Consider the following 283849-nt stretch of genomic DNA (forward strand, 5'->3'; position numbering starts at 1 on the left):
AGTAGTGAAAATAAATGGCCTCAGTGTTTTTTTCCATTTAGTATTGAACTTGGAATTAATTGCTGAATGTTATCGTTTCCCTCTCAGGGCCGCAACCCATTCTTCCTTGAGCCATCTGTGATCATCACCATCACTGATGGGAACAAGCTCACGCACAGCTCGGGAGTGCCAGATGAGGTGAGAGCACAAACAAATGCAGTGGCACTACCATGTAGTATTTATACAGTGATTCCAGCTGGGCCTGTTGTACACACATGTCATACTTTGAGTCGCTGAAGCCATCTGAAGGTTAAGATCTGTAAAACGAGCGACCTTTTGCATTTCCACTTATTAACTTGCTCTCCTACTTCATTCTTGTCTGCTGTGTAGCTGCACCTGCCTCTGAATTCTCCCTTGGCTGGCAGCGAGCTGACCAAAGAGCCTTTTCGCTGGGACCAGCGTCTGTTTGCATTGGTACTGAGGCTGCCAGGAGCAGCTACACCAGATAATGAGCAACTTGGTAGTGTCCCCACGGATGAGTCTGCAATCACCCAGATGTGTGAAGTTACTGGAGGTTTGTCATGTTTTCCTATTTTCATTCATTCACTGTGTGTCTGCAGTCTTTGGGGTAGAGTCCACAATAAATTCTCTTATGCCTGATCGGCGTGTGTCTTGCTTTTTCCGCTCAGGGCGATCATATTGCGTGCGAACACAGAGGATGTTGAACCAGTGTCTGGAGTCTCTGGTCCAAAAGGTTCAAAGCGGTGTTGTCATTAATTTTGAAAAAAACGGGCCAGATCCGCCTCCAATTGGGGAAGGTGAGTGATCAGAACGCAGCGACCATTAAAAGTTCAAATCCCAGGATGAAGTTTTTCACCTGTTTAAACTTTAAACACAGTAAATGAAATTAAAGGAGAACTGAGTGCATTTTCTAGTTTGGCCAAGTACTTAATGATTAGTTATTTGGATAAATAAACCTTTGATTTGATATGTTTAAGTTGCATTTTATTTAAAATTATCGCTTCATGTTTAAGAGGGCAAAGAATCATTTTTTGAGTGAAAGAGAAACTAGAGATTCCTTGTTGAATGTAGTTTGGATGAATGTGATCAACTAAAATCAAATTCTGTTCTTTCCCATTTGCATATTTTGTTATTTTTTCCCCCGTTCGTGCAAACGTATTCTTATTTGCCTCTTAGCTCATATCAGTCAACGTGGCGTGATCCTGCCAAGTAGAACAGTTAGTATCAGCCCGCTTATTGTTTTCTTTTTTTTTTGTTTTCCAGATAATTCTGTGGACTCAAATCGGCCTGTGTCATCCTTCGGCCCACAGCCATGGCACAGCTGCCACAAACTCATCTATGTGCGACCAAACCCAAAGACTGGGGTGCCAGTCGGGCATTGGCCCATACCAGAGTCCTTCTGGCCGGACCAGAACTCTCCAACCCTAGTGAGCAGAGAAGCTTCAAAATACCTCAGCAGCCTTCTTAGTCTGTCTTTCAGATTACATCTTATAGTGTTTGATTATATGTCAATATTTGTATTGTGTAGCTTTATGGACACGCAAACTCTCTTACTTCCTTTCTCTTTTATTGGCACCAGTTTTTTTCTGTAACACCTTTTAGTAACCGTCCAGTATAATTGCGATTACCTGTAAAACTTTAATGCTTTGTTATATACTGCTGTCATAAGGATGTCAGAGGATTGTGTATCAAAGACAAACACACCTAACAGTTTGCTCATTTCCATCTGCTGCTCACAGCCACCTCGCACTGCTCACCCCGTGGTGCGTTTCTCTTGCGTGGACTGTGAACCCATGGTGATCGACAAGCTTCCCTTCGACAAGTATGAACTGGAGCCCTCTCCGCTCACCCAGTACATCCTGGAAAGGAAGTCCCCACACATGTGCTGGCAGGTAGAGTAAATGCTTCCACTAACGCTCTTCGCCTTGTTTACAAAGTCACAGGTGTTGCCTCGGGGACTTTCTAGAAACCCAGACATAATGAGGTTACTTGCTTAATTCATCATAGCGTTTCACCTTTTTTGGGCTGTTATGAAGTAGTTGTTGGTCACGCCATTAAAGCTCTGTGAATACAGCTTGGCTTCATTTTTAGCAGCTCTGCTTTACCTTCATGTTTTCTCTTGCTGTCCTCAGGTGTTTGTCAGCAGCAGCGGGAAGCAGAATGACCTGGGGCATCCTTTTGGCTACCTTAAAGCCAGCACCACTCTCACTTGTGTTAATCTGTTTGTTATGCCGTACAACTACCCAGTCCTTCTCCCACTCCTCGGTGAGACATATTGTAGTAAATTTGTCTTTAGGGTGGCCTAAAAAACCCCCAAAACTATAACTTCTGGGTCAGTAGGCCTGAGCTGACATCATATTTAAAAGCTCTCCTTTTCTGGGACACCTCATCATCTCCAGTCATGACAAGTATCAGTCTAACAACACAGAACATCATTAAAAGGTTTATCTTTAACAATTCTGTACAAGACATGAATATTGTCTGGGTCTTTATGTGTGTTTCAAAGCTTGTTGTAGACTTACCATCATCATCCTCAGTACTGATGCATGTGGATCAGTGGGTCTGCTGCAGCTGGACACTGATGCAGATGCTATAATCTCTCAGACTAACCCACTGCTCATTTTCTCCTTCTCCCTGCAGACGATTTTTTCAAAGTGCACAAACTAAAACCAAACCTTAAGTGGCGACAGGCCTTTGAGATGTACCTGAAGACGATGCCGCCATACTACCTCTTGGTAAATGAATGCAACATCTTTAATGCTGCCTTTAGCTTAAATTGATTTATGGTGTTTTTCTTGTAACTAACATCTTAAATTCTGACAGCCCTTGAAAAAGGCACTGAGGATGATGGGTGCACCTAACCTTATCGCGGACACCATGGACTGCGGACTGAGTTACAGCGTCATTTCTTACCTGAAGAAGCTCAGCCAGCAGGTAAGTCACTTCCAGGCAGTAAAAGAGGTTTTGTGGTGCTTATTGATCGTGATGAAATGTAGAGATCAGACTAAACGACACAAGCGCTGAGGAGACTGAACTGAAACTATAAACTTGTCAAAGACAACGAGCACTGATGCTGTGTGAGGCCTCCGGTTCCATCAAAGGCTTCTTATCTTATTTCTTCTGTTAGTTTAAAGAGTATGTTAAGCATCAAGCAGCGGCGTCTAAGTGGAAGTATTATTCAAGTCATAGTTTGGAAACTCATGCACGCTGACTGGATATTTTCAGGAGTGACAGTCTCACCATCTGCTGCAGATACAGGTGCTGACTATACAGCTATGAGTCCCGTGCTGCCATAATTTAACTATCAAGTGTGGAGCTAAAAGAGTTTCTACATGAGGATATAAAGTCTTTATAAATACTTGTCTTATTTTTTAATATGATTATCTGTGGCTGAAATTATCTGCATGAAAGACTGCCAAGAAATGGAGTGGAGAGATGTCTTCCAAATTATATTTCACTCATTTCACTTTGCTTGTTATCCTCATACTGAGATGTTGTTTTGTTGGCTCGAAGGCAAAAATGGAGTCGGATCGTCTGATTGTGTCGGTGGGGAAAAAGGCTCCGCAGGAAACTGGCATAAAGGTGAAGAACCACTCCAGCTCGCTTTCTCTAGCCCACCGGCGAGACTTTAAGCAGCTGCTGCAGGGAATCACGGGGGAGGGGCCCCTTCGCCTGCCGGACATTAATTTCAAAGAGTTTGCCGGTTTCCAGATCGTCCTGCTCAACAAGGTAGGTTTAGGACAGTCGGACACTTTGTGCAGTGTGTGGCATACTTTCTGTCAGCGGAGAGGGAAAACACAGCGTGTACAGTATTTGGTAGGATTCTTTCTGACTAGATGTGTTTGCAGGATGTAAAGCCTCAAGCTTATCGGAATGCCTACGACATCCCAAGACGGAACCTCCTGGATCAGCTCACACGAATGCGCTCCAATTTGCTGCGGACGTCACTAAAACTGATCCGAGGGCAAGATGAAGGTAAGTCAATACGCAGTGTGTTGCTAGTGGGAGGCAACAACTTAATGAGCTTGCATCATGCGTTTCTTCAGCTGGAATCCGGTGTAGTTACTACAACATTTCATGAAATCATCATTTTGTGGTTGTTAGATTCCCTGCACAGTATTCCAGTGGCTCAGATGGGAAACTATCAGGAGTACCTAAAAATGATGCCGTCCCCTTTGAGAGAGATTGATCCCGATCAGCCTAAACGGCTGCACACATTTGGGAATCCTTTCAAGCAGGATAAGAAGGTAATGCAGTTTAGCTGCACACAGATGTCTTCACTCCGTATCGCGCCCTTACATTGTGTAACGGTTTCCTCTCTCTGTCTGTTATTCCCAGGGGATGATGATCGATGAGGCGGATGAGTTTGTAGCAGGCCCTCAAAATAAGAAGAGAGGAAATTCCAGTGACTCCAATTCGGGAGCTACTGTGAAGAGAAGGCGGAACATGTCACCGTTGCTGCGGCGGCCGCAGACCCCATCAGGGAACACCAACCATGTGGTGATTGGGCAGAACCTAGCAGGGATTCAGGGGCAGCAGAACCTCCTCAAACCGGGTCCACAGAACAAAGGTAAGATGCGAAGGTAATAACAAAGTATGCTCGAAGGTGGTGAATATGAGGCTCACGCTGTTCATTGTTGCATCATCAGGAGTGGATAGCATGGTGGTCACAGAGAGTAATGGCGACAGCGCTCTCGGGCTCGACTCTGGGGAAATCTGGCCTGCAGAGATGGAAACTGAGGCAGGGAATACATCCTCACCGAGTTTAGAGGAGAACGTTGGGACAGGAGCAGCAGTTCGCGGGGAGGACCTTGGCACGATGGAGGAGAGGCTGGTGGAAGATCATCTAAACGAGCAGCCGCTGGAGGAGAAGCACAACTGTGAACGCCTGAGTCCACAGAGCCAGCTGGATGGCGCTGACGCTGAGCCGGCAGTGCCTGAGATCATTTTCATAGCTCCACTAGACGGCAACCTGGCAGAGCTGCGGACGCGGGTCATCAAGGAGGTCCGCAAACCCGGACGAAGTGAGTGCATTTTTGTTTTTCAACAATATCATAATTAAAGATCTTTACACAAAGAGTGCTTTGCAAAAAAAACCAACACAAAATTCAGAATTTTTCAGCTCTGGCATTGCCGTGTAACGTAAGCGTTACGATTTTATGAAAAGTTTCCATCAAACCACGATGAGCTGGTCCTGATGTTTCACAACAAGAAAAGGAAGAAACAGATTCTCAGTTCATCCAATTCCTCAGGGTTCGATCCAGGAGATGAAACTGCATCACGGCCGCTTACGTACATATTTCAGGGCGTCAGTGGGCAGTTTGATCTCTTGTTAGCAGAGCTGGGAGCTGTGAAATCATTTCAGAGAGCTAACTGTCCTGAATCAGCATCTAGCTGTGTGTCTGATATATAATAATATTATTTTAGTAGTTGTATATGTGTGTTACGAGGTCACTTGTTACCAAAGGCAGTGGCCTGATTAGTCACATCTGTTCTCATCATCTATTTGCAAAAAAATGGAAAATTCAAGCTTGATTGGAAAAAATGCCAAAAATTATCAAGCAAAATTATGTGGTCTGTGTGAACGGCTACATTAAGAATTGGTGAGTCTCTAAAACATATTTTTCCAGGCCTTCATATTAATAATAGCCAAAAAAGACTGTCAATATGAAAAGAAGCAGAAGCAAAACACAGAACTAAGGCTGATGCGTGACAGTCTGTATAGTTTATTAGGAAAAAGTGCAAGTTTTAAAAAGAAATATTTAATTTCAAATAAAAATGATCAATTTCAAGTGCATGAAACACGGACTTATTCAGACGACGTTGGAGAAAGTTCAAAAGAGTTCCTCAAACCTTTTCAGATTTTTTTGTTTGCTTAAAATATTTGTGTTAGTGTTTGTAGTGGACGGTCGGACATTCTGGACAATATTGTGATTTAAATTATCACAGTTGATTTTTATTGATTTTTTGGGTCTTTCTCAGCTTTTGTTGACAGATACAGTGAAGAAATGACAGGAAGGGACAGCAAAGACAGAGAGGCAGGGGAAGACACGTGGCAAATCACTGAGCTAAACCGGCGCCCGATCACAGAGGATTTATTGAACTTGAAATCATTGTCCTTTCAACAGCGAATTTCTTTGCATTATACTTCACTTTATCAGGAAGTTGGTACACTGAAAGGCGAGCGCATCGTAGCCAAACACAGCAGCATTCATCCCATAATGTTTCAATCTTGCCACAGTGAGACTTCTTTAGCTGTTTACATTTAATACTTATTAATCTAAGGTAATCTACGGTTCGTATTCATCATCTGATTATGAGTTCCAGCACAAGCTGATTTCTAGTCATCTGATGAGATTTCAGGGTCCTGATTTTCATCCCCATGCATTTAGTTTTTCATGTGAACTCCCAGATGAAGATGCTCTAAAAAGGTAATTAGACTGAGTGATGCACTTTCTAAAACAGTCTTTGGTCATTGTTGGTGGGGGAATTATGCTGCTGTGCCTTTAAAATGTTCTTTTAAGATAAAATGTTTTCCTTTAGTTCAAAGTTCGGATGAAACGGATGTTAAACCTCTTCAAACACATGAAAACTCTTTTCTCCTTGGGCGTCTGTTAGAGTTATTGTCAGATGTCGTCTTTATGGGGGTAAAGTTAAAGGTCGAAGCTTGATTGTCCTTAATGCTTGATCATATCACACTTTCACATGTTTTAAAATTGGATTAGTTTTCTGATTTTTAGCTTTTTTTCATTACATCAGAGAAGAGGTAGCTGTAGCCCATTTACAGTCTATGTGCACCCAGTGAGGAACACTGCAGTATTTTTTTTTTTAAATAAAACATAATGGATCTGTCAGCTGTGCGGCCAGTAATACAACATTAACAATATGTTTACACATTTTTAAAAACTTTTTTTCATATAAATCCCAAATTGTTTTTGATTTCTCAGCTAAATCAGTCAGAGGTGGCAGAGAAATGTAAAATACTGATTCATTTTATTTCTAATTTGGGGACGTACTGGGAACATTTGAACCGCTTCCTTACCTTGTGCCTTTTCTCAGACTATGATGCAATACTCAGACTACTGCAGCAGGTGAAAGGCCCGCCAAACGTACAGAGGTACTTCATCCAGCACGCCATCAAAGAAGCAATGAGGTAAGAAACTGAGCGGCTTTGAATCTTTTGAAATCCCCGGACAAGCCTGTTAAACAGCGCGTCGCTGCACTGACATACAGTGAGTTCAGTGTTTCTGAGGCACTGCGGCTTCGATGGCATTCATTTCATAGCCCTTTGAATCAAATTAATCTGCAGCACTCTGATAAAGTTTGAGGTTCCCACTGCAGTAAGCTGGAAAAGGAAATCAAATCGATAGTGTGAGCTCCCACCAGCATTACAACTGCACTTGTTCCAAACACCTTGCCGCAGTTCATCTGTGGATTCATCTGTTCTGTCTCTTCTTACACTGATTTCATGTGAGGTTGATGTCGCACAACTCCTTGTTCTTCCTGTTATTGAAAAGTCGTCGCTGTGATCCAAAGTAACATCTAAACATGTCCCGAACAGGTTCAAGAAGCGAGTACTGATCCAGCAGCTGGAGAACGCCCTCACAGAGCTGGAGGAGAAGCAAACAACACCACAGCTTCCCAATGACCATGGCAGGTAGTGACAAAGCCACTTTTGCTTAAATTTTCTTGCCGGCTGGACATCGCAACCCGAAGAGAGGCATCCCTCTAGACCAAGCCTCAGAAATTCCGATTTGGAAACCAGCTTGGGAGAGGAACAAATGCACTGATAGTCCCTGTGCTGTACGTCACATCCTGTTAGAGGCAGAGGGCTTATTCAGAGGAGGGGCCTTGGGGAGCAGCTCCACTGGGGATGAGTACAGACACTTTAAAAATAATCCTCTGACAGATGCCTTAAACACCCATATGGCTTTTGTCTGTATGGGGACGTTGCTCAGAAACCACACATACACTCCATTAGACAGATAACACAGTAAGCCAGCAAAGCAGTGGGTAGACTGGCTTATTGGGATAGTTATGCTAAAAAATAAAAAACAAAACAAAACAGGCCCTTCTTCAGCTGGTCTGAAAAGTGTTTTATGGGTAATAAAATGTGCATTCATGGAAATTCACGGATGGAAGGAGAAATACTGTCCAGAAGCAAGACAAACCCTCATATTTTTTTGTGTTAAATCGGCAACAGGATGCACTTTGTTGTCCATGTTACTGTTGATCAATATGATTATTACTGGTTGCACTGGCATCAGAGGTGGGCAATATGGGAATAGGACTATGAGTGCCATAGTAGCAGAAGTAACAGAAAACAGAGATTTGAGACATCCAAACCTTCAGCATCAGAATCTGTGAGATGTCGGCTTTCAGCCCGACAGCGTGTCCGTGTCCGTGCCATCGGCTGAACAATCCGCGCTTCGTGCAGAATCCGTTTACCTGCTCTCGTTTTCTGTTTTAGCTGTTTGGTGGTTGCTGAAATAATTTTGTGAGCTTTAACCGGAGATTCTGACATTGCTGGTAAAATACATTTGTATTTAAAAATCAATTCAGGATATAATGAATCGATAACGTGTTATTCAAGCTAAAATCGATTTGAATCAGAAAAGTGAGTTTTTTAAACCCACCCTTAGTAGCGATAAAGCGTTGCTTTTCTGGGAATGCATTAGAAATGTGTATTTATGGCTAAATCAGTCAGCAGGCTGCACATTATGGAAAATACTGTGTTCAGTATTGGTGTGTAATAGATTTGAGTCAGTATAGCAAACTCATAGTGTGAATATGACCATATTGCCCAACCCCAAACAGCATTAAATAAGATTCACATATGCCTCACTCATGGCAGCTCCCAACATGTTCTGAACCCACAACCAGATCCAACCTTTTAAAGCGTGACTTTGAAGGACAGCACCAAGTAGCCGAATCAGTGTTTTTTGTGATAGTTGCACAGAAGCAGCAGTGTTTACTGGTTAAGTGACCGAGGAGCATTCTTCCTCTCACCTGCCATCACAGCAATACAACATGGGTCACTCCTGCAACTCCACAGGCGCACACTCACGCCCGAGTCATCCTCACACCTCAAACGCTCCAGTGGTTCCCCAGCGTAACGCAGTTTTGCATCCAGCAGTCGCCTTTTTGTTGAAGTTGAACCTTTTGCATTTCTCCTCTGCTGCTTTTCAGATGAACCCGGTGTCAGCACTCCTCCTGAGTTCTCCTTGTTTTTACAACAGATGTACACTACTTTTTAATGTTCATAGGGAATAGAGATTATTTTTGTGAAATTGCTTATTTCAGAGTCTAAGAAATATTTTGAAAGACAAATGTTCAAAGCCATTTTTGTAAACTGTTAAAATACATATAAAAAGTGGAAAGTTTTATGAACCTACTTCTTTTTTCATCAAAACAAAAAAATAAAAAAAATGATAAAAAATTAAGCCACGGGTAGAACGGTGTTTTGTGCGTCAGACTGTGTAGTTCTAGCTTGAAGTTGGTGTTTTTTTTAAATACTTAAACAGTTGATGAGCACACAGCTCGCTTACTTTCATCTTTTTTATTCAAGCAGTTTTGGTTTAACCCTCATAAAGTCTCTAGAGTCTGTGTTTCTTTTGTAAAGCCTCACTTTTAAACTGAGCAAATGCTGCAGACACAACACTTTCAGTGTGTGTCTGACAGAGTGATGGAGTTGTGGAGCAGAGCTCTGCGACACGCACGGCAGCTGGACCTATTTTCTTGGTGACCCTTTGTCATTGATTACAACAAATTGTAATTTTACAAAGGCCTGCAAACGCTGGAATTGCATTTACACTCAGCAGCCACTTTATTAGGCACGCCTGTTCAACTGCTTGTTATTGGAGGTGTCTTGCGAGCCAATCACACATCAGCAACTCCGCGAATTTAAGCGTGTAGACGTGGTCGAAATGACCTCCTACTTTATGATGCAGCTCATAAACTTGATCCCTGTGTACTTAGTGCAGCTCTGCACATCACACTTGTTCTTGAAAATTGCACCAGTACATCTCCGAAATCTTTTAAAGTCTCAATTTTTAAATTACTTGATTCTTGTGTTTTTATATTAAAGACACATTAGTGAAACAAGCATTTAATATGTACTTTTTCTCCATTTCTGTTCTACATGGTTTGTTAGTTTGCTCCATTTTAACCCAGACTGGAACTTTAGCCTTGACTGCCACCTAGTGTCCATCATAAGCAGCTGCAGGTTTTTTGAATCAGGAGGGTTTTTTTGTGACGCAGCAGTCCTGCACCAAGGTCACAGGTACAGCACAGCTCTGCAGACTGTCACTATAGTAATTAAATTTTTTAAAGCCATGCGTACCAACTTCTTCCTGCATAAATAGATTACCTGGAAAATAAATAGTCCACTTAGTTTTGTCTCACAAAAGCAATATTCCAGCCAAAGTACAACAAAAAAGGAGATCTGGACACTTCGTAAAATCAGTATGCCTTTTATTAAATTAAAAACAATCTGTTGAATATTGACGAAATGTAAAATGAAGGGAAATAAAAATCCACTCTAATGTACCAGTACTGGCTAGTCTGCCTTATAGTGTTCACAGTCTCATTATAATAGCGCTCTAATATCGCCCATCCCAGTGTTCACCTCATTTCCTGTGACTTAAAAACCATTTTGTGTACAGATCATTTATGCTTCCTGGAAATAATAAAGCAAATATTAGAGTCCACTGATTAATCTCATTTTAGTTGACAAAGTTTTCAGTTGCTGACGTGTGTTTGAAACGAAACAGCAACCAAAGCAGGCTTTGTTATTCCCTTCATACAAAAGATATACAAAGGAGAGTAATATCCCAGTTCAGTTCAGAAGGGATCAAAGGGGTACATGTCTCAGTATTTTAAGACTCCAAAGCGTTTACATACTGTATATACAAACAAGTCTGCTTGGAAATAATAAAAACAAAAACTGAGGGGTTGGCACAGTCAGTGTTGAATATGGTGGCAACCACGTTATGGACAGAGATGCATGTTCAGACAGCATTATTAGTTTATTTACAAAAAAATAAAGAAAAGTTAAATAGGAGAAAGATGAATTCTGACACGTTCTCCCTCCTTCTGCCTAACAAAAACAAATCTTATCTGACAATGACCGTGTTACAGACAGGAAAAGGCCAGTCTCAGTGCAAATGCTCCAGCTTGCGTAACCGTATGGGGTTGGGCAGAGCTTGTTGGTTGCGTACAGAAGAGGGCTCCTCCTCTGGTGTGCGGAATAGCACCCGACCCCTGTGATTGAAAAGGTAGAAGGATGGGTGGTTCCTCAGAGTGTCAAAAGTCCTGGGGAAAGAAAGAAAATAGAAAAACGTCTTAAACACTGGCACCAAGAGGCAGGAAGTTATGGAGATTGATTACATTTGTTAAATTATATAATCCACTCCTGTAGGAGAGAAGGGACAGAAAAGTGTGTTTACATCCCAATACAGAGTTAGAATAAAGAAACAAACCAATGTTAACACCCACTGGAATCATTAGTGTTGCAGTGTGGACAACCCAGTGTCCAGTCATCAGATGAGACATTTTTCAGGTAAAATTGAAAGTTTCAGGGGAGAATTGCATCAACTGTGTAACATTCAAGCTGTGATTTCTCATGTGGGATGCTTTGCTTGCCGATTTGCATCTACAGGGTTCACTTATTAAATCTAGAAGTGGTTACACTCCCGCTGTAAAAACTTTGCCTATATTTTGGGTTCAGCACTCAAACTAACCAGTTAGCAGATCACAACATGAACAAGTTACTTATGTTTGGCTTTCTTACCGCCTTACTTCTTTAAAACATCTCTTTAATTCTTATGTATGGCTACGTTCACACTGCAGGCGAAAGCGCATCAAATCCGATTTTTTTGACCCTATGCGACCCATATCCGATCATGTGTGAACGGCGCAAATCCAATATTTTCAAATCCGATCTGGGTCACTTTCGTATGTGGTACTGAATCCGATACATATCCGATGTTTCAGAAAGCGACTGCTGTTTGAATGGTCAAGTCGCATTAAATTCGCCTTTTACGTCACCGACACAAGACTGAAGCCAATTATCAGCGCCAGAGAAGCGCCCGAGAAGACATCGCGAACGCTTCCTGGCCATCCAGTGTAGATGTCAGTGAAACTGTTGGGAAGACAACGTAAACATTTTATTTGTACTGTATAATCTGCAGATTCTGACAGAAATCTGCAGCTATCCTTTGAAGCACCGCTCCTCTCTTAAACAGCAATAAGGATCATTATTAGGTTATTTACATTATTATGTAAATAACAAAATAACTTAAAGCAAAAATTGGGAAACGTGAAGTCCGAAGTCTTCACATTAAGGGCCATCAGTCAAACAATGCTGTTGGTCTGGGTCTAAACAGAGCGCGTTGTGTGTGACATCTTCTTTTGCGCATGCGGGCCGCTTTGAGCGTTCACACTAGAGCACGTTTGCTGTCGCATTTAATTGTAGTGTGAACGAGCAGACAAAAAAAATCGGATTTGATCAAAAAAATCGGAATTGAGCATTAAGACCTGCAGTGTGAACGTAGCCAAAGACTGCTTAGTTTATACAATGTTGCTGCTGCAGTTGCGTCCTAATCACTTTATTCATTCTTTTATCTGATCTGATAAAACCTCACTGATGGATTAAAGGTGATCAAGCAGGGATGGGAAACATGAGGCCTAGGTACCAGATTCAGCCTGACAAGGATTCAGACCGGGCCCACTCCATGCCTTTGAAAAATGTAAACAAGGGTATAGAGCCTGGGTTTAACAGTATTTTCATGAATTTGACAGCTTTTTCTATTGATAAACACCTCACCTACCTACCTACAGCCATACACACAATGCCAAAGTAATGAATATATAAACAAATAAATGACAGTGAAACACATGAACTTTTCTATGTACTACAGAAATGTGTGTTTTGTTTGTAATGTTACACAGTTCTTACAGTTTAAGCACAAAGACTCATATTAATCACTGCTAAAAATTATTGAATTAATAATTTTAGTCATTTGCAACAGTATGATACTAGACAGGCACACAACTCCTCCCTTCACTAACAGCTGAAGTAGTCAATGTTCATAACACTGAACAACAGACTGAAGCTCCAGCCAAAACACCATCTTGTCACCTGCAGCTGTAGTTATAATAATGTCACACTGTGACCCAAAGTTCTTCTGTCAACCCAGCAACCTTTCATTTACTTTCACGTATAGGCCCCATTCTTTGGCTTTGCTTTGAATACGTTTTCAGTCTTAGGAGGCTTTCAACACACTAGCTGTGTGATGTAAAGCTGCATCTGTGGGATTCGAGGTGAACAGCTTCACAGTAATATTACTATAAATGTCGCTGAGGTGGTGAGCCATGAGCTTCCCCTGTGACAGAGGACAAAAAACAACTGCACTGCCGAGGGAGTGGAGGTGTGCCAAGGTGAAGTCAGCTTACTTGTTTTTCAGCTCTGAGGAAGCATCCATATCTTTGAACTCTCCAGCGATGTGGACAATACCGTAACAGGTCATGATAAATGACAACAAAGTCTGCAGTACAATCTGGAAACATAAAGAAGGAAAACGCTTGGTAAAACAAAAAGAAAAAAAAGAAAAGTATTTGAAATCAGGAAGAAGGCTGAAAGTAAGGATAAAAGTTACTCACATCAATTGGTAGCGTCTCGTGCTCCTTCTCTGTAAGTCGCATGTATGATCGATCTGATGGGAGAAACATGTTTGAGCTAATGCAGTTAATAAAATGAACACCTCACACAAACAGTGCTAATTAGCCAACTCTAAAAAGGGCTCCAAAAGAAATGCCATTACTCTAGATAGCTGTCTACCACTAGCACTGACTCTGCACTGCAAGGAAAAGATTTCAATCGCAACCACTGCGCCCCATTCAAAGCGGAGCAGAGCCCACCTAGCATGATGTTAGCTAGCCAAAAGGCCCGAGCTGCTGTTTTGTCGAGCTACCCGGTGATACCGGAGACAGTGTGCGTTAAATATAGCTACAGAGACGTGTCTTTGGCTCTGTGCAATGAAACTCACGTTGTGCCGCTGAGAAAGCTGCATGAGCTAAGGAGAAAAGTCCGATGCCGACAACACCTTTCCAAAACGACGAAGCCATCTTGAACCGAAGCGAAGAGGAACTGCGCGTACGGTGTCGTAAAACGGTGTCGTAAACAGCCGCACACATGGCGGTGTAAAAAAACACCCTATTAATAAGTGGGAAATTAGTTATTAAGGGAAACACATATTAATAAGTTATATATAAATATACATGAATATACACAGACTGAATGGTTTAATTTGACTACTTTATTGGTCGCGAATACACGGCCCTTACCCATTTGTGCTCTTACTTTGAAGGGATGAGCTAATATCCGCTCTAGCCTCTGCCCTTTCCGGTTAGCTCGCATAGAGCTTTCATATGCCATATCATCTATAACTTATTATATCTCTTTGAAACATTTACTCACTCGACAGTACTATTTAAAACAAACACAAATATGGCAGAAGCCATTCAAAAGAAGCTGAAGGTGGAAGTGGAGAAATACGCGCAGATGCAGAAAGGTGGGTGCTAGCTAGCCCTGCGTGGTTTCTCCTAGTGTGACATGATGCATTGAGCTAACTGACCATATTAGGAAAGGTAGATATACATTAAAGTGTGTCGTTATAACTGCCGTATTCATTTGAATTATAGTCGCAACAATACTTTCGCTGTAATTAAAATGTAACCAGTTCCTCCCCTGATTAGCTAACTGTGTATTGTTCAGAGGTTAGCAAGAGCATGTCAGCCAGACAGAAGCTCGAGACGCAGCTGACAGAGAACAACATTGTTAAAGAGGTAACTATGATCGCTTATTTGCTATTATATTCACTGATAGCACCATTGGCATACCATTTGTTTCTATGTTGCGGTATGTGTTGTGTTCTGTAGTAAACACGAGATCTCATTTTGTCTTTCCAGGAGCTTGATCTGCTGGACTGCTCAAACACCGTTTATAAGCTCATTGGTCCTGTATTAGTGAAGCAGGACCTAGATGAGGCCAAAGCCACAGTAGCCAAAAGGCTGGAGTACATCAACGGAGAAATGTAAGCCATTTCACCCACACCAATGTGTGAAGACACCTTCACAGTGCTATGGGAATACATGAGGTTTTGGTCACTGGGGATCAATTATGATTCAAAACACCCGCTGTGAGTTGACTAAGTGTAGGTGTTGTGATGATGGGGGAGAGGTGGAGCGGGCGCACACACCGTCTATATTGGGGGTGGGCAATGATTTTTGAGAACATGAGAAGCTGGGGCGGTTTTGGATGGCTGCCCCAACAAGCTTATAAAGAAGTTAAAATTAATATTGAATTCATATTTAGCACATCTGAGTTCAACTTATTGGTGCAATCCTCCACAACAGTCCCGGGTTCTTGGGAAAATTAATTGGCCTCCTCTGGTCTATAACTGAGACTCATCAGTATTGCAGAATTTGTGACATTCAGAGAGTTCAATTTAAACAAAAAAACTACCGTCAAGTCCAAGAGCTCAGATTCACTGGTGATTGCACACAAGTAAAAAGACAAGCAGCGCCATCACCAACTGCAGCAGTAATTCAAGGTGTTATTGGTGTTATTGTAAAGGCTGCTTCGCAGTCAGTCTTGGACACGTGCATGACTTCCTGAAATCAGCTGTCATGTTGTTTAGTCATATTAAGCTCAAGGAATAACTGATAAGAGTCCAAGTTCTTTTCTTTTCCGATAAGATAAGATAACCTTTATCAGTCCCACACATGGGAAATTAGTTTTGTTCAGGATGAGTTCAGGATGTGGTGGGAGTCAGCAAATCTGTTTAGGATTACTATTGCTTCGCTGTAGACTAAATACAGTGGACTCAGAGGTTCCTTTTGTGCCAATATTCTGGTCCCACTGTGGCCTGAATCTGCAACAGAAGACTCTTATGAAGCATTTTAACTTCAACTCCAGGCTATACTTACAGAGCTAATTAAACCAGCTCTGGGAAAACATTTGTCTGTTTCAGTTCAACTTCCAACATTAATTCTTTCCTCTTTTTGCTCTTCTTGTCCTTGTCGACATACATGGGACAGTGTTTGAAAAAGTATTTTATTACTTCATGTTTTTTTTTGTTTTTTTTCCCCATTGTTTGCAATCTGTCCAGGAGAATAGATCCATCTTGTTGTGCCCTTGCTCTTGTTGTGTTGCCCCAGGTCTTCCCGCCTCATGTTTCCCCACTGGTGTGCACACCAAGCCAGTTTTGTAGCTGTCCTCAATATCACCCAGCTGCCTCTAAAGAAAGTCTCATGTTATGGTCAAATTGATTCCATTTCCCCTGTTGTGGACTGAAGTCCTTTTCCAGTCTGCACCTTAAGACAGTGAAACCAGAGTCTTTTCACTGGACTCACTGGAGAGGCAGCTGATTATTGCTCCAATATGTATTGTTCCAAAGTGTTTTTATAGCCACATGTCTAATACTGTGGTAAACACTACAGTTCACATGTGAACGTAGTTTTGGGACAACTGGAACCTCATAAAATCAGAAACAATGCCTGCCCATTAAAAATGAACTGTGCAGGCAGCTTACAGATGACTCCATTGTAGATATGAGAACAGACTTTAGCTGTGTCACTGTGCTCCTTCATAGGTAGAGGGCAGTCATGAGCTTGATCTGTGTCAGTCTTTTCTCCTCACTGAGATTACATAATAGCAGAAGAAGATTTAAAAAGACCAGAGTCCTTTAGGCAAAAGTACTAAACTAACTTCTTGATTCAGTTTTATTGCCACTTTGTGCTTTTTAAACGGGTTACATTTTTTTGTACAATTATAGATAAAAATAGAATAGAATTCAACTTTGTCATTGCACATGTCACAAGTACAAGGCAACAAAATGCAAAATGCAAAAATGTGGGTGTGTGGGCTTGTAATACTTAATTTAAGGTAGCGTTCTTTTTGTGTTTGAATGGTTTGAGATATTAAATGTTAAAGTATTATAATCCTGAATAATTACAGATGTTCAGTGTACAAGAATGGGATTTAAATATTCCTCATTTGTGTGTGTGTTTAAAACTCAGTGGTTTCCTTTTTTTGTCCTTTTGCAGTCAGAGGTATGAGACGCTACTGAAAGACATGGAAAAGAAATCCGAACAGCATCGAGAAGTGTTGTCAAGTTTACAACAGGAGTTTCAGAAAGCACAGGGCCTCGCTGTGGGCAAAGTCTGATGGAGTGATGTAGCTGCACGCATGCTTACACAAAGTAGTTAATATCATGTAAACCTGCGACACTCTGCTTGTTTCTTGGCATTTCTTTGCAGTGTTATTACTGTGACTTTTCTCTTGATACGAATAAACATTTTTTTTTGTCATGAACCATCACCTTTGCGTTAGTTTTCATTTTAGGGGGCATTTTACCTTTAGGACATGTGCTGCATCCTGACAAATTACACACCAGGCCTGTGCAGCACTCTGTGTTTGTTTCTGTGAACATTTGCCTTAATTACTGGGGCATGCTGGTTGCCACCAGAGCAGATGTTGTCCAGTCACTGACCTCTTCCACAGCTTACAGCAGAGAAAAAAGCACAGCGGTGCTGCTTTGTTCAACTCAATGAATGTGCGTTCCTCTCCATTTACCACCAGCGGAGGGGTTCACTAATAGTCAAGAAGTGAAGCCTGTCTGAGGGTTTAAAGGAAAAACATATACTCTAAATTAATATAGATATGCGACTAAACTGTTGTCAGCCAGCGGATTTTGAGCTTTTAAAAACTGTTCATACAGAAGAAATACCAATTGTGTTATAAAAGTCGCACGTAAATCGGTTTCTTTGCTGAATTTCGCCGCTAACCTGTGTAATTGTAACCCTGCTTTGCAGCGTAGGCTACATGTGTAAAAGCCGAAGCCGAGCGCATTTACGGGCTCAAACTCCTGCATCACCGGTTTGCGTTAAAATGTTTCACATCTGCTGTGAGTATCCTTAATTTGGCTAACGCTAACCTCACGAGGACGTGCGGTAATTGGCACTACGACACGAAGGTGTCCTCGTGCACGAGTCGGTTATCTCCAGCGCGCGTGCTCCAGCAGACCCATTAACACCTGGAGGTGCAATATGCTTTAAACACAGCCAGAGCCGAGCCACTGACAGACCGAAACCAGCTGAACGTTCGGGTATTTAGTCGGTCTACACGAGAGAGATACTTTGCTTTGTTTTTTATTGATTTCAGACAATAAAAACTGTCTGTTTACCTGCTATTAAATCATGTGCTGTATTTTGTGGCTCTGACTTGTGTCTCCTGCGAGCGTCAAATGCTTTGTTGTGGAGGGCAAACGGCGTGTTTATTGTGTTCTCCCTAATGTGGGAAAACCATCACGGGCGGGAGCAACTGCTGATCTGCAGGTTTAGTCAAACACTTTCCGATGCAGTTTGGGATATTTGTTTTGGGACAAAATTCAATTTCATGTCCTCTCTGGCATCATTCTGAGCAAATCTATCTGATTTATAGGTTGTATTCTTATCCACTTCACAGCGCCTTTAAAAAAACAAGTTTCCTGTTGACCTGTTTGATCTTCATTTAGACAGATGCCCCTCTAATGAAACCTAATCTGATTTCAACTTTAATTGATTTACTTAGTCTTGTGTGGGCTTTTCTTCGTGCGGTTAAAGCTTAGAGGCGCACAAAGGAGCATCCTGTCCAGAGATCAGCGCAGCGGGACTAACACCTCCTTTGATAGATGTTTTCAAACGCACTTTGAAGGAATTCCTGTAGGATTTTTGATAAGGAGACTTAAAGAGACACACGATATTTCAAGTCGCTATAAACATGAAGCTGTGGATGAGTTTGTGAGTTTTGACGCACAAACACAGAAAAACATACATTCTTTAAAATGTCTTCTTTTATTTGTGTCCTCTGTCATTTTTTTAAAAACTTAAGGCATTTCAGCGATGTGAAGGGAAAACGAGAGCAGTTACATTTTCAAATAAAAGGGGATGATTGCAGGACAATCACCGCTACTTTATCCAGGACGGGTAAGCGTTGGGCTGTGACCTATCACATCCAGCGTGCATTGAAATGCTGATCGGGGGCAGTTCCCAGTTTTGAGTGGATCTTTTTTTCAAATGCAGATAAGCACACAATCGAGGCTGTTATCGCACTGATCACACCTGGCGGTAGCCTATTCAGACAGTTTCATCAAATCTGTCACCAAAACCCAGAACGTGGATTTCAAAGTTTCTCAAGGCTAAATAAATATCAGCCCCCCTCCCCTCACCACCAGAGACAGTTTCCGTGATGCTGTCCTTTCAGTGGCTTTGATGACACAAACAACAGCAAAACACTTGCTGGCTGAATATCCCCAAGATCTAAATGATGGAGATGCATCAAGACACTGGCTGAATATATCCAACATGCTCCTTTTACAGAACCTTGTTAGTATATGTTCTAAGTATAGGTCTTTGGTGGAAACAGACCACATCACATATACCTCAACAAAACTGGCAAACCTACATTACTCAACCAGACCATTTTACCATCTGGACGTTAATATAGTTTAATATATTTGTATTTATATAATGTATTTACTTTAATTAGTTTACTTATTCTATGTGTGTTTAATTATCAGAATAAGATTTAAGAAGTTTGGAATAGTTTCAGTTTATTCTTAAATCACAAATCAACTCAAATACAAGGTCCAACATAATATTATATAAAGCTTATAAATGGGGACTCAAACTTTAGATAACATGGACCAAATACATATATAATTTTCAGCATATATTATCATCCTACCCTAAATCAATGCAAATATCCTAAAATAACCCAAGGATCCTCACATATAAATAACACCAATCCAATAGTTTTAAAAGGTCTTTATCATACAGGGTTTTAGTAGCAACTGCTTTGAAGCTCATTCTAAAATTGTGGATCTCTACAGTTTACACTAAAACTTGTATAATTAACTTTGCATTTATTTCCCCTCAGAAGCATTTTTTTTGCATCGTATCTGTGAGAGGAATAATCTATAAGTCTTACATTATTTTACATTACACAAGCATTCAGAAAAATGTTGCATTCAGTTAACTAAAGATTTGTAACTATGAAAAGAGGATCCGCCGGAGCATCCAGCTATATAACTTTGGTTTGTAAAGTCTGTAATCTGTATGTAGGGTAAGTAATGCACCATAAAACAATACAGCAATTTCAGTGAGGCTCCGAGTCAATTTAAACCCGGTAAAAGGTCTCACTTTAACAAATAAATCAACATATTTAGATAATTTCTTAGTAAGGCTTTTAGTTAGAAATGATTCAATGCAAAAATGTAAATCTAATTTTTGTTATTTTTTTCTGGCTTCTGTTTGAACAAAACACAATAAAATTTGTTGAAAAGGAAACGCACTAGATTTAAACCAGACATTCACCTTTATCGATCCCTCATTTATAATATGTTGGACATTTAAATAGTAGCAACATTACTTCATATAGTAGCAACATTACTTCATATAGTAGCAACATTACTTCATGCCAGAGAAATTAACGAAAAAAGCTGTCGGCATATCAAAGAATAAGAAAAGACCCTAATGTTGACCCCCCCCTCCCACAGGTGTGTGTGTGTATATATATATATATATATATATATATATATATATATATATATATATATATATATATATATACCATTTCACACCTGGTTTTGCTTTTTAGTTTCCTATAGCCTTTTCTTTGACGTGGGAGGATTTTGTGGATTGGATGGTGCCGCACCCTGAAGGAGTCTAGACTCTGGACAGTGTGTGAATGGGCGCCATTGTTTGCTCCTCTACCCCTGAAAAAAAACTGCTCTGATGATTCGCCTGCCTATCAGCATCACAAAGGATGTCATAACTGTCGATCGTTGTGGTTAACTATCCTGTGCCCGTTTCATCTACAAGTGCAGCAGCTTTAAAAGCTTCACACGATACAACAGGCCACTCTGGGAGGTTTGAGCAAACTGTGTCTTTATTGAAGACTCAGCAAACACATTCATGAATTATTTCTCACACACAGTGGCTCAAATATATACACACGTTCGAGCCAAAAAAAAGAGAGGGAAAAACAAAAACAAAACCCTCAGCAACAGTAAAGCAGGGAAAGCAATTTTTCGCCCGTCCTGTCAGCACAAATAAATGTTTTACGTACTGATGCGTAAATGTGGGAAAAAAAAACCCAAACCCCCCCCAAAAACTTATGAGCACATATAGGTGAGGCTCAACGTTTTAAAAAGAGAAATCACTGATTACACTCGTACATGTGCGAGGTAATAGAAAGTGACTTGAGTGAGCTAAATACAGGCTGCGCAGTAGCCTAAAAAATACACATTTATACATTTTGCTCGCAGTTACAGCAGGTACAGTAGTTACAAGGACACATAAGCCTCGGTCTTGATGCTGGAATCACTGAGGCCAGGGCCTCCACAGGGGATCAGGGATGTGCCCCACACCTGCGGGGGACAGATTGCTGGTGTCAGCGTGGAAGCCAGCCGTCTGCGTCAGGTAGTGGTGAGAGAGCTGGGGGTGATGGAAGGGCAGAGGATGAGGAGGCAGAGCAGCAGGAGGATGGTGAATGTGGCCGGGAGTGGTGGGGTGCATGGGGATCTCTGGAAGCGTAAAGGAAGCCCGAACAGCCGCTCCGCTGGGCTCCCCTGCCTCCTGGCTCTTGCTGGCTATGAACTGGTTGACCCTGAGCAGGCAGGTCCTCATGCCGTCATGGTAGCTGGACTGGCAGGCACAGGCCGGTCTCTGCTCCACGGACAGGGCCCTCTTTGAAGCCTGGTGATCCTTCTGTACATCCTCCTCTGCCTTCAGGAAATCGACCACACTCTCTAGAATCTCTGCCTTCTCCACTTTCGGATTCTTTAGTTTCTGCATTAAAATCAAATCACTCACAAACAGCATATAAAATAAATAACAACAACAACAACAAAAACATTATGAACAATCGAAATTAAAACTACGACGCAGAGACGTACCTCATTGTGGGTGCTCTCCAGCATCAGAACTCGCAGAGTCTCCAGACTGTGGTTGATGCGCTCCCGCCTGCGCTTCTCCATCTGAGGTTTAGAAATCTTTGTGGGCGAAAAAGTAAAACACTTTAGACTGCAAACAGGAAGATCGCGCTTTTTGCACAAAGTGTTGCTCCTGCGGAGATGTAACTCACCCTTCTGGCGGCCCTCTGTCCTCGAGCTCCAGGTGAAGATATAGCCTTCATGCTTGCCTCGTGCCTCTCCTCGTTGCTGCAGATCCAAACCGAACGAATGACACAAGTTTGCGCCCTTGTTGCAATTTGTTGATCCCCGTGCACACGGTCACGCCCCCTCTTGACACCCGAAAGAATCTGAGTCACGTGGTTCGATACAGCCGTTGCTTCCATTGAATTTTAAATGATTTTGCTTAGGCACTCTTATTAAAAATGTTTATTGATTTAATGGAACTTTTTGAACGAGTGAAACAGCTAAACACGAGGCCTGCCTTTTTTACGCATTTAACTCGGACAGTTTCTTTTAGATCGGCTCCCCAAAAACATGAACTCTGTCTACTCCTTTTTCTTTTCGGTTAATGCTTGTGTCTGCTTGATGCTTGAAAATAAAGATCTGCGGTATTTGCGCAAACACTGCCTCATTCATATTTCTATTTTGAATTATTTTTGTGCGTTTCTTCATCAATTCATCAGCCTCATGTTGCCTTTTTGCTTGTGCACCCCGACACAGAATACCTTAAAAACCTAACACTCAAAGAGACTCGTTCAAAACAAACAAAAAAGCAAACGCGATGCCATTAACAGTTGTCTAATTGTTCTTTTGGAAAGTAAAATGGTGATCCAATGAATACGTTGAACAGGCACTCGATTTATAGGATTATTGTTTTGCATAAATACACTCAGTCGTCTCTCTTGGCCTCCTCTCCACATGCTGATGACGATTTAAACAAAAATGTAAAGTTGGATTCAGCACCCCAGATTCAGACTTTGATTTTTCGGCACTGATTTTTCGTGTGTAGTGTGGTAGACCTCAGCCTTCCACCCCTTAATTCCTTCCTTTACAGTTTTTTTTATTGGTTTGGCGCAGTTTCCACAAGCAATTGGTACATTTTCAAAACTCTTAGTACTTATATCACAACAGATCATCAAAAGTGCACCTTTTTCAAACATTTCAGCATATTTTCAATTGTGTTAGTACAATACACATAATGACATAATATCCTTTTCACTACACAAAATAAGTGTTTCATCTAAATAAATGTTTCGTTCACAGTTACTGCCTTTCATAATGTTATCACTATAAAATTTTTGATTTGCATCCCTTATTATTCAGTTTAATACATTTTTTTGTCATTTAATTCAACCGATCTTAATGTTTAATCAATGAATCATTCATTATGTCCATGGATTTTCAACTTGACTGATTGTTGTCTGGTCATTTGTAAGTTCCTTTTGAGAGGAACAATGTTCAGGTGAAACAACTGCGTTCAGAATATATTCAGATACAACACTAAACTGGCATGCAATTACTGTAACAGAGGGTGATGGAGCTGGATGCTGCTGTGAATCATCACAAGTATATTTTTGTTGATGAGGCCGGTTTCAATCTGGCAAAAACTAGACACAGAGGACGTAACCTTATTGGGCTACCATCCACGTCCCTGGACAATGTGGGGGGAACATCTCAATGTGTGCAGCTATATCTGAAGATGGTGTGGTAGGCTGTAGACCAGTTCTAGGGTCATACAACACTGAACACCTGATAGTTTTTTTTTAAATGAACTGGAGCAGGCCTGTCAGGGAGAAGACATCGTCTATGTTGTTGTGTGGGACAATGTCAGCTTCCACCATGCACAGCTGGTTCAGGAATGGTTTCAAACACACCATATTCCCCTTTCCTCAACCCAATTGAGAAATTCATCTCTACATGGAGGTGGAAGGTGTATGATCGCCATCCCCATGAGCATGTCTCCCTTCTTCAAGCCATGTGTGAAGCTTGTGGTGATATAACTGCTGAGCAATGTCAAGCCTGGATTCGTCATGCCAGGAGATTTTTCCCACGGTGCCTGAACAATGAAGACATCCACTGTGATGTTGATGAAAACTCATGGCCCAATGTTAATGACCGGCTTGATTAATTGTGTAAAAGTGATGAAAATAAAAAAAAAAAATATATATATACACTATATATATATATATATATATATATATATATATACATACATATATATATATATATATATATATATATATCATATATATATATATATATATATATATATATATATATATATATATATATATATATATATATATATATATATATATATATATATATATACATATATATATATATATATATATATACATATATATATATATACATATATATATATATATATATATATATATACATATATATATATATACATATATATATATATATATATATATATATATATATATATATATATATATATATATATATATATATATATATATATATATATATATATATATATATATATATATATATATATACACACATATATATATTTTTTTTTTATGTCTGAACATAAGTGTAATATTTGCTGTGTAAAGTTTTACAGTTCAGTTACACTCATTCATCACCAGGGACAATTTGAAGCGCTTACCTTATATTATTTGCTCCTGAATGAAATGATTGGTAAAAGTACTAAGTTGAAAAAAGATCTTACTGTTTTGTTTGGGTGATTAAAGCAAATGTTCTCAAAATATATCACAATGATCATGTGTTCTGAAACAATGATTAAGTGGAATGAAAATATGTGCAAATACAATGAAATCATGACATCAGATTTTAAAGAATGACTAGTGGTGTTACAAATGTGAACAAATGTGAGTTTTGTACTGAGAGATTTAAAAATGCACACTTTAGTTATGAAAATAGTACCAAACCAATAAAAAAAAAACTGTAAGAATGGCTGAAGGAATAGTGGCATCTCTCAGGTCTTGTGTCAGGATTTTGTTCCCTTGTTTCTTAAGGACGTGCTTTTCATTACTGATATTTTCATTAGCTGGTGATATGTTTTTAGGCCTGCATGTTCTTCTTTTGTCCTCCACCTGTGGATTGTCCTCAGTTGTTGTTTTTTTTTAAGGACAAAGTGCACACGCCATGTTTCGAATAAAATCTCTTTGGGAATCCCCTTATTCGTGCAAAAAATAGTCATTTTTCTGCATGTCAAATTGTGTCTTAAATTTGGCATTTTTGCCCCATAGATAGAGGCCGCTGGTAACAATAAATAAATACAGAAATATTAAAACAAAATAAATAAAATAGATTATTTGCTCCATTAAGGTAGGTGCCTTTTTATGCTTGAATGATGTTAAGTGGCTTAACAAGCAAACAAAAACAAAAAAATCCCCAAGATATTGCTTAGACAGTGGTCAGATACAACAACTGAAAATATATGAAAAAGCATTCGATGTCCAGAAAAACACAAACGCCTCCATAAAGCCTGAACACTACAGAAAGTCACTGGAGGCGAAGCATAAAGCCACGAGGAATGGCTCAAGACTTTTTAGAAGTTGATTTTTACACTCAGGTGTAATGATCATTATCAACATCACCAAGAAAAAAATCTACTTTTTCTAGTTTTCTACTGAATAACAAACATGGATGCCCTCACGGCATCTTGCTTCCACACACTGTTATGTTTTTGCTGTTCTTTAAACTTGTTTGTTTCATGTGTTTGGCCTTAAACATTTTATACATTAACAGATGTATTTCTGACCCTGATCTACTGTAATTGTTTCCAACATGTCATGCTGGTGAGACCCACTTTTTTTCCTTCTTTAAAAAAAATCTTTCCCGGGCGTACTTATTAACTATCGAAATACAAATAGTGAAATCATCGAGCTGAACGACTGTTTCAGTGCGACCTGCGTGTTCTCACATGACGCAGAGTGAGTGAAGTTGGCGTTAACTGCGCTTTTAGCTTGGTGTAGCTCTCTGTGCACTGCATTTATGGTCACCCTGATCCTCATAATGGGCTAAAGAGTGTGGAGATAACACTGGGATGATCGGATCACGGGGATCCAGAGGAGATTAAGTAGCTTTTCAAAAGCAATGATACTTCCGTTTCAAATCAAAGAAAGGGCGATTAGTGGAGGCCCGGGGATCAGCCCTGGTTTCTATGGCAGTCGGGAAAGAAACTCGCTCTTTAAGATACACCATTTGCAGCATGAGGATATAAAATATAGATATAGAAAGGAATTAGGTGTTCAAGTTGTGAATGCAAATACAAGTAAACGCACAGTTTGGGTCTCCGAGTGCGCTCGAGCATTAATGTGTGCAGGATTTAAGCCACGTGAACCCGCCCCATAAATAATGAGCCCGTGAAACCTAGGATGGAAACTGACTGGTCTGAAATGCTGCCCTTCTAGCAGAGAAATGGAGCATTCAGTTCTAATATGGTGACTCCTCGTGTGTGCCAGTGACAAAGGAGGCTGGGGTGTCGGACCTGACATGTTTGGGAACGTGGAGCGAGGTCGACAAGTGGTTTGATTTTGAAAGAGTTTGTGTGAAGTCCAAACACCCAACCAACTGTCCCGAAGGAGAAACTGGCACACACTTAACGCTTGGGTGTCATAATCATCATCTTCACACGTCATCACGTCAGCACACCAACTTGCCCTTCTCCCATTTGGCCCATATCTACAACTGTGCGCTCACGAAGTTGCTTAAATCTAGTTTTTAACGATTATCTTGTGTGCGTAAAGCTGCAAACGCAGACAACACACGAGGCTATCTTCAACTTGCGCCCTGCTCCTTCATCTCAACTTGGTCTTTAAAGAAAAGGAAGGACAAAACTCACTTCATGCAACGTGCTGATGTCTCACACGTCACAAAAGTCCTTGTAGCTGCTCGTTTTCTCACTTTGTCCCTGTTCCCACGAAAATGGGATGTTTCCCATGATCTCACTTCACCAAGTGCACCTTCTTGGTGTTGCAACCAAACCTCTTTCCTTATTAAAAAAAACTATCTATCTATCTATCTATCTATCTATCTATCTATCTATCTATCTATCTATCTATCTATCTATCTATCTATCTATCTATCTATCTATCTATCTATAGGCCACACGTTTAGCCACAGATTTAACATGTTGTCTTTAATTGTCACCATGTTGGTAACGGTTTCAAGTTTCGGTTTTCCCACAGTCACTCCAGTCTCTGGTCAGTGTCATCACGCACACGTGCCAGCCAATCAGAGGTCGCAGGAGGTGCACTTATAAGTCCCCCTGTAGGAGGCAGGGGGCTTTAAACCGCTGGAGGACATTTAGATAGAGCACTGCAACATGACCAGGAAACTCCAAAACCAAACCCAGAATGATGGGAAGAGCAGGAAAAGGGTAGGAAACTGTATCATTATTCTGTGTTATATTGCATGATTCTTTTTGGGATTAGGAAAACTTTTTATCACTGTAAGCTAATGTTCTTATTCTAAATTGGGTAGACGAGGACAAAGTAGCTTCTTAGCTTTAGCAAAGCAGTGAAGTCAGCATTCGTTGTGTTGAACTTTCATCACATCACTAAAGCAAAGCTTTGTCGTGACCTCTCAAAGACTCTGAAGCCAGTTGTGGAAAAGAAGAGAAGAGATCGAATAAATCAAAGTCTAGCTGAACTGAGGCATCTGCTGATGAATGCCACATCTGATCCAGTGAGTAATGTCTGAACAACCTTAACTGTGTATGAGTTGGCAAGTAAGCCATAAATGCAGTGGGAAAAAACGGTTTCTCCTCTCCTTTGTTCTTTGATTTGACCTGTCCATCATCAACAGCGGCTGCAGAATCCAAAAATAGAGAAAGCACAGATTCTGGACTTGGCTGTTGACTATCTCCAAAAGTGGACTGATAAAAAGGGCCCGAGCAATGGTTAGTTAAGCAAAATCAAACTAAAACCAGCATATTCATGTTCCACTTGTTTATCCCTCACATCTCTGTCTTTTTGCATCCTGCAGACTCATTTGATACTCATGCTCCTTTGGCAGACAGTGGCCACTCGGAGTCCAATGCTCCTCCTCTCTTTGGCAGAGAGAGCGCAGGTTTTCAGCAGTGTGTGGCCCAGCTGACCAGCTACATGCACAGGATAACACCGGCACAGAGAACAAGCCTGATTGAGGGGCTTAAACATCACGCAGAGGGTCTGCAGCTGAAACCAGACTTCAACCAGCGCGCAGCATCTGTGGATACCATTTGCTCATCCAACTCCAAAGATCCTCCCGTTTTGCTTTTCCCGTCTTATTCCCCATTTCAGCCTCTCGCTTGTTCCACGCCATGCCATGACTACCTGAGCCCTCCTCCTTCTCCCTGGCTCTCCCCTTCTTTCTCCATGTATGCCACCTCTTCTTTTGCGTCATTTGCCTCTCTCCTCTCCATCCCCCCCAGCCTTTCACCTCCATCTTCCAACACCTCCTTCTTTAGCTTCTCACCCACAGTTCCTCACTCCAGCCTCTCCCCTCTCACCACAATGAGACCCCCCTCAAACCTTCTACACAGGGAAGTGTTGGCACCAAACTCTTCCCCACCCATTTGGAGGCCTTGGTTTTGATGTGGATCAGAGACTGACATGCTGACAGGAGCAGAGCCACCTAGTGGGGATAAATTGCAATTGAGGGTGGAAAATTCTCAAAGCCTTGAATGTACAGTGTACAGATTTTTAAAGTTGCCTATAATGTATTACTATTCTTGTAAATAAATTAAGTTCAAATTCGTAAAGTGTGTATTTGCTTCCTCCCGTGCCCATGTGACATGTCATTAATCTAAATCAATAGCTCCTAAACAATCCTGAACAATGGCAGAGCCATACATTTTTTTAAAGAATATTTGTGGCCAGGCTGAGACCAGAAACTGATTTTATTTTATTTGTATTTTCAGCTCTTAATCTGTAAGGGAAAAAACAAAACCAGAACCCAACAACCTTGCAACAGATGCTAAATGTATTTTTCTTTAAAATGCTAATAAGGTAAACTGTAGTAAAGTGGGCCATTAGGTAAAGTGGGCCATTCATGGTTTGAGTGTCTCAGCTCTTTGAAACTTAACAGCCAATGATCTCAACAACAGCTTTACAATTAGCATTTAATTTTATTGTTCAGAGTTGTTGAGAGGTGCAGGGCAATTTCTCAGGCAGCCTTAAAATACTTCACAGTGAGTGGTGACATATCAAATCAAATCTTGTTTATAATCTCACTAAAAGAGCTTGAAAACATTATTTTCATGTACATTTTCACAAGTCACAGCAGTAAAGCAACAACTGATGGAGGCTGTGGCAACATCTGGAGGCGTGTTTGCCCAAGAAACACGGGGCAGTTCATCAACCACAGTGCAACAGTGTAGCTCTGGATTGCATCAGGGGGTTGGGAATCGCATCTGTAACCGGAAGGTTGGTTCGATCCCCGGGCTCTCTGTCCTGGTCGTTGTGTCCTTGGGCAAGACACTTTACCCTACTGGTGTTGGCCAGAGGGGCCGATGGCGCGATATGGCAGCCTTGCCTCTGTCAGTCTGCCCCAGGGCAGCTGTGGCTACAACTGTAGCTGCCTCCACCAGTGTGTGAATGAATAGTGGTACTGTAAAGCGCTTTGAGTGCCTTGAAAAGTGCTATATCAATCCAATCCATTATAATTAATGTGTGTTTTGCAAATATTAGGCTTCAAATTTCCATTTGGTTCCCTGCTGTTTTAGGACAGTATCAGAAGCAGCTCCGCTGGCTAAAAATGAGCCTACACACAGTATGTTAATGTCATGTTACTTATGTGGCATTAAAGAGCATTAGAGGCATAGTTTATCCCGCTGGTTCTCAAACCTTGTCTTAGATGCCAAAGAATGTTCATGCTTCCCCCAGTAATGCCCCACCAAGGGCATCAGAGCCAAAGTTTGAAAACCATGGGTCTAGGGTACATATACACAGCTTCCACATCGCACCATAAGACTGTACTTAAGACTGTGTGAGATAAATTGAAGAATTCATTGGGTTTTGACTACAGTTTTGAATTCACACAGCAACTTAGTAATTGATCTTTACTGCCCTGCCCTGTGTGCCTTAGAAACAATACTAAAGCATGCCCTTTAGGACCAAGCTTGAACAGAATGTGTTTGTGTTTATGAAATGAATCTTTTAATTACATTTTTTCACCAGCTTTGGAAGGGCAATGGATAAGAGCCGTTAAATGAAGTAACTTGAACATTGACATGATGATCGATCACTTTTTAAAATTTGTCTGATGCAATGTTTGAAGTTAGGATACATACAATTTTAAAAATGTGCAATAAATTAACTCAAAGGTGTCAAACCATGTCAAAGTTCCTCTTTGATGATATTCTGTAATATGTTTTTAACACAGCCCTCTTGTGTTGCCCATAAATTAAGCTGTAGGGTATAAGTGGACACATGTAGTTTCCAGGATACAAGAATGAAAGTGTAAAAAAGCTGAGCCGGTTTGATGATATTCCTTACACGATCAAAAGAGGGCAGCATTGACACAGCATACACCTGTGTGGCAGAGAAGGTGATCTGGCTTCCTTCGTGACCTGTCTTCCAGCGGGTGCTATAAAAGGCGGCTGTCATTCGGGCTAAATAGAGGATGTCATTGAGCTATTCCATCAGCGATAAGCTCGAGATGCACGATCATCACTCTTCTCTCTTTCCGTCTCTCAGTGCTCAGGCCACTCCTTATCTTCTGATTAAATCTCTATTACAAGCTCGGAATATTTTCAGCAGAGAGGCACCAAAGGATTTGGCCTGTGAAAACAGAATTTGTCACATGAGAGAACATGTCTTTGGATAATCGTTATTCCCCCCCCCACTTCTGAAGAAACTCTGGAGTTATGAGGTAGCCATTGTTCTTTGTCAAAGAAATGAGAGGGCACGCACATCACTGTATAGCTCGCTTCCCCACACTGCCTATTTTGATAATTCTGGAAAGAAAGCAGAGACAGTTGCTCATGCTGGAGATATGATATTTTTTTCTTTTTTCTTTTTTTGCGGCATGGCAGATAATTAATAGGAAAAGAAATCACCTCTTGGATTGACCTGACAAAGGATGAAAAATCCCTGGCATTTTCTCAGGACAAGCTGATTACAGCTGATCCTGTTACCCTCTTTAATCACTGTTTTTTTCTGCCAGGTTGCATTCCTGGTTTGTAGAAAGCTCGAGATGTTGTGCTGTGAAGATGTCACAGGTTTGTCTCGGCCTGCAGAGAATCTGCAAATTCCTTTGTGTTGGTGCGTTTCAAAAGTCCAAATGCTGAGACGGGACTGGTGTCAAACACTTCCATCACACATGTGCACACTTGTATGTGTTGAAAGTGCAGTATGTACACTACACAGTATGCACACTGTACTTAGCCCAGCAGGTCCACAACGCAGGTGCTCGTTATGACTGTCTGCCAGAAGGAGAGACATCCAGAAAACATCTACAGGCGTTCTTTTCAGGACCGAGGGTGACAAACATCAGAGATTTATAAGCAGCTCTTATATATTTATCAGCTTTGGTAGAGCACATTTGGACATTTCATGTTTCGTTGATTGATAATCAGTACCCAACATGCATCGCGGGTTTTAGATGCAGGTCATCAACTTAGTTTTTGTTAAAGAATAACCATAAAGTTTAGGTTATTGTTGTTTTTGGTTAGGGTTCAACACACAAAATGATCAAATCAAACTACATGAGACGCAATTTAAAGTGTAGAACTGACAAATCTAATTCTATTCAGTATGTTGAAGCTATCATACTACTGTAGTATCTCTGATGTTGGAACCACCCTTTCAAAAAGGTCATGTATGGTCATATGTGGATGCCCTGGGGCGCCTCTGCCAGTGTGCCCCAGGGCAGCTGTGGCTACAATGTAGCTTGCCATCGCCTGTGTGTGAATGTGTGTGTGAATGGGTGGATGACTGAATGTAGTGTAAAGCGCTTTGGGGTCCTTAGGGACTGAGTAAAATACTATACAAATGCAGGCTATTTACCAGTTAGTCTGTGACCACACGGGGGCGCCCACATCGAAGAGAACAAGAAATGCAAAAAGAGGTATTCTATTGATTATTTTCTGATTGGGGCCATCTGAGAGATCAAGTTGGCTTATGGCATCACAACACTTACAACATTTGTGGTATTGGAAAATCCACACTGATCCTGAAAGTAACCAGCAATAGGATATAAAAGAAATTAGTTAGCAAGGTTGTGCACACTCATAGTTTAATGACTTGTCAGTCACAAGGTAGGGAATGCTTTACTGTCCATTTTACTCTAAATGGCACCATAATTTTTGAAGTCGCCCCCTACTCGTCATTACAAAGAATGCAGTTTAAAACACTTATCTTTTGTGGGAGGGTATGTTTGTGACTGTGATTTCCATCATTTGCTTCACTCATAGCAGTGGCAGATTCTTGGGAATGTGAAAGGATTAGAGAACGGCTAAATTTCTTTTGCAGTGCAAAAAATCAGGACAAGTACACATTTCAAACTGTGAGATGATGAAAATCATTTACTGTTTTACGCATGAAGACAGCAGACTGTATTAGAATTTAGAGGTCACCTCAAAGTCAGTGATCTGGTCGCTCAAGTCACAGGTTATTGTAATGTGTGACGTATGGAAACATTCAAATCCCCTAAGGTGTCAGTGGGGCTCACAGTTACCGGCAGGACAAATTAATCTTGTTTCACTAAAATCTAACCAGTACTCTGGGAGAAGTAACGTGTCTTATTATGGACTGTCGATGGATGACGGACGCCTCACCATGACCGGAGCCCATTGGTCAGGCCAGACGAAAACTAAGCTAAAAACCACGTGTTGAACTGTCTGTTATAACTTGTGTAAAATGCTCAATAGATTAAAACTCCCAACTATCCCAGCTGCCAGTTTGTTGAAGGGCTAACACAGAGAAACAGATTCACACCTACGGCCAATTAACCTAACCCCATACATGTATTTGGACTTTGGAGGAAACTGAAGAGATTCCTCAAGGATACGGGGAGAATGGCCCAAGCTTATAGTCGAACCCCGGACCTCTTCGCTGTGAGGTGACAGTGCTATGCACCATATCACGTTGCCCCAAAAAGATCATTTCAATTTTTTAAATAAAAATCATCAGTCCTGATATTTTTTCCTTGGTATTTGTCATTGAAACTAAATCAAAAAACACAAATACACTTTCAAAATCGGAACACTTCTGATTCCTCTCCCTCATTTCACAGGTCTTAACCCGTTTGTAGGTCCAACAGCGGAAAATGATCTTACACAGGAGGGAGAATCAGCTTACATTTAAATGCAGAATACTTGTGCACCTTTCCAAGGCCATTTCAGACTGATCCAGTGCTCCTCCCTATATTTTGGCAACATGATGAAATTTCCTGAAAAGTATGCAGAGGAAAAATCCAGACAGCACATTATGCACATTTTGCCCTTCATATTTTGGAATCTGTCGAATGTGAGAAAAACAGATGAGGAACTGCTCTCTGGAGTAACTGTTTGTGATTTTCTGAACCTCTGGTGTCTGGTGTGCTGTCTATTTGTGTAGGAGTGACTGTGCATTCTTTTGGAGTTGAGTCGATTTGTTTGACTAAGCTTTGCTTTGGAAGACAGTCCACGGACCCACTGCTTTTATCAGTCAGATTGAAGGACTGCTCTAGACTCCGTAAGCATCCGCGCAGAGAGGAGGACTCCTCACTAAGATCGCATGTCAATACTCAAGAATGTAGATCTGTCACTACTCACAACTAAATATCATTTTTTCCTACCTTTCATTTCTTTCTCTTTCCCTCTTTTTGCAAAGGTCTTTGATGTAAATAGTGAAAGGATCCCAGACTGTAGCAAATTACCTGAGGACTGAAACATTTTTGACATAAGTCCTGAGAGACGAGGGCAAGCCACTTTTCCTGGCGGCCCCTTTAGCGTTTTTAATCTGGGGCTGAGGGAGACAGCAGCGCTGACAGAATGATGGGACAGCTGGACATGCTTCCAGGCCAGCAGCAAGGGGCAAAAGAAAAGCCATGAGAAGGGCCACTGCAAACATCTCAGCACCGAGCCAACAACTCAGGACTGCAAACCAAAGCAGGACGCAGTGTGACACGTGTCCTTGGGAGACATCTACCTCCTCCACCTTTCTATCTCAATATAACAGTATGCATCTGCAAACACGAAGGAGGGAATTATAAAAGAACCGCTTTGATTTTTTGTTTCATTTATGGCAAAAAAAAAAAGTCTCACACTTATGATATGTAGTGATGATGACTTATAACTGCAGTATTTCACAATAGCTTTGACTTACAGAAGGGGTGTCGAACTCCAGGCCTCCAGGGCTGGTGTCCTGCAGGTTTTAGATCTCACCCTCGGTCAACACACCTGAATCAAATGATTAGTTTGTTCCCAGGCTTCTGGAGAATTTCAAGACATATTGAGGAGGTCATTTAGCCATTTAAATCAGCTGTGTTGGATCAAGGACATATCTAAAACCTGCAGGACACTGGCCTGGAGTTTGACACCTATGACTTACAGTCTCAATTATAACATAAAAAAGATTGGAACTGGTTCATCATTAACACTATTAATGTAATAAATAATTAATGAAGAAGCTAGTTTGATGATGCAGATAACACATTCAGTAATCGATGTCGATTAAACCACAATATTACTGCACATATGCTGTAGATCTCTAGACCAGGGGTAGGAAACTCCAGGCCTCGAGTGCCAGTGTCCTCCAGGTTTTACATGTGTCCTTGATCCAACACAGCTGATTCAAATGGCTAAATTACCTCCCCAACATGTAAAGTACTATGAGGTCTTACAGCGTTCTGGATCAACAGAGGAAACTTCTAGAACAGTCCAATAATATTGGCTTACAATAGTCCAGTTGTGACATGATAAAGGCATGGACTCTGAGGCAAGCTGTTTCTAATTTTACACATATTGCATGGACAGAAAGCAATTTGTTTAATATGCACACTGAAGGACATATCTTGATCAAAAACGACTCAAAGATTTCTCACAGTGTTACTGCCGACCAAGGTAATAATGTCCATAGTAAGTATTTGGGTACACATCATGGTTCTAAGATTTTTAGAGCTGAGCACAAAAACCTCAATTTCATCTGAAATCAGGAGAAGAAAATTATGGGACATTCAGGCTTTTATGTCTTTAAGGTATACCTGTAGTTTAGTTATTTGATTTCTGTCATCTGGCTTCATAGATATAACTGAATATCATCTGCATAGCAGTGAAAATACACTATGTCTTCTATTAACATTGCTTAAGAGAAGCATGTATATGTAAAAAATAATGGTCAGAGCACAGAAGTGCGTGAAAACCACAACTAACCTTTGTGTGTGAAGAAGTCTCCCCTTACAATAAAAAAGCATCATTTGCATTGTGATTAAATCTCACTGAATCAGCTGTTGCATGAAAAAAGAGACAGAGTTCCACATTTTGACAACATTTTGTTTGTAAAGGTAAGAAAATAGTAATATTATTAAAAATTGTGCTTACAGTCATTATTTTGTTTGCATTCATTACAATTTCATGTAAGTCTTTCTGCATTTGTGTGGTTTTCTGTTTTTTTTTTTTTTTTGGCTCAACTGGAAATGCCACAGTCAGGATTTAGTGTTTTTTCCTTCCAAGATCACTCTCATCTAACCACACCCTTACATTCCAGATGAGACACACACACACACACACACACACACACACACACACACACAAATATGTTAAAATGCCCAAATTTACAAGAAATATGTTGACAGCCTGATACAAAAACAGTTCTGACTGCTCTACTTTACGTTCCTCTTCCAAACAACTGCATGATGGGTATTTATTCATTTTTACTGCATACCCTTCTTGCAAAATGTTACGCCTGTAATAAGGTACACAGCTAGCATTTCTAGGTGGGTGGGTGCATTTCTGTTTTCTTCAGTACTTGATTGTAAAGGACAGACTTTGGAGTCAGCTACCCAGTTTCCTGTGAAAGTCAATTTAATTTTTAAATTGTCTTTTTAAATCAAAGTTAGCATCCCATTTAATATCACTTTGAGATATGAATGCTTCTTTTTTTTATCAGCTCTAGCTAGTGCTGGCATCAGCTAGTAATTCCTTAGAGGGTTATATTAAGTTCAACACAGCCAGGCTGTCTTAGGCTTAGCTTGGCTTGACAAATCCTAAAACCCCAGTTGGCGATAACAGATATCACAATGTGCATGCTCACATAAAAAAAGGTTTCACAGGTCACATGGCTTTTCTTCACAGAATATGATTCCTATGAGTGTCACCTACTCCAGTCAGTGACAATATTAGATAGTGGTGTCTGGTGAGTTAGTGTAATAAAATACAATTTATTTAAGTATTTTATTGTTGAGTGCGCTCTCAGTGCTGCTGTTTATTTACAAGGTGATGGCTGCAAGTTCTGAAACTTAAACCTGGATACATTTAAACATTAAAGGTTACCATCTCATAGACTAATAAGGTTTGTTGGCAGATGAAAGTGAAATTAATTGCACTGATTGAACAGGTATTCTTGATGTGTCCAGTTGTTGGAATTCCAGCTGTGTGAAACAGATTAAATAGCCAATGAGAATCAAATATAAAACATGTACACATTTTCTAAACAACATGCACATTCCTGTGACAATGCAATGCAGTTTGCACTTAACTCTGTGGTTTTATTCGAGTATGGAATAAATCTGCATTACATATGTTTCATATAAAACATGTAAACCCAACAGAAAATCTATACTGTGCTTGAAACATGAAGTACACAAAGGAGTAAATGAAAATGTGGCAATTTGAGAGGATTTTAACCCTTACATGCATGGATTATGACAACCTCAATCAGGATTTTTTTCCCCCTAATATTTCGGCATGAAATATGAATAAAAATAATTGAAAAAAATCTTGATTAAGGTTGTCATAATTCATGCTTGAAAGGGTTAAATAACAGAAACACGTCACACATCTATAATAACATTAAAGGACTAGTGGGTGCCAGGGTATGGAGTGACATGTCAGTGTGCAATGTGGTGCTTTATGTGCAAGTATGCCATCAACACCGACACAAATACAAGAAAACAGCCTTTGAATAGCTGTCCACTGTCGTGACCGCTATGTATGAAAGGGTTAAACTGACATAACCAGGTTATGTGTTCTACATCAGTTACCATGGTGATTTAGCAGGGTAAAAAGAGAGCCCCTTTCGTAACACAGGAAACTCTGACTTTAAGCTTGAGATATCTGGCTAATCTATTAATCTTGCTTCTCAGTATACCCCTCTGGTCTACCCAATTATCTACATATGATCTCACAAAAGAAAACAAAAAAACTCCTGAACAGACAAGATGGCAACAGCCCAAAAGCCAAATTTGAAGGCCAATCTTTGATATAGTGAGTATGTTTAAAGAAAAATGTATAACTTGAATAACTGCTGGTAATACTGGGATGCAGATTTTGTTACACTTGGACAAACTGTTTCTTTCCAGTCTTCTAACAGAAGCAAACCCGCAAACATCTGCAGCCTGTAGAGACACACACACAGTTGTTAACCTGACTCTTGGCAAGAAAGTGAAAATCTTATTTCCCTAAATGTGCAACTGTTACTTTAAGATTGGAAACTATGCCGGATTAAAATAAATCCTTTAACTTGAAAGAAAAAGTAACACATTTAGCTCAGACTGAACATCCCACCATCTTGACGGGAGCTCCATTGTCACGACAAACATGCTTTAAGCGGACAGGAAGTAACCTGAGCCAAACGAGAGGATATTGAATCAGATGTTGCTAGCTTGTTTTTCAGAGCAGGGCAATTATATTTGACATAAGGCGCTTTCCACTCATGCATCAGTGCTCTCCACTTTCAGAGACTGGTATCACATTGGTCCAGTGGTTTGCCTTTCTTCCTCTCAATTTTACAAAGTCATTTTGCTGTAGATGATGAACAATGGCTGTCTTTTCAGAGATCCTATAACCTTTTCTTCCCGGGGGACCCCTTTGCAATCGAGTATGCCAAAGCATATTGTCATTCGCGTTGCTTGCGCGGTCCAAATTGTAATCTTCCCAGTGCTGCTTAGCGATATCTTGAGATTCAAAGCGCAGTTAATTGTCAGCATGTTCTGACCTGAAATGCATCTCTGTTGGCGTCATCACAGTGCTACATTCATCACATTTGTCTTAAACTTTTAACCCAGAGGAGCCATTTCTTCAAACTTGGGGTTTTGACTCGAGCCTCTCCCGCCTGTTTTCCAGCATTTTCCTGTGTTTTGTGTTTGAGCTCTGGAGCGCTCCATTTTCTGTCTGGGAACATGCATCCTCTTCAGCTTGCGTGACCCTGTCCGCCCCCTCCACCCCCACCCATGGGTGGGCTGTGACCCTGCTTGCCTGCAGCCACTACAGGTTACAAACTCTCACCCTGCAATGCTTGTAATCCTAGGGATGTACTTCAGTGTGCTTAGTGCTCTTTGCCCCTTTCTAGAATTCAGTAGGAGCCCAACAGGTCACAGGTCAGCGTACCAAACAGAAGCTGCAGATAAAAATAGCCACTGATACATAGGTCATCTAAAAATACTAGCTCCTGTCCGTTCTTATTTACGGAATACTTTGTTTTGCAGGGAAACATTTGGGAACTTTTGACATTTTCCACCGGCCAACGTCTGCAGAAACAGGAGTGAGAGGCTGTTTTGTTCGGACAAAAAGCGGGCTTGATGATGCAGATGTCTTTTTCTTGTATGTAACCTCATACTGCTGAGAAAATGTCAGTGCAGGCGAAAGAGTGTGTGGACATCAGATTCTCCGGGACCTTAAGGGGCCCCATGCACTGACAAATAGAGCACTCTGTCCTTATCTCGACAAAGTAAGAATTCCACCTCTGCTGCTGGAGACGGCAGCGTCTGAAGCCAGAGTTTATGAACAATAAAAAGCATATTAGGAAAGCTCTAAAATTAGCCACGGTTGAAATAAAATTAGTCTTTATTGCAACTGTGTTTGACTTTGTATTGCCTCAATTTATAGTGGCTGCGCTATGTTTGACAGCAAACAGTGGATAGTTTAATAGGAAGGGTTGATAAAAGGTGATTGACACCAAAGTGCACAGTGTTCCAAATTTACCACGCCATGACAAATCTATAAATACAAGCCTGGTGTTCTTTCAGGAAACGAGGTAGCCTCTTTTTCTAAGAATGAACAAACTAATCAAGACAGCATTCTAGTCCTTTATTGACTTACTCATGCATTACAAGTGTGGAAAAAATGCTTTTTTATTGCACTTTCACAAGATGACACCTGGCAGAACTGATGTAGGTGAGCAGAGTGTGCTCTGTCTTGGGGATCTGGGGTTTCCCACTGCAGCTCCATGCAGGAACAAGCACCAGAGCAACGGAAAGGAGGAAATTATATATCTTGACTGCCAAATACCTACACTTTTAACTTAGGTGGTAGTCATTTGTGAGGTGGCTAGTGCAGTCATGCTAATCAGTAAGTGACCAGAGAGTAGTGATGCTTGGTGTATGAAAAACGGGGAAAAAAATACAATATACAACTTCTTACTAAGGTGTTGGTCCACAATATGCTGCCAGCTGTCATGTAATTAATATATCCTTAGTGCTTATTTTCTTATTATATTGTTTTATGTACTTTAATAATGAAGGTTTGTAAAGCAAGGCCACTTTTGACTCATAAACTGAGTGCTCAGCCAGACTGAAAAACAGGAAGTTAGTGTAGAGCTGTACAAGTATATTAATAAATACAGGAAGCCAGACAGAAAAGAGGAACTTGTACCATATAAGGAGTGTTTGTATCGAAACTGTGTGACGTGTAAAGTACCAAAATAACACCTATATGTGAGACGTTATTAAATTCTAATGTTAGAGTTTCTGCAACTGGCTTTTAGGGCTGTGCAGGGCTCTCTCTTCCGGAAGATGATTGAATAAAAAGAATTATAAATGTTTTTGACCACTATGAGTCGTGTTTTCTCTGTTCTATCATGGGGATCAAAGAATCGGGTTTTAATACAGGTTAGCTTCAGTCTCTCATAAAGCGGTCAGGAGGGTTGAGATATGATGACCACAAAGATCATAACATTTGATTGATATCATACTCATTTAACAATTCAGTGACCTATCGTGCCTTAAAATCGAAGGGACCACTCTCTTCAGATTTCTGTTTCATTGGGGTATAAAGGTGAACTCTGGTGGGCGCACAGCATGCCAGTAAAACTCTGCACACAGCAGAGTCACAGCAGAGCCCATCGCTGTAGGTGTCGGATGTTCCTGGTGTGTGTGACAAATGGACCAGGCCGTGTGTTGGTTATATGATGCTTGTGAGTTTTTCACCACTGTACAGTCAACTGTCCATTCTTTATAATTAGGTGTGTAAACAGTGAAATCCTGGCTGATGAACTGTTCTTTGTGACATTCTGATCATATTCTGATTTTTAGGACTTGTTCAGTTTATCATTTCATACAATCCACGAGGACCATAATTTCAAATCATCCAACTCTAACTCACTGACTCTTTGTGATGGAAACAGCTTGAATCTGTGCACTGAAGTTAAACTGCTCCAAGATCGGCTAGCGGGCTGGTTAGCCCAACTAGCCTGGCTATTTATGATGTGTAATCAAACATTTACTGGAACCTGATGTAAATATGGCCAATCTCAAACTCACATCAGCTTTTCCAGCATGTCCAGTTGGTCTTCATTATAGTAATTAGCTGTGTCTTCGGCTGCGAGTGAGGGGTTTTAGTTGGAGAATCCACAGTTTCCAAAGCTCAAGGTTGTGGATCAGGTGAGGAGTGAGTACAGATTTCTAGAGGAGACCCTAACATGGTCCAGAGGTGTATGAGAAGATGTGCCCAGAAACTTTTAAAATCATTGTTTGCAAAAGCTGCGGCTAGCTTGACTAGTAGCCAAGCTAGCAGCAGCGCATTACATTTACAGTGTTATCTGGCACCATCATCAGGTCTGTTTATGACCACAATCATTCGCTTGACTGGGACTTTCTGTTTAGTGCCATTTGCAAACATTAGCATGCCGCTATTCTAAACTAATGACACATTTATCCAAACTGTCTTTCTGAGCATGTTAGCAGGAGTTAGCTAGTTAGTTAGCATAAATCTTCAGTTTTTCTAATTCATTTTTGACATCTTAGGATTTGCAGGGCTTTCTTGTGTCAATGCTGTTAACTCTCCTGACTACTTCAAGCTCCACTGTCACTCCCGTTACAGTCTCCCTGCCTCTGTGTGTGTTATACATATCTGGTGACATCTGGGAACATTATCATAGCACACTCTGAAGGCCTGAGAGCGGCGAGGGGATCAGTGCTTTCTAACATCAAAGCTGCTACGCTTGTTCTACGTCACAATCAGAGATTCTCCGGCACTGATAAATAAGCATTAGTTTGCCTCTCCCAGTGTTTATTTTTGGTGGTGACGTTTTCTTCTCGAGTCCCATCGCCCCCATCCTCAAACATACCCTCTGAAAGCTTGAGGAACTTTTAAGAGATGAGCACGCTATCTCCTCTTGAGAAGTGTTGCGTGAGACCATGTGTGTGTAGTTTATCAGAGCTTTTCTTTGTCTCTTTTCATCCAGCTCCCTATTTCTAAGTTCTTCATAAAACACAGCTGCCTCCTCTTGAGACTAGACTTATCTGTCATTCAGGCTCCCTCCTCTTTTTTCACTGTGGTCTAAATGCATGGACCACCAACCTCTCATCTTCCCTGAGGAGTAAAGGCAAGGCGATGTGATGGAACAGATGAAATTCTCCTCAGAGCTACGGGACCTGGTGGTACTTTGTCTAGCCCATCTAGATCACTCTGATAAGGTGCCACGATAAGTAACATGAAAGTACCCTGTCATCAGCTTTTTCTTCTCTTCTTTTCTGCCCACAACATCACAGCGAGGCAAATAGACAATACTTTTGCATATCACTGGCTTTCAGAAGTAAAAGATGGCATGAAAGAGTTCTCAAGCCTCATCTCATAATTATCTACTTCATTGGGTCTCCTGCTGTCCTCTCCATTAGAACCACATTCTTCAGGTTCAGCTCAGAACCCAAAGCTAACAGCGATGTTTTATTACTGATCTGATACTCTGTGGCACTACATCTGACTTCACAAGGCCCTGACTTTTGTGTTGGACTGAGGTCCTGAGCTGCAGTGCCAGGACAGCAGATTACGCTCACTATTTTCCACCCATAGCAAAAGCAGTTCATCTAAATTATGCTAACTTTATCTGCTGAAAGCAGTAATAGTTTTCTGTCACAGTAATTTTTTTTTTTTTAGCATCAATAGTATCATTTTCACATTAGTATCTCTCAGCACCTTTCTTTTTTGGAGATATAAATACTTTTGCTTGGACCAGTTTGTTTCAAAAACATATTTTTTTTACCTTAACTGGTTAGATGTGGGCCATCTAACCAGTGGGCCATCGCCATTTCCCCCCCATTGGAATCTTTTGCAAATGCCAAATGCTATTTTTTGCATTTGATTTCATTTTTTTTAAAAGGATGTGTTGCTGAAATGTTTCCAATTTACAGAATGACAAGCCCAGTGCCAAACCTGAACAAATTAATTATGTCAGCCACTCTGCAGACATTCAAGCATACTTCAATCAGCTCTGTTCTGATCTTGCGCAGCATCCTTGTGGGTCAGACCAAAGGAATGAGGTGGTCTCTGTGAAAATAAACATTAACTGTGAGATGTATTACACCCAATTGCAAAACATCCACCAATGACAACATAAACCCTTACCTGTCTTCCTTCAGGGCCCGGGATTGTAACTGCGACTGTGATTGGTCGCTCTGGGTGAGGCATGTTGGGGAAATAGCATGCCTTTCTCCTCACAAGAAAACTGTCTTTGTTTGACTCTGACAGGGGGAATGTGTGGCTAAGCATCTATGTGGCACTTTGAGCGCTTGAAATGAGTCCCCAGTATTTTCCTGATGTGCGCAAGGAAGCGCTTTGATCCTGGGTATCAACTCACTGGAAGATAGTGCTTTTCCTGGTTTGTTTCTTTTAGAGACAAACTGAGTTATTTTCTAATCTAAACCAAGACTGAGAAAGAAAAGTGTCAAATTCTACCTTTGAATACTCAAATATGACAAAATTAGCTTTCTTTAATAATGAAACCAGGTATTGTCTTTCTTTTGCCCAACAATTTCTTTTTGCATTTCAATAATACAGAGTGGTTGACCTGCCTAGCTGGCAGCAGGTTTTTGATCACCTCACTGATAACTCTGAATCCAATAAAAACACACCTGGGTTATTGAAAGACCAGAGCCAACCAGACAGACTAATGTGAGCTGGACCAGCCTATTAGTGCAAGCACAGTAAGCATTATAGGGAAATGGCAAGGAAATAAATGGCTCCTCTCTCTAACACTGGAACATTTGAACAACTCCCCAAACTGTTCTGCTGAGTCCCAAAGCTTTGAAGTCTAATGTCTGCCTACTGAAGCAGACACTGTTCATATCTCCTTGGTTGAGGCATGGGAAATGAACCCAAGAAGCACAAGTGAAGGTCTACAAAGCTTAAATATGATATTTCCTGTGTGTTCGGTCACTCTGTTCTTGGCCAGATCTGTATGGTGATTAGTTACTGGGACGTGGAGAGGTATGCATGCCTTATGAGCAGGAGGACAAGGAAGAAGAACCTCATCAAAACCACTCCCTGTCCAGCTACTGCTAATCTTTGTATTCTACTTATAGCGGTCACTGATCTGTGAAGGCTTTTCTAACTAGTCCTGGGTGTTATTAGAGACTAAACCACGTATGTCCACATTATTAGATCTCTTAAAAATCTGCATGAATTTTCCTGTAATGTCACTTTGAGTTTGACATCTGGGGTTTAGGGTTTGGAAAGGTCTACAATAAAACTGATGGCCACATCCAGTTTTTGATTTGGCCACTACTTCTTGAGCATGTATCTGGAAAACAAATGGCATCTACGTTAGCCTGATTTTGCGTTTAGTGTTCATATCCACATGTTAGCATGATACAATGCTCAAACTGAGCTCAGCGTTAGCTCAAGTGGACCATGGAGTCAAGATCAGCCAACATTCTCAGCAGACGAGCAAAGTCCCGCATTAAAGCACCCTTTAGCCTGAATATAGTTACCACTGCCCCTGCAAGCTAATTTGCAACCCACCCAATTTTTCATGTTATTTGCACCATTTCGGACTTATATATCATCTCATTTGTCCTTGATGTCCGCTCTGTTCTGTGATTCACATTCTGCACTCTCTCCACCTTTTCAAGTGTAGTTTAAGGTCACACCATTGGTTGTTGCATGCTTTGACTATGATGTCACCACATTTCCTCAACCATTTACATCTAGTTTTTGCTTGCCACTGTTGCCATCACAAATTGCTTAATGTTAGGTTACCATAAACTAAGCTTGACAAAAACCAATAGGTTCAAATCCAACCCAAATGACAGTAGAGCATTTCGACACCAGCAGTTGTCACTATTGGCATGTGCTACAATTCATGAGGACAGTGGAGACCATAAACTGGGCACTGGTTTTCAATATCTACATCACAGAACAGAGCCAGACTGCAAAAAGTGGTCCTGATAGAACTATGAAGAGTTATATACTGAACTATGTTTGCCTCTTAAACTGTATCTTTGCTTTTAACTGAAAGCATTAATGTGTCTCAGAGTTTCTAGCATGGCTCAGCTGCATGTTGTAAAAATAGAATAGCAACCTCCTTATAATTAGTAAAAATATCAGGAGGTTGCAGCAACCAACTTTTGATCGCAAGGCGATTGCACAGGTCACCTGTGACAACTTATCGCCAACTGCACTTACTCTCAGACAGTTTTTCACATAACTGCTCAGACAGATCGCCCGTACACTGCAATCAGTTTGAGTCAGTCTGCACTGATTTCTGAAGTTCTGTTTCAAATCTATGAGGTTCTGGCTGAATGTACGTAAGTAGTTAATGTGAATTTCTGTGTATGTACAAAGCAAGAAATTGGAGATTTTTTTGCCAATTTATCGTAAAGATATTGCATTTACTGGCCAACCTGAACACGTTTAATTGACACTGATAGCAGGCTGGCTCCATCTTTTTGCCACTTTATCGCTGTCTTGATGCGCCAACGTCAGTTTGAAGACAGCAATTAACTGTAACTGTTACAAATTTGCAAGGTGACTGCATAGTGAGTCAATTAGTCTCCAATTACTGTGTACGCTTCATACATGACGAAAAGAGATGCCCACAACCCAATTTTCAGCCACAAAGAGGAGGATATGTTTTCAGTGGCAACGGTGCCAATGCTAGCTGGCTTGCAGACAACATCAGATTTTTATGAGGCCTTTAACGTGCACGAGTTGTGATGTTGTTTGTTGTGCATATGTGTGATATTTTCATCTTCAGCGAAGAAGAATTTGGTATTCTTCTAAGGGACAGATGGTGATGTTGCATTCGTTATATTTATATTGAACACGCAACTTGCCAATTCACATCTCAGGTATTACACCATGTATGCAACATGCTCACCGAACTAGAATTGTTCTTAAAAAAAAGTCAAAATCTCGATCTTTGAACGGCGCGTCCTCTTCTTTCAGTCTCTTTTAACTCTTGTGGTTTATCACCTATTGCGGTTCTTTCGGGGTTTTTCATGTTGCCTCTGATACTGGAACAAATGCAGGCTTTGGGAAAATAAAAGCTCGCTCCAGGCTTTGCTGATTAAACACTGAATCTGTGATAAGCAGGAGATATCAGCAGTTGTGAGCAGCATGCTGGGATGGATTTTGATTGATATGGGTCCATTAGAAAGTCTTCTAAAGATACTGTCACAGGAGTTTTCATCACACATGCTGGCTGGGAAATAATCATGTTATAATTCCATTTGAGAGTTTTTAAAGTCATTTTCATTGTCATTCATCCAGTTTTCTCATCTGTTTATACTAGAAGAAGATCCAAATTCTGTTACTTTGTAAAAGGTTTCCTAATCTGAAGAAAGGTCTATAAGACTAGATCCACATATTGTTGAATGGTCTGCACACTGTGAAGCTCCCTGAGATAGACTTAGTCTGGTTTTAGATTGTATAAATACAGACCTGATATGAGTTAATGCTATCTTATCCAATAAACCCATAAGAAGGCTCCCCCCCCCCCCCCCCCCCCTATTTTACAAAAACAAAATGGCCTTCAGTTTTACAGTTGGTGGTGTCTGGGACGTGCAGAAGTTTGTGTCCAAGTTAACTGAGGTTTAGCCCCGTCCACTAGTCTTGTGTGTTGTGGTTTAAAGGTGGAGTCAGTGAGGTGGCTGTGTTAAACCGCCCGTCTCGTTGCCTCTGTAGTGGAGTCATGTGTCTTTCCTGGCCAGGGGATTTCCTTCTTCCAGAAGCACTCAAAGTTATTACTGTGGAGGAGGATCTGAGCTCTGCTGCAACGCCTGTTTGAAGTTCGCCACAACGTTTTGCACCGCTAACACTCCCAGAGATCACAGCGAAGAGCAGCCGCAGCAGCAGGGAGCACACACACGCAGACGCACACACTGCTGTCTGGTTTCATTTTAATGTGATCCGAGGTTACAGGCGTGATAACAGTTGTGCAAATCCACTTTCACCCAGCTTTTATATCATACACACTTAACACTATGCATAAGTGATGTAATTAGGGGTCGTAGCATTTATAATGCAGCAGATTACAGGTCTATTGATTCACATTGATTTCTCTGAAGTGGTTTCTGTGTTGGCTCACACTCCTTTCTATTCTCCAAAACAACAAGCGACTCAAGCGGCACCCTCAGAGCCTAGTGACTCGCCGGGGCTTGTTCATGTTTAGCCCTGTGATTTATACAATGCAACTATGTAAGAGCTACAGATTAATGTACTGTATGGCAAAGCCCTGTTTACTCTATCTGTAGAGCAGTCTTGTCATAGGAGATAAGCTGTTCACAATCACTAAACACACTCTCCTAGAAGGGAAAGGAAAATGAATTTTAATTGTTTAACTTAAGGATTACTTGACAAAAACTGATCTAAGTGCAAAAGAAGTTTCACACTTTAGAGTGAAGCTATGCAAATCCCTACAAACTCTTGTCTCCCGGTTTCTTCTGCAGCCCATTTGTCTTTGTACTTCTGGCAGCGTGATCTCCAGATAACGTCATGTTTAGAATATGAGTTTCTAAGTTCAAAGAGTGCTACACAAATATTAGGCTGCCGTGGTTTTAAATTCTTAATATGGAGAGCAATTATTGACCTTTCTTTGTTAGATGGTAGTTGTTTTTCAAATGTCTTTTATATGAGTAGTCAAATAGCTTTCGGGTTACAGGGAAATTTTTGCATGCCCGGTCGGATGTTCCAGTCAAATCAACGTCTAAATTTCATGTAATACTCTCATAAACCTTTGTATTTAGTGTTACCATTTGCTTAGTGTTATGCACACTAAGATGGCAAACGTGCTGTAAGACTAGCATGTCAACATGGTAAAAATCTTAGCATGTTCATGTTAGCATCACTTCGCTAACTGCTGGTATGACCATAGCTTTGTTGACACTGAGATTTTAGAGTGCAGCTTGAGTCTTTGCATTGGGTGATTGTTAGAAAGTACTTTAGCTAAGCAGCTAATTCTGTTTGAATCTATCAATACTGCAAGATGACAGCTCCCATATCCAGGCTAAATTTATGTATATCGTGAGGAATAGGAGCATTTTTGTCACTTTTTTACAGTCACTGGTCGCCATCTTGATTTCAAAAATATGAATGGGATGAGAAAGGGCGGGTCTAACTGTGAAAAACCACTTGCTCCACAGCAACAAGTTGTTAGCCAAAGAGCATAATAGATAATCCTCAATTTTGTATGACCAAGATTTACAAAACAGACTTTACTTTTATATTCACTTTGACCCGAGATGGATGACAGTGCCCATAAACACATCTGGAAAGAGTTAACAGGGGTCAAAACAGAAAGCTGTTTTCCCACAGACTTCTATAGGATCACGTCTTTTTTCAACCACAGCTATCACCACCTGGTGGCCTTTAGAGAGAATGCATTAAGAATGGTCTAAGGCAATTTTGCAATGGCTTCATTTTTCTGACCCGGAAACTACTCCCATGTTTTATACTGACCATGAGTAAAAAGCAATAAAAACAAAAACCTCTCTGAAATAATGATGCTTTGAAAACGTGAGATGAAAATATTTGAAACTGAGCCCAGTGCCTAAATGTATTGGATAAATGTGTTGCAAGAAAAAAGGCAACAGAGTTCAGGGAAACAGAAAGATGTGAAAAAAAAGAAGGTTAAATGCAATAATGTCTCACAGGCTGATATTTAAAGCTAGAATATTTGCTTTCTTCACTTTCCTTTCACAAGGTGAAAAACATGCAAGATATCTTTCTGATTTCCTGGAAACAACAGCAGATGTTTAAGATATAGTTACGACTTTTAAAGTTGATATCAAATAATACAAATATTTTTAAAATGTGTGATCCTCTCTCATCTTTTACCTGTTGTCCATGCTCTTCATTTAAAGCATAATCACTTTTTTTAAAGGCACATATCAACCTGATTCTATTTTTACTTTAGACTGCTGCAGCTCAGAGCCTCTGTGTGGACGAAACAGTCAAGCAGTGGAAAAGTTTTAAGTGTTGCTGTTGTTCTGTCAGCTCAAGCAGTTGCTGTCCTCAATGAGAGGCAAACAAAAAACAAAGAATGTTCTGTTGTCACTCGCAGGAATAATTAGTGGTATTCTCCGGATTTGGATGTTGGCCAAAGCACGGCATTTCATCTGCCACTGTGAGCTGAACATATATTGGGTTCAAATGAGCTGAAATGGCCAATAGACGTGCAGGGTTTCACGGTGAATTCTTCTCGCGTATCGTTTTTCTCTTCCCCCGTCTTTATGTGGCTCGCTTTAAGCCCTCTTTTCTCTCCTTCTCCCCTTGTTTTGTTATTTTACCTGGAGGTGCAGGTGTGAAAGGGTGAGGCCGTGGAAAAACATTCGATTCCGTAAGCTTGTCATGAAGGAACCCATTGACTGACCTCTGCATCTTGGCACACAATGACAAATGGGTTTGCAATTTTCCGCCTGACTGAGGGGCAACAAAGCACATTTCCACTTTCACCGGTAGGCAGCGAGAGTACAGTCTCCCGCTATCTCACTTGCTCTTTAACCAGGCGGTAAGCGTTACACATAGCTGGACTCTTTACTTTGGCGCCTTCTACCCGTACGGTCAAAACAGACAGTCCCACTCGGTGTGATGTATCAAGGCAAACATAGTTAAGTGAAAGCCTGACTTCACGCAGTGAGGTAATCTGCTGATGAAGACAAGAAAGGCTTGTTTTTCTTGCATCACATTTTAAGACTACTGCTCTTTTTTCTGCTCACAGTCACTGTCACAAAAGCTCAGATCGTCTCAAACTGGTTTCTTCACCATGACAGTGATTTCACTGTACTCACCAGATCTCAGTTGAGTGGTGCAGCTTTGCGATGTGGTGGAACGCCACATTCACGTCATGAACGTGCAGCTACTGTGTGATGCTTTCATCTCATCTAAACCAAACTAGCATGTGTGTCTTCGGTGGACTTTTGCACTGGTTAAAGCAGCTGCACAAATGTCAAATAACTTTTAATAAAGTCATTATTTGTTGTTGTAGCTGCCTGCAATCTTCCCAAATTACCAGATTAGAAGAAAGACAATGCTCTAAGTGAATGTGAAGTCTGTTATATCTAATATGTTCCAGCATTTCCAAGCTACACAAGGTCTTATATTTTATTTCTCTGTGTGTTATTTTGTTTATGCATGTCTGTAAATGCTAGCTGGTGTTCCTTTTTTCTTTCAATTGCTTCCAAAGTGTCCAAGAATGTTAAAAGTGGAAGCTATGGAAATGAACCAATTGACCTTTTTTCTGACCCTAGAGATCTCCACGCCCTGCGGGAGCACAAACTGTCAGACTGCAGCAGAGTTGGGAAATCAAAGAGATCTGTGCTGTTATTTAGTGCGGCGGCACCTTCAGACCTGCTGCCACTCCCCCAGCATGGATTTCACACACTTTTTTTTGCCACACTGCTTTCAGTTCAAAGAGATAATTTGGTGTTAATGAGAATGGCAACTGTTTAGGAACCACAGCGGCTGGTTTTATTGCTTATCTTGGCATGATTGCACAAAAAACAAATCCACTAGTGATCCAGACATATTTGCATATTTGCAGGGTTATTGTGTGTGTGGATGTTTTGCATCTGCCCTGGTGGGACAGTCCAGCCAAGGAGCCCGGAGTGGCGATTATGTCCTGTAGGGATAACCTGCCATGGTGCTGAGAGCCTAATTGATGCCTCATGCTTTTTGGGAGGCAATTATAGCGTCGAAATGTCAAGACCTAATTTGTGACTCTGTAATGTGGACACGCAGGCCAGAGGAAACGGTGACACGGCTGCTCCGGAGGAACTCACACACTGGTTTGGTCAGCAGATGTGAGGGGCCTCTTTTGAGCGAGCTGGTCTAAAGTGAGGGGAATTAATAAAAAGATGCAATTTTTATTCTGTAAAACAGTTAAAGTTCATGCCTTCAGAGTATAAAACAGGCACAAACATTTAATCAGAAATGTGCACTCAAGTGTGAAATGTGAGCTTACCCATTATCCCAATGATAAATTAGCACACAGTACTGTCATATAATACTCGATCAATCAACGCTGCATTAGCACATAGTTTATATTAACAACTGATGAAATTCCTGTTTGTAATATCAAAGCTTCAGCTCTGCGTACTGTTTTAATGCCTTTTAGCTCTTTGTTTTGGCCACAGCCGGACTGTTTTGCTTCACTCCCAATGCTTTCTTAACTTTGCTCCAAGTGCCGAGCAGACGGTTATTTCCAGTGACAAAAGGCTCAGCTGCACTCTGCCAAACAGGAGACAGAGCTGTTGACTGGATGTTGGCATAGTGGAGCATTTAGCATCTGTGTTACAGTTGAAGGTGGAGCTGTAATTATCAACAAATCCGGACATAAAGATGATTATTGACTCCATAAAAAAATAATAATTAAATTTGCAAACTGATTAGAAAGTGTGAAAAAGTTTTATATTGTTTTTTACATGCTCTTAAACCCTGTTATCTGCGTGTGATTGGTGATTAGAGTGCATCATGTGTGGTATATACTTTTATCGACACCCTGCTGATCTCTGTGTGCTGTTTTTGCTCTGTTAGATGCTAAAAATGGCAGCTGTGGATTTTCCAGCTCAGATTCCTCAGCCTCCACCAGGTTCTGTGTGTTCACGTCCCTTTAGTCGAACAAAGCACCGTCAGTCACCGGCACCGTTTCATGCCTTGTTAACCGAGACTCTAAACTCTGCAGAAATGTGCCCCGGCTTCTTCTCCTTTCTGTACCGCACAACACCTAAACATGGCTGTTTTCTACTAATGTCTCCATGGAGATGCAAACAGAGGAGCATATTTTCCACTGGAGCTGACAGCTCGCGATGTGGAGTGTCAGTAAATCAGGTATGCCGGTCTAATTGCAGCGTGCGAAGTGCAAAACCACAAAATCCTCTTAGCTATGACACTAAAAATTATTGAACTCTAACAAAGTACAATGCAGGACGTGTAAAAAACTCTATTTTTCTTTTTCAGGGCACAAAACATGAATGACTACTGGAAGCTTGGATCAAGGGATGATATTTGGGAAGGCTGGATGTAGATTTTTCCGGAATGCCTCTCTCTCCCTCTTTCTCTGTGTCTCTCCATAGACTAGGATAAAAGCCTAAAAGTATCAAGTGGATAACGCTATACTTACACTTCTGCTGTAATGCCCATAAACACACATGCAGCTAATAATTTGTGCGCACAGCAATTTACTAAGGAATAAACAAACAACAAAGAGCCTGAAATCAATAGTTGCAGGATTGCAATGACACAAAGCTGCAGGCACCATCCCTGTGCAAACACAGTCTTAGAAGTGGCCACAGCTTTAAAGCAACAGGTGAGCTTCTCGGCACCTCCCCTGTCTTCCCCAATGCAGCCTTCTAAATATAGAAATTATGCTCTCTGATAATTGGGGGCAGACAACAAAGCTGGCTATATTTCCACCCTCCTCCTCCTTCTGCTGCTGCTGCTAAGTCATGTTCCCAGCTGACAAACAGCAGGCCTGAGATCAGAGTGTGAGAGCTGGAGTGCTGAGGGAACACCTGCGCTGCCTGACTGGACTGTGAAGATAGATGAGGAAGATCACTGACTTCCACACCTGCCAGTGGACTCATGCCATACCCACACATTCACACAAACTTGATTTGCTTTTCCCTCCCGAGGGCTCTTTAAGGCCGCTGCTGAGGACGCGATGAAAGTCGGTGGAGCATCCATTAAGCATGGCAGACGGCCCTCCAGAGTGGGTGTGGACGAAGGGGTTTAAGTGTTTTCAGCAAGGAGTCGTGGACCACCTGGAGGAGGAGGAGGAACGGGGGGAACAAAAGCATCTGTCTAAAGGGGCCAAGTTGACTCCAAAAAACCCCACCAGTTTAACAAGTGCCAAAGAGCACTTCTGGGCATCAGGTATCACAAGTCAGGATTTCCAGCATGTTTAAAGAGATGACCTTCAAAATGTGAAAAGGGAGGGCTTACGCGCTTAGATTGGACAAAGTCTGCTTTTCGTGCCTACAAAGGCAATGGCGACAAAGCCTGCACTGAAACATTAGTATTGTTGGAGATGTCGGGAACAAAAACAGCAAAAAGCTCCAGGTCAAAGTCACGGACAAACTCTGGAAAACATGGAACAAGACAGGAACAAAGCCCTGTTTGAAAACTGAGTGTCTAAAGAAAGACATGCTGGAATAGGCCTGCGTGCGTTTACTGGATGGACAGGGGGATGTCCACGTGCGTGCAGGATATATAATCCACTCCTGGATGCTGTCATTAATCGACAGCAGTTGATGTTCAAGGTGTGCAGGTGGGAAAGTCCCACAGTATCACTCTGTAGACAGGAGAGAGTTGGCAGCAGGGTTGACTATCCATATCAAGACAACCCCACTGGCTCACACACTCACACACACAGTTCACAGACTGATCTTTCATGCTTCAACACAGATCTGATCCCAACCATGGAGGAAACTGTGTACAGATAAGAGATACTGCAATGTAGTTTTATTTTGATGTTCATGTGCAATTAATATTTTGAACATAAAGACATATTGAGAAAAAAAAGAGAGAAAGAGAGACTACAATTTCTTAAAGATGTCTTGGCCACCTGGACATTCTTTAATAGGACATGACAACAAGGCTACAAATCTCAAATGGTGAGCAGGACTTTCTTAATCCTTATCGCCCTGACCTCTTCTTTTTATGCAGCTGCTAAAGTGGCAGGACCCGAGCTAAAGGTCAGATTTTATTTGGCTTCGATCATGTCCTCTACGATTGGAGCGTTCGGGAGGGAAGCTTTGAAGTTTTATGCATCCATCAGGTCTATGATTCGTCTCCAGGCGTAATGGCATCCATAAAGAAAGACAACATTGATCTCATAAGCAGGTTTAAACTGTTCAGAGGCAAAGTTAACCAGTAAAGCACACCTTTTTTTTATTTTTTTTTTATTTAAATACCCCCGTGTCAGTTGCCGTGTCAAAAAAAAAAAAAAAAAATTCACAGTAATCACATTATGATAAAATGCATGCCAGATGTGGGAATCTTTTCAAAGAATTTGCTATTGTTTTTTTTTATAATTTTTTAGTCATTAGTACTAGCTGAATAAATGACAGTTCAGTTCAGTGTGTCAGTTTTTCTATAGTACAGTTTCTAGTGGGCTTTTGTTTTCTATATTATCGTTACAATTCTAGCTGTAAAAATATATTCTCAAATAAATAAATATATAGCATAAATATGTGTATCTAAAATGAATAAATAAGCTTTTACACTTTGTTTTTTTAAACAGGTCTAAAGACAGGTGAGATTAAAGAAAAATCTGTATTCCTTCAAAGTCCTTCTGATCAAGCTACGTCTCTCTGAGTGACACTGTAGTACCATCTTGTAATGTCACAGATTCCCACAGACTCCACACCAGCTGGCATCTCTGTCCAACTGAGGAGATACTCCACAACCGTTCAGCCCTGCTTCTTATTTGTCTCCTAATCCACGCAGGTACTTTTGTGGAAACAAATGACGCCCTCATGCAGAGCGTGCAGACATTCTAGCCTGTCCTCCTGGCTGCTGAGAGATGATGGCCCGTGCATTCCTACAAGAGGCCCCCCACCCCCTTCTCCGATGCCTTTATCCCCGCTGGTCGGGCTGCTGTTCACCAGCCTGCGACCGGTCACATCCCCGCCTGCGTCCCTCCTTCTTCCTTTCTGCTCCCAGGACTGCCTGCCAAGGCTTTTTAAGCATCTATTCCTGATCTGGACCAGGCCTCCAGCTCTCAGCTGTGTCCCAGGATATCCCTGTACAGCTCTGGCACGCGCTCAGGGTCCACAGGCCTGGGCAAGAAGTGTGTAAATTTCTGGTGCCGCCTGGATTTAGTCCCATCCCTTGGTGTCCCATCTTTATTTAATGCCACAAAGTAACGCGTCCCTTTGTCTCCGTGCTTGTAGCGGTTGGATGAATACGTGTTGTACCAGTTCTCCTCAAACTGCTCCCTGAAGACACAATCAGCCGTGAGCTCCTTCTGCAACATGATGTGGGGGGAAACAGAAACACACATCCCAGTTATTCATTAGGATTATTAATTATAGAGGAATGAAAAAGTCTTTCGCAGGGGAAAAAATTGAGAAATAAAGATTTGGGCAACAGGAACAAGAGAAATGATACTTACAGAGCCATACAGCTCTCCTTTGTTGTTCATCCCCAGATAGAGTCCACTGTCCACCCCTTTAATGCTTATCAATCCAACAGCCAGGCTTATGAATTCCAAAATACCTGCAGGAGAATAACACAGTTGTTCTGTAAAGCCTGGCAGAGATAAAAGAATACGATCAAAGAAACTCAGTTCATTACCACAATTAATATTTGTAAATAATCAGAATCAGATCGAAACCTGTCTGTTCTAATACCATTGTTGGCGCGTTTTCGTTCTTCCTCTCATTTGTTTAATCTCAACTACTTTTCTGCAAGTGGAATTATATTTTGAAAAAAATGATCTTAGTATTTACCAAAACGGCTGTGGTCCTTCCTCGTGCCTTGCACTGTGCCATCCGGAAGTATTTCCAGATGAAATCCAGTTCTGCAGTACAACTGCCTCCTCCTGAGAATTCCTTTGAGGTGCGTTAAATCCGAGAATCTGTCCCCAGGTACGAGGTGCTCTTCCAGCCGCGTCTGGCTCTCCGTGAGGAAGAAATGAGAGCCGACTTGTGCGACACCGTCGATGCCGTGCCAGACGCCTCCAACTTCTCCCAGAGTGGCAGCACCACCACCAGCAGCAGCCATCGCGTCCGAGCTCAGCGGGTAAAGTTCAGAGAGGAGGTCCGGAGGGAGCGCTCTTGCGTAGTAGGCTACCTGGCTGCCACTTATTGCATGTTTACGTCCCTTCTCCTCCTGTGTTACTTAGCACATGTCCCCGTGTGGCAGTCACAGCCTCGGGTTCGTTTCCCCTGACATCAAACACTCAGAAAATCTCAGCTACTGGCTGCACAGACTTCTCCGGGTTGTTGTTGGGTTGTTTTTTTTAAGGTGCGCCTTCTTCATCAGTTGGAGGTGGGCTGCAGTTGCTGGTCAGACAGCCCGCATGTTGCATACCTGTCCACAGTAGATGCTCGCGCCTCTGTTGTGCCGTGGCGGAGGTTTCAGTAAGTAAGGGGCTCGTTGAACGCTGCAGTGCAGGTAAAAGGAGCTCCTGGAGGTTTTGTGCTCAGAGGCAGGTGCAAAACCACAGGACTCGTAGTGGGCGGGGCTGTCAGATTAGACGTGCCCTTACAGGGCCTTTTCCCCCTCTTATCTCAGTGAGAGAGAAAGAGAGTTGTTGGTGGGCTGGTGGCTTAAACTGAGCGCGCATCACTTAAAATAAAACCAAAAATAGCAAAGATAAACTATAAACCACTTTACATCACCTTTTACACGAGATATAACTCTACGTGTAGTTTCCCCCCCCAGCAGTTCTTTCACTCCTACAAATTTGACGTTCTTTAATCCACGAGCTACTTGAAATACCCACGGCATTTCTCGCGAGCTCGCGAGTAGCAGACGGCTCGAGCTCCCCTGCTCTCCCTCTCTCTCTGTCTGTGTGTGCGCGTGATATCGGTTACGACACCATAGTGTAAACAGCCATGGCTGCACTGCGCAGGCTTATCGTTTCATTCAGCTCCAAAGCAGAGACGTTCACGGCGCAGAAACCGCCTCAAACACCCTCAAAGGCGACTAAAGCGCAGAAACTTATCGCAGCGGGAGCGAGCATCACAGCCGGCGCCGCTTATTATTACTATTACTATTATTACTCCTGCCGCTCGCACGTCGGTAGGCGCCCCGGACTGAAGAGCCACGTCGAGGCTCGACTCATGCATCTGGCGCTGCCATCAGTTTCCGCCACCGATAAGGTACGATAAAGTAAGCAGCGGCTGCTGTATGGCGACAACATTCAGCTCACTCCAACACACACACACACACACACACACACACACACACACACACACACACACACACACACACACACACACACACACACACACACACACACACACACAGAGAGAGAGGAAAGAAATTAAAAATACTCTCAGTTTATCTTCAATGAACAGCAGCAACCTGAACCCCAGCACGTGATCACCAAGACTGTCTCGTGCACGTGAAGTGACAGTTATAATTATATGTCGTTACCATAAGGAGCTATCCGCGACCTTTGGTGCTGAAATGGCAAAAAAAAAAAAGTGGTCAAAAGGCGTCCCAGATCGCGTGGCCACCATGACTGAAGGTTTTGCCTGATTGGCTTACAGCCTATGGGCCAAGACTGAACATTTAATGTTGTGTACGCACTGCTGTGTAGATTTAAGTGGTGGACAACATAAGAGGAACACCTGACTGCATTTGTAACCAGATACTGTGCTGCAGTGTATTTGTTAATATCAGAATTTGTTCTGTGTGGTGTTTTCTAAAATACTTTTCTATAATTTACTATTTTAGCATTTTGTAAGTGGTCTGAATGACTTGTAGTATGACGATATATACTACAGTATACTTCCTCTATCTATACTCTCACGGATCAGTTTGTCAGATGCACCGTCCTATTACCAGGTTTCACTCTTTTACCTTCACAGCTGCTTTAATTCTTCGTTTCATAAATGCAACAAGGTGGTGGAAACACTCTTCTGAGGTTCTGGTCAATGTTGACTTGACAGCATCACATAGTTGCTGCTGATGTGTCGGCTTCACTTCCACGATAGGAGTCTCCTGTATCAGCACATCCCAAAGGTGCTCTGTTTGACTGAGATCCGGTGACTGTGGAGGCCATTTGAGTGCAGTGAACTCACTGTCATGTTCAAGAGGTCAAGACTGTGATAATAAGGGGATGAGTATAATCGATACAATACTCAGGTAGGCTATAGTGTTTAAATGATACTTAGTTGTTACTAACAAGCCCCAAGTGTGCCAAGAAAATATGCCCTGCACCATCACACACCACCACCAGCCTAAACTGTCGATACAAGGCAGGATGGATCATGCTTTCATGTTGTTTCTGCCAAATTGTGGCCCTACTATCCAAATGTCTCTTGAGAAATTGAGACTCATTAGACTAGGAGTCTTTTTCCCCAACCTTCTCTTGTTCAGTTTTGGTGAGCTGGTGTGAATTATAGCCTCTGTTCTTCTGCTGCTGTAGCCCATCTGTTTCAAACTTAGACGTGTTGTGCATTCAGAGATGCTCTTCAGCATACCTTGGTTGTGTTGAGTTACTGTTGCCTTCCTATCAGCCTGAAGCAATCTGGCCATTCTCCCCTGACCTCTGGCATCAACATGGCATTTTTGCCCAGAGAATTGCTGCTCACTGGATATTTTCTCTTTTTTAGACCACTCGCTGTAAAGCCTAGAGACGGCTGTGTGAGAAAATCCCAATCTGGCATTAAAAACCATGCCATGTTCAAAGTCACTTAAAAAAAATCACATTTCTTCCCCATTCTGGTGGTCAGTTTCGACTCCATCAGGTTTTCTTCACTGCATCTATGTGTTTAAATGCATTGAGTTGCTTCCATGTGATTGGCTGATAAGATATTTGTGTTTAAAAGAACTTGGACAGGTGTATCTAATAAAGTGGCCAGTAAGTGATCATCTTATCTAAACAGGACTGGATGTTATTTTAAAATATTATGTTTTCTTTGTAAATGAAACCTTTGTGGTGATTTTGCTTTTCAGGCGCAACATTGCCTTCTTTCAAAAAGCAAGGACAATTCATGGCATCTGAGCAGCTGTAAACCAGAACAACACACAAAGGAGTCATTTTAATTCTTTAAAGCTTCTTTAAAACATGAAGTAATTGCCAGAAAATTAAATCCTTTTTGTGAACCTTCTGATAAAAAAATTAAATATTAATTTGCATGTATGAGTTTTAATTTGTGTCATATTTGCTACATCAGGGGGAGTCACACTGATGATGTAGAAATCTAAAACCCCCCAAATTCATGTATCAAATATTGGCTTTAAAGGATTAAAACACGCTGGAAAGTATATAGTATTTAGTAGCATTTAGACAAAGAGGACAACTGCAAAAAATAAATAAATAGATAAATTAAAATCCAAAGAAACAAGTAATTGCTGTCACTTCAGCAGATTTTTAAATGTTTCTGATTCAGGTCTCCCCCTGTTTATACCCATTCTTTTCAGCACCAATTATAAGCTTCATACACAGACTTTTGCAGCCTGGTTCTAATTGTTTAACCTGTGTGCATTGTGTCCTGTTACACAGCACCGCAGAAATGTGTCGACAATGCTAACAAGATTTTTACAGATCATTGGGGGATGTAAACAAACTCGTAAACCATGTGTGATGTGCTCGCTTGGCTCCACGCAGCGAAAAGATTGCTTCTTTGATATCTGTGGCTAGGAGGGAGGTAAGCTCAACTGGTGTCCACATAAAGGGGGGATCCAGGGACACAGGAAACTGGACACCAGAGTTTGGCGGACATGCTGATATTTGATGAGAGGCGGGGGTGGTTAGAGGGGGTTTAATGGTTAAGCAGAGGGGGGCACGCATTCCCCGGGTGTTTGCTCTGTGCCCAGTGGACCTGGCGGTGTGCCACCTGACAGAGAGATCCACTCTGTCTTCACCAGTCCGGCCTTCTGATCTGCCTGGGTTTGAGCAGTTGTAGGGACATTATCTGCTGTGCAGGGATGAAAAATAAGGCTGACATAACATGCGCCCCATTACCGAATTAAAGCATGGGCTTCTTTGTTGTGCCATGTGAGCGAGGCTTTTCGTGACAGAAAAAGCTTCCATGGATTTTATAAGAAGCATCTTTCAGACACTGTAATCACTGATATGATTTGCAGTATTTCACGGCGCATGTGTGTCTGTGTGTGCTTGCAGACAAGGACCTACGGTCTGGATGATGGAGATGCCTACATGTCCTCCTATGAAAACAGATTTCGTCTGTTCAGTTCGGTGGAGTACGAGGGACAGCTCTACATGACTCCGCTGAACTTCATCGAGTCGGTCACTCTGAGCGAACCAAAGAGTGAGTCAGCTCCTGACAGCCAGCTCACAACACAGTGCCACATGTGCTTTGAAAGGAATGAAGGAATGAGTGTTGGTGCTCGGGTCAAATGGTTAGCCAGTCAATTAATCTCTTACTTATTCTACTTTATAAAATGCCAGGATTAGCTTGAAGATTTCACTGTGGCCTTTGGGGCTATAAAGAGTGTGTTTTCCTCCTTTTTTTCACTACACGGTCAAACAATTCATAAACTGCTTTTAAATCTTTGCCCTTTATTGAGCCAATAGGACCTTTGGAGACCTTAGAACAAGAAACTGACAGTAAAAAACCTTTTTTCAGTTCACCTATGTGTATTGCTTTAGCACATTGAAATAAATGGTAAAATTGAGTTTTGGTTCTTTTCTTACAGCTCAGTAAATAAAGCCACAATGTAAAATTCAATTCAGCTTATTTTATCTATATAAAATCAATTAAACCTCTTTATATTTTAAGGTAAAGACCCTAAAATAAATCAAAGCAAACAGAGAAAACCCCAACAATCACACGACCCCCTGTGAGCAAGCACTTTGGTGACAGTGGGAAGGAAAAACTCCCTTTTAACAGGAAGAAACCTTCAGCAGAACCAGGCTCAGGGAGGGGCGGGGCCATCTGCTGTGCCTTGTTTATAATAAACAAGCATTTTATAAAATAATCAGACATACCAGGTTCAAATATAGGGCGCGGGTGCTCATTCCATGGAAGAATCAGCTGTTTTTCTTTTTCTTCTTTTGTAAAATAACTTTAGTATACTTAACAAAGCCACACGAAATTGTACCTTCCTGTTATGAAAACTGGTCACGGTTACAGGCCCTTGAAGCACATTTAAGTTGGCTGAAATATTTTAGCTTTTTAATTCACGTTATTCAGCCAACATTTTTGAGTCCTCAGAGCCTCTTGAATACACACCCAGGAGAGCATGATGGACAGCAAGAAATGGTGTATCCTCCCAAGCCAACCCGGCATGCTTCCACCCACACCTCATCAGGTGTTTAATTAAGCCCATACAACACCCAAACAGTCCACCATCATCAGTGCGAGGACAGTTTGGGCTGCAGAGGGACGTAACACTTTACTTGACTGTCGTCTCTTTATCTCACGGTTTTGCGTTCCACCTTTATCAATAATCTTGTTAATTATTTTCATACTAATATAGCTTTTAGTGGCAATTGACTGCTACCTGGAGCCTCAGGTTAGGGTTGGACCAACATTTAGCACCTGTAACTATGCTGTATTGTGTCTCGCAGGGGTTCATATCGGAAAGTGCCATTCCAGAAATCAGACTTTTCAGGAGTCAGGAACTTCGGCAAAGGAATCTCATTTAGTTTCTCTGGTTAAGACTGCAGGATGTGTGTAAAATATGGAGTTTTGAATTCAGCATCTTTTTTTTCTCCTTGGCTGATCACAAAGACAGGGTGGGGACAAGTCCTTATCATTTACTGGGATGCTAATTTTACAGTGAAAAGCAGGCTCTTGAGTTCAGTGGCATCCTAAAAGCAGGCGATAATGCTTCTGGTGAGATTACATTTGTTGTATTAAAGATTTATCTGACTTTGATTTATTTAAAGATGTCTCTGTCATCCGTGCACGAGGACCTGGTCTACCATTTACTTCACAAACACAGCAGATGCCGCATGGCCTCCGTGAGCTTTGTTGTTCTGCGAATGAATTAACTGCTTTTGTCAGCTGCCATTTGCTTAATTACATGTCCGTCATGTTACCAGATAAATCTCCACTCCTTCATCCGATTGTTTTCAGTTACGCAATGATTTAATAGCAGTTTTAAAAAAAGCAACAAAAAAAAAAACCCCCAGGGTGTTGTTTTCCGGAATATCCTTGTTGCTGAGGGCCTGCGAAGTATCATCGGACAATTAGACACAGCTCTAAGTGCTTTCAGTCATAACACCTGCATAAAGATAGACATCTTTACCAGCAACCTTACTTTTATGGCTCATTTATGTGGTAACAAAGTCACAGGGACCCACAGAGACCAAACAACTTAGCACGGATACCATAAATGTAATGATAAGGCAGTCTTGACTTACTGTGATTGATTGTAACATCAGGTGTGTGGCCTCTATCGCTGCATCTAATGATGAAGGTAAACAGGAGGCAGAAAGGTAGTGGCACGCTATTTGTTATTGTTGTGAAGCTGCTTAGTGTTAATTGTGTGGCTGTAATAAAGCCATGCTTTTCTGTTCAGTGCTGCCATACATAAGATCTGCAGGATCGTTATTCCAGACAGAGGCTTTAAAATGTGTCGGTGGAGGGTTAATGTCAATGTTATCGACACAGTTTCCCAGCCAGGTGTTTTTATGATGTGTTCTGCTTATCTTCTGCTTTATTGGCCCCTGGAATGTGCTCATGGAAACACACAGCGTATATTTCTGTCCCTGTAAACATTTGTTTTCACTCGTGCTTCCCAGTCCTGTACTTTTGACTCAACTAACTGTTGGCCTTGTTTCGTTTAGGTAGGAGAGTCTGCAAGTCCCTTACGAAAAAGGTGAGTTTTCCCGTCATTTGTAGCCCTTGATGCTGCTTCACAGAGCCTCCTTATCTGTGTAAAATCCTCTCAAATTACTGTAACACCAGCAAATACATCACACTGAAGGGCTAAGAAATGAATGTGAGATCAGGGATTTTCTTCTGTTCTCGCAGGAATTAGACAAGATGCTGGCTGATACCCCACCTGTTTGGAAAGGATCATCTAATTTGTTTAGAAATATCCATGAACGAGGTAAAGAACCCACTCTCTGTGTTCCTGCTGTACACATAAATCCTTTGTGAGATTTTATTTTTTAAGGCCCTCCCATGTCTCGTTCAGTGCGTGCTCTGTTGTCCATGTGCCAATCTGTAGCAGAAAGCGTGGGTCGTAGTTTCTATCTTATCTTTCCATCAGTCTGCTAACATGTCATAGATATATTTTTAGATAACCTTTTCTTGAAGGAATGGCTCATTGATGGTACAGTACACACAACAAGGCTTGTTTGTGTCTGTAGTAAAATGCTTCAAAGGTGAAGTTATTGGAAGCTCATAAATTACACAATTATGACTGTAAGCAGCCTGTGACAAGCATCCTTGAAAAAAAAAAAGCACTTAAAAATGCTACAAATGTTAGGAAAAGATTCATAAATCTGGCGACATAGAAGAGACTAAAACTCAAGTCAAACTAATATAATACTAGAACTTAACGTTATCTCAATATATAAGCAAAGAAAATACAAAATAACAGAAAAATGCTGGGTCACAGACCCAACCTCCAAAAAACACAAGTACATAAATTATTTGTTTGGTTCAATTTAATTCAGTTTTATTTATACAGCACCAAATCACAACAACGGTCACTCCAAGGCGCTTTGTATTGTAAGGTAGACTCTACAATAATATATGCAGAGGAGAAACCCAACAATTGTTTGACTCCCTATGAGCAAGCACTTAGGCGACAGTGGGAAGGAAAAACTCTTTTAACAGGAAGAAACCTCCAACAGAACCAGGCTCAGGGAGGGGCGGGGCCATCTGCTGTGATTGGTTGGGGTGAGAGAAAGAAAACAGGATATAAAACATGCTGTGGAAGTGAGCCAGAGATTAACAACATGATTCAATGCAGAGAGGTCATGTATATATAAGGTTTTATATATATACAAGTAAATATACAGTACTTTGCCAAAGTCTTGATCCACAGGTTATTTCTTTATATTTTGCTTCCAAGGAGCCAGACTTTCTTCTAATTTTGTTTTTTTTAAAGTGGTCATGAGCAACAGTTCTCTTTCGTGTTTTTCTTTGGACACTGGGCGCCTTTATTAGCTGAAAACTTGGAAGATTTTGGCATGGTGCACATTGTATCCATAAAATAAAAGGAAACTTGAGAAGTAGATGAAAAAATACCCAGGCTTAAAAACTAACTTCAGCAGTTGATTAGTATGTGAAAAGTCATGTCTTTAATAAACTGAGACAAAACCTGAGAAATGCATCTGACCCTTTAGCTGATCCATCTACTGTTCACTGAAACCTCATCAGAAATGGTCTCAGTGGCTGTCAAGAAGCCGTTCTTAAGGAAGGGAAACGGGGACAAAAGGCTGACGTACGTATGCCGAATGACACAAGAACTGGACTGATTTGAATGTTTTGGAGAGAGAGAGGTACAACAGTAAATGTCTACAGCCAACTGTAAAACACGGTGGAGGCCCTGTCATGGTTTGAGGTGCTTTCAGCCAGTGGTGTTGGGAATCTTGTCAAAACAACCTATGATGGCCTATCAGCAAGCACTTGGTGACAGTGGGAAGGAAAAACTTCCTTTTAACTCCAGCAGAACCAGACTCAGGGAGGGGCAGCCATCTGCTGACTGGTTGGATGTGAGGGGAGTAAGACAGGACAAAAGACACACTGGGGATACTCCCAACACAGTAAAACCATACCTGGATAGACAAACACACTATCAGTGACGGACTGGCCTCCCCGGAGCCCGGACCGCAACATTATTGAAGCAGTGTGGGACCATCTTTGCAGAGCCTGGAACAAAGAAGAGCTTTGAATGTTTCAGAGCTCTTCCTGAAGACTACTTAAAGAATTGAAAAGAAAGCTGCCTAAGAGAGTTCAGTCTGCACTGAAGAATAAAGGTGATCATACAAATATTCACTTTTAAGCTCGTTAGAATTGTACAAACTCTCTTTTCGCCTTTTATACTATATTTCCCTGTATGTTTGCACGTTTCAATAAATATTCCCATTTTGCTCATAAAATATAAAGAAAGGACAGGTTGCTGAAGAATGTATTACATTTCAGACAGAGCGTCACAAATACGAAGGAGAAAAGGCAACCAAGACAGATTTTCCCTAAGTTTTGGTAAATGACCTGTATTTGTAGAGCGCTTTTACTAGTCCCCTAGGGACCCCAAAGCACTCTACACATCCAGTCATCCACACACACATTCACACACTGGTGGAGGCAAGCTACAGTTGTAGCCACAGCTGCCCTGGGGCAGACTGACAGAAGCGAGGCTGCCATATCGCGCCATCGGCCCTTCTGGCCAACACCAGTAGGCTTTGAAGTGTGTTGCCCAAGGACACAACGACCGAGCCGGGGCTCGAACCGGCAACCTTCCGATTACAAGGCGAACTCCCAACACTTGAGCCATGATCGCCCTCTACTTTTAATTACAGTATGCAAAACACACAGTGGGATCCTTCACTTGTAAACCACTACACTATGAGCCACTATGCTCATTATACCATGCACAATTAAAAAGCTAAAACATGAAGAAGGTTAGAGCTTTTAAAATGTTCTGGTGTCACCTACTCAAGTGTAGTGATTTCTTGTTGGTGGCATAAATTATCGAATTTATGTGCTAAGTTTTTACATTGACAGCTCAACTGAAATCTGTCACTTTGCACTCGGCAACATTGTGACTTCCCAGTCTTCACCGTGTGCACCGTGCAGGCTCCTGAGGCCCGTAAACCGTACACATGAACACTGCACTCTGCACGTCTTTAGCCTATATGTGCTGAAAACAGCAGACTGTGAAACTGCCGCAAACCTGAGGTCTTCGTGAGATCACACGAAGCCCAACTGAAGTTGTCGGTGTGACTCAAAGTCCCCTTTTAATGTTTCCACCTGGGCCTTCAAACTCTGAGCGCAGCAGGTCAGACGTGGCAGTGGAGCATCAGATCTCACTGTTCTGCTCTCCTCCTGTGTTGCTTTAGCTAAGTGCCAATGCTGGGATTTGGAGCTTTTAATCCTGCTGTTAAACGTTGCAGCTTTGTCAGTGAAAAAAGGACTAGATTGATCTGTGAACAAAGCGTTGCTTTTGAGAATGAGGGAGCTGTTTGAAACCAGCTGTGTCGAGACATGTCCCACTGGCCACCCCCCTGATCACCACGGACATGATGAAGCCTAAGAATGGCATTGGATTACATCTCCGGGACTGCCACTCTGTATGAAGTGTTTTTGTGGAATTCTTTGTATTGTCTAACAACATCTACTTGAGCTCAGAGGCTGAGCTTGAAGGGAGAAGGGGGGTCTCCCTCCACGAGTGAAGGTGTGTGGTATTGGTGAGACATGGCAGGAATCTTAAAAGTTTTTTTCCCTGTCTTCAAGCTGTTTAAGCTTTAAAAGCTTTGAAGGTAGAGATCTGTTGTCATTATAGGGTCATACCTGCCAAACTGAGAGAGCTGGGTGCTTTGTTTTAGAATATTTTTCGATGATTTTATGGCTGATCCCATGCACAACTGATGATCTTCTCCCACCTTAGTTTGTGCATTTGCAAAATGCTTCCAGCTCCAAGGAGAAGCATAAGACGGTAATAACTAAATCTTTCCTGACTAGTTGGGTTTTATTCCTCGAGTGTTCCTCTTTCTGAAGATATCTCCCTGCAGCAAACCTCGTACCTGAATTCTTTTCCCATAACATCCAGAGCAGTCACCCAGAACTATCTTACCTCGATTCTCGATCTTCCTGAGCAAACAAAAGCTTGGGAATGCTTTCAGAGGCAGGAGGGAGAAGCCTCCTTAGTTGGTTGAGATGTCTCCTGACACTTACTCTTCTCTTTACCGTGTCACACAACAAAGGGGGCTGAAGGATGCGACACAAAGCCCAAATCGGCTATTCTCAATCAGTGACAGATCACTCGAGAATGTATTACACCTTGTTACCCAAACACGATCAGAAAGCCACGGGCCTTAAATTTGTTTGGGTTTGTGTCCAGATAGGTCAGCTCAGTTGTAAAGTTGGTGTTTGTGTGAGGGGAACACCAAGCATGAAGTAAAAGGCACCTTTTAAGATGTTATCGCCAAGCACGAGGAGATTACCTGTGTCTGAAGGCGTGCTCTGTTTCTTTGGATGGATTGTTCATCTCGGCATCATGACTTTGAACATCTGCAAACACCTTGAGCTGCCTGGTTAAGTCATTTGATGCCATTTTGAGGGTGAAAAGGAACATTTAGGTTTTTGTTTCTTGTTTTGACTCTTTTCTTTTTTTTGTCTTTGTTCTAGGTGTCATCAGTTATACAGAGTACCTCTTCCTGCTCTGCATTTTAACAAGTCAGCATACCTTTGAACTGATTTACTCTGTTATCTTTAAAATTTATATTTTAAAAAAGCAATATAAAGACGCCTGTCTGACGTAAATCCATTGTGTTTGCTTCTAGAGCCCCATGCAGGCTTCAGGATTGCTTTCAACATGTTTGACGCAGATGGAAATGAAATGGTGGACAAAAGGGAGTTCTTGGTGGTATGGAAATCACCATTATTTATCAGATTTAATCACATGGATTTGATGTTTAATATATGGTATGTTCTATCCTAGCTGGAAGAAATTTTCCGTAAGAAGAAGGACAGAAAAGACATTACTGAAGATATGCAAAGACAGGACCAGCAAGTATGAGCTTAAATCCTTTTTTAGTGGCTCTAATGGTTTTTTTCATCAGCCTGGATTCACCAGAAAAGGCCTGAAAAGCATGCTGCATGCCGTCTGCACAAGCAACACTGTGACAAAGTTTGCAACTTATCATATAGGAACTATTGGAGGTCTGGATCTGTTTTTTTATGCGCTTATCAGAAAAGCAATGAGGCTTGCTGTGGGGTTAATTTAACACCTTTTCCTGTCTCTGTGCACACACTGGACACAGTCTATTGATATCTTGCAAATCATCAGCCCAGATGGCAGCCCCTCCCTGAGTGTGTTTCCGACTGAGGTCTCTTCCTGTTAAAAGGGAGTTTTTCCTTCCCGCTGTCACAGAATACTTACTCATGTTGGTGGTTGGGGTAGTAATCTGATTGTTGCAGTTTTTTCTCTATTAATGTAGTGTCTTTACCTTACAATATAAAGGGCCTTGAGGTGCTAGTGAACTAAACTAATAGCTCAGTATTCAAGATGTGCTCATTTCTGGCTCCACACTGAAGCCCACTTTGAAGGACTTAGCCAGTGGGTGAAGTCACATTTTTGACATCTCTCTCTGACATACAATCTATGGCAACAACATGCAACAAGGTGGTAATTCAGTGTGTCACAAAAGCTGTTCTGAGGAAACGATAGATGCCACCACTAATTTGCCTCAAGCTAAGCTATTTTTATTTAAACTGAACACGATAATGAGCTGGAGAGTTATACGCTAACGGTAGAGATAAAACTGAATGCCAAACAAGTATAGCAACAAACAGCAGCCACCGGTTTGAGTTGCAACACTAGAAAAGTGTTGCTAGCATTACTTAAGTTGGCCATTTTAACAGGGAGTTTACTGTTAATGACCTCATATGGCCGTTGAGGAACTGCAGTTTTCATTCCTTCATTATTCAGTGCATTTTCGCACTTTGACCACAAACTGGGAATTGGTGTGAACTGACAGAGCTGAAACAAAACATAATTTTTATATATTTAGCTATTTTTTATGGGCTACAACAGCTTCTTTTTAACTGTTTCCAACTAAGAAAAAAAGAGCTTTTAGAAATCCAACGAATGCTGCCCCCTTAGAGCAGAACATAGTTTGCAGCTAAAGAGCCATATTGTCCCTGAGGAGGTGGTGGAGGCCAAAATCAGAGCTGAAAGGAGAATGAATGATTGATTTACATTCAGAAACCTCCAATGAAATGTTGTCAGTCTTCTTCTCATATGAACTTAATAAGCTGGTGAGACGGCATGTTTACTGCCTGCTCTGTTTCCCGCATTAGTGCCAAAAAAAGAAAAGAAGTAATGCAGATTTAAAGACATCAGTCTGAATCTCAACATTGAGGTCAGATCAGACTGTGTGGGTCTGTGCTCACTTGAGACACTTGCAGTAATCCTAGAGAGAAAACTCGCTGCACAGAGGTGACGGTGGTCATACAGGGTAAAACATGCCTAAGGCTTTCATCTTTTTGGAGTTGTCTTACACTGCATGCAGGTGGATGTAAACAGGGCGAGCTCAATAGAGCGATAAGAGCGACTCTTTGAGGTCTTATCTCATAAGAACGCAGCATAGAGGAGCTTATTCTGCTGGGACAAACGTTAGCATCTCTGGACGGCCTTGAATTAAAATTGCGCCCGTATAACTATCAAAAAGATCATTAGAATGGATTCTCTAGATCAGGATGGGCTGGCTGTGCATGCGTTTATAAGGCTTAACAGTAATTTGGGACCATTGTCAGATACGCTGTCTCGACTTGATGTCTTTTCCAGCTGTCTTCCTGTTTTAAAATACATTGTGAATTATAAGCTCTGCACTAATTCACCTGTCGTCTTTTTTCTTTTGCATTTCAGAGCCTGCAGCTTTACGGAAATCACAAATCCCAGGCTCGCAGCGTATGTAGCCTGTAAACGGTGCCTCTTCTTGCACGCTTTCTGGAATGTGGTCTCCTTAACCTGAGTTATCATAGGAAATATACATGTTTCTGAGGGGCTGACACCACCCGTATTTGTCCGAGATAACCTCACTTCACATTCAGTGAAATCCGAAATACCTCACTCTGTGCTTTAGAATTATCTCATATTTGTGTGTGTGGCAAAAGCAGGAGGGGTGCAGCTCAGATGATTTATGTACTCGCCTTTTGTCAGTGTTGGGCAAGAGATTTCACTTCAAAAAGCTCTTACCTGAAGACTGACACCGCTTTTGCTCGGACCCACATGTTTTATTTTTACAGTTTCTTGAGGAGTGGTATTTAGGCTCAGGTTACCTTTAGAGATGGGTTTGACCATGAAGATGCCAGTCAGACGGGAGCAGCAGAAGCACTGTGAAAGCCGCTCTGCAAACACGTAGGAGAGCCTGCAGCTAACTCAGAGCGCTGTTTGAACACTTTACCTGTAGGTGTGTCTTCTTCTTCTTTCTTTTTTGTGTGTTTTGATTCCCTCTGCTTTACTGTAGGTGTCTTTCCTGCACAGAGTTCAAAAGTCAAACCTTTTTAATAAGACATAACAGGCACGTCTTGAGTGCTGCGGTTGGGCTTTCCCCAGCATATTCTAATTACAAGTGTTTCAGAGTCTTTTCATGGGATGAGATGGGAACAGCGGCCAGCATTAAAGAGCTGTTCCGTAATTAGCTGCGGGATCATGCCGTACATCTCCCTCTCTGCTAAGAAGCACTGAGGCGTAGACGAAGAGCTGTTTTATCAGCTGTCTCGCTTTCTCCCTCGGGCCTGAGAGATGAAAAAAAGAACTGAATAAGATAAATAAATATTATGAAATGAAGCAAGCCACACTTAAGAACACGTGTCAGCAGCAGCTGGCTGCTTCTGGTTGGTTTTTGCAATACTTTTGTTTTTCAGGGAGGTGATGTCGGGACTTGAGAGGCCTTGAGGCTCAAGAAACGATGGGTTGAAATAATAAACAATGAGAATGAGAGGGGACCAACATCTTTTGTTTCATAAGTGGGAGTTACATTTGTTTTTCTTCACTAAACAGAAGACTGGTTTCCTGTGATCTTTTTTTAATTTTTTTTTATTGCACACCAGTAAGGAGAAAATGTTTTCTGGAGCAGCTGTAGTCGCTCCGCGGCAGCTGGGAAGGCTAAGGAAGAAGTGTAAACTGTAATAATGGTAATTATCCGTTAATCAAAGATCTAAGCCGCCCGAGCTCGTTGAGAAAAATACAGCAGAGTGGCTTCCAGTAAGCATCGAGCAGTGGATGTGACGTGGGGCAAAAAAACACTACAGTTCTGGAGATGGAAGGTGTTTGATTGCCTGCATTTACTTTGCAGTGTAGCATCAAACGATGACATATTGTCGGATTCAGTTTCAGCGCTGACCCGGCATGAATCCTCCTCCAGGTCTTACACCTCGCATGCTTTGGACATGTGTTAGCCACGTTGGCTCGACATCCCTGCCAAGAGGCTGCATGCATCGCTGCAGCGCAGGCTCATGTCAGGGCCGATCAGCCTCTCGGATACGCAGGTGTCAGCCCCGCGCTGTTTCTGCATGTGTCTGTCCCCGTTGTCTCTGTGGGTATTCAGCTCACCTGTCTGTCTGTCTTTTTTTTGTATGCCTGCCCAGTTCTCCATCTCGCTCTGTTTCCTCGATCCTCCCGCCTGTAACGCCGTGTACCGTCTGAGTCTGTTCATCCACCTTCCATTCCCCTTCTCTTGGTGACACGAACCAGATGTGTTATGTCTTCTAACAGCTGTGCTTCGATTGCTACCACAGGTTCTAAAAAAAGACGGTCAGCATGTGGCTGCCCGAGGCATGTGGGATGTTCTCAGACGTGGCACGAGTCAAGTTCTGTTTTCTGATCTCACCGAGGTAGCCGGGCACTTTTTTTAGCTGTTTTGCTAAATAATCACAAAAACGATGCTGTGCATGATCCTCAGTTTCCTGATGCTTCTGCTGGAATCTGACAATAATGTGTTAGGGAGCACAGCGCTCTCCACTTACGCATCTGTCTAATCAGTGGTGTGAATTTTTTAAATGGCGCGTCGACAGGAAGAAGCGTGGCATGGCTGATGGTTCTGTTGCATGGCACACGTTTGTTAAAAAGGAGAATTAATTAATTCTGAGTCGAGCTGAATCTGGAACATTCAAAAGCTGAACCTGACAGCTGGATGGGAAGTTTTGTTGAAACTTTGTTTCTGCTTTAATGGTTGCAGTAATCAGTGGGATTTGTTGCATTGTGTGGTTTTGCAGTCTGTAGCTAAATCTGTGTGTTAATGCTGTGAACTTTTGTTCCCTCTCATAGAACGTGGACTTAAAATCGGAGACCACACTCTTGGTGCATTTCTTTGGGAAAAAAGGCAAAGCTGAGTTGAAATTTGAGGATTTTTACAAGTGAGTCGAGAAACCCGTTGCTTGCTCGGTGATTAATGACGATGTCCCTGGAAAAAAAAAATCATTATCTGATGCTATTATACGGCCATTAATCATTTTCATACCGTACCGTACTAACCCACCGACAGTTAGTGGTTTTGTTATTGACTATGTTAAGTATTCCTTTGTACCAAGCTTCTGGCGATGGCGTTTCCTGTCAGCAGCTGCCGTCTGTCTCCCTCCTTCAGGTTCATGGACAACCTGCAGACAGAGGTGCTTGAGATAGAGTTCCTCTCCTACTCCAAAGGCATGCCCACCATCGGCGAGGAAGATTTTGCTCAGGTCCTCCTTCGCTACACCAATGTCGAGGATGTTAGCGGGTATCTGGAGAACATGCGTCACAGTATACCAGATGAAAAGGTGCGCTTTTACCTTCAATTTCCCTTTGAACATTACTCAAACAACGAGGTTTAACCTACAGTATAATATAATCCAATACCACCAGTATACTCGCAAAGTATCCCCCTACTTCCTAACAATGAATTTAAGAAGTACATCTGTATTTTCATCATAGCCTGTATGAATGAAAACTCTAATGTCACCCGAAGTTTAAAGTATTGCACCTTTAAAAAATAAAATAAAATACCATATTCATGTGTCCATGCCCTTCATCATACAGCATGATAAAGGCCGTGGTCTTATTCATGCTGTCACAAAACCTTTAACCTTCATTTAGTTGGAAGAGTTGAGTTATATGCATGTCATAGTCAGTACAATTGTTATGAAGGGGTAAATATACGGTGGCCCTGAGAGGTCAAACGCACTGCAGCCTGAGAAAACACCAGCAAAAGCACTGAAAAGCCAACAAAACACCGAAACCGAAACATTGTGTTTTGTGTGCTTTTGCAGCATTTTGTCTATTTGCTTGTGTTTTCTTAAATTGCCTGGCTGCTGTAGACTTAGCTATAATGACCAAATAATTTTTGCAGCAGGTTGTATACATTGTCCCCCCTGATGCCCATGAGTCGGCTTGCTTTTGGAGCCTCAAGTGGCCACACAGGGAAGTGCAGTTTTTGGCAACTGTGCATTGACTTTGTTTTTCTGCAGCAGCAGCCGCAGCTCAGAATTTCTGCATTTCACTGGATTTCACTGTAATTAGCTGCTGAGTATAAGAAAAGAGGGTTGACATTTTTTTTGTGCCAAACTTTAGCTTGAAGATGGTTAGTTTAATTCAACTAAGTTTGCACTTAAATATGCATGGGAATGATATCGCCCCTATAGTCCAGTATACTCTCTATCCTAAATGGAAGATATGTGTTGCTGCTAATTGGCAAACTACTACATCAGACAAGATAAGACCTTGTGAAGCCACAAAATATTGTGGCCGTCCTGTTAAATTCCCAAAATGAAAGAATTCCCACTTCTGTGTGGCCCGAATAAAACACAAAGCTTCAAAATTGCTAAACCCCAATAAAAACAACTGCAAAAGTCATAACACTGCATCACTCCAGCAGTCGGAGGGGATTTCCAAAAGCTATGCAGACTTTTCACTAGATGCTCTGTAGAATCACGATTCTTCTACAAAGACAAAGTTTGGATCCTCGCGTGGTGATGTGGGGCTTTAATCCCGAAGTAGTCTGCGAAGATATTGGTTTACATGAACATGGAAGCATTTCACCCATCTCTTCCTTTTAATGCCGCTCTGTGAATTAGCTGTTGAGTGAAACAGCCTCATTTTGGCTTGAATTTGTTTTTCCTCTTGGCACGCTGACCCGCATGAGAAGGTGCCAGCAGCTCCTCAGCCAACTGGAGTAGCCTGTTGCTAGATTTCCATTGATAATCAAGTGGGTCTCATCATTACGCTGAGAGATATTTTATGGCTCTCACATTGTTAAAACAGCAAAGCATCACAGATTAGTCATTACTCCATTTGTTCGGCTGTGTGTGTTGTCTGTTTGGCTGGGCCCCCGGCGAGAGAAGCAGCTAGTAGCTGCAGGATGGTTGAGTGGACATCAATGGGCTCAGTGTTATAGTCATCAGCCAAGCCTGAGATGTTTGGGGATTCATCACTTTTGTTTTTGTTTATTCAAGTATCAGGTTAATCTGCTTTAGAAAAGTCTGCAAACGGCCTGACCTCTTCCCAAAAGCGACGATCCTCCCCCCCTTCCTCACCCACTGCTGACAGCTCAGCGTGTCCATACCGCACAGGGAAAATCCAGCAATGTATACTTTGTCTGTTTGGGTGTGTTATCTATCTGATGACTCCAAGGTCCCACACACACTAAAGGATTCCCCACCAGATGAAAGAAAGCAGATTACACATTGTGTGAATTTTAGCACACGGTGCCGGAGTGTTGACACATGTGTCTTGTTTGCTTTACGTGTCTCGGCGGTATCGTGTCCGTGAATAAAAGCTTTGCCTTTTTTATTTGGTTATTATTCCTGTGCAGGGAATCACTTTTGAGGAGTTTCGGTCCTTCTTCCAATTCCTTAACAACCTGGAGGATTTTACCATCGCCATGCAAATGTACAACTTTGCCAACCGCTCAACTGGGCAAGGTAACGTCTCACATTGTGGATGCATGGACAGAAGGTGCTTTTAAAGTGATTTTAGTTTTATTTTGTGTCTCTGACTTCTTGTTGTCTGTCTCTGACTCATGGGGGAAAACCAAAAACACAACTTCTAAACTTCTATAGAAAAGACCAACCATTTCGTAGTCTACCTGGACTAATTATGAAGAGTTTTAAGTCGAGAAAAATCCATCCATCCATTCTCTTCCGCTTAACCTTTTTCAGGCTTGCGGGAGGACTGAAGCCTATCCCAGCTGTCTCAGGGCGAGAGGCAGGGTACACCCTGGACAGGTCGCCAGTCTGTCGCATGACGTCGAAATCTGTGATATAACTACAGTTTATGATTATTCCAACTCTAATGTTCAATTTCTTTATGTTTGTAAAAAGAGACAAAAAGTGCAGAGTTTAAACGTCTCCTTAGCATCATTACCGTTAACAGATCTGAAAAAAAATGGTACCATCATCTAGCTAGAGCCAGAAAAAGTAAATCCACACCTGAACACTGAATCTACATGTGAGTGTATTAACAGATTACAACTGCTCAAGCAGCCTCCAGTGCAGCAGGTTACCTGCCTGCAGGGATTTGCTCCCATGCAGCTACAGGCAGTTTTGTGAGGCTGGTCAGAGATGATGGGCTCGATGACCTTTGACTCATAGGTGACTTTGACTGAAGTGTTCAGCCTGCGCTTTAGCTGCTCCTGTTTAAAATGTGATTCGATGCTTTGTGTAGAACTCGAGTCTTAAATCCATTCGATTAAAATAGAAGTATATTTATTTGTTGCACAGAGTGTCGTAAATTCCTCCACCAGTCTGAGTTGTGCTCTTCATGAATAAATTAACCGCTCTGACTTTCATTTAAAAGTTGAGAGAGCTTTAATATTTATAATATTGCTCCTTTGACCAACCACAGCATTAGATTCACCAACCTAATATGGTGATGGTGCCACGAAAACAGCTTGGAGCCACTCAGGGCATAAATAAGGCCTTCTGAGGGTGCCTCGTGTCCTTGGTCTGACATATCGCACAGATGCTTAGTTGGACGGAGATCCGGGGAATCATGGAGCGTGGCAGGACTGCAGCAATGTTTAGGTGGATGGTATCAAAGTATGATCCACATAATTGCGAGGATCCAAAGCTTGATACTGATGTTTGATACTGTTAACATTGGTAATACACATGTGATAATGTGTCATCTGCAGAGGAATTTGCCAGAGCGGTGTACGTGGCCACCGGCATCAAACTGACCCCCCACTTGGTCAGCACTGTCTTCAGGATCTTCGATGAGGACCACGACAATAAGCTCAGCCACAGGGAGTTTGTTGGCGTCATGAAGGACCGGCTGCACCGCCGTGCTGGGGTAGGACAGCTGAGGGCTTTTATGCATTATTGATCTATTTTCTGCTTTTTTTTTCTTTAACTCTCTCTGTCAGTGCAAATGGGCTCAAAGGTGAGCACATAAATCAGAGTCAAACAGGAAAATACGGTTTAATTAAGAACTCAAATATGCATGTTTACATTCAGCGATACTAATTTCCTCTACTTGATCAGCTTCTAGTAACAAAATCGTCATGTGTTCTGCTTAATTTTGACTTTAAGTAAAGGCTGATTTTGTGCCATTTTTCTTTAGCTTGCAGTATCCTTAGATACACCACATAGTAATGTTTAAATTACACTCCTGCTGCATTTTGTCACTGAAACACAACTCAAAGAGTTGAGCTTTATATGGCACTATACTGCCATCTAGTGGCTTCTCTTCAAATCAAACTGACTTTCTTTCTCTTTCTTTCCCCTTTCGCACATAATTCACAGGGCGTCCGAGTGGAGGAAAAGTTTGTCTCTTTCAAATCCTGCATGAAGAAGAAGCTTTCAGGCAAATAGGTAAAAGCTTTTTGCACGGTGTCAGCGTTCACTGACGAATGGGACAAAATACAAAGAATTAAAAACTGCACTACAGCAGCACACAGTCTTTGGAGATGTGTTTGAAGCCCACGCTGTCCTCGTCGGCAGCATTAAGTTTCACTGTAATATTAACGCCTGAACAACTGCCACCAGATACCGGCTTAGGCCTGCATACATGAGCAGTGAGCAGTGCAGTTTAAAGCTGTATACATGTTTCAAAGGAACCTCGCAGGAGAGGGCATAATAATCTGATCTCTGATTAAAAAAAAAAAAGGAAGGAAGGAAGGAAGGAAGAAAAGGAAGGAAGAAACTAAAGGAAGGAAGGAACAGTGGTGAACCGCTGGCAGGGTCATGGACAGGCAATGCTGACTGATGCAAACGGGGAGTGAAGGCTGGCCCGCATGATCCGATCCAACAGGCGAGCTCATGTAGCTCAAACTGCTGGAAACTTAATGCTGGTTCTGACAGAAAGGTGTCAGAATACACAGAGCATCACAGTTTGTTGTGTATGGAAATGCTTCTATAGGAATAAGGTGAGCTGGTGAAGGCACTGTTAGGTTGTGGGTAATGTCTGCTGGAATGGTTTGAGGAGCACAACAATGAGTTTGAGGTGTTGACTTGGCCTCCAAATTCCCCACATCTCAACTTACAGGACTGAAAGGATCTGTTGCTAACATCCTGGTGCCAGATACCACAGCTAGTGGAGCCCGTGCCTTGATGGGTCAGGGATGTTTTGGCAGCAAAAGGGGCACAAACATGATATTAGGCAGCTGGGCACAGTGTTGTGCTCAATAGGTGTACAGAGCCTGTGCTAAAAATTTACTCTACTAAACTTACATCATACTTCAAAAGACCTTGATTTTTTTTCTTCTCTACATACTTGCAGGACTGCTGCTTCACTGAGCTCCATGACCTTTTTTAAGAGAAGGTTTTTGTTCCTCAGAGGGAAACACTGAATTGTCTTAATGCTCCCTTAATGCGATTTGGTTTCATGGTTACTTTTTTCTCTTCTCTCTGTTTTGTCAGCAGGTGCAGGTCCCAGCACCAGTGCATGTCTTACAGTGTGGATCAGCAGCGTCTCCTCTCTGCGACGACAGAAGGGTTAATGCACACTGCAGCACATTATTGCTCTATCTTAGAAGCTTTGAAATAAACAGGATGTGGCACGAAGAGGATGTGGTCAGCCAAATGGAAGAGGCGTTGTAAGCGGTCAAATGAACACAGTGACCTGCTACTTAACACCCAGCGTTACAGGACTCTGCAAGTCTAACTATATGCTTTTGCTATTTATTGTTGCTGACTTTTATTTATTAATTTAAAAAAGAAAAATCAGGGTTTTCTTATTAATGCTTAAGTATTTTTTTTGGTCACTCGTTCTGTCCTGAGCCTGATATGCCTGCATACTTGGTCCTTTTGTGGTCTCTGCAGCCCCCCTGAACAGATCAGCTTCCCCTCCTCCTCTCGCTCGCCCCCAAAGCTCTGCAGCTAAAACCCTCCAGGATCCTCCAGAGAGGCAGCAGGCCCGAACACACTCACTGTGGCTTTCCCCCCCGTTTGACTACAGGCAGCTAACAGTGTTAATCATTTCTTGGCTGGTGCAGAGAAGTGCTTTCACACCACTTGCAGGGATGACCTCTGTATAAACGTATGCAAAATGCTAAAGCCATATGTTTGTTTCACTCCTGAGCTTTAATATAAATGGAGTTACCGAAACTAAATGTACTGTTCCTTTAACTTCCACTTATTGTAATGAGTTCTTAAGCAATGTCATGCTTTGGGTAGAGCTGTGCTGAGGGAAAAAAAGTTACATGCTTTATTATTAACCAGACTAATGTGTTTGCATTTCAGACTACTCTCTGTTTAAATATTGGAATAGCTGAGCTGCCTCTTTATTTCAGATCAGGCTTTGACTGCTACACCGACATGCACGTCACTCACGTGATCACTGTTTTCACGCCTGTAAGCGAATAAACCGCTCTCGGCCGAGCGTCCTCTCAACAAACTGCTGTTGCTTTCTCCTCTCTGTGATTACAGTGGACTGGTGGCAGCACCACACTAGATAAAATTAGCTGTTTTAATCTCAACCTGAAGGCAAATCATTAACAGTATTAATCATTGGGAACTTGGGGCTGTGTGGGTGTTCAAGACTCTAATCAGGGGCTTTTTTTAATCTTTGAATGATTAATTCAGCTCTAATCCTGCACTTACTGAAGTTACATGAAAGGTAGTGTCATTTCAGTGATCACACATTCATTCTTAGCTATTCAACTGTACTTTGCATTCCAGCTTGTTTTGATGAGGGCTTCACTTTTCCTTCACTTTCATGTGAGCAATCAAGTTCATATAAACAGATATTGTGCCATCTGAAAATGTCTGTTTAGTGGTGCTTCAGCAACTTCAAAGAACTGCACCAAGTTGAGAGACTATAAACATTAAAGAATTCCACATTCCACAGGCTGAGGAGCATCACTTATCCAAGTGTATTAGTCTGAATCCATGTGGAAATGTAACCGACGCCTGCTGTTGTGTCACGTTGTGGCTTCACTGAAAGCTTCAGGTCATCTGCGCTGCCCTCCAGCGCCATCTCTTCAATCAGTTTAATTTCCCTCCATTTAACTGGGCTGTACTTCCCAAAGTAACACACATTCATAAGGATATTTTCACTTTATCGTCAGATAAAACCTTACATCAGCTATTCTCATGTAAACTCACGTATTCATGATCACAATTAATTAAGCTTTGCACAACAGGGCTCTCAATAATGTGCATAGCAAATAATAATAATACACATGTGTAATATATTAATTAGTAAAATAAATACTTTTGAAAACTGGTCAAAAAGTGAGCCATAATGATCTGGATTGATTGACTTGATTGATTTTGGTCCGTGTACCCAAACACTGTGAGGCACACGAGGGGAGAGTCCATAGAATGAGCACAAGACCTGTAAGTGCTTATTGTTCTATCATTTATTCTATTATAGTTATATTTATAATTATGATTCATTTGTGGCCCACATTAAGTGTAGGTTGAAGTCCTTTCTGAAGAAATTTAAATACATTTTCTGTCCTTTGGTACATTTTACACGCATCAATTTGCAACGTTTGTAAAGTTCAGCACATAAATTAGGGGATAACCAGCTTATACTGAAATATAATACAGCGAAGCTCCCAGTGATTCTGTGGTGCTTTCAAATAATTATTTTCATTGTTTATCATACTGTGTTATCTTTGCTGAGTCTTTCGCACTGTCCTTTTTTCTGTTTGCTAACTTCCTCTTCTTACATTACTCTATGAGTGCAGGCTGTATTATAGAGCATCCTGACTGGGTATGCCGTTGGGATGCAAGATGTTACTGTGCAGAGTTTTGGCGTGCTCTCTCTCAGTCTTCACTCCGAAGATTAAGAAGCTTTAGACCTGCAAAGGTTTGTGGTGTCATGCCCTGGCCCTAACCATGCAACATCAACTTTTGAAAAGACATGGCTGCACAACTTTGCACGTGCCTTCAGGGTTGCCCTTTTTGAATGAAGGAGAAAAAATGTCACAATAACAGCCTGCATCTCAAAGGCATACTGTGTCAGGGTACTCTAAAACAGCCTGCTCCTCTATACTAATGTTTCTTTCAATGTAAGAAGGGGAGGGTTAGGATTCTCTACAACACAGTCTGAAGGGGAAAAATATATGTTCTCCCTTCTAAATAAGAGGCCATGTTAACGCTGTAGCCTACACAACTGGAGCATGTGTTGATATGAAATGAGAAAAGGAGGTTAGAATACAGCCCGCACCCAGGAATGAGTAAATGTAAGGGCAAACACTACATACTATTACATATTAATACTAATATTTATAATCTAATGTGTGCCTATCCCTTTTAAAATACTAAGAAGGTGCTCTTTACTTACATTTTTATGGGATATTTGTTTCTGTTTCCCTTTGAACCTCCAGTTCTTTGCTTTTTTAAAAATCATAAATCACTGTGCAAAATATGGCACACGCTATAGTGTGCAGTCTGCCTGTACAAAGCATCCTGCGGCAGGACTGCGAGAATATTTTGCAGGTGGAGATGCAGTAGAAGCAGCTGGATCGCGCAGACCTCCGCCTCCACTGTCAAGCAATGATTAAACACAAAGGTAGGACGGAGAGAGAGGGACAGAAGAGCGAACAAACAAACAAGAACACAGAGAGCAGGATGAGTGTGTGAGGAAGGAGCTGAATCACATCACTCACTCCATCTGAACAAAAAAATAAAACAGACCAGAGAGGTACAACTGACCTCACAGTCTTGTGTAGACTGGACCTATATTTGTAGTCGGCGCGCGCGCACGAGTCCGTCTGAACTTGCTGAACCCATTTTCTGCGCGCGCTGAAAAATGTGCCAGGCTTGCAGCATCCCGCGGACGTCATGGCAACCTGTGGGGAAGCAGGCGAGCGCGGACTCGTAGTGAATGTGTGCTTGAGCTCGTGCACAGGTGTGCGTGAGCCGTCTGATGTGTTGTTGTAGTCTGTACTAGTAGTCGAGCAGGACGATCAGAGGGGAGAGCGGTGCAAGCAGCACCACCACCACCACCAGCAGCGGAGGAGGAGGAGGAGGCAGGGCGGGAGGCTGGTTTAGGATGTTGCGTCTGAGCTGTCGATTAGGCTGATCAGAGCCGGAGCTACGATGCAGTGACAGTCTACGGGAAGACACGCACACACACGCAGCGGGGGAGAAGAGGGGAGAGCACCACGCGAATGCGCACGGGAAATGATCCGCTCCTAGACTATGGCACCGTCGGGCTCGCGTAGTATCAAGCGAGGCTGTCAGAGAGTTTTGTACTGGATCCCGGTCCTGTTCATCGCTCTGATAGTGGCGTGGTCATACTACGCGTATGTTTTGCAGCTTTGCATAGGTAAGAATGAGCTGTCTCGGTAGTAAGGGGGGATGATGTGTGTGTGTAAGAGAGAGAGAGAGTGTGTGTGAGGAAAGGGGAAATGCCCCTAACTGGTGTGTGTGTGTGGATTTTTTGAGATTGGGTGGAAACACATTTCCCTTTCAGCAGTTTGTGAATCAGGCTTGTTATTTATTTATTTTATTTTGGCATTCACAAGAATGTCTTTATTGTTCACGCAGTGTGTGTGTGTGTGTGTGTGTGTGTGTGTGTGTGTGTGTGTGTGTGTGTGGACAGTCACATGACAACAACACTTCAGCCAGTTGTCAGCATATTGTTGCAGGCAAGTGAGAAATGTGTATTTTCACAGTGCAACTGGAGGACTGTGCAGCCTGCTTTTATTATGAAGTATGTAGCACAGGGTGTGAGATTGGGATTGGACCATCTGTCTCAGATTATCTGATTCTAACGCCTCTATCAGCACTATCTTAAAGTCTTACTGTAATAGCTTCAGGTTCAGTTTGCAGTAGCTTCATCGTGTGACAAACACTGCAGGCATTATCCTATAGCAATAAAAGTCTCTTATGGCTTTAGTCAGTCATCCTTCCTTCACTTCCCCTCCTGCAGCTGATTATTGGGTGGCGCGGTTACAGACGGCGAGCCTCCTCGGTGAACAGTGAGCACAAAGTTGACCTGGATAGTGAGTAATGGTTTCTAGGATGTCTCAGTGGAGTCTCGGCAGCCTACTCTTGTGCTCCATTTGGCACATTGTCAGACCACAAGGAAAGAAAATCTGCTCTGTCACAAAAAAGGGGGAAAAAAAGAAGGGGGGGGGGGGGCACAATAATGGAGAACATCTAATGAGACCAAACAGAAGCAGTTTGATGTTCTGGCTGATTGATCCTTTATCTGATCTTCTCCAAATTTAGACAGACACCAGAGCTTAGAGTGTGCAGGAGTCATAGTGTCATGACACAGCAGCTAGATCCTGTCCCACGATGAACCTCTTCTAGAATTACAGGTCACCACGTGTCTGCCGCCACCCACAAGACTTCTTTCATTACTTCAGGGGAATAGAAAAATAGCCTTTTCTTTATAAAACTGCACTGTTTTGCTGAACAACGGGGAAACAACAGCGATGCTCTCGGGTCACATGGAACGGGCTGATGAAAACAGCAGCAGCAGGCCAGGAAAGTGGCCGCTCGGGGCCAGCGTGCTCTCCGCAGCCATACACAGAGTCAGTTGTGTGAAAGCATCATCAGCTGATACAGCTCGCTCATCAGCTCATGTTAATCCCATTGTCTGGCTTACATAATTCACCCCCAAGCTATCTGAGGTTGACCCACTTTCCTGCAACCCCCCCCCCCCCCCCCCACCCACAACATCAGCCTTTTGAACAATCGATCGCCTTTTAAAGATTGTTAAAGAACTGAAGTCAGATGCTGTTTAGCTTCTTGTCCATTTTTGGAGACACTTTTTGTCAGGAATGCAAACACGATTAGGGAGCGCTGATCCATGTACATGTCCTTAATCAAACACACACACCGTCAGACTCTGGGGTTTTTATGCTGGCATGGCAACATGCACACAGTTTTTGACTGTGTGCCACGATTCAGCTCCTTGGCTCACCTATTCTGAGTGTCTGTGTGTGTGTGCACGCTGCGTTACTGCCTGATTGCCAAAGATAGATGATTCCGTATGCTTAACTAATCATTGCTTTGAGGTAAATGTAAAAAACACCAACAGGAAATTTCCCAACAGGTCTTAACCTCTGCCTTTCTAATGTTTTAGTCCAGCGCTGAAGGTGTGTGTGTGTCCGTGTGTCCGTGTGCAGGTTTTTTTGGGATGCTCATCCAGGCGCTCCTGTCAGCCTCCAGCTTCACCCGGTCCCTTCAGTGGGAATTCACACACTCAGACACAGACACACTCGCTGTGCAGGATGCTCCTTTGTTTTTCACTACCTGTACTCAATGCTCAGCTATGGAGGAACAATGAGTCAAACTGTTTGACAGGGAGCGTGTTGCATATTGATTTTGTGACTGGTGTGAGACCCGACGTTGGGACGGAGGCTCTACAGAGTCAGCGTTTCTCCGTTTTGCTGATTTCAATTCAGGCGCTGACTGATGGCCGAGCATGTTGACAGTCACAATGAGAACCACCCCACACGTGGGTCATCCCCAAGTTAAGGAAGAAATGCATATGTGAAAAATCTGTTTCTGGTAGTCTGACTGTGCCTTTTCACTGTTTCCCTTTCCATTCTTCAGAGTCCATTGAAGACACAGGAGAAAAGGGTAAGTGCTTTATAATGGCGTTTATCATCCTGAGCTCCATGAGGCAGCTGTTCTCTGTTAGGTGTTGAGCTGAGTGGCCTTTTAGTCTTTGCAAAGGTAAGCCCTCCAGCTGGAAATGTGCCATTGGGTTTTGTCATTAAACTGTATGTTTAAAGGTTTTTATTTAGTGTGCATTTCACAATATGGAGGTAAGTTCAAAGACACCAAATGAAGACAGGAGTGGTTTGTTTTCAGCAGTCTTTTTAAGGAGGGAAGTTGGATGGAGTTAAATATTCAGACTCTCCAGAGGATAAATCCTGATAACTAGTAGCATTTAATGTCACCGACAGGTTAGATTCCACCTATTTTTTAAAAAAGAAACATGGCTAAATAATGTTAAAATGCATGGAAATATAAATTAATTGCTTTGTCAGAAGACCTATTAAGCTGTTACGCTGTAAACTTCATTGTCATAGTTGGAAAATTCCAGTTACATGAAACTGATCTCAGTTCAGTTCAATTTTAATTATATTGTGTCTTTGTCTCTCTTCGGCCGCTCCCTTTAGGGGTCTCCATAGCAGATCATCTGCCTCCATCTCACCCCGCCTCCAGCGTCCTCCTCTGTCACACCAGCCCTCTGCATGTCCTCCTTCTCTACATCCTTCTCTGAGGTCTTCCTGTTTTCCTCCTGCCTGGCAGCTCCATCTTCAACCTCCTTTTTCCTGTTCTGCACACGTTCAAACCATCTCAGCCTTGCCTCTTTAGCTTTAATCTCCAACCTGAGCTGTTTTTGTCCATTCTGGTCACTCCCAATGAAAACCTTTGCATCCTCAACTCTGACACCTCCAAGTCCGCCTCCTGTCTTATAGTTTATTACAATTTATAACCTCACTACCATCTTGTAAACCCTCCCTTTGTTTCTTGATGCTATCCTTCTGTCACAAACCCCCTGATGCTCATCTCCACCTGCTCCACCCTGCCCACACTCTCTTCTTCACGTCTCTTATGCATTGTCTGTTGCTTTGGATGACACCAGGCATTTAAGCTCATCCACCTTCACTACCTCCTTGCATCTCCACTGTTATACCTCCACTATTCACGCAGATGCATTCTGTCTTGCTTCTACTATAGATTTTCATTCTTCTTCTCTCCAGAGCATACCTCCACCTCCAGACTCTCTTTCACATGCTTCCTACCAAGTTTCATGAAATTCAGCTCAGTTGTTTTTGCTGACAAACAGCAATGGCACACTTCCACCCTGGCGCTCGCTTTAGCAGAGGAAATAATCAAAGAGACTCTCTGTAAATGGATTCTGTGCCTGCAATAAAATTTCCATCAGCACACACTTAAGGCATCTTAAAAGTAATTAAGCTGCATACTGAAGCCATGATTGGCTCAATGCTGAGTTTATACAACTTGTTCATTGAGCCCGATTTCTCCTTCACTTTGATTTACACCGTCCCAGTGTTTGGCACAACAACAAATAATAATTACCGCAGGCTGATTTTTAATACTCTACCGATTTTCCAATGAAAAAGGCGAAACTGAATCACCAACATCGTTCTTGTTCAATGGAGTGTACGTGCACCGCTGAAAATTGACGCTGGTGTTCTTCTTTCTTGTTTTTGCTTGCAGTCGTATACTTGCTGGTGTACCATGTCGTTTTCATCATGTTTGTGTGGGCGTACTGGCAAACCATCTTCACCAAGCCCATGAACCCCCTGAAGGAGGTGAGTGTGTCCGACCGTGACGCAGCGTGCATGTCGCAGTGTGAAGGGAAGCTGTAGTTTAGCGCTTCCCCATGTGATTGAATGCTGCATTTAGACTAATAATACTCTCCAGTGGAAGTGCCTGGATCTGCACTCTTAATGGCTCTGATCCTGGCCACAGCACTTAAGCCCCGCGGGGTGAACGCATGCATACATCTTAAGAGAAAAGCCACGGTTGCAATTTCCACAGAGGCGAACCGCAGACACGCAGGCAGCAATCATTGGAATAAAAGTCCAGACTTACATTTGCTGTGCTGTTTGTTATGGTTATTTGTTTCCAGTGTTCGGTTATAAATTGTCCCGGTGGCTGCGAGGGCTGGAGAAAGCCCCCCACCCCACCCCAAAAAAAACACCAAAAGAAAACCCAGAAACAAATGGAAGAAAGTGCCCTGCTAAGTTGGCTTTCACAGTAGTAGAAATTCCCGCATTACTGATTCTCACACAGCATGGGGCTTGTCTGGCAGAATAATTCAATCGGTTTTAACAAATGCAAAGGGGCGGTGAACAGCAGTGATGGGAGATTGGTCTGCTGATAAATCACAGGTGTTGTTTGCCTTTCCCTCCGTGCTCTGCCCTCCATAGTTTCACCTGTCCCACTCTGACAAGGAGCTGCTGGAGCGTGAAGATCGGGGAGAGTCTCAGCAGGAAATCCTGAGGAGGATAGCCAAGGATCTGCCCATCTACACCCGCACCAACTCCGGAGGTACAGTAACGGCACGCGGTGCCGCTGAGGCAGAACAGCTGGAATAGTCTAGACTGACGCGCAGCTCTCAGAGCTCATTTCAGCGCCTGTCACCTTGTTAGTCTGTGGTCAGGAGTTAGGAGAGGCTGCTGGTACTGCTGCTGACGGCTGTGTGATTGAATTGGCTGTGTCTCCTCAGCAATCCGTTTCTGTGACCGCTGCCAGCTGCTGAAGCCTGATCGATGTCACCACTGTTCAGTCTGTGATAAGTACGGCTCCTCGCTCATGCACCTTTAGAGAACAGACCGCACTATTCGCCGCACGCAGGTGCACAGAGAGTTACTCACAGTTTCACTGACGTCTCACCCTGCTGTGTTACAGATGCATCCTGAAGATGGATCACCATTGCCCCTGGTATGGAGTGACTGTCTTTTATTTAACACACAGTATTGGATTATTGACACTGCATTAGTGCACCGCTGTACTCACGTGCACTTATGCTCTTTAGCGATATAAATTCCCTTTCAGTAAAGCCCCACAGCAATAGAGTTTCACTGCAATCCATCATACTGAGATTGCACCACATTGCCAGAGCATTCAAGATAACTAGCAAACAGGCCTCGTTTAGACCACACAGCCCAGCCCACTCTGCCCTTAACAGTTTCATAATGGAAGTGTTGCATATCAGGCTAGTGGGAAAAAATATAGACTAATTTTTTGGTGGAATTTTCATTTCTGCTTCCAATAATTTCATCATCACCTCTGAGCAAATTTTGATTCGGTGTTCCAGCTTTCATTTTTATCTAAGTCAGTAAAGCCTTCTGGAAAAAGTTTCTCACCCCTGACGTAGATGCACAAACAGCTTGATTTGATACTCTAAGCTACCAGCTGGTTCTGGCAGCAGAGGGAGACAAGACAAATCCGATCCTAGTGTGTCTAATTTTTGGTAAACACGATCAGCTTGTTGGCTCTCTTGTGAATAATGCACCATATCTGGTGTTCAGGGGAAAAACAGGAGAATCAGTAGGAACTGTGTATATAGTTTATACTGGGACATGAAGCAATAAAATCTGAGATTTCTAGTTATTTATTTAATTAGCTGGTTTTATTTGGGAGTGAAACCACACACACCTGTGCTGGCCTCTGATTGGTTAAAAGGACTAATTGCTGGTTGATGATTTTTCCAGCTAAAAAACCCAAACAAATTCACAAACACCTGATAGAAACACTACATTTCTGTCACTTTGCTGCCTGGCAGACTGTATCTTCCCCTTTTGTTGACTGAGCTATGCGTTTTTATTATAAAAACCCCTTTAAAAAGCTGAAATAATAGACACAAATGTAACAGCTGCTTTCTGTCGGCTTAGTTTCATTAGCTAACATTAAAAAAGGTCCCTCCCCCTAGCCCATCCCTGCTGCTCTGCACAGCGATGTAAAGGGTGTCCGAATTGTCTCAGGAATATTGAAGTGTGCATACAATCGTTTCCATCAGCAGCCTGCGTCCTTTCATCCATTTGTTATTTTGCAGGGTGAACAACTGTGTGGGATTCGCCAACTACAAGTTTTTCATGCTGTTTTTGTTGTACTCGCTACTCTACTGCCTTTTTATAACTGCTACGGATCTTCAGTACTTCATCAAGTTTTGGACTGTAAGTACGAAGCGATCATGGTGTAATATGTCCGTGCGTGAATGTGTTGTTGTTGTTGTTGTTGCTGTTGTTGTTTTTAAACAACTTGTTTAATCACAGATGAATATTTATGTTTTACCCTTTTTCACAAGGCTGGAGGTAGAGCACATTTCCGCCTAAAAGAATACCTGGTATGAACCAACCAGCTACTAAATTAGAGACTGCTTCCCTTAAAACAGCTAGTTGAAGTCTCTCCAGTTAGAGAAAACCCGCTGATGAGATTTAGTTTATTCTTGTGTCAGCTTTGTGCCGGTGTAGCTCTGTTAAAGTGTGTGTGTGTGTTTTTCCCTTCTCAGAACGGCCTCCCAGACACTCAGGCAAAGTTCCACATCCTCTTCCTCTTCTTCTCGGCCTCCATGTTTTCCGTGAGCCTGGCTTCGCTTTTCATCTATCACTGCTGGCTCGTCTGCAAGAACAGATCCACTCTCGGTAGGTAGCGTCCTCCGCGCCCGCATGCGTGCGTCTGTGTGTTTTGAGTTTTGACGCAGTGTTTGCAAAGCCTCAGCTGGACACCAGCGCTCTGTTTTCTAGGAATCTGCCTCCTCTGTTTGCACAGCATCGTCTTTGCACTAATGATGAAGGATGCTGTATGCCTTTTTCCCCCCTTTCTCCATCTGTCACCATTCTCATCAGCACACTGCCTTGATGAGCCTCTTTGGGCTGCTGTCAGACAGAGGAGTTTCCCATTATGCGTGCACAGTGGCACACTTTGTCCCTGTGTGTGGAGGAGAGTGGATTATCCAGAGGAGTATGTTACAGTGTAATGCAAAGACACAAGGCTGGGAGCAGTAAGCAGCTTAGTAAGAGACACTGATACGGTGTTCAGAGGGAGAAGTCACACCTGGCGAAACAGCCTGAGATCTAGTTTTTCCTGCACAACAAAGACACTTTGATTCAGAGTTGTTTTCTCGATGCCACAGTTCAGCCTGAGCGGGTCCCGCGATGATCCGCTGTTTGATCGAGCTCCAGTTTAAAATTAGCAGATTGTGCAGAGGCTGAGGAGGGAGTGCTGTGTTTCTAATTCTTCTTCTTCTTCTCCTCATCTGCTGTTACAGAGGCAGTGCGTTCTCCTGTGTTTCGTCACGGCACAGATAAGAACGGCTTCAGTCTGGGCTTCAGCAAGAACTTCCGCCAGGTGTTTGGCGATGAAGTCAAATACTGGCCAATCCCTGTCTTCTCCAGGTGAGCTCATCAAAAGCAGCTTGAAAACCACTTCTCAAATACCAGACAAAGCATTTGAACCAGTCATAAATGATTAACACCAGCCTACAGAGGGTTATTTTACAGTTTATAAACCCCGATGACCACTAAAATTTCAGTCTAGCCTGAAGAGCAATCAGGTCAGAGACTCGAGGAGCTGCTTCAGGATACAATAATGTGATCAGTAGAATTATAATCATCCCACACCTGCTGAGAGGCTAATATGTGACTGAAAAATGTCCACGCATGATATCAGAGCATTCTTTTATGTTTTTTCCCCCTGGTATCTTAAGTAAAGTCATACAAACAGCCTATTCAGAATGTTATATTATTAGATCAAAACCAGCTCTGAATAATGCCGGCATTAACATTTACACTTACAGTCATGTGGGGAATTCACATTTATCTTCTTCATAATCATGTCCTTCAGGCAATGTTGTAAAAAAAAGAAGCAGTTTAGGGAATTATTTTAGCATATTTAAACACAACGTTGTCAAAGCAGCCGTGAATGAATGAAGTCAGCAGTGAGCTCAGGGATTGCTGAGCATCGCCACTTAGTTTGAAACAAAATGGTTCAAAAGAGACAGAAAGTCCCAGAAGAGACAGCAGCAGAGCATTAGATCTCAGGAAACAGCAACATCACCGCTGTGAGTTGATGCTGATGCTCCAGTTTTGCAGCTTAAATATTATTTTGTGACTATACAGCAATTTGGCAGTGACAGCTATATGAACTGCAAAGTAACAAGAATCTGACCTGCGATAAAAATGGAACATGGACTTCCTGGATGTCACGTTACAATTAACTACACGCCAAGCTATGCTGTTATTTAAATGTAAATATCTGATGTTTTAAAGAGAAAAGCTGTAACCGTGCTTATTTGTGCTGTAAAGTTGGATTTTTTTAACACTGTAGTCGATGGGGTTTGACGGAATGTTGGTGGCGGGCTCAAGTGGCCACTAGAGGAACTGCAGCTTTTAGCATTTCACAGCGGTTGGTATGAATAGCAGTTTTTGGTGGCTAGTGTTACCTAACAACACTGCATTGCATAACTAACTTTGCAGAGTCGTTTTCCTGCCTTGATTATCCATACATGCTTTAATGTTTAGCTTTTTTTAATCCTATAATTTCAAGGGACTCATATTCAGTAAAAACATACACAGGTTTGCTTTAACAGAATCTGCTTAAACTTAAATATGCATCCATAACATAGAACACTTACAATCTGCAGTAATTGGATCATGACAACTGTGCTTCTTCTTGTCTGGTGGCCTTACAGTTTAGGCGATGGCTGTTCGTTCCCAACCTGCCTGGTGAATCTGGATCCGGAGCAGCCCTCCTCACCAACTGGCTCCAACCCAGCCAACAAGAGGTGAGTAAAAAATAACACCATCCAATTAATATGTGAACTCGAGTACTTTACAGAAACAGAGTCTGCACAGCTGCATATTAGCCTATAGGGGTTTTATCAATTGTGCAGATTTAATTATGCAAGAAAATAGATCACCTGTTAGCAGCTCCATTATCAGTGATGGGTCTCCAGGTTTAGATTACAGGAACATTTTGCATTGATTTTCACCCCCGGTTCTGTTTGTGTAATCTTAGTGCAGCAGAGGGCCGTCAGTTCCCCTCCAAACCACTCAGAGAAAGCCAGAGTCGTCTGCTCACCAGCACCCCCTCCTGGTCAGAGAATGAAACTGCAACGGACAAGGACAGAAAGGGTAAGATGATGCTCCTTCTGTAGGGTTCTCCGCAGCTGCTTGATGATAAAACAGCAGCACTGTACCAAGGTCTTGAGCCACTCATTTTCAGAGGAATGGTTTTTTTTAGTAGCTATTGATCAAAGGCTGAGGTATGCCAAATCACACGAACCAGACTGAAAATCAGGCCTCATGGGGTGATGAATGCAAATTTGAAAATTTTGGCTCAAAACATTGTTAGTATGTGCGAAGGAGGTCAGGAGTACGGTGGCCCTGAGAGGCCAAACACACTGCAACTTAAGAAAACACCAGCAATAAGAAACACGTTGCAAAGCACACAAAACAAAGGGGAAAAATGAAAACAGAAATAGGAAAAAACAGATTTCCAAAAGCAAGGGAAGTGTTTTTGGGGAGACAATAACTCGACGGACCAGTTACAGGAACCAAAATATGCTAAGAATTGCTCTGGGAGACACTTAAAAGAAGTGGAGGATCTATCGGTTTTATGAGGAAAGAAAAGATGAGAGGTAAGTGTGTTAGCCTAACTATTAGCCTAAAAATTCGTCATCAGTATTATATGAATCATCAGATTAACACACACCTAGCATATTTTGGTTCCTGCAACTGGTCCGTCGAGTTATTGTCTCCCCAAAAACACTTCCCTTGCTTTTGGAAATCTGTTTTTTCCTATTTGTTTTCGTTTTTTCTATTTCTTTTTTCCTATTTCCGTTGTGTTTTGTGTGCTTTTGCAGCGTTTTTCTTATTGCTGGTGTTTTCTTAAGTTGCAGTCTGTTTTTGTCCACTCAGGGCCACCGTACAGGAGGGACGGTTGTGTTGACAGCCATCAGTAAAACACGTTGGAGGCTCTGTAATGGTTTGGGCTGGATTCCCCTCGGTCGTGTTTGGGATGTTGTCATAATTTATGGAATTATTATTCTTTTTTGCATGGCAAAAATCCCAAACACGCAGTGCAGTGAAATATATGTGTGTGTGTGTGTGTGTGTGTGTGGAGCACCATCAGTCATGGATTGCTGCACCTATTTCCCATTTTCCAGTTAAAATGTTAAAAACTGAGTGCGAGCTCAGGAGTTTTGCACAGTACTGCACTCCAAGATGTTGAGTAATGTTCCACCTGTGTGTTTGATTCAGGTGCCAGTAACCCAGGGATGACCATAGAGAACGAGGCGTAACCACGTTTGACACTACAAACCAGAAAAGTATGTTTACGCTCACGCACACCTTACCTGCAGAATGAGATTCAGGATTATATTTTTAAAATTCACGTTTCCTTGTTTTGTCTCGCAGGTCTATGCTGCCCCCTCCTCTGTGTCCGTGCCTATCAGAACGTGACGTGGTGGTGACATCATATTTGTCGTTTTCCATTAGTGCACCATGCTTATGAGAGACTGACTTCGCTAACAAACCGGAGGAAAACATAATAATCGTCATTTACTTCTCTTATCGTTATTATCTGCTGCTGCCTGAAAGTTGGAACAAGTCGACCGTATTTGAAACTGCATTCCAATTATCCCGTTTTCTTTTTTCTATACAGACAAGCACAGAGCAGCAACAGAAGAGCGGACTTTTTGCACTTTGAACTATAAGTGAGCTGCTTTTGTACGTCCCAGTTCAAAAGTCTGCAAGTCTGTTCGTTTTCAGTCGTTCTCACAGCGTAGCGCTCGAGTAGATGCAGTTTGCCAAATGTTTGCTCTGAGTATAGATTAGTAGTGATGTTAATGTGCTATATAACTGACATTCCTTCAGACATTTTTCTTTTTCTGTTTCTTTTTTTTGTCGTTTGAGGGGCTGGGGGCAGGTTTCTCCACCCGCTGTGTTGAGTATTGTGCAAGTTGATGAAATGATGCATGCTCTCATCTCAGGATGTCAACGCAAACACACCTTGTGAAGTGAACGTGTCCCCCGCCCACCACAGAAAAGAGTAGTTAGTAGTAATTAAATTCCAATAAGGGCTCTGCTAGATCTTTATAGCATATATGAGGATGTTGCCGTCACACCTAAAAGCTGGTGGTGCTCTGTGCGTATGACAGCGCCCCTCCCCCAGTCCCCCCTCCTGCCAAATATGTCCTACAGTCTGACGTCAAACTGCTGGCCAAAAAGCTTCCCGACTGTTCTGTCTATGAAGGGCCCGCCAGCAAAAACAAGCCTTTGTGCGATGCTGCTGCAGATTCTGTTGATTGTTTTAATATCTCACATATTGTGGATGTACTGCAGAGCAAAAAAAAGAAAAGAAAAAAATCTGCTCCGGTCGCTTCGTGTGGTTCACTTTGACCTTCTGAGGCTGGAAACGATTAAAAGCGTCACTGAAAATTAAAGAATGTACGCTCTTCTCAAAACAAAAAGCTTCATAGTGACAGTCAGTGTTCGATCTCTATTTTTCTATTCTTCTGTGTATGACTTAAAGACTATATGGATGTGAGAGGCAATGTACTGTACAGTTGTGATGCCTTACAAGAATAAAATGAGCTCATCTTCGGTCTCACTCGATTCTTTAATGGAAGAACGCGAAGCCACTGAAAGATACGATGGTAGAAAAATTTCAAGCCTTTATTTACAAAATCATCTAAAAACATTCCTCTTTTTTATTGCATATTCTTCTTCGACTCGGTTACAGTGAGAGAAAGACGTACTGCAGAAAGAGGGAAGTGCTTCAGCTGTCGAGTTTCTGTCACCGGAGGTTAATAAGCCGTGAGCCTACGCTTTAACACGCACCTATGCAAGTTCAGGATACTATTCAACAACAGCGTTTATTCTTGTTTTTGTTTCTTTTGTACATGCGGCAGTTTTATGCGGCATGAATGAACTGGAAAAGCAACACTTGAAGGGAACCAAAAAGCACAAAAAGTCTAATTCAAAGGTCAGAACTACAAATGAACTCCCGCTTGTTAAAAAAGCACCGTCACTTCGAGTAAAACATTCCTCTTCTTTTATTTCAACACTAAAACTATAAATTAAAACAAAAACTGACTCTCTGGTGGTTACTCAGTGGTTACCTCGGCACTTCCTACAGCTTTCATTCTGTTTTTCTTCCCAACACATTTTTGTTGGTTGGCTGAGGTGATGTGTATCCATGATGTTTACACGCACATCAGTGTGCATCCATTCTGACCAACTGATAATAAAGAAATGGCATCCACTTGCTTTATGGTCTGCACCGCTTTAAAAGGCTTATTACAGTGGACTTAGCTCTTACTCGGGTCGTTATAAACTTAATGTTAACGGGACCGATTAGAAAAATCCTCAAGATTCAAGTGCATGTAAACACACCCCAACTATCAGAGAGGAAATCTGTGTGGACTTAGTGTTGAAATGGGGGCAACTAGTCCATGCCAATAAATTAAAAAGTTAAAAGATAAGAATGCAGTTATTATTAAGGCTGAGCGTGGTGAGAGTTGTGATCGTACAGCTTTACATGTTCACAATGTGAAATGGGAACATAGAGAAGGCAACAAAGAGGCCAGAGAGACACACAAACACACCGGAAACATTTTCAGCTTTCCTTATAAAATCAGGTTAGAGCTTTAAAGTGCAAAACATTTCTACAGAACACTTTAGGAAAACTAAAATCCCACCTTTTTAAGCATGTTAAATTGAACTGAACCGACCACACGCCGTCTACGCTGCCTCTTAGGAATAAAAGACTAAACTCAAACATGCAGTTGTTTGCATGTGTGAGGACAGCGGTGATTCTTTTTTTTTTGGACCATCATATTCATTGGTCTAAAGTGAGCAGAGCCTATGAGAAACTTGAGAAACAGCTTGCTAAACGATGCACGTGTAGGTTATTTTCTTCTTCCATCATTATTGTCACTCGGGAGCTTGGCGTCAGAGCCGCACTGATTTTGGGTGTGAAGTGCAGGATGGGAAGAGTTTCGGAGCGATGTCACGACTGCTGCTTGTTAGCCTCTTCTTCATAGGCGTTTCCGGTTCCGTTCTGGACATAGGCGGAGCCTGAGCCGAGCCCGTACAAGTGACCACAGTACTTTGCATCGTCGATATGATCCTCAAAGAACATCTATGGGAAGGATTACAAAAAAACCCACACAATAATACAATCGATTAGTGGTTAGGATAACACACAAAGTGTGAAAAAAAGATCACGTCAAAGTGTACCAAGTAAATAAAGGGCCAAAATTACCGATATCAGTTATTGGTATTGGTGATATTGATATCATAGTGGTATAACTTTCCAGAATAATTATTTAAGACAATAAAACAAACCTTCCAACACACATTACTGTTTGTAATGCTTTCATTCAAGGTCAACACTATGCTTCCTCAAGCATTCAAGTCACATGACTTCAGAACAACTAAACACAGCAGAGCAGGGAGGAGGGGGTGGAGCCTGTGTGAAAGAAGCGCTGTTTGCACTGCCATGTCTACTTTCTGATGATTGGGAGTAACGCACTGAACCTAGAGAAGAAAAACAAAGTGAAGTATCAATTCTTTCATGCTGGTATCGATCCAATACAAGTACCAGCGTTAGTATCGATACTTGCGATATTTGAATCGATCTGCCCACCTCTATCAAAGCGCAATAAACCTGTATTATTAGGTTTGGCCAGCACGGTGGGGACTTTTCTGGTTGCTATGGGAAAACCAGCCTACTGCTTACTTCAATCCAGAATTACATTCAAAGTCCGGCTCCTCACATACAACGGCTTAAATAATCAGGGTCATTAAATATCTTAATGACCTTGTAGTACCATATCACCCTATTACAGCACTTCACTCTCGCTCTGCAGGCCTACTTGTTGTTCCTAGAGTATTTAAAAGTAGAATGAGAGGGAGAGCCTTCAGTTTTCAGGCCCCTCTTCTGTGGAACCAGCTTCCAGGTTGGATTCGGGAAACAGACACTATCTCTACTTTTAAGATTAGGCTTCAAACTTTCCTTTTTGCTAAAACATATAGTTAGGGCTGGACCAGGTGACCCTGAATCCTCCCTTAGTGATGCTGTAATAGGCGGAGGGATTCCCATGATGCATTCAGTATTTCTTCTTCAGTCACCTTTCTCACTCACTATGTGTTAATAGACCTCTCTGCACTGAATCATATCTGTTATTAATCTCTGGCTCTCGTCCACAGCATGTCTTTATCCTGTTTTCCTTCACTTACTCCAACCAATCACAGCAGATGGCCCCGCCCCTCCCTGAGCCTGCTTCTGCTGGAGGTTTCTTCCTGTTAAAAAGGAGTTTTTCCTTCCCATGGTCACCAAGGTGCTTGTTCATAGGGGGTCATATTATTGTTGGGTTTTTCTCTGTATGTATTATTGAGGTGACAGTGGTTGTGATTTGGTACTGTATTAATTGAATTGAATTGAATATTATTTATGACATTAAACACTTTACTGTTGAGTTTATGGTCAGATCAGTCGTCAAACAATCAGGATGTGAGTGAAGTGCAGACTTTAAATCACAGAGTTTTACAAAAGTACTCCATTAACGGTTTAGGACTTGAAGCCATTTTTACAGTGTCCCCAGCTCTATGTTCATGTTGACCATACTCTCAGCCTTTCTCAGAGACTGAAGTTTTTAAACTGATTACATGTATTAAACACGTCTGAGTTTTGGGTTGATAACGTGTTAACCTGTATTATAAACTGGGTCCTTATTCTGATCCTCTCCACTCTCGAACACGGGGTACGTACCTCTCTCATCTTGAAGAAAGCCATGCCTGTGAGCAAAGAGTCCGAACCAGCCTGATGTTGTGGTCCAATCCTCTCCAGCTCTAGTTGCTCAGCTACTTCCTGAAGCCCACCCTGAAAGCAACACACTTGAGATCAGTGCATGCAGTCAAAGTAAAACCTGAGGGATTGCATCAGAAATCAAGGTGATTAAATTAATAAAGCAGGAGATGCTGCGTGCATGCTGCTGGAATATTTATAGAAGCACCTTCAGGTTTTTACAGCTCTTCATGAGGTACTTGACATCGTAAATGACTGGGAAGTACAGGCGAAGAATCTCAAAGAAGTCCACCTCCTCCTCAGGAAGGTTAGCGTTGGACAGAATCTTAATCAGGTATCCAAAGTCATAGCCACTGTAAAACACACACAGCACACACTTTAACAAAGTTGCTTAGGAGCACAGCAGCTGGTGTCAAATACTATATCACTTTCAGTCTCCAAGGAAACAAAGATAACTAAGAGTTTCATATCAAAGAAACATTGAAATAAAAATACACTGTAGTTATAAATTCCATTGTGGCAACTGAGAAAACTAGACGAGAATAAAAGTGACATCAGTGACCTTCAAACCCAATCTTTGGTTTTTTTGTCCCATTTTTTTTCTCTTTGGTATTTTTTCATACATAAAAATGAGAACAAATGATGTGTTTTTGTGAAAATCTGCTAGTAACAAAGTAGTTAAGTTAGTAGTTAAAACCAGTTCTTTGCAAAGTAGTGTGTTAGATGTGGCTACAACACTGGTTCATCTCTTGAGTTAGGTGCATTTAATGCTAGGACGATTCAGAGGTCAGTGCTAAATGGCTTCACAAACAAACAGGAAAAAAAAACATTCCTCTGAATATTTTCAGGTACAAACACTTGAAAAAAATCAGTGAAAAAGTCGTCAGTGTTCAGAGGAAAAGTTTGAAGGAGCTTTAGAAAGCCTGACAGCAAGTCTGGCTGCTTGGAAGCAACATGCAAAGAAAGACGGCACAGTGCTGTGTTTTTGGTGTTAACACGTTTGTGGCTAAATAATCTTGGTGCTCTGTAACATTTCTTATTAAAAAGACGAGACAAGACAAAACTATTTGACAGGTTAAATATAATTTCAAATTGAAACTAAACAGCATGTCTGAACAGCTCAGCAGACATGTAATTTGGTTCAAACACTCATATTTGAAGAGCTTTTACAAAGGTAATATATAATATTCAAACTCGGTGATAGTGTACCAAAGGTAAAACGCTGTGTTTCTAATAAGTGCTTTGTTATTAAAGAGTAAAAAATTGTGGAAATCTGCCTTTGCTGCCATGTGTGTATAAAATAGCTATAAGCCAGTTTCTGGATGTGAAGCAGCAGGTAAACACAAGTGTTACTAATGACACTGCGAAGATTAAGTCAGAGCAGAATACCTGTGAAAAGACAGCCACTTGACTCCGTCGCAGAGCACCACACCTGATGTCATCAGCAACTCTGCAAAGTAAAGCGTCTCAATGCCTTCGTCCTCGTGCTTCTTGAACTGAATCCCTGAAGTGGTCAGGAGCTCAATGGAGTCCTGTGCATACATATCTTCTCTAAAGGGGAAGAAAGTCACAAACAACAAAGTCAACTAGGTAACAGGTCAGTAATCAGTTTAAGTTTAGGGATTATAATGTTGCTCTTGAATGACAAATAAACTGGCCGTACGAAATTTTACAACATTAGACAATCAACTCATGTTTAATTTGGACAGCTTTTTTCTGGGGGACAAAAAAAAATGTGTAATAAATTAAAATGCCAAGTCTCAGGATTCATTTGAGTAGGTTTAGATGAATATTACAAAAATGTAAGGGAGATCAAACCCTTTAACACACTGCACCTAAACTGCAAACAGTGAAGAAAAAGAAAGCCACAAAACTAAACAGAAATGTACTAGAAGAATATCCTCTGTTCAAATAAAAACTAAAACTAAAAGAAAACGTTGATTGCCAAAATCAGCTGGTTGGGTCTTTTGTGGATCCGCAGAAAAAATATATAGATGGTAGCAACAAACTATGAATGCACTTCAGGATGCAGCGTACATGTTTTTCCTTCAAGAAACGACTCCCTGTCCATGACTTCAGAGCTCTCACCACTGACAGGCTGCAGTTTGCAAAAAATGTACAAAAAGAAATAAAGTAGTGTTTTGGAACCACGTTCTGTTTGATCAAACCAAAATTTACCTCTATTAAAATGATTAAACATCTCTAGGAAGGGAAAAGCTTGGAACATAAAATGCCACATCATCATCTAACATCGAAGGGCTTCTGTTACGATTCGTGCACGTAACCCTGCCAAACGCCCTGGCTCACTGGTGTTGATGATTTCACTGCTGGCAGAAGCCATACGTTGAATGCAGAGTTGTGCTTACATTCAGCCAATTGCATCAGAACCTGTTGGATGTTTCATTATTCAGCAGGACTACAATCCTCTACATAAAACCAAAAGGCTTACAAGAGTAAAAGGAAGGAAAATTCTCGACTGGCCGAGTCAGCCCTCTGATTGAGCGCCATTCCAAAAGGTGGCGGTAGCTGACACAAGCAGCAAAGAGCTGTACGTGAGCAGTTGAGGACTGGGAGATCATCAGCAGGGAGGTTACAAAGCATCTGCAACTGTCTTTAAGTCAAAAACTCAAAGCAGTCGCTTACAAAACTGCAAACACAATGATTTTGTGTGTATTTGAATAACTTTTGAGCACCAAAACTCTGGGCCCCTGTCTCACACACTTCTCTCTATAGTTTTAATGCAATACTCAAAATTAAAGCTGAGACTTGGCAGTGTAGTGTAGTATTAATTGTTTTATTTCAAACTTAGTGTCATATTGAAACAGTGCGTAGACCAAAAGCTGTCCAAATATTTACAGTCGGGCCTGCATGTAGAAACGATTCATGTCCCGTTAAAGCTGGAGTGGAGACTTTTACACAGAAAGAAACAAACTTATTTTACATCCAAGTCCTTTGTCAAATGCATTCACACAAAGCGGATCAAGCCCATCAGATAAATCTCTCAACATTTTGTATTGACAGATGGATACAGTGCCACACTACAGTAGTGAGTAAAGGCATGGCACGGTTTTCTTACTGTCAGAAGGCAGACAGCAACAGCATGTCCACACTGCAGAGTTAACTGCAAATCTGGACACATCTAAATTGAATACGAGAAAAATAAAGTCTGATCAGTAGAAGGATTTTGGGGGAACTTTGTATTGCTGGTTTTTAGGGAGTCAAAACCCCAGTAGTGTGTGCAGTTACAGTATTTCACAAGCAAGACAGCATCTCTGTCTTTCCAGCAGCAGTGAACGCTGTCTGTTTATTATACTTAAGAACGAGCCAGGAGTACTGTAAACAATGGAGCATCTTCGTATGTATAACATGTAGTTTAAAAAAAAAGTCAAGAAAGGATTTACTATTTGCACGCACTGATGGGCCGTTATCAGCTGATCAATCCATCTATGGGGCTCCAGCAGGAATACAACAGACAGACAGACCGGATTGCAATCTTACGTGAGGTTAAACTTAAAATTGAACTGCCACGTTGACGTCCCGGGTGGGTAGTCCCCCTGCTCGTTCATAAATGTGAGGCCCAGCTGTATTATCTTGAGCAAATCCACATTGCAGCGCAGCAATTGGTACTGATAGTCAGCGTTGCTTCTGAACTCTCCGATCGGTCTGGCTACAACACCTGGAAACTCCGTGTCCTGCAAGCAGACGAGTCACGATGAACAACGGAAATGTGGGCACGGAGAGGCGCCGCGACTGTGGCACCACTCACCATAGCAATGTAGTTGTACTTTCGAATGACATGTCGTATCCTCTTCAGCTCCTCCTCCAGGTTGTTGGCCCAAACCTCACATATTCTTTGGCTGTGATCCACAGTAGCTGCGGGCATAGTGCCACTTCACCATGCAAGGAGACAAAGAATTGTACTTGAATATAAACACAACATCTGCAACGTGGTGCATAAGTGTACTGTCATAGGTCAGCATATTACATTAAAGGGGGCTGAACAAGTGCACTTTAACACCTAAACCAAAGGCACAGAAGGATTCCTGACACAGCACTTGACTGAAAACAAATGAGGCTTCTATATTGGGCACAGGAAATAACTTTAGCCTGCTTGTGGTACACTGGGGAAGCTAACTTTACTCGCAGTTAGTGTTTCTATTCTAGTATAATGTATGCTAACTGTTGTTACATAAAGGGAACCAGTGGGAGGAGCAGCTATCTCCTCATGATGAGCAGGACGGGCTTAGCCGACTGCTCTTCGCATTAGCTCGGGTTTTCGGCAGCACTTCGGCTAGCTAGGTTACCTGCAACAGTTAGCAGGCTGCAGAGCTAGCATTAGTTAACACGGGCAGGAGGAATAGGAGCTCTGTAATGAGACAAAGCAGCTCCTGCAAGTGGACAGCTAGCTCACAGATAACTGAGACTGTGTGCAGAACATGAAAGAGACTGGTGCAAGCACGCACACACAGACACACACTCGGCGCCACTTTGATACAGCAAAGGTGAACGTAGCTTCGTTAACTTACCGTTCCCCAAACCGGGCGGGTGTGTGTTTTAAGCGTGTACTATCAGAAAACTGTTAGTTTGTTCCACGTTATAGTGTCGGGGGAGTTTCCGCTAACTTTTAAATACTTTATATTCAGTATCGTATTGATGTCAACCTACGGCTGCCATCATAGCTGAGCCTACAACTGGACGTCATCACGTAACACAGCAACGTCATACGCGTATATACGTGTGTAAGTATAGCTTAAGCACAGAGCCCTTGAAAACTGTACTAATTTTTTTTTTACTATATTAGATATGCACTAGTGCTCCAGTCAGTATAATGAAAATGAATACATGAATAAAAGTCATTTCAGTAAATAAAAACACAACAACAACAACAACAATAATAATGTTGTTGTTATTAATATTATTATTTACTTTTGTCAGCAAAGTATGAACACCAAAAAAAGACCAACCCAGCAGCAACGTTTATTCTAGAAAATGATTAGAAGAAAGTTCGGTTTCTACCACAAAAGAAAGTTAAAAAATCACAATCAAAACTAATTTGGTTATGATTGTGACAAATATATTGCAGCATTTTATTCTCCTAATCCAATCACATTCATACATTTAAGAATACTTTAACCTTAACCTTAACCAACTAAGTTCTAGTCTTGTGGAATACTCCAAGTTTTTTTATTGATCCGAAACCAAGTAAATACAGGCTCCGTATTACATTAATTTGAATCTATACCAGCAGCTTATGGACGGTAGAGCAGTGTGTCATGATTTAGAAAATGAATTATCATCAGTTTGCAAATTTTGAACACATTTTAATGGTCACTAAATCGTCACAATAATTAGTTAACAAAACAAAAAACACCATTCAGCTTTTGTTGAAACTGCATTTTATTGGTGACCTGGAAGGTAAATATGTCTGTCTTTGAAGCACTGTTGGTCAGCTTCTGCTGGTTAAATGTGACGTAGGTGATAAATAAAACAGACATGACAGTCAACACAAAAACATTCAGACATCTTTCATAGTGCATGTTTGATATATATACACTCAACAAAAATATAAACGCAACACCTTTGTTACTGCTCCCATTCCCCATGGGATGGACGTAGAGACCTAAAATTCATTCCAGATACACAATATAACCATCCCTCCCAAACAGTGGTCACGAATCAGTCCAAATGTGTGGTAGTGGGCACATCTGCTATATTGAGATAATCCATCCCACCTCACAGGTGTGCCACATCAGGATGCTGATCTGACATCATGAGTAGTGCACAGGTGTACCTCAGACTGCCCACAACAAAAGGCCACCCTGGAATGTGCAGTTTTTTGCGCTATTGGGGGTCTGGGGACCCAGAACCGGTCAGTATCTGGTGTGACCACCATTTGCCTCATGCAGTGCAACACATCGTCGCATGGAGTCTATCAGATTGTCAATTGTGGCCTGTGGAATGTTGGTCCACTCCACTTCAATGGCTGTGCGAGGTTGTTGGATATTCGTGGGAACTGGTACACGCTGTCGTATACGCCGGTCAAGCACATCCCGAACATGCTCAATGGGTGACATGTCCGGTGAGTATGCTGGCCATGCAAGAACTGGGACATTCTCAGCTGCCATCTGCCCTGAACAATGTGAACCATGATTCATCCGTGAAGCGCACACCTCTCCAACGTGCCAGACGCCATCGAATGTGAGCATTTGCCCACACAAGTCTGTTACGGCGACGAGCTGGAGTCAGGTCAAGACCCCGATGAGGACGACGGGCATGCAGTTGAGCGTCCCTGAGACGGTTTCTGACAGTTTGTGCAGAAATTGTTTGGTTGTGCAAACCAATTGTTCCAGCAGCTGTCTGGGTGGCTGGTCTCAGACGATCTTGGAGGTGAACCTGCTGGATGTGGAGGTCCTGGGCTGGTGTGGTTACACGAGGTCTGCGGTTGTGAGGCCGGTTGGATGTGCTGCCATATTCTCTGAAACGCCTGTGGAGACGGCTTATGGTTGAGAAATGAACATTCAATGCACGGGCGACAGATCTGGTTGACATTCCTGCTGTCAGCATGCCAATTGCACGCTCCCTCATTGTTTGTGGCATCTGTGGCATTTTGCTGTGAGACAAAACTGCACATTCCAGGGTGGCCTTTTGTTGTGGGCAGTCTGAGGTACACCTGTGCACTACTCATGATGTCAGATCAGCATCCTGATGTGGCACACCTGTGAGGTGGGATGGATTATCTCAATATAGCAGATGTGCCCACTACCACACATTTGGACTGATTTGTGACCACTGTTTGGGAGGGATGGTTATATTGTGTATCTGGAATGAATTTTAGGTCTCTACGTCCATCCCATGGGGAATGGGAGCAGTAATATATTTTTGTTGAGTGTATATATATATATATATATATATATATATATAAACATGTTTTTTTAAATAATTGCATTTATAGTATTTATATATTGCATAATATATATGCAATTCAGTGGGCTACATACTGAACTTAGGGGATAGAAACAAAGCCTCGATCCTATCATGCTAGTATTAATCTGATACCAGCACCAGCGCTGATATAGATACTATCAGTATTTGGATTGATCCGCCCACCTCTACTATTCCCTTTCCTTTTATAAATCATGTAAACAAATATGCATTACTATTCCTATTATAATTTCTTAAAACCTTCTTTGTGCAACATCTCTAAAGTTAGAAATATCCTGTCTCAGAGTGACGCTGAAAAACTAGTTCATGCATTTATTACTTCCAGGCTGGACTACTGCAATTCATTATTATCAGGATGTCCAAAAAACTCCCTGAAAAGCCTTCAGCTAATCCAAAATGCTGCAGCAAGAGTACTGACAGGGACTAGAAAGAGAGAGCATATTTCTCCTGTTTTGGCTTCCCTTCATTGGCTTCCTGTTAAATCCAGAATTGAATTCAAAGTCCAGCTCCTCACATACAAGGTCTTAAATAATCAGGCCCCATCTTATCTTAATGACCTTGTAGTGCCATATCACCCTATTAGAGCACTTCGCTCTTGCACTGCAGGCCTACTTGTTGTTCCTAGAGTATTTAAAAGTAGAATGGGAGGGAGAGCCTTCAGTTTTCAGGCCCCTCTTCTGTGGAACCAGATTCCAGTTTGGATTCGGGAGACAGACACTATCTCTACTTTCAAGATTAGGCTTAAAACTTTCCTTTTTGCTAAAGCATATAGTTAGGGCTGGACCAGGTGACCCTGAATCCTCCCTTAGTGATGCTGTAATAGACGTAGGCTGCCGGGGGATTCCCATGATGCATTGAGTTTTTCCTTTCCAGTCACCTTTCTCACTCACTATGTATTAATAGACTTCTCTGCATTGAATCATATCTGTTATTAACCTCTGTCTCTCTTCCACAGCATGTCTTTATCCTGTCTTCCTTCTCTCACCCCAACCGGTCGCAGCAGATGGCCCCGCCCCTCCCTGAGCCTGGTTCTGCCGGAGGTTTCTTCCTGTTAAAAGGGAGTTTTTCCTTCCCACTGTCGCCAAAGTGCTTGCTCATAGGGGGTCATATGATTGTTGGGTTTTTCTCTGTATCTATGAAGCGCCTTGAGGTGACTTTTGTTGTGATTTGGCGCTATATAAATAAAATTGAATTGAATTTGTTTTGCTTTGTTTAAGCATAAAAAGATAATGATAATTAGGAAAACGCCAGAACAAAACTGGAAGCTATCTAAGACTAAAAAATAGATACATAAACATATAAACAGTCCTAAGCCTGCAGTGTGAATCAAATCTGTCTCTTTTAGTAATTAAAATTACTTATGTCCTTCCTTCACTTTATATGTCAACCATTTGTCCCAGTCTTTTAAAACGTGCTCTTTTCATGCTCAGTCTGTAGTTTCAGTTTTTCCAGCAGTAGGATCTCCTCAACAACAGTCAACCGCAGTCTTTACCTCCTGTCTTCAGGAGTTGTTGTTGTTTAAAAAAAAAAACAACAACTAAAAACTCATGTTTTTGGAATTGTGTTGGGTTAACTTTTTGTCTGTTTTTTTAAATGCCCCGGTATTTTTTGTGAAGCACTTTGTGATCTTTGTCTTGAAAGGTGCTATATAAATAAAATTTGACTTACTTTACTTACTTAGCCAACTGTCTGTTCAGTTTTTAGTAGAGGTTTGGTTTAATCTGTACATTTTGTAAAGACTACAATGATAAACCAAAAACTCACACCCATAATAAAACAGCTGAATGAGCCATGGAGCAGGACTGCTGGTGGTGGCAGCGCTTTGGGGTCTGGCTCCCCGCCAGCACAGCTGTGCAGCAACAACAAGGACATTGAAGTCTTCATCATTCATCCCTAAAATGAGGGGCAGTCTATGCTGCCATTTACTGACAAAACAAATTTCCCACGTGTGGGACTAATAAAGCTTATCTTATCTTATCTCTTATCTTTACCTACCTGATGATGTAATGCAAATCTGTTTTATGGTGATTAAGTCCAAATATCAAATAAATTGTTTTCAGATGAAGGATTTGAGCCTTACTGCTTTGTGTAAATAATGTCAGACTGTGCATTTATGAGGCAGCTGCTCGAGTATCTGACTAGAGAAACAAAATTAGATCAGGAGAACGGGTGACCTGAATACACAAATGGCACAATAACAGCACACTTTAGCAAAGACTCTCATTTTGTGCAGTGGCTGAGTTTACTTACACTGTTCTCCATTTCTGAATGTGATATTGTAATCTGACTCTATTCCCACTTAAATAAAACAAGAAAAAAGTAAGTATATGGCAGAAAACTGACTTAAATTTACATAAGATTGCCTTTCGAGCACTTTTGCAAACTTATCGTGATCCAACTGAACAAATGAGAGCAGCATCAGAACGCTTTAAGGCTTTTTTCTGGTATTTTTTTTAATACAAGGACAGAATTTGGTATGACTCAGACATTTTAGACACTGAAAAAACAACAACAAAACAAACATTTAAAGCGAGGTCAGAGGAGACAAAAATAGGTTATAGTACAAAAATATTTTCACATGCTTTGCCCAGTAATCTTTGCACTGTTCTTTAGCAGGAGTTCACCAAAACAATAATGGGTACTGCACTACTATAGCAAGCAGCTTTACTGCCAGTTGGACAGCTGAGATAACACAAACACTAAAGGAGTCTCTGTTGGTCATCTGCTGCCCTAAGCAGCACCATGTTTGTGTGTTCAGTCCGGTAGTTCAGTCATGCACTGATGTCGAAACACGCTGCACAGACGTTTATTAAATCACTTTGTCTTTTCAAAAGCTTCCTTTTACGTCCCTTGGCAGTAAAACCCCGTGAAATCCTATAATATGCTGAAATATTCAGGAGTGGACCGCAAGGTGCTGAAAACAAACCACTGACCGCTGGTTATTAGAGTGTAATGACTCCCAGCCCCAGCTGAGGTCACTGTGGCCTGCAGAGTGAGTTCACCTCAGTCATAAATATAGTCCTTTGGGGTTGAAGTGCTGCTACATTTGGGCATATCAGAATCACTGCCACTCTTTCAGCATTAAATGTTAACTAATACCATGTATTACTGGCCTATGTTCAGAGCACACGTCATGTCATTTTACACTGTTAAGGTGTTTACATTGTAAAGCCAAATATCTACTGAATAGAAGCACTTACATGGCTTATCATTAGAAATACAGTAAACTGCAGAGAGTCAGTCTTGCTCCTACTTTCTGTTGAATATGGATTAAAATGTCCAAAAATGTAAGCTTTCTTTGGACTCTTTAACTGAGACAAGGTTAAATGCAGTCTGCTACAGGAAACAACTATGAACACGAAGGAATGCAGGAACATGGAAAGTCCACCATGCATGCAAACAAAAGTGTAAGCAAATCGTGCAACCCCAACAAAACCCGCACTGAAATTGGCCAATAGTCGGGTCACACGATCAACGTAATGGTAGTGTTTGTTCAGTGTCGCTCAGGTGACGTCTGGCTAGCATTGCGCCTCCCAGCCAATGCTACACGTCCTCAGGCAGCCGAGTAGGCTGCCTCATCGGAGTCCGGATCCCTGGTGCTGTCCTCGCTGAGAGGTGAACGGCAGCTCAGGTCCGCGATCCCAGACTCCTGGTCGCTGCCGTTGGAGAAGCTGGCGTCAGATATTTGGTTCGTGCTCTTTGGCAGGAGGATGCTGTCTGGTCCTTTAGGCTGACAGGGGCTGCCGGTGATGAAGCCGCCGGTGTAGTCCTGAGGAGTGTTGGCTAGACCGAGGTTGTTACCAGGAGCCCAAACCGTGGGGCTCTTATCAAAGGCGGCTGCTTTGCAGGAATCACTGCACTCCTGCTCCTGCTCCAGCTCAGAAATCTTCTATTGATAATGTAAGAAATGAAGACAACAGTCATTTTCTATAATCACAAAAACATCCAGGTGGAATTTTCTTTTTTTCCTTTGACTTGTAGTATGAATGCACGGTGATCAGCCACAATATTAAAATCACCTCCCTAATATAGTGCAGCCCCTCCCCCGTGCTGTCAAAACAGTTGCGACCCATCCAGAGACAGGCTCCAGAACCTTTGGCATCACATTAGCATGGAATAATATTTATGTCAGAAGTTATAAAAAGGCTCCAAAACTTTTCCTAGAATATCCGATTTGAAAGATTTCTTCAGCTTTAAAGTAATCCTGTGCCAGTTTTTAGTATATCCTCGCACGCGTGATGGCTTCTTTGTGCACAGGTTGTTAAATTTACTCACAAGGAATTACGTTTTTTTCAGCATGCTGCACATACTGGAGAATTTGGGAAGGTCTGGGGAATTTGCTGAGCTGCATTATCCTGCTGGAAGAGGGAATATAACTGCCATGTTGGGGTGAATGTGACATGCAGCGAAGTTTAGGTCACTGGTTGCCAAAGTAACCAGTGACCTTTGAGCATCACGCCACCTCAGCTAGTTTGTCTTCCTCCCACGGGTCACGCTGATGTTATCTCCTTCTCAGGTAAACAAAAGATATGTCAGTGTAAAAGAAAAAATGTGATCAGACAAGTCCTCCTTCTTTCATTACTTTGCACATGCATACCACAGTTTGTAGGACCACAGGAATCAACATGGGAATTCTGACTACTCTGCTGCTACATAGCAAGCTCCAAAACATTGTTTTATTATAGCCAGCATCAGGTTTTCAGCAATTTCTGTTACACCTATGGCCTTTTTTAAATGGCTTTAAGCTTGTGGCAGATCAGCATAGCCCTGTCCTACCTGTGTGTGTGAAGAAAGCTGCTCCTCCAGCTGCTGTGTCTCCTCCTGGATGGCCCGTAGATAATCCTCTACGGACTGCCGAGGATGCATCCCATGGTCAAAACGGTTGTACAGCCCTTTCCAAAATCTCCATAAAAAAAGAGAAATGCATCAGCAGAATAAAATTTCAATGAATGTCTTTACCTTTCACATAATGATTATCTTCCTGATTAGAGTGCACATACCAGGGTTCAAGTGATGCTGTGTGAGCTGGTGCGGTTGGAGAGAACTTACTTAAAACTGTAGGGGGAAGTTGATGCACGGAGGAGCCCTTGAGTCTGGCTGTGGTTTGGCCTGTACAGGGGGTTGGTGTAGTCTGTACGGTTCGCCCATAGATAACTCCACAAAGAATGAGTCCTCTCATGAACTCTATGTGAAGTCCAAATGGAAGACAGGGAAATAAATATGAGAATAAGGTCAGGGGAAAGACAAAAAGACAATCTTCTCCCAACATGGTGTCTGCAGGTTTAAATCTCACCTCAGCTCTATCCTCTCCCTCTGGTTGTTTCCAATGAAGTTGCCAAACTGGCAGGAGTAGAAGTGATTGTGTATAGTGATTAGAAACCTCTCGTTAAACTCAAAGGCACAGGGGAACTGCTCCATCAGCTGCCACACGCACTCCAGCAACTGATCGATGATGGGAGACACCTCTTTGGGGTCTCCAACCACGTGTTTGCATCTGGAAAAGAGATGCATGGAATGAAATCAGAAGATTTAAACCACATCCAGCAGATGCCATGAAAGTCACGTTTCAGAGGCAGACCTGTGGGAGAACTTGTGTCCAAATGAGACCCAGTCTTTTTCTATGAGAACCTAAATGCAGAAAGAAAAGTGTTAAAACACAAGCAAGATGACTTTGAGTCACGGGAAGAACGACTGAACCTCCACACCCACTTTGTGGGGTAATTTCCCCCCCGACTCCAGGGGGATTTCTCAAAAGTAGGCTTCTGTGTTTTATTTATTTTTCTGGTGTATTTCACATTAGCCAGTAAAGATAGCTTTGGATTAAACAAACAAGCAGCGTGAGCCTAGTATGACCCCCTTTGATGTAAAGCCAGAATGCATTTGGATATATTAACATGATACCACTGAGCTGTAACCCCGCTCTGTATCTTAAATTAAAAAAGCTCCAGTATGTACCATGAATCCTCTGAGGGTCCTGTAGTAGGGGTCCAGCAGCACACAGGCCACTGAACACACCTGAGAAGTACGGTCCCACCCATCTGAACAGTGAATAAGGACGCTGACGCCCTCCTCTGCAACAGCCTACACACACACACACACACACACACACACACACACACACACACACACACACACACACACACACACACACACACACACACACACACACACACACACAGACAAATAAAACGTCCAAAATTAGATGTGGTGATTTTCCACTTGTGCACTATACGTACCTCTGCTTTGCACACAGACGCTATTTTACAGCAGCTGTGAGAAGAAAACCAGCCAGTCATCAGATAAGTTTTAATCACAGGAACCCCGTACCCCATACTGACCTTTTACTAATTTTAGCTGTATTACCTCAAACCTGAGAGACGTGTTATTAAAAAAGTACAATCATGATGTTTTAATTAGAAGACCCACACAATTTCTTTAATGACACTCCTTTCTCCCTTGGATAATTTGGAACATTATTAAAAAGCCACAGCAGCGCAGACGGTATCAGTCTGTGTGTGTCTTTCTGTGTACATTCGTGATGGTATCATAACAAAATGTGGTCGAGGAGTAATCTGCTGTAGCTAAAAACACCACAAAGGTGGTTTTGAGGTGCAGACAGTATAAAACATGGAGGAAGTTGTGGATCTGAAGTGTGAAGCCAACACTGAAATGTCTTAAACCTGCATTCTTTATAATGGCCAGCAGGGGGCAACAATGTTGGCTTTCCAAAACACTCGTGGTTGTATAGGAGTCTATGGGAAAACGGTCCTCGGCTTGTTGTCTCGTTGACCCCAGTGAACATCTTCCTGTTAAATTTATAGGTTCAGTAATAAGTTTCAGGTAATATTGAATAAGACATAAAGTTAATTTTATTGACACTGATCATTCGATGGATATGCTTGGTGCCAATCACACGCTGTTAGCCAATGAGCATACAGTTTTGCTGTCAGGCCCATCTCTTAGTTAAAACATGCAAAACAAACCCACTCTGCTCTGAAGTGCTGTACTGTATGTTTGTAAGTTTTCTCCCATACAAACACAACAATGTCGATGAAACCTTTTGCACCATCAAAGACACCTGCGGTAGCACCCAGAAGGCAGAGAAAGATGCTAACCATCGCACAAAATGTTGGACTTCTGGACATGCTAAAGGAAGGTAGACGCTACGGATTATAAGGTGCATTAAGTGAAACAAAACAGTCAGATAAGTCAAACTTTCCTCAACTCATTCTTCTTGCTTCCTCCACTTCTGTACCATTGATTGGATTCTCTCACAGCTGCTCTATTCCCATGTTCTGGACCTGAAAACAGGGTTTGATCTTTGGTTTCATTCTATGATACTGGACTTATTTTTCTACAAAGGTTTGAACTTTGAGAGTGTTTAAACTAGAGAGAAAAGTGTGAAAATGTTCATGCCTGTCTGAGAAAAGTGTATAAATTGTGTAGTGAGGGGTTTTACAGCCTTAAAACATCTATAATAATTGTAAAGAATAAAGTTGGCTACTTTGTGGATTTCACCGGTTATTTTTAAAATGTAACTCCCATGATAAAAGAGGGACCGCTGTACATTGTAATGAGATGATAAATATGATAACCACTTCATCTGTCAGTGGTTGTGGCTCATTCGTGTAAATCTGGGGGAAAGCCTCAAGGGCTTCTCGTATCGTCCCTGCAAAGATGGATGATGTTGGTTTCACACAGACACACAGAAGATACAAAACACAAACAAACCCACACCTAAACCAATATTGAGGGCAACGGTGAGGCAGACAGTGAGGATTAGCCTCCAGACTGACCTTGGCGATGAAGATGCCTGCATCCAAAACAGCTTTGATGTGCTTCAGCCAGCCTGAGCTCTCCAGACCCTCCAGGAAGTCAGACATGGAGGGGGAACGCAGCTCACACACTGTAACCACAACACAGCTGTCTCACTGTCAGGAAACACGGAGCATACCTGATCGCAGGACTTTATTAAAACCTCACAGAACACTGACAGCAGCAGAGACAAGTTTACAGGGAATCTGTGCACGCTGAGACAACATACGGGTCACCCGAGCATATTTTGCTTTTTTAAAGCAGATTCTGTTTATCTTCTCATGTTATTTGTTCCCACTGGCGATGGCTTTGTTCACACCAGCAACAGCCACTTGGGGATGAGCAATATAAAACCACTTCAGTTCACTTATTCAACTGCCATCAATTTGCCCAGACAGTAATGGTTCCCCAGAGGATGAATCCTTTTCATTTTAATGATGCACTAACTTTTCCCTCTAGTGCCAACGGCTGCAGGCTCACTGTGTCGTTTCATTGTAAAATGTATTTAAATTATTTTCCAAACATTTTCCATCGTCAGGTTCACTCACAGGCAGCGTGACACGAACTCAATCGAACTCAGCTGATGAGACTATATTACACTAATGGTCACAAATCACCTTTAGAAAACTGTAACCCTCAGATTACTCACTGAGGTGTGGACAAAGTGGGTTTTATGTTGATACTACATCAGTTTGCTGACCTGTAAGAGCTGATAACAGAGAAGCAGGTGAACGGGTTCATTTTAGCCTCTAAGGTTTTGTAACACTTCGCACAGTGGACTTGCACTAAGAAGAGATGTTTGAGGCTTTGCTGTCAGGCGGGAGGGGGGTCTTCTTAATCTTATTGAAGTATGCAACCGGGCAGAGAGAAGAAGGCAGAGGGCAGACGTGAAAGGGCAAGGCACTGTCTCCAGCATTTAAAGACTTCCCTTGTGCTGCTAGTGGGCAAAGAGTTATCACAACTGAGAGCAGCTATAACTTTTCAGGCTTGAAATCGCATCATTCTCACGCCCTCTGTCTCTCTTTGGGGGATAATGTCCGGGGTTTTGTCCGCTCCGGGAAACCAAAATAGCTCTGAAATAAAACCCAGATGGATTCAAAGTCTTCCTAGGAGCACCCCTGCACAATACCCAGAAATTCTCCTGTGGGCTCATTTGAGGCTTGATTCCAGCACAGTTCACTCTGCGTGACTGCATATGAAAAAACCCCACGGGGGACCCGCTCTGCTTTAGTAATGTGACGATGCGGCCAATTTAAACAGACAATGCCAGAACATCTGTGTAAAATATGATGTGGTGAAACATTTTTGACAGCTTGAGCTGGTTTTTTATTTGCTGTCAAGCAAATAAAAACCCAGCTCAAGCTGTCATTATAGCTAAATGATAATTACATAGTAATTACCTTCCAGCATTTTCTGCTGGCTGTTCCTCATGACATGGATGTTCTCGATCCCAACAAACTGGAATTTGATGTTGGAGTAGTTGTCTTCGTTTTCATACCCTTTTCCTGCAGCTCGGTTTGCGATCGCATTCAGCTAGAAAAAAAAATTCTGTCAGTTTTTTTTATCCAGCTGTCATTCAAGAATCCCGACAATCTGTAATCTCAGAAAGAGGCTGGTTTTACAACTTATAGTAGCAATACTGGACTATAGTAACATAGTGTATCTAAAACTTATTTCCCTCCTCCCATTATACTATAAAGGAAGAATCAGACTATAGGATCAAGTTGATTAAACTTCTGGGATATTGATCCTGTCAGTTGGGTAGCAGAAGGTACTGTTATTCCTATGAATTGACAACAGGTACACTAGAGGGGCAACAATGAGAAAAGCCCCCACATCAGGAATGATTTTACAGATGGGAGCCACAGACATTTTCATTCATTATTTTTTCACAATTTATGCATTTAGTTAGATGCACTGCATCTAACACGAGGAGTCCAACTCTTCCACGATGGCACATCAATCAGATGATTTGCTGTGTCTTGCAGCCAAGTCTGAAGAGCATGAAGGAGATTCCAGAGCTGGACAGGGCCATAGAAGGTCCTTAACCCATCAGCAGGACGAGACATCAGATATCACGAGGAAGGCCAGAGGGCCCGACATCCTTTAGCGGGCTCTGTGCTCACTGTCCAGACCATGGAGCTAAATTGGCATTTGCCATAGAATACCAGAATTGGTAGATATACCACTCACGATAAGAGGATGCTGCAGGTATTAAAGGTGCTGTGCTGTAGTAGTTTGAATCACATCTATCTAATAGACTTTAATTTGTTAATTTAAATGAAGAGTCCTCCTCACACACTAAGGTCAGTTTTGGAGTTCCACAGGGTTCTGTGCTGAGACCAATTCTGTTTCCATTATACATGCTTCCCTTAGGCAGTATCATTAGAGGGCGTAGCATACATTTGCACTGCTATGCAGATGACACAGAACTTTATTTATCAATGAAGCCAGATAACACACACTAATTAGCAGAGGTGGGACCAAGTCATTGTTTTGCAAGTCTCAAGTAAGTCTCAAGTCTTTATCCTCAAGTCTCAAGTCAAGTCTCAAGTAATGTCAGGCAAGTCAGAGTCGAGTCTCAAGTCACTGGTGTAAAAGTCCGAGTCAAGTCACAAGTCTGAAACTTTGAATTTCAAGTCCTTTCGAGTCTTTAAAAAAAAACAAAACGAAAAAAGCATGTTGCAGTTATGCTAAATGTAAATATTAGACCATGTAATTTTTAAATCTGTGTTTTTCTCAACACATGACAAAATAGTGAACTTAGAAAATATACACAAATTGTGAAATTGCACCTCTTTAAAATGCAGCTCAATTAAACCTAGCTCCAAGAATAATTTTCACCGACAGTTCTGAGATAAGCTGCATGTTATTCTTGGATGCGGTTGTAGGACTGGCTTTAAAATCGCATGACAAAAATATCATACACATTAAAAAAACTGTATCACCAACGTAGCCTGGACAACATTTGCTAGTTAGATGAAGTCAGCTATCTCATCTTAGCATATTTATATGCATATTTATAATTATACGCTTCTTGGAGTGAGTGCACACACTCATGAAGTTTAGTAACTTCCGGTCACTGCAACAAGCCCAGGTACAGTTTACCGACAGATGGGTACAGGACCTTGAAACGCACCGTGTAGAACGAAAGACCATCGTACGTATCATAAGTTTACCAGTCTCACAAATCGTCGTCATAAATACACATTCCTTAACCGTTTATTAATAGGACCTTTGAGCTCAACGGTAATTAATTAGTAGTGGAAATAATTTCTGGTAGCATCACAGAAATGTAGCAGTGACAATAATACTGTATGCTGTAATCGTACTGGGCAATTGGTGATACAAAACAACTGTTTTATCCTGTGAATAAAAGCATATGTTTTTGTCAATGTACCATAATAACAGAAGCGAAACGCAATATTGTGTCAGGACAATTCACTATTTATGCACAATAAACAAAGGAGCATAGCGCGACCATTTCAGTTCAGCGCCAGACTTGCTTGTAACCTATATCACCAATTATGTTATGAAAATGACGTATTAACTACTAAAAAACACTGACCTTCGTGTAAATGCTTGGAGCAGACTAACCTGTGAGCTGGAGTGTTCTGGGACGTTATATTTGATCTTTGAATGGCTGCAATCCAGGCCATCCGTCGCATCTTTGTTACTTCGGAAACATGGCTTGAACAATTTCTCTTCAACGACGTAATCCGATAACAACCGATCTCTTTACCCGTCGGCTTCCCGTGGCTGTCATGCGACCGGCTATTGCAGTTAATAATACAACGGCTTCTTGTGTTTCTTTTTATCGCTGTATAACTGATTTTAATTGAAAGCCTGCGTGCGCTAGTACCGCTTGCCACGAGTTCCCAGAATCCTTTGCGGTTCTACCCGTGAATGACGTCACATTTTCAATCTCTATATAATATGCATGTTAAATTTTATATTTGGGGTAAAATATCAAGTCTTTTCAAGTAAACCGGTTCAAGTCCAATTCAAGTCCCAAGTCATTGGTGTAAAAGTCCAAGTCAAGTCACAAGTCTTAGAACATTTTTTCAAGTCAAGTCTAAAGTCATAAAATTAATGACTCGAGTCTGACTCGAGTCCAAGTCATGTGACTCGAGTCCACACCTCTGCTAATTAGTTATCGGAAGGAATGTCTTCAAGACATAGAGACTTTGATGACCTCTAATTTTCTGCTTCTTTATTTAAGATAAAACTGAGGTTATTGTACTCGGCCCTAAAAATCTTAGAAATATGGTATCAACCAGATGCTTACTCTGAATGGCATTACCTTAGCCTCCAGTAACAATGTGAGGAACCTTGGGAGTCGTTTTTCACCACGATATGTCGCTCAAAATGCATATTAAACAAATAGAGGGCAAATGGAGAGACAATAATAGATCGAGACAAATGTAGGACTGATCCTGTAGATGCAATGTGCAGGTGAGGCTGTGCTTTTGTACATATCATCACGGTCACATTTTAAAATCCTCTGTGTTGGCATAAAGAATAAAGAGTCAATGAAAATATATTTCTTGGGGTAATAACAGATGAGAGACTTAATTGGAGAGCACACGTAAGATATTTTCATTCCAATGTATCAAGAAGCATTGCAATACTAAACAAGGCAAAGCAGGCATTAGACTGTACATCTCCCCATATTACCATACCGTTCGCTGGTTTCCCTTTACTTAAGCTGTTGTGCAGAAGTCTGGAATCAGAGAATTATACAAACTCACTATTCTTACAGTTTGAAATACTGAAATTTGCAGATCTAATGGAATTCCAAATAGCACAATTTCTGTTCAAAGCAAAAAGTAATGAACTACCAGGTGGTTTTGTGAATGTGTGAACTACCAGGAAAAGTTTTTGTGTTTCTGTGCGTGGAGTGAAACTGTGGAATGGTCTGAGTACGGAGTTGAAGCAGTGTCCAAACATAAAGCAGTTCATAGTCTTCCACTTATCCTTGTCAAGGGTTGGAGCCTATCCCAGCTAACATAGGGCGAGAAGCAGGGTACACCCTGGACAGGGCGCCAGGGATAACACAGAGAGACAGTACGTGGAGAGAATCCACGCAAACATGGGGGCAAACATGCAAACTCCACACAGAAAGAGCCCGGCCAGGTGGTGGAATCAAATTCAGGACCCTCTTTTTGTGAGGCAACCGTGCTAATCACTGCGCCACTGTGCTGGCCATGGTTCAAAAAGAGTTATAGAGACGTGATCTTCATAAGATATAAAGAAAGGGAAAATGATGAATTTCAGTGGATGTCTCTGTTTAGGGAGTTGTTATTTCATGCTCATTGGCTTTGCTGTGTAGAGGCAAAGTTATGGTGATCTAGAAGCAAAGCAAACTACTGAGTTCAAACACTTTCAGAGGCCAAATTACATAAAACGCATATGTTGCAGAAACATTGCCATCAATACTGATCATATAACACCTAGCAGAGATCTGGGATGTTTTCAAAGCGTTTGCTGTGAGATCTTCAGCCGGCAGCGCACAGTCTGGAAAAATAAATCCCAGCTGAATATACAGTTGATGCTTTAAACACTTGCAGGCCTTTCCTTTAGATACAAAGGGCTCACCTTAGGCCTGGTATCCACCACATACATGAAGTCACTGCAGGGATTGGACCTCAAGATGGCCTCAAGCATCTGTTCATCCTCCAGGCAGCGAGCGCTGAAACCTGACAGGGGCTGGCTGCTGCGGCAGATGGCAGCCTGCGAGGAAGCAAGAGGAGCTAGGCTTCATACAGGGACTCATCCTCATCAGTTCACAGCATTCAGTGCACACGCACAATAACCAGTCTAATATATGAGAATTAGGACGAGTTGAAATTCACAGTACTTTTCCTTCCCCTGCATGTTCAATTTAAATTATTCAACCACACAGTTTCTCATATCTCCACATTTAATAGCAACATGGGAAATAGCCAGAGATCACTGTGTGGCTCTCCCCTTGGGCACATGAACTAAAGTGGAGCTTTTTGTATGCGCTGAACTGCACAAGCAGGACCCTGAACCCTGGGAAGCTGACCTCACACACATAAAGCACTCCTAAACGTCGAATTATGGATTAATAAAATAAATTATGAGCACTTTGGCTTTTTCTCGTGTCAGATATACGACTTTCACAAATATGAAGCCAAGATCAGGGAGACAGTAACGATTCATGTTGTTATTTAATGACCAAATGGACGTCTGTCTTGCTTTCTTTTTTACAGCCTTGTAACACAAGGCTGTAAAAAAGAAGTTGAAGAAGAGGAACAGTATTTAGCAGGGTCATATCTTACCCCTGCTAAAAAACATTTATTAAGAATGTATTTATTAAGAAGGCAAAATACATTATCAACCATCTTGACCACATTTTGTCAGGAAGTTGCTCTCAGGTCGCCACTATTGCTTTTTTGGGATTAATTAAGATATCTGAATCTGAATACATGACCTCAGACAAATACAGAATCTGGTGCTGTTTCTCTACCGGCCAATCATCATGAAGATGCTGCTTTCACGTGGAAATGGGAAAAGATTTCCTGACAGCAGTGACTCATGTTCATCTTAAGAACAGACCAACTTTTCTCACTTTTGTGGCTAAAACGGTCCAAGTGAAGCATTCAAAACTTATTTTATATACCTGTAAATAATCTCTTACCTCAGCTCCTGCAAAGTTTTTCGTTGTGCAGGACTGGAGATTTTAGCTCTGTTAGCATCACTTCATATCCCTTGTATTACTATGGGGCAGATTGGAAGTGTATGGGAAATAAAAAGAGAAATACTCTGTAATAAACTTACATGATTGTCTTTGCAGTAGTATGACAGGGCAGGAAATCTGCCTCTGCTTCTGAATTTGGAGCTCCCCACTATGACCGGTGGTGTGGCACTCTCGGGTACAAACAGGTCAGCAGGGTAAGTGTCACTCACCTTTAGAAAAAAAGACCAAACAAACCTTTAGGCATAGCTGTCCATATTAGGATGAATGTGCATCTAAGGCCAGCTCAGTGACCTTGTAGTGTTGGTTAACTGGGGAGAGTTTCCACAGAGAGCTTGGGAGTCCCATTCTGCTGTAATCAGCCTTGAGGTCCAAGAAGTCCCATTCCTGTCGTCTCTCCTTCTCATCAACATTTGGCTTATAGGAGAAGCAGTACAGCTCGTCATAACTCTCTGAAAGACAAAACAGGGACTGACAGCTAAAGGCTGATGAGCACAACCTTCAACTTGTTTCAGTCCAAAAGGCCAAAGTGTTGCAAAAGCAGAGGAGATGAAAACTAGACCAAATGAGCAGATATTTACAGGATATTTAGGATATTTACAGTGATACAGAAATGCTGGCATAAAGAAAAAAGAAGATAATCAAAGAGGAATACAGTCCAAGCCTTTGCTGACATAATGACAGAGCTCACCTGGCTGGGAGAGCCGCTGCAGGGACAGATGAATATCGTGGCATTCCTGCTCTTTAGAAATGATAAAATGAAGAACCTGGAAGTTCTTGCAGTGAATAAGCAGAGGAAATCCTGAAGGAGTTGCAGCCAGTTTGTCCACACTGCACACCAAACTGTGAAGTACCTGAGCAAAGGTTAAAAAAAACAAATTTACTGAAGTGTGCTTTGGAGGATTGCAAAATGTTAGTCTTGCAGCCTGCTGGTGACGCACGCTTAACATTTTTTTCTCTTCAAACAGACTGCTTATCACGGGCTGTGATCCCTACCCATGTTTCATTGCGCACTCCGGCCTCGCTCTCCACAAAGATGGTGTGTGTGGCAGTCAGGTACAGGGTGCCCACCCTCCTCCTTCTGTGGGAGATTCTGTCAAGCAGCTTGACATTCTCCACCTGGAAGGGGGAGGAGGAAGGACAGCATCAAAACAGCCTCATCCTCTGCACATCTCACGCGTGTTTGACACAGCTGCACATATGTGTGAGATGACAGAGAAACACATCCTCAAAGCAGTGACTTTACTGCCAACGTGGCGAACACAGCAGCACGCGTCCTTTGGATTGAGACAGATGTTTGTCTTATTTATTTGACTTTAGATTTGATCTTAGAGTGCGCATGACGCTTTGCTGCTGGAGCGCCAGTGGCGGTACAGTGCGGAAATGTAGCAAATCACTGCAGCCAGACCCGCGGTTACCTTTGGCAGTCGGATGTGCTCCATCGGCAGCTAAGCTTCCAGCCACGGCTAAACTACCAGCACTAGAATATGTGCACAACAGTGTTATAAAAGGCGTTAAATTGGCTCATAAGGTTGGAGCTGTCCGTCAGTAGCTCTCAGGTTAAGCAGCCATAATATTGCTATTGCCTGAGCTGACTTCAGCGCATGGTCCTAAAGCCCGCTCGGTGTCGTGCTGTTACCGTCACGGTTGTGAACATAGACAGTAGATAAAAGATGGAAACAGCTTTGTGTCTGAAAAGTGAACCCAACACAGACGAGCCCTGAACATCATTCATTTTAGAGGCCAACAGAGGGCGACAACCTCAGTGAATGCTGACCTGATGACTTTAAAAACTCAGGCGCTGGTTTCAGGACATACTGAATAGTCTAAGGAGCTTGGAAAGAAAAGCGTCTGGACTTCCTTAACTTGCTTGAAGCTTCTCATCCAAGAAGCTTCTTGGATGAGCTTCTGGATGAGAGGTGAAACATCTTCAAGCAAGAAGAAGCAGAAGTCCAGAACATTTTCTTTCCAAGCTCTTTGCAAAGCTTGGACTGGATGACTGAGAACTAGAGCTGGGCGATAGAACGATAACGATATGTATCGCGATATAACTTTTTCTCGATAGAAAAATTCAACTATCGTGATAGACCTCGCCGCTCTTGTCCTCTTTAAAAAAAAAGAAAAAAAAGAACAGCCAATCCAAATTAAGTAGCGCAGAGCCGAACCAATCACAGCCGCAGCGTCACGTCACGTGACTTGTTACGTACAGCACAAGTGCCAAGCCGCACATGTGTATTTGTTTGGGAAGCAGCCAGCCACCGTACCGCCCGGGTAATGGAGGAAATGAGTGTGCCGACTAGAAAAATCAACCGAGCATGACCGAAGAGAAAACAGATGATGGTTCCAATGCCGGAGAGATTGTCAAACGGAAGAGCCATAGAAGCTCCGTAGTGTGAAGGTATTTCGGCTATTTCAAGTCTGACAAAAAACAGAGTAGCGTGCACTGTAAATTGTGCCGAAAGCAAGTCTGGAAATACAATAAACTGGTGCATGCGCTACGTCCACACGTACCCGGGTATTTTTGAAAACGCAGATTTTTCTATGCGTTTGCACCTTTCGTCCACACGTAAACGGCGTTTTTGGTCACTGAAAACGAAGATTTTTAAAAACTCAGTTTTTGCATTTACGTGTGGACTAGAAAAACGGAGAAAACGCAGCGTCAAAGGTGTGCGTATTTTTTGACGTCACACTGTGCGCCACGTTATTGTTTCGGTGAAATGAATTTCTACAATACTGTTACTGTCAATTCTACTCTCTGCAGTGTTTAAATGCTTACATATACACACAGTTACTGTCCCTCCACACGTACGACTCGGTTCTGCTTCTATGCCCCAGCTTTGTTTTCTTTTTCCCACCGAGGCTTCTAGACTTCTGATTGGCCAACATTTCTGCACGGTTAGGAATCTAGCGCCACCTGCTGCTTTGGCATGTTCATAGCAGCGTTTTCCTTCATTTCTGCCTTTATGTGTGGACGGGATTATTTTTTAAAACGAAAACGGAAAACCTCCGTTTTCAAAAACACCCGTGTACGTGTGGACGTAGCCTCAGTCTCTGACTGGAAGCGCTAATTTGTCATTCGGCTTTTGTCAGACTAAGGTAACTGTTAAAACTAGAGATGGCACGATACCACTTTTTTATGTCCGATACCGATACCGATATCATAAATTTGGATATCTGCCGATACCGATATGAATCCGATATAGTGTTTTTTAACCAACAAAACTGTTTTTTAAAATATCTTGCTGCATTTTGCAAGTCTGCAAGTTCATACTCAAGTTTAAAACAACAACTACACTAAAGCTATTCTGTTATACCTGTATACAAAAAAAATATTTCATAGTTCAGCAATACTGATCAATCTAATAAACTTAGACCTACACCATCCTCCCTATTCTGGTATTTTAAAGAGTACTTAGTGTAAATATTAAGCAACCTAACTAATAGGGTTCCAACTCCCAGCAACAACAAAAATAAATAAATAAAAAATAGGGAACCACCCCTCACGCTCCACCTCATGATGCTTAATCGACGTAATCAACCTTAATTTGATGCAGTGCGAAAAAAATGCACAGAAATCAATTATTTTTCAAGAAATATTAAATAGATTCAACATCTTTCTTCAACAAAATTGCAGACTGCACAGATGGTACCTTCCCAAAGTAAAGAGTACTATAGCTTACTAGGGTATATATATTAGACTTAATAGTCACTATATACAGTAATTGACTTCTATTCATTTTACATCAAATTAAAACTTTGGGTGTCAGATAATTATTTATTAAAAGCTCGACATTTTAAATGAGAATAAGAAAGAAAAGTATGTCTTTGTGCCCCCTTTTCCCTGTTCATGCCCTATCGGCCCCCCTGGCTAAACTTTGCAAGATCCGCCCCTGCACAGTTACCAGCCGTCAGCTACGTAGAAAAAGATCCTCGAGTAGAAAGTAATATTAAATAAATTCTAACAACAGCTTATCAAGCTTAAACGTGCTGCTGTTGTTCAGCCGCTGGTTTCCTCTTTCTGGTGCAAAGTGGGCCAAAAACAAACCAGAGAGATGGACTTGCGACAGAAAAGCCGATCAGCTGATTGTTAAGCAGTTTCATGATTGAAGTAGCAGCCGGAGAGCGAGAGGCAGTCGCTTGTTAAGCTTAACGCAGGAATGCTTTACATTCAGAGATGGACTTACACACTTGCTTTACTTCTCTCGGGGATAACTTTGTCGGAGATGAAATGCCTGGTTGCTAGCGAAGCTCCACATGCTATCCAGACCACCGACAGGTCCCGCATGCCACAGCCGCTCTATCACGTGATGCATACTGCTCCGATGTGCTAACGTTCTGAGGTGAGTTACGGCGTGTTGCAAGTTTTGTGAGGTGCTTTCGTGATATTTAATGGATCGGATTACATTTTTTATTTTTCTCCGATATCCGATCCAGTAATTTAGGTCAGTATCGGACCGATACCGATACGTAATATCGGATCGGTCCATCTCTAGTTAAAACTGTTTGAAAAGCTAAGCTATACAAGGAGAGATTGAGAATTTCCTTTTAGTTCTCAGTTTATTTGATATTGACAAAAGTTAGTCTGTTTTGTCTGTTCTTCTGTAAAACAAACTAAGATTTATTTTTAGAATTAATATTTTGTTTCTAAGTGGAATCGACAATTTAGTCTGTTTCGTTTGTTCTATTTTGAAACTTAAACGCTTTAGCGGCTGCCTTTTGTGTAGTTTGCAATATTTGCCTTTATTTATCTGAAAAAGTCTCATGTTCCTTAAGTACATCTACCCTGTTGAACTTATTATGGGAAATAAATATTTAAATAAAAACAAGCTGCTGATTATTTCACATTTTACTTGTGAGCAACGGCACATTTAAATCTTACAACTATAGTTATTTGGCTTATATCGTGATAGATATCGTTATCGCCTGAAATGAAAAAAACATATCGTGATATGAAAAAATCTTATATCGCCCAGCTCTACTGAGAACCTTCACATACATAAGTCGTACTGAATAGTACAAATACATAGTTTGTGGAAAAGGCTCCAAACCCTATAAAATGAGTTCCGCTAAACTCGCCCTAAGACCACAATTTAGAATTTTTAGAATAAAAATTCTCCTAAATGGCCAACAGGGGGAACAAAAATGCAGCCAACACAGAAGTGTCACAAACTGCAGTTCCTCTAATGACCACTTGGTGTGTAGTTCAAAATGAAAGTCAATTCCCACAAACCCATGTTATAATGCCCAATTTTCATCCATTGAAAACATGCTCACATGGCCACTCTGATTGGCAGGTCTCTGCGCAGAGTCAGTTGTAGCCAGTAGCTGACTGATAGGCCTCATCTCCACTAATCAGAGTCACTAAACTCCACACCAGTTTGTGCCGTTAGGCCCTTTTGGAGCATTTTTACTGGAATTATCTGACAGATATGTATTTGTGTGGTGAAAACCACCATTTATCACTAACTACAAAGTATACATGTCTGTGAGGTACACTGGTGCAGTTTATAGATGCTGCTTGCTAACCAAGCTTGCTAGCCTAACACGTGAATTATACATCTACGTAATCTTAACTTACGCCATAACTGGAAATGATTTTAACTCAATGCCGCAACCTTTATGTAACATGATGTGTACCTATCAGGAATTTAACTACACTTTGGGTCAATACATACTTTACGACTTGAATGTTGTGGAAGTTTGCGGTGTAGGGATAAACAGAGTTCATGGTTACTACATAAATTAGGACACAGATTTCCTGCAAAAGCCTAAATCAAGCTTTTGCATTTCACCTTCTGGCTTCAAAAATGCAACATGGCTGCACCCAGAATGTTAATGTTGAGGCTTCAAAGAACACAGTTCAAAACAAATAGATGATATCGCTGTAAGTGTGTCCATCTTTTATGTACAGTTCATGAAGACTCCCTAAACATCCCCTCACATGTGAAAAACTCATTTTTCTTAATGTTTCCTGAAGGTGACAGTTCTTGTAACACTTGTTAGAACTATATAGCAATTTTCTCTGAAGGATATTTAACTTTTAGAGAACCTTTAAGCAACATTCTCAGGAAATGTTTAGGAAATGTTCCCTGCAGGAACAAAAAAAAGATTTTGCAAAAATACTCCTCAGAAAATGATACTGTCATGAACTGGCTGTGTGGAGGCAGAAGAGGACCCAAACGCAAAACTCACGGAGACAAAAAGCTGAACTCAAAATCACTGCTTTATTGCAGGCTTCACAAAGAAAGAGAACCAAACTGGGAATGCTAACAGAAGACCGAGGGAACACAGAAAGACACACAGGTTCAGGGAGGAGACATTGACGACGCAACACTGAACTGAGGGAGACATGCACATAAATACACAGAGGGTTAACGAGGGAAGTGGGAGCACACGGGGAACACAGCTGACACAGATAATCATAACGAGACAGGGCAGGAGTGAACACAACATGACGCATACTGACGAGAGACTGTCAAAGTAAAACAGGAAGTACACAGAGGTTCAGACAGGAGGAGAGAGAGCACAGACATAACGGGCTGGGGAAAACATTAAATGAAACATGAGGGGAAACGAGGGTTCACAGATACACAGAGGGGCACACAGGGGGTAATCAAATAAGGAACATTTTTAACAGAACCTAGGAACCACGGCATACGGAACAAAATACAAAAATACAAGAAAACTAAGAATGCTGGGCCAACATGGCCCAGGACCATGACAGATCCTGCATTTTTAAAGGTTTGTAACTGTCATTTTCTGGGAACTTTAAGGGAACAATAACTAAAGGTCAAGGAAATGACATTTACCAGTTTCAGTTTATTTAAAAGGAAAATGTGCACATTTTGATCGGATTGATCGTTTATGTTGTAAATTGGTCGTCATGAATTTAAGAGAGGATTTACACTCGGCCTGTCCAGTTGATCCAGTCAGTTTGCTGGTGTGGACAGACCACGCACTGCTTAAACTGGTTTGAATTTCTCTTGTTTGTCGAGTGTTTTAAGTGATTCTGGTGGATTAGACCTACTGAAGTATATGTGAAGCTCTGTTGCCACAGACACTTTGGCATGTCAAGACTGCATTCCACTGATGTGAACCAGTTCCAGTGAGCCAGCTGGTATTATGTGTGAAATCTTTGCACGAGGTTGGAAAAATAAATGTCAAAGTATTGCGATAACAAAAAGGACCAGGGCAGAGAGGAACTGAGGAGAACATGTCTAATTAGGCACAGTTACATCCTGGGGCTTTGATATTTGTAGGTTTATTAGATACTCTAATCATTATGACTAGTTATCAATAGCTCTGATATGCAAGTTTCTTTTTTACCTTTGTTCTACATTATGAAGATGTTTTAATTACTACACAGAGACAATAGATACTTGATTTGGAAATATTGTGCACTAAATTCTGTCCTCTCTCTTTGTTCAAACATCACTGTAATTTTCTTGACACCGGCCTGAAATCAAAACAAAAGCTGATGTAATTTGTCCAAAATAAGGATGATTAGAAGACAGGATATGTTGAATATGCACAGATTGCTAGTTAATGTTAAAGCTATTATGAGTACAAATACAGATGGGCCCCACATGATTTGAAACTGGACGCTATATGAGCCTCCACTCCCATTTCACTTTATCAAGCTCTGCAGACATCTTTATAGTTTTGGCAACTCAAACCAAAACTCAAGCATTTCTGTATTTTTATCATCTGCAGCCCAGCGTACACCAGTGAGAAGCAGCGCCCATCTGTTGCCGGGCAATAACCAGAAAAGAAAATAGAATAAAAGCAGTAAAATTAACTAGGAGGGATTTGTGACTTAGTGGCTCCTGATGCATTCATGCATGAGAAATTCTCCCTGAAAACAAAACAAAACAAAACTTTATTGTGAAATTAGTATAAAGAAAAAAGTTCATTTCTAATGTCACACTTCAGCAGAGACGAGCCAGAAAAGAATCCAACAAGTTATGTGTTTTATTATCGATGTGTGTCCAGTGGTAGTAATTGCCAAACACCCAATATGTATTTAATGTTGCGAAATTCCCTATGAAGACCATCCAGCTTTGTGGGTACACTTTTTTGGAAGTCATTTTCACTCGAGGGTCTCAAACATGATACTTGAAAAGTGCTGATCACGCTTAAAAGAATCTGCTGCGATTTCCAAATATGCTGCAAGAAATATCTGATGGCTTGAGTCCTTGTATTATGACCCACATTCAACACTTAATGCGTGGACGTTTGTGATTTTTGACATTTTCTGCAGGAGTGTGACCCATTAAAACAACCGTCTACACTGCACAGTGACCCAGATACAGACAGGAAATCACTTTCAGTAGAGCTCCGAGTGACTTTTCCTTCAGCAGTGGTCTTTGTAGCTCATAAAAACAGCATTATGTCAAACTAAGAACAGGTAATGTCTTCGGGCTCGAGCCCCCAGACTGTTCTTGAAAAGCAATATAAAGAGACTTTACGCCATTCCATGAAATTCGGCATCTAAACCACTCTGGCCTTCTAAGCAAATGCCTAACCTGAGTTTCTCCTTTGACTTTACAGTGAGCTACACGATGATGCTGGTTCAGCTCAGTATATCTGATCTACAGCAGCAGCAGCATTTTAACACACTGGTTTGCCACCCTGAACTTTTCTTTGCTCATTTTGCTGTTTTCTTATTTGACATAAAAAATGATGTCTTGTTTTTCATTACTTGAAGTTATCAGTGGTATCCTCCAACCCTGTAACTTTGGCATTTTCACATAAAAGTGTCCTCCTGTCCCAGACATTTATGTTTAAATCTGGGCATCTCTGTCATTGCAGCCTGGCTTATCAATAATTGTTCACTCTAACATTTCCTGGTGACAGTAGTGTTAACTGGACCGTGTTAACGAGTCCTGCTATCTGCAAGACAAACACCACTCAATCTGTTGACCATATTCACGTTTTTGGAGCTGGTTCACTCAGCCATCAGGGCATCCAATTGGCTTCACACAATTAGCACATGTCAACAATGAAATACAGCGAGCTCGGTGGGTCCTTTCCATCCTTTCCATGGTTACAGTGTAAACGGTATGTGAGGAAAGCTCGTCCATTCCTAAAAGCACCAAACAACACAGTTTAAAAAAGAAAAAAAGAAAAATTGCTTTAACCCTCATTTCAGTCCATATGAATGTGAAGAGCATGAGCATTAAATGCTGTGTCTCCTGTTAGCGCACTACTAAGGAAAACTTTGCTTTCCCATCAGCATGCCGGTCAGCTAATCCGCTCCTGCAGCCAGGCTCGGTGGGCAATCGCCCATGATATTGGGCTGCTTGGCTGGATGGCCAAACTGAGAGAGAGTTTGTTGTTGTCATGCTGTCGAATCTCTGGTCTGTGGGTTGGACGTGTTTCTAGGGCCCAGCTGCCACCTTCCCACTGAGGTTTTAAGCTGGTTTGAGCTGGTCCTGGCAGAAAAAATAAAACACAGTCTCCGCTGCAAACTCGACCTTTAGTTGTAATTTGCAGGTCGTGTTTGATGGAAAAATGGGACTTTGTTTTTCCCTCCAGGAGCTGGAGCTCATAAGTGAAGCTCCTGTGGAGATGCCAGGCGTTTCTGGAGGCGTACCATGGCGAGCTGTTATTGATTTTGTAGTCATGGGTCATGGCTCAGGGTACATTGAGCAATATCTGTCTTCCATTAGGAGGATTTGCACTACTTCTACACCCTTCATTGACCAATCAGGGCTTTTAGCAGCGCTTCTGTGGGCTGCACTGGGTAAACAGTACTTGTGTTTATCAGAGAAAGTTGCCCAATCATGTTGCCCAGTGGTCAGTAAGCGTGTGGACAGCTGGGAATTTTTAGCCTGAGTATGTATTAGAAATGACAAAAATATAAAAAATCCTTTCCCCATTACTGTAAAACCTCATTTTTTTCTGTGTTATCTTGTGAAGGGAGCTTATTGTGCAGTTCCTCCACAGAATCTTACTCCCACAAACCAAAAGCATGGAAGTGCCCCCCTCTCTTCCACCCATTCCCCAACCCCACTTTAATTCCCTTGGGTCCCCTCCTCCTCTTGCGTCCCTCCTCTAGGGACGTCAGTTTAGGGGTAAGGCAGGGGCAAATCCTATGAAGAAACACTGAGCCACTGAGGGGAGGAGTGAAAACTGCTGCTCTGTATAGTTTATGTGACAGCACAGTGAATGAGCGCTCAGCACACTGGAGAGATTTGAGGCTCCAGCGCAGATCTGTAGGTGTAGTCTCACTTTTACCTGAGCTTCACTGTGCAGCTGATCTCTCAAGGTTCTCGGCAGAAGCAAGGCAGAAGAAAATAACTGAGACTTCTAGCAGCTAATTTTGGTTCTGTGTCTCAGCGTGAACCCCTCAGTTTCCTACTCATCTGTTCTAAGGTAGGTCCGCATGTCTAATGAAGTAGAAACGTGTTCAAACCTTTGAACGTTTTTTGTTTTTGCAAACTAACAGTTTCGCTGTGAGGACTCTGGTGAGCCTCACTTTAAGATCTGTACCACATGTTGCATGCAGTCATGGCACAATCTAAAAACACACACGACGTCTTTCCCAGCAAACTACAACTTCTACTTCACTATACTTTAAGCAAAGCTGGACTTTTACTTGCCAAAATCTTATTTTGCTCTCTGCTATCTTCACTTTCCATCCACTGTATTTATGGAGATTCTGTGATGCAGCCCTCATTGTAATATTAATGAGCCATCACATTGAAAATTAATATCTCCTGATATTAAATAGAAACAAATACAAATCTGCATTGCAAAAGACATCAATGTAGATTTGGACGGTTGTCATTGCTATTTTATGGTCACGATGATCAAAGTTTAAGTTTGAAGAACGAGTTCTAACGCCAAAGAGAATGAGCAGGAATTCATGATGGAGTGGGAGTATTCATGCCTATTTAACATATTGTATTCATGCAAATATTTTTAGACAGCTTCCCCATCGATCTCATAAATGGAACAAGAGACATTTGAATGAACACAAAGGAGGCTGTACAGTCTTTTAATGTCCTTTATATGCAATTAGTACAGAAGGCTGCAGGAATGTCTTTCATGAATGCAGCTCTTTGAGTAGTTAGAGCTGCACGATAATCCTGAACAATGCATTCTGATAGGAGTCTTTACTGTATGGACCTTTTGCCAGCAACAGCATTTGGCAGCATTCCTAGAATTCATGGCAGGGTTAACGTTTCTTTCGTCCCCCCACCTTTTGGTTAATCTCACAGGTTGTGCAACCTGTGATTTGTCAGCAGAGAACAAGCTGTAAGTTCAAACTGCAGAGCAGGTGCAGCTAACTCAGACTGCACTTGCACACGGCCCTTTTGGTTTCGCAGTTCTGGAGCCCTGTAGGGAATTTTTAAGACGTAATTTTCTTTCTCTTGGTTGCACTGTGATTTTGACAGGTTGGCCTCAAGTATTAATATTAAAACTATTAAATCATCAACTCATGCCCCACAACATGTGAGCAGACTAGTTTATTTAACATTTTTCTTTGCTCTCTGATTTCAGGTGTCAACATGCTGAAGCAGGTTCTGTCATTCAGCCGCTCCTTGGTGCGAAGGAAAGTGGTCGACCTAAACAGCCTGGAAGACTCCAAGCTCTGCCGCTGCTTGGGAACCCTTGACCTTATTGCTCTGGGAGTGGGCAGCACTCTGGGGGCTGGTGTGTACGTACTGGCTGGAGAGGTGGCCAAGGGAGACTCCGGTCCCAGCATCGTCATCTCCTTCCTAATCGCCGCCATGGCCTCTGTCATGGCCGGCCTGTGCTATGCCGAGTTTGGCGCCCGAGTCCCTAAGACCGGCTCCGCTTACCTTTACAGCTATGTCACTGTAGGCGAGATTTGGGCCTTCATCACTGGTTGGAATCTAATCCTTTCTTATGTGATCGGTGAGTTAGGGGCAATGCTCAAATTTGTTTTTATGTAAAGAAGACACCGGCTCCCCAATTTTCTTTGTTTCCTCACAGGCACCTCCTCAGTTGCCAGAGCATGGAGCGGCACATTCGATGAAATGATAGGAGGACACATAGAGATATTCTGTAAAACCCACTTCAGCATGAATTCTCCCGGTTTGGCCCAGTACCCTGACTTCTTTGCGGTCTGCCTGATTCTGCTGCTCTCTGGTAAGGCAGCAAAACAAAAGCTGAAAATCACAAGATTCATGTCAAACCGTTGACACACAGGCTGCAGCGAATAAATGAAATTTAGAATTGGCTGCATCTTGAGCAAAAACAAGCTTATGAGCCACGGCTGACATAATATAACATAATCTAAAACAGGAAAGCAGGGGACTCTCGTGTTAAAGAGGGCGAGGGATCCCAGAGGGCTGTGTGAGTCTGTTAGGTGCACACATGCACCCTATTTTTGCAGCTCCTACAGATTTTGATCACTTAAGTCTAAGCATAAGTTGTGTCTTGCTCACATACAGTAATTTGGAGAATTTTGCACAGTTGCACTAGTTTTTGTTACGTTCAACCCTTTAACCCTCAAACAATTTAATCATGGTTTTTGCTCTCGGCCTGCCAATACGATGATTACATTAAGTCAGTGGGACTCAGTAACAGTCCACCAGTGTTTGGTTGTTTTTGTGAGGATGGCAGATACACTAGCTATGCAAATATAAGATAATCCATAACAAAATCTGAGTCGGGTCGTGTCCTAAAACACAGCAAATAATTTTCTGCCTTCATTCTCTGCATTTGTTGCACGCACTGCTGTTAGTTTCATTTGAGGATTTGTACAGATATCCATGTAGTCCTGAGGAAAAGCTGTGATAAGTTTGATAATCCTCCTTCACGACAGAAACCAGTACAGACATAACCTTTTACCCAGGATGCTAATATAGCATGCTAAACAAAGCAGGTAACTTTTTTTATAATCAGTTGGCTCAATTGTGACAATTTGCAATCAGTGACAGCTAGACTTGGATCCTTGCAGGGTTAGATTGAGAGACAGAGATAGAGTTGTGCAGGCATTTTAAATATTCTACAGCAAACATCTGAGCTCTGTTTTCTATCTACACATTCAGGACTTCTGTCCTTTGGAGTGAAGGAGTCAGCCTGGGTCAATAAAGTCTTCACATCGATCAATGTGCTCGTGCTCTTGTTCGTTATCATCTCTGGCTTTGTCAAAGGAGACGCATACAACTGGAAGATAACCGAAGACTCCCTTATAAATGTCACCATAGCTACAAGGTAATTGATTTATTTGCAAAGGCAATCCTAGACGGGGCAAAGACGCCTACCCTTTAATACATCAGTTAATATGAAACAATGTGCAGAGCATTGTAAGCAGCATTGCTTCCAGTCACGAGTGTACATGTTACAGGAACCTGTCCGTGACAGCCAATGTGAGCAGCGATTATGGCGTTGGAGGATTCATGCCCTATGGTTTCAGTGGGACCTTAGCAGGAGCTGCCACCTGCTTTTATGCTTTTGTTGGCTTTGACTGCATTGCAACAACAGGTGAGTCACGGTCGGGTTGAGTTTTAATGTGAGTTTTACGAAAGCAGAGCTTTATGTTTTCATGCGTCTGTGTCTGATAGGTGAGGAGGTCAAAAACCCTCAGAGGGCCATTCCCACTGGCATCGTGGTGTCACTGACCGTGTGCTTCTTGGCATACTTTGGCGTGTCAGCTGCCCTCACGCTGATGATGCCCTACTACCTACTGGACGAAAAAAGTCCCCTGCCTATGGCATTTGAATATGTGGGTTGGGGCCCTGCGAAGTATGTGGTGGCTGCGGGTTCACTATGCGCCCTATCCACAAGGTAACCGCTGGATTTGTTTTAACAAATCAAGCTGCATGCATTAGAAAACGAACACGTGTTGCTACAGAAAACCTTTAGATGTAATGCTACATTTGTGATCGCTGTGGGGCTGAGATTTGGTTGAAAGTTTTGACCACATATCTCCAGGTGTGTCTTGTTAATGGATTGATTCTTCCTTCTAATCTGGGGTGTGGCGGGTGCAATATGTAATTGTGTCTGTTTTGAGACACCTGCATGACTCTGTGATGTCATTCTGACATTTAAAGCCTCTTCATTTAATGAGAAAGTTGGAGAGTGTCTCCAAACTATCTAATGGTGCAGTTTCTATTCTGTCTTTCTTCCCGGATGGTCTATAAATCAGTTTACTATCAAGAAACCTTGTCAATCCATCTCATGGTCACATTCAGGTGAAGATTATCTGATTGGACTCAAAGCAATTACATTTTGTATTTTTGCCAGTGCCTGTAATTTATATATGCTGTTATTGTACTGACTGGCATTTTTATCCTTATGCAAGAAAAGTGCAATCCCTTTTAAAACATAATGGGATTGCACACCGCTGCTAAACTTGAAAAAATGATGATATTACCTTCAGGAAAGAAAGACGTTCAGTGTGTGTTTCAGCCCTATGTGTGTGTGATTTACTGTCCTGGTTTGGGGCTTTTGACTAATGTGTTGGTCTTGCATGTCTCTGCTATCTCATGCAGTCTGCTGGGCTCCATTTTCCCTATGCCTCGTGTAATCTATGCTATGGCAGAGGATGGGGTGCTTTTCAAAGCCTTAGCCCGAATCAATCCTAAGACGAAGACCCCACTTATTGCCACTATGAGCTCCGGTGTAGTTGCAGGTGAGAGCCAGGGAGAATCCAAGTGGGATCACTCTAAGCTAATCTTTCTCCTCACCGATCAACTGTGAAAGACACAGCGCAGTCAATGTTGGTTCTGAATCAAATTGGGCCTTACGCTTTCTGATATTAATTATCTAGCGTGTAAGGACCTTGTCATACGTCTGTATACACCTGTTGTTCTTTCACAGTTGTGCAGGTGTCATGTTTTCTTTCCCAGAAAGCCCTCAACTTAACCATCAACCCTCTTCTCCCTAGTCTATTGGGCTCCATGTTCCCTCTACCACGCATTCTCTTTGCCATGGCACGAGATGGTATTCTATTCAAATTTATGTCCAAAGTGAGTAAGCGCCAGTCACCTGTGGCTGCCACCATGGCGGCAGGTACCACTGCGGGTAAGCTGCCAGATCTATCATGGGGTTGTATCGTGGTGTTTTTCTTTTTCTTTTAAAACAATCTCTCTACAGATAATCGTTTGGTGACGGTGACTGCATGATAAACTGGGTGATGGTGTTTCCACAAGCATGTGACAAAACCAACAACCCAGTTCAGAGAGTTTCCATCTCCAAGGATATTGTCTGATTTTAAAAATGTTCACCACATGTCCACAAATCCAGCTGGCTACTTTTTGAAAAAGAAGCTAGAAAGTAACTAAATACAAGTGCTGGCAATAATAATAATAATAATAATAATGGAAGAGTTTTAAACAGGCATGGTTAGGAAGATACACAGAGACACAGATATCTGCTAAGTAAATAACACAAGCACTGGCAGTTGATGGTATTTATTAAATAATTCAATTAAAATGCTCCAAAAGGGAACAACACCACAACCATGATGGAGAGTTCCAGTTAGTGCAGAGGGAAGGTAGCAGGAATAAAGTAATTTCTTTGCTCCAGGCTGTACACGTTTCCTCATGCTGGTTATCCATTTGGACATGGAAGTAAACTGGAAGCAGCTTCAAGTGGCCATTTGGGCAACTGCAGCTGGCTTATTCAGCTCTGGAGGTGTTGCATTAGCTTCAGCTGTACTTTGTGTTTGGGCACAAACAGCAAAGACAGGTGTTCAGTGTGCTAAACTATTTTGGTGGACATGCTAAACAGAATCAGTCAAGTTGTCATGTACGCTAATATTAGCCCAAAGCACAGCAGCTGCTCCTGGCATCAGACTTTTAGCAGAGCAGAGAAGAGCTGAGGTGAAGTTTTCAACACAGCCGCGTAAACCTAGGCATAGGACTCACACACACACACACACACACACACACACACACACACACACACACACACACACACACACACACACGCGCGCGCGCTTATCTACTTTACTGATAGTGGAGCATCACTGTGCATTCCTTCTGAAAAAAGTAAAAAAGTATTTCTTTTATAATCTAAGTATTTGAAAAAAGTTTCAATAAAATAGGATGTATTCGTTTCAAGTAGTCTGGCCTTTGTGTGTCAATGTGGTGCACATACCAGTGTTAATTTTGGATTCAGATTCAGTTTAATCGTTGTCTCTTGACTAAAACATAATTCAGTTTTAGTCATAATTAAGTCATCCAAATTATTTAAATGTAGTCTTAGTTGGATAAATGTCTAAACTAAACAGCTGAATTTAAAGTTGATTCAGTTGACTCAAATTAGATTATTTCTTGACAAAAGCGTTGATACATTTCATCATAGTTTTTGTCCTCGTGTATTCGTTTTTATTTATTTAGCGTCTTGTTGTTGTTAGAAAACAAAGGATCGTAGGCAAAACCTATGATGAAAATGACTGTGAGACAGAATTAACACTGGCTCTCGCAGTATTTTAAAGCTCTCCTGCTGTGGATCGCACTCATCCAGCTTAGACTTGCAGTTTTGTGAAGTGGCTGGCAGATGTGAACCCTGGGAGAGACCCAGCACACCTGCACCACCACCACAGGCTATGTACTGAGCACCTGACGGTACCAAGCAGGGGAGCTTTCTTTGATATTTTTGCTTTAATATAATGTTGTGAGAAGCAGCGGACATACCACTGCTCTGTGTCTGAACCATGCTGCTGAGAAAACTTCCATACTGAAGTCTGGTGCTGAGATACAAGACAAGCAACACCGCAGTATATCTCACATCAAATGACTCAATATGGAGATGAATACAGCTGTTGTGCTCTAGTGAAAACACATCTGCATGAAATTTGATTTGCATCTGGTGACTGTCACGTTCAATTAGAAGGAAATGTCTTTTCCATGTTACTGTATGTGTGTGTAAAGGATCGTGTTCTGTGACTGTGAAGGGAATCAGTAATGATCCTACCTGTTGAAATTAAGTGTTAAGGGTGAAAGTGTTTGTGTTCATTTCTTTCCTTCTTCTTTTATTGCTTACTTTAGCCATCATGGCTTTCCTGTTTGACCTCAAAGCCCTGGTGGACATGATGTCCATTGGAACTCTGCTGGCCTATTCGCTGGTTGCTGTGTGTGTACTGCTTCTCAGGTTGGTACATTTTTAAATAACTCAAAAGTTTAACTGGAGCAGAATCATCTTTGTGTAATATCCTGCAGGGGCGTCTCTAATAGCTTTTCCAGATACCCACAGGAATGATTGCCTTGCTTGTTATTGCATCACACTGGTGATGTAAGGGCTGTGAATGGTCTGACTGTACACTGCTCAGTGGCTGCTTGAGTAAATAAAGATGTTTACTTGCTAAACTGAACTTGCTGCACACCTCTGTTGCCTGCACCACAAATATCAGTAAACACGGACACACTTTGCTTGTTCAGTCAAACTGAATCATTTAAATTAAAAAAGTCTAGCGCTTTTGTGAAAGACATACAGTAGTTGATAGATGTGCAGAACACTGAGACTGCATCAGAACATAACACCGCCTTACAGCAGAGCAATCTGGAGTTTAAACCTCCGTAAAAACCAACATTTCTCTTTCTTCCAGGTATCAGCCAGATGGAGCTCTGGAGCGGCAGGCAAGTAAAGGTGAGAGGGATTGCCTCGCGTCTGAAGAGGGCGAGTCAGACTTGACAGAGTCAGAGTCCCACCTCAACATGCTAAAGGGAGGCAGCTCCACACTGCAGACTATTCTACACCCTCCCGAGACACCTTCTGAGTGTTCGTCCAGTGTTGTCAACATGTCCACTGGCGTTCTAGGTAAGTTCACAGTTTACGTTCTCAGTGAGGATTTTTTCTCCTGATTGACTTCAGTCTGTTTGTAAGGTTTCTGTGTCACAATTAATTGTGTGTCGTCAATCCACAGTGTTGGTGGTGTGTGTGATCAGCTATCTCACCACATACCACATCAACTCCGTTTTGGGTTTGGAAGTGTGGATCCTGGCCTCGCTGTCCGTGTGTCTGCTCGTCTTCAGCAGCTGCATCTTTATGGTCATCAGGCAGCCTCAGACTAAGAAGGAGGTCTCCTTCATGGTACGCACCGGCTCTGTAACTCTGGTTTTAACACTAGGTCTTTTGTTATGAGATAACAGCATCTAAAACTGATTATTTTGGTCTGATTTTTCCTTTCTAGGTACCTCTTCTGCCTTTTCTGCCAATCTTAAGCATATTTGTCAACATTTACCTGATGGTTCAGCTGAGTGGAGACACCTGGATACGTTTCTCTGTGTGGATGGCTGCTGGTGAGTGCCTTTAGCCATGAGCCAATACAAATTTTTAAGGAAGTATATTTGGGTCATATTAATAATAATAATGATAATAATGATAATAATAATAATAATAATAATGGATTGCATTTATATAGTGCTTTTCGGGGCCCTCAAAGCGCTTTACAATACCACTATTCATTCACTCTCACATTCACACACTGGTGGAGGCAGCTACAGTTGTAGCAGACTGACAGAAGCGAGGCTGCCATATCGCACCATCGGCCCCTCTGGCCAACACCAGTGGGCGGTAGGTGAAGTGTCTTGCCCAAGGACACAACAACCGAGACTGTCCGAGCCGGGACTCGAACCGGCCAACTCTTCAGCCACAATCACCCTGATCGTGGCTCAAGTGAAATAAATATTTAATCTGCTTTGCAAATTTCAGTCATATTATGTTAAAAGGAGAGTTACCTGTTGGCTAATTACTTGTCAATCACATGTTGTTGACCAATGAGCAAATGGTTTCGCAGTCATACTCATCCCTCCTTGTCATATCTGTTTATTTGATCAAAGTTTCAAAATGAGATTTCAGAAACCAACGCTAAATAACCTTGATTATTGTCTAAGCTAACAATCTTTGTGTTTTTAAACATCAGCATGTAAAGTTGTTTACTTCTGCTGTGGATTTGTACATTTTACCATGAGAGGATATGCAGGAAATAACTCTTGAAAACACCCTCAAATGGTAATTTGAGGGGCTGCAGTTCAATTTTAGTTTATTTTTTGAAGCTTTTAAGGTTTCCCTTTGGAAATTAATCTGTAACGGTAAAGTGAGTAAGCAATGAAGATATAATAGAGCTTTAGATATGCTGGTAGATTACTTTGGTTACCTTTGAACAGAGTCAAGCGGTTCCCTGTAAGCTCTTTTCCACATCTCCCCCTGTCTCATCACCACTTTTCTCAGGCTTCCTGATCTACTTTGGGTATGGCGTGTGGCACAGTGTAGAGCGTCAGCGCCAGCTCCAGCTTCAAAGTGGCACGGCACAGGAAAACACCAGGAGCAACCAGGAGAAGCGTGACAATGTGGATGCAGAAGGAAAGGAACAGGAGTCTTTCATCTGCTCAGAAAAGACCAGCCAGTGTTAAAGGCTGCCGGCTCCTTCACAGACTGTGTGAGGGAACAGATGCATAAAAGCACACAGCAGCTATTCCTGGATGTGCCTGTATATACAGCTTCACCGTGTGTGCTTCATAAGCACATTCAGTCTGCAAAGGCAGCATCAGTATTACGTATCAGTGGCACATGATGAGGAATCGCTCTATGACTGGGATGGGATCACATCCCATGAGTCACATTTGTGGACAAGCATGGAGGGAGAACGGACAGGTAACACACTGGAGAGTGATTTTCATTTATTTTAGCGTTGAAACAGTCAGTGCAAGGCTGCAGAGAAGCTTTTCCATACACTGACAGGTTTGTACAGGTAAGGTATCAATGTAAAGTTCAATGTAGAGTTTGATACACCAGTAGCTTAGTGCAGCATTTGGTTGTTAGCCCTCTCGGATGATCATTACATATATAATTCTACTAGCTGTGTATAAATCATAATCACAAGACTTTCAGAGAAATGTACAATGTGTGAAATAGTTTTGTAGACACATAACATGTCCTGACGTGACTCACCTGAAAGCACGCCAATTGTTGGTGGTAGTTTTCAGCCATGTGTAGTATTATGTAACAACCCATAGAAACCTCTGTTATAAGTAGTGAGATCTCTGTAACTGTTGCTGTGGTCTTATTTAACAGGTTCCCCCTGGAGTTTGTTGACCTTGTTACTACATAAATAAAAAGATAGTTATTTGATGCAGAGCTCTCACTCTATCACATATATTTTCCTGTTTGTCTGATATTTTGCGATATTTTGATGTAGACATGCTGTTAATATAAGCTTCATGAAAATGTCCTCTGTCATCGCTGCCTAACAAAGTATTCCTGTATATAAAGTAAGCTCCTCATTCCTCATGTATATATGTATTTTTTAAACGGTTTGTAACTGGTTTCAAGAGATTTTGTGTGGTTGTATTCATTCCTCTTGGCTTTTAAGGACTGCTGGTGTTTTCCTTGGAGTTTATTTTTCCATAGAGCATTGAAGCTGTGGTTCATCGATGTGCTCCGTGGTCTAAAAACTGTGAAACAAATTCAGCAGGTGTTAGTAAGGTGTTCTACTACAAAGAAGCTCTACACTGACGTGCAGATGACTGCAATAAGGGTACAGGATGAAGAACGTACTGCAGAAGATGCTGTAATGGAGTGTCACACCAACTGCACAAATACAATAAAATAAAATGTATTTTCCGGTAATACAGTGTCAGATGTGTCTTATCGCTTGTAATTTCCACAGGAACTTTTTAGTTTGTATTTTTTCCTCAGAAACTTCTCAAAAACAGGAGTGTCCATAAACACACACTCTCCACTTGGGGGTGCTGCTCAAAAATTGTTCAAGAACGAAAACTCATTATTAAAAGTTAGCTCACTTTCACATCTAAACTCTATGCAAAGAGAAATACTTACATTTGTTGTTGTAATCTATGCTTTTTAAGCTCATTTCAAAGAAAGTAATCCTCTTCAGGATTTGTCTCTGCAAAAACACAAGAATCAGAGAAAGAAGCATTGTGACGGCTGCAGATGTGCTTCAGTCTCATGAAAACATTGACAATGACATCAATGAAGTTCCCACTAAAAGTCTAAAGTCCTTGTTCTATGACACAAAAATAAAAAGGTATAATTAGAAAACTAAGTCAAAAAAGACCCTCCAGCTCTCTCTGGATTCCCAATGAACTGCTCACATTTTTTCAGGTTACATGCTGGTACATATATCTAGCTATTCATAATGAGGCATTATTAATATTTCACTTTCCTTCGATATACGTATGGGCATGTGCCTTGAATTTTCTTGTCTAAAAGAAGGCCAGTTCACACTGAGGGCCAGCAGAGGGCTTCCAACTACAAGTTTCTGCTCTTCAGATCAGAGAAATGGGAGTAAACAGAGGAGCTCTGAAGTTATTTTCCCTCTTCCGTTCAGTCTGTGAGGAGGATGGAGCTGGAAATCTAAATAGGGCAACTGGAGCCTGCAAATTTCCAGCCAAGCTCCAAGCCTGACTTTCTTTACCCGCCTCACCCCTTCATAAAACCCCCCGATCTCTCTCCAGAACTTGCAGATTCCTCGACCCTCTGACCATGAACCTCTGGGCTGTGCTTTGCTTGACTCTGCTCGTGGTAGAGCTCCAAAATGGTAAGTCTCCATTTCCACATCTGTCATGACAATTTGTTAGTGAAGAAAGATGGCTGTTAACGTAATCACGACAGCTTTGGCTGTAACAATGCAGAAGAGGGAGAATGAGACAATCTGAGGATGCATCAGGACTGGCTGGGAGCATCGGCCTATGTGGTGGGCGTAGAATGGGAGGTGCAATCATGCAGTAGATCTCACTCACAAACTGCAAAGTTTAAATTCTGTTTACACTCCCTCTGAGGTCTGCAGCCACTGACTTTAAAAAAATCTTTGCATTTTATGTATGCAAAGTGTAAAAGCATGCAAAGGATTTGAGTTTTTGAAAGTTTTTCCCAAAGTGCTCCTGCAGAGCGACTCAAACCAGCTGGATCTAAGGTATGCAGCAGGCGTTTTTAATTATCTGGCCTGTACTACTGACCTCTCTCTGAGTTTCCATTAATGCAGCTCTGAGGAATAAAACAACAAATTCTGAAAGTCTACACTTCAGGCTGATTTTTCTTGTATTTAACGGTTTGTGTGTTTCACAGAGAACAAGAGAGCAAAAGGAGAGGAACAGCTATGGTCATACTGTGCCAGTAACTTGGACTTTTTACACATCCTGTTTTAATGTTACCGCAGCTGGAGAAAGAGCAGCTAACCTAAATGGACAGAGCTGCAGTGTTATTGTGACATTGTCATTGTAACCCTAACAATCATTTTAGATCATTTTAGGGTTTTTATTTTTTTATTTATATCATGGTATAAATGAGTTAATTTTTTGGTCATTTTAAAATGAAAGTCTTTGGGGACTAACTTGAGCCACCCCCAAGTGGCCATCGTAGGAACTGCAGTTTTTTTTTTGCACTTTCCCTGTTGGCTTCTTTATCAGACTTGGACGTTATAGATATATAAGTTACATCTATCATATCTATCTATTGATCTATTTATTATTAGTTTCTCCCCTCTGCCCTCTATGGCTCTGTGTTTGCAGGTGCCTGCCAGCAGGTCAAGCGAAGAAAAGACATCGGAGAGAACCGCATCCGGCCAGGTGGGAAACGGGTAAAGGTGTGGCCTACGCTGAAAGACGGACGAGGCAGAAGCCATTCACTCCTGACGCAGGTGTTGGATAAAGGCCGCTTCCTCCGCCTGGGCCAGAGCACCATTTTGACTCCTGGGAAAAACATGGAGCTGCGCTGCAAAGGCAGCAAAATCGGATGGTCTTACCCGACTTACCTGGATACTTTCAATAACTCACGCCTCAGGTGCTGGAAGGAAACACGAACTACTTCATGCAGTGAATCATTAAATCCGAGCATCTTATATATATATATATATATATATATATATATTTTTTTTTTCATTTGATTTTGATTTTATTGATTAGCATTCAAATTCAAATCTCAGTGAAAACAGTGAAAAAAAAACAAACAAACAGTGAAAACAGAACAAAAATCTACCATAAAGAAAGAAAGCATGAGACAAGGCTAATCAAAAGGTATTGGCTGAAGCATTTGCTTATTACGCCAACCCTTTTCACAAAATATCTTTTTGTATGCAGCTCCTGTACACAGGGCTTGAAGAAAATAATAAAACAAAGCAAAAACCAACCAAACAAACAAACAAACAAAAAAAAAAACAAAGAAAAAAAACTTTCCACCTTAGATAAGTAACTACATCAAAGCAAAAGAATCAAGAGGTTGTTGTTTTTTCTCCTTTTTGCTCTTTTCATTCTTGATTTATATATTTTTCTAATACTCTATTTTTAAACATGTTTTTAAACAAGGAAAATGAACTACACCTTTTTAAATCACTGTCATAACTATTCCACAGGTTAACTCCTCTAACAGAAATTTTTTGGTTCTCGCCTGCAGCATCAAGCAAAGCGACAAGTACAGTCAGCTGATCCTGACGTCGCCCTCTGCTGCCGACACGGGGGCTTACAGCTGCTGGGTGATAGTATGTGATGGCACAGAGTGTGAGAAGGACCACGATCGCGCCTACGTCTCATACATCTATTTCAAAGGTAATTTTAAAAATTCTTTATATTTTGCTTCCAAGGAGCCAGACTTTCTTCTAACTTTTTAAAGTGGTCTTGAGCAATAATTTTCCAGGCTTTCTGAAGGTCTTCTCAAAGTTTTTCTTTGGATCTTGACTGCTTTTTAACTTGTGGTATTTTCCGCACTATAAGGCACACTTTATGTGGTACACGGTGCTCAAAAACTTTGTCAAAAAATGTTTTAGTACAACTTTGGTAAGCTACGAAGAATCGTAGCGTAAGGGAATCACTCAGGACTCACTCACCCCCTCCCTTCCTGTGCTGAATCGTAGCGTAAACGAATCACTCACTTACTCACCCCCTCCCTCCTGGCTCACAGCTTCTTCTTCTTCTTCTTGGTTGGCAACCAATGTTAAGGAGCATTACTACTGGAGCATTTTCAATCACTCATCTTAGCAGTAGGATTTACATGAAAAGAGAAACAAATTAAGTTTGAGTGAAACTGTACATTTTTTTGCACTCTCTGGTCAACTGACTCAGTGACTCAAGTGACTCAAAAAACTCGATTGACTTTGATGAGTTACTCATTCAAACTCAAGGACACAACGACCGAGACTGTCCAATAAATTGGCCATAGGTGTTAATGTAACAACATCTGTATCTCTGTGTTAGCTCTGCATCAGATTGGCGATCTGACCAGAGTATAGCTAGCCTCTCGCCCTATGGTAGCTGGGATGGGCAAGTTCTTAACAAAAATATCAATAACTTTTTCTCCAAACAGACAAAGACAACCTCTTCGTTCCATCCACCATGCACTTTGAGATTGTGTATCTACGCCCAGACCAGCCTGCCGTGGTTCCCTGCCGTGTGACCGAGCCACAGGCCAAGACATCCCTGCACAGAGAGGTCCCCCCGGTGGAAATCACAGCAAATATGACCCAGATGGCATATGATCCCACCAAGGGCTTCATCCTGCAAAACCCAAGGCCAGAGCACCAGGGAGTCTTCTACTGCAAGGCTGAGACCATGGACACCCCTCAGATCTCCACAAAGTACCAGCTGCTTTATGTGGAGGGTGAGCACAAATCAATCACATGACACCTCATGAATAAATACAGTAATAGAAGATATAAACATGCTGCATGTAGAAACACTAACTATTGTTCTGTGAAACTAACTGCTACGCATAACCATTTATCTTACTGACTCTAAGTGGTGACAATCAACTTTTTGCAATGTTATGAATCAAGCGCTGGTTACTTCTACGACGTCTACTTTTTAAATCGGCTTCCAGGAAAGGGTTGTATTTCAAAAATGTCAAGAGCCAGCTATGTCACTGTAGGCGAGATTTGGGCCTTCATCACTGGTTGGAATCTAATCCTTTCTTATGTGATCGGTGAGTTAGGGGCAATGCTCAAATTTGTTTTTATGTAAAGAAGACACCGGCTCCCCAATTTTCTTTGTTTCCTCACAGGCACCTCCTCAGTTGCCAGAGCATGGAGCGGCACATTCGATGAAATGATAGGAGGACACATAGAGATATTCTGTAAAACCCACTTCAGCATGAATTCTCCCGGTTTGGCCCAGTACCCTGACTTCTTTGCGGTCTGCCTGATTCTGCTGCTCTCTGGTAAGGCAGCAAAACAAAAGCTGAAAATCACAAGATTCATGTCAAACCGTTGACACACAGGCTGCAGCGAATAAATGAAATTTAGAATTGGCTGCATCTTGAGCAAAAACAAGCTTATGAGCCACGGCTGACATAATATAACATAATCTAAAACAGGAAAGCAGGGGACTCTCGTGTTAAAGAGGGCGAGGGATCCCAGAGGGCTGTGTGAGTCTGTTAGGTGCACACATGCACCCTATTTTTGCAGCTCCTACAGATTTTGATCACTTAAGTCTAAGCATAAGTTGTGTCTTGCTCACATACAGTAATTTGGAGAATTTTGCACAGTTGCACTAGTTTTTGTTACGTTCAACCCTTTAACCCTCAAACAATTTAATCATGGTTTTTGCTCTCGGCCTGCCAATACGATGATTACATTAAGTCAGTGGGACTCAGTAACAGTCCACCAGTGTTTGGTTGTTTTTGTGAGGATGGCAGATACACTAGCTATGCAAATATAAGATAATCCATAACAAAATCTGAGTCGGGTCGTGTCCTAAAACACAGCAAATAATTTTCTGCCTTCATTCTCTGCATTTGTTGCACGCACTGCTGTTAGTTTCATTTGAGGATTTGTACAGATATCCATGTAGTCCTGAGGAAAAGCTGTGATAAGTTTGATAATCCTCCTTCACGACAGAAACCAGTACAGACATAACCTTTTACCCAGGATGCTAATATAGCATGCTAAACAAAGCAGGTAACTTTTTTTATAATCAGTTGGCTCAATTGTGACAATTTGCAATCAGTGACAGCTAGACTTGGATCCTTGCAGGGTTAGATTGAGAGACAGAGATAGAGTTGTGCAGGCATTTTAAATATTCTACAGCAAACATCTGAGCTCTGTTTTCTATCTACACATTCAGGACTTCTGTCCTTTGGAGTGAAGGAGTCAGCCTGGGTCAATAAAGTCTTCACATCGATCAATGTGCTCGTGCTCTTGTTCGTTATCATCTCTGGCTTTGTCAAAGGAGACGCATACAACTGGAAGATAACCGAAGACTCCCTTATAAATGTCACCATAGCTACAAGGTAATTGATTTATTTGCAAAGGCAATCCTAGACGGGGCAAAGACGCCTACCCTTTAGTACATCAGTTAATATGAAACAATGTGCAGAGCATTGTAAGCAGCATTGCTTCCAGTCACGAGTGTACATGTTACAGGAACCTGTCCGTGACAGCCAATGTGAGCAGCGATTATGGCGTTGGAGGATTCATGCCCTATGGTTTCAGTGGGACCTTAGCAGGAGCTGCCACCTGCTTTTATGCTTTTGTTGGCTTTGACTGCATTGCAACAACAGGTGAGTCACGGTCGGGTTGAGTTTTAATGTGAGTTTTACGAAAGCAGAGCTTTATGTTTTCATGCGTCTGTGTCTGATAGGTGAGGAGGTCAAAAACCCTCAGAGGGCCATTCCCACTGGCATCGTGGTGTCACTGACCGTGTGCTTCTTGGCATACTTTGGCGTGTCAGCTGCCCTCACGCTGATGATGCCCTACTACCTACTGGACGAAAAAAGTCCCCTGCCTATGGCATTTGAATATGTGGGTTGGGGCCCTGCGAAGTATGTGGTGGCTGCGGGTTCACTATGCGCCCTATCCACAAGGTAACCGCTGGATTTGTTTTAACAAATCAAGCTGCATGCATTAGAAAACGAACACGTGTTGCTACAGAAAACCTTTAGATGTAATGCTACATTTGTGATCGCTGTGGGGCTGAGATTTGGTTGAAAGTTTTGACCACATATCTCCAGGTGTGTCTTGTTAATGGATTGATTCTTCCTTCTAATCTGGGGTGTGGCGGGTGCAATATGTAATTGTGTCTGTTTTGAGACACCTGCATGACTCTGTGATGTCATTCTGACATTTAAAGCCTCTTCATTTAATGAGAAAGTTGGAGAGTGTCTCCAAACTATCTAATGGTGCAGTTTCTATTCTGTCTTTCTTCCCGGATGGTCTATAAATCAGTTTACTATCAAGAAACCTTGTCAATCCATCTCATGGTCACATTCAGGTGAAGATTATCTGATTGGACTCAAAGCAATTACATTTTGTATTTTTGCCAGTGCCTGTAATTTATATATGCTGTTATTGTACTGACTGGCATTTTTATCCTTATGCAAGAAAAGTGCAATCCCTTTTAAAACATAATGGGATTGCACACCGCTGCTAAACTTGAAAAAATGATGATATTACCTTCAGGAAAGAAAGACGTTCAGTGTGTGTTTCAGCCCTATGTGTGTGTGATTTACTGTCCTGGTTTGGGGCTTTTGACTAATGTGTTGGTCTTGCATGTCTCTGCTATCTCATGCAGTCTGCTGGGCTCCATTTTCCCTATGCCTCGTGTAATCTATGCTATGGCAGAGGATGGGGTGCTTTTCAAAGCCTTAGCCCGAATCAATCCTAAGACGAAGACCCCACTTATTGCCACTATGAGCTCCGGTGTAGTTGCAGGTGAGAGCCAGGGAGAATCCAAGTGGGATCACTCTAAGCTAATCTTTCTCCTCACCGATCAACTGTGAAAGACACAGCGCAGTCAATGTTGGTTCTGAATCAAATTGGGCCTTACGCTTTCTGATATTAATTATCTAGCGTGTAAGGACCTTGTCATACGTCTGTATACACCTGTTGTTCTTTCACAGTTGTGCAGGTGTCATGTTTTCTTTCCCAGAAAGCCCTCAACTTAACCATCAACCCTCTTCTCCCTAGTCTATTGGGCTCCATGTTCCCTCTACCACGCATTCTCTTTGCCATGGCACGAGATGGTATTCTATTCAAATTTATGTCCAAAGTGAGTAAGCGCCAGTCACCTGTGGCTGCCACCATGGCGGCAGGTACCACTGCGGGTAAGCTGCCAGATCTATCATGGGGTTGTATTGTGGTGTTTTTCTTTTTCTTTTAAAACAATCTCTCTACAGATAATCGTTTGGTGACGGTGACTGCATGATAAACTGGGTGATGGTGTTTCCACAAGCATGTGACAAAACCAACAACCCAGTTCAGAGAGTTTCCATCTCCAAGGATATTGTCTGATTTTAAAAATGTTCACCACATGTCCACAAATCCAGCTGGCTACTTTTTGAAAAAGAAGCTAGAAAGTAACTAAATACAAGTGCTGGCAATAATAATAATAATAATAATAATGGAAGAGTTTTAAACAGGCATGGTTAGGAAGATACACAGAGACACAGATATCTGCTAAGTAAATAACACAAGCACTGGCAGTTGATGGTATTTATTAAATAATTCAATTAAAATGCTCCAAAAGGGAACAACACCACAACCATGATGGAGAGTTCCAGTTAGTGCAGAGGGAAGGTAGCAGGAATAAAGTAATTTCTTTGCTCCAGGCTGTACACGTTTCCTCATGCTGGTTATCCATTTGGACATGGAAGTAAACTGGAAGCAGCTTCAAGTGGCCATTTGGGCAACTGCAGCTGGCTTATTCAGCTCTGGAGGTGTTGCATTAGCTTCAGCTGTACTTTGTGTTTGGGCACAAACAGCAAAGACAGGTGTTCAGTGTGCTAAACTATTTTGGTGGACATGCTAAACAGAATCAGTCAAGTTGTCATGTACGCTAATATTAGCCCAAAGCACAGCAGCTGCTCCTGGCATCAGACTTTTAGCAGAGCAGAGAAGAGCTGAGGTGAAGTTTTCAACACAGCCGCGTAAACCTAGGCATAGGACTCACACACACACACACACACACACACACACACACACACACACACACACACACACACACACACACACACACACACACACGCGCGCTTATCTACTTTACTGATAGTGGAGCATCACTGTGCATTCCTTCTGAAAAAAGTAAAAAAGTATTTCTTTTATAATCTAAGTATTTGAAAAAAGTTTCAATAAAATAGGATGTATTCGTTTCAAGTAGTCTGGCCTTTGTGTGTCAATGTGGTGCACATACCAGTGTTAATTTTGGATTCAGATTCAGTTTAATCGTTGTCTCTTGACTAAAACATAATTCAGTTTTAGTCATAATTAAGTCATCCAAATTATTTAAATGTAGTCTTAGTTGGATAAATGTCTAAACTAAACAGCTGAATTTAAAGTTGATTCAGTTGACTCAAATTAGATTATTTCTTGACAAAAGCGTTGATACATTTCATCATAGTTTTTGTCCTCGTGTATTCGTTTTTATTTATTTAGCGTCTTGTTGTTGTTAGAAAACAAAGGATCGTAGGCAAAACCTATGATGAAAATGACTGTGAGACAGAATTAACACTGGCTCTCGCAGTATTTTAAAGCTCTCCTGCTGTGGATCGCACTCATCCAGCTTAGACTTGCAGTTTTGTGAAGTGGCTGGCAGATGTGAACCCTGGGAGAGACCCAGCACACCTGCACCACCACCACAGGCTATGTACTGAGCACCTGACGGTACCAAGCAGGGGAGCTTTCTTTGATATTTTTGCTTTAATATAATGTTGTGAGAAGCAGCGGACATACCACTGCTCTGTGTCTGAACCATGCTGCTGAGAAAACTTCCATACTGAAGTCTGGTGCTGAGATACAAGACAAGCAACACCGCAGTATATCTCACATCAAATGACTCAATATGGAGATGAATACAGCTGTTGTGCTCTAGTGAAAACACATCTGCATGAAATTTGATTTGCATCTGGTGACTGTCACGTTCAATTAGAAGGAAATGTCTTTTCCATGTTACTGTATGTGTGTGTAAAGGATCGTGTTCTGTGACTGTGAAGGGAATCAGTAATGATCCTACCTGTTGAAATTAAGTGTTAAGGGTGAAAGTGTTTGTGTTCATTTCTTTCCTTCTTCTTTTATTGCTTACTTTAGCCATCATGGCTTTCCTGTTTGACCTCAAAGCCCTGGTGGACATGATGTCCATTGGAACTCTGCTGGCCTATTCGCTGGTTGCTGTGTGTGTACTGCTTCTCAGGTTGGTACATTTTTAAATAACTCAAAAGTTTAACTGGAGCAGAATCATCTTTGTGTAATATCCTGCAGGGGCGTCTCTAATAGCTTTTCCAGATACCCACAGGAATGATTGCCTTGCTTGTTATTGCATCACACTGGTGATGTAAGGGCTGTGAATGGTCTGACTGTACACTGCTCAGTGGCTGCTTGAGTAAATAAAGATGTTTACTTGCTAAACTGAACTTGCTGCACACCTCTGTTGCCTGCACCACAAATATCAGTAAACACGGACACACTTTGCTTGTTCAGTCAAACTGAATCATTTAAATTAAAAAAGTCTAGCGCTTTTGTGAAAGACATACAGTAGTTGATAGATGTGCAGAACACTGAGACTGCATCAGAACATAACACCGCCTTACAGCAGAGCAATCTGGAGTTTAAACCTCCGTAAAAACCAACATTTCTCTTTCTTCCAGGTATCAGCCAGATGGAGCTCTGGAGCGGCAGGCAAGTAAAGGTGAGAGGGATTGCCTCGCGTCTGAAGAGGGCGAGTCAGACTTGACAGAGTCAGAGTCCCACCTCAACATGCTAAAGGGAGGCAGCTCCACACTGCAGACTATTCTACACCCTCCCGAGACACCTTCTGAGTGTTCGTCCAGTGTTGTCAACATGTCCACTGGCGTTCTAGGTAAGTTCACAGTTTACGTTCTCAGTGAGGATTTTTTCTCCTGATTGACTTCAGTCTGTTTGTAAGGTTTCTGTGTCACAATTAATTGTGTGTCGTCAATCCACAGTGTTGGTGGTGTGTGTGATCAGCTATCTCACCACATACCACATCAACTCCGTTTTGGGTTTGGAAGTGTGGATCCTGGCCTCGCTGTCCGTGTGTCTGCTCGTCTTCAGCAGCTGCATCTTTATGGTCATCAGGCAGCCTCAGACTAAGAAGGAGGTCTCCTTCATGGTACGCACCGGCTCTGTAACTCTGGTTTTAACACTAGGTCTTTTGTTATGAGATAACAGCATCTAAAACTGATTATTTTGGTCTGATTTTTCCTTTCTAGGTACCTCTTCTGCCTTTTCTGCCAATCTTAAGCATATTTGTCAACATTTACCTGATGGTTCAGCTGAGTGGAGACACCTGGATACGTTTCTCTGTGTGGATGGCTGCTGGTGAGTGCCTTTAGCCATGAGCCAATACAAATTTTTAAGGAAGTATATTTGGGTCATATTAATAATAATAATGATAATAATGATAATAATAATAATAATAATAATGGATTGCATTTATATAGTGCTTTTCGGGGCCCTCAAAGCGCTTTACAATACCACTATTCATTCACTCTCACATTCACACACTGGTGGAGGCAGCTACAGTTGTAGCAGACTGACAGAAGCGAGGCTGCCATATCGCACCATCGGCCCCTCTGGCCAACACCAGTGGGCGGTAGGTGAAGTGTCTTGCCCAAGGACACAACAACCGAGACTGTCCGAGCCGGGACTCGAACCGGCCAACTCTTCAGCCACAATCACCCTGATCGTGGCTCAAGTGAAATAAATATTTAATCTGCTTTGCAAATTTCAGTCATATTATGTTAAAAGGAGAGTTACCTGTTGGCTAATTACTTGTCAATCACATGTTGTTGACCAATGAGCAAATGGTTTCGCAGTCATACTCATCCCTCCTTGTCATATCTGTTTATTTGATCAAAGTTTCAAAATGAGATTTCAGAAACCAACGCTAAATAACCTTGATTATTGTCTAAGCTAACAATCTTTGTGTTTTTAAACATCAGCATGTAAAGTTGTTTACTTCTGCTGTGGATTTGTACATTTTACCATGAGAGGATATGCAGGAAATAACTCTTGAAAACACCCTCAAATGGTAATTTGAGGGGCTGCAGTTCAATTTTAGTTTATTTTTTGAAGCTTTTAAGGTTTCCCTTTGGAAATTAATCTGTAACGGTAAAGTGAGTAAGCAATGAAGATATAATAGAGCTTTAGATATGCTGGTAGATTACTTTGGTTACCTTTGAACAGAGTCAAGCGGTTCCCTGTAAGCTCTTTTCCACATCTCCCCCTGTCTCATCACCACTTTTCTCAGGCTTCCTGATCTACTTTGGGTATGGCGTGTGGCACAGTGTAGAGCGTCAGCGCCAGCTCCAGCTTCAAAGTGGCACGGCACAGGAAAACACCAGGAGCAACCAGGAGAAGCGTGACAATGTGGATGCAGAAGGAAAGGAACAGGAGTCTTTCATCTGCTCAGAAAAGACCAGCCAGTGTTAAAGGCTGCCGGCTCCTTCACAGACTGTGTGAGGGAACAGATGCATAAAAGCACACAGCAGCTATTCCTGGATGTGCCTGTATATACAGCTTCACCGTGTGTGCTTCATAAGCACATTCAGTCTGCAAAGGCAGCATCAGTATTACGTATCAGTGGCACATGATGAGGAATCGCTCTATGACTGGGATGGGATCACATCCCATGAGTCACATTTGTGGACAAGCATGGAGGGAGAACGGACAGGTAACACACTGGAGAGTGATTTTCATTTATTTTAGCGTTGAAACAGTCAGTGCAAGGCTGCAGAGAAGCTTTTCCATACACTGACAGGTTTGTACAGGTAAGGTATCAATGTAAAGTTCAATGTAGAGTTTGATACACCAGTAGCTTAGTGCAGCATTTGGTTGTTAGCCCTTTCGGATGATCATTACATATATAATTCTACTAGCTGTGTATAAATCATAATCACAAGACTTTCAGAGAAATGTACAATGTGTGAAATAGTTTTGTAGACACATAACATGTCCTGACGTGACTCACCTGAAAGCACGCCAATTGTTGGTGGTAGTTTTCAGCCATGTGTAGTATTATGTAACAACCCATAGAAACCTCTGTTATAAGTAGTGAGATCTCTGTAACTGTTGCTGTGGTCTTATTTAACAGGTTCCCCCTGGAGTTTGTTGACCTTGTTACTACATAAATAAAAAGATAGTTATTTGATGCAGAGCTCTCACTCTATCACATATATTTTCCTGTTTGTCTGATATTTTGCGATATTTTGATGTAGACATGCTGTTAATATAAGCTTCATGAAAATGTCCTCTGTCATCGCTGCCTAACAAAGTATTCCTGTATATAAAGTAAGCTCCTCATTCCTCATGTATATATGTATTTTTTAAACGGTTTGTAACTGGTTTCAAGAGATTTTGTGTGGTTGTATTCATTCCTCTTGGCTTTTAAGGACTGCTGGTGTTTTCCTTGGAGTTTATTTTTCCATAGAGCATTGAAGCTGTGGTTCATCGATGTGCTCCGTGGTCTAAAAACTGTGAAACAAATTCAGCAGGTGTTAGTAAGGTGTTCTACTACAAAGAAGCTCTACACTGACGTGCAGATGACTGCAATAAGGGTACAGGATGAAGAACGTACTGCAGAAGATGCTGTAATGGAGTGTCACACCAACTGCACAAATACAATAAAATAAAATGTATTTTCCGGTAATACAGTGTCAGATGTGTCTTATCGCTTGTAATTTCCACAGGAACTTTTTAGTTTGTATTTTTTCCTCAGAAACTTCTCAAAAACAGGAGTGTCCATAAACACACACTCTCCACTTGGGGGTGCTGCTCAAAAATTGTTCAAGAACGAAAACTCATTATTAAAAGTTAGCTCACTTTCACATCTAAACTCTATGCAAAGAGAAATACTTACATTTGTTGTTGTAATCTATGCTTTTTAAGCTCATTTCAAAGAAAGTAATCCTCTTCAGGATTTGTCTCTGCAAAAACACAAGAATCAGAGAAAGAAGCATTGTGACGGCTGCAGATGTGCTTCAGTCTCATGAAAACATTGACAATGACATCAATGAAGTTCCCACTAAAAGTCTAAAGTCCTTGTTCTATGACACAAAAATAAAAAGGTATAATTAGAAAACTAAGTCAAAAAAGACCCTCCAGCTCTCTCTGGATTCCCAATGAACTGCTCACATTTTTTCAGGTTACATGCTGGTACATATATCTAGCTATTCATAATGAGGCATTATTAATATTTCACTTTCCTTCGATATACGTATGGGCATGTGCCTTGAATTTTCTTGTCTAAAAGAAGGCCAGTTCACACTGAGGGCCAGCAGAGGGCTTCCAACTACAAGTTTCTGCTCTTCAGATCAGAGAAATGGGAGTAAACAGAGGAGCTCTGAAGTTATTTTCCCTCTTCCGTTCAGTCTGTGAGGAGGATGGAGCTGGAAATCTAAATAGGGCAACTGGAGCCTGCAAATTTCCAGCCAAGCTCCAAGCCTGACTTTCTTTACCCGCCTCACCCCTTCATAAAACCCCCCGATCTCTCTCCAGAACTTGCAGATTCCTCGACCCTCTGACCATGAACCTCTGGGCTGTGCTTTGCTTGACTCTGCTCGTGGTAGAGCTCCAAAATGGTAAGTCTCCATTTCCACATCTGTCATGACAATTTGTTAGTGAAGAAAGATGGCTGTTAACGTAATCACGACAGCTTTGGCTGTAACAATGCAGAAGAGGGAGAATGAGACAATCTGAGGATGCATCAGGACTGGCTGGGAGCATCGGCCTATGTGGTGGGCGTAGAATGGGAGGTGCAATCATGCAGTAGATCTCACTCACAAACTGCAAAGTTTAAATTCTGTTTACACTCCCTCTGAGGTCTGCAGCCACTGACTTTAAAAAAATCTTTGCATTTTATGTATGCAAAGTGTAAAAGCATGCAAAGGATTTGAGTTTTTGAAAGTTTTTCCCAAAGTGCTCCTGCAGAGCGACTCAAACCAGCTGGATCTAAGGTATGCAGCAGGCGTTTTTAATTATCTGGCCTGTACTACTGACCTCTCTCTGAGTTTCCATTAATGCAGCTCTGAGGAATAAAACAACAAATTCTGAAAGTCTACACTTCAGGCTGATTTTTCTTGTATTTAACGGTTTGTGTGTTTCACAGAGAACAAGAGAGCAAAAGGAGAGGAACAGCTATGGTCATACTGTGCCAGTAACTTGGACTTTTTACACATCCTGTTTTAATGTTACCGCAGCTGGAGAAAGAGCAGCTAACCTAAATGGACAGAGCTGCAGTGTTATTGTGACATTGTCATTGTAACCCTAACAATCATTTTAGATCATTTTAGGGTTTTTATTTTTTTATTTATATCATGGTATAAATGAGTTAATTTTTTGGTCATTTTAAAATGAAAGTCTTTGGGGACTAACTTGAGCCACCCCCAAGTGGCCATCGTAGGAACTGCAGTTTTTTTTTGCACTTTCCCTGTTGGCTTCTTTATCAGACTTGGACGTTATAGATATATAAGTTACATCTATCATATCTATCTATTGATCTATTTATTATTAGTTTCTCCCCTCTGCCCTCTATGGCTCTGTGTTTGCAGGTGCCTGCCAGCAGGTCAAGCGAAGAAAAGACATCGGAGAGAACCGCATCCGGCCAGGTGGGAAACGGGTAAAGGTGTGGCCTACGCTGAAAGACGGACGAGGCAGAAGCCATTCACTCCTGACGCAGGTGTTGGATAAAGGCCGCTTCCTCCGCCTGGGCCAGAGCACCATTTTGACTCCTGGGAAAAACATGGAGCTGCGCTGCAAAGGCAGCAAAATCGGATGGTCTTACCCGACTTACCTGGATACTTTCAATAACTCACGCCTCAGGTGCTGGAAGGAAACACGAACTACTTCATGCAGTGAATCATTAAATCCGAGCATCTTATATATATATATATTTTTTTTTTTTCATTTGATTTTGATTTTATTGATTAGCATTCAAATTCAAATCTCAGTGAAAACAGTGAAAAAAAAAACAAACAAACAGTGAAAACAGAACAAAAATCTACCATAAAGAAAGAAAGCATGAGACAAGGCTAATCAAAAGGTATTGGCTGAAGCATTTGCTTATTACGCCAACCCTTTTCACAAAATATCTTTTTGTATGCAGCTCCTGTACACAGGGCTTGAAGAAAATAATAAAACAAAGCAAAAACCAACCAAACAAACAAACAAACAAAAAAAAAACAAAGAAAAAAAACTTTCCACCTTAGATAAGTAACTACATCAAAGCAAAAGAATCAAGAGGTTGTTGTTTTTTCTCCTTTTTGCTCTTTTCATTCTTGATTTATATATTTTTCTAATACTCTATTTTTAAACATGTTTTTAAACAAGGAAAATGAACTACACCTTTTTAAATCACTGTCATAACTATTCCACAGGTTAACTCCTCTAACAGAAATTTTTTGGTTCTCGCCTGCAGCATCAAGCAAAGCGACAAGTACAGTCAGCTGATCCTGACGTCGCCCTCTGCTGCCGACACGGGGGCTTACAGCTGCTGGGTGATAGTATGTGATGGCACAGAGTGTGAGAAGGACCACGATCGCGCCTACGTCTCATACATCTATTTCAAAGGTAATTTTAAAAATTCTTTATATTTTGCTTCCAAGGAGCCAGACTTTCTTCTAACCTTTTAAAGTGGTCTTGAGCAATAATTTTCCAGGCTTTCTGAAGGTCTTCTCAAAGTTTTTCTTTGGATCTTGACTGCTTTTTAACTTGTGGTATTTTCCGCACTATAAGGCACACTTTATGTGGTACACGGTGCTCAAAAACTTTGTCAAAAAATGTTTTAGTACAACTTTGGTAAGCTACGAAGAATCGTAGCGTAAGGGAATCACTCAGGACTCACTCACCCCCTCCCTTCCTGTGCTGAATCGTAGCGTAAACGAATCACTCACTTACTCACCCCCTCCCTCCTGGCTCACAGCTTCTTCTTCTTCTTCTTGGTTGGCAACCAATGTTAAGGAGCATTACTACTGGAGCATTTTCAATCACTCATCTTAGCAGTAGGATTTACATGAAAAGAGAAACAAATTAAGTTTGAGTGAAACTGTACATTTTTTTGCACTCTCTGGTCAACTGACTCAGTGACTCAAGTGACTCAAAAAACTCGATTGACTTTGATGAGTTACTCATTCAAACTCAAGGACACAACGACCGAGACTGTCCAATAAATTGGCCATAGGTGTTAATGTAACAACATCTGTATCTCTGTGTAAGCTCTGCATCAGATTGGCGATCTGACCAGAGTATAGCTAGCCTCTCGCCCTATGGTAGCTGGGATGGGCAAGTTCTTAACAAAAATATCAATAACTTTTTCTCCAAACAGACAAAGACAACCTCTTCGTTCCATCCACCATGCACTTTGAGATTGTGTATCTACGCCCAGACCAGCCTGCTGTGGTTCCCTGCCGTGTGACCGAGCCACAGGCCAAGACATCCCTGCACAGAGAGGTCCCCCCGGTGGAAATCACAGCAAATATGACCCAGATGGCATATGATCCCACCAAGGGCTTCATCCTGCAAAACCCGAGGCCAGAGCACCAGGGAGTCTTCTACTGCAAGGCTGAGACCATGGACACCCCTCAGATCTCCACAAAGTACCAGCTGCTTTATGTGGAGGGTGAGCACAAATCAATCACATGACACCTCATGAATAAATACAGTAATAGAAGATATAAACATGCTGCATGTAGAAACACTAACTATTGTTCTGTGAAACTAACTGCTACGCATAACCATTTATCTTACTGACTCTAAGTGGTGACAATCAACTTTTTGCAATGTTATGAATCAAGCGCTGGTTACTTCTACGACGTCTACTTTTTAAATCGGCTTCCAGGAAAGGGTTGTATTTCAAAAATGTCAAGAGCCTCTTTAATCCTCACTGCTGTGCTTGGTTAATGTGGACGCCTGCCAACTAAAGTGGAAACAGTCTGGATTTTGCAAAAGGGGGACAGATTTATGCAATGGAACTATTGTGCGGTTTAGATACAGTTAAGCTGCTGTGGCACGGTCGACTGGCAGGTGGAGAAAAATCCAGATTCAAGTATGGTTCAACGGTTTGAATACCATCAAATAAATAAATATATATATATATATATATATATATTAATATATATTAATATATATAGCAGCTGGATAGCGTAGTGGTTAAACTACACGCCTTTGGAACAGAGGATCGCAAGTTCGATTCCTGCCTGGGGCGTCTGTATCCAGTAAGGGTCCTAAGGCTAGACCCCCTATGCTAAGCAAGCCTACCGCAGACATGAGCGAGACAGATAAATATGAAGGCATGCCGGCTCGGACGTCGCCCGGATCAACAAGGTCCGCGTCAGGTGTTGAGGAACCAGGGCACCCTGACGAAAAGTGGGCTACTGGAACAAGAAGGCATCGGTGGGCAAGGGACGAAAACAGGGCGTTGTTGGAATGCTACTACGCAAGTAACCCCGGCGGAAGGGGCTACATGAATAGGATGAGGGACCTATGGATTCTTCGATACCCAACATCCACAATGACGGCGAAACAACTAGTAGCTCAGTGTTCCAACATTCGAAAGAAGGGACTGCTCTCACAGCTAGAGATTGACGAGGTACAACACAAATGCTACGGCAAGGAGGAGTCAGGACGCCAGGTCAGGGGGGAGATATCATCACCCCCACCCGAGATTGGGTACATAGCCCCAAGTGCGATAGGAGAAGGATCGTTGAGTGCGAGAGGAACTGACCTGAAAAATAGGATCATGGCCAAGCTTGAAACCTGGATCCCCCGTAGCCGGTTACCAAGATTACGTGAAGTACCCTCAGAAGGTCTGCTAGATGATGTTAATGCAGCACTACGGGCAATACCTACAACCACTACAGGAACATCTGTGCCGAGTATAACCTAGAAGTCCCGAGGTCAAAATGGGAGATGCCCCCAAGGGTGGTGGAGAATGACCGAGCTAAGATCCTGTGGGACTTCCAGATACAGACGGACAAAATGGTGGTGGCTAACCAACCGGACATAGTGGTGGTAGACAAACAGAAGAAGACGGCCGTAGTGATCGATGTAGCGGTTCCGAATGACAGCAATATCAGGAAGAAGGAACACGAGAAGCTGGAGAAATACCAAGGGCTCAGAGAAGAGCTCGAGAGGATGTGGAGGGTGAAGGTAACGGTGGTCCCCGTGGTAATCGGAGCACTAGGTGCGGTGACTCCCAAGCTAGGCGAGTGGCTCCAGCAGATCCCGGGAAAAACATCGGAGATCTCTGTCCAGAAGAGCGCAGTCCTGGGAACAGCTAAGATACTGCGCAGGACCCTCAAGCTCCCAGGCCTCTGGTAGAGGACCCGAGCTTGAAGGATAAACCGCCCGCAGGGGCGTGCTGGGTGTTTTTATATATATATATATATATATATATATATATAAATAATTTTTTTTTATTTTTTTAAATGACTTTAATACTTTAAGGAGATGGAACTTATCTTTCTCTCGATGACAGTTCCCAGTGGGCCACCGTTTGTGAGCCTTGAAACCTCTCCAGACTCTGTGAGAGGAGGCGACAACGTCAATGTAACCTGCACAGTGCTGGGAGAGCCAGATGTGGACGTGAGCTTCACTTGGACTTATCCTGGTCAGGTAAGAGAAATCCTGGACTAAAAGTCAGACCCGATTACAGGTATTAAAAATGAAAAAGATCATCGTAGTCCTTAAATGGGTAAAGTTAGCTTTTAAGCATGAATCAACATGTTTTTAAAAGGCCCTTAAAATGTACTTTTTATAATAATAATTCTGTCCAACTCTTTACTATTAAGAAAAACAACAAAGGAGTCTACAGTACAGAGCTGAGGTTGAAATTTAGACTTCATATATTTAGGTTTTTTTATTTTATTTTAATAATGCAGCACGGTGGTTAGCACTGTTGCTGCACAGCAAGAAGGTCCTGAGTTCAATTCCACCATCAGGCCGGGGTCTTTCTGTGTGGAGTTTGCATGTTCTCCCCGTGTTTGCGTGGGTTCCCTCCAGGTACTCCGGCTTCCTCCCACAGTCCAAAGACATGCAGCTTGTGGGGGGTAGGTTCATTGGATAATCCAAATTGCCACTAGGTGTGAATGTGCGAGTGAATGTGAGTGTGAATGGTTGTCTGTCCCTGTGTGTTGGCCCTGCGACAGACTGGCGACCTGTCCAGGGTGTACCCCACCTCTCGCCCTATGACAGCTGGGATAGGCTCCAGCGCCCCTGCGACCCTGAAAAGGATAAGCGGAAGCGAATGGATGGATAGTTTAATAATGGTTTTAAAAGAGAAGGTATTATTTAGTTGCGTGTTTTTATGATTCATTAGCCTTGTTGTCATAAAAGTGACTCACTGCATTTGAGTATTTCGCAGATGCCCTAAAAAACAAAAACAAAACCCAATTGTGGTATACGTGATGTTCTACTTAAAAGCTGAAGGTTAGGAGTAAAAGATTCTGTTGCCACCTTTAAAAAATTTTTTTTCTATTTTCTTTTGATAAAAGTGAAATGAGTTTGTTACAATTATGCTCTTTATTGTTGCTGATAACTGTCACAGTGGGAGGAAATCATGTGTTCATGTTGTGTAGGGCTCCCGACCCGTTCACATCCAGACTTCCTGGAGGCTGGTTAACAGAGGTATGGGCTACACCACGCGCGTCACCCAGAGCATCCTGACGGTAGAGGACATGGAAACCATTGACTTTGGAGAATACATGTGTAAAGCCAAGAGCCAGCATGGCGAGACAATCGTGGGGACCACCATCTCCAAATAGCCCCAAACAACCTGACCTGCTGGCTCCATCTGATATTCAAGAGTTTTTGACACATTTGTGTGTCTTTTTTTTTTTTTTTTAAATCTATGAAATACATGAAATCAGCATGTATATAAATAAAAATACATTTTTGCCAAGTTGAAAAGTTCATGTCATTAAAAGCAAGCTATGGACGACAGTCCTTCACATACATCTATTAAAACAAATATTTAGAGGTTTCATTTTGCAGCACAACAGGGAGTCTAAGCATGCAAATACCTGAAGTCCAAAGAACAGTAAAGAGCCAATCAGCACACTCCAAACTACTCAAGATCTCAGGAACATCAGATAAAAGAAAAGTTGTTTCATAACATGCATCATGTGATCCCAGAAGTCAACAAAACTGGAAAACACAATTTTCTTAACTGTAGAATAACATAAATGAAGGTAATAGCACAAGCTCTGGGGGGAGGAGTCCTAATCATTTGGGGCTGTCATGACGACACCACATGGCTGCTGTCACTTCTGGCAGAGGGCTGTGTTGGACACCAAATCAATCATCCCTGACTAATCAGAGTTAGGCTTCATTTAAACAGAGTAATGAAGCTGTAAGAAAAAACAGAAAGGAGAGTGGCAGGAGTCAGAGTCCCGCTCTGTCTGAAGAGGAGCTGTGTGCCAGGCGGGCGTCTTAATGTGCTCCGTATGTGGAATGTGATCTGAGGCCTGCAGCTTATTTTGATCCAGTGCAACACTTGCTGATATTTCCACTTTGCTGAAAAGTTACTGGTGGTTAGGATTTTGAAATATACTTTGGATTAGGATTATGAATGAATGCTTGTGGTTTATAAAAGCATTAACAGGTTGGACCCAGTATATACACTGCATAGCATTTCAGTCAACTAGAGTGAGGGAAATTTGGCATTTAAACTTCAATATCTCCTTAGAAAAGCTCACGAGTAGAGCTTCATCATAAAATGTGGGTACCACTTTTACTAGTTTTGACTGACAATCCATTTCACAGCTTCAGTTTAATACAAGACTTTATTAATAGATTATTTCAAACAGGATCAGCACATCTATTATATAAATTCAAAACAAAAATACTCAGACATTTCCAAGATACAGTCTCTGACACAGATGAGCAAAGCTGCTTCTGGTCAGCTCTTTGCACAGACGCTGACTTTAAAGCTGTGTTAGGAGGCTTCGGTACGGGCTACACATGCAAAGAGACTTTGACTGGTCCCTCGGTCAAATAAACATTGAAACAAAACCGTACAAGGCCACAAATGATCCAGAACCCAACTATTACCAAAAAAAAAAAAAAAAAAAAAGCCTTAAAAAAATAACATAACCAAGGAAATTCTGAACATACTTATTAGTTTTATAGAAAGAAAATACTAATTTAAAAAAAAAAAAAAAGAAAGAAAAAAAAAATCGGCATAAGAAGTTTAATGGTTTTTTTCCTCTTTTTCCCGCAAATGTACACATGCATGTATTTTACTGCATGTACTGTGTGTGTATGCCGAGCTTCAGCAAAGATAAGCCTCTACAAATAACAAAGTGTTTCATTACATAGAAGTCCTGAGATTTCCTCTTTCCTCCATCCAAAGAATCAAATTCTAAAGGCAAACATCGTGGCCTTCCTTATTAAGTGCTTCTGTGCAGTGTTGTTTTTCCTGTATTTCTGCAGTGTCAGAGTTCGGCTCATTCTGAATGAGCCAAGGTCAGGCTGATGTTTCGCTAAATGCAAAGGAAACAAAGATGGCTCTTAAGTCCAGACGGATAACTCAAATGCAGTGTTCTGCTTCCTGGAAGCAGGAGCCCGTTGTTATCTGGGTGACAGGGGAGGGCTGGAGAAGCAGCCAGAGCTGCGAGGTGATTGGAAGTTGAAGGAGTGGGAGGGAGAGGTGGAGGTGGGAGACACCTTGCGTGGGCTACTCAAGTCTCCATTATGGAGCTTCCACAGCAGCTCCTCGTTCTCCATGGACAGACGCTTGTTCACCTTGGACTCCTTATGAAGAGACTCCTGCAGCATGGCCTGCTCTGTCGACAGCTGCCTGCGGTGCATCAACACAAGACAAGCGGAGGCCTGAACAAAGCTTTTCATCGTATACAGTTTTTTTAAACTGGGGTGTACTGTGACAGTCACTTATGCTGCAAGGCTAACCTGCTCCAGATATGCAGGTACCACGTATGAAAACATCACCTACCGGCCAATCAGTTCTCTGGAAATGGGGTCAGCATTCCGGACAGATTCCCTTGACCTCCGTATGCTGAGAGGAGGAGGATCTAAAATTCTTCAGCAGTGTCTCGTGTCTTTGTGTTTCTCTGACAAGTTTCATTAATATACACATTCTTACACTTGATTCCTTCCAATTTTACAGTTTTAGGTTAATATATTAATGTTTCTAAGACATCCTCGGACATCTGCGCTGCACTTTATATCACAACTGACTTTATGTCAAATTTGGACACAGACTAAAGGCCTTTACACACCAGAAGCACAAAATCTGTATAAATATTTTATGTTTCAATAATATTATTTTGGACACCTATTATTATTTTTTCCAAACCAAGCTTGAGTTTTCAGATTTTCTGGATCCAAATCAACAGATGTGACCAATCAGATCACTGTACTTGGCAGCAAAGTGCATTCACAACTCAAATATGCAACGATAGGAAAATAGTAGATGCACAGATAGATGCTGTCTGGGTCAGTCGACTCTATAAAATAAAGTCTCTGCTTACTCGGATGTGCCCCCAGCTCTGAAAACAAGAGCTCAAACTGACATCCTGAAATATGTACACGAGCAAGCGTGATGCAGCTTCATCTCCTGGATGAAACCATGAAATTATCACTGCTGCCTTCTTCTGAGAATTACTTTATTAATTTAGCAGGCCTCTTCCAGTGTTAATGACCAAAGTGCACACTTTAACACACACACACACACACACACACACACACACACCTGAAGTGTGTGTGTTTTCTATATTTGGATGAGTTTGAATCTCAGTAACTTCCACCTGAAGGCATAAAGGTCAGTTTTGCAGCCCTATTTGACAAAACGTTGGGATGCTGTGGAGGCCCTGTGAGTTGCGTTCACAGACAGTCATTTCTAGACATGCTTGTGAGCATCACAGAATCAGGCCTGTTTTTAATGCTGTGCTCACCGACGGCCTCAGCCATACAATATTCCTTTTTGGCATTTTCCTTTGTGCGGCAACAAAGATAAGACAAAGCATCCCAAATTTTATTTGGAATTAGGGTCGTAAAAGCAATTCCAAAAAAAACAGTTCTACAACCGCACTGACCTCCTCAGATGGAAAAGGGAATATGAGTCACTTTTCGATACATATTTGGAATCTTTGTGAGTAGCTGCGGTATCAGGATGGTGGCGTGATCGATAGTTTTTGGAATAAAGTGGAGGTGCATTAGAGGTTAGGAATTATATTGGCACACAGAAAAAAGCTTGGTGTTCATTACACTTAATGAATGCAGTAATTTAAAATGAGTCTGAGCTGAGGCAGCTGTTCAGGTGCTTCACTCTGTGGAATTAATCACTATGAACCCATATGGTGGACTCTTACCTTGAAAGAGCAGCGTGTTTTTCCATGCGGGCTTTGAGGTCTTCGTTCTCTTGCTGGACTTTTTTAAGGCTCTCGTCTAACTTTACATTTTTCTCTGTCTGGAAAAAAAAAATGAATGAAAAGAGCGAGTTTAAAAGGGAAAGTCTCAGCAGCAGTGCTGAACTTTAAGTTTCTTTATCGTCTGACCAGTTTGTCTATCTCCATGAGCTTCTTCTCCTGTTGGTGGACCTGTGTGTTTTTGATATCCAGCACCACTTTGAGACTTTGTAGCTCCTGCTCCAGATACAGAGTGTGAGGGTCCTTCTGTGAGTGAAAAAAAGTAGAGGGAAATTGCTTAGGATCCTTTATGAAGATAAATAAATAAATAAATAAATAATAACAGACCATATATGGGTGGGGCGGTGGTTAATGAAGCACTCCATTACTGATCATGTGTCGTTTTATTAAACTGCTGCTTGTGCCATTTTTTTCTGAATAAGTGTATTAATAACAAATATGGAGTGACAGGTAATGTGAGGTAGTTAGCCTAAATAACTATGCTGGGGGACAATACAGAGTACAGTTAGAGCCACTTTACATTAATGAGGAGTGGCGGCCTTACTGTACAACAGCACTGCAGGAAAATTAACTCTGGGCGGGGGAATCTAGTGCATATGTAGCAGAAATTAACTCATTTCAATTCATACCTATTCATACAGTAGAGAAGAGTTAATGAGGGTTAATTACTGAACAAACACAAATCATTGCAGACTTGAGAATGAAATCCTCTAAGAAAATATGAAGACATTTTTGCATCTGTTCCCATTTTATCTTAAATCTTTCATGCTCAGGGGGAAACGACACTAGAGTCACAAGATGCTTCTGTATCAGATCTGAGCTATAATAAGCACAGAGTACCTGACTGTTTTCAGCCAGCTCTTTCCTCTTCCTCTCCTCAGCAGTTAGCCTCTCATTTAGAGCACTATTCTCCAAGGTCAGCTCCTCAATTTGACTCTGTGGATGTACAGCACAACAAAGTCTGAGCAAACCATTACAAAGTAAGCTACAGTCCTGTTGTAAGATGACTTAAAAGAGCAGAAGAGGAAGCTCACAGAGAGAGAGGCTTCAGCATCTTTTAAGGTTTTGTCCAAAGCCTCCAGCTCCTGGTTGTGGACTTTCCTGAGCTCTGAAAGGTTTGCAGATTCCAGTATCACAAAATGAAATGAACACAATGAAAATGCATGGAATAAAAACAAAGACAAATGTTCCAATATTTAATGCCTGCATTATGCAGGTGATGAATATATTTGGATTGTTCTCTCACCTTCCAGTGACATCTCATACTGCTGTTTAACACACTGCAGCTGTTCTTCATGGCTTTTCTCAAGGTCCAACTTCATGGCTTCATGATTTACTTTAAGCTCTTCAATCTTTAAACAGAACATAAAAGTCAGTTAATTTTCCCCACAGGATTAAATAAAATTGACTACTAGACTAGGCTGTAAATCATCTTAAAATTTCCCAAAATAAGAATCAGAAGGTGCTGTAGAGACAAACCTGCTGCTGCATGACAGTTTTGGACTTGTCTGCCTCTTTCTGGTAGGCACAGTGAACTTTGTCCCTCTCAGCCTGGTAGTAGGCCTGCAGCCTCTGCTCCAGCTCAACCAGGTCATTACGGTGCTGTTCCTGCAGTTTGTGCAGTGCATCCTCCAGAGCAACACGCAACTCTTCATTCTCCTTCTCCAGATGCTCAGATGAATGAACAGAGGAAACTGGAAGGATAAAGTTTTATCTTGGTGAAAGCTGACAGCTTGCATTGTATTCAGCTACTCTGTTTATTAAATATCAGTCTGTACAGCTGCAAAGTCAGAGGAAAATTTTCATTAGTAACTGTAAGAAATCTGATGTGCCCTCTAATAAAAGCCTTTTTAGCAAAGTCCTCGTTGATGCGAACATGTGTCACCAAATGCTCTCCAAAAAGGAATGGAAAAACTGACTTTCAAGGGGAGGTGCCTGCACACTTGAGTGCTGATGCCAGCTACACTGCATGTCAATTCCAGACACAAGAAGAAATAGAAATGAGTCCAAATTCTTTCACAACATCTCAAGGCAGATTTCTTAAACCATTTCCAAGATGATCATTGGCCATTTTATCCTTTATTTGCCATTGATGGCTTTTGTTTTCCATCTCCAAATCAGCCTGACAAGTTCCAAACTGTTTCCACTGACAAGTGTTTATATCTGGGCTGAAGTGGGTGAGAGAAGCAAACTCCATAAACTGTCTGCAGCTCAAGTGTCTGTGCACAAACAGTGCAAATATCTGTCAGCTGGCAGGTCAGTCAGTGCACTACAGAGAGACTGCGATAGTGTTAAGACAGTTATGAAGAACAAAAACTTCTTCCATGTCAAACAGGCTGTGCTCCTCTAAAATCAGAATACTTTAATAGTTCCTAAGGAAATTATGTGGGTTACAGTTGATCCAAAACAAGAGTAACAGACTGAACCAAATAATACAATAATGTATTGTTTATTGTACAACTAACACTAATAAGAATGACAAAAAAACCCCTCAAACATTCAGGACTTGCAACTATGTGCACCTGCAGCAGTGGCTGTCAAATGCTGAATCCAGATGTTGCTCTGTAGTGACACATGTGTGGCAGGTACAATTTGATGTTCTCAGGGTGTCACTGCACAGTGGATGTTTGTAGATCATTTCCAAACAAAAGGTAATCTTCCAAACCAAATGAAAAAAATAAATAGAAAAATAGAAAAAGGAAAGTCAAGGAATTACATTTCATTGCCTGAGAATGAGGAGCCGCCTTATTCAGAGTGGAATAATGGCAGCAGATCCAGGAACAGATGACAAGCAAACGAAGGGACAATCTATCAGGCTTTGGCACGTATAGTTCAACAAAGAGGAGCAAAGCATTTTGCAGTCATGTGACCTTAATGTCCAAACCCCTCCACATAAAACACCTTGTGGCTCAGAGTCTGGGTGAGATGGGGTTTGGAAGCAATGCAAAAATACCATCAACAAATTGCTCCTTGGATAAGTAGAGAATCTGTAAAGTACACATACAAGGAAATTAACTAAAAGAGAGACAATATCCCTAGAATAATTCCAACGACTTCACACATCCAAACAAGTTTACAAAAAGTCTGCCTGAGGTGAATGTAGCTTCCCAAAGATGAAGAATGTGTTTCAGTGCAAATACAACAGCGCTCAGCATATAAGAGCAGTCATGTGGAAGTCCCGCGGCTGTGAGGGAGGGGCCACAGTACTACTGCTGCCTGAGGTAAAAGAGATAAAGGCTGGTGTGTGAGCCATGTTTGAGTGTGCTCGGGCCTGTTTGACAGCACTTAAGCTGGACATAAAACATGGATCACTCTCTCCAAGAATTCACAAGGCCTCATGTGGTGTGGCATTCCACCAGCCCCTCCTGTGTGGGTTCAGAGGTCAGACTGCCACGCTGTGGGAAATGGAAATCACTAACAAAAAAACTAAACGTAACCAACTACTTGCCTTGGCAACTGATTTTCAGTGGACAAAACAGTTAAGTAAAGAAAGTGCTGAATGGACAGTCTGTGTGGTCAAAGCTTTATCTGCATCTGGAAATGATCATCTTTAGTCATGAAACACATATAAAATTTAACCCGTGACAGCAAACAGGGCATAGCATTAAAGATAAAGTCAAATCACCCTTAAAGATTTCCTTAATTTCTACCAACCTGAACAAAAATCCAAACCTAAGGGATTAAAAATAAAAATCCAGACAAAGTAACTAAATGCAAACCCTGCACCAGCAGAGTTTCTTTACACAGCTAAACACTGCAAACACTTAACATGAAGCCAAGGTGACCCAACTTACCCAGCTCTTCTCTAAGATTGACCAGCTCCTGGGACAGCTCCCTGCACTGCTGTGTGGCTTCATCACGCTGCAAGCAAGAAAAAGGTAAACAGTCACACACACATACTCGTGCATTTATTTCTGCAGCTTTATTCCAGCACAGTAACAAGACTAAATTGTGACAGTCAAGATTACAAAAGGGGAAATGCAAGTAATGCAATCATCCAATTACTGCAGTTTTCCTACTAAAATACTGCATTTGAAATACACACAAAAACCACCAAGAGCAGCAGCAGCCACAACAACAACCACCACCACCAGCAAACGCAGCTAACAAGAAAAAGCCAGAACAAGTGATACTGAGAGGAACTGAAAAAAGAAAAGAGAGAAGAAACTCCCTTACTTCTCTCTTTCTGAGTCAGTTTTGCAGTGGAAAGGCTGTGCTGTAGCTGCAGTGCTCCTGCAAGACTTCAAACTGACGCATAGATGATCCAAAAACTGTTTATCTCCCGTCTATTACGTTTCACTTACTGTCCCGATTCGCATCAACAACCTGACACTGTGCACAACACACCGAATACCTGGCATTATTTAATTATGGATATGAGAAAAATCAGGCAAGTAAGACAAGCCAAACATCACCTCACTGATCAGTTTACATTAGCAAATACGTGTTCACCCTGTCCTGCATCTATTCCTCACTGCAGAGTGGAACAATGTAGAAGCTAGTTACCCTCTCTGCAGCGCAGGGAGCACTAAGGCATGCTTTGCTGCCAGAACAGCCCATTGTCCAGCCTCAGCCAGAGGCTTGGGTGCTGGAGTCCCCCCCCTGCGTACTCCAGGACAGACAGTGGTCCAGGTGGGCGCGCCACCTCCTCCCAGACTGCTCTGACTACATCTGAGGCAGGACTGAAAAAGCCGCTTCCCCTGGCTGTGGTGAGTGACTGCAGAGTGCATTACCGTATTCCATCTAAAATAACAGAAGGGGCAGGCTACAGTGTGCATGAGAACAGCCTCCTCAGTGAGGTGAGGTCACTTTAAGACAGCAGTAAAGGCAGCCGGAGTGGAGCAAACAGATAAATTCTTCAGAGCTGTCTGACATCAGGCTGCTGGAGCAGGACTTGTGCTGTGCAGTGACCTACCCGTGGGATACATGGAGAGGCTTCATTACCACCATCCCCCACTACTCATCCAAACAGATTAAATCACCCCTCTGCACAATTATATTACATCCTGCTGTAGAGCTACAGGCTGCACAGGCACTGTCTTCCTATAAGGTGATGATACAATGCTGTGACAGAGGAAATTTCCAGCTTCTGTGTGAGCAACACGATTTATGTTCACTGACTGTAAATCGTGTTGCTCACCAGCATTCAAATATTATTTGTTCACTAGCTGGCAGTATAGAAAATGTCTACAGTTAAACTTGTTTTCCTCTTTGGTTCACATCAACTACAATGCAGCAGTGCCCTTTTATTCTTCTTTATTTACATGATTTTCACCCAGAAATTGAACAACAACAAAACCCCCAACTTGCTACCATGCAGCCCTACAGTGTAAGCAAAAAATCTCCTTCATTATCCAAAATACAGATTGTTTTGTTAGGCAGTGGATGCTTTCGCTAATTTAATTTGATATCATTACTCAGCACAAGCCTCTGCACTGCACAACTCTTATAGCCCAATCCAGAGAGGAGAAATGTCCCTTGTGTATACAACTATGATCCATGTCAGGTGTAGGATGACATGAAGCTCAACTGAGACCATGACTGATGTAGATCACGTTCCCGTCTCCTGGAAATATTGAGACTTAACAAGCAAACATATAAATAGCTAAATAAATAAAGGTCGTATTTTTGATTTTTTGTAATGTGCTTCCATTTCTGTGCTAAGAGGAAACCAGTCTTATAGCATTTCTTTTTCACCCTGTCAAAACAACAGTCTGGTGGGGAAAGTGTTAAGAGAAGGCATGGCAAACACCCCATCCAAACAGATGATAAGAAACAGTCCTTGCTTAGCATTTGGCTGCTGTTCATAACCATATCAAGTCAACAGCTGGGGCATTCTCACAGTGTCAGGGCCAGGGCCAGCTAGCTATTCTTGGTATGATCAGTGACCACCAGATTTCAAAGCGTATCTGAACATTAATACACCCGACATTCAAAAATCACTAGATCTGTATCGCACAACCTCAGTGACTTCAGATTACATATAAAAAGGCAAGTCCCTGCGTCTGATATACAGCAAGCATTAGCATTAAATAGTATCATCCTATAGGGGTAGCAAAACGAAGCAGGACATGCAATAGTTAAAACTGACTCAGTGGGAGGAGACTTTTGTATTCTAGAGGAACGAGCGTGTTTTTAATATTTGTTGATGCATTCAGTTTCACAACCCAGCCGTCCAAACAGAGGGGAATGAGGCAAAGATCAGTGACACAACATCACACACTGTGCCTCATACCAGCTGTCACATTACATCACATGACACGAGCAGCGACTTAAACGTATTCTGCTCCAAATGTCTTCCTCATGACTGCACCGAGACCACATGGAAAAAAAAAATCTGTTATGTTTTCATGTAAACAAAAAAAATAAGTTTTGATTTAAAAATATTCACAAGCTACTAAAATAAATATATATAAATCATTTTGAAGCCAATTTCTAGTGCTCATCACCAGGTGGACCACATCCATTGTCAGGGTTAAAATTCTGGTTAGACTGAGGCTGTCCAATGAATCAGCTTCTCAGATACAAACTAATAATAAATAAATAAATAAATAAATAATGATCACTTAAATTTAATCTTTATAACTTATCTGTGCTACTGGACACTGGCCTTTCAAACTAAGTGAACCGAAAGAGTTTTAGCCATTTTGTGGGAGCATCGGGTAAGTAGGGAGAAAGAAATGGTGAGAGTTGGACACCTGCACCAAACTGACTCCACCCCGAATAAGGAAAGGCATGACTCCATACTTCAGGAACATGCTCCACCTTCTGGCTTTTATTTCTGTGGGGAAGAATTCATACTGCAGATCAGTAAGAACTAGAAGATGTTTCCACAAACTAGCAGATAAACTTCAGACATTATCCAAAGTAATGAAAAATTAATTCAGGGGGAAATAATGTGCAGTAAACCACACAAGCTTTTAAAGAAGTTATTGCTGTTTTTTTGATTGGTTAGAATGATGAATCATGTTAAATGGAGACAAAAATGTTCCCTAGACTCGAGTCCTCTGAGGTTTCTCTTGGCCAAATATGAACTCTGTCGTAACTACAGTAATGATAAATTTGTCTGGTGTCAAAATCTGGAGTAAGGCAGAAGTAAAAGCAGTTGCTGACATTAAGGCCAAAGGAGAAAAAACTTCAAAGGTGACTGCATGCATTACAGCTGAGAGAAGCAGTGGCTTCGTTTTCTGAAAATACTGTTAGCTGCAGAGCGCCCTAACTACACCACAACAAACTGAGCTTACAGCACCGTGGTGCTAAATGAAGATTTACAGACACAAACATATCAGCGTCTGACCACTGCAAAACACAAAGTGACCAGGAGAGAACAATCCTACCAGACCAGACATTTTGCCACTGATGCATAACATATGATGTAATCAAACAAGGGCATTACTGAATCAACCCAGAGAGCTGAAACACTGTGTCCTGCAGATAGTACTTCTTCTCTTTAAGAACACATGGATTCAAACAAAGAAACAATTTCACTCACATTATCTACATAGTTTTGCTCTGACAACTAAATAAGGCAGTTTGATGGTTGGGTGGAGTACGACTATTAGGATAGATGCGCAAAACAGTAATGCCATTAAGTTTCCCCTCTGTCAGAACGCACGATGTGATGTTACAACACTTGTAGTTATGATTCAAGCACAATGGACTCATGTATGTGTAGAAAAATTATTAGCTTAATATAAAGAGCAATATTTTTTTATGTGTTTTACTGGAACGTCAAACTCACTGCTCAACAACATTAGTTTCTACTCTAAACAGATGATCATAAGAAACTACTGTGAGCTGAACTCACTGAACTTGGTTAATGATTGCCATGTCTCAAAACTAACAAAATGTGTGTCATAAAATATACTTTAAACTACAAATGAAAGTGTTTTTATGAAATAAATCAATTCTTACCCCAGTCAATGTTTGCTGCAAGACTATGGAGAGTGCTTCAAATCTACAGTTACTGGCTCTCAGCAGTCCTTTGAGCTGCTGGACGTTCTGGTTTATTCTGTCAGCTTCTGTAAGACTCGCTGGCACTGCATCCTGAGGCCTGTTGCTCTGCTTCTGTTGTGATGCTTGCTGTTGGTGGGAGCCAGCTTTGGATTTGTTCTTGTCCACTGTGGGAAAAAAAAAATACAATAAAATAAAATAAGGACTTTAGTGTCGTGACAACCCCGATCATCAACAAACTCCCCTCCATAATCACTGCAGGTGGTCTGACAATACAGTATAAATCACGACACTCATGTCAGGCGCACATTTGCAACAAGGCCCGAGTCAAAGCACTTATGCATGCATCTGTCCAATCAGGCAGTCTGATGAATCCCAGCGCTGCTCCTCTGATGGCCCCGAAGGGAAAAATGGAAAAAAGAAAAAATAGATTCACTGAATACAATTAGATTTTAGTCTAGTGCTCTGCAGGCACTGGTCTCCAAGGACAGCTTATTTTAGCAAGGCCAGCGTTGATTTACATCAGCCTTATACATACATCACTGATATGCAACAGCTACCATCAGTTCACATCGTTTACTCTACTACAACAGAGGAACACCTGACTGAAAATTTCACTACACATGCTGTTTTGGGGGAGGAAAAAAAAGAAAAGAAAGAAAAGTTCCAACATCAATTACAATGATACTAATGGACATGTTTATATATCATGCTAGCTCTTAAGAGACAGTTTCATAACATAGTAGTGAAAATAGCCTGGGACATATCAGGAATCCTAGCTTTAATGACTGGAATATACTGCTACTACATGCAGCTGCCTGTGGGACTCATTACTCTGGGACTAATTATCACCTTTCAGGGGTAAGCCTCCCTCAGGTTGATGTTTAGACATTGAACAATAGTCAATAGTCAATATACATTTTTTGAATTAAGTCACATTGATCTTGAACTTGTATGTAAGAGTGTCATTGTTGAGTCAAATTAAACATTCTGATAGCAACTCATTCATTAATCAAATTTTGGAGGGATGAAATCGATGCAATCTTGCTTTGAGAAACTAGAGTTATATAAAAACAGATTCATCATTCTGCAGCCATAAAATGTTGGCGTCATAAAGACAGACTTGAGTTTTCAAAGCTCTGTATCCGGATGTGCAGCTTACTTTACGGCTGCCAGAGTAAACTGTTCAGCACGAGCGTTGGGCACAGCCTTTAAGACAAACAAAACGCCTGTCTTGTTCTGCAACAACTACATGTGTTACAACTGTTAAGACATACTGCAGCATGGGCGCTGATTTAGCTCAGTGCGTTGAGCGGGCGACCACATGCCATACGGCTGAGAGCGGTCGGCTCGGGTTTGAGTCCGACCTGCGGCATTTTGCTGCATGTCTTTGCCTCTCTCTCTCTCTGCCCCCCGCTTTCCTGTCCTTTCTTCACTGAGGCTATCAAATAGCCAAAAAAAGGACATACTGCATCATTCACGGAAAGATTCTAAATATTTAGATGTTTGGTTAGCAATTGTCACCATCGTGTAGCTGGAACCACAAGACTTGTGATCCTGACTAAGTTATGTTTATAAAAGACTGATGTTTGGGACTCAGATGATTCAAGACCATTCAAACATTTTTTCTGAAATAATAGAGATATGTAGTTAAAAAACCCCAACACGTTTTTAAATTTCCAAGCTTTTGTTTTCAGTTTTAACGTCTTACAAACATTCCGTCAGACTTCAGTGTCTACACTCTCTTTTTTGTAAACAAAGCTAAAACATGAAACACTTTTTGGCCAAGTATTTCAATATGGATTTTGTTCATAGTTCTGATATCTTTTTAATGTTGTACTAAATTGAATTGGAACTCTAAAAGTGTGTTGCATGTTTTGAACAAACCTAGCAGAGGTTTGTTTGAATTACAACGCCCTCTGCTGGCTGGAAACTAGAACAAATAGAGAACATCTCAACTTCACCAACATGTTATATAAACGTGCTTGTATAGAAGAGAAAGAAAAAAGATTATCTACTGTATCATATGCTTCATACATTTACACATTTCAGGCTGTAAAACTATGTTTCAGTGAAGCATTCACTTTTCTCCTGTGATGACGACCCAGTGTAACACTAATACAAACTCAAAACATTAATGAAATATTCAAATATTAACAAACGTATTGTCAGGGAGTCACTATTAAACCTTTCTATAATGCTTTAAAAGCATCGTGTCACTTTTGCTTTACATAAACACACAAATCTGCACCCACATGACATTTAATTTCCTTTACATAAGCACATAATCGCCTTCTTTGTCTACTGCTCCATAGCAACACAGGACTTACAGCTATTCTCATCCAAGTGTCTAAATACAAAATAATGACAAGCTTCTCATTTCACTTCAGACTCAAAGAAGGATAACTGTACCACTCTAACTTCTATACTTAAACAGAGAGATTTAATGACTCCACAGCATTGTGCTCTGCTGGTGTGAGGAGATATCACATCATAGCACAAAGCATGATGGATGATGAGACCCCTCACAATCAGGGGCTTGTTACAGTTCTTGGCTGATACAGTAAGGGGCACAACTCTAATAGTATGATAATGAATGAAAATAAGAAAAATGCACGAGTTTTAATACTTGTGAATCAGTGATACAGTAGCAGATTAGAACTTAAAAAAAGAAATGATACTATTTAATTACTAGAAGGATACAAAGTGCTTCCGAAATTGCTTCATAAAACAAATTTACCACATTTGAGAAAAAAAACAAACAAAACAAAACAAAAAAAAACGTACAAAAGCTTTAAGCAAACATGCAGTTCTACAATTACAACAAGACTGCCATGGAGTCACTTAGACATAAAGAACCAAAATAACCCCGGCACATTTGACTGAAAGAAGAGTCTCAGAAATCCCAGGAAGCATGAAAGGGAAGTGGGACATTTGGATACATAATCAATGCTTGAAGATAATATAAACAAACACTGAATGTCAAAGACTATTACAGTTTTTGGTTAAATCATTCTTCAATTTTTCCATTCCTAGCATACTTCAGCCCAGGGTCACATGCTTTGGAGCCATCTGTATTGCCAATTAGTATATAGCTAAAAATGGATTTCATAAACTGACACCACATATCTACTTGAAAGGCAAACTGATTGGCTTAAATACAACAGCACAGAAACTGCTCAAAATGTCATAATAACACTGACAACAATATTTAACACCAAAACAACTGACAGACCTGCTTGGAAAACCACAGTGTTCTTCCTGCATCCTGAGAGCAGCTGAATATTTCGGAGTAAACCTTTGGCTGTCAGACGCACGTGGATGTTGGACAAGGAGAGCTTCGGCGACCATAACATCTCAAAAACAATGCAAAAGAACCAAAGTCTTCAGCTAACAGTTTGATTTAAAAATCAAAAACCAGTTTCACGATTCAGATGGTTGGTGCTAGCTAAGGACCACGAGCTGTGGTGCCTCTCAGTGCATCATGCCTCAGGTAACAGCAGCACTGATGAGGTCTGATGGAAAATTACTAAATAAATCAATAAAAAGCAGTAGTAACAGCTACTCCACTGATATGGCCTTGAAAAAAGTGAGGGCACCCAGTTCGGCATGGCAGAAGTCCCAACTCAAAATTAATTCCCAGCTGTGAACAGTACAGGGTCAAAGCCTGGCCATTGGTCGTGGCACAGTCTGAAAGACGTGATAAAGGCAGAATGGGGGGGAAGCAAAAATCTCTTAATCCTCTGTAAAGTCAGCCGTCAGCTTTTCACAAAAAAGCACAAATCTCCCAAAGTAAAGCAGCATCTCCAAGCTGGATGATGGCGGTGCTGTAGCACTGCCAGGATGCCAGGGGAGAGAGTAGAGGGGGTGGGGCTAGGGAGCATTAAAACGGGTGGGAGGAGCAAGCATGAGAACATCAGCCAATGGGAATTTGAAGTTGCCAAGGCATTACTCTATTTCCCTGTGTCCCTGGCAGTGGGATAGTAATAGATAACAGGAAGCTCATGGCAAGGTCAGTATGATGACAAATCAGGTTTAATTTAATGTGTGTTCCAGTTTAGCTTCTGCTCAAAGACACAATCCACTGACACCATAAAAGACAGCAAGAGATGAGAAGCCCTGAAATTTCAAGCACTGCGTATGAATCACAGCGAGCAACTCTCAAGTTAAAAGCTGGGTTGACTAATATGCCACACGTTCCTCGCAGCAGTGGAAATATGAAATTGTTAGTCATTAGTAGACAGCACACTAGCTTGTCTGCACAATTTGTTTGCCTGGTCTACGTTGTATTTATACTTACATATAGATTTCTTTAAATAGCAGCTAGATCAGTCGATAAGGCATGAGTGAGGACTGCTGTCCTAGGGGTGAGGAGGTCAATTATTAGAGAGGGGCTCGGAGTGGAGCTGCTACTGTTTCATATTGTAAGGAGCCAGCTGAGGTGGCTCAGCTATCTGACAAGGACGCCTCTGGGGCATCATGTTCGGGGCATATACTACTGGGAAATGGCCCCGGAGTAGAACCAGGGTACCCTGGACAGATTTTTCTCTGCTGCCCTGGGAACACTTTGGTGTTTCTCCAAATAAGCTGGACGAGGTGGCTGGGAGAGAGGGAGGCGTGCTCCCCCTACGACTCAAACAGAAGCAATTGGATGGATTGATAGTTTAATAGGTCTATAAATGTAGAAAAGGAAAACTTCATCTGTTGCTGTTATACTTTAATAGTATATAATGCACTGTGTTAGTTTTGGTCCGCCACACTATCAAATGGAACAAAACCTACACCATGCTGATGTTTAGTTTAGACTTAGAAAATACAAACAAGGACGTTAAAAATTCTGTAAAATACAGAGAGAATAAAACGAGTCTTACCAGATCCAACCAGCGTTGATCGAGCAAGTTTTGCAGAAGCTGTCTTTAACAGAGGACCAATTATAGAATTTGATGCTCCTTTTCCAGTGGAAGCAGCAGGCTTGTTTACCGTAGACAAAGCTGTTACAAGCAAAAGATCCAGGAGAGAAAAGAGGCTGGAGTTAATCTGACCCATAATGAAGGTGACACACTGCCTGCTGAGTGAATGACAACTGTGAAACACAAAACTAGTTTGAGGAGGAGACAGTTTAATTTAATCAAGACTAAACAGTGCTTATCAAGCATCGTTACCATACTATACAAACTTTAACAGATTAGGTCACATTTATGAAGGTCATTGAAAGATAGATTTAAAAAAAAAAAAGAAAAAAAAAAAAGAATGTCCTGTTCAAAAAGTGATCAATTGTTATTCAAAGAAGGCTTAAATATAATCACATGTTACAATGAAAGACTGCGATATGTGTGGCGTGTGGTAGTGTGATCCTACTTGGTCCAGTGTTTTTCCCAGAGGTCGAGATGAGCCTTGCTTTCAGTACCACAGATTTGAATGGGGTTGTTTTGTGTGCAACTCCTCCAGAAACTGTTGGAGGCATTAGAGACATACTGGTTAAATACTGCAATGTATGTCATGATGTTCTGGAAATTCACTGGGAATTAGTATAACAACCTTTGGCATCACTGGTAATTTGTCAGAAAGTCATTTGAAGCCATTTAGAGACAAAGAATATTTTAGTTCTAGCATGTGCAATGTAGAATGTAACAATGTAAATTAAGTATTGGAAGAGTGTATTATAAGGAATGTTGATGACAAAATGACCAAAACAATAGCAAAAAGAACTGAATCTACAATTTTTAGCACGCCAAACAAACGGTTATGTCATCCAAATTGATAAGATCCCAAACAGTAAATAAGTCACCATGGCAACCCCACTAATGAGTCAGCTGCCAGCCCAACTTACTTCTCCACAGATTTCTCTCTTTTCCATTAAATGCAGCTAACAAAGGGATGATGCAAAAGCGATAGGATCCAATGAGCAGGCAGGTCAAGAGAGTGAGGTCACAGCTGGATGCTGCACTGCCTTGTGTAAGTAAAGAAGAACTGTTGAAAACATGAGCTGGAAATTCCGTCCAGGTGCAGCTTCGAAGCCCAGTGTAGCCAGCCATTGGTTTTCAATCAAAAAACAGAAGAAACGCTCCTTTGAATCCACCTCAGACGGCATCAGTTGTAGTGTATGTCTGCTCTTTCTCCTCCAGGCAACACTGCGTGTGAACTAGAGTGGAATAGGAGCCGTTGCCATGACAACCAACAAGGGGGTCCCCGACTTAGACAAATATATTCTCTCAGCCAATCAGAGAGCTCTATGCTGTTGAGGATTTGGGAAGCTCACATCAAAACATTGCTCCATCTATTCATGACACATCAGTACATTCTGATTGGCTGTTCAGAACTCCAAAGCAGATAACCCTTACAATGAAGATCATTTTCCCAGTTTCCTGGGGTTCCGTTCATTCATTCAGCTTTATGTTTAACATGTTTCTACATCCTTTCAGAAGAAATCAGAAAAATCTATGTTTAAGATGTCAAGCACCTATAATCATAGCAGAGGTGGAGGATTGCAATCAGAGAAAGACTGCCCAAGGGGAGATTCCAATCCTAGCCAGGGCAAAGTAGGTCATCATCCTAGCCACATGTGTCCTTAAAAACCCTCCAATAAACATCATGGCTAATCCCAGAAACCAGTTCATAACTGTTTTTATACCTTTATATAACAGCATACTGGCACTATTTCTAGAAAGAATATCCTATTTCTAAAAGCGACAGAAAATTCTTAATAATCTCACCTTGTGTATTCCCAGAGCTTTGGGATAGCGCATGCTGAACACTGGTTTGAGTAAGGCTCCTAAAAGGCCCCAAAGTCCTGTGTGGTAGTTTACTAACAGGGGTGGACCGAGGACCTATAACAGAGGGCTGAGTGGGAGTCTGAGGAGGTTGTAGTCCATTGACCTGGGGCTCAATGTTGGCTGCTGAGGCAGATCCCAGGGATGGCTCTCCTATTGCCTGTGCTCTCTGACAGCCTGGGGAAGGAAATGAGGTCAGCAGCATGAACCTCTTTATTAAGGATAAGCTCACTAATACATATAAAGAGTCATGTTCTAGGTATTTTTGATGTGTCAGATCCAGATAAAAATAAGGATAATTTTAAAAGTTAAAACTAAAACCACATTCAATTGCACAAAACTAGAATGCGAAAGTGTGACTACTTTCAGTTTTAACAGTCACTGAAACATAAGTTTGGGAACTTTGCAATCTTACCAACTCTAAATATTTAAAAATCAAACAATCCTAACAACAATCCATAAACAAAAATGCTGTAGCTCAATTTAAATTTAAAGCTGTGTGTACAGCTGAAAAATGACAATGTCATTGGTCATGACATTTTACTGTACTAAAGGTCCAACTGGTTTAAATATTGTCCTCCTTTCAAACCATTGCTAACCTCAAAAACTCCCTTTCCTTCCCCTACTTTCCAGTTTGCAGACCGCTTCCCATCAGATGAACAGTCTCTCTCCTTTCCTCAGGATTCATCTAACAATAGCGCTGAGCAAGCTGTCCATTTTTGACAAACACCTGAATAATTTGTGACAGACTTTGCTCAATGTCACCCTCTAGTGGAAAGGAAATGTCATGACAACCTAATTCTAGTATGAAAGCACATTGAAAAGTAATGAATTTGCAGTCGTTACTTCTTGAAGTATTGGGTGAATATTATAAATATTTATAGTCCTGCTTTATCAGTTGGACTACATGCCCAACTTCCTGGAAAAAAAAAAAAGAAAGAAAAGAAACTGTGGTGCTTTGAGCCAAAAGGTTAAAAAGGCCTGTTACACAATTCTGTTTACATAACATCGAAAAATCCAGTTAAGAAATCCCTAGGTTCTACTTTTACAAGGCATTGACTGTGGCCTCCTGTCTAGTATTTTAATGCATTTATAGGTGAACTTTGGCTTCCTCAAGACAATAAAGAATAACTTTTAACATTTCTGAACTGTTGCCACAGAACAAGTTCAACATAACAGGTTTAATCAAGCAAACATGACCCATACCTGTAATGCTCGTCTGCTTGGATTGAGGTTTCCCTACAGCTTTAGGGGTCCTGATTTCATTCATCCCCAGGGATCCCAGTCTCTGCCTGGCTGACAAAGTGGTTGGTCTGGGACTGGCAGGTGGAGGTTGTGAAAGTGGTGTTCTCCTAGCAAGTCTAGGGGATGGTCGCCAAGGTACACATCTAGTCTTACCATCATCCAAATGAGCTCTTGCTGACTCTGCCTGAAAAGAGAACAATTCTTCACTTAGTCTGCAGGTCTTGTGCATTTGGCCCAGATGGACTACAACACACAAGAAAAAGCCCCCTGTAGCCCCCCCCACCTCTGACACTCATACATATTCACCTTCAAAATCAATGCTCCATCTACTCACCACGAGGCTTATTTTCTTGACCTCTCTGGAGGAGTTTTGAGTAGGGTCCTCGGAGTGTATAGCCTGTTTATTCTGGGAAGAGCAGCTCAGGTTCTTTGCTTTGGTTTGTCTCTGGTGGGTCTTGGCTTTAGTAATGTTAAAACTAGCTGAGAACTTTAGAGTTGTTTGCTTCTCCTGAGGTGTCCTGGACGCTGATGATGAACTCTCAGATGAGCAGCGAGGCCATGTCTTGAAGACAGAAGACTTGTCCTGACCCAAAGATGAGCCTGATCTGGCCACAGCTTTGTTTGACACACCCTTCTTTGGAGTTGGTTTGGGGCCACTTTTACCCGGGGATTTTTCTAGGGATGAGAAGCTGCTCTGGCTGCAAGCGTGCTGTGCTGAGGTTTCGGATACTTGGCTGGAAGAGGGCCCCTCTGTTTGAAAGCTGGGTTTACTGCACTGGCCTGCTGGGGTTTCTCTGCTCTTGCCCTGGCCATCCACAGCAGTATGCTCACATGACTGTGTCACTGTTAATCCCAAATTAGCAGCTCCAGCATCCACTTCTAACTGTCCATCATTAAATATTTTACTGGTGGCAGAATCAGATGTAGTGCTACTTCTTCTCTTGGCAGGAAACATACCATTTGGGGTTCTTCTCAGGGATTCAGTACGTTTATTCCCCAAATTAACTTCTGGCACTGAGGTTTGCTGTGGATCTCTTGTTACGACTTTGGATTTTACATGACTGAAGTCAGGTTTGGGAAACCTTTTAATTTCTATTTTCTTAGCTTTTCTTGCTGTAGGTGGCAGTCCTGGGTCTAAACATTGTTTATTAGTGACAGATATTTGCTGCTGTTTAACAGGGTGACATCCTGGGCTGCTCACATTTCTAATGCATGGAGACGAGGGGAGGCCGTTTATCTTGTTCTCAATGTTTTGCACCGGAGTGGAAGTGCAAACACCCTCATCAATTTCCTGCGTATTTGACAGAGTGGACACAAAGGTCTTGCCTTGTTCTGGTGTAAATGCCGCTGAAAATGGGGGCAAAGGTTCTGCTTCAGCACTGGTACAGTTTGCCTCTTTTCCACAGTCTGGAGAGGTTTCACAGATGAACGTTGTGAAAAGCCCCCGTTCATTCTCATTTGGCAAAGCTACAAAACAATTCGATGTTGCCATTTCATTTTCCTCATCGAGGAGCTCCTTGTTGTCTGCCTGAATGAAAGTCACACCAAGACAAGGATGGCCTGTGTTCTCCTCTGAGACTCTCTCTGCGGGTTTATTGCAGACGCCCAGAATAGTGGTCGACAGCAGGTTCGATACAGCAGGTGATTCTGGTCGACGTGCAGCTGGAGAGATGGATGATTCCTCCAGGGAAGAGACTAATAAGAGTGACTGGTTCTCCAGACAGAAACTATTGCTCCTCATTACCATTTCCCCAGAGCTCAGAGAGCAGCAGTCATTCTCATTGGATCCCCTCCAGGATGCCCCACATGAACTCTGAGACATTACAGTATTGTTACTTTCATCCCCTCTGTGCCTAATAAAATCCTCCACGTCTTCATTGCTCATGAGGCTCAAGTTTTGTTTCCAGAAATTAATGCCATCATTCACAGGTGTGGCAATGAAGGTTTGATTCAAGTTTGAAGTCACACCACAGAAGACATCCCCATGTGTTAAGGTGGTATTGTAAAGGTTATCCACAGGGGAGCACTGACTAAGGCAATGTTCGAGTACATTAATGTCAGCAGAGCTGCTGGCTCCTCTGACATTCATGTACGAAATACTACTGCTGGAGTCAGGTGACACAGGCGTGGATGGGTGAGTCTCAGATGAAAGGATCAGCTTTATGTCACTGTGAGGTGGAGGCACCATGCTTTCAGGTTGGTCACTGGCCATGTTTAAGAATTCTGATGGGATTTTATTTCTTGTGTATCCCAAGTGCTGAACAGCTTCAGTTATGGGTTCAGCTGGCAGCACTTTAGCCCATTAAAATCTGATACCAGGGAAGGATTTCTGTAAAAGAGGAGAAAAAGAAACCATTTTGGTGAAAGCAGCACCATAGCCTGTCAATACATTTGTATGTTCAAAGAACAGCATAAAAGCACCAACATACACTGACCAGCCACTTCATTATGTACACCTGTTTAACTCCTCCATAAAGCAAATATCTAATAAACCAAGAAATTTGACAAATATTCTGAATTTCAACCTCAGCATCAGAGTGGGAATGAAAGGCAATGCAAGTGACTTTTAACGGGACATGATTGTTGATGCCAACTGTGGCAACAGTAACCCAAATAACTCATTACAACCAAGATAAGCAGAAGAGCAACTCTGAATACACAACTTATTGAACCTTGAAATAGAAAACAACACACGATGCCACTAATGTCAGCTAAGAGCAGGAAACTGAATCTACAGCTCAGCAAAACTGGTGAGCCTGTGTGAACAACCAACCCAAACAATTTGTAATCTTTTCAGCATGATGCATTTTATATTTAAACTGAGAACTGCATGAAAATATCACAGTCAGTGTTGATGTCTCTGTAGAATCATGATTTCAAAAATGGCTTCAATGCAAGGATGGACCAACTTTTAGGAGGGATGTTTTTACTCTGCCGTGGCTCGTGTGAGAGTAAAAACATGAATGAACTGTCTCGGCAGCTTTGCTATGCACTGTTGTGTTTATCCAAGCAGGCTGGATTGCAGAGCTCGCCAGCCACGACTACAAAATCCACTGGGGTACAGATGACAGGAAAAGCAGACATTGGGTCACCAACAACTTGAAAATGCACACACAAAGAGCTTTTAGCATTGCTATTGCTTTTAAGAACAATTAACACTTGGATGTACACAAAGATAAAGTCATACAGTCTACTAGCTACTTTTAAAAAACATCCTTACTGACTTTTTTTACATTTTGTTTCCATCATTTTCATCCTTTTAATGGGAAAACATTGTTAACTTAAGTGCCCGCCACCCATTGTTGGGAAACGGCCTATAAGCCTTTGGCCTATTTGCGTATTTTAGTGCCAAGATATTTTGCAGCATTATGAAAACAATCCAGAAAAATGACCCTTTTCTTTCCCTGTGCAAAGACCTGGCTCTTCTTGAAGTATGACACAAGTTGGCAGTTGCACAGACACCTGCAGATTATTTAAAAAAAGAAAAATCTGTATAAAAATATCTCAATCACCTTAAAAAAGGTTCAATGAAGTTACATTTATTCAAATAAAGCACTCTTTGAAATGGGAAATCCTATGATGACACATAGGATTGAACCCTCAAGAAGTCAAATCACAGCCTATTTCTTTGAAGAAACATGGCGTTATATCCATATCCTGCCTCGCCTTCAATATCAGAGCTGAAAAAATTCCAACAGTTTCAGTGAATCTTATCAGCACGATCAGTGGTCAAAAACTCGATGAATGTGTTTGTTTAACAGGCAGAGAGAACACACCTTACTGTACATTGCAATCTCTACAATGAAGTATAATATATAGCCCTGACAAGCTGACGTGCACATTGAACTGTGGAAGTGCACCTTCAAGGCCAATGACAAAGAGCAGTTGTTTTGGTTGTTACAAATAAGCCTGGGCATGGCGTATTATGTAATGTGCTGACAACCTGACGATGTTTATGGGTAAATAAAACCAAGAGATTCAAGTTACAAGACACTGAGACAGTGAACAGAAATAAGGAACAGTCAAAGAAGGAAGCACAACTGTGTACAAAGATTTAAGGAGAGGTACTCGGCTACAGTATAAACTAACTTTCAATACCTCCATTTGCATCCTCTGCATCCAGAGATTTACAGTAAGAAAGAAAATATCTTTAGTCACCTTTTAAGCTTACTGTATTGCACTTTTTGTAGCTCCATTCGCCTCGTTTTAGCCTTTCACAGACAATCCAATTACTACTTTCCTTGCAAAGTCCAAAATCCAGCCAGCTAAGCAGGCAATTGGCTGAGAGTCTATCGCCATCCCACCGCTCCTCTGTCCTCGTGTTCAGAATCAGCCGTGCATCAGTAACATCACAGTCTGAGTGAGAGTGCCCCCCCCCATGCAGTTGTTAGCTTCACTTCTTTCACTCCCTGAGGTAACGTGATTGTCCTGTAGGCCTGCTGCAGAAGTGGATCATCAATCCATCTAACCAGCTCCTGTCTCAGACAAACTCAGTAACTTAGCTTCACACTGCTCCGCCTGTGCAAGCATGCAAAGGTCCAGCTAGAGGCAGTGCTCACTGCAGAGGTTCATTCCCCAAGTTCACAAAAGGATCAAGTGAGGCAGAGAGCAACACGTTACCTTATCCATGCCGAGGGGAGTGGCCATGGGCTGCCAGACAGACTTGGCATTCACTGTTGCTAAGCAGCCAAAGTCCCTCTTTTATGAGGGAATGGATCAGGCGGCTTTTTTAGCAACGGATAAATGAAAAGTAGAGCAGAATGATGTGAGGCCTAGCAAGAGGAGAAAGTTGCACTATGAACGTTTTTAACCGTACATCAGTATTGGAATTTGCATTCAAACTCACACAATGATGGCAAAACACAGTTTTCAGTCTGACAACATCATTCTTTGATGACACAGCCAACTTGACACCTGATCCTGAAATGACAACAGTGATGTGACACCAGAGACTGAGACCACCAAGACCCAAGCTATTTCTGCTTAATCTATACAAGGCCTGTGACCCGAGACACGGCAGTCCAATCTTGACTTGAGATGTAAATCATGGTATGGAGCACAGTTATTAACCCCGCTCTTGGTTTTAAGAGTCCTACAACTTTTAAATCCTGTTGATCTTGACATAAACATGATTGGAGCTTTTTAAAAACAACGAAAAACACTGGTCTTACACAACAATGCAAAAAGTTAAAAGCAGCTTTAAAACACAAACATCGCAATGTGTTTGATTAAGGGATCCATTTAAGTGTCTCTGTTCTCCTTCAGAGCAATGTAGTGCAAGTTACTGCCTGCAAATTAAATTATACATTTAAAAGTTGGAGTGAGAGCAACAGAACAATGCTTTTCTGTTCACGAAGCCCCTCGGGCACGGCATACAATGCCCCAAATGGCCTTTTCCTGGTTGACTGGATCATATCAGTATCACACAGAGAGTGGTTATGAGTAGCAGGACCAGCCATCAAAAGCCCAGTCACTGGACTGTCCAACACTAAAACAGCAAGCTCTGTTCAGGGAAAAAGGCTGGTCAGACAGCCCAGGGGAACAAAGTTAAACCAATGAGCCTGTGCAGTCTGCTCTCTTCAAAGCAATGAGCAAACACCAACTACACAGAGACATGTCCATACTCACAGAAAGCTACATGTGGCTGAAATTTTAACAACACTAAGTCCTACATTGTGCCAACTGAAAGTTTATCATAAATTAACTTATTCAGGGGTTATCAAAAATAGAATGAATCCTGCTAGGTGGCGTTTAGAGAAGCACTATAATTCCCTGGCCCTTTCACACGGATGGTCATTAGTACAGCAACTTCTGATCAAAACATCTTCGACCCCTGAACCCGACGGATATCCATTCGTGTGTGAGGCCTCCTCCAGCAGTCACTCAGGTCTACAATTTCTTCAGGAGTAAACATAGGATGTTGCTACAAATAGCAAAGAAAAAGCTCATTGAAGTCGCTGTGGGGTCTACGGTCTGTTAGCAGTTCTCCTCTGACTGTAGTTACAAAATGGTTCAGTATATACAAGGATTAACTTCAACGGCTGGCCAAAATGACCAAACAAAGAACGGTTGACAAACAAGCCGAGGCGTTTAGCGTTAACATTATTTTCTATTGAAAACAGGTGTAATTTTCGATACCTTTAATTTTCTAATTACATATTTACAAAGAAGAAAAACAAAAACTTTTTTACATTCTCTCCACCTTTTAAATCATACTGTAGGCAAGTGAGTTCATAAAAAGTACTTTCACAGAAATGTCAAAACTTGCTAGCTACCTGTCACAGGGGCGAGCAGCAGCGACGGGAGCGAGCGCTCGAGGATTCGGTGGGCAGTCGGTCCCACGTGCTCGTTTCTCCCCTTTTCACTGTATTTTCGTCGTGGAAAACTTCACGGTGTCACGTGTTTCACCGTGCCAGAGTTCAACTATCAACAGGGAGGAGTGATTGAAGAAGAGTTGTTTACATGAACTTTGACCTCTGGGAGACACCGACGGTGAGTTGGTCATATTTCTCACATAATTAGTTGTAAAATAAAAATAAACGTATTCCGTGCATGTGCTATTTACCTAGGATCAATACACACCGACACATTCAGTTAGCCTTTTTAAAATGAATACATGTCACAACACCCTTTTGTCCTTTCCTGGTTTAGAGGCAAATCACTCAGTTCCATCAGAATGTATTTATTTTAAATGAGGATGTACAATTATTACATAATGATCATCAGCCATATGATGTCAGGAAGCAAATCTATGTACAACATAATATAAAAAAAGTGCATTTTGTTAACAGAAAGAAAACTTGGGCACACTGAACCTCAAAGAGGGAGGTAAAAGGTGAAGGGAAGCCTCAACTCCACAGGCAGAAATCACACTTGCTTTAAAACAACCATTCTTCCTCAATCAAATGTACAATATTTATTTTTATGATCATACAGGGTATTTCACAACATTAACCTTAGAAGATACAACTGTGCTAAGTGATAAAACTTATCAGAAAGTCTGTATACTGCATCAGTTTAGTCAACAATGTGTTTAAAGTTCTTCAACAGAGGCCCATACACTACACCCTCGTGATACATTTAAAACATGTTACCCACATACTCTGTTGGCATCCAAGATTAAACAGGACACTCACAAATCAAACATTGCTACCTTTGTAGTTAAATCTATATGGATTAATTACACAGGCAGGTGCAGGACAGTATAGTAACTGATACATCAGCCAACCGAGTGCATGAGACAAGATGAATGCACCAGACTAACATAAGACAAGACCATTGTTCCACATCAGTTTTAGGCCACGTGGCTGCTGTCCATTAGTGTGGGTATGAGGTGGGACTCCAGGTCCAGAAGGCATATAAATGTGCACTGTCAAAGTCAGGGTGAGAAAGGAGGTGGGAGGAGGAGGAGCAAATAGTTTTCCAGCTCTTCTGAAGCCAAAGGAGTAAAAAGCAAGGAACGTGGTATTTTCTACTGTGTCCACTGGCAAGCAGAGTTAAACAGGCACTTCTCCCCTTTGTCCCTTTTCCTTCATCTCCCTCTCTTCTGTCCCCGCTCTCTTCTCATTGTTTGACACACGTGGGCCAGTTGAGACCTCCACAAGCAGCAGAGACAATAATGTAAATCACCACCTGAAAAAGAGCACAGACAGAGTTCACTTCCTTCACAACTGCTGCACTAAATAAGGCACAGAGAAGCCAAGCTCAATGCACTACTTGTTTTCATCATCTCGATGTCTGTACTCACAAGGGCAACCAGCACAATGACTAGAGTCAGCTTGAGGTTCTTCATGCACATGGCTCGTGTAAGGTTACGGCTCGTGGTCTTAAATGTGACTGACTGAAGGAGGAGGAGGAAAAAAAATGTAATCAGTAACAATATCTGTTGTTTAATAGACTGCAGTTGCAGTATATACTTAATGACAAATGTTATGCATCAGAAAATAAGTAGAAGCAACAGAGCCTAATCAGTTGTAGTTAAACTCACTGCATCAACCAGGTTTTCTGTCTTGTCAATCAGCAGCTCCAGCTTTTCTCCTCTCTGAGCTACCAAGTCTGTAAAAACATGAATGCAAACAGTGAATTTAGTGTGAATACACATAATACAATACATATGAGTAATTCACTAAACACAGCACATCATGCATCGTAAGTGAGGTGGTCGCTCATGATATAACACTTCACTCATTTAAAGTCACACCACACACCAATCAAACATTACAGGTTTTATCTAACTTGGTTTATTAGAGTTTTAGTCAATGTTTTTCCATCTCAGAGCCTTGTTTGTTTATTTATTTATGAATAAATACAAAATGAGGAAATTAAAGAGATGCTCACCTATGTTGCGGACCATGATGCCCTTCAGGTCGTCCACTTGCATCTGAGTCTCAGTGACACGATCGGGTCCACGTGGATCTGAGTGGTGTTTCTGCAAAGAAAAGGAACACGTCACACTTCTTCACGTCTTCTTCCGTTTCTTTTTTTTTTTTTTTCTTCTTTTAAACCACAGAAATATTAGGACATCACAGTGCAGTAACAGGAAACGTTGCTTGGTACATTCAGGCTTTCATCATACACACCATTTGAGCTGCCAGTGTAGAGGAGAACTCGCTGTTCATGGCATAAGGTAGGGCTGTTTGTGCTCGTGAGCCATATGTTGTCTGGAAACGCTTCTTCACTTCACTGAGGAAGGTGAATGCACGTGACCTCTCAAAGTCCTTTAGAAGATGAGAGTCAAATAGATTTATAAGAAGTTGCATACAATAAATTGTGGCTGCCTCAAAACCCTATCTCATCTTTAGCAACAGCATTAATGCTAGGTTTTCTACAATAACACAGGACATGTGTCCATTTCCTACAGTGGCTGGGTGGTTTATATTTATTTTTATACTAATTCAGGTTCTTAAAATACATTCATAACATCTACAAATGGTCTACTGCAAATCCAAACCCCGACAAAATTATATGACTGTCAAATATATACTTACGTCGTCCGTGATGCACAGGTATATGATTCTGTCATGGCAGATGTAATGAAACAGATAGCTAAAAATAAAGCAGAAGGGTTAATCATTAGATGAGAGGTGTTTTATACAGTAGGGCTGTTTTTCCTACAGTTTTTACAAGGAATGAACTCTGTGGTATTTTATCACATGACACCGCCGTAGGCATTGTCACTAACAGGATGTAAACTGCCAACTGGGGATGACACAGGCCGCACATGCCCTTACCTGCCATGGCTGTATGTCAGTTTGTTGTTCTCTGAGGGAATTTTAGCTAAAATCTGCTCAGTAACTTCCAGGAAGTTACCCCCACACCATGCATGCTTGGCAAGAATAGTGGTTCCTCGAGCCACCACAGCAAACAGGATTGCCATGGCAACAGCTGGGTTTTCACCTTTATTACCACCCTGGAGGTAGAAGGACAAGGAAGGCGAGTTGTTACTGCTGAGCTGGGGGGGGGAAACACCCAAACGATAATGATTAGGGAAGAATAATTCTTGTGAAACAGCCAAAAATAGTTACAGATAACAGGAAGAAGGAAATAAAATGACATGTGAACAGGTGTAACTAAGAAATGCAAATACTGCGATTAGAACGCCGTAGGACAATTCCCAATCATGAACAGGTTGTCATGCTAGAGTAAAATGTCAGCTAAAACTAGATGAACCAAAATTTGCGAAACAACAAGCTAGCTAACACTGTTGTTGACCATTAAACCTATATTAGCGTCAGAAAGGTAGTTAGCCACTTGACGCCATGTCGGTTGTTTTTAGCTACTGAGCTAACGTACGTAATAGTCACATAACATCATATTCAGTACCTGGATGTCTCAACGACGATTAAAGTGGCTCATTTAGCGCAAAATTCCCACATTTAAAGACGTTTCAGTTGCTAGTTTGCTAATCCTTTTCGAGTGACTTCTGCCTGCTTCGCAAATCGTCCACACAGGAAACACATTCAAGCGCGTGCTGGGGAGTGTAGTTCCTACCGCATTTCAGGCTCTATGTGCTTAACGTCGTTGTTTCCCTTTTGGAACTACATTTTTTTTTACCCCCAGTTACATATTACGTAGTTCCGTCGTCACGTCTTCGTATAAACAACTTGTTATAGAAGGGCCGCGAATTTTGCCCCTGTTACAGTCTTCCAGGCGACTTGAACGCTAGGATAACGCTTTCCCCTGCAGCTAGAGATGTGACAAAACTTAGCATTGTTAATTGCTGAACAGGTTAGCTTTTATTAAAATAAATATTTATTAGGTAAGTATTAAAAATAACTATTTGTTTAAGTAAACATGTTATGTTATTAAGCATCCAGGCACAACAATAATATAAAATTTAAGCCATAATCACGCTGCATAGTAGCCAAACGACGCGTTTGACAAATATTCTACCAACCACAGAGCTGCGTCACTTTAAATGAAAATTATCTGATAATTTGATCATTTATGGCTACAATCATACATATGTTACCAAAACATTGAGGTAAATTCCAGTCGTATTGAACTTTCCTTTGCCTGTCAAACTATATTCAGGGCTAAAGATCACAGAACTAAACCTTACTCTGTTGACGGATGCAGTGGGAAAGTGAAGCATGGCCGGGGAAGGAGAAAAGAAAGCAGTACTAGAAATGGTAAAAAGCGAAAATCGTGTGTGGTTTGATGGTGTGCGCGGTTGGATGGGTTCGTCTTTATTTTCTCCAGGTCGGATCGATTAACTAAAGAAGCAAATGACAGCGATTTGACCGCCTGTGTGCTCCTCACGTGGGTAGCTAGTGACTAGCAGTAAATAAACTTACACGGCGTTAATCTAACTTAAGTATACGCTAAAATCTGTCTTTTTGAAGCATTACCAGCACCGGAGACAAACAGTAATTTGGAACATGAGGGTACCTACTTGTTTAATTTAGATGCGGATTTGTCTCAGTCCACGGGTACCTAACAGTATCTCCACTAGGGGGCAGTAGTTAAACAGTGTTCATGTCCTATGAAGATAAACGCCATAAGTATTTGGAAAGTGATGTATTTTTCTTAATTTTCCTACCTCAGATGATGTGAAATAAAGATGCCAATTAAGAATGAAATATGAAGCTTCAGGTTTAATTCAAGTGGGGGTTAAAAGTATTGCTTTAACTACCTTGGAAGGGGATAATATGATAAGAGGCGAAGTACCTCATCATCTTTGGTGAAGACAGTGTTGTTGCATGGGCATGTGTGGATGCCGGTATAACTGGATCATTGGTTTTTATTGATGATGTGAGTGCTGATAGAAGGAGCAGGATGTACTGTGAAGCGTACAGGGAGTACTCTCTGCTCAGATTCAGCCAAAGTGCTTTAGAACTGATAAGACGGTGCTTTCAGTGCACCGTCTTATCCGCAGACGGAAAGGAATCCAAGAGTTTCCTAAAGCAAAGACATGAAATATTCCTGAATGGTCAAATCAGAGCTCAGCCCAGCAGAGCATGGTTTTCAGTTACTGATGAAGACAAAACTGAAAGCAGAGAGAGTCACAAACAAACGGCAGCTAAAGACGGCCGCAGTGAAGGCCTGCATGCCTTTGCAGCTGTAAAAATGTTGGTTGTCGTGTAAAAATGGCTGCAATTCTTTGATGGTTTTCCATAAAGAAAGCAAAAACTTGAAAATAATGAAGTTATTAAAAAAAAAGACTCTTAAGAGCTAAAAAGTTCCGGCTTACTCTAAACAGCAAACTATTGTTTCTCCTGTTGAGAGTGGATATCCCTAACATGGTCAAGTCAGGCACTTTAAATACGCTCTAGCTGCTCCAGTGCAGATCTTCACTTTGTGAATGGTGGCCAATCAGATGAAGGCTGGCCTAAAAGAAGGAGGAATGGGGTAACATTGTGTGTTTTAGATGTTTGATAAAGTTTATGAGGCCTGAGTTTAAAAATAAGAACATTTACTGTGACCCAAACAAAGAGTCCAATGAGCAAAATATGGAGCTGGAAATGTGCACAGTAGGTCCACTTTTGTTGTTAAAACACTTGAATTAAAGCTCCAAGTCACATCTTGATTTTTCTTTTTCTCTTAGATTTCACATCCACTGTGCTGGCGTACAGAGGCAAAAAAATCAAATAAAATCATGTCCTTTCTCAAATACTCTTGGACCCAACTGTGCATGCAATCAGTGTCTGCTTCTATTTGCATCTGTAACTCTGTATGTTTTGAATATTTTGGAAGTGCATAATGAGCGTGAGCGGCTCGCCCACTCACTAATCTCAGAGGAGGAAGCTGGTGTAATGTTTCTCTTCCATGTTGGCTGTGCGATGTTTTAAGAATGGACTTTTTTTGCGTTCTAGGTCCAGGCCGACGGGGCAGATGAGGGCTGTGTGACTTTTGTGCTGCACGACGAGGACCATACGTTAGGGAACTCCCTCAGATACATGATCATGAAGAAGTGAGCGTTTTTGTGTTGGTTTTTTCCCCCTTTGAACTCAGCATGGTCACCGTCGTGTTTTCTTTTTTTCTTTTTATATTTCAAATCGCTTCCCACACATGTGGCTTATTTGACATTCAAACTGAAGCTTGACGGCTGTTATCTGTAGTAAGACTCCAGCTAGAAGGGACTTTCCTTGCTTTCCAGCTCATAGACAATAATAAGATAATCATTTTATTTTATGACAGTGTTATCAAAAGGAAGCATGTGATTTCTCCTCTTCCCTGTTTTTGGGGCTCTCTTGTCATCCTGCCAGGAGAGGGTCTGCTAATCTAAAAAAATATAGTCATTACCAGTCTTTTTTTTTTTTTTAAGCAGAACTCTGAGAATGCTCGCAAACCTCAGCTTCATTTTCCCACTTTTCTCTTTTGCCAGCGCGGATGTGGAGTTTTGCGGCTACACCATCACCCATCCGTCAGAGAGCAAGATCAACTTTCGCATTCAGACACGAGGTGAGAGACGTCTCTGTTAATTCACACGGCTCCGTATGGCTGTGTTTATTGGTAATAAAGGTTTTCAGGCAGCGTTGCAAGGTAAAAAGGCTGATCACGATATACTGCAAATAATAACACACGCACCCTAATTTTGAGAGCAATAATCACTTGCACCGTTGCCAAAAAAAAAAAAAATCTGTCATCCGCTTTCACAAAGGATAAGAGCAGCCCTGTCACATGAAAGGACTCGGCGAGACTGAGAAAACAGCTTGTTTTTGTTGTTGAACCAAGTTTCTGGTTGCCTGGAGGTTTCTTTTTTTTCCTTCACGGCTTCAATACAGCTAGACCCGATTACCTTCAAGGCACAAGGAGAAATAAAAAAATATTCCCCCTCTTTTTCACTGCGCTTTCGGGCATCAGATCGCCCTTTGAAATGATCTGTATTTATTTTGGTTGTTAAATTTCTCCACCAAGACCGCAATCACAACGCTGGATTGAGGTCATCTGTGTCAGTTGAGGGGGCCAGGAGGGCCGCAGCATTCTTTTCGTTTGTTTTTTAATGCCACATCTTTTTTTGGTTAATCGCTTAGATTATCAAAACAAGATAGTCAAGCGCAGCGACATAAAAAATTGACAGCTTGGTTTCAACAGCAGCCAACAAAAGCATATTCAGTTAACGATCAATGACACAACCCTGAATTGTTTCCTTTTTTTGTGCACTTGCACAGTTGCTCATGACGAACATTCATTTCCTATATCCCGGTTTTGTGTCGCTGTATATTTAGTTTAGCATAAGAAAAAGGGAAATATTCTTTTAACCAGGCCTCAGTTCAGTTTTTCCTTTGACTTTTTCAATCAGGTGTTCTATTCATGTTTTAATGTGATTTTGTGTAAAGCTGTCCATGTATTAGTTCCCACTTTTACTATTTCTATTCCAGATTTTGGCACACGTATACGGGGGGGAGTAATTATTAGGTCTCCAGCTGAATATACAAACTTTTTAACAAACAAATAAACTGTCTCTAATTTTATGGCAGCTTTATTTAAATGGAAAGAGACAGAATATCAACCAAACATCCAGAAAAGATGAAAGTTGTGGGTTGATTTGCTGGTGTTCTGGCTGAGGGAGGGAGGTTCTAGGCCAGAATTTTATGGTACATAGCTTCGCCCTCTGGCCACTCATTGCAGTGAAGTCGTCCTGTACCTTTACCAGAAAAACAGCCCCAAATCATAGTTTTTCCACCTCCATGCTTGACTGTGCGGATGGTGTTCTTTGGGTCAAACTCAGCAATTCTCTTCTTTTAAAACACATCAGGTAGAGTTGGTGAAGCCAGAGAGTTAGATGTTTGTTTCATCTGAACGCAGGCGTTTCTCCCAAACCTTCTCTGAATCATTTAAATGTTCACTGGCAAACTTAAGACAGGCCTTCTTGAGCAGGGAGAGCTTGTGGGTGCTGCAAGATTTCAATCTGTGACTACATAGTGTGTTACCAGTGGTGTACTTGGGGTTTGTGATCCCAGCTGCCATAAGGTCATTGAGAAGCTTTAGCTTGGGGCTTATCCACCGTCTTTTTTTCCCTCACCCATGAGGTAAGATCTTGCACGGAGATTCAAACTGAGGGCGATTGATGGTCATTTTATATTCTCCATTTGTGAATAACTGCACCTTCTCACCAAGCTTGTTCTTGAGGAGGTTGCAATGGAAAAAATTGAAAATATATGTGTTTTATACACGTATTAAGATCAAGACGTCTGTAATTGATTGCAGCCAGAATTATGGCTGGGTTGTACCGAGTCAAATTAGGACTGCAGCTAACCATTATTTTAGTAGCCGAGTATTCCTTTGATTAATCCATTTATTAATCAAAGGAATCAGATAAAAATAAATAAACATTTTTAAATGTTTTCTTTTGTATCTTTGAAGTCACATCCTACACATGTGGCTTATTTGACGTACAAAGGGTATGAGTGAAGCTTGACGGCTGTTATCTGTAGTAAGACTCTAACTGGAAGGGACTTTCCTCGCTTTCCAGCTCATAGATAATAATATGATAAACATTTTATTTTATGACAGTGTCATCAAAAGGAAGCATGTGATTTGTCTCTCTTTAAAACACAGGTGTTTTAATGGTAAATGGTCTGTATTTGTATAGCGCTTTACTAGTCCCTAAGGACCCCAAAGCGCTTTACACATCCAGTCATCCACCCATTCACACACACATTCACACACTGGTGATGACAAGCTACATTGTAGCCACAGCCACCCTGGGGCGCACTGACAGAGGCGAGGCTGCCGGACACTGGCGCCACCGGGCCCTCTGACCACCACCAGTAGGCAACGGGTGAAGTGTCTTGCCCAAGGACACAACGACCGAGACTGTCCGAGCTGGGGCTCAAACCGGCAACCTTTCGATTACAAGGCGAACTCCCAACTCTTGAGCCACGAACTGCTCATTGCTTTTAGTAGTTTAAGTGCGTACTATATCTGTCAAAAATTACACACTGGCTCTCGTAGATTAGCAGGAAGAGTTCTGACAGTATTGTATCACCTGGATGAGCTAGATTTAGTTTGTGTGTGTGTCTGCATGTTTAAGTGTGCTGGTGAACAAGTGAGTACGTGTGACTGGAATGAGGACACGCGAGCATGTCAGCAGTCTCTGTGACAGCGTTTTAGGGCTTCAACGATTCATCGAGTAACTAGATTCTAAAAAAAACAACAACCCTGTTTTGTTTACTTCAATGCTTCGTTTAATGTGCAATTCTGTAACGATCACATGTCACAGTGTAAACACGAGCGTTTCACCGACTAAAAACAGATGACCAGTGATAAGAGCGCACATATCAATAAAAACTGTTGCACAAAGTTGTCCCTGTTTATTGTGGTGCCACAGAAGAGCACGGTGAAGAACGAAGAGGCAGAGCTGTTACCTAAATGCTGAGCTCAGGCGAAGTGAAAGTTGGCTCTTTTTAACGTATGAAACAGAAACGTTTGTTTCCGTGAAGAAAAGGGAACTTTGTAGCTGCTCCCATCCATGTTTTAAACATCAAACATCTACATTAAAGCCACAGAACTTACATTAAAATATGCAGATGAACTGTTAACTTGGTCTGATATGATGTTTAAATCGGGCAGGTTGCTGAAGGCAAGTATAATATACTTTTAGATTAATCTAATTCTACAAAATAATGTTACTAAAGCCCTGAAATAAATATGGTGTAGACTTTAGACTCAGTCCTGCTTGTTGCAGGTATCGCTGCCATATAAAATAGGATCGCTGTTGTGTTATCAATCTGTTTGTTGAAAAACTGCTATTTTCTTCACACAGGTGCTCCTATCTCCTACGTTTCTATTTAAGGTCTTTTTTTAATCATAGATGTGGGCGAAACACTCAGAACAGCTCAGATCAAAGACTTATTACACAAATCCATTTATAACATGGCTGTAATGTGTGTCTTCAGTATCTTCATTAAGATAAAACTACGATAAAATTAGAGACTGTTTATTTCTTTGGAAGTGAACAAACGTAATAATCCCAGCAGGTCATCAAATGATTATTTTCTCAACTGTGTGCAACTCTGAAACAAGCTTTTATTTTATTTTTTTAGCTCTTCTTCCTTTAAGGCACACCTACCTTTAGCTTTCTTCTGATTGGCCGGCCATTGCAAACAAAAGAATTAAACGAGGAGAGTTTTTTAAGCTCATAACAAGAGCTGTGCACCTGAGAAAACCTGTCAAAGACTCAGGAGCACAAAACAACTTTTGGCTTACAGCGATTGCTGGTACATACATGGACCTCATTATTTACAACAGGAGTATCCACCACTGTAAAAGTATATATAACAGGAAATAAGGAACAGCACAGTCAGTCCCCCATATGGTAAATATCCTACAAGGATCAGGTCATGTGACTGTGGGGGAAATGTCCAGGATTCCTTGGTTTTCTTTGGCCCTCGAGTAGTTCTCGCAAAGCTTCGAGGCGTGTTTGGGCTCGTTATTTCTGCAGCAGAATGAATCTTTCCCCATCGAGATGCCGACCAGAGCGCGTAGCGTGCCTACAAGCCATCGTCGGTGAGGGTGCAGTCAGTTCGTTGGCAGAGTTTCTCTGTAGCGCTCACGATGCATCGCTTGCAGGTGTGGCGTTTGTTTCGACACTTGAAATATCAAATTGAGCAAGACAAAACGATCCCACGTTGCAAATGTGGTTGATGCGTGCTTCTCATCTCTTAACAGCGCTGGTGACCCTTGTCAATAATAAATTTGTGTAGAGCGTCCGCTTTTGTGCTCATCATGGGCGCACGATGACTCACAGCGCTAAATGAAACCCAGAGACGAGTGGCTAACAGAGTGCCTACATCTTCTGCGGTTGTTTTTGCTCTGTTTGTGCTGTCGGTGGTGGTTTTCGTCAGAAGTATCTGCTATCTGCTTCAGGGGGAATTCCAGCCGCAGAGCCGCTGCGGAGAGGCCTGAACGAGCTCAGCGATGTTTGTCAACATGTTCTCAACACATTTCAGGTAAGCATGTGTGACTGTTCTGTACACAACATGTGTCTTACATAGAAAAATGACCCGGGGTGCGTTCCAGAAAACAGGTTTGATAAACTCTGAGAATCACCTTGAACTCTTTACTCTGAGACAGGAAAGTCTGAGTTTGTGGTTTCAGCACAGCTGGTCAGAATTGGTTTAATCAGCTCTAATTTAAGCGTGTGCGTGGGGAATGGGGGGAAAAAGCCATCATCAGTGGAGGGCAGATAACTTGTTTTCCCTATTGTGACGGCTCAAGTATAAATGCACGGTCCCTTTGGACCACAGCGATTATCTCGTAAAACACGAATGGAGATGTCATTCGACATGATCCAGTCAATCATCATTTACGCATCCTAAATTTCCCTTAATTGATGACAGAGCTGGAATCTTGCAGAAATCCCAGCCTACGGTCATGTCTGCATGTTATCTCCTGATTAACTAAATCAGCCACAGTGCCTTGAGAGCAATCTCCTCGCTAGCTTTATTAGTCTAATTTCATTATAAACAAGCATGCACCTGCCTATACTCATATGATTTCTGAAAATTGAACTTCTATCGACTTGTGATTCGAGCACATAAATGACTGAGGAATAAGTGCTTGAGGCCTCGTGTCATGAGCAGTAAATTCCACAGTTATGGAATCATTTCTTTTTTTCCATTTTGATGAGAGAGGAGGCTTCATGTCCAGCTCGATCTGGGTGGAGCTGCTCCTGCTACTATACACTGAAGCTGTCGCTGAATGTGCCTGCCAGTGATTGGTCAGAACACAGAGACCTAAATTATCCTCCTAGGACCTGGCGTCCACATATGTGGACATCACATTTTGGGTTATTTAGACCAAAATACTCAATTTTGCTCAATAAGGGCCTGATATCCACTTATGAGGACATTATACTGCTACTGTCCTATCGAAATTTTAAACGAATATCCTCATATGTGGATCTCATTTTTTTAGAAACAAAAATCAGGTAAAAAAAAAAATCTGGCAATTCTTTGTTTTTACATTCATCTGGCCCCAATCAGCCCAAATATCAAAGAGAAATCAAAAATGCATGCCGTGGAAGAGTTCGGGTCTTGGGAGGTTAAACCATTAAAGGTAATTAGAGTGGACAGTACTGGACTGATAGGGCAGCGGTGCAGTGATTAGCGCTGTCCCCTCACAGCAGCGAGGTCCTGGGTCTGACCCCGCTGATAGTGAACTGGCTTTTCTTCGTGGAGTTTGCATGGGTTCCTCCAGAGTCCAAAAACATGCATATTAGGCCACTTAGGGATTCTAAATTTGTGTGAATGTCACTGTAAATTGTTCTTTATGTCTTCATATTGGCTCTACAATAGCCTGCTAACCTGCCAGAGTCTACCCTACGTTTCAGGGTATAGCTGGGATAGGCTCCACTCCCTCCACAACCCTGCATTGGACAAAAGGTTGTGAAAATTGATGGATGGAAGCTGGTTATTGGTTGTTGAGCTGTGGAAGTTTCAGCTTGACCTTTTTGGCTACCTGTTGAAACAAATGCAGCAACACTGTCAACTTCATGCATGCTGAACACCAACTTGTCTGGTTTCCATGAGACTGGACAAGTTGAAGTTCTGAAAACGTGGTTGTTTTTTTTCTTTCCATTTGTTTTCATATGTTCTTTGTTCCTCCACACAACATAAAAGATTTACTAACGCCCACGCAAATTGGTTTTGGCGTTAAAAAATGCACAGTGGTATTTACAAAGAGAGCACAGATTGCACGTAAGAGGTGGGACCTCAAAGACTTTTATGAATGATCTCTGGGAGTTCCTTTATCACAGTGCAAAATATAGAGAGCAGAATATTCAAACCAAGCGTTAGCAGCTGCCAACAATTTCTTCCTACCCCAGGGTCTCTTCCCATCACAGGAGTCCTGCTAGAAGCTGACCTGGTGCTCTCATTTCTAAACTGGGGAAAGCAACAAGAAGCCAACCTGAATTTCCATGCACGTAACAGGACAGAGAAAGAAACCCTGGGCGTTCTAGCAAACAGTAATTTTAAGTGAAAGGACAGTCAGCTGACTTTAATTAAATGTGACACTCCCACATGCTGCCTGAAATCCACCTCTGACGTGGACGTTCTTTAAATTTGTTCCAGGCAAGAGTTAATGAGTTCAAAGAAAGACAAGAGCAACCCATGGAATGAACGCCGTTTGGCACGAGGGACAGCGAGGGAGTCGGAGACACCAGTTCTGCATCCACACCATGAAAATGAGTTACCTGGACATTTCTACTTTTTTTTTTCGTATTATTTAAATATACATACTAGGGAGCAGGAGGAATGGCAAGTTCTCCGATTCCTGAACACAGTCTGTATCAGTTTCAAACATCTGTGCAGCTTTTGTATTTGTAGTATTTTCAAATTGATTAATGATGATAAATGTGAATACGTTTTGTGTTTATCATTCCCTGAATGCTGGAATGATGATTGAAACAAATATAAAACATTAAACTCTTAAAGACTTTGCGTTTTCCTTTTTGCCATGGATTTCACATTATTATTTTTTTTTTTCCTTCATAGGGAGACGGTTTTCACGGATGTCCAGATCTAAATGTTGTTTTTCCCTAGATTGCTCTCATCTGTCCTTTGAAGCTGTGTTTGACGAATGTCCTTATTAGAAGAAGAATGTGGTGTGAAGGACTGCGCCCAGTGCCAAGAATACAGAGGGAAAATATGAGGGGAGTGAAGTGTGAATAACAAGGTTAAAGTTATTTGAGGTTAATCGCATCTCTTCATCAGTCACATGTTCAAGCAAGGCGCGCTCTTCGAGTATGGAAAAGAGTTTGAGGAAAAACAACAACCAGCTGAGAAACAAAGTGTGGAGTAACCTTGTTTCAGGACTGCAGGCATCGTGAGAATGAATTACAATTGTTAGATAATTGCTGTAAATGTCAAAATTTGTCACAAATTTGCCAACATAACCAAAGTACCACAAGTCACCAGAAAAGCATAGTAGGAAAAGGTGAAAAATAAATGAAAATACAATTTAAAGTTGAAACTTTATGGCATCCTTGACATTTTCCAAAGTTGTTTGGTGGCCCAGCGGCTTTGCTAGGCCGATTCTGGTCCCCAGCCTTATCTTTGGCAACCCTAATTTAAAGGGTTACTTTGGCAGGTAAAAGAAGTGAATTTTGTGTGTGGACTTTTCTTTAAAGTTCAAAATTAAGTTGAATCATCCTAGATCAGATGCACCAAAAAAATTTATTTCAGTCTCACCTGCTCACAAAATATTGTTAAAGCAGTATTGAGATTCGTCCATGTGATCTTGAGCAAACTGTGTACGTTCTTCTGGAGAGCAGCGCTCTGTCCTTGAAGCCGTTCCATGCACACGATTGCCGTTCGCCGTTCTCCTGATGGTGGAGTCATCAACACAAACATTAGCCAAGAAAGAGAGAGAGAGGCCTGCGACTGTTCCTTTGTGACCTTGATGACTGTAACATGGTTTGCTGTGGGAATGATCTTTGATTGTCAACCTCTCCTTCATAGTTGAACACCATCTGTCTGACTGATTGGACTTGTGGAGTCTGAATTGTTCTGGGATGGTTTTGTAACCTCTTACAGCTGCATGAGCATCAACACCAACTACGATCCACTCCCTCAAATGTGTTTTGTAAAGATCAGCCTTTGATAGATCCCTGTTCCAGTCATGTTGTTGTTGTTGTTCACTTAAAAACATCAAAAACCTACCATCCACGCCCGATTTTCATTCAATGAATTGATAACATGTGTCTCCTAATTTTACCTTTAAATTATCCACTAAATCAAGAAATTCTTAAACTTTTGCCCCATCCCATGTACAGTGGGGCAAAAAAGTATTTAGTCAGCCACCGATTGTGCAAGTTCCCCCACTTAAAATGATGACAGAGGTCAGTAATTTGCACCAGAGGTACACTTCAACTGTGAGAGACAGAATGTGAAAAAAAAAAAATCCATGAATCCACATGGTAGGATTTGTAAAGAATTTATTCGTAAATCAGGGTGGAAAATAAATATTTGGTCAATAACAAAAATACAACTCAATACTTTGTAACATAACCTTTGTTGGCAATAACAGAGGTCAAACGTTTACTATAGGTCTTTACCAGGTTTGCACACACAGTAGCTGGTATTTTGGCCCATTCCTCCATGCAGATCTTCTCGAGAGCAGTGATGTTTTGGGGCTGTCGCCGAGCAACACGGACTTTCAACTCCCGCCACAGATTTTCTATGGGGTTGAGGTCTGGAGACTGGCTAGGCCACTCCAGGACTTTCAAATGCTTCTTACGGAGCCACTCCTTTGTTGCCCGGGCGGTGTGTTTTGGATCATTGTCATGTTGGAAGACCCAGCCTCGTTTCATCTTCAAAGTTCTCACTGATGGAAGGAGGTTTTGGCTCAAAATCTCACGATACATGACCCCATTCATTCTGTCCTTAACACGGATCAGTCGTCCTGTCCCCTTGGCAGAAAAACAGCCCCATAGCATGATGTTTCCACCCCCATGCTTCACAGTAGGTATGGTGTTCTTGGGATGCAACTCAGTATTCTTCTTCCTCCAAACACGACGAGTTGAGTTTATACCAAAAAGTTCTACTTTGGTTTCATCTGACCACATGACATTCTCCCAATCCTCTGCTGTATCATCCATGTGCTCTCTGGCAAACTTCAGACGGGCCTGGACATGCACTGGCTTCAGCAGCGGAACACGTCTGGCACTGCGGGATTTGATTCCCTGCCGTTGTAGTGTGTTACTGATGGTGACCTTTGTTACTTTGGTCCCAGCTCTCTGCAGGTCATTCACCAGGTCCCCCCGTGTGGTTCTGGGATCTTTGCTCACCGTTCTCATGATCATTTTGACCCCACGGGATGAGATCTTGCGTGGAGCCCCAGATCGAGGGAGATTATCAGTGGTCTTGTATGTCTTCCATTTTCTGATGATTGCTCCCACAGTTGATTTTTTCACACCAAGCTGCTTGCCTATTGTAGATTCACTCTTCCCAGTCTGGTGCAGGTCTACAATACTTTTCCTGGTGTCCTTCGAAAGCTCTTTGGTCTTGGCCATGGCGGAGTTTGGAGTCTGACTGTTTGAGGCTGTGGACAGGTGTCTTTTATACAGATGATGAGTTCAAACAGGTGCCATTCATACAGGTAACGAGTGGGGGACAGAAAAGCTTCTTACAGAAGACGTTACAGGTCTGTGAGAGCCAGAGATTTTCCTTGTTTGAGGTGACCAAATACTTATTTTCCACCCTGATTTACGAATAAATTCTTTACAAATCCTACCATGTGAATTCATGGATTTTTCTTTCACATTCTGTCTCTCACAGTTGAAGTGTACCTCTGGTGCAAATTACTGACCTCTGTCATCATTTTAAGTGGGGGAACTTGCACAATCGGTGGCTGACTAAATACATTTTTGCCCCACTGTAGGTGTAATTTTGATTTTTTTTCCCTGAATTTCATGAAAATCTTTTAATCTTCAAGGTCATTTTTATGCAGAAATGTAGAAAGACAAGTGCTCAATAACCACTGTAACGTGGGATGACTAATAGAGAAATAATCCATTGATGCCACTGCTGTGGTTTTCAAAATGATTTAATTCGAAATCCCAGTTTAATGTGCCAGTCATGCACAAATGCAAAATACACCACGAAACTCATATAATGACAGAGAACCACATGAAACATGGTCACAAACTTTAAATACTGTTTACTTGGACATGTGGTTGTTGACAGCAGCACTGGGACACTGAAGCATTGCTATGAATATATAATTCTTTTAACAAACAATAATTTTGAGTGTTGATGTGGTTTTGTCAGCGTCACGAAGTTTAGAATTGAATAGAAGCAGGATGAAGTTCTAGCCCATACCATGTTTATGTAAAACATATTGGAACTCTCCAAAGTGTCTGGCGTAGGAGCTCAGAAAGTCCTATAAAGTGAATATTATTTTTCTAATCTTTAAATATTTGCCTTGAAGTCCTTGTAAACATGCCAATAGAGGATTTTATGCTTAAATTCTTTAATTAAGTTGTTCCAGGAATCCAGTGCAGCGCCGTCTCCGTTTGACCTCAGGACTCAGCTATGTTGTTTTGTGACAACAGCCAGTTTTGTGAGATTAAAGAGATCTGTAATGTGAACAGTTGTTAAAGATCTTTTTCTCACATTCTGTCTACAGGAAATCACCACAAGACCCGCTTCTTGGAATCAGCTTCTCTATTTGTCAGCAGTAAAGTCAAGACGTTTCACAAGTTGCCATTTTATGATCTGTGATATCAAATGCAAACCAAATGCAGCTTCTTCTAAGAAAAAGAAAGCATTATGTTTATAAAATCACATTTAAGCTTCTACAAGCTGTTATTGACAGAGAAGACGGGTTGTTTTGTTCACTGTTTTCTACTTTATGTAACATGTTGTATTGTGTCAATTTTTGATGGCATCTCTACTGACCTGTAATGACTCAAACAAAAACCCTCAAACAACACAAGTGCTATAAAATGATATTTATTACTGCATACTAATATAAATGTGATTTCAGACATAAGGGGATATAAACATTTAACTTGATCGTCCAGGTCAAATTACCGACGTGTCTCAGCTTGTTGGTCCCACTTACAAAGGAAACTTACAAAGTTGTACAATCACTTAGATGCAGCTGAAAGCAGGCTCAAAATGGCAAGAAATAGATTTTAATGAGTCACATACTGCATGATCAGCTGACTTGATTGATGTTGTGTCCAGGCGTTAAAATGATAAACATATTTCAGTGTGCTCTATTTCAGTCTTCCAAATGACGGCAAACACGTTGTCTGGATTCTCAGAATACGCACATTTCACGATTACTGAGAACAGTGAAAGCGTTTCTAACCACATCTTAGAAACACTGTACTGAAATTACGCTACATAAAATGGGTTCATCCTAGGCTTTTCTTTATCACTGGACTGAGTGTTATTAATATTGGCACTGTCCCATTTTCTTAAAATGAACTGTAACATGCAATTTTTTCTCCCCAAGTGACAATGTTGTGAATACAGAATAAATGTGTTCCTTCTGATGGGGAGTTTTTATATTAGATTTATATGTGATTATTAAGTGCTTGTATTCACTTTACTTTCAGCTACCTTTATCCTTCTCATTGTGAGATGACGTTAGATTAGATTAGATTTTTCTTCAAAAAGCGTTTTGTTTGTTTCTGTTGGCTGGCATACAAACAGAGACACAGCCATGGGGTAATTAACATGTAATGCACTTGCACATACACAAATGCTGGCAATGACAATGGTCAGTTACACAGGTGACTTTGCAGGCTCTACAAAGACTCACCACAGAAGTCTAGACAGACAAGTTCATGCAGCACGGCCCCTCCCCCCACTAGCAGCTGAACGCATCAACAGACTCTGCAAAGCATCTTAATTTATATCCTGTCTTTCTGAGGAAGTTTGAGAGGTCAGTAAAACTCCTGTTTCAAACACATTTAGTATTACTTAGTTAACACAAACATTAATCTGACTGGCATAAATGTTAGCATTAGCCATTTAACTGTTAGCAGCTAACCCACGTTAGTTATCATTAAGCTAGCAGCTATGGCTAATAATGAAATATTAACGGTAATTTTGGAGCTAGGCAGCAGATTTTATCAGTCCTGCCTGTCTGTAAAGTTATTGGACTGTTAATTTAACACGAAGGCACAGTTGTTTTTGTAAAAAAACAGTTTCATTTCTCACTGGCAGCCTACCTCTTCAACTCTGTTCAGCAACAAAAACGTGGGACTAAGTCGACAGAAGCACAGAAAATGAACAGGGCTGTGGTTCAATCCTTTGCATGAACCAGCATTGTTCTAATATTTTAAAAGAAGTATGCCTAGTTTGTCATTTTTTCATCTGCGGTGTTAGAAATAGCATCAGGTATTGAGTATTTTCCTGAGTGTCGGAATTCTAGTATCGCGAAAACCCTACTCAGGACATTACAGCCCAGCCCTGCTTCGACTGTCTGACCCTGGGAGACTAATTTACTGTTTAAAAAATAGATAATAATGATAATAAGAAGAATATGTGTGCTCCTGGTCACACTCCTCGTTCAAAGCTGCAAGCTCTTCCACTGCAATTTCCCGTTTGGTCTCTGGGTCTGAGCACCCAGCTGTCATTCCTAGTAACGATCCTCAACATAAAAGCTGAGTCCGTTTGAAACAAAAGTCGATGGTTGCTCTCTGCACAAGTTACAGGTCCATGATGCCTCATTTAAGTCATGTCTGACCTCAGCTTTTTATGGGCTGTGTTGTGGAACTTTTTAACCTTCCCTTGTTATGTGAGTTTTTAAATCATTCACTTACATACAGCTTAACCAGCAAATTTCTTTTTCCTTCCCAAAAGCTTTTACATGGCTCAGAAATGTATTACTTAAACAGCTCTCACAAAGCATTTTCAGACTAATTTCCAGCCACAGAAACATTACTGCTCTCCGATAGAGGTGAAATATTTGGCAATAATAACACGTGGACACCTCACGTCTTTAGGTAACACAAGCTCTCCGTGTGCTTTGTGTTGTTTTCTTAGAAAAATAGAAGCTACATTGTAAAATTACTAAGGGTCACAGTTTCCCTCTAGCTTTCCCCGTGAGGTAATAAAGCTTCAACAGGTAGTGTTTTTCAGTGCTTATTCATAGCTACACAAAGTACTAAGGATAAATATGATGGTAAGTTTGCACTCTATATGTAAATAATACTGTACATACATTTACATAGTGGTTTGAATAAACATTCTGTATAAATGCATTTTTAGTGTCACCGAGTTGTCCTCTAGAGAGGCCTCAGCGTAGGAATATGAACGTGTTTATGTAGCATCGGTTTCATCAAAGCTTTTGCATTTACTATTACAGCCTGAGGAGGCACACTTCCATTATTTCATCAGCATTTTGGGGTTGATCTTTGAGTCTTTCAGTCTGCGGCGAGTCCTGTAGAAGTGACTCCAGGTTCCCCTTCTGACTCTGATCTGAAGGCCAGTTTGTTGGCACTGAGACTGCTGTTTGTCCCTGATGGGAGCACTGGTGTGTACAGGAGGAGGTGTGCAATTAGTGTGTTTGCATTTATGAAGAGCTTGTGTATTTCTGACTGGAACGGGAGCTGGAGCGGTCTAGTCCGTTACCGTGGCATGAGCCCTTCCAGCGTCCTTGGTCATCCAGATGAGATGTTCTGTAACACCAGCAACACAGGCAAGACTACGAAACAGCAAAAAAATATATAAGGTTTAGACTTTTGACAAATAGGTTTTCTTGTAAAACCACATTTGTAATTTTATTGCATACCTGGAAACAGTTTTTAAACTTTTGGCTGACAAAGTAGAGGGCAATCGGGTTAATGCAGGAGTTTATGGAGGCCATGTTGATTCCAATGTAATCCATCACTAACAGGAAACTGACAGATAAAAAAGCCAAGGTTTACATGCAAGACTACAGGAAGGTTCAGAATGGAGAACAATCGCACTGGCTATCTACGTGCCTACCTGAGCAGCTCACAGCGGTCGGGGTCATCCTCCTCATAGATTGTTTTCTTCAGAATACGGCTGAGATGAAGGGGCAGCCAGCAGAAAGCAAAAATCAACACCAAGCAGAACACTGTCTTTGCTACTTCCCTCCTCTGCAGCACACACACACAAAGAAATCAGAGGAACAGTAAGGTGACCATACCCAGCTCTTGATCTAATCACAATTCACAGGTTACTGTAATGTGTGGTGTACAGAAAGAAAATTTTTGCTGTCATTGGTTAGCTGTATTTCACAAACTAATATAAAGATCCACTGTGCCAGTGAATTTAGTCATTAGTTTGAGTGACCAGTACTCTCTGAGAAGAAGTGATTCTTGTAAATTATAGCAGACATCGCCATTGCATAAGCTAATCAGTGTAATGGTTCCCAGCATGGCTGTCATCTGCATCTCTACCTGCTTCATGTGGTCATTGAGTGCGATGCGCATGCCTTTTTTGCGGCTGAGCATCTCACAGGACATGAGAGTGTAGAAGATTCCCGTGCAGACCAGAGGGAAACAGAAATAGAAGCCAAACAGCCACCAGTCCTTCGCTTCCTTGTAGAACTGGGAAAAAAACAAAACAAGGGTACTGGAAAAAATACATATCTATTTTTCAAGATAATGTCATGTTAAACCTGTAAGAGGCAGGTACAGTGCAACTTTGGTCTAAGTACATAAATCCATTTGTATCTCATTTGATCCACAAGTTTCCCAGAACTCTGCGTCATCAACATAATCACTGTTTTCCTGGCCTGTTGTACGTCTTTGGTGGATTAGCTGCGTCTTTGCTAATCTTTGCTTATATGGATAATGTTGATATTGTTGCTGATATTTCAGCTTGAATATTTACTTTGTTAAACCAACATAAAATTGTGTGTATTATATTTTACAGTACTGTGCAAAAGTCTTGAGCCACCCCTCTGTTTTTAAAAAAAAATTTTCCTAGGAAAAGTGGAAATAGGTGAAAACATACATGGAAATACAGCATACAAGGAAAAATACGAGTTTGTAAAATTGCAACAACCTTGAAAGCCAAAACATGACAGAGCCTCCACGGTGTTTTACAGATGCTGCAGACATTGAACTTTTACATACATGCTGATGATGACTTTCTTATTTCTTAAGGACATAATTTTCAGATACGATTCCTCTGACATAGATAATTGGATACATCTTTTTTTTAGGCCAGCCACTTCTTTTGCACCAAAACATGTTTTTGGGAAACACCTTGATGGTGCAGAATATTATTTTAATGCAAACATTATTTGGCTTCAAAAACTTTGCTGTGTTTTTCTGTTTTTTTCTTTTTTAATTCAGCTCAAGAAATGAGAACAAATAATGTGGTTTTTATGACAGGCTGCATTTAAAAAAGTGCCTAACGATACAATTTAAACTGTTTTTTTGCCAAGTTGACTGTTATGTGTAGACAACATTTACTCATCCCTCATAGATTAATGTTAAGCAGTTTAACAAATGAAAAAACAAAGGGAAAAAAAGATCCTCTAAAAATGTTTAGGCACAAGGACCGGACTAAAAATGTGTGATGATGCAGGCGATGTCCAAACTAAATAAAAACTTTGAAAGACCTTCAGAAAGCCTGGAGGACTTAAAAAAAATAACAGAAACTCTGGTTTCCTGGAGATTGTAAAGAAATGAGGAGTGGCTTATGACTAATAAACAGTACCTTGATTCATAGCAACAATCAGCTTAAATCTGACTATTGATCAAAGCTGACATTGTAGGTTTATAAGATAATTCAAATCCTGATGACACATTAAAAGCCAGCTTCCTGCTTTGTTTCCACTGAACTGTGTGGTTCCTTCCTTCAGATTTAAAAGAATCAAAATATCTTTGTGATTTTGATCCTGCTGCGTGGCTTTATCAATGAACTGTGAAAAAGTAATTTGACATGTTTTGCCTGCAGTGTGTTGTATTGCATTTCTTTGCTGTCACTAATAACTTACTGGCAGAGTGATAAAAGGAACCTGATTAAAGAAACACTCTAATTGTATCATTGCTGTCCAGGCGCTTTACTTTGAAGAGAACCATTCTGTTGACATTTGCACTCGAAAGTAACATCAGGTGCAAGCTGAATAGAATCCAAGGGGTTTATTCCCCCTCAGCCCAATCCTAACAGATCCAAATCAACATGCTGGATAACTTTGACCATGTGTTTGTGGGAAAGTTTAATAATCCCTATCAAACATTTTGAATTGATACATAACTCCTCTCTGCCAAACTGAAGTTGTTTAGATCATATATCTCAGAAAGATGTAAGTATCCAGCTGTTTGGAGTTTTTCCATGTTGCTGGTTTTCATATTTTCTCAGCTAAGGCGGAGGTTCAGACGGCAGACAAATTAAAGGAAAAATCTGAACCTTTGACCCGGCAGCATCAAACATTTTAGTCCTGACGGGAGAGGTCACTTCCTCTCTGATCAGCTGCAGCAGTTTCACCTATCTGCAGAGGGGTCGTCGTGTGATTTGATGAGTTTATAATAATGTGAATCACCAATGACGAGGCACACTGAAACTGTTCTAGAAGCACATGGTGGCCCATCGCCTAACTTAGATATTGTGTGTTGTTCTTCTTCTTTAAACTGCCACCCTGTCTGTAATTGTTGGCAGGATTATTCAAAGACTAACAAACTCGATTTTATGAACGTCGGTGCAAAAGGACAAAGGACATGGTGGAAAGAAGAAGCTATTTTAGTTTAGCGCAGATCCCGATCGCTTTCTTTAAAAAATTACAAAACAGGACAGTGGATTTTTTTCCACTTTTGGTGTAGACCACTGATGTAAGTGGGAATAATGTGCAGCTGCAAGTTAATGTAGCCCACGGGAGGCTTTAATAAGCGAACAGGAGTTCTGTGAGGTACATCCACAACGTTTCAAGAAGGTACCTACATCATTTTAAGCTCTTTCTGCTATAAATTAGGTTCAGCCTGGAATCTAACTCTTACCACATTCTTGCCAACAAATATTACACACGACTTCCCCGGGCAAACTGATGTTCTGTGATCAACACATGGAGCTGTGCTGATGCATTTCTTCGATTTACAACAGTTTAGTTTTTCTGTACTGAAGGCAAAATGCCTGAGACATGTTGTTGTTTCTACACTTCGTATTTCTCAGGCTGTTTATCATCTGTTTTGCGAACTCATGGTATAAATTATAATGTTATGACACCCTTAGTTTAGCATATCTCAAATTTATTCTGTTTATAGCAAAACACTAGTCACCTTTAATTTAATTCAGTTTTTTTTATATATTGCACCAAATCGCAATAATAGTTGTCTCAAGGCTCCTTATATTGTAAGATAAAGATCCTACAATAATACAGAGAAAACTATCCAACAATCACATGACCTCCTCTGAGCAAAGCACTTGGTGACAGTGGGGTGAAAAAACTCCCGTTAACAGGAAGAAACCTCCAGTAGAACCAGGCTCAGGGAGCCATCTGCAGTTACTGGCTGGGGGTGAGGGGAGGAAGAGCTTGTATGTTATTTATTGTGTTAAGTGTCCTGCATTTTAATGAGAATGTCATCATTGCCAGTTGTTAGCCCAGTGTTTAAGTGATTTTTAGAGAATGCTATCAAGCTGACAGCCCAAATTAACATGGTGGACAACGTGATCATGTTGCAGAAATAAGAGTATAGGCCAAAATGTAGAAGAGTTTAACAATATCTTGTTAATTTCTGTGCACAGTGATGAAAATTGGGAAACCGAAGGTAGCAAAGGACACCTTTTTGCAACAACTAACACCTTATGACCTTAATACATTTATATAAAAAGTACTTGTGCAGTTTTTCCACCTCATACTGGTGACCTCTACATTGTGATGCTGTAAATTTTGACTTGACTGTGACAATCTGGTGGTTACCTTCATAAAGCTTGTGGTCTGTTCTGGATGCAACAGGCAAACCCTCAGCTTGGTGCCTCTGTATGGTATCTCCAACATGTCGAATGCGAGCGCCTCGGGAACTGCCAGCACCACAGCAAGCAGCCAGATCAGTGTCACCTCCACAGCTTTCCACAGTGGGATTCCCATCCCTTTCACCCTGCTCCATGATGTCACTGCATGGTAGCTATAAACAGAGACATCCATTAGCTGCTTTTAATACTAACACTTGTCAGTGTCTATGTATGTGTGTGGAGTAGTGGTGTACTCACCGGTCAATACTGAGTGCGCACAAGCTGAGGACGGTGATTCCCACCGACGCTTTCTGGATGAACGGCATCAGCTTACAGACGTACACGCCAAATGGCCAGTCCTCGGCTAACAGCTGCAGGAAAAAGAGACGGAGAGGAGAGAGTTTTGTAAATGTAAGAAGTTCACCTGTGTAAACATGCGGGCAGACCTCTTTGAGGTCCATTTAGGGGTCCTTCTTTCCTCGTGTCTTCTTTCATTAATACAGCTTCTAATGCCAAAAGCAACAACAGCATGTTCCTCGTGACTGCCAAGTCCATCTCCCAGGGGCAATAAGTTCTGCTCAGGGTCAGGACAGCATGTGTAACAACAAATTATGGCCACACATCTGAATATCAGAAGGGACTTTATATTTTTCAGCTGCTCACAGCAATCTGTACTGTTCGCTAATCTATCAGAGGTTGTAAAGCCTTCGCACTCTAAATGTTTCTTCATTAAATCAAAAAGTTGAAATGCATCTTAATACTCCCACAAAAAAGTTTCAAATATTGTTTTTTGGTTTAATAAGCTCTTGCAGGCTGGGATTGTCTGGCTGCACTAAAATCTCTGACCATTGGATAGTGCAAGTGAATAAAGTCCTTTCTATGAAAATCCTAGCATAACACTTTACATCTGCCTTTTTATGGGTTTGACAATCCCTTGAAGTTTTAGGTAGACAAGTCTGCAACATCAAATCTTACAAAGCAATAAATAAACCTGATTTATTTATTCAATTCAATTCAATTTTATTTATATAGCGCCAAATCACAACAAAAGTTGCCTCAAGGCAACTTTTGATACAGAGATAGATACAGAGAAAAACCCAACAATCATATGACCCCCTATGAGCAAGCACTTTGGCGACAGTGGGAAGGAAAAACTCCCTTTTAACAGGAAGAAACCTCCGGCAGAAAAAATTACAATTATCAGGTTTACATTTTAGGCAATGTAAACTGCTTTAGCTTGAAGTAATACTAAAGTAAAATACAAGATGCATCCTCAGCTTTGGTAATAAACTGAATCAATATTAAGTTTCTACATATTGTGTAAGTCAGCTAAATTATTTAATGAAGACTTTGTCATGCGAAACTTTCACTTGTATTAACAGTGAATTGAATTTTATTCAAAGATATAACTGTGTGATTTTAACACAGCAAACAGTTTCTGAATTAGAGACCTGAGAGACAGAGATCACATTAAAGTGACAAACTCCAAAATGAAGCCACAAAAAACAACAGACAAACAGACTCATAGCTGGCAGAGGGGTAATCCAGCAACCAGTGGGTAATGTAGCTATGTCCATCTTTTATGTACAGTCGATGTTAAACTATGAGAAGAATCATAAAGACACATAGTATAAATCTGGTTACCTTGTACACATTGATGGGGATGGCGATGACAATATATAACAGGTCTCCCAGTGCCAAGCTGCCAATGAGTACATTGGGTCCATTCCTCATACATTTGTTCTTATATATGATCCTGAGCAGTGTTGAGTTGCCAATGATTCCCACGACAAAGATCAGGCAGGATATGATGGTGTTCACATATTTGAAGGTTTGCTTGATCTCCGTGGGGTTTATGCACATGGGGGGGTGCGAGCTCCGTGGTCGGCCCGGCTGCGAGGGTGGAAGAACAACTGATGCGTTGTTGTTGCCGGGTTCTAAAGCTTCAAGCCCACTTTGGGAGTCACGGACGAACCTGGAGGCTGCAGCCTCCGCAACCATCAGAAGACACAGCAGTGTGATGGCCCTCATCTTCACAGAAGCCTCACCCAAAGGTGCACAGAAGTAAGAAAACAAACACTTAAGGCACACACACGCATCCACCCACTGGGTCTTGCTCCACAGCTGGCAACGTCTGAGTCCAAGTTGTCCTGCAGAGAAAATAGTTCAACCATCAAAACAGAAAACTTGCTGCATGTGTGAAATGAAGACAAGCCTTCCAGAATGCATGCTGAGGTGAAAACCAGCAACGATGGTGAGTTCACCGCTTTGGCCTAAAGTATTTCTAACAAATGTTAGATTCTCAGGGCGCATAAAAAGATATTTATGGTTTGAAGAGGATGACTTTTGATTCATCTAGAACGCCAAAAGCACGTCTGTGTTTTTGTTTACCCTATAAAATATTATAAAATATGTACTTGTTGCTGATCCTGTGATTTTTCAACTTGGGGTTCACATTTACAGTTCTGTACCAAATAATTATAAAAATAACTACTGAATGGATTATTAAAAAGTTTATTACATATAATAATGCCCCTCTGAGCATGACCAACATCACCAGGTGCAAATTTAAATTTCTCCTGTGCTTTGGTTTATGGTGAAAATTCTTTTTTTGAAGAAATTAAAAAAAAGAAACCCGTTTAACAATCTCAGCGACCCCTGCAGTATGTTCATGGATCAACTAAGAGCAAAATCATCCCCACACCATTGAGCCAGCCTATTGTCGCTCGATCCAGTAATTATAAAACAAAGCAAACATTTCAAGCACAATCCTGAGTAAGCAATTTGCTCTTGAATCAACAGGCGTCACAATATATTTAACTGAGTACATGTGCACGTATATTAAACACATCATCAAAGCAGCGTTTTTATGCGATGAAAAAGAAGCTGTAAAATAAAGGCTGGTGAACAAAGGGAGCAGGAGGGATGAAATATTGATGAAAACAGTGTTTGTGTGTCCCGTGCGCTCTAACATTGATTCTTTCTTTCACTCATAGAGGACTCTAACTTGGCTATGAGCCCTCTCAAGAATCATGCCCCCCCCCCACCACACACACACCCTCAGAATGGCCTGGAGCATGGAGGGATAAATGGGCTGATTGACGAATACAACCGCGTCTATAGAGACATGCTATCGGGGTGAAGACGTACACACACGCTCACACACCACACAGACACACTCACACACACATGGGTACAATCTTCATCTTGGCGCAGATGAGCAAACCTCTTTGACATGATGGTTTGGAAAGGCAACAATTTGCGGACACACAGGGTTACTTTTAAATAATCATGTCAGAATACACTTGCATTTGCAAAATTTAATGCAGTTGCACTAAAAGAAGCAACATACGCTTGAGCGCATGCACACACACACACTCGCTCAAAGACAACTGCTATTCATAAATGCATTTGACTGAAAAACACTAGTTGGTTCTGTTCTCACACACAAAGACAGAAAATCACATGGGTCAACTCACACACATATCACAAGAAATCAGTTTTGAAAAATGTGGCCATCGTCCAAACGTATGTCTCGGTCATGTGAATGATGCCTTTGTGTTGTGTAACATGGCAGCTCATTAGGCTATGTTAGAGCAGAATTGTCTGATTTAATTGGAAACCTGAGTTTTAACTGGCCCGATCCTCTTAATCTAATAGATTTGGCTTTAGAGACCATCTCCAACCTTTAGCTCTGCTGGCTCCACATCTGAAGAGGTTGAGAGAGAGGGAGGGGGAATGTTGGCAACCAGCTGAGCAGCAGTGGAAGGGATATTGCGGTGGTCAGATAGTGTATGCCTGTGCGTGGGGGCTGAAGGTGGGAGCGCAGAGAAGTGTTGAAAACTGTGTTTTTAAAAACAATGAAATGCAGGAAGACACAAGAGGCCAGGACAGGAGAAAACTGACAACTTGATCTACCGTACAATTTGGAAGGACAATAAAATAGGGAGGAATGCACAGGAAAGGGAGAGCCAGAATGAAGGAGGGGGGTATCTGAGCTACAATGAAGAAGAGGGCAGAAGTCATGAGAGTGACCTCAAAGTAAGAGATGGCAGGAAGATTTTAGGAAGCATTTATCCTCAGCATAAATTTCCAGGATGTCCATGATGTGAGGAAATGACATCAAACTGTCTTAATTTTCTTGGATCTTCACATTCTGAATTATCCGAGCAGCACACAATAAATGTGACTGTTGAAAGCAACATGTGGTTTTCATCCCAAGCTGTGGAAAGGAGGTGGCTTCATTTTATCATTAATTTTATAGCGCTGGCTAGATAATTAGTTGGCAATAAAAGTGCAACAATCAGATAAAGCTTCGCATGCCTTTATGACTGAAATGATTCCCTGCGGCAGAATACAGCCGCTGAAAGTTATGTATTTTTTTTTAAAAGTGAGAACACAGTGCGCATAAACCTGAAAACTGTATTTTTAGACAAAAAGCTTGGGAGCTTGTATATCCGAGCAAACAAATCCCGCATAAGTAAAGTTTATGGGAATATTTGTTGAACATCGTCACGTTGTCCCTGCTGTTTAGAAGCGCAATGTCTAAAATCATGTGCACATCATCACAGTGCCGTTTTACATGGCTGTGAGGGGATAAAAACCAATGCTTCCAAATGTTTCCAAATCCACCGAACCTGAATTTAGGTAATAGTTAAACAGCCTCCTTTAAAAAAAAAAAAAACCCCTATTAAAGTGTTAAATGTTTCTCCGACAGTGCCCTGCAGGATCTCCAGGGTGAAAAGATCCGATAAATCCTCTCTAGCAAGAAGGAAAAGCTCTTCAAAGCTTTACTCTTTTGATGGTGTTGTGATGCATTCATGCCACACATTTTAAAGACAAAGCCTGCGCGCTTGCAGGTTCTGGAAGCGACAAAGGTCGCAGCCTGAGATCAGCTGGTGATGCGGCGCACAAGCCGCTCGTTTTCAGCTCTGCAGCTGTCCGAAAACTACACGATCATGCAGGAGCATCAGAGGGCAGGCTGAAAGTAGGTTAAAGCATTCATCAAGTCCGGCACAAAGGACTGAATGGGTTCAAAGCAGTAAATATAAAACTCTATGACATGGCAACAAAACATATTTGGCATGCAAAGTGCAAACTTCAAAAAGCCCGGAGAATGCAGTAGCAGACGCACAAGAGCAGTTAATATATACACAAAACTGCAGATAGATAGATAGATAGATAGATAGATAGATAGATAGATAGATAGATAGATAGATAGATAGATAGATAGATAGATAGATAGATAGATTGTAGTCTAGTATAACATAACATACATTTGTTGTTGCCTCTCCATATTTAAATTGAATCAAATGTTAATTATTAAATGAATACCAGCTTCACTCGACTTACCGGACCGCGCTGTTATGATGTGCTCAAACTCAACGTTTTAGATCAATATTCCTCTGATTGGCCCGAAGCTGTTTGTGTGAGTTCCTGGCGTTCAGAGTTCACACCGTGCTTAGCTGTGCGTAAAACCTCCCCTCCCTGCTCCGCCTGCGCTCTGAGCAGCCTCCCGACAAGTCGAGGGGGTTAAATACCCAAGCCGGGAGGTTGCGAAAGCAGCCAATCAGACACAGCCATCCTTTCCATTGTGTTGTCAGGATGAATGCAGGAAGACTTTAGAAATACATCTTTTCAATACTGCAGATGAAAAGCTTATCGGATTGTTCCCGCAAAATAATAAATGTGTAATATATGACCTTTCCTTTGCTGTTTGCTTGTTTTATGGGAATCTTTTTTGCCTTCAGCCGTTCTCCACTGATGAGCCTCTTCAGAATCATCGACTCCATCTCCAGGGGAAAACTGAGGTGGGTTGCACCAAATATATCTCAGTTATTAAAACACTGATTCACCTGGACCACCTATGGGAAGCCTCATTCATCCATTCAAAAACACACTGATTTTTTTTTTTTTAAAGATAACATTCATCCACACACTCACACTCCAATGGTTGTATCAGGGGAAACTTGCCTTTCTTCCACATGCAGGCTAGAGGAACCAGGGACTTAACCACCAACCTTTCGCCACAGCTGCCCCCGTGAAATCTTTTATCATTACTTTAACTGCTGTAATATGATCATTTCCCCCAAAATAGGTCAAATAAAGAACGTATTATTTATCTTACTGCCCACATGACTGAAAGATGATTACACACAAAATGAAAATATTCACATGATTTATTCAAATGGAGGAAGTTAGGGTTGTAACTGAACTCGGCTATTGAGGGTGGGCAGTTGCAACAGTGACACATATGCTGTTACAAAAATGTATCCTATGTTTATGATATGACTGCATGCATGACTCTAATATGGAAACATCTTTACAGGCTGCAGGATCAGAGGGTTTCACATCTGCCTTTTGCTGTTACTCTAACCTGCAGGTGTGAACTTAACACTTGTTTTTATTGCATGCATTGTTGTTTGATGACTAAGTGCTGTTTAGGTATTCAAAAGGTGCAACACATGCATTATCAAACAAACACAAACACACTGTGTGCTTTCATTTTTTAACAATCTTAGAGTTTAACAATTCAAAACATACAATAACAATAAAATCATTTCTCTTTGTAACAAATGCATGCTTGCACACTTACCCTCTGCATGTGTGAATCCTTCACAACACACACACACACACACACACACACACACACACACACACACACACACACACACACACACACACACACACACACACACACACACAAAACAAAGGACCTTTCTGTGGAGTCTGTTTAATGGCACCCATCCCCTGCTCTATTTTGGGACGCGACTATTCCTGGTGCATCATTATTGTCATTACCACAGCCTCAAATTATTAAACCATTAACAGACATTATCACCATTACACACTCCTTAATGCAGCATTGCTCTGCACCTGTGTGTGCTTGAGGAGACGGAGGAACCGAAGAGAGGATGTGTTGTTGTGCTTCTAGAGAATTTGGCCTTGGCAGATGCACACAGGCACTTTTTAAAGCTCTTCCTTCTTCCTCCTCCTCTACCACAGGAAGCCACCAAACTCTGAAATTGGAAAGCAGCAAATACGACAGCTCTTCAAGTTGGAGTCTATTTTGTTTTCTACTCAAGAAAGAACAGAGGTTGCAAAAAGACAATAGAGGAAGACAATGATTGATCTTCATGTGTGAGTTAAGTTTCCATGGCTCCACCTTCAGGCTGATGTCCAGTGGGAGGAACCTGATGAGCATTTGTTGGATATGATGTTTCTTGCTGCACAATAAGCCTCCTGGGGCAAAACTCATCCCCAAACTTATTAAGACTCTTTAAAAAAAACAAACAAACAAACCCCTCACATCATTGCTGAAGTTTTTCTGCCGCTTAATTTCTTTTCACCCATCTGAGCTATTTTTTTCCTGAAGGCACACAAGTGCACAGTTCATTCTTCTTTCTTCAGCTGTAATGTGATAAATCCAATTTCAACACATCATGTTCCGCTTCCAGAAAAAGCACAAAAAGAATCGTTCTTGTATCTTTCATTTATGCCTGCTCAACCTCTTGAACTCTGGAGTTTTTTAAACTTTGAAAATAAAGCCACACTTCTTCATAATGCCACAGCACCATTACTCCATCACTTTGTAAATAAGGTCTTCCCGCAAACTCAGAGATGTTTGACGTCTTTTTGTAATGAGTTATGTTAACTGAAAACAAATATCTGTGGGTTTGAACAATGCTTGGTCACGCAACATTAGTTTTTAACAATTGATATCACCAAGTTCATATGGTTAAAAAACTTAAGGGGTGCTGGATCTAACCTGATGAAACATGACGAGTTTATCCAGCAGACAGGACTGTTTTAACCTGGCACCATCTCTTTTTTTCCCTTTACCGCTTATCCGATCTTGACTGTGGTGGGGCTGGAGGTTATCCCAGTTTACCTTTGGGAAAAGGTGGGGTGCAAATTGGAAAGGTTGCTAGTCAAGGCTTCTGGCACCACCTCAAATAACATCAAAAACTCAAGAAGACTCTGGAGATTCTTTGTGTCAAATTTTGGCTTTGTATCTGATAAAATGAATGATGAGCACTGCAATATGAAATCCTGCACTGGCAGAAAAATGGAATGAACTTGATGACTGATTACATTTTTGTTGATGTGAATATCTGAAAGAGAAGTCTTTCTAGGGTGTAGCTAACCTGACAATTTGCATAATGGGAGAATATGTAAAATTTACTGGTTAACAATACTGGCCAGCACCAGCAGCTCAAATTAATCTCTTCGTGTAGGCTCGTGGAAACATGACTTTTGACATAAATCTAGAGAGGCCAAGCAGCACGAACAGTGAATGCACCATCTTCTTCTAAATGTGAAGACAAATGGAGGCTAAATGTTTCTTTTCGCTAAACTAAAACTTAATATGTGCTTATGAAAACTTACAATATATTTTATTTTGATCTGATTTTAAAACAGAAAATATGAAGACAGTAAAATCAGGTTTTAGTGGCAATATACATGCATACACCAGCAAAAAGAAACTTCCCAAACCAATACCATCCATCCTCTGCTCAACAGGGAAACATAGCACAACTGTACATAGATATAAGTACAAGTTATTCTGATACGTCAACACTTGATACGTCAACACACAAATGCTGGAAGAACCATCACCTTCAGATGACAGGAAATTGGTTAGGATGCTCAGAAACAACACAGGAACCACCATGAAATATGAACTCCTGAAACACCAGTCTCACTGCCCACAGTGAAGTAAAACATCGCCAAACACTCAAAGAGGCTGATTAAGAAAGAAGCACCCACTCGAAAATCAACACCTTCAAGCTCAAATGGCTCACATGGACAAGCTATGGTCAGACAAGACAAAGATTAAGCTAGCTGGTCACAATGAATGGTTGAGCTGGTTTTTATATAGCATGTCTCTTCTTTACTTGTGTTCACAGTAGTAAAGGTTTTCAAACCTAAGAAACTGTACCAACTATCAAGCATGCTGGTGGTACCATCATGCTCTGGAGCTTTCTTGCAGCCAGTGCTAATGCTGCATTGAACAAGGTGAATGAAATAATGAAGACATTCTTCAACTTCACCTTAAATCAACAGCTAGATGGTTGAAAGTTGGACACAATTATATGTTCCAACAGAACAAGGATCCCAAAATCCCAAATCCACTGCTGGAGACAAATAACATTCACATGGCCAATTTATAACACTTAACCCAGCATGCATGACTCTGAATTATGAGGGGCAGCGTGAGCTCCCAAAGGAAACCCACAGGGAGAACATGCAAACCCAACACAAAAAGGCTCCAGTCAACCAGGAGGTTTGGATTAGAAGAAGTCCTGCTGTGAGGTGACAACGCTAACCAAAAAGGCAAACATCTCATTCTGTTTGCATCTTATTGTGACGTTTACACCTTATATACAGTTTTTGCAACCGTGAGAATAGCCTGCAGGACAAAATCATCAGGGGATTGCATGCAGTTTTGCTTGTCCTGTTTCAGCTCACTTGCTACCGTCAGCTTTCACTGATAATAAGAACATAAAGTACTGCCAAATGCCAGAACTGCTCTTTTTACAACACCGAGCCGTCCTCTATTGGTGTGCTGCTGTGATGTGGAACATTGCAACCTTAAAATGCATCCCTCTGGCTCTTGCTGTTGTATCATTCAGGTGTTAATGGAGAGATATTTTTTCAGTGGTGAGTATTAAAAGTTCTGTTTTACACGCTAATCATTTTTAAGGAGGGGGTGCCTTTTTGAAGGTAGATTGAAATAAAGAGGAAAGGCTAAGAGGAAAGTTCCTTGAACTAGTGGTCAGACTACACTATGTGCTGTAAGTCAGCGGTGCCCAACCCCCGGGTGAGTCGTTTGGTACCGGGCCGCGAGAGTTGAGGCTCAGGTGTGAAATTTATGGTTTCGGGGGTTTTATCAGTTTTTATTGTTATTTTTTTATCGTCGTTTATCGTTAAGTCGGTTTCCCTGGGTCTTTTCCCGTGTGTTATGAATAAACCTCCAGTTTTTTTGGTACCGGTACTGGTTTTATTTTGTTGTATTTATCCGCGACACCTTAAAGGCGTCTGTGAAAATAATGTCGGACATAAACGGGTCTGTGGCACAAAAAAGGCTGTAAGTTATAAGGAAGAAAGTTATCAGATAAAGTGTCTCATTCCTTTTGTTTCTAGACAAAGTAGCTCAATCTGATGATTTTTGGTAACTTTTACAGAAAGATCCAATTTCTGTGGTTCTTCTCCTAAGGTCCAGAGATTCCAAAAAATCTATTTTCTTTTCTTGGTATCTTTCACTAAAATGATGCTAAAACCCCAAAACATCTCTGTTCTGCAGAGTTTAGCTGTTTGCCACTGGAGTGGTGACAGGAAATGAGGGAGAACATCATGCTCAAAGAATAGTGAATATTTGGATGCATAATACTCTCCATGTTCTCCAAATGTGTGAACAGGGTACAGTTGGTACTGCTATAGTGCTGACAAAATAATGGTTCATTGTTTACTCTATTCAGCTGAGCTAGCTCCGGATGGATTGGATATTTGTGAGGGGAAACAAAGATTTAGAGCACAGCTGAACTCAATCTTTCAGTGACCAGACAGACTTAAATCTCAGGGGACAATAGCCATTTTTGCTTTGGCTTGATGGAGCTAGAACTGTATATGAGTGATGAAGTTGAATAGGTGGAGTTTGGATTCCACAGGAAGATTGCCACATTAGGATGCTGGAAATTAAACAGCATTGTTAGGCCTCCTCGCCAGACTTCACTCATCACTGTTGCTAAAGCTGCAAAGAACTCGTGTTGGTCCACTGTCTCAGGATTGCATATTCCTGCCCTTGCATCAAGTCCAAGTTATCCTTTGTTCAACAGTGCTGTGGTGCAGAAGGATCTGTCTGTTTTATGGAAGTACTGGTTTTCCAATATAAGTACAAATCATCCTGAAGATGGAACAATGGACGCTGTGTACAACTGAGAGATGAGTTGGATTTACAGTTACTCTGGTTTTGACTGTTTTTAAACATTTTGGTTTGAAAAAAATAAATAAAGGGAGGATCCATTCATATAGGAAATTATCCATGAGTCCCCTTTTAGGGTGGCAGCATAAATCCTAAAGCATTTTTCAGATTTCTTGTAGAACAGACCTATGACAAGAATTGCATAATTTTCCTTATTTTGTCCATCATTTTGACATAATAGTGGACACTACAACAACAAATGGTACATTACCCTCAGAAGACAACATAAATGCATAGTGGGATTAAAAGGCATGAAGGGAAAATGAGAGAAAAGGTGCTCAGTGCTTTGTGGACTATCTGGAAACACATTGTCTGGTCTGTTTTCAGGGCTTCTGGAGTAGCCAGTTGATATTTGAGCAAAAGTACTCAATTACAAGCAAAACTATGAAGAGAAACCCCCCCCCCCACACACACACACACAAACAAAAAAACCCAACCCCCCCCCCCCCCCCCCCCCCAGAAAAAAGAACAACAACAACAATCTGCCATTGAAATTGGCACCAGCTGTTTAAAGATTCTCGATATTTAAATACAGAAACTGTTCTACCTTGGGAAGAGCCAAGGCCTATAGCAGTATAATTCAGCGATGGCGAAGGATGAAGGTGATAAATCCTAAGACAAATTGTGAGATGGATTGACTGATCAGTTTGCCGTTGGACTTAAAGATGAGCTTTGGCTCTGAAATAATCCTAAAAATACAGCTTTAGACTGACAGGATCAGGGGATGAGTTGAGCAGAAGGTGCACATGGTCCTGCCAAAGACAGCACCATTAACACTCTAATAGTTTCTCTTCTGCACGCTGCTGCTTCTGTAGCACGATACCACTTGGCAGGAGAGAGAAGAACAGTAGGCAATATATTAGAGAGAAATCTCTTCATTGAGCTTGGAATTTATTCTTTAATGAAATCCAAACCAGCTCTGTGATTTTGTTTTCTCTCTTACGAATAAAGAAAATACCGCTGGATATCAAATGTACGGAAGACTGAGAAAATTGCAGCATTACTCAATAGGTGATTTTCCCAGGGATACAACCTGAACGATTTGTCATGAATTTCTTAGAGTGTTGGATGATGAGATCTCTGTGCCAAATATTTACCAGAAAATTACGTTTTATGATAACTGCAGTTTTCCGGTAAATATTTGAGTAAGGTTGGAAATTGTCATATAGTTGGTGCAGAGGAAAAGCACATCTGGTAGCAATCTGTTTTGCAGCTCTGTATTACGTTTAGTGTATAGCTGGGCCTAGGCATGTGTGCATTAGCACTGACGAGAGGGTTATCACAGGGCTATTATGAAAATCCCCCCTCCCTGCTCTGTCCACACCCGTCTGCTGTAATTTTCAGAAACGTGTACAAATTTGATTGATGATGTGAGAAATGGGAAAAGGTACCTTACACTGTACAAAGTTTCTTCTTCTTTTTTTAATTTTTGAAGCCTTTCCAATTAGTAGCTCAGTGATAACCCCAAAGTCACACTATGCACACATGTTGTAACCCTCCCTCAGTACGTGAACAATTCCCACCAGCCCCTGGCTGGTTCTACCCTTGGGAACAGGAACAGTGACTTCCAGATGACATCAACATCTAGGAAACCTGCTGCACGCATCCGATTTATTATTGAATAAGCAACGTTTGCAGTGCTGGCTTCGGGGCAAAGGGTCTATTTAGCAACAACATAACAGTACGAGATAGCTAGTGTCAGAGTCAGGATAGGTGGGTACTTCCTTTCCGCTAAGGCCCTGTGCAGGAAACATCTGATACACAAAGACAGCATCAGGGATGCTGATAACTTCAAGGGCTTGAATGTTTCTTGTTCAGTAGTTCTCAGTTTGGAACAATAGCTTGCAGAATAATTTAAACGTGCATGACAGATTTAGAAGTTCTGTAACTGAAAACCTCAATAAGCTGGCATGTGAACTTAATAAATCTGACCTTCCCTGATAAGCTTGGTTCCCTTATTGGACTAATTTTATGGGAAAGATTTGGGATAGATCTTCTGCAAAAAATCCCCAGCATGTGACTTTTATCCCTGCAAACATGGTTAAAACAGCAACAATGTCTTCCCAGTCAAAACTGGTCAGCTAACAACATTTATTGACAACAGGTTTGGTTACTAAGTAGCTCTGAACCTTGTGAACAATTATTAGCCAAAGTATATTTTTGAGGATTCATTTTTACTATTGATCAAGTAAAATGCTAAATCCAAAATGCTAAAGTCAAACCTGAATGTCTATGAAAGCAAAAGTGAGGTTTTGGCTTTCCTAGAAGAATAGAACAAGTGAGAGTAATAAAAAAAATCCCCAACAGATTCTAAATCTAACCCCACCTCCACCTTGCTGGCATCTGATTTGAGGTGGAGCTCAGTGCATGTTTCTGGTCTAGCCACAGTCCCGTCTATCTGGCCCATGAAGAGTCACTCTCATGTCATCAGTCTATAAAATCTTTGAAAAATCTGTTTTCAGATGTTTCTTGGTCCAGTCTTGATGGTTGGGTTTCAGCCTGCCTTACCTTGGTCGTGTCTCTGAGCACTTTTGCCTTTTCAGAGTTCGTTAAAACTCTTTTTACCTCAGGAAAAGGAACTGCTTGACAATGATGATTTTGAACTTGAAAAACATGGAAGTTCATGCCTGTCTGAGGTTGAGAGGTTTTACAGCCTTAAAACACCTATAATAATTGTAAAAAATAAAGCTGGCTGCTTTGCAGATTTCACCTATTGCAATTTATTTTTAGAACGTGACTCCCGCGGTAAACGAGGGACCATTGTACTACACCATTACTATGTGAAGGTTGAACCAGTGGCATCTTCCACTCACTTATCGATGCTTGGCTGTTCATGAAGCTTTAATACATCTTTAGTACAATACCTGACTGGTAGATGTCTGAATGATGTTAACACATATAAAACATAATCATTTACTATTTCTCTCCTCCCTAGTTTTCATAGAGGACATCTGTATTGAGGGGAGAAAAAATATCCAGACAGATCATTCTCATGTGGTTTAAATGTGGTTTCCAGCCCCAGTAAAGCTCAAAAACATACCATATGTTCATTGGTTTAGAGCTTCGGTGTACTGCCTGGTTCTCCTCTAACACCTGTCCCCCCCCCCCCAAATACAACGTAAGCAGGCTGAATGTCACGCTACAGGGAGGCCTTTGCTGTCATCTCTCTTATTTTATCACCCTCTGCTGTGGGTTTCTTGTGGTTTTCAGGAGTTCTGGAAAATCTGACCATAAATAAATCACTGATTTTATTTGTCCCTATGGGGCTGTTAGTCATACTGCAGTGGGATACACCATAACCAGTGGGTAACCCATTTAGCACACATAGACACATGAATGTAACACTAAATCAGGAATTTAGAAGCACACAATATAGAAAGCCATGCATGCACAAAAACAATCTTTTTTTGGTTTTGGGTGGATGGGTTATGCTAACTTATCTAAGTCTGATCAATGTCTCATTTTTGTAGAGTCCATGAGTACAAAAGGAAAAAGAGGACTGACATTTAACTCTGATAGCGAGCTTATGCAATTGCATGTCTGGCTGTGTGGCGCTGAAGTCCCCAAACAATTCTGCATTTTCAGTCGAACTCTTAAGGCGAAGATCCTGAGTCCCTTCTCAGTTCTAGAAGCAAAGCTCACTGCTGTTTTAAATATTTTTTCTCATGATTTTATTAATAAAGAGGTCAAGGCCGTGGGTCTGAAGTCATTCTGAAATTTGGGAAGTTTGGCTTTAGTTCAGGAAGCTATCATGGATTGTTCCCACTGTTTGTGGACCCTGTGCAGTAAAAAGGACAGAGAAAAAATATAAGAGTAAATATAGGGACTGTTGTTCTGCTCAATAGTCAAGCATTTGGGTACTTATATTATCAAGGACAAGACATATTCCCTGCTAGCTCTAAACACAAGTATTTATTTTAAATACAGAGGCTGTAACTGTTACTTTAGCTAGGATCTTATTAACCTTTTATTATTAGCCATTTCACACACATGAAACTTTACTAAACAAACTATAATAAAAGTTCAGAAAGGAATAAAGAACCAGACAGATAGAACTACTTAATATTGTTTTACCCCTTCACCTGAAAACAGCTCCCTGAATGCAGATTACAATAAGACAGGCAGTTCTTTACTACCATGTGAATGATGGTAACAACCATTTGGTGCTTCCTTCAGGTCTGGACTGTAAAATAGTGTCTCTCATCACCCTGTGTGTGCAGAGATGCACGTATAACAAGTCTGCTGTTCCATCTGTATGAAACACTGAGTAGTACAGGGCGCTGATTGAAATCTGGGATTGTTAGAACATCCTAAAATGGTTTTCATTTGAGTATTTTTTTACAAGTGTAATTCTGGTATGCCAAAACCAAAACAAATCGTGTTACACTCAAGAGATCTAGCATCACATGTACTGAAAACCTGATGGTTTTCTCCAGTGAACATTGATTGAAACTACATAAAATTATCTTTGGAGAGTTTGGAGATAATAAACATCTGAATAGTAATTAAAAATAAAATCTGCAGCACTGTGCAAGTCTTTAGCCACTCCTTATTTCTTTCTATTTGGCCTTCATGGTATCAGACTGTGCCATTTTTAAACGGCATCTTCAGTCCAGTCCTTGTGCCTGACCATTTTCAAATGATTTTTTTCTTTTGCTGTTTTTCTGTTAAACCATTTAACACTGACCAGTGAATTCAAGCACAAAAAGGCACCTAACTCAAAGGAGGACACAACGCTGTGTCTACAGAAAACTTAGTAAAGAACTGAATTTAAAATGTTATCTTTAGGCACTTTGTTACTAACAGCCTGTCACAAAAACACACATTTTGCTTTCATTTCTTTAGCTGAATATATGAAAAAGGCCAAGAATAACACAGTTTGACAGACATGAAATAATATTTTTACACTAACAAGGTGATTGGCAAAGAGCTATCAGCTGGAAACTTGGCGTGGTGTCCAGTGTTTCCTTTGAGGAAACTGGACTGGTGGAGGAAAAAGGTATAAATGTCAGACCTGAAAACCTATCTACAGCAGATGAGCAGGATCTGAAAGTCATATCCTTAAAAAAAGAACTGACAAAGGAACTGAGAGATGATTCATCTTCTGTTCACCTTATCAGAACTGCTCTCAGTGGAGGGTTGGCTATCAAGAAGCCATTCTTAAGAAATGAAAACAGGGAGAAAAAACTGATATATGCCAAATTATACATGAACTAGACTGAAAATCAGCGGCAGTGTTATGGATGGATCAGTCCAAATGTTAAAGCTTTGGTTCAAATAATGATCAGTATGTATGGAGGAGGTCAGGAGAGCACTATCATGTACAGTACAATCTGGAAGGAATCTGATTGACAAGAGCTGCATTTTTCAGCACGACAGTGATCCCAAACACTTTGTAAAAACATACCTGGATAGAAAGACACACTATGGATCACTATCCAAGGCCTGCACAGAGCCCAGATTGCAACATTATTGAAGTAGTGTGGGATCATTTTGATAGAGAACAGAATAACAGACAGCCAACATCCAAAGGAGAACTTTTCAATAAATCACTCCATCTTTTTCCCATTTTCCTAGCAAAATTCCAGACTATTTGCATGGTAGTGTAGTATATTTTTGTCCATTTCTAAATTCCTGAAGTGCTAAGGACTCTACCAAACTGACCTCTGAATTGCACACACTGTCTTAGATGTTTGACGCCATAATTTTATTTTGTAGATTTGATTCCAGATGGTTACTGGGGGAATAACATCCCACATTCCTAAAAAGCAATTGCTGGTTTCTTCACTAAAAAGAAGCATTTTAGAAAAAACATTCTGACAAGTGCTCATCCTGCACTTGCCACCTCCATAGCAGGTTTAGTAAAATGTTTACACTACTCCATCCAATTCTTGGCTTTGTGCTTGGTGATGAAAGGCTCGGCCATGTAAAGCTATGCTGTTAAACTCCTGGGCCCGTATCCCTAAAGAATCTTTGTGCAAAAAGTGGCTCCTAGCGGCCAAATTCTAAGAAAATTCTCGGAGTCGTGACGTTTTCTTAGAATTTCCCCTAAAAGTGACACGACTATCCCAGTTAATATAAAAGCTATTCCTCAAGATTCCTAGCGCTTAAAAGGGCTCCTAAGGCGAGATCTGCTAAGAGCAGGGAAGAGGACTTTTAGTGGCTTAGGAGTTCCCCTAAGCAGCTGCACAAAATGGCCAACAGAAGAGGCAGGAGAGATGTCCTGCAAACACTGGATGACAGGGAATTATTGAGATGCTACAGATTGGATCGTGCAGGAATCATGTTTGTGGTGGATCTCCTCAGAGATGCAATTACTTCACCAACTCGACGCCACAACACTATTACACCGGAGACGAAAGTAATCACAACCCTGAGGTATTTGGCAACTGGGAAAATGCAACAATGCAGCAGTGATGACTTGGGTCTGCAATCACAGACATTGCTAAAAGCTGAGCCGTGTTACCCTCGTTAAGACCACACTGGACTTGTAACGTTGTGATTTCTACTTCATTAAGGACAGCCTCTTGAGATAGGCCATCTTGTTTTCAACAGGGTCCATATGGGAGTGAAAGTACAAAATATGCCAGCTAGGATATTAATATGAGCAAATAAGACACGAATCATTATTTGAACAGGGTGTAATGAGTTTAAGTTTTCACATATTTTAGATTCTAATGTTAGGCTATAACCCCTACAGCTTACTATTCATTTTCCAGATATTTTCTTGAATGTGAAATATTATTTACAATTACAGTCAGCATAAGATTAGAGTATATAATATGTTTATTGATTTGAGGGTACATCCTTTGCTCATTATCACCAAAAGCTCATTTCCATCAAACTTGTAGGATCAACCAATCACGGCTTTTGAAATGATGACTCATACCTAGCAACGGGGTCAACCACACCTCCTCACTAAGATAGGATTTTCCATCCATTCCTTGCTCAGAGTTCACTGAAAATGTTCTGGAATCACTTCTAAGCTAAAACTCCTGGCAAGGAATTTTTAGGTTAAGTTAGGAGCTCTCTGAGAGGATTCTCAGAATCTTTAGGGATACGGGCCCTGGTGTGCACTGTTTGTGCTGATGTTAAAACCACAGGAGGTTTGGAACCCTGCAGTTACTGAATCACCAAAGCGCTGGCAACTTTTGAGAACTATGGGCCTCAGCACTCAGTGCCTAGCTCTGTATCTTTATGTGGTTTGCCACTTTGTGGCTTCTTTGGTGTGGTTCCTATTTGACTCCATCTTACAGTAGAATCAGTTACATCTGATCGTTCAAGAGGAAAAAGTAGCAGAGACAGAGGTACAGTAAATATAATATGATAATATTTGTTTGCTTTAATTATCTAGCAGAACGTAGTGTTAACCTGCTAATTTGCTGTTGAATGCTAGTAGCCTTTAGCCTAGCATGGTTTGCTAATCAATAAATAGCTAGTTTTAAGATCAGTTAAAGTGCTTTATACTGTGGCCTTGAAAGCCAAACGGACTGCAACTTAAGAAAATACCAGCATTAAGAAAAACGTTGCAAAAGCACACAAAACACAACGGAAATAGGACAAAAGAAAACGGAAATAAGAAAAAACATATTTCCAAAAGCACAAGGGAAATGTTTCTGGGGAGACAATAACTCGACGGACAAGTTGCAGGATCAAAACATGCTAGGTAAGTGTGTTTTAATCTTATGATTCATATAATACTGATGATAGATTTTTAGGCTAATAGTTAGGCTAACACACTTACCTCTCATCTTTTCTTTCCTCGCAAAACTGATAGATTCTCCACTTCTTGTAAGTGTCTGCCAGCACAATTCTTAGCTTATGGTTTCCGCAACTGGTCCGTCGGGTTATTGTCGCCCCAGAAACATTTCCCTTGTGCTTTTGGAAATATGTTATTTTTTTGTATTTCTGTTTTCTTTTTTCCTGTTTCCGTTGTGTTTTATGTGCTTGCAGCGTTTTTCTTATTGCTGGTGTTTTCTTAAGTTGCAGTCTGTTTGACCTCTCAGGGCCACTGTAGCTTCAGGATTAGGAGTCACCTATAGTATTATAGATTACTTTGTCCACCTTAAACTCCTCAGTGAAATTTTATTTTTTAAAGATTTGATCTATTCAGCAGGTGTTACATTTTCTACATTTTTGTTGCTATCTGGTTATAGTATTAAACTCTAAATCAGTGTTGAAGTGCACACCGTGAATGTTAATACTAAATTTAATCAATAATTCACTGTAATGACAATACATTTGAATCTAAGTAGAAACATTTGCTTATTCAGAACAAAGCACTGTATATAACACTTGTACAGTATAGAAAATGTCAAAGACAACGCCATTCAGTTCCTTTCAGGAGTATATGTAAATAGGAAGTGGAATTTACTGCAATGCAAGGGTGGGGGCGCCACCTAAAATCTGGCCTAGGGTGCCAAGTGGTTAGAGCAGGGGCTGTGTCCCCTACAATGCTCAATTCAGTGAGCTGATTAGAATGACCATTGTTTCACCAATGTTTGTAAAATTTATACACCTGTGACAACGGGACTGAAAACTCTTGAATCTAAATATTAAGAGTTGTGGCCCGTCTACTTTGTCCATATAGTGTGTCTCAGTATTTGGTTGCCGTTTGCAGTCTGCTTTCAGGGCAGATAGCATTGTTCAATCAGGCTTGTGCAGCCTTTGGCTTCATGCAGGTAAACAATCCTTCTGAAGTGCAGACGAAAGAACGTATTTGCAGAAATTCAAAAACACCGGCTGTTGTCTGATGACAATTTAGCTTTGTATTAGCGTTTTAAAATTCATCAGCTTTTGTGAACAATGACCCGGAAAACAGGAAGTTTTTAGACTTTAGCTACATCGGAAACACTAAAATGTTGCCCAATGTGCCCAGAGGCTATGTCAGCAGACTAGACAAAGGGGTCTCAGATTGCTAACAAACTACCCAACTGTTTGGTTAGACAACCATCAACGGTCCTAATAATGTGCAGTGATAACAAGTATGTAACACTTTGTATATATGTAGTATCTACAGAAGAATACTAACTTTGTCCAGCCAGCTTCAGCCTTTTCTTCTGTTTAATTTAGGGAAATTAAACATACTGTATATGTCAGTTGGCTATGTATGGGCTCAAAATGTGGTCATAAATATTTTGTACTTGTAAATCGGTTTTGTGCTTGTAAAAAAGATTTGTATGTGTAAAAAAAATTTGTGCGTGTGTAAAAAAGATTTGTGTGTGGACTTAGCCAAAAAAACCCTGCAAGTTACAACTACGAATTTTGACCCTATTTTTCTTCCTTTCATCTGATTGGTGAATGTCATGTCAATCACAAATGTAACAATCCAATCAGAGAACAGATGGGTTTGGCTGTCGGAGGGGCACTTTTTTGAACTGCAGGTCCTTGAAGGGTAATCTCTATATAAATATCCGATAGCAGTTAGGTCCCCTAACTTTCAGCAGTTGTTGAAAGGATAAAGTTGTGGTATGTCAGTGGTTAGAAATACCATTATTACTTTAGGATTAGTTTAACACAACGTCAGGGCTGACCCGGGACCATTGTTGTGAGTCACAGCGAGCAGCATAAAAGTCCTTTCACATCGGACGCAGGATGTGCTGCCAATGCTAATTGCTAACTAAAAGCAAAGGATCCAGAATTTGTTGCTGGCTGCTGGGCTCTGTGGGTTTTTGCAGCAGCTCTACCTGTACTAGTTGCACCTGCTCCTTGTCGTTTTTATCTCTGACTTTATGTGAACTACAAGAGTTTCTGGTTTTTTTGCTAGTTCTTCAAATGTTCAATAAAAACATGTATGCTAATTCATAACGAAGAAAGCTTTGTAATGAAGACTGTCATTTCCAAAACACTGCCCCCCCCCCCCCCCCCCCTCTGCGTCCGCAGTGCTGTTGAAAAGGCTGTGGAAGTCCCTGTATTAAACACGTAGTCCTGTGACACAAAAATCACCAAACTCGGACGACCACAGGCTGTTTTCCTTCGTGGTGATGAAGGAAAACGCTGGGTTGGCATGTAAAAGGGCATTTATTCCCTTCAAAGACCTGCAGTTCAAAAAAAGCGCCCCTCCGACAGCCAAACCCATCTGTTCTCTGATTGGATTGTTACATTTGTGATTGACATGACATTCACCAATCAGATGAAAGGAAGAGAAATAGGGTCAAAATTCGTAGTTGTAGCTTGCAGGGTTTTTTTTGGCCAAGTCCACACACAAATCTTTTTTACACATACAAATCTTTTTTACACATACAAATCTTTTTTACGCACACACAAATCTTTTTTACACATACAAATCTTTTTTACGCACACACAAATCTTTTTTACACATACAAATCTTTTTTACGCACGCACAAATCTTTTTTACCCATACAAATCTTTTTTACGCACGCACAAATTTTTTTAACACATACAAATCTTTTTTACAAGTACAAAACCGATTTACAAGTACAAAATATTTGTGACCACATTTTGAGCCCATAGCTATGTTGCTCATCAGATGATGACATGTCTGTAGTAACTCAGAAACAGCATGAGAACGTCAACAACAGGCCATGCGCTCTGCTATAAAACAGTAGAAGAAGAATCTTTGTTAGTTGGTCTGTCTGTACCACCATTGTTTGTGTCCGTCATAGTTTGTCCTCACCGTATCTACTGGATAATGGCTCAGGAACAAGGTAGTTGCTCAGGTTGCCAGATAGGCAACTCAGACTGACTGCAATCCCTCTCAGACAGACTGATGGTTTGCAACTAATTACCACCCTAGTTATAAACACCAAATATGAGTAATTGGAATCTATGTGTATGTAGACAACAGCAGATTTGCAGTCTTTGCTGATTCATCAGTTAATTGCATGAGTTTTACATGCAGAGTTTGCATGTAGTTGCCAACTTAACCCCATTCAATCACAAACTGGCAGCAAACCGATAGCAGACAGACACGGTTTTATTGCCACCTTGTCACCATCACATTGCGCCAGAGTATTTGAAGATGGACTGTGAGTGGTGTCAGACCTGGTCCCCATCTTTAAAGCAGCCATTTCAGTTCATGGCACACATTTGCAGCTATTTTGTTTGTGCTGCAGTTGGACTGTAACACAATCACCATCACACTTACTTTTCTACAGTCGTCATTAGGGCTGCCACAAACGATTATTTTGATAGTCAATTCAATTCAATTCAATTCAATCTTTATTGGCAGACTTCATGTCCATAAAAACAAGACAAAAAAAACCACACACCCCCCCCCCCCCCCCCCGCCCAACACAAGGTATAAACCATTAAATATATATATGTATATAAATAAGTATCTAAAGCATTTGTAAAAATATAAAACCATAATATACATAAAACACAATTACTTAAAATAAATCAATAAATACACAAACACTTTAACCAGTGCTTTCTGAGACTGGATGAGTAACGGGAACCACTCAGTGTCGGATCTGTAAGTGCTACAATTATACTGTTACTCGAACCATCCAGCCGTTCTCTAAAATTGAACATTAGCTTTCTTAAAAGTGCTTTAAAAGTCCAAACACCCACAGCTACAAACATCTGACTGGCACTACCACTTCTAGGTATCCTGCATAGGATTCTCATCACATCATTATATGCAACATGCAGCTTCTGCATGCTACATTGTTTGTAGGATGACCACAAGGGGGCAGTATATAGCGGTGTGCAATACGCTTTAAACAAAGCCACTTTAACTGGAAGTGAACAAAAGCTGAATTTGCGTGCAATAGTATTTGCCTGCACATAGAGCTTACATCGTTGTCTGTATATGTCATCATCATCATTCATTTGTTCAGTAATAAAGTGACTGAGGTATTTCACCTTTTTATGAACTTCAAGAGTTTTTTGTGCCAGTTTAAACAAAGGGAAATTTAGCTGTTTATCCTGCTTGGTTCTACATATCAAAACAGCACTTTTAGCAGCATTGTACTCAATGTCATATTGCACACCATATTCAGTACAGACATTAAGAAGATCCTGTAACCCAGCACTGCTTGGACTAAAAACAACCAGGTCATCTGCATACATAAGTTGATTTATCAATGTTTTACCTAATATACAGTCACCGATTATTTTTGCGATTAGTCGACTAATCAGATCATCATCCATTGGACGTAAAACGTACAGCTTATTGCACCAGCAGCATCTGCTCTTATATAACTATCATTAGCTTACAGCTTGAAGTGTTTAAGGTCTGTGCTAACTAAAAATAAAGACAAGATGATAGTTTATTAAATTTTAATGAAATTTGCAGATTGTTTCAGTGAAGTTTAATAAACTCCTTGCTATCTAAAATATAACAGGACACTGGAGTATATTCTCGAGCATCTCACACTTCTGATAATCAGTTGTCTGCTTGACGTTTATTCAGCTGTGTAAAAACTATAACTTCAATCTAATCCAAACCAATTTACTCAGGAACAAATAAAATACTGAAAAAAGCCAAACAATAACATTTTAAAGTTATCTAAGTGACTTGTATATCATGTTTAACCTGAGTAGCGAAAGATGGCGGTGGGTTTGAAAACGATTTGCAGGGTGTCCGGTGTTCTCACGGCTCTAGTGAGCCTTGCCCCCAGCTAGCTATCGAGCTAGTGGGTAACAGACATCTTCGAAAATGTCAGAGCGATTTTGAAAATATGTGGTGTCTTGATAAACTGAGCAGATATTTGAGGTTTACACAGCTACATTCTCTCCTGACAATATGTTAAACGTTTATTTTGTGACCCAGAAAGAATAATAAGAGTAATATTAAAACTAACTAGCTGCCGCCATTGTTGTAAACTGAGCAGGGCTGTGCTATGAATTCTGGGACAGAGCTACTTCTTCTTCTTCTTCGGGGTTTAACGGCAGCTGGCATCCTTGTACATGCAGTGCTGCCATCTTCTGTTTCAGTCCATTATTACACTCTTAAATCCTACTACTTATTCCTGCGTCTTTTGTGATCTTACAAAGCTTCAAACGATGCGTCGACTATTAAATCAGTCGTCGACGATTCTGATAGTCGACTAATCGTGGCAGCCCTAGTCGTCATGTGCTTGTGCAAGAGCTGACCCACATGATAAAACACTCTGTTAGGCAGACTGACTAAATTCAAGTCAAAATAACTTGTACCACCAGTCCTTTATTTTAAACATGTTATGTGTCATTAAACAGTTAATGTTATGTTTAATGAAGAACTGCACAAAATAAAAACATGTAGCAATAAGGTGGCTCTTTTTCAAACCCATTTTCAGCAGAAGAATCGAAGCACAGATGCTTTCAGCTCTTTTGTCTTCTGGTTGAATGATGGCAGCACTGAAGGCCAGGCCACCCTGGTGTGTGTAAATGTGTTTGCGGCCACCAGCGAGGAATGTCGAGTCTTTGGCCGCCTCCTGTACTCTTTCATTTGCGGTGTGTTTGTGTACGAATGCAAATCTCGAGGTCACTGACGACAGAGAGGGGCTCACCGCCTCTAATGAAGCTCTCATGCATCCCATTACCGGCTGGCAAACAGTGTAATTGGGGACACAAAGCTGCCAGTTGTTTTTCGGCCCAATAAATGTATGTTGTGAATCTGCGGCAAAGTCCTTTCGCAGTGGCTGATTTTCTTAGACTGCTAAAAACGAGGTCAGTGGACAGAAGAGGACAAGAGAGGAAGTTGACTAGCTGGAAAAAAAACCTCACACCTGCTCACAGCTGAGGGTGATCCAAATCCTGTTTTACATTATTGCACATTTACCCAGAGGCTACACACAGACACACACACCATTATATTTGCACACTCTGATTCCAAAGAGCTCGGGGCTTGTGAAATCTCTTCCATAGCTCCAGCTTTTTTGCATCTGTTTGTGCTGCATGTTTAGGTGCGCTGGTCTCAGAGCAGCCTGATGGGATTTTTAGGTCAGCGAAAGCCAGTAGAATAAAAATTTTGAAATCTCTAACCTGTTTTGGCTTCTAGTACAGCATCTCATCAGAATTTATGTTCTTTCCTCAACATGGGTGCTGTGGAGGGGGTTTGGCTGTGCTTACAAACCCAGCTGGACATCTGCTTTACATTTTTTTCTCTTTCCTCTGGTCCACTGACTTGAATTTTCTGAAAACAGCATGAAGCGTCATTGCCATCACCGTGGATGGAAGAGCAGGAAGACATTAAACCTTTTTTTTTCATTTTAAAGTTTATTACTTCCCTCATGCCTTGAATGTAAGATATAAATTCGTTGAAGAACATGCAAACTTTTCTTCATTTCATGAACAATTCCACGAGTTCCCCCTTGAGCTTGCAGTGGCAACACTAAGCAGAACTAACTTCAAAAACACATCACTGCTCTATGACTTTTATGAAACAGTAAATATGGTAGGTCTTCAAACTTTCAGACTTCCTGTCTCCACAAATATTGACAAATGCTTAACATGAGCATGTGAGCTCCATAAAACCAGCCAAAAGGTTTCTACCAAAGAGAACTGTTTGGTGAAAACAGATTTGTTTTTTTTTATCATGGCCGCAGTGTCAGGGAGCAGGGCGTGCTGGGTACATTGCTAATTACAAGCTTTGCAACAGCCTACGTAAGCTGGTGTCCCATGTAATAGCAGCAGCAGCTTCAGCTGACTACACATAAACCGCTGATTATTCAGATGTGAAATATACGGCGGTGAAAACAACAAAATCGCCATGTTCTCATATTTCAGTGGCTTTCAGTGTTAACTGGCCGTAGGATAAGAGGTGCTGTCTTCAGTTAACTGGAGGAAATGGCTGCCGCATCAATAGGCTGCATTGATGAGGTTGCGCCATGAGCAAGTGGCACATGCAGGACCATGCCGACATCATGACTTTGACCCTGAAATCTGCAGGAGAGGCTTCCTGTACACTCACTGGAGATAACAAGCAGCCCATTGTGTGCATCTGAGTGTGTGATTGTGCGTGTGTGTTTTTGTGATGGTAGATGTTGAGGGTCGAGCTCAGCCCTGATGAGGAGACTGTGACCAGGTGCCATGTGATGGGTGGAAGTAAACACAATGGCCACTTGAAAAAGAAAGTAAACAACCTTAACCCTGCATGCTGTCTTCTCCTACTGTAGCAACTGCCTCACCCACCGACAGAGGTACACGTCTGCTCTGTGGATCTGGAGCAGTATAACACGGCACCACTTCAGGACTGCAGTGCAGACGGCCTGGTCCTGTTAAAAATGGGTTTTTCCTTCCAACTTTAACTAATACTGTAGGGCCTTTAACTTACAGTATAAAGCACCTTGAAGCAACTGTTGCTGTGATTTGATGCCATGTAAATGAGCCTAATTCAGCAGTCCCCAACTTTTTTGTGCCACGGACCGGTTTAATGTCAGACAATATTTTCACGAACCAGCCTTTAAGGTGTCGCGGATAAATACAACAAAAGAAAATCATACAATCAACACAAAAACTGTGGTATTTTGTAAATATAACAATAAAAGCCAATTTACTGTGTGATTGTGTAACTTTAGCAGCGTCCCGCTGAAATGCGCCAACAACATTCAGAGTAACATCCTCCTCTCTGCCCCTTAATGCTCTCGTCGCTATGGTAACACGTAAATATTTCTTTCAAAATAAGACGCACAACTGCAACACGGGAAAAGGCCCAGGGAAACCCAGTTAACAATAAAAACCCTGAAAACCATAAATTTTACACCCGAGCCTCAACTCTCGCGGCCCGGTACCAAATGACTCTGTGGCCCAGGGGTTGGGGACCGCTGGCCTAATTGAATTGAACTGGAAGTCAGATGAGTCAATTAAGTCCCGCCCACATTCTCATATACCAACAATGACAGTCACGTTTAATGAAATCCAAGAAACCCATTCTAAAATATTTTAGGGTGCCCACAGTCATGCATATGTTTTTTTTTTCAGTCATGCATACATGTATGTGTATATGGTAATTACATCAAGATGATCCAGCCTCTCTCAGACTCAACTACCAGGTGTACACTGCAAGTATGTATGCTTTGATACAGCAGAGTACACATGGAGATTACACAAACTATAGCAACTATCTATAAAAGCAAATCTGTGCTGTAAATTATTACTTATTTTTGTCACAGAATGGACTGAATGTTCTCGTGTGGTTTGTTGTGGTGTTCGAATGGAATTTTTCTGCATGAAAAGAAACCAAAGTATAGTACAAGTTTACTGGCTCGTCAGCAGATTTTAAGTAGAGTAAATAAGCTAAAGGTGTGAACAAGCTCTTTTGTAGACTCTGGGCTGAGCTCTTTGTGTTACCAGGGGCCAGGGTCTAGTCTCACAGCCTTACAGGTAGATGTAAAACATCTAAATTGGTTCTGTATGGATTGGTGCCCCCCTTTGCAGCCACAACAATTTCCACTCTTCTGGGAAGGCTTGTTACAAGATTTTGGAATGTGTCTGTTGGAATTTTTGCCCATTCATCCAGAAGAGCATGAGGTCAGGGCTTTTTGTGGTTCAGTCAAGTTCTTTCACACCAAACGCATACAACCCATGCCTTCATGGACCATGCTTTGTGCACTGGTGCACAGTCATGCTGAAACAGAAAGGGCCTTCCTCAAACTGTTCCCGCAAAGCTGGAAACATGCAATTGTCCAAAATGTCTCAGTGAGCTGAAGGATTTTGATTTCCCTTCATTCCCTTCAAGGATTTCCCTGCACAGTGCAGCCAGGCAGGTAATATTCTTGTTAACTCAGACTTGTCCATCATACTTTGCAAACAGAGAAGTGTGTTTGATCACTCAATAGAAAACATTTCCACAGCTCCAGAGTCCAGTGGTGGCTCCAGCCAATGCCTGGCATTGTGCCTGGCCTGCATGCAGCTGCTCGCTCATGGAAAACCATACCATGAAGCTCCGGCCCACAGTTTTTCCCCAATGTTAATGCCAGAGGAGGACTGGAAGTCTATAATTACTGTTAAACACTATCCAATATGACTTCTTGTGGTTAAATAAATCATGTAATTTTTTATAGTGTACATGTCATTATTCACAAATTGCAAATTTTTGCAAATTGCTTGTTGCTTTTTTCCCTAATAGTCTGATTAGTCTGAAAGCATATATATAAATATAAATTAATGAGAAAATCAATTCATTTAATTAGCCTGCATGTAGATTATTTCCATAGCGACTGCCTTTTAGTTCAAAATTGTATAGACAATGCTTCAGACGTGATAAAGTAATTAATAAATACTCCAGTAAAAGTTGAAGACAGTTATTGATTCAGCTTCTTTACTCAAGTAAAAGTAAAAAAGTACTGGCTCTAAAATGTACTCAAAGTAAAACAGTAAAACGCAGCTCTTTGGAGGACGCTACTACCAGCTATTTTAGAGCAAAGCTAACTGAGCCTTGTGTTATATTAATGTAATAATGAAATAGCACGAATAAATGACATTAAAAACTCTACTTCAGTTTAAATGTTAATTCTAATGAAAGTAGTCAGCTTTAATCAGTTAAGTAGAACATGAGAACAGAAAAAGAAGGAATATTTAAAAAAGAGAGGAGAGGTTAAAATGGATTCAACAGGCAGGACAACCTTTAAATCCAACACAGAACAACAAGCTAACCTGTTTATCCTGCATTAACCTTTTCATGCAACCTTTTGTTGTGTATGACGCTGTGGATAACTGTGAATAACAACAAGTCAAAGAATATAATTTAAACCAGAATTACACATAACGTGACACCTTTAAATAAAACAGTTACTCTACCTCAGCTTTTTTTCAGCAATATGAAAAAACCTAATGTCGCCTGTACAGTCCCAATATCTGATTTAAAAGCATGAAGACATCCATCCATCCATCCATCCATCCATCCATCCATCCATGTTCTTCCGCTTATCCGGGCCGGGTCATAGGGGCAGCAGTCCAAGCAGAGAAGCCAAGACCTCCCTCTCCCCAGCCACCGGCTCCAGCTTATCCGGGGGAACACCGAGGCGTTCCCAGGCCAGCCGAGAGATATAATCTCTCCAACGTGTCCTGGGTCTGCCCCGGGGCCTCCTCCCTGTAGGACATGCCCGGAACACCTCACCCAGGAGGCATCCTTGTCACCACCTCAGCTGGCTCCTTTCGATGTGGAGGAGCAGCAGCTCTACTCTGAGCCCCTCCTGGATGGCCGAACTTCTCTCCCTATCTCTAAGGGAGAGGCCAGCCGCCCTTTGGAGGAAGCCCATTTCCACCTCTTGTATCTGTGATCTAATTCTTTTTGTCGGTACCCACAGCTTCTTCTCTTCTTCCTCTCCTGTCTTTCTTATCTTTCTCCATCTCTGGGTGAAGTTAGCTCTCTTTCTTTTCTCTCCCTTTGAAATAAGTTTGTGTGTTTGCTTTGTTGAGCTGATAGAAATGCCGCATTTGAAATTAGCTGACACTTAAAAGTCACTCCCGTTATGCTCGCACCTCTTCAGTGGAGCTAGCTAGATGCTAAAGTACCACAACCGCAACTTGCGGACAACTGCAGTTGTTAAATAACGATAAATCGAAACACAACCCACTTTAGCCCCTGACTTTGGCACACAGTTTTGCCTCTTTTATCTCATCTATCTGGTTAACAGGCAACAGGATTTCACGTGTTACTGTTAATGTTTGAATGTTTGCAATGATGTGATATAATAACTCACAGGCTCCTAACTTAAAACTACTCAAGAAAAGTACAGAGACCTAAAAATTCTACTTAAGTACAGTAAAGAAGTGTTGCTACTTTGCATCCTGTAACATACAAGGCAAAAGCACTCCTCTGTAAACAAACCTGCTGGTTCTGCTCAAGCCAGCAGCTTTTCCTGGGTTCCCCTTTTCCACCTCTCCCTTCCTGGTTTCTTTGTGTCCTCTGACTCTGCTGATATCTCAGGCTCAGCAGCTGGCTTGTGTTATGTTATTCCTCAGCCTCCTTTAATTATACCCACAATTTTCAGGTTGTTGTGAGTCTCCTCCACACCAGGGCACTTCAGCTACAACTTCAAAAGCAGCTGTTTCCTCTCGCTCACCTCACAGAGGGCTTGGGCCTGTATGTGTGACATAACAGATACATGGAAAATCTCGCAAGATTGTGTGAAAAACAGAAAATTTAGATCTAGTCATGCTATCCAGTTTAATTGTAATTAGACTCATCGCACGTCATAGTTGTTTAAGTGCGCAGAGCTACTATTTAATTTCATATTTTACAAACACAATCCTGGAAAAGTTGGGACAATAGGTAAAATCTTAATTAAAACGGAGTACAGTGATTTGCATATCTCATAATCCTATATTTTTTACTATAAAAAACCAAAACTGTTAAAGTGCTATCATCTTCTCTGAGCCAAAGCTCAGTTAAAACAGACCGAGACAAAGTGGAAGACTGTTCTCTGGTCAGACGAATCAAACTTTTACATTGGCGACCTTGGCTCAGGGGGTTGGGAAGTGCATCTGTAAGGTTCGATCCCCGGGCTCTCTGTCCTAGTCGTTGTGTCCTTGGGCAAGAGACTTTACCCTACCGCCTACTGGTGTTGGCCAGAGGGGCCGATGGAGCGATATGCCAGCCTCGCTGTGGCTACAACCCTAGCTTGCCTCCACCAGTGTGTGAATGCAAGAGTGAATGAATAGTGGCATTGAAAAGCGCTATATAAATCAAATCCATTATTATTCTTTTTGCAAAACATCAAAGTGCACCCTGCAGTCTAAGGCCACGTCTACACTAATCTAGAGCCGGTACTTTCACTAATGTGAAAACGGTATTTTCGTCTAAAAACACTCCCGGTCTACACTAACGTTTTCAATCGTTTCCAAACAGTTGTTCATCCACACTGAAACGACTGAAAACGGTTACGTTCCTGTACTGCGCATACGTGAAATGTAAGACAATTCAACGTGCCTCATTTCTGTCTGCTGTTTATTTACTTTCTGGCTCTTTGAAACGTTGCAGCAAAATATCGAGGAAAAGCACCGAGTTTTTTAAATGGACTAACAATGAGAGAGAGTTGTTGCTGTGAGTAACACAAAAGTACAAAGTTGCAAAAGCGAGTGAGAGTTAAAGGATTTGAAGAAAAGCTATCTGGAGCATGTACAGACTGATATTAATCTTTAACAGGGTTGTCAAAATGGAGAGCAAACAAAACAACTGCTGTACAATAACCTCCACTATCTTAATTGAATTGGTTACATGACTGCATCATATGACTAAAATGCGTCATGGTTTTCGAAAGGCTCCATTTACGCAGTCTGCACTGTGACGCGAAAAGCTGCGTTTTCAAATGCATCCGCTTTGGAGAGCGTTTCCAAAAAGCTCAGTTTTCCTTGACTAAAAACGCCGTCTCAGTGTGGACGGGAGGCCAAAATGAAGAGAAAACGATGTGTTGTCAAACGAAAATGTATTAGTGTGGAGATGACCTAAAGTGGATAGGGACCATCCAGCTTGTTATTAGTGCTCAGTTTAAAAGCCTGTCTATGATGCTAATGGGCTGAATTAGTGCCTATAAAGCTGACAGCTTGCACATCTGGAAAGCCACCATCAATACTGAAAGGTATATAAAGGTTTTAGAACAACATCCATCTAGATGACGTCTTTTTAAACTAAGGTCTTGCATATTTCAGCAACACAATGTTAAACCACATAGAAGAATTTGAACTGTTCTGCCCGCAGTTCAGACTTTTCATGTGCCAAATCATAAACGAAGGATCCAACAAAGAACCAGCACTGTTGAGAAGCCTGAATCCTGTATCAGACAAGAAAGACACAACATGACTCTCCCAAAGGTCCAGCAGCTGGTCTCCTCAGTCCCCAGATGTTTACAGAGGGTGTTCAAAGATGAGGGAATGCCATACAGCGGTAAAAACGACCCTGTCCTAGTGTTTTTGAGACGTGTTGCTACCATCAAATTCAAAATGACCTTTTAAGTTTAAAGATGAATGTGGTCAGTGGTCAGATAACTCACTTGCTTTGTGGCTGCAGTGATAGTCATAGACGAGAGTGAGTGATGATTCTGTTTTGTGTCATGTCAGCTCATCACGCTGTCAGGTTTTCCTGTGATGTTTCCAGAAAAAGAGAGCAAAAGAAGCCCAGCATGAGGAGAAAATAGTTGGGTTTATTCCAGAAGCCATAAATCCTATCTGTCTTAAACACAGCGGGAATAGTTGCTTTACTGCTTAGCTCATGCACCAGCGTCTTTTGCCAGTCAATTATAATTTATTATTGATGATTTTAACCTGAAAGTATTTCAAGTTCTTATGTGCATGATGTCATTATGTCATACTATATATACGTGGTGGTTTCTTGTCTGCCTTGAGCTGCTCAATAAGCAACGACTGAATTAAATTAAACCGAAGCATGCAGTAGTAGAGGCTTGTTGCCAAAAAATGGCTTGGAAAATGGGAAGTTAGTGCAGTACATAAAACAAGAACATGGTACAATTTTAATGAGCTTAAATGTGAATATTTTTAATGACCACTTTTATTCTTCAGCACAGTCTGAACTCTCTCAGGCAGCTTCTTTGTTATTTCTTTAAATAGTCTTTAAGAGTAGTTCTCCAGGCTTCTTGCAGGGCATTCAAAACTCTTCTTTGGATGTTTCTGCCTTTTGTTCTGTTCTCTGTCAAGATGATCCCACACTGCTTCAACAAAGTTGCAGTTCTTGTGTAATTTGACATACCTCATCCGTTAACTCCTGATTCCCTTCTTTAAGAATGGCTTCTTGACAGACAACCTTCCACCGAGGCTTCAGTGATGAGTAGTGAGATAAACTGAAGGGCCAGATGCATCTCTCAGGTCCTGTGTCAGGGACATGAAACGCTGTTCAACTGCTTTAGTTAGTGTGGGAAGAGGTGCTTGGGGAGAATGTGATTATGTACTCTTGGTTTCCTATTTTCATTGTAGGTAGAGAGGATTAGAGAGCTATGCTTAAACTTAGGTGATTCTATTTAGATTGCTGAGATGAGGAAGACCGGAGGCAGGACAGTTGAAGGGGGCGGTACAATGGGTGGGACACTGAACCCATAAGATTGTGTGTTGACTCCCGGTTGTGAGCCAGACCTCGCTAGACATAGCGGAAGTAGGCTAGTTAGCTAGGTTGCATCTGTCTTTTATTGTAAAGCGCAAATAAAGACGTCTGATTTTCGAAGTAAGAGTCTCCGCCTAGTCGCTACCATCAAAAAGAATCCGTGAAGTCGGCGTACTTCAACACTAGTTTTTTAGACCTGCCTCTTCTTCTTTTGACCTCCAATTCTCCAGTTTCCTAAAACCTTTTTAATGACAGTGCACACAATACTGAGATATTCTAAGTTTTTAGCCAATATTTCCTTTGAAGTTATCTTGTTGGATGCAAAAACATTGTTTTATGCCTTTTGAACTATATTAGCATTGTCATTTTCTGTACATGAAACAAAAGAAATGGAAACAAATGATGTGTTTTTAACAGATTCCAAGTAAAGTTAAGTTAAGTTTTGTGTTTTGTGTAGACACCACACTGGTGCATTCCTTGAGTTAGGTGCCTTTTTTAACTGAATTATCCACAAGTCAGCGTTAAGTGGTTCAAGAAACAAACAAACTAAAAACATTCCTCTGAAAATGGTCTCTTACAAAGACGGGATTGAAAATGGTGAAAAAGCAGCCAAATGTCTAAAGAAAAGCTGAAAGAACTCCAGAAAGCCTGGAGAACTGTTTCTCAAGAACACTAAAAAACACAAATACAATAAGATCTGTGTCTTTCTAATTAAAATATAAGGAAATTAGGGGTTGTGCTTTTGCCCAGTGTAATCAGCATTAATGAAACCTTCACTGTGAATAACCCAGGCCATGTTCAGTAATGCCCCCCATGGATGTTGCAGTGTGTGCTGATCATTTCTAAAAAGAATTCTGGCTGAATTCCCAGCAGTCGTTTCCAGAAGATGTCCTCCTGCACTTTTCCAGACTGAGCTGAACTTCCATGAAACATGTTGATGGAATCAAAATCAAAATGAGCATGTTTCCCTTTTTCAGATTTGTCATGTTTTCATGCAATGTTTTTTAATGGTTTTTTTTTTCAAACTGTTGTATTTTATTTTTATTTATATAACACACAAAATCTTCAGTCTTGCTAAATCATTTGAGTTTCTTCCGACACCTCAAAGGACCTGGCAGTTATTTCCAAGTGTCAAAATATTTTGCTATTACGCTCGGTTTTGATTGAAAAGGTCATTCCGATGGCAGGAAACACGAGATATGAGCCAAAAAGTAACATCTTTGATGAATCTAACGTTTTCCTGCATCGATGAGTTTGTAATAAGCCGGATTCAAATTCACACGTTTGCTCTTTATTAAAACAGTTTCTTTTATGCCCTTGTGTTATAGAGGACTGCAATTCCTGTGCTTTTGTAGTTCCTTGTAAAGCTAGTCTTTTGTTTCTGATGAAGTTTTCAGTTGAAGAATTAAAACGAGTTAAAAGCCCTCTTGTTGTCTTAAATTGCATGACCTAAGCATTGCATGCTTATAAATGATGATACCTGATAACTTTTTAGTATTCATAGGGAACAAATTGTGTTTACATTTTTTTATTTGCTCAAGATCTGCTCTGTGAAGTGCTCTCTTTGGTTCAGATGAACTTGTACAGGCTGCTCACAAACTGTCCCAGTACTCCTAACCAGTTTGTCTTGAAGCTTTCAAACAGGCCAGTATGTGTTGCTAATGTTCAGGCAGTGACGTGCATAAGGCACCAAAACAGACGAGGTCTAACTGGGATATCAGCAGGATGACCCAGTTTCACTGCGTCTGGACATGCTGCAGCTTTTCAGTGAATTTTGCATCACGACTGTCTTCTCCTTACCAAAGCTCCAAATCCTCTCTTTCTTCCCTCATTGACTAACAAAGCAGTTTTCCGCCTCAAAGAGTCAAACTGAAATTTTCAAAAGGGACTGCTTCTTTTGACCTCCCCCCGAACAATGAGCTTTCTGTTTGAATAATCCTCCCAAAGTTAAGTTTTCTGCCAAACGTTCATTTGCAGCTTTTGCCATTAAAGTGCTCTCATAGTGTGGACTCAGCTGTGAAGTTCTGCTCAGACTGATCTGATTCAGATTATGTGAGAATTTCATGGTAGAAGATCAGCAAGTCTGTGACTCATTTGGTCATTGGTGCTCACACAGATTGAACAAGATTTAGGCTTCTTGGAGTTTGAGAATTGGAGAGTTTTAGGAATCTTATTCATTCTGTTTATTGGAGAGGTAAGCTGGCCGGACAGAGAGCAGTGAAACTATGGCTTTTGCCAATTTTAATTAATATGAAATATTGCACAAAGTCATGAGAAACACTGTCAAGATCCTAATTCCTTTAGCACTTCCTACTTCAAGGACTTGATGTCCGACAAGTTCTCGTCAGGTCTATAAGTGCAGGATAAAAACAAGAACGTACACAACACCAACACTGTAACATCCCAACAGTTCCCAATCTATTTTAAAAGCGACCCTCGTTTTCATTTGTTTTGTGGAAAACAAATGCCACAAGGCTTTATGTGATTTAGAGAAGTGATGGGATGATAACATTTTCAAAGTCATGCAGACTGAAGGGGCCTTTCTCTCTGCGTGCGTCACAGTGTGGACAAAAATACACTGCTGGCTAAAAATATTTTCAATACGATACACAATTACTGTCATTGACACTGCTGCACTCTTCACAAGTTTCCTGTTAGAGCAGGTGGGGCCTCGTCTGGAGGGTTAGTACAGCAAATGTGACTGTCTGGTTTTTTTTTTAGTGTAGCGGTCTTCTCTGATTGGAAGAAGTTTGGCTAATTACCTGATATAACTTGAGTCCAGTAGTTATTTAGATTCAAGGATCTCTTCTCCAAATTCAATTAGTTATTTAAAAACCACAAGGCCAAACATGCTGTATGTAACATATAGATCCTGAAGCTCGGGTCCTCCTCCAGAGGCGGTTCTCAGGACTGCGCTCTCCTGGTCAGAGATCTGTTGGAACCACTCTTTCAGCTCTTAATGCTCCTGTTACTACTTTAGACTTTACCTTCTCTAGTTGTGCCTTCAGCATCTGGTACTTTTCTATTTTCTCCTCCTTCCTGATGTTGCTGTCTGCTAGCACTGCCACATCTGTCACAACTGTGGTCTTCTCCCCCTTTTCAACCACCACTATGTCCGGTTGGTTGACCAGCAGCTGCTTGTCTGGAACTTGAAATCCCACGGGACCTTTGCCCTGTTGTTCCCAAACACCACTGGTGGTGTCTCCCATCGGGAGTTGGGGACTTCTAGTCCATATGCGGCACAGATGTTCCTGTGTACTGTCTCAGTCACTTAATTAGCCTCTCAGTGTAGACAGTCCCAACAAATATCCTGCTACTATGTGTTAGATAGTCTCAGGTCATCTTTGTAGAGTCTGCAACTTGGGCCCTGTTAGCTGTGGTAGACTTCTGCCTCTATGGATCTGTTGCTTAGGGCCTGTTCCTGTGCCTCCATGATCAGAGCGTCTGTTGTCCTGTAAGCCAGGCTTTTCTAGACACGGGTATGATTTCTTGATGTCAGCCACTTCTTAGAGCTTCCTCTCCGGGGTGCAATCTTCCTGATCTGTTCACAGATGCTCCGTGTTTCTTCCTGGATTGTGTCTCTGGCACTCTTAATCCTCACCCTACCTCTTTCTGTTGCTCATAGAGTCTTGGGGTGATGGACTTTGGATGGAGACCTCAATGCATTGTGTGGAGCTTCTGTGTCTTGACATTTCAATTCAATTCAATTATATTTACTCTATATTTATAGAGTGTCAAATCACAACAACAGTTCCCTCAAGACCCCACATTAAATGGTAACTGGCCTGTATTTGTATAGTGCTTTACTTAGTCCCTATAGACCCCAAAGCGCTTTACACTACTTTCAGTCATCCACCCATTCACACACAGGTGACAGCAAACTACATTGTAGCCACAGCCATCCTGGGGCACACTGACAGAGGCGAGGCTGCCGGACACTGGCGCCACCGGGCCCTCTGACCACCACCAGTAGGCAACAGGTGAAGTGTCTTGCCCAAGGACACAACGACCAGACTGTCGGACTCTGCCAACTCTTGAGCCCCGATTAACACAAAGAAAACAAAGAAAGCCTCAACAATCATAAGACCCCCTATGAACAAACACTTTGGCGAGAGTGGGAAGGAAAAACTCCCTTTTAACAGGAAGAAACCTCCAGTAGAACCAGGCTCAGGGAGGGGCGGCTGCCTTCTGCAAACGACTGGGGATCAGTGGATGAAGACAGAACAGAAGACATGCTTGGAAAGAGAGCCAGAGATCAATAATAACAAATAATTAAATGCAAAGAGGTGCATTAACACATAGTGAGTGAAAAAGGTGAGTGAAGAAGAATCACTTAATGCATCATGGGAATCCCTGATCCAGCCTATATAACTATATACTTTATCAAAAAGTAAAGTTTTAAACCTAATGGTAATAGTAGAGAGGGCGTCTGTCTCCTGAATCCAAACTGGGAGCCTCCCATTCGACTTTAAAATATTATAGGAACCATAAGCAAGCCTGCAGTCTGAGAGCAAAGAGTTGTAATGGGGTGATACGGTATTATAAGATCATTAAGATAAGATGGGGCCTGATTATTCAAGACATTATTCAAGTAGCTGATGAGTAGGATACGGATTTAACAGGGAGCCAATGAAGAAGAATTATGCTCTGTTTTCCTAGTCTCTGTCAGGACTCTTGCTGCAGCAATTTGGATCAACTAAAGACTTTTCAAGGAGTTTTAGGACATCCTGATCATCTGTCCAAATCAGTTTTTACAGAACTGTGCAGGAGATTTGTTTTTAAATATTTTCTGGCAAAGTCTAGTCTGATCTTCCTGTTGTTGAGTGTAACCCATTGTTTGTACCATAAACCTTTTATATTTCCATTTGTGAAGGCTTCTCTTGATTGTAGACTTGACTGACACGTCAATCACACCTTGACTGTGGTTGCATACAGAGGCAGCAATACAAAAAATGTGGTGGCCAAGCCAAATCAAGCAGTGAGTGAAAGTGAAAGTAAAAAGTGAGGAAAACAAAGTGTAAACCTCCCACACAGGTCATGACAGAGGTGTGGACTCGAGTCACATGACTTGGACTCGAGTCAGACTCGAGTCATTAATTTTATGACTTTAGACTTGACTTGAAAAAATGTTCTAAGACTTGTGACTTGACTTGGACTTTTACACCAATGACTTGGGACTTGAATTGGACTTGAACCGGTTTACTTGAAAAGACTTGATATTTTACCCCAAATATAAAATTTAACATGCATATTATATGGAGATTGAAAATGTGACGTCATTCACGGGTAGAACCGCAAAGGATTCTGGGAACTCGTGGCAAGCGGCACTAGCGCACGCAGGCTTTCAATTAAAATCAGTCACACAGCGATAAAAAGAAACACAAAAATGTCAAGAAGCTGTTGTATTATTAACTGCAATAGCCGGTCGCATGACAGCCACGGGAAGCCGACGGGTAAAGAGATCGGTTGTTATCGGATTACGTCGTTGAAGAGAAATTGTTCGAGCCATGTTTCCGAAGTAACAAAGAGGCGACGGATGGCCTGGATTGCAGCCATTCAAAGATCAAATATAACGTCCTAGAACACTCCAGCTCACAGGTTAGTCTGCTCCAAGCATTTCCACAAAGGTCAGTCTGCTGTTGTAGTTAATGCGTCATTTTTCTTAACATAATTGGTGATATAGGTTACAAGCAAGTCTGGCGCTGAACAGAAATTGTCGCGCTATGCTCCTTTATTTATTGTGCATAAATAGTAAATTGTCCTGACACAATATTGCGTTTCGCTTCTGTTATTATGGTACATTGACAAAAACATATACTTTTATTCACAGGATAAAACAGGTTTTTTGTATCACTAATTGCCCAGTATGATTACAGCATACAGTATTGTTGTCACTGCTACATTTCTGTGATGCTACCAGAAATTATTTCCACTACTAATTAATTACCGTTGAGCTCAAAGGTCCTATTAATAAACGGTTAACGAATGTGTATTTATGATGACGATTTGTGAGACTGGTAAACTTATGATACGTACGATGGTCTTTCGTTCTACACGGTGCATTTCAAGGTCCTGTACCCATCCGTCGGTAAACTGTACCTGGGCTTGTTGCAGTGACCTGAAGTTACTAAACTTCATGAGTGTATGCACTCACTCCAAGAACCGTATAATTATAAATATGCATATAAATATGCTACGATGAGATAGCTGACTTCATCTAACTAGCAAATGTTGTCCAGGCTACGTTGGTGATACAGTTTTTTTTAATGTGTATGATATTTTTGTCATGCGATTTTAAAGCTGGTCCTACAACCGCATCCAAGAATAACATGCAGCTTATCTCAGAACTGTCGGTGAAAATTATTCTTGGAGCTAGGTTTAATTGAGCTGCATTTTATAGAGGTGCAATTTCACAATTTGTGTATATTTTCTAAGTTCACTATTTTGTATGTGTTGAGAAAAACACAGATTTTAAAATTACATGGTCTAATATTTACATTTAGCATAACTGCAACATTATTTTTTCGTTTGTTTTTTTTAAAGACTCGAAAGGACTTGAAATTCAAAGTTTCAGACTTGTGACTTGACTCGGACTTTTACACCAGTGACTTGAGACTCGACTCTGACTTGCCTGACATTACTTGAGACTTGACTTGAGACTTGAGGATAAAGACTTGAGACTTACTTGAGACTTGCAAAACAATGACTTGGTCCCACCTCTGGGTCATGAACTGTAATCTTGTAGCTGACCAGCCCTTCAAGGCACTCCACCATCACTGCTTCAGCCTGCTGCTACGTTTTTGGTTCCTAAAAAGAGGCTGTTCTCTCCCTGCGTTTAATATCAATGCAGACACTGTCTCAAGGCATGAGAGCCAAAGGACACCTTGTCTCTGTGACGCAAGCAGGATTTCACAGAATGTCGGGATGTGATGCCCGGGGATGAAAACATGTTGCATACGTATGGCCTTTGGCTCTTGATGTGCTTTCTCCAGTCTAAGAAAAATATCAGCTTGTGTTTAGAGAGTTCAGAGTTTCAACAGAAAGCTTTTGTTACACACTAGTTTGACAGATACGACTGTTTACCAGGCAGGAAAGACGCTATGGAAAAACATTTTTCGAAGATTTCAAATCAGCTGACAAAAATTTCAAAAATTATAGCTGCATGTGCGAAGGAAAAGAGTACTCGACTCTAATTTCTGCTAATAATACTTCATTGCAAAGTCCCAGGCATAAAAACAACAGCAACAAAAGGACCGCTCAAAAACTCAGTAACTGATTGTGATGATATAAAATGACGGTGCTTGAAAACTTGTTCTACTTCTCCATGTTGAACGCCCATGAATTAGATATTAGTGAATAAATAAACATCTGTGGGGTAATTCTGTATCACTTTGGGCCATTCTGTTTTTGATCAGCTCCATAAAAACCCTAAACTCGATCGGCCTCTCAAACACAGAATAATAAAACACCATGGACAACTACATATTCAAGGCCTGTTCCGCTCGTGGTATTCATCAGTGTGATCTCTTTGTCTAAGGCAAATACAAAAATCCCTCAGAACAATTTTAGCAAGCTTTTTTGATTAGGTTACTTAATTTGAAAATATGACTGAAAGGCTAAATGCCTGACACAGAAACAGCTCTCCCAGGAAGCTCCTCCAAGTGTTTCTCATCTAGCAGAGTGAGTGTTTACACATGTTGTAAAAGTAAGTCTGTTTCCCCTTAAAAAACAAAACACAAAACCCCACAAAACCATTCAGTATAATCTTACAGTGTTGGACATTTACATTTAATATGTTTTAATAAGTTTTAAGTAATGACTTAAACATGTTTAAAAGTCGCTCCTATGAGTAAAATATCTGAGGAAGACAGTCTGAATGGTTAGTTCAGTTTCAGTAACCACACCCAGGCCTAATTACTTCCAGACCTGATGAATAAGGATATCACTTAAATAGAACCTGTTAGACAAGGTGAAGTCAGTGAAAGTGGATTAGAAAAAAACAAACTAAGTAAACAAATAAAAACAAATGAAGGTTTTGGAGGTTTTGAGTTTGAAGTCCAAACTCAGACTTGATCGAGATGCTCTCTAATGACCTTAAACAGGCTGTTCATGCTTAAGTTTTCCAGTGTTGCTGAATTAAAACAAGTGTGCAAAGAAGAATGGGACAAGATTTCTCCAAGGTGATGTCAAAGAGCAGTTCTTGCAATTCTTGAATTCAAGAATGGTAAAATTTGTTATCGAAACAGACGCCCACCTATGGGCAAATCACCCTCAATTAGCCTAACCCCACTAACTGCATAGTGCTAAATGCTGACCACTACGCCACCATATTCTACTTTTGTATAAACTTGTATAAACATCATGAAAGAAAAGCAATGGTTTCATTACTTTAATGGTTAGCTGACACCTTAAGTATATGTAAACAATAGACAGTGTGATTGCTCATGGATATTTACTGCCAGGCTGGAGCTTGAGTTGCAGATGCATCGTGCTCATTGCTGGCTTTGAACGGCCCATTTTCTTCATTAGCTGCAAAAAGTTTAAAATTCCACAGTGTCGCTCTGTAAATGTCCACGAATCTTTAACTGCCTCAACATGTCAGGTCAGTTCATTTCCTGCGTCCTCTGAAATTTAACTTCTGTTGATATATCTGTGTGTTATTGTAGGATCTTTACCTTACAATATAAAGCATGCTGAGGCAACTTTTGCTGTGTTTTAGCATATATAAATAAAACTGAAGAGTCTCTCTACACACTGTGTTTCTGTTCAAAGTTTAAATACAAAATGTGATTGTTCCCGAATGCTCCTGATTAAATTTTTTTTTTTACAAAAAGACTAAGAAATTACAAAATATTTAGATATTTTTAGTGTTACATAATAATTAATATTTTAATCATAGAAGTTTAATGAGTTATCTCTAAAGTCATCTTTTAGATTTAGTATATTTTTAATGATCAAAGATGGATGATTCCACAGGCATTTATTGCTCAAAGTCATCAAATCCGTGTATTTATTAAAAACAAATCTTTAAAATGATCCATGACTTTTCTATTATTGATACTTTTCCAGAATTTTATTCTTTTGGTTGAATAACATCTGTAAAATTAGTTTTAAAAAAGTATTTATGGCAAACTATACTTTCCGTTTTTTCTATTTAAAAAATAGCCTTTTCTGATATTATGTTAAATTTGTAATTGTATTTTAATATTATATAATTTTATCTTGAAAATTTTTTTTTATGTTTATTTAAAAGTACAGTTAATTCTATTTTAGGTCTTTATCATTATTAATTTTTGTTCGCTTTTAAAATAAGTCTTAATTTTATTGCAATTTCATGTACTTAAAAATAAGAGGAATATTTGTTACATTTAACAGATGAAATCTGTCAAGATTTTTTTTTAAGCGTGTCCAACCTGGAAAAATATTAATTATAATTAAAATATTAATAGAAAATCATGTTACTTAGCAGGTTTACAGGTTTCGAACCTTTCCAACAATAAAACAGTTTTTACAAGCCCCAATTTCTGCCCCTCACCGTGCTTCCAGATGCTGGCCAATCATAGACAAGACTGTCTTTAGTAAGGTGGGCCTCAAATAGCCTTAGTTTAATGAATGAAATGATTGTCCCAGAAAAACAATGCAGAGCAAGAAATAAGTATGATACATAAATGAAGCTAAATTAATTAAATAGGAATGAATCTGCAGCATGAATTGAATAAAGCTATGTGAGTGACTTCCTGCAATGAATAGTGCACAATTATCTATACCCTCTTTAGAAGCAAGTAAGAATCAAGCAGGGACTTTCTCTGCTTCCTGTATAGCTAGCATCCTTGCTGTGAGGTACACTAATACTGTTATGGGATAGATAGCTCCTGTTTTCCAGACTGAGACAAACAGCTTTTTGTGCCAATGGCGGGGGGAGCCGATCATGTGCTTGATATTATCTGTGTATGAAGCGGTAATACAGTGGCCTTCTATGTTCTAATCAGCAGGGTCAGCCTCATCAGTCTCATCTTCTCTCACTGTTTTGTATTTCTAAATTACCCCCGAAGCATAATTCATTTATGGCTGTTGTGGGTTTATGGAAGGATGAAATATGCTCTTAACCTTTACTTACCCTCAAAATCACTCCAAAAAACCAAAAAATCCCAACAAAACACACACAAAACCACACAAAAACAACCCAACAACAGCAAAACAAACAAACAAGCCAAAAAAAAATCAACAAAACAAAAAAACAGAAATGTCGATAAAAGAGGACACAAACCAGATGATCATCCAGCGTCCCACCTATTTTGGGAACTGGGGTTGTATGCTCACATACCATACATATGATCATATGACTTATATGTTTCTCACAAATTCAATTTGTGAAAGACCTCCACAGTTTCTAGACATGAAAACAGTGGCTCATTGTTTTTCTAAAAACATAGTATGGCAAGGGAGACAATGAGCTGTACGCAAGAACTAACAATATTTGTACTGGTGTTGACCCCCAGTGGCCAGAGGGTGTAGCTGCTCCTAAGGGCTCTGGGAATTTAATAGACTTTTATGACAGAATCTTTTATTAATGCAGTTATTATACATGGCTTGAAAATTTGCTTGAATACAGCAACATATTTCCATGTGTTTAAAGGAATAGTTCGACATTTTGGGTAATAAATGTTGCTTATTTTTGCTAATGTCAGGTAGTAAAAAGAGTGGCACCATTCTCATGTTGCTTTGTGAAAGTGAGGTTTAATTCAGCATAAAGCTAAAGCTGTAAACATTCGAGGGATTAAATATGTGCACTGAGTAGTGAGCCTTACAGACACCTGTAGGTGGATGTGTTACCTGTGGAGAGCAACATGCAAGCTATTTAGACCCTCTTCCAGTCATGTGGCTTCAGTTTCACATGGGTACGTTCTCCCCAATCTCCCAAAATGTCAACTATTGCTTTAGAGGTACCCTCTAAATCCACAAACCTTCCTGTAAAAATGTGAAATATTTATTACTATTCATACATTAAAAAAAAAGAAAAGAAAAATAATGTCTAAAATGTGTAGAAATCTCAGAGTAAACCAAAACACATAAACTAAGACAGGAAATGATGATAACTCGTACTGAAAAAACAGAAATCAAAGTAATGTTTCCACAAAGAAATGTGAAAAATAAAAGCGACAGCATAGAGTAGAATAATTATAAAGGAAAATAAATACCCACAGTCTTTACCACACTGCTCTTTCTACAGTATTCACCATGAGGCAGAGATTAACCCTTCATATGCAAGTTACAAAGTTCGAACCTTGACCTTCTTGAACCTTCAATAAAAAGTCATAGCCTACTACACCATCATATAAATACATTCATGCAGTGACATAACATATATATTTGCATTTACACCACAACCTTTAGATCACGACAGGCTACATTATACTGAAAATACATAACATCACTTAAATATTTAACAAATACTTTGAGATGATAAATATCAACTTACGTGAGGATGATCCTCTGGAGACAGTCTGTTTAAATACTTAAAACTGTCAACATTTTTAAACTTCTGTCTTTTGTTGGCGTGAGAGCGCTACTCACTCTAAGCCTGATAAAATGTTCTTGTTGACAACTTGTCTTCATGGTGCCATTTAACCGGTCTTCAGCTGTTGGTTTTCCCCTGACTCTGAAGCTGTGATGGGCTTTCGCCTGTCTGTGCGTTGCATGGTGCTTGCCTTCATGGATTGGCGCAGCGAGGACAGCCGGCTGCGGAAACCCTCCCCAGAGAAGAAGTAAAGCAGCGGATCAAAACAGGAGTTGGCAGCAGCCAGGCACAGCGTCACCACCACCAACTTCTGCATGGAAACGTTCTCGCAGTGGGTAGTGTCTCCCCGAGACAGAAAGTTCAGGTGCACGGTGCGCTGCACGTGGTAAGGCATGAAGCTGACCAGAAAGGTCAGCAGGACAATGACAATCATCCGGATGGCTCTGGTGCCTGTGCCCCGCTGACGGCGGGCAGCGTGGGTGCGGGAAAGCAGGGTTCGGACTATGCCAGCGTAGCAAAGTATGATGACCAGAAAGGGCAGGACAAAGCCCACCATCAGCGACACATAGTTCAGCGCAATTAGTTTTTTCAAGCTTTTCCCGGGTGGAGGTGGCTCGAAGCATTTGGTTTTATTCGTTATCGGATCAAACTTCTGGCCAGATATCAGGAAGGGTGAAGATAAAAGACAGATCACTACCCAGATAGCACCACAAACAAGGCGTGCACGGTTCTCTGTCACCAGCCGCAGGTTCTGCACAGGGAAAACAATAGCCAAGAAACGCGTGAAAGACATAGCTGCCATGAAGTAAATACTACAGTAGAGGTTTACATAGAGGGCGTAAGAGCTGATACGACAGAGAAAGTCCCCCTCGTGCCAGTCTCCCTTTCTGACATAGTAGAGAACTCGCAGCGGCAGCGTCATAACGCACAGCAGATCAGACACAGCCAGGTTCAGCATGTAGACGTGAAAGGGTGAGCTCTGGCGATACGTTCTGATAAGCACCACCAGGGCAAAGCCATTCCCAACCAGGCCTAGAACTGTGATGAGGGAGTATGCTGTTGAGTAGACCTGGTTACGGAAGTCATCGATGGACTCGCACCGACTGGAGTTGTCCTGCAAACCACCTGTCACATTCTCCATTTGTGTAGCTGCTGAGACAGAGGGAAAGCGCATTATGAGCGTGCATAAAAATGTGTAAATGAAAGTGGTTCAGGCCCCCAAAAAATATGCATATGAGAAAGCAAAAACGCAGAGCTGTGTAAAGTGCTGTAACCCCAATGTGGTAGATTATTTCTCAGATAGTCTGTGAGCCTGTCGTGCAATTCTGGAAGAAACACCGAAAACAGATAAGCACTTTCAACCTCCATCCTGTCACATGGTAAAGCTTCTGTTTTTGGTTTCATAAGCTAATGTCTCTTTTAGATGCAGTTCTTGTGAAATGTTGAGACACTGTTCATTGTGAGCACTTGTCACAGACTCATTATTAACAGATGGATCACATTCTGTCAGACTCCACTTCACTACGGGGCAAATCGTTTCATTTAGCATTGTGCAGGCGATAAATTATTAAGGAGCGTGCATATGTGTTACATAACTCACCATGCACCTGAGCGTAACTGTAATGCACATTCACTACTGTGAAGCTAAAAACTCGTTGATTCAGTTTCAGTTAACAGACTTTCTGTTGCTCTTTCACTTTTGATTGAAAGACATTCTCAAAGCACTCTTTAAATTAACAAATAGATTATTTGCACCGCTCAGACAATGAGTGGTAACTTCTAACAATAAGCCTACACGCTGCTGAGCGCTTTCTCTGTCACCCACAGCTGTTAGCAAAAGTATAAACATCACAAAAATAAAACCCACATTCCAGCAAATTCAACTCCAGCTAAGGCATGTTCTCCTTACCGGTGAATTCTTGTTTTCAAAAATGGTATGTCAATCTTCACTCCCGCCTGACGTCCGCAATCACAATGCTGCCTCAGACCGACTGCCTGCTTCATCTACCAGATGTTGCCACAGTAATGGAATGATGCTGCGTCTTCAGAGGCTCACTTTGAAAGCAAGTTGAAGTGGGGCTGGTCTTTCCCTTTAACTACGCAGCACAGTCACATCAAACTCAGTGACATCACAAACACTTTAGCTCATGGGGGGAAACCACTGTAAAGGTGATCTTTTTTTACTTCTTCGCTGTAGGCAATATTGTGCTTTCATTTGCCAAAATTTGTTACTAATATTTTTTTTACTGCCACTTACTGATTTATCCTGATAGGCCAGTATCTGCTTCTGCTGAACACACACCCTAAACCATATTTTCCACTCACTTCACACTTTCCTGGTGCAATGCAAACACCATCTGTTCTTTATTTATTTTCTCATATTTCCCCCTCAGATGACTGTATCAGCCTGCCTGACCTGTTCGAGTCTGACACCTTGTTGACACAGCAATTTCTAACAACATATTGTGTACATAGTGTCTAATGTCACTGGGCACTGCATGAAAAGTGTTGGGAAATAGGAACATTTAAAGTCTTTGCTTTAGGTGACAGCTTATGTCTAGTCGCTTTGTAATGAACACGTCGTTTACTATGCAGCTGTCGAGTAAACTGGAGAGTTTAGCGCAGCTGTTTTGTCTGAACATGTTGACAACAAGTTGGAACTCGGGTTGACACGGGTGATGATGACGATTAGCTATAAAGAAAGGAGATGCAGAGATAGTTAGTTAACCCAAAGAAGGAAAACACAACAACATCATCAACAGCTGTTGTGCTGCATTTCCTTTGTATATTGCCAATGAGCGTGGTTTACACTAAGTTAATGGAGTGCGGATGCTGCAGTGGAAATGGGCAAACTCATTCTCACAGTTGAACGGCCTTTGGGATGGAAGGGCAAGATAATTCATCTATAACCTATTTAGTGGTTCAGCACAAGCATAAAAAAACAAAGGCGTCTGTTACATTATGTATTAGCTTGAAAATGCATTAGCGCCAAACGCAGGGAGTAATGACGGGTAGGTGGGGGCAGGTCTTTTGAGACGTTGAAAGATGTTGAGAGGATATTTGTGTGTTTGTTTGTTTTTCTGAGTCATTACATTCCACGAAATACAAGCGCCAGAAACTGAAAAACGTACAAAGTGTTTAGCGTTTACCACATGTAGCCGTTCTTTGTGTGACCTCAATGAGATTTGAGTCTTAATGTTGGCAACAAATGCTTTCCTCCACCATCGCAAAACTTAATGGCGCATTGAGAAATCTGGATTTGCATCTAGAGCATTAATCAGTACATCAAAGTGCACATATGCAGTGGCAGACTTAAAAACACTTGCTCGACAGATTAGCGTTATCTGTTTGCATCTGTGAGCGTGCACTTGAAAACTGTTAACTGGTGATGAACTCGAGTGCACTTTGTGGATTCTGAACTGTGGTTTCTTTGTGGATCATAATTGTATTGATCTACAAAATGCAATAAAACAGTCCAATGTGGGCGGGAAGTGGAGACGCTTAACATGTTGAGTGCATCATCCCAGATTTACCTCATTTACTCAGAATTTTACTGACTGCTCATTTACACAGAGCTCTTTTGCTGTCTCGCCTCAGCATTTCCAGCTAACTTGTAGCTCTTTGGAAAAGCCTAAAAAGACGAGCCTTGTTTCCCCCAATACCACGGCTGCCACAGCTGTGTAACTGCTAATTGCTATGTTCTTCCTGCGCCTGTGTGAGTTCTCTCCAGGTGTTCTGGCTTGCTACAGTGACCCAAAGACATGTGTAACAGTTTACTTGGTATTTCTAAATTGGCTGTGGGTGTGACCATGACCTGAGCGGCAGGTATTCTGTTTATTACCCATTTTCAGCTGGGATAAGATCAAGCCCTCCATGCTAAATCCACAGTTAAATATATGAATAGCTACAGATAGATGGATTAAATTAAGCTTTATTAGCTACACAAGTTAGATAGGTCCGACTTTTTAGCCTGTGTTTGAGCGCTAACAGCATATTAGTTTTAGTTTATCTTCCTTGCTAAATTCTCTGCGACGGTCATAGGGCAACACAGTGGTTAGCTCTGCTGCCTCAGCACAAGCACGTCAATGTGCTTGCAAGGCTATGCATGCTATATGCACATCTATAGGCATGCTAGGCTAGCTGATGATTCTAAATTGGCTTTCAGTGTGAATATTAGCAGTGTTGGGAAGGTTACTTTTGAAATGTATTCCACTACAGATTACAGAATACATGCCCCAAAATGTATTTTGTAACGTATTCCATTACGTTACTCAGAGTAACGTATTCTGAATACTCTGGATTACTTAATATATTATCATGCTTTTTAGAACCACATGAATGTCCTATTGCTGTGTGATTTATTACTATCACTGAGGGTTACTTGCCATACCAATACCAACTAGATTTTTAAATCTTAATATAGATGAGTAACAGTAGGGTGGACATTAGGTAAGGCTGCACTTTTTGCAGCGATGTCATATAGAAAACTATTCCGCGTGTATATAAAACAGATCCGCGGCTCTGAACCGTAGTAAAGGGACGTCTGGCTAATACATCGCTAATACGTCGGGTTCCGTGTAGGGCTTTACTTTTTACACGAACACAGTGTACAGTCAAGTCTTAATAGCTTACTTACAACTGGGCTACACTGCCCATGAGGCTACATTCTCTATGCCTGTAACACTCTGCCTATTGCCTTCATATTAAATAATTTTTTGAACAATAATTCAAAAAAATATTTCATTACGTCAATATGCAGGCCGCAAGTAGGGGTGACATGGGCCGCGAGATTGAGACACAGGCATTAGAGCGTCTTAATGCGTGTTTTGTTTGGGTTTCCAGCGGCGTGGAATTACCAAAAATTGAGGGAGCATGGCCCAACATGTGAAACAGGAAAAGACCACCATGTAATCCCTTTGTTTCAACAAAGTAACTGCATTCTGGATACTACCCTTTTAAATGGTAACTGTAACAGAATAAATCAACTTTAAACACGTAGTGCCGGTACATGTATTCCGTTACTCCCCAACACTTACTTTTAGTATGAGCAGTTGTCTGCCTCTCTGTGTTAGCCACCCACCTCTTCTTCTTCCTAGCGTTTGTCCCGCGTGGCAGGGCTTTGCGACAAATCCGTCTCCATTAGCCACCCACCTATGACCCTGAATTGGATAAGTGGAAGAAAATAGATGGATGGACATGAACAGATGGACATTCACTAGCTAGTTGCTAGGTTTGATGCTTGGTATGTGGCTTACACTGGGTTAGCAATGATTGGGGAAAAAAATAACCCACTAAAAAAGAGAAAGCGCTGACAGAGCTGACTTATCTGTGGGTTAATGCTCACATTTAAAAAAAAAAAAACACCAAACATAAAAGCGTGTTTAAAGCAGTCGCTGCATTGTAAACTGGAACACAGACCTCTTTTGTGATAACCATTAATGCTAGAGGAATCCATGACTTCTTTTGGAAGTAGTCACAGATTTAGGTATTACTCCTGTCAACTTTTGTTTATTGGATGTAGCCACCCTACATACTTGAAATGGGCCCAACAACACTTCTGACTTCACAGCAGCTCCAATCCTTTCATGGAAATGAGAGCAGCCGCCATTTAATTAAATCATTTTAAACCAGTGTTACACTGTTGAGTCTGTCATTATTCACCTCCATAATTTGCAAAATATAGCTGTTATAGATTAAAGAGAGATTTGTTGAGGTTCAAATCACTGTTAAATATATGTGTGATCCCCTGAAACTCAAATCTGTTTCAAATCATATGAGAAAGAACATCTTCATATGATTGATGTGATATCTGACTTTAAAAATGGTCCATTCTGTGGGTTTTTGCAGAGCCGGTGCTATGCTGCAGATGTTTATGTAGGTCACTTTATCTCTGAAATTACCACTTACCTCAGCAATTACCTCTGAGACAGAACCCTGCCAGAACACTCATAGGAAACAAACAACATGTAAAGCTTTGTGGTTTTCTAGTCGCTGACATTGTGCATGTATACAGAGTTCTTGTTAGCTGATCTAGAGATATTATTTCAAACATCCGGGATGCTTTGGGTCAGTGGAAATAGTGACACATCTTTGAATGGTACAGCTTCATTTTACACATCATGATAAAGAATTTAAGCCAGAGTGTATGCTGCACATATGTAAGAATACGGTCCGTTCAGATGACCCCCTGCTAGTCGTTATAGTCCTCATGCAGAGTATGTAGGGTTATATGACACTCAGCATTGTTGTTTCATATTTTTACCACATTTACCACATAACACCTCTCAAACAAAGACGAAACCAGACTAGTTTAGTGAATACAAACAAATGAAAAACAAACAAACAAACAGATAAATCTAATAGTGTATAAAAAGCAATAAAACCAAAATCATACAAAAGAAATATTCATGGGGAAACTGTTGTTTATCTGAGCTGTTAACATTGTGTAAGCGCTGTTTGTAGCATCCTGCAAAAGCAGAACAACTTACAGGCCACTTTCAGTGGAAGTAAAGATATGAGGACACACTTTGTGTGAAAGTGTATCTAGTCTACATCTGTGTCAACATTTTTACAACCACGATTGTAAAAAACAAAGTTAAAATGTTGTTTAAAATCAAAATACATCAGAATGCACAGATTTCCAAATGTAATAACCTTATATTTTATTCACAAGAGAGCACATATCAAGTGTTTCAACTGAGACAATGAACTGTTTTAGGAAAAAAACACAGCTCAGTCATGTTTACCTATGTGTAGCATTCCCCTTCTTTGACAGCGGTCAGTAAACATCTAGAAACTGAGGACACCAGCTGCTCAAGAGGATTCCAGATGCTCATCAGTCGTGACTCGTGAGAGTCCTTTGTTCTAACATCCTGATGTTTTTAGAATTGTATTAAGTCAAGTGTCCTTTAAGTATGTGAGTCTCATCGTGAGCATGTTAACCTAAATGGTCATGCAGATTCCAATCAAATCATTGATTAGATCATCACTGATATTATTTATCAGATATTTATCAGTCAGATGTAACTACTGTTACACTGTAGACGGCTCATATATCCTGGGTTTCTTCATCTTCACTAACATTTCATTTATTCAAATAAATCAGCCAACCAAGAGGCACATTTTCAAGAGTTTTACTAGTAAATCTGCTCATTGTGTAGACTAGCCAAGTGTTCTTTCAGTCTAGTGTTTTGCATCTTCTACTAACAGATTATCGTAAATTATAAATTGTACGGTGGCCCTGAGAGGCCAAACGGACTGCAACTTCAGAAAACACTTGCAAAAAGAAAAACGCTGCAAAAAGAAAAACACTTCAAAAAGAAAAACAGCTGCAAAAAGAAAAACGCTGCAAAAAGAAAACCGCTGCAAAAGCACACAAGACACAACGGAAATGTTTCTGGGGAGAAAATAACCCAACGGACCAGTTGCACGAACCAAAACATGCCAACAAGTGCACTGGGACTGGGAGACACTTCAAAGAAGTGGAAGCGGGGCGGCCAAAGAGTAAACTTTCAAAAGTAAGTACTGAATATGATGTCACTTATTTATGTGCAAATGTTTAATAATGAGGAACATTAAAACATTACTGTTGGCCACATGCCGGCAAAGTTATGTGACATTAGCGATGTTTGTTTTTTCAGCGTTTACTTGGTTTTAAAGCCTTTACTTTATATGCCGTTCGATAGTCGACCTTAATCTTACAGAGAATCTGATGATTTTATGGATAATTAAAGTCAGTCATATATCCACAAACACAACAAGCTGAAAGTCAGTGATGCTGCTCGGTTTGCAGTCCTGAATATCACGGCACAAGCAGGATTCACTGCACTGTTAATGTTAGCCATGCTATATTGCTGCCTCTGTTCGGTGGTGTCGAGCCAAACGGACTTTAACGTGTGTTTGAACGAGCTGACGGTTCACTCGTTAAACTGAAAGAAAGATGCCTTAATCACAGGAATCACACATGTGTCCACTGTACCATCTGGGAACCCTTCTTGTTTAGCACTCGTAATAACACAAACACTAAATCCTCCTTCTCTGGTGCTGTTTTGTAGCAGTGTATACACCTGAGACTGTCACCTGTCTGTCCTGCACTCTCTCTGTTTCTTACAAGTTACACTTGTGTTTGAATCCTGCAGCTTATCACACATTTGATTTCCATGTGTGACAACTGCAAGTGTCCAGAATGAGGACAGACTGAGGGACCCACTGCTGCACATCATCTGTGAGGCTTTGCACCCCTGATGATTCACCAGGACAAACTCAGCAGTAGGGATGGGTACCGGTGTCCGGTGCCATGATGGCACTGGTTCTGACATAAACGGTAGTAACCAGACCGAAAAGCAGCGCACATTTTGGTGCTTTATTTTGGTGCTTTTTTTTCCTGAGCTGTGATAAACTTCTAGCCAATCATTTTACGTTTCCGAGGATAGTAGGCAGGGCCAGGTACGTACGTTCTTTTATGCAGAGCTACAGATTAAAAATGCCCAAGGCGAAGCGGTCAAAAGTCTGGCTGTACTTCACAGCAAAATATGCAAACTCAGCAGCCTGCAACAAGTGCTTTAAGCTGATACTGTGATACTGTCAAAGGAGGTAACACCTCAAATCCGATGAAACACCTGGCGACGCATAGCGTTTTTTTTTTTAAAAGCTGAGAAATGCGCCGTATTTGATGGCAGCAGCAGCCGTTCTTCTCTGCGTGAGTAGCTTAATGTTGTTCGTGTGTAATTTACGTTGAGTAGGCTAACCACGTTATTACATTAATGCATGTAAGGTGAACTAGCAAACATCATCATAGCTACATGCGGCTGTCTTCTTGTTTGATGGCAGATACTCCCTTCACCCTGGCCAAAAAGGCTAAAATGACCAAAGAAAAAGAGGGAAACAGCTAAACATGAGAGGTTTTTGGACAAAGTTTGTATTTTTTCCATTGTTTAAGCACTGCTTCCAGCTAAGAGTGATACCATATATGCCCCATAGCTGCAGAAAAGGCACACATTGTTATCTTTTTACAAAAAACCAGCTGAATATGAGAGGTTTTTGGACCAATTTTGTGTTCTCCATTCTTTAAGCACCGGTTTGAGCACCGCTTGAGCACCGGCACCGTTTCAAAAGTACCGATTTGGCACCGGTATCAGATAAAACCTAAACGATACCCATCCCTACTCAGCAGTGTGTGAGGAAGAGGAGGAGGAAGAGCCAGCAGCAGCTGACAGATGGAGAGAATAGACAGACTGTTCCCTGTTTGTGAAGGACTGCTAGAAAAGTTTAGAATAACTAATTGTCTGTCCTGAATCAGTCTTATTAGGTAATGTTCAAATAATTTTATCATTCCAGTGTTTTCAGTGTGGGAGAAAGTACTCAGGGCCTTCAAGTTACACACTATGAAAGGCAGCAACAAGTGTAATATTCAGAAACCTAAAGTATGTATCAGCAGCAGAATGGAGCTAAAAAGAAATGTTTGTTTCAGTTCTATGAAGCTTTGAGTATTGAGTATGAGGATTAGTAGTGCTGCTGTGTTTGTTGCATCATATTGCTGTAATTGTTTATATGCTTTATATATTCTGAGGTAAGTTGATCTATAGTGTTACATCATATTCTATAAGGATGTTATGTGTTTGTATACTTTCTGCCCAGTTTGACCCATTTAGCAGAAGTCAGCCTGTTTGAGGCTCTGATATCTATTCTGTGTGACTTAAAGCAGTTATGACATGGTCTGATTTTCTCACCCAATAAAGGAATATTTAATATATCAGTCTACTCTTCATTCTATCAGAAACAGTTATCACAGCTCGTACATTTTCTTTTTACACATATGAGCCAAATTTAGTAATGCCAACATATTAAAAGAACAATATTTGTCTCATATATAATACATCTATATATATACTGTCAAAGATACTTGTCTTTGAGTAAAGATTTAAGGTGATAGGAAATATAAATAAATGCAACTTGAATCTTTACTGAAGCTCAGTATTTGACACGGAGTTCAAACTCACTGCTGTAATAACTAATAATGATTAATATAATAACTATAATATTGGCCATATTATATTTACATTACCAAAGTGAGATGACTTTAGTCTCATGAACAACATTAGCTAATTGTTATTTAGTAGTTAATCTTAAATGACTGTTCAATACAGAAATGAAGCCCAACAATCATGTTTTACAGCCCTGTGGTCTCAGCCTCAGATACTTATCAAATCACACAAAGCTCATATAGAAACAAATGTACAAAATATGTTCTCCTTCATTTCTGTCAAACAAAGCTGTGTGAAACGTTTCCAGCTGTTAGTATCATGGTTGCTAGGCAACCTGGGCAGCGTGACGGAGGCTAGACCGTCCCATTTCACAAGCCTACAAGCCTCGCACTTCCGGCCTCAGCTGTCTTTGAGTACGCGGCCCTTGAGGACCGTTAAGGATGCGTACTTTAAGGCTGCAGACCCTGAATCCGGTTGTTCAGTGATGACGTGAGGAATCCTACTTCCGGGTCTAAAGTAGTCTGCGTTTAATATGGCTTTTGTGTTGTTAACATGTTTAATGTTATGTATTTTCTTCTATTTGATCTCAAAAAGCTCCTAAAACAGTCAGTGATCCCTGTTGACCTCCCTCGGCTTTTATTACCGCTAATCATTTATTTAAGCTCAGTTTTTAAAACCTTAGGATGTAACTACAGCCCAGCCCATGCAGCAGTATATGAATGACTAACTTCGTATTGTGGATGGATTATCTCAGTTGTTCTCCTGGCTGAAGTTTGGTCCTTTTACAGCATCCTGCCATGCGATTACATTTGTTTCTGACCACCGAGAAAACTCACGTTAACTTTTATCGAGTGGAAAAAAAGTTAGCTTGTTTATATTATGCTAACATAGCTGTGTCGCTAGTGGTCACGTAGCACATCATTATATACCAGCTAGCCCAACTTCAGTAACCCTACAAACGTCACTGCTGTTTAGTTTTCTGTCTTCATTTATGCTGGAAGTGATAAGAAAGCTGTACGTTTTAATTTGTTTCCAAAACCCCGCAGTCAGGACATGCTATATTGTATTTAGATAGAAGCTACCGAGCTAACTCCCTGCTAACTTCTAACTCCGTTAAATGTCATAAATGTCATAAAGCGATTCCGCTCCCTGAAGACCAACACAGAGAGACTGAGGAGGAGCTTCTTCCCACAGGCGATACGGTCTCTCAATCACACCACCACACAGTACTGACCCACACATACAGTTCTTACACACACACTGGACTTTCTGGACTTTGGTTTTGCACAACACTGGTCACTATATTCTTCATTTCCGGTTAATACTTGTACAGCTGCTGTTATTGTGTATATATTTATTTATATTTAGATTTCTTCATACATTCTTATATAGTTCTATATTGTGTATTTTGTTGTACAGTTATTTTATTTTCAACTTTAATTTATATATTTTATCTTATTCTTTCCCAGTTAAATGTACCCTTCATTCTAATTTGTGTTGTACAGTTATTTCATTTTTAACCTTAATTTATATTTTATTCCTTCCTAGTTAAATTTACCCTTTTTAATTTTTCATATTTATTTCCTATCTTATTCATAGCCTTTTCCTTTTTTGTTTTCTTTAGGTCACGAGCAGTTGTCCAAGCATTTCACTACATATCGTACTGTGTATGACTGTGTACGTGACAAATAAAATTTGAATTTGAATTTGAATTTAAATTCCGTTTTCATGGATGCCTGGATGTCTTTTTGCAGCATTTTTCTTTTTGCTGCGTTTTTCTTTTTGCAGGTGTTTTTCTTTTTGCAGGCATTTTTCTTTTTGCAGCGTTTTTCTTTTTGCAGGTGTTTTTCTTTTTGCAGGTGTTTTTCTTTTAGCAGGCGTTTTTCTTTTTGCAGGTGTTTTTCTTTTTGCAGCATTTTTTTTTTGCTGCGTTTTTCTTTTTGCAGGCGTTTTTCTTTTTGCAGCATTTTTCTTTTTGCAGGTGTTTTTCTTTTTGCAGGCGTTTTTCTTTTTGCAGGCGTTTTTCTTTTTGCAAGTGTTTTTCTTTTTGCAGCATTTTTCTTTTTGCAGCATTTTTTTTTTTTGCAAGTGTTTTCTGAAGTTGCAGTCCGTTTGGCCTCTCAGGGCCACTGTAAAGTTCATTTTGAAATGAAGACAGCTAGAAGGACGTGTGTGTGCGATTGCTCAAAATGTGACTGTGCAGAACATGCAGACTGTGGGTTTCAGACTTTCTCAACAGCCACTCATCATACAGCATATGTGAGTGACTGATGTCATTTGTCACAGGAAAACAGAGACAGTTAAATTAACTGGAAACATTTTTTGTAGCAAGACCCAGTCTGAAGAGCATTTTAGACCCTTTCAAATAGCTGTTTGAAAACTTTTTTTTAAGAGTGAACTATTCCTGGAGGCTGCTTAAAGAAATTACAAGAAAGAAATGTGGCTCAGTGTACGTGGGCACCCCCAATACCACCACCACCCCACACACACTGGTTATCCTAACCATTTCCAGCTTGGGCCAAAGAGTCACCAACTAGAGGTGCATTAGAAGAACATTTCTCAAAAATACACAGACTGACAGATGAAGGATCCTTATTCATTTGAGATTATATATAACGGTTTTGATGTGGAACAGAGGGCATTCATTTGGTGAACTGTTTATAACCTATTTTGTCTGAAGTCATTAGCTTTGTCTGGGCCCAAACAGGTCCCAAAGTCAAACGATCACTGCGGCATTACTGAGAGTTGAAAACTATCTAAAGTCTGTCATTTTTAATAAAATGATCAGCGTTGCTGCTCTACCAGGTGTAACAATTAAGTTTAACATCCAGGCATCCATGAAAACAGAATTTATTAAATTTAACAGAGTTAGAAGTTAGCAGGAAGTTAGCTCGCTAGTTTCCATCTAAATATAATATAGCATATTCTGACTGAGAGATTTCTGAGACAAATTAAGACGTGCAGCTCTGCTATCACTTCCAACATAAATGAAGACAGAAAACTAAACAGCAGTGACGTTTGTAGGGTTACTCAAGTTGGGCTAGCTGGTATATAATGATGTGCTACATGATTGCTAGATACACAGCTAAGTTAGCATAACATAAACACAGTGAAGCTGGAGGAGGAACGCTAACTTTTTCCACTCAATAAAAGTTAATGTGAGGGTTCCCGATGGTTAGGGACAAATACAGTCGCATGGCAGGATGCTGTAAACAGACCAAACTTCAGTCAGGAGAATAACTGAGATAATCCATCCACAATACGAGGTTAGTCATTAATGCTGCGTGAGCTGGGCTGTAGTTACATCATAAGTGAGCTGCCGTCATAGGCAACTCTCGCATTTAAGTTCATTTTATTAGATATGTAAGACTGAAACAATTAGTAGTTGAAATATTAAGAAATAATAAATAAATAAATAAATAAATAGTAATTCATGTTTTGTTCTTTAGATTTATATGTTTAAATGTGTTATTTGTGCTAATTGTGCAATTAGATAGGAACCGTTTCTATAGTTCCGTCGGTTATTGCTAAGAGGGTATTTTTTTGGCTGTCACACTCAGCAAGCTAATTGAGAGATGAGCCACAAGGTTTGCACGTCTACAGTAAGATAAATAAAAGAGTGCCTTTTTTGGACCTCCCCACGACATAAGGATTAAAGTTTTATTCCCTTTGAGTGAGGCCAATGAGGTAAATGTTTTCTTTTGTTTATTATCGTTGTATGTAAATACGCTAGTGTTGCGTGATATTTGAGTGCAATTACCGCAGTGTGAGGTGTAATGTGTATTTTATTGATTGTTTTGTTGGAATGTTTTGTTATATAGAATGCTTAAGGGCTTTATTAAGAATATTCATTTAAGTTTGTATTTCTTTTTAGTTCTGACGGCATTGTATCGGCTGTGGTTGGACATCATTACATGTTAAAGCATGTCGAAGAATCCTCCTGTCCGAAATAAATGTCAGTTAAAACGCAAAGAACAAGTTGAGCTTTATTACGACTCGAGGGGAGTAACAATAAGGTTTTAAAAACGAAGCTTTAAAATAAACAGTGGTAATAAAATTGAGCGAGGCCGACAGTGATCACTGACTTTTTTAGAGGCTTGTTCAGATTAAATAGAACAAGATAAAAAGCATTAAAACATGTTAAACACACAACAGCCTTAATAAACGCAGAGTAGTTTTGACCCCGAAGCAGGGTTCATATGTCATCACTTAAAGATCGGATTCCTTGCTGATGATAGATAGACGGTTCATGAGCTGGCAGTGTGATGACATGCTGATATGTCACAATGACAATCATTTTCCATGCTTAGCCTCAGCATGTATTGTAAAATGTTTTCTATATTTGTTTAGGTGACCCTGAATCCTCCCTTAGTTATGCTGCTATAGGTGTAGACTGCTGGGGGATGCCCATGATGCATTGAGTATTTCCTTTTCAGTCACCTTTCTCACTCAACATGTGTTAATAGACCTCTCTGCATTGAATCACACTTGTTAATCTCTCTCTCTCTTCCACAGCATGTCTTTATCCTGTCCTTCTTCTCTCACCCCAACCGGTCACAGCAGATGGCCCCGCCCCTCCCTGAGCCAGGTTCTGCCGGAGGTTTCTTCCTGTTAAAAGGGAGTTTTTCCTTCCCACTGTCGCCAAAGTGCTTGCTCATAGGGGGTCATATGATTGTTGGTTTTTTTCTCTGAATGTATTATTGTAGGGTCTGCCTTAAAATATAAAGCGCCTTGAGGCGACTGTTGTTGTGATTTGGCGCTGTAATAAATAAAATTGAATTGAACTGAATATGTTTTGCATCCTGGACAATGAAGCTGACAGAGGAAGTGATGGGAAAAAATATTTTTAAATCTTAAATCTTGTGTTTAAATCTTAACACCCAATGTTTTCCTGGATAAATCATGTTAGAGCCACTGTAATATTACTTGCAAGTATTCGTTCCTTTTTGTTCCTTGTTATTGTTTCATTATTTTCTGAAACATTACTTTCTTTATAACAGGCTAGTTTAGAATCTCATCCCTCCACCTCTTGCCACTACCATAAATCCGTTCTCTTTTCATATAAGCATCGAAACTAATAAACATAATTTTGTTAGTTTTGGCAAAGTCATGCGTATGAGAACTCACAAACGAACTGTCATGTCTAGTCTGATACAAACATACTCGTCTGATTTATTCACTGTGTAAACACTGCATGCAAAATGCACCAGACTAAAAGTAAAAACGGCTGTTCTCAGTCCAGCCAGCAGACAAGTGTTTACCAGCTTAGAGACAGAATAAATTTGCACCTGTTATGAGCGATAAGCACAGCAACAAATACATGAAGCAATTCAATATGCAAAGTTTGTGGCATTTTTGGCAAATATTGCATTATTGCTCCTGTTAGGAGCGACGCATGCCTCACTTCATGCAATACTGGACAGCGTGGCTTCTCTCGAAAAGAAAGGGACAAATTAGACAAGTTTGCCTTGCTGCTATAATTCTCAATCAGCCTGGATAAATAATTTGTTGCTGTATGAAAAAACACCTTCACAAATCGCAGACTTCTTACTGTTTCTCACTGATAAAAGAAAGAGGAACAACACGAGGTTCCTTTTCTGCAGTAAACCTATTCGCCTTGGAGCTCTTTTACCCAAGAATTCCATCAAACTTTATGTTTTGTTTTGTTTTTCATAATAACAACATTGTAAGCATTCGAGGAAAAAATATTTACGACCTTCAGACAAGTACCTCATTAATTATAGCTACCTTATTGTTTACTGATGTTTATCTAGACAGTTGCCTTCCCATCAGCCTCTGCAAACTCTCTCCAATAACTACTTCATCCAGAGCAGCAACATGCTGTCCCTAGGCACCACGTGCCAAGCCTTATCTAATGTCTCATCTAATCATTGAGCTTTTCCAACCTTTCTCTTATTGAAAACTTCTTCAAAGAGTAGCTGTGAAACAACTAACTAATCTAACTTTGCAAAGGACTTATCTACTTGAGGAAATTTCAGTCCGGATTCAGAGCACAGAAACAGCAGTAGTGAACGTTACTAATGACCTTCTCATAGCCTCTGACCATGGGCTCATCTTTGTGCTTGTCCTGGGAGACTTCAGTGCATCATTTGATACAGTTTGTTACCTTAACCTCCTAAGACCTGAACTCTTTCATGGCATGCATTTTTAACTTCGCTTTGCTACTTGAGCTGATGAATGTAAAATCAAAGAATTATCTTTTTACCTGATTTTTCTCTATAAGGGTCTGATATCCACATATGAGAACATTCGTTTTAAATTTCGATAGACCAGTGGCAGTGTAATGTTCTCGTAAGAGATATTAGGCCCTTATAGAGCAAAATTAAGTATTGTGGTCTAGACCAGCGGTCCCCAATCCCAGGGAGTTGTTTGGTACTGGGCTGCGAGAGTTGAGGCTCGGGTGTGAAATTTATGGTTTTCAGGGTTTTTATCGTTATTTTTTTATCGTTAACTCGGTTTCCCTGGATCTTTTCCTGTGTGCTATGAATAAATTTTCTGCTTTTGTACCGTTACTGGTTTTATTTTGTTGTATTTATCCACAAAATATTGTCAGACATAAATCGGTCCGTGGGGACTGCTGGTCTAGACAACCCAGAATGTGATGTCCACATATGTGGACACCAGGTCCTAGGAGGTTAAATAAAATTGGCATTTTCCTTTATTATCTTTAATATTTCCAATAATAGGATTGGTATTAAAGGAAATGTGCAGCAGTGGTTTCAATCACATCTGATAAACTCAGATTTTCGGCTGTAAATGGCTTTTCTTCACATGCAAAAGTTAATCGTGGACTTCAGGGTTCTTTGCTGGGAGCAACGCTATTTACGTTATACGTGTTTCCCCTGGCAGTATTATTAGAAAACACAGTATATAATTTTACTGCTTTGCAAATGATACCAAGCTTTATTTATCTGTGAAGCCAGGGGGCACAAATCATCTAGTTAAACTAGGCATGTCTTACTCTGGATGGCAGTACCTTGGTCTCCAGTAACACTGTGGGGAACCCAAGAGTTGTTTTTAAACAGCATATGCCCTTCAATCCACACATTAACAAATATCTAGGACAGCCTTTCATTCATCTGCCCAATATCGCAGAAACATCCCGTCTTAGTCTGTGCATTCATTACTTCTAGGCTGGGCTACTGTAATTCATTATTATCAGGCTGTGCAGTTAATCCAAAAAGCTGCAGTGACAGTACTGCAACAGAGCAGAAAGATAGAGCATTTTTCTCCTGTACTAGCTTCTCTTCATTACCTCCTCTTAATCACAGAGTTTAATTTAAAAGCTTTCTCCTCATACAAAAACGTCCTAACAGCCTTCAGCCATTAGACCGTTTGTGTCCATTTGGGCCAGTTAGACACCCTCTCTACTTTTAAGATTAGTCTTTGTGTCGGATGTGGTGACCCTGAACCGTCCCTTAGTTACGCCGCTATAGGCTCAGACTCCCGGACTTTGTGTGATCCGCTGGTTTCTTCTCCAGTCACCTCTTTTTTCTCCCCACTGCTACACGTCCAGTCTTTCCCATCGCCCCCAACCCATAGCTGGTTCTGCCAGAAGTTTCTTCCTCTTACAAGAGTTTTCCCCTCCCACTGCTGCATAGAGTTCATTCATAGGGAATCATCTGATTGTTGGGGTTTTCGTGCGGTTGTTAGCTTGCAGAACAAAGTGACTTTGGGTGGCTGCTGTTGTAACTAGGTGCTGTATAAACAAACTTGAACTGAATACAACTAATGTCAAAGTGAGTCAAGTCATGAGTCATTCTTAGCTGGCAGCAGTTGTAGTGATCACATCCTTGTTGTGTGCATGTCTCTACCTGCCCTACAGCAATACATGAGATGTTGACAGCACATGCTGGCTGTTTAGTCAACTCTTCAATCATACATCTAAAAAGAATAAAGACAAAATTATATGAAGCTGTATTAGTTACTGGTTTGATATTAGTCTGTATAAAAGGCTCTTTGAGGAAACTCCTTTTTGTCTCTGTGCCACATTGAAAAACATACAGGTTAGGCTGATGTCCGCTGTGAAAAGATAACTCTTGGGCACAGATCCTCTGCCCTTGTGAGTCAGATTCAGCTTTGCTCACAGACATGACACCACAGAGTGAGAATGAGCCAACTGAGCTGAAGCAACCGGCACTAATAAGGAGAAGAGAGCTGGGGCTCCTCACACTCACTGTTTTCCATTTGCCCACGCCGGCAGCCGGGCTGGGATGAGGGGCTAAAATGTGATTTTTTTAAAAGAAGAGATCAACGCACAAGAGGTGAAACAGGGCAATGACCTTCAGTCGCGACTTCCTGTCTATACACAGGTGAGTTCCTTAGATATCAGAAGCGATAGACGAAGGTTAACAAAGCTGAGGAAATGATCTAAATCAGGGGTAGGCAACTCCAGGACTCGAGTGCTGGTTTCCTGCAGGTTTTAGATCTCACCCTGGGCCAACACACCTGAATCAAATAATTAGTTTGTTCCCAGGCCTCTGGAGAGCTTCAAGACATGTTGGGGAGGTAATTTAGCCATTTGAATCAGCTGTGATGGATCAAGGACACATCTAAAACCTGCAGGATACCGGCACTCAAGGCCTGGAGTTGCCCACCCCTGATCTAAATGAAGCTAACTTTTATAATTAATAAGAGCAGTTTCAAACGTATTGTTTTCCAGATAGCTTTAGCTAAGGTTTGAATACATACATACTGTGAATCATGAGAGTTTTTATACACATAAACTGGTATATAGCTATTTTGCTTAGGAAATTTTAAAAGTTTGCACGTTATATTTATTTTCCAATTAAAAGCATAACTTACTGCTGTATTTTTCAGTGTAACTTGACTTATAGGCTAAATGAAGTTAACATGAGTCATCTTAAGACTCCTGTAAAGCTGAGAAATTTATCAGTGGTTTGTTTGCTTGCCTGGGTTTCTGCCTTCATGAGTAGTACTGCCTACTCATAAAAATAGAGAACAGCATTAAGAAATCTATGTAGACGAGATAAGTCAGCAGTGAGTCTGTGGTGAGGCAGCGACAATTTAGAGAATTATTTAGTGTCTAAACTGTTTTATGTCATTCTGAGCTAACCGCCCCGTGCTGCACTCTCTGCAGGTCGCATCAACTTTTAAAGTCGATCTGGGAGATAAGCTGCCTCTGCCTTCCTGGTTCAGTCACAAAAGGGGTGCACCCGGCCTCCAAAGGATGGCTACGCAGGTTTTTACTGCTGAAGCTGGTGACGGTGCTGCTGTTCCCCCATGGGGTGGGCCTCCCCCTGCTCCTGGGCTGTGTATTCAGCCTGCGTGCTCTGTTGCTCCTGCGCTCCCCTCACATCTCCACCAAGCCCTCCACTGTCCTCCTGAGCCAACTGGCTCACTCAGATAGCCTGGTGCTGCTGCACTGGGCGATTCAGCTGGGAGCGACCCTGGGCAAGTGGATGGAGGAGGCGGGCTGGAAGGAGGAGGTGAGTTTTATGAAGGACGGGAAATTGGTTTGGTGGAGAGAGGCCGCAAAAGTACTCTGTCATCAGCTGCTTGATGCACATCAGCTGGCCTCTCTGCTGCTGTTGGGTCTGCTGGGACTCGAGGCCACGCTGGTGTCACGCTGGCCTCAGCAGACTCGGAGATTCAGGACTTCTCGCTGGGCGCAGCTCAGCTGCCGTCTGGCCTGGATGCTTGTGCTGCTGGAACTCACGTCTTTGCTACACTGCAAAACATTGCAGGACCCCTCAGCATTTCAGGATGCTCAGATTTCCCCTCCTGGCATCGTGCTTCCCCCCTCCCTGCCTACCTTCTCGTGTTATCTGAGGAAGATGTTATGGCTGGTGAATTCATGGCTGCATTACACCATCTTCTATGGTCAACCACAGAGGAAAAAGAGTTCTTATCATTAGACCTTTGTAAGAGGAGGAGAAATGGTTGTATTTATACAAAAACAAAATCTTATTTATAAAAACTTATTTTACAAGCCAGACTATGTAAGCTTTTCTGCGAATAATCTGTCATACAGACTATTTGATTTTAATTTATAAAACCAATAAAAAAAAATATACTAATGTAAAAATGAATGCTTTAAATGTTAATAAACATGAATTTGACTACAGAAAGCAAAGTAGAAGTTACACTAGGCCTTCTGTTCAGCTGGAACAGGAAATACAAGTGTTTCATACTTACAGTAGTCATAAATAGACAACTAATCAGTGACTAACCCATCATCTGAATTCCCATTTGCATAGCCACTTATCCAGTTCAGGAGCTTCAGAGTAAAATGAAAGTGATTTTTCAGAAACAGATCATCATTGAGGAAAATTAGCTTTATGAATGATCTGAGGAATTTGCTTTAAAAATTAATAACATTTTAATTTCCATAAATGACCTTTAATTTGACCTTTAATTTGAGTCCACCTCTCGCCCTATGACAGCTGAGGTAGGCTCCAGCTTATCCCAGCAACTCTGATAAGGATACAAGGAAAAGAGAATGGATGGACTTTTAATTTGTATCATATTTGCTTTATCTGGCATTTGGGGGAAAAAGCTGCATTGTGGAGTTTATTCAGGTTTTTCAGTACATTCTTTGTATCATATGTGGTACACTAGGCATCGAGGGGTTAATCTTTGGAATTTTTGTGTTTTATCTGTTACAGGCGGAGCCATGCACTAAAACATGCTTTATCTGCATCTGTTTGAGTCTTAATGGGACTATAATTGACAAAATTAATGTAATGTTATATTCAGTAAGAGTTAAAACATGTGACTATAACCATTAACTCATTAGGAAGCTCTTTACTGAGGTCACATATCAAATATGAATTAGTGTAATTTTCTCATAAACTTCTAAACAATTCTTCTTTTCTTTGTATTCAAAGTCGTCACACCCTGCTCGGCACGACGATTCAAAAAGAGTTCACATTTAAGCCGTTTCACTTTTCAGTAACCACATTTAATGCCCATCTTTTATGTACAGTGTTTTATGAACTGAGCAGAGGAACGTCTGACTGTCAGACATAAAAAGACTGTTTAATTCTTTTAAATGCAACTTTTCATGTGTAAACACAAACTAAAAGCAAGTTTAGTTTTTTTTAACATTACTTGGAGTAACACCTGAAATTTGCTTGGAGTTTAAAATGATGTATTGACATATATTACTAAAAAAACAAATACTTTTGGTACAACAAAATGTGTTGCAACAGGACAAAACATCCTTTAAATGGGAATCTGAACACACACGGCTTTCACACTTGATTTTTGAGAGGCTTATATGACATGATCAGCTTTACGTGCAAATGCGCGCTCACTTGTTGTCTCTCCCTTATTTAAACTGGCAGCCAGCCCAGGAAATGGTGTTAATACCAGAGTGCAACACAATAAAAGGTTTGCCGTGGTAAAACCGCACACTAGAGCTCATAACAGTCTTTTCTAAAAGGTTTCCAGTTCACTGCAGCTTTTCATCATTTCTTTTGTGCGGCAAAACGGAAAACAACAACAACAAAAACAACAAACTGGGATGGGTCACAAGGAAGCTCTAATGAATGGAAATGGCCTCAGTGTAATTTCCGTAATGTCTTCTATTGATTTAATTTGTTACTATTTGGATAGTACAAATGCGCACACGCTGATTGGAAAATAATTTTCCTAAACGATTTGATGGATGGTTAGTGAAATGTGGGTAACTTTGGGCAGGACCAAAGCCACAAACACTCAGCTTGGCAGGCAGGGCTGTATCAAGACATGATCTAACCAACCACCACAGTCATACCTGAACTCCTCACATTTGTCACAAAGCACATGAGAGATTCAAGATAACGACAGGTGCTTACATCTGGATAGAATCTGCGACATAACCACGTCACACACAGCAGTCAGTGCCGAGAAATATGTGCTCTGTCGCTGCCATACATGATGAAATTAAGGAAGTTCCAACCACAGAGAGGGGTGAACACATTACATGGTTCAAAGTTAATGTGAGCAGCAGCTTCCACGTACTTGTGACTGAATCCAGAGTTTGTTCTTGCAGTGTGCGGTGTGTCCAGCAGAAGGAAGCACAGAGCTGCTTGCTCTGCTTCTTTACATAATCCACTCCAAGGAGCTCCTGACACAGTGTAAAAGACTGAAGAGGATCGAGGAACCCTGCTTCTATGCTAACCTATTTACTACTGTGTTTGTGTGTATCAGTGTGTAGCTGCAAACTCAAGTGTTCCTGGAAGAAATCAATTAAAGCTGAAAAGCGAGGAACAGCTTAAGAAAGAGGGGCCTCGGTGGCCGCTTCCTTCCCGTGATGTTTGGCAGTGGTGGCCCTACACAGACTACTTTGGCATCGCAGCTGTCACTCACAGGGGAACAATGTGGGAGGTTACACTTTTAAAAATAACAACATGTCCTGTTTGTTCTCTCGAACGAGTCAAGGTTCATCTGCACTACAGGCTGTAAAGGAGAGACCGTGGTAACTGGGTCATTTCATCTCAAATCAACATGGGCCTTGTGCTCGACCGGTTTGCATCAAAGGTTTACGGACCGAAGTTTGTATGTCTGTAATGAGCCCTCTGACATTTAGACTTCATCTTCTCTCAGCTTTGATCTTTGATGTGTTGTCTTTCAATTTTAAATATAAGGCTGAAGTTGAAATTTTTCATACCTTGGGTATTTTCCTTCTCCTGTTCCTGTTTTCTCCCACTGCCTTTATCTGTAATAATAATGCGTCTGCTGTTTTGCCTCCGTACTTGTGGCCTGGGTTTCACTTCTTCTCTGATCCTGCTAACCATGATTCTCAGGAAGGCTGCCATGCTCCTCGAGTTTATCTACTCTTTTTTTTATGCTTAAAACTCTATCATGTGAAAGTCACCAACAACCTGCCTGTCGGCCACTTTAAAACTCTTTCTGTGTTTGACTTTTCCTAATTAGCAAATGGACCAAACCTGTATCCACTCATTGCCAACAGTCCTGATAGGACCTGATTTATTTGTCCTAACATTTCTTGAAGATGAGGTTGTGATACGTTCATCAAAAACATGTCATTTGTTACCAATGAAACAGTCAGTAACATATAACAGTACAGAATGGCCTCTTGTTTTGACATGTAGTTCAACAGCGCCCTCATTTGGGCTGTTTCATTTTTCCAGTGTCAAAGAAAGAAAAATCCATCAGTCCAGATCATTAAGCCACATGCTTTGTCACACTGTTGCAGCTATGATGTCTGTAAAGAAATCTATCAATTAATGTGCAGATTTTCGCCAACTGATTAAACTGACAGTAAGTTACAGTTTTACATGTTGTTAATCAGAATCAGAATCAGAATACTTTATTAATCCCGAAGGAAATTAGGGTTACAGCAGGCAGCGCGCTAATGGCGCATGCACACTCACAAAGGAACCTTCTGACCAACTTTACACAAACATCACATTGGGGAGACATGTCAGAAAGGTAGGCTGATAGGAAAAAAAACAACAAAATACATAACATGAGGTAAGAGGAGGAGAAAAAAAAACCACACTCAGACTGAGTGTGAATATAAATGTATATTAAAAAAAAAACAACAGCAAAAAAAGTTCATCATAGCCTACTTCTACCACCTGACGCCTTGTTCTCATTTATTCTGGTGAATCTGTGTGATGGCATGGATCTCTTCCTGTGGATGAGAAATCAGAAAGATAACGCATATAAAGGCTTTTAGGATAGTAAAGGTTGCAGACCTGTTCTAGACAGGTTAGCATGTCCATCCCTTGAGCTGTGACACACGTTCATTTCACTGTATTTAACTGATTTTTTTTTTTACCTGCAAACGTACTCACAATATACAGGAAAAGTATTTTTTCCTCCTTAATTCTGATGTATAAATAAAATATTTATAAACTGTTACATGTTTCCAGCAGAGATTTCTCAAGTTTCTGCTGCAGTTGCGTCTCCAGAATGTTTTCATAGCAGTGGTCATGTGGAGTGTCGCACCAAATACAGAATTTCCAGTTTTATTATAGTGTTGTCAAATACAGGTTACTTGACAAATATGTCAAAAAGAGAGACAAGAAATATATGCCTAGTTAATTTCCTGCTGTTAAAGATGATAACACTGAAAACCAAATAAGATTTTGAAATTCATAATAATCAGTTTTAAGCAGGAATAAATAAGAAGTTAATGTTTCAACTCATTGTAGGGTGTCGCTCTCGTTTGCTCACGTTTATTAGAATTAATACCAGCATAGGACAGTCTTGACAGCAGTGTTGGTAAAGTTACTTGAAAAAACTAATTAGTAACTAATTACTGATTACTTCTTTAAAAAGTAATCCCGCTACTTTACTGATTACTCATTTTCAAAAGTAATTAGTTACTTAGTAATTTTTTAAAAAACATGATACACAACGTGAATACGTAATAAAGCAACAGACCTTTCAGCCCAATTCTATTTTTTATTCATAATCCATCATATGAAATTGAATCAAATAGAAAACGTTTTATGAGTTTTAATCTTTTAATTTTACGCATTAAGCAAAGATTTAACTATATGAAACAGTTTTTGACTTGAAGAAATTGTTTAACATTTAAACTTATTTTCTGCACATTCTGCATATTCTGTTTACACTCTTTCAAATAGATGCAAGTAAAACACAGCAGAAAATAAATAAAATCAAAGATTCAGCGGCACTAAGTCCTGTCGCTCTTAAATCTATGTTCACCTGTTTAGCAGGAGTGGAGCAGGTGGAGGTTTGCCTGGTGTCGCAGTCATGTCCGCAGGGGGATCCGGGGGTTTCTCTGTGAATGTCACGTTCCCGTGGCGGCATGCTAGGCGCTCGCTCAGATTTGAAGTTTGATTTTTCGCTGTAGACAGAAGTTTTCTTCCCATGCAGAGTGTACAGTGTACGCTAATGTTATTTGTCACTTTTTACGGACTAAAACTTAAAGTAATGTAAGTACGGCCATGCTTTAAACTGCACGGTCGTACTCTCTCCATCACTCCATATTATCCATTGTTGATCTGCACACGTCTGTTGCTGCCACGAGCGTCGCACATGCTTACGTCACTGTCATGAGACACTCTCACAAACAAAATCATGAAGGTTTAGTAACGCAGTAACGCAGTAACGGAGTAACACAGCGTGCTTACGGGAAAGTAACAGTAATCTAATTACTTTTTTGCAATAGTAATCTCTTACACTACTCGTTACTTGAAAAAAGTAATCGGACGCCCATCTCCGCTTGCCAGTGGGGGGCCACTGGAGGGGGCAGCAAATCTTGGGTGGTGGCCAGTGCCCCCATTGCCCCCTCTTAATGGCACCCCTTCCGGCCCTAAAAAGCTGTTTATTGCACTGAGATAATTTTAACTAAGAGACAGCTATGCATGTAGGTTGCTTAATGAACAGCTGTATATACAGTATATACAACCGAACTTTAAATACAAAGCTTTGGTTATATTGTTTATGCTATTAGGATGAAGGACGTCCTTTTTTCATGTATCATTAGAGGTATTTATGGATTTTTACTGTTTCTAAGCTCAGCACTCAACACAGCTATGGTAACACAGTGCTTTTATCTATTGTATCACACAGTAAAGAGGGTTAAAATTAAACTAAATTCAATTATCCCCTGGAGCAATGCCAATTTTCCCCTTCAAGAAGACCATGTTTGGAAAAGAGCTGATACAGTCTTTGAGAGCTGACTTTTTACTCCCTTGAAATGAGGAACATCAGCCCATTATATCACAAAGACAAACAGCTCAGTCTGAACAGGTTGAGGTCAGTCTGGTCAGCCTGTCTGCCTCGCCTCTCAGTCTGGAGAAACGGGCACTCACCCATGGCTGCTCATGCTGCACCTATCAGTGCTGTGGGGTAAACAACTCCTCCTCGATCTCAAGCTGTAGTAGTTCTCGGAGGCCTCAGTTAAAGCCAGCGGCATTGATCTGGGCTCTGCCCAATCGAGTGTCTAATCAGGTCAGAGATTAATGCCGTCTCAGGGACTAAGGTCACACATGCACACAGGAGTAAAGGAGTAAAGCCCACTGTACTCCTGTTAACATCAGTCCAAAAAGAGCCTACAAAGCTCGAGACTCCTGTGTTATACTGCCTTGCTGCCTTTGTCCAGCCTTGTTGTCAGGGGAGAGGCATGTACGGCATGACGGGGCTACCCCTAAACCCTCCTGGAGCCTGTGAATGAGAGGATGGGCAGAAGCAAGGGAAGAAAAGCAAAGGAAATACACTCATCATTGCATTAAAGGAGCGTTGGACAGAAGGGTCCAAGAAGAAGAGGCCAGGGAGGGAGGGAAGGAGGCGGTGGTGGCAGTAATGGGGTCTTTGTTCTGGTTGGTGTGACTCACAAAGCCCTGGCCAGGGCCGCACAGCTTAGTTACCCTTACCAAACACAGAGAAGCAGGAGGGAGGAGTGCATATGGGTTTGTGTGATTGGGGTACGTTTTGGGGCTCTAGGTCGAGGTAATATAGGTCCAATACTCTGATTATTTACACATTTAATTTTATTAATACTGCTTTAGCATCCAGCCCCTCTGATGATGGCTGAATAAATTAAAGTGGATTTGGTGGTGGCAGATGAAAGTCACTGTAAGGATATATGTGAAAATGGCATTGTTTGCACTGTTTTACATGCCACTGTGGCTTATATTAGGCCTTGCCAAATTAATGGGATACCCTCTGGATGATTACATGAAGCTGTAGCTTGTTTAGGCTCACTATCTGGATTCAATTACAGTAGTCAAGATGTGAAACACCATTCAGGAAATATGCTCTTATCACACGGTGTGACTCACACTTCTTTAAGTGCTTGTTCTTCAACATCAGCAATTAAGACGGTTAAAGACATCTGGTGGTGTGCAAAGCATTGTGTGTCTGTGTGTGTGTGTGCGTCTCAGCTCAGTTTAGGCTTTAAGCAGGATGTCCTGTCCTCCCTGCTGCTATTGTGGAGCGGTCAGCCTGCCAGACGCTACTCCTAAAGACCACTTCCCCTCTGTCAAGCACCTCACTCTCTGTGTCTCTGTCACACAAAAACACATTGTTCACACGGACACACAAGCACACACATGCTCACATACTGTAGCGCCCCATGCCAGCCTGAACACAATGAAAACCTGGCCAACACCGCCCTGTCACCTGGTTAAAAATAACTCTTTTTGCAACAGATTATGGCTGTGTTTTAACAATAGCAGGACTTTGATCAGCCAAAATAGCACTACGCTGTTATTTTGAGGTATCACTCACCAGAGCTGACTGTTATGTTTTGGCTCCGTAAAGTTGCCAGGCACCCCGAAGATGTCACATCCATTTTTTTTATTGTGCTGTATTTATACTATATATAATAGGGGGGGGGGGGGGGGGCGGAAGACTGTACTCTCTCTGTCAGATCTGAGGTTTTACATATCAGGAGATAATTTTTAAAATCCAGGTCTCGAAATGATTTAAATACTACCTCAGATCGTTATTTAACAGTTAGCTGCGGTAAAGCAGAAGAAGTGTGTGAAGAACGAATTACGCCGCATGATTCAACAGCTTGTAGAACCACTTTTAGCAGAAAAACATGAAGTTTTCTCACAGTGTTGTGGAGGAATTTTGGCACACTTCAGTTCATCGAGGTCTGCGGTCGTTTGTTTATGCACAGATCTCTTCAGGTCCCACCGCAGCATTTCAATCATGGCGATGTATGGACTTTGACTGGGCTGTTGCAACATTTGGACTCTTTTTTTTCTTCTTCAGCCGTTCTGTTGTTGATTTGCTGGGCTCATCGTCCACTTACGTGACCCAGATTCAGCCAAGCTTCAGCTGTTGGACACATGGCCCCGTATTTGACCCTAGAATACTTTGTGGTTGACTAAATAGAATAGAATAGAATTCAACTTTATTGTCATTGCACATGCACAGGTACAGGGCAACGAAATGCAGTTTGCATCCATCCAGAAGTGCTTTAGCCATGATATAGATATATTACAAATATATATTAGCAATAATATAGATATGTAAGTATATGAAATGGGTCTATTATGGTATGTTATAATGTACACGGTATGAAGTATGTTATGAATATGCTATAACTATAAGTATGTACAGGCTGTAGTGAGTACAAGCTATGTACAGGCTATGAACAGGATATAAATATGAAAAACTATACAGAAATATGAGATATACAGCTATACAGAAATGTGAACTATGCAGGTTATAAACAGTTGTAGATTTAAAAATTATGGTATTGTACAGAATGATTATTTACACAGAACTATACAGTAGTGCAGTTAAGATAAGTAAGATATGTGGATAATTTCTACAGAGGCTCCATAAAGTGCTAGTGGTTGTGAGTGGTGGTTCAGTCCATGTTATTATTGTGTGTATGAGGGTACAGTTGTCCATTGTGTGTGTAGGTGGTTGTGTGTGTGTGTATGTCCAGTCCATGTGTTAACATGGGTCAGATGTCAGGAGGCAGAGTTCAGGAGTCTGACAGCTGTGGGGAAGAAGCTGTTCCGGTACCTTGGGATTTTAGTCCGGAGGCTCCTGTAGCGCCTCCCAGAGGGCACGAGGGTGAAGAGTCCATGTGATGGGTGACTGGGGTCTTTGCCTCCAAGGTACAGAGCTGCAAAACAACCACAAATCATCACCCCTCTGCCACCATGCTTGACAGTTGGTATGAGGTGTTTGTGTTGATATGCTATGTTTGGTTTTTGCCAATAGCGGCGCTTTGCATTATGGCCAAACATCTCCACTTTGGTCTTGTTTATCCAAAGAGCATTTTTCCAGATGTCTTGTGGTTTGTTCAGATGCATTTTAGCAAACCTAATGGATGCAACCATGTTCCTTTTAGAGAAGAGTCTTTTTCCTTGCAAACAAGCCGTTCCATCTTAATGTACTAATGTTTCTCACAGTAGAATGATAATAATAATGGATTGCATTTATATTGCGCTTTTCGGACCCCTCAAAGCGCTTTACAATTCCACTATTCATTCACTCGCACATTCACACACTGGTGGAGATCGTAGCCACAGCTGCCCCGGGGCAGACTGACAGAAGCGAGGCTGCCATATCGCGCCATTGGCCCCTCTGGCCATCACCAGTAGGCCGTAGGTGAAGTGTCTTGCCCAAGGACACAACGACCGAGACTGTCCAAGCCGGGGCTTGAACCGGCAACCTTCCGGTTACAGGACGAACTGCCAACTCTTTGAGCCACGATCGCTGATAGACTTCAGATTGTTTTGAAATGGGCTTGTAATCCATCCTAGATTGATGTGCAGGAACAGACCTGCTAAAGAAATAGATAGGCTGGGGAGAGTGAGGAGTTTTCATGTTCTCCCTGAGCCTGTGTTGGTTCTCTCTGGGTACTCTGGGTTCCTCCCAAACAGTTAGTGTGATCAGGTTAACTGGTGTTTCTAAATTGCTCGTAGGTGTGGTGGATGTGAGTGCTTGTTTGTCTCTCTGTGTTAGCCCTGTGACAGACAATTGAACAGTCCAGGGTGCACCCCGCCTTTCATCCTGTGGCAGATGGGATATCTATCTCCATTATTACAGCAGTTATCTTGTGGTTGAAATTTTTACTTCAATATAACTGCGATGTTATTATGAGGCAGCACTTACTCCTAGTGAATGTTTATGAATTGCTGCATCTTCAACAATATTTCAGACCGTTTGACATTTCTTCACCATAGATTGGTGCTACCTTATTAGAAATAATTCTGCACTGTAACTTGCACTGTTTTGAAACTAATTATTGACTGATGATGTTTTCAGGCAGCATGTAATTCCCTCAGAAATAGTCAGCAACCCAGGAACTCAGTTCATCTCCCAGGCATGAAAGACCTAATGTTCAGCACTCAGAGCCTCGGAGTTCAGCTCAGGTTTTCATTCTCAACATGTTGGTCAATCAGAGAGGCTAAACCCAGAACTAAAAACAGCTCTCTGCTGTGTAACCCCCCCCAAACCCCTCCTCCTGGTCCTCTCAACTGGTGTGGGTTGGGTATGCACATAACTCACTTACCTCCTCTGCTACTGGTTTTTTGCCCTTTGAACAATCTCTAGGGTACCAGCCTCCAACTTTTCCTTCCGGTGAATCCGACCTTGCCGTGCCATCTGTCCAACTCTAACGAGTAGGCAAATGTGGACCCAGACCCAGTTAATCGTTGTTGTGGTTTTCTCTGCATTATTGTTGGGTTCTCATCTTACAATATAAAGGGGGCTATAAATATGAGGTGACTGTTGTTGTTATTTGGAGTTATATAAAAAAAATGGAATTAAAAATATTGACAGAGAGCAAAAAACAAGAGGCAGCCAACATCAAAAAAATGAGCTTTGAATGTCCCTGGCAAACCTGGAAAACTATTCCTGAAAACTACTTGAGCAAATTAAAAGGAAGCTGTACTGAAGAATATAGATGATCATACCAAATATTGACTTGAACAATGAAGTTATACAAACTTTTTGTTAGTGCACTTCTGTTTATACCCGCACATCCTCCAATAAAATCTCTCCATCTTTATCTCATCCAAGCAAAATAAAAAAGAAAGACTTTTGTGATGGATCACTCTTGTGTGGCCCTCTCTCCTTGTCCTCTCCTTCTTCACAAATCTCTATTCACTCTCTCCCTCCTCCCCTCCTCTCCTTCTCACTGACCGAGGTACTATTGTCTCGTTTCCTGTCACCGTGCGGGCGGCTCTCCGCACGCGCACAGCAGGCGTGGCGGGTTGTGATGCGGTCACATTTGTAGCGGACGGACGGAGCGAGTCGTCAGGATTTGCGGCTCGCTTAAAAACCAGTGGTTTGCGCTGGTGGGTTACAGTTTAACTCGCGAGAGACTCTAAGGAAAGTAGTTTGCAGTCGGAGCAGCAGCAAAACCTTTAAGTTGGGAAATAAAAGAAGGTCTGGAGGGTTTTTTCGCCCCCTTTGACAGCTGCGCCGCTGCACCGACAAACATCAGTGACCGGGAGGTGAGCTGTCACCGTCCATTCAGCTGTCAGTAAGTTTGCTCTGCTTTGTCTTTAAGCTGCAATAGTTCCCTTTATAGCTGATGATAACCGATGATTTTGTCTCTAATGGAGAAAAAAACAAAACACCTTTTTATCGGGTTCTGGTTGTTTGAAGCTTCTGAAACCAGCAACATGTCTAACAGCTTTAACAAAGAAAACCTAAGCTGTGGATGGAGTGATGCAGCTGATAGAAATACCATTAGCATCTGTCTGTAATGCTCATTACTACAGATTTTTTGCAGTATGGATAGTATGAGTAGATTTTTGTGTATTTGTTGTGCATGTAACAG

At 41.3% G+C, this 283849-nt stretch overlaps 21 protein-coding genes across 36 annotated transcripts in view; 12 read left to right on the forward strand and 9 right to left on the reverse strand.

Annotated features, from left to right (window-relative positions):
• ints6l (integrator complex subunit 6 like) overlaps window positions 1-9443 on the forward strand; it is a 23178-nt gene extending 13735 nt beyond the window's left edge. The window contains exons 4-19 of one of the 2 annotated variants that reach the window (XM_026187629.2): window positions 88-177; window positions 370-553; window positions 669-797; window positions 1264-1427; window positions 1740-1892; window positions 2133-2265; window positions 2641-2735; window positions 2824-2934; window positions 3514-3729; window positions 3849-3975; window positions 4105-4247; window positions 4339-4570; window positions 4650-5024; window positions 7060-7153; window positions 7562-7657; window positions 9190-9443. In XM_026187629.2, coding sequence (XP_026043414.2) covers window positions 88-177; window positions 370-553; window positions 669-797; window positions 1264-1427; window positions 1740-1892; window positions 2133-2265; window positions 2641-2735; window positions 2824-2934; window positions 3514-3729; window positions 3849-3975; window positions 4105-4247; window positions 4339-4570; window positions 4650-5024; window positions 7060-7153; window positions 7562-7657; window positions 9190-9193 — 2346 coding nt within the window. In that variant the 3' untranslated portion in view covers window positions 9194-9443. Of the gene's footprint in view, window positions 1-87; window positions 178-369; window positions 554-668; window positions 798-1263; window positions 1428-1739; window positions 1893-2132; window positions 2266-2640; window positions 2736-2823; window positions 2935-3513; window positions 3730-3848; window positions 3976-4104; window positions 4248-4338; window positions 4571-4649; window positions 5025-5982; window positions 6418-7059; window positions 7154-7561; window positions 7658-9189 lie in introns of those variants that run through there. The other variant, XM_026187615.2, reaches the window with a different exon arrangement.
• Window positions 9444-10456: 1013 nt separating this feature from the next.
• mmgt1 (membrane magnesium transporter 1) lies at window positions 10457-14380 on the reverse strand. The gene is made up of 5 exons (XM_026187667.2): window positions 14347-14380; window positions 14049-14215; window positions 13663-13715; window positions 13456-13559; window positions 10457-11313 (listed from the first exon to the last, which is right to left on the reverse strand). Exons 2-5 carry the CDS (start codon window positions 14194-14196, stop codon window positions 11157-11159), a joined length of 462 nt encoding a protein of 153 aa, XP_026043452.1. The 5' UTR covers window positions 14197-14215; window positions 14347-14380; the 3' UTR covers window positions 10457-11156.
• On the forward strand, window positions 13923-17377 carry pfdn6 (prefoldin subunit 6). Its single transcript, XM_026187679.2, has 4 exons — window positions 13923-14573; window positions 14777-14847; window positions 14971-15095; window positions 17110-17377. Exons 1-4 carry the CDS (start codon window positions 14510-14512, stop codon window positions 17228-17230), a joined length of 381 nt encoding a protein of 126 aa, XP_026043464.1. The 5' UTR covers window positions 13923-14509; the 3' UTR covers window positions 17231-17377.
• Window positions 17378-20974: 3597 nt separating this feature from the next.
• her5 (hairy-related 5) lies at window positions 20975-22347 on the reverse strand. Its single transcript, XM_026179825.2, has 3 exons — window positions 22190-22347; window positions 22002-22097; window positions 20975-21894 (listed from the first exon to the last, which is right to left on the reverse strand). Exons 1-3 carry the CDS (start codon window positions 22238-22240, stop codon window positions 21427-21429), a joined length of 615 nt encoding a protein of 204 aa, XP_026035610.2. The 5' UTR covers window positions 22241-22347; the 3' UTR covers window positions 20975-21426.
• Window positions 22348-27227: 4880 nt separating this feature from the next.
• her11 (hairy-related 11) lies at window positions 27228-28767 on the forward strand. Its single transcript, XM_026179839.2, has 4 exons — window positions 27228-27402; window positions 27615-27710; window positions 27831-27924; window positions 28011-28767. Exons 1-4 carry the CDS (start codon window positions 27349-27351, stop codon window positions 28598-28600), a joined length of 834 nt encoding a protein of 277 aa, XP_026035624.2. The 5' UTR covers window positions 27228-27348; the 3' UTR covers window positions 28601-28767.
• Window positions 28768-53085: 24318 nt separating this feature from the next.
• On the reverse strand, window positions 53086-55754 carry fgf20b (fibroblast growth factor 20b). Its single transcript, XM_026187758.2, has 3 exons — window positions 55092-55754; window positions 54755-54858; window positions 53086-54607 (listed from the first exon to the last, which is right to left on the reverse strand). The coding sequence occupies exons 1-3, from the start codon at window positions 55363-55365 to the stop codon at window positions 54362-54364; spliced, it is 624 nt and encodes a 207-aa protein (XP_026043543.1). The 5' UTR covers window positions 55366-55754; the 3' UTR covers window positions 53086-54361.
• Window positions 55755-56146: 392 nt separating this feature from the next.
• On the forward strand, window positions 56147-77778 carry micu3b (mitochondrial calcium uptake 3b). 3 transcript variants are annotated; one of them, XM_026187692.2, is made up of 15 exons: window positions 56147-56468; window positions 59444-59591; window positions 62078-62109; window positions 62265-62343; window positions 66594-66641; window positions 66749-66831; window positions 66907-66978; window positions 68836-68877; window positions 70710-70805; window positions 71239-71327; window positions 71555-71726; window positions 73757-73865; window positions 75077-75234; window positions 75687-75755; window positions 76803-77778. In XM_026187692.2, the coding sequence occupies exons 1-14, from the start codon at window positions 56202-56204 to the stop codon at window positions 75753-75755; spliced, it is 1464 nt and encodes a 487-aa protein (XP_026043477.1). In that variant the 5' UTR covers window positions 56147-56201; the 3' UTR covers window positions 76803-77778. The 3 variants fall into 3 exon arrangements, with proteins under 3 accessions (XP_026043477.1, XP_026043486.1, XP_026043495.1); XM_026187701.2 differs by having other exon boundaries at window positions 76806-76944; XM_026187710.2 differs by lacking the exon at window positions 70710-70805.
• A 2618-nt stretch (window positions 77779-80396) lies between these two features.
• Window positions 80397-92447, forward strand: zdhhc2 (zDHHC palmitoyltransferase 2). Of its 2 annotated transcripts, XM_026187720.2 has the most exons (14): window positions 80397-80664; window positions 82908-82934; window positions 84549-84643; window positions 85265-85385; window positions 85564-85633; window positions 85746-85778; window positions 86893-87013; window positions 87145-87183; window positions 87349-87481; window positions 88108-88234; window positions 89530-89622; window positions 89856-89971; window positions 91100-91167; window positions 91256-92447. In XM_026187720.2, the coding sequence occupies exons 1-13, from the start codon at window positions 80538-80540 to the stop codon at window positions 91138-91140; spliced, it is 1143 nt and encodes a 380-aa protein (XP_026043505.1). In that variant the 5' UTR covers window positions 80397-80537; the 3' UTR covers window positions 91141-91167; window positions 91256-92447. The 2 variants fall into 2 exon arrangements, with proteins under 2 accessions (XP_026043505.1, XP_026043516.1); XM_026187731.2 differs by lacking the exon at window positions 87145-87183.
• Window positions 92448-92489: 42 nt separating this feature from the next.
• cnot7 (CCR4-NOT transcription complex, subunit 7) lies at window positions 92490-100369 on the reverse strand. The gene is made up of 7 exons (XM_080287510.1): window positions 100178-100369; window positions 99418-99541; window positions 99150-99343; window positions 97041-97202; window positions 95860-96004; window positions 95616-95726; window positions 92490-93983 (listed from the first exon to the last, which is right to left on the reverse strand). Exons 2-7 carry the CDS (start codon window positions 99532-99534, stop codon window positions 93852-93854), a joined length of 861 nt encoding a protein of 286 aa, XP_080143636.1. The 5' UTR covers window positions 99535-99541; window positions 100178-100369; the 3' UTR covers window positions 92490-93851.
• Window positions 100370-105020: 4651 nt separating this feature from the next.
• On the reverse strand, window positions 105021-118725 carry mtmr7a (myotubularin related protein 7a). The gene is made up of 14 exons (XM_026187770.2): window positions 118548-118725; window positions 118126-118248; window positions 117821-117983; window positions 117424-117581; window positions 117213-117341; window positions 116007-116141; window positions 111809-111941; window positions 110390-110499; window positions 108549-108674; window positions 108172-108221; window positions 107887-108087; window positions 107643-107777; window positions 107370-107496; window positions 105021-106482 (listed from the first exon to the last, which is right to left on the reverse strand). The coding sequence occupies exons 1-14, from the start codon at window positions 118569-118571 to the stop codon at window positions 106147-106149; spliced, it is 1950 nt and encodes a 649-aa protein (XP_026043555.2). The 5' UTR covers window positions 118572-118725; the 3' UTR covers window positions 105021-106146.
• Window positions 118726-127235: 8510 nt separating this feature from the next.
• Window positions 127236-137386, forward strand: slc7a2 (solute carrier family 7 member 2). 3 transcript variants are annotated; one of them, XM_026187778.2, is made up of 12 exons: window positions 127236-127506; window positions 128638-129015; window positions 129094-129249; window positions 130155-130320; window positions 130454-130590; window positions 130671-130893; window positions 131601-131740; window positions 134103-134205; window positions 134660-134871; window positions 134978-135144; window positions 135245-135353; window positions 136285-137386. In XM_026187778.2, exons 2-12 carry the CDS (start codon window positions 128646-128648, stop codon window positions 136464-136466), a joined length of 1965 nt encoding a protein of 654 aa, XP_026043563.2. In that variant the 5' UTR covers window positions 127236-127506; window positions 128638-128645; the 3' UTR covers window positions 136467-137386. The 3 variants fall into 3 exon arrangements, with proteins under 3 accessions (XP_026043563.2, XP_026043571.2, XP_080143605.1); XM_026187786.2 differs by lacking the exon at window positions 131601-131740 and adding an exon at window positions 131996-132132; XM_080287479.1 differs by lacking the exon at window positions 127236-127506 and adding an exon at window positions 128516-128531.
• A 993-nt stretch (window positions 137387-138379) lies between these two features.
• Window positions 138380-141701, forward strand: LOC145419436 (platelet-derived growth factor receptor-like protein). Its single transcript, XM_080287519.1, has 4 exons — window positions 138380-138613; window positions 139584-139854; window positions 140464-140615; window positions 141370-141701. The coding sequence occupies exons 1-4, from the start codon at window positions 138559-138561 to the stop codon at window positions 141684-141686; spliced, it is 795 nt and encodes a 264-aa protein (XP_080143645.1). The 5' UTR covers window positions 138380-138558; the 3' UTR covers window positions 141687-141701.
• A 218-nt stretch (window positions 141702-141919) lies between these two features.
• On the forward strand, window positions 141920-150659 carry LOC145419423 (cationic amino acid transporter 2-like). The gene is made up of 11 exons (XM_080287486.1): window positions 141920-141984; window positions 142063-142218; window positions 143124-143289; window positions 143423-143559; window positions 143640-143862; window positions 144570-144709; window positions 147080-147182; window positions 147637-147848; window positions 147955-148121; window positions 148222-148330; window positions 149262-150659. Exons 2-11 carry the CDS (start codon window positions 142107-142109, stop codon window positions 149441-149443), a joined length of 1551 nt encoding a protein of 516 aa, XP_080143612.1. The 5' UTR covers window positions 141920-141984; window positions 142063-142106; the 3' UTR covers window positions 149444-150659.
• A 646-nt stretch (window positions 150660-151305) lies between these two features.
• Window positions 151306-157912, forward strand: pdgfrl (platelet-derived growth factor receptor-like). Its single transcript, XM_026179850.2, has 6 exons — window positions 151306-151590; window positions 152560-152830; window positions 153426-153577; window positions 154332-154625; window positions 156483-156619; window positions 157582-157912. The coding sequence occupies exons 1-6, from the start codon at window positions 151536-151538 to the stop codon at window positions 157765-157767; spliced, it is 1095 nt and encodes a 364-aa protein (XP_026035635.2). The 5' UTR covers window positions 151306-151535; the 3' UTR covers window positions 157768-157912.
• An 856-nt stretch (window positions 157913-158768) lies between these two features.
• On the reverse strand, window positions 158769-183772 carry mtus1a (microtubule associated tumor suppressor 1a). Of its 5 annotated transcripts, none has more exons than XM_026187800.2 (15): window positions 183635-183772; window positions 177694-179688; window positions 177321-177543; window positions 176058-176291; window positions 174703-174795; window positions 174216-174335; window positions 169306-169511; window positions 165186-165252; window positions 162871-163085; window positions 162638-162743; window positions 162426-162499; window positions 162232-162327; window positions 161521-161637; window positions 161335-161432; window positions 158769-159803 (listed from the first exon to the last, which is right to left on the reverse strand). In XM_026187800.2, exons 2-15 carry the CDS (start codon window positions 179569-179571, stop codon window positions 159575-159577), a joined length of 3756 nt encoding a protein of 1251 aa, XP_026043585.2. In that variant the 5' UTR covers window positions 179572-179688; window positions 183635-183772; the 3' UTR covers window positions 158769-159574. The 5 variants fall into 5 exon arrangements, with proteins under 5 accessions (XP_026043585.2, XP_026043593.2, XP_026043599.1 ...); XM_026187808.2 differs by lacking the exon at window positions 183635-183772 and adding an exon at window positions 181518-181657; XM_026187814.2 differs by lacking the exons at window positions 176058-176291; window positions 177321-177543; window positions 177694-179688; window positions 183635-183772 and adding an exon at window positions 175175-175466.
• A 253-nt stretch (window positions 183773-184025) lies between these two features.
• sybl1 (synaptobrevin-like 1) lies at window positions 184026-187398 on the reverse strand. 2 transcript variants are annotated; one of them, XM_026187864.2, is made up of 8 exons: window positions 187182-187398; window positions 186590-186768; window positions 186347-186404; window positions 185939-186076; window positions 185697-185787; window positions 185347-185414; window positions 185107-185199; window positions 184026-184991 (listed from the first exon to the last, which is right to left on the reverse strand). In XM_026187864.2, the coding sequence occupies exons 2-8, from the start codon at window positions 186733-186735 to the stop codon at window positions 184923-184925; spliced, it is 663 nt and encodes a 220-aa protein (XP_026043649.1). In that variant the 5' UTR covers window positions 186736-186768; window positions 187182-187398; the 3' UTR covers window positions 184026-184922. The 2 variants fall into 2 exon arrangements, with proteins under 2 accessions (XP_026043649.1, XP_026043641.1); XM_026187856.2 differs by having other exon boundaries at window positions 186590-186810; window positions 187182-187357.
• A 494-nt stretch (window positions 187399-187892) lies between these two features.
• On the forward strand, window positions 187893-197241 carry polr1d (RNA polymerase I and III subunit D). Its single transcript, XM_026187878.2, has 5 exons — window positions 187893-187990; window positions 189674-189771; window positions 190186-190262; window positions 194673-194755; window positions 196880-197241. The coding sequence occupies exons 1-5, from the start codon at window positions 187952-187954 to the stop codon at window positions 196925-196927; spliced, it is 345 nt and encodes a 114-aa protein (XP_026043663.1). The 5' UTR covers window positions 187893-187951; the 3' UTR covers window positions 196928-197241.
• A 6300-nt stretch (window positions 197242-203541) lies between these two features.
• On the reverse strand, window positions 203542-226993 carry LOC113033752 (endothelin receptor type B-like). 2 transcript variants are annotated; one of them, XM_026187835.2, is made up of 9 exons: window positions 226921-226993; window positions 209837-210342; window positions 208451-208563; window positions 208161-208365; window positions 204694-204843; window positions 204257-204390; window positions 204060-204168; window positions 203900-203972; window positions 203542-203798 (listed from the first exon to the last, which is right to left on the reverse strand). In XM_026187835.2, the coding sequence occupies exons 1-9, from the start codon at window positions 226925-226927 to the stop codon at window positions 203692-203694; spliced, it is 1404 nt and encodes a 467-aa protein (XP_026043620.1). In that variant the 5' UTR covers window positions 226928-226993; the 3' UTR covers window positions 203542-203691. The 2 variants fall into 2 exon arrangements, with proteins under 2 accessions (XP_026043620.1, XP_026043628.1); XM_026187843.2 differs by lacking the exon at window positions 226921-226993 and adding an exon at window positions 213545-213701.
• Window positions 226994-250689: 23696 nt separating this feature from the next.
• On the reverse strand, window positions 250690-255212 carry cysltr1 (cysteinyl leukotriene receptor 1). Of its 2 annotated transcripts, none has more exons than XM_026179862.2 (2): window positions 254547-255212; window positions 250690-253786 (listed from the first exon to the last, which is right to left on the reverse strand). In XM_026179862.2, the coding sequence occupies exon 2, from the start codon at window positions 253776-253778 to the stop codon at window positions 252744-252746; it is 1035 nt and encodes a 344-aa protein (XP_026035647.2). In that variant the 5' UTR covers window positions 253779-253786; window positions 254547-255212; the 3' UTR covers window positions 250690-252743. The 2 variants fall into 2 exon arrangements, with proteins under 2 accessions (XP_026035647.2, XP_080162475.1); XM_080306349.1 differs by having other exon boundaries at window positions 250690-253789.
• A 15583-nt stretch (window positions 255213-270795) lies between these two features.
• On the forward strand, window positions 270796-272689 carry LOC145431053 (uncharacterized). Its single transcript, XM_080306366.1, has 2 exons — window positions 270796-270953; window positions 271742-272689. Exons 1-2 carry the CDS (start codon window positions 270919-270921, stop codon window positions 272517-272519), a joined length of 813 nt encoding a protein of 270 aa, XP_080162492.1. The 5' UTR covers window positions 270796-270918; the 3' UTR covers window positions 272520-272689.
• Window positions 272690-283274: 10585 nt separating this feature from the next.
• Window positions 283275-283849, forward strand: part of lpar4 (lysophosphatidic acid receptor 4) — a 5679-nt gene continuing 5104 nt past the window's right edge. The window contains exon 1 of one of the 3 annotated variants that reach the window (XM_026187913.2): window positions 283275-283549. The gene's annotated coding sequence lies outside the window, so the exon portion shown is untranslated. The remainder of the gene's footprint in view (window positions 283550-283849) is intronic. The other 2 variants (XM_026187922.2, XM_026187929.2) reach the window with 2 other exon arrangements.

Source organism: Astatotilapia calliptera, chromosome 2, assembly GCF_964374335.1.
Source record: "Astatotilapia calliptera chromosome 2, fAstCal68.1, whole genome shotgun sequence".
Classification (NCBI taxonomy): Eukaryota; Metazoa; Chordata; class Actinopteri; order Cichliformes; family Cichlidae; genus Astatotilapia; species Astatotilapia calliptera.

Coding starts and splice junctions, on each gene's coding strand:
- her5 (XM_026179825.2), bottom strand. CDS start 22,240: ATGAAGGCTATATCTTCACCTGGAGCTCGAGGACAGAGGGCCGCCAGA. Junction 22,098..22,189: donor GACAGAGGGCCGCCAGAAGG/GTGAGTTACATC, acceptor TCGCCCACAAAG/ATTTCTAAACCTCAGATGGA. Junction 21,895..22,001: donor TGGAGAGCACCCACAATGAG/GTACGTCTCTGC, acceptor ATTTTAATGCAG/AAACTAAAGAATCCGAAAGT.
- polr1d (XM_026187878.2), top strand. CDS start 187,952: ATGGCCGGGGAAGGAGAAAAGAAAGCAGTACTAGAAATG. Junction 189,772..190,185: donor AGATACATGATCATGAAGAA/GTGAGCGTTTTT, acceptor CTCTTTTGCCAG/CGCGGATGTGGAGTTTTGCG. Junction 190,263..194,672: donor CTTTCGCATTCAGACACGAG/GTGAGAGACGTC, acceptor TATCTGCTTCAG/GGGGAATTCCAGCCGCAGAG.
- mtmr7a (XM_026187770.2), bottom strand. CDS start 118,571: ATGGAGCACATCCGACTGCCAAAG. Junction 117,582..117,820: donor GCAGCGGCTCTCCCAGCCAG/GTGAGCTCTGTC, acceptor TTTGTCTTTCAG/AGAGTTATGACGAGCTGTAC. Junction 111,942..116,006: donor TGGTGGATACCAGGCCTAAG/GTGAGCCCTTTG, acceptor TTTTTTTTCTAG/CTGAATGCGATCGCAAACCG.
- fgf20b (XM_026187758.2), bottom strand. CDS start 55,365: ATGGCTGCTGCTGGTGGTGGTGCTGCCACTCTGGGAGAAGTTGGAGGC. Junction 54,859..55,091: donor GAAGGACCACAGCCGTTTTG/GTAAATACTAAG, acceptor ATTCTCCTGCAG/GTATTTTGGAATTCATAAGC. Junction 54,608..54,754: donor AAGGAGAGCTGTATGGCTCT/GTAAGTATCATT, acceptor ATCATGTTGCAG/AAGGAGCTCACGGCTGATTG.
- mtus1a (XM_026187800.2), bottom strand. CDS start 179,571: ATGGCCAGTGACCAACCTGAAAGCATGGTGCCTCCACCTCACAGTGAC. Junction 169,512..174,215: donor ATCAACGCTGGTTGGATCTG/GTAAGACTCGTT, acceptor TTTTTCCCACAG/TGGACAAGAACAAATCCAAA. Junction 162,500..162,637: donor GTATGAGATGTCACTGGAAG/GTGAGAGAACAA, acceptor CAAACCTTTCAG/AGCTCAGGAAAGTCCACAAC.
- slc7a2 (XM_026187778.2), top strand. CDS start 128,646: ATGCTGAAGCAGGTTCTGTCATTCAGCCGCTCCTTGGTGCGAAGGAAA. Junction 130,894..131,600: donor CTATGCGCCCTATCCACAAG/GTAACCGCTGGA, acceptor TATCTCATGCAG/TCTGCTGGGCTCCATTTTCC. Junction 135,354..136,284: donor CTCTGTGTGGATGGCTGCTG/GTGAGTGCCTTT, acceptor CACTTTTCTCAG/GCTTCCTGATCTACTTTGGG.
- mmgt1 (XM_026187667.2), bottom strand. CDS start 14,196: ATGTGTGCGGCTGTTTACGACACCGTTTTACGACACCGTACGCGCAGT. Junction 13,716..14,048: donor AGCTTTCTCAGCGGCACAAC/GTGAGTTTCATT, acceptor TTCTCCCATCAG/ATCGATCATACATGCGACTT. Junction 11,314..13,455: donor TCCTCAGAGCTGAAAAACAA/GTAAGCTGACTT, acceptor TTCTTTCCCCAG/GACTTTTGACACTCTGAGGA.
- micu3b (XM_026187692.2), top strand. CDS start 56,202: ATGGCTGCACTGCGCAGGCTTATCGTTTCATTCAGCTCCAAAGCAGAG. Junction 59,592..62,077: donor CACTCTGAGCGAACCAAAGA/GTGAGTCAGCTC, acceptor TGTTTCGTTTAG/GTAGGAGAGTCTGCAAGTCC. Junction 62,110..62,264: donor GCAAGTCCCTTACGAAAAAG/GTGAGTTTTCCC, acceptor CTGTTCTCGCAG/GAATTAGACAAGATGCTGGC.
- her11 (XM_026179839.2), top strand. CDS start 27,349: ATGACCAGGAAACTCCAAAACCAAACCCAGAATGATGGGAAGAGCAGG. Junction 27,403..27,614: donor ATGGGAAGAGCAGGAAAAGG/GTAGGAAACTGT, acceptor GACCTCTCAAAG/ACTCTGAAGCCAGTTGTGGA. Junction 27,711..27,830: donor TGAATGCCACATCTGATCCA/GTGAGTAATGTC, acceptor CATCATCAACAG/CGGCTGCAGAATCCAAAAAT.
- pfdn6 (XM_026187679.2), top strand. CDS start 14,510: ATGGCAGAAGCCATTCAAAAGAAGCTGAAGGTGGAAGTGGAGAAATAC. Junction 14,574..14,776: donor ATACGCGCAGATGCAGAAAG/GTGGGTGCTAGC, acceptor TGTATTGTTCAG/AGGTTAGCAAGAGCATGTCA. Junction 15,096..17,109: donor GAGTACATCAACGGAGAAAT/GTAAGCCATTTC, acceptor GTCCTTTTGCAG/TCAGAGGTATGAGACGCTAC.
- zdhhc2 (XM_026187720.2), top strand. CDS start 80,538: ATGGCACCGTCGGGCTCGCGTAGTATCAAGCGAGGCTGTCAGAGAGTT. Junction 80,665..82,907: donor TGTTTTGCAGCTTTGCATAG/GTAAGAATGAGC, acceptor TCCATTCTTCAG/AGTCCATTGAAGACACAGGA. Junction 89,972..91,099: donor AACGGACAAGGACAGAAAGG/GTAAGATGATGC, acceptor TGTTTGATTCAG/GTGCCAGTAACCCAGGGATG.
- cysltr1 (XM_026179862.2), bottom strand. CDS start 253,778: ATGGAGAATGTGACAGGTGGTTTGCAGGACAACTCCAGTCGGTGCGAG.
- cnot7 (XM_080287510.1), bottom strand. CDS start 99,534: ATGCCCGCAGCTACTGTGGATCACAGCCAAAGAATATGTGAGGTTTGG. Junction 99,344..99,417: donor AGTACAACTACATTGCTATG/GTGAGTGGTGCC, acceptor GTCTGCTTGCAG/GACACGGAGTTTCCAGGTGT. Junction 95,727..95,859: donor AGAGCTGTAAAAACCTGAAG/GTGCTTCTATAA, acceptor TGTTGCTTTCAG/GGTGGGCTTCAGGAAGTAGC.
- LOC113033752 (XM_026187835.2), bottom strand. Junction 208,564..209,836: donor TCCCCATCAATGTGTACAAG/GTAACCAGATTT, acceptor TTTTTCCTGCAG/CTGTTAGCCGAGGACTGGCC. Junction 204,391..204,693: donor TCAATGACCACATGAAGCAG/GTAGAGATGCAG, acceptor TGTGTGCTGCAG/AGGAGGGAAGTAGCAAAGAC.
- pdgfrl (XM_026179850.2), top strand. CDS start 151,536: ATGAACCTCTGGGCTGTGCTTTGCTTGACTCTGCTCGTGGTAGAGCTC. Junction 151,591..152,559: donor CGTGGTAGAGCTCCAAAATG/GTAAGTCTCCAT, acceptor CTGTGTTTGCAG/GTGCCTGCCAGCAGGTCAAG. Junction 153,578..154,331: donor CTCATACATCTATTTCAAAG/GTAATTTTAAAA, acceptor TTCTCCAAACAG/ACAAAGACAACCTCTTCGTT.
- LOC145419436 (XM_080287519.1), top strand. CDS start 138,559: ATGAACCTCTGGGCTGTGCTTTGCTTGACTCTGCTCGTGGTAGAGCTC. Junction 138,614..139,583: donor CGTGGTAGAGCTCCAAAATG/GTAAGTCTCCAT, acceptor CTGTGTTTGCAG/GTGCCTGCCAGCAGGTCAAG. Junction 140,616..141,369: donor CTCATACATCTATTTCAAAG/GTAATTTTAAAA, acceptor TTCTCCAAACAG/ACAAAGACAACCTCTTCGTT.
- sybl1 (XM_026187864.2), bottom strand. CDS start 186,735: ATGGCAATCCTGTTTGCTGTGGTGGCTCGAGGAACCACTATTCTTGCC. Junction 186,077..186,346: donor ACCTGTGCATCACGGACGAC/GTAAGTATATAT, acceptor CATCTTCTAAAG/GACTTTGAGAGGTCACGTGC. Junction 185,415..185,696: donor CATCATGGTCCGCAACATAG/GTGAGCATCTCT, acceptor ATGTTTTTACAG/ACTTGGTAGCTCAGAGAGGA.
- LOC145431053 (XM_080306366.1), top strand. CDS start 270,919: ATGACCTTCAGTCGCGACTTCCTGTCTATACACAG. Junction 270,954..271,741: donor GACTTCCTGTCTATACACAG/GTGAGTTCCTTA, acceptor CACTCTCTGCAG/GTCGCATCAACTTTTAAAGT.
- LOC145419423 (XM_080287486.1), top strand. CDS start 142,107: ATGATAGGAGGACACATAGAGATATTCTGTAAAACCCACTTCAGCATG. Junction 142,219..143,123: donor CCTGATTCTGCTGCTCTCTG/GTAAGGCAGCAA, acceptor CTACACATTCAG/GACTTCTGTCCTTTGGAGTG. Junction 148,122..148,221: donor AGAAGGAGGTCTCCTTCATG/GTACGCACCGGC, acceptor TTTCCTTTCTAG/GTACCTCTTCTGCCTTTTCT.